The 276684-nt window shown below is 49.1% G+C and overlaps 75 protein-coding genes and 1 non-coding gene across 76 annotated transcripts; 44 read left to right on the forward strand and 32 right to left on the reverse strand.

The window, feature by feature from the left end:
* Positions 1-2673: 2673 nt before the first annotated feature.
* Positions 2674-6426, forward strand: UHO2_00321 (uncharacterized protein; the record flags this gene model as incomplete). Its single annotated transcript, XM_041556940.1, has 1 exon — positions 2674-6426. The coding sequence occupies one exon, from the start codon at positions 2674-2676 to the stop codon at positions 6424-6426; it is 3753 nt and encodes a 1250-aa protein (XP_041412874.1).
* Positions 6427-6546: 120 nt separating this feature from the next.
* UHO2_00322 (uncharacterized protein) lies at positions 6547-9540 on the reverse strand (the record flags this gene model as incomplete). The annotated part of the gene is made up of 1 exon (XM_041556941.1): positions 6547-9540. The coding sequence occupies one exon, from the start codon at positions 9538-9540 to the stop codon at positions 6547-6549; it is 2994 nt and encodes a 997-aa protein (XP_041412875.1).
* Positions 9541-11802: 2262 nt separating this feature from the next.
* Positions 11803-12714, reverse strand: UHO2_00323 (uncharacterized protein; the record flags this gene model as incomplete). The annotated part of the gene is made up of 1 exon (XM_041556942.1): positions 11803-12714. One exon carries the CDS (start codon positions 12712-12714, stop codon positions 11803-11805), a length of 912 nt encoding a protein of 303 aa, XP_041412876.1.
* A 1426-nt stretch (positions 12715-14140) lies between these two features.
* On the reverse strand, positions 14141-15436 carry UHO2_00324 (uncharacterized protein; the record flags this gene model as incomplete). The annotated part of the gene is made up of 1 exon (XM_041556943.1): positions 14141-15436. One exon carries the CDS (start codon positions 15434-15436, stop codon positions 14141-14143), a length of 1296 nt encoding a protein of 431 aa, XP_041412877.1.
* Positions 15437-16220: 784 nt separating this feature from the next.
* Positions 16221-17347, reverse strand: UHO2_00325 (uncharacterized protein; the record flags this gene model as incomplete). Its single annotated transcript, XM_041556944.1, has 2 exons — positions 16221-16784; positions 16853-17347. 2 exons carry the CDS (start codon positions 17345-17347, stop codon positions 16221-16223), a joined length of 1059 nt encoding a protein of 352 aa, XP_041412878.1.
* Positions 17348-17588: 241 nt separating this feature from the next.
* UHO2_00326 (uncharacterized protein) lies at positions 17589-18023 on the forward strand (the record flags this gene model as incomplete). The annotated part of the gene is made up of 2 exons (XM_041556945.1): positions 17589-17786; positions 17877-18023. The coding sequence occupies 2 exons, from the start codon at positions 17589-17591 to the stop codon at positions 18021-18023; spliced, it is 345 nt and encodes a 114-aa protein (XP_041412879.1).
* Positions 18024-22277: 4254 nt separating this feature from the next.
* Positions 22278-23243, forward strand: UHO2_00327 (uncharacterized protein; the record flags this gene model as incomplete). The annotated part of the gene is made up of 1 exon (XM_041556946.1): positions 22278-23243. The coding sequence occupies one exon, from the start codon at positions 22278-22280 to the stop codon at positions 23241-23243; it is 966 nt and encodes a 321-aa protein (XP_041412880.1).
* A 2599-nt stretch (positions 23244-25842) lies between these two features.
* Positions 25843-29183, forward strand: UHO2_00328 (uncharacterized protein; the record flags this gene model as incomplete). The annotated part of the gene is made up of 6 exons (XM_041556947.1): positions 25843-26395; positions 26441-26879; positions 27018-27413; positions 27516-27899; positions 27951-28698; positions 28914-29183. The coding sequence occupies 6 exons, from the start codon at positions 25843-25845 to the stop codon at positions 29181-29183; spliced, it is 2790 nt and encodes a 929-aa protein (XP_041412881.1).
* A 698-nt stretch (positions 29184-29881) lies between these two features.
* On the forward strand, positions 29882-31186 carry UHO2_00329 (uncharacterized protein; the record flags this gene model as incomplete). Its single annotated transcript, XM_041556948.1, has 1 exon — positions 29882-31186. The coding sequence occupies one exon, from the start codon at positions 29882-29884 to the stop codon at positions 31184-31186; it is 1305 nt and encodes a 434-aa protein (XP_041412882.1).
* Positions 31187-37256: 6070 nt separating this feature from the next.
* On the forward strand, positions 37257-38684 carry UHO2_00330 (uncharacterized protein; the record flags this gene model as incomplete). The annotated part of the gene is made up of 3 exons (XM_041556949.1): positions 37257-37429; positions 37478-37747; positions 37919-38684. The coding sequence occupies 3 exons, from the start codon at positions 37257-37259 to the stop codon at positions 38682-38684; spliced, it is 1209 nt and encodes a 402-aa protein (XP_041412883.1).
* Positions 38685-39166: 482 nt separating this feature from the next.
* UHO2_00331 (uncharacterized protein) lies at positions 39167-39841 on the forward strand (the record flags this gene model as incomplete). The annotated part of the gene is made up of 1 exon (XM_041556950.1): positions 39167-39841. One exon carries the CDS (start codon positions 39167-39169, stop codon positions 39839-39841), a length of 675 nt encoding a protein of 224 aa, XP_041412884.1.
* Positions 39842-42544: 2703 nt separating this feature from the next.
* tRNA-Trp(CCA) lies at positions 42545-42630 on the reverse strand. The gene has a single exon. It is a non-coding gene; the product is annotated as a tRNA-Trp (tRNA).
* A 234-nt stretch (positions 42631-42864) lies between these two features.
* On the forward strand, positions 42865-43695 carry UHO2_00332 (uncharacterized protein; the record flags this gene model as incomplete). The annotated part of the gene is made up of 1 exon (XM_041556951.1): positions 42865-43695. The coding sequence occupies one exon, from the start codon at positions 42865-42867 to the stop codon at positions 43693-43695; it is 831 nt and encodes a 276-aa protein (XP_041412885.1).
* A 173-nt stretch (positions 43696-43868) lies between these two features.
* UHO2_00333 (uncharacterized protein) lies at positions 43869-44558 on the reverse strand (the record flags this gene model as incomplete). Its single annotated transcript, XM_041556952.1, has 1 exon — positions 43869-44558. The coding sequence occupies one exon, from the start codon at positions 44556-44558 to the stop codon at positions 43869-43871; it is 690 nt and encodes a 229-aa protein (XP_041412886.1).
* Positions 44559-54569: 10011 nt separating this feature from the next.
* Positions 54570-56483, forward strand: UHO2_00334 (uncharacterized protein; the record flags this gene model as incomplete). Its single annotated transcript, XM_041556953.1, has 1 exon — positions 54570-56483. One exon carries the CDS (start codon positions 54570-54572, stop codon positions 56481-56483), a length of 1914 nt encoding a protein of 637 aa, XP_041412887.1.
* Positions 56484-57149: 666 nt separating this feature from the next.
* UHO2_00335 (uncharacterized protein) lies at positions 57150-58256 on the forward strand (the record flags this gene model as incomplete). Its single annotated transcript, XM_041556954.1, has 1 exon — positions 57150-58256. One exon carries the CDS (start codon positions 57150-57152, stop codon positions 58254-58256), a length of 1107 nt encoding a protein of 368 aa, XP_041412888.1.
* A 197-nt stretch (positions 58257-58453) lies between these two features.
* Positions 58454-63895, reverse strand: UHO2_00336 (uncharacterized protein; the record flags this gene model as incomplete). The annotated part of the gene is made up of 1 exon (XM_041556955.1): positions 58454-63895. The coding sequence occupies one exon, from the start codon at positions 63893-63895 to the stop codon at positions 58454-58456; it is 5442 nt and encodes a 1813-aa protein (XP_041412889.1).
* A 6028-nt stretch (positions 63896-69923) lies between these two features.
* UHO2_00337 (uncharacterized protein) lies at positions 69924-70205 on the forward strand (the record flags this gene model as incomplete). Its single annotated transcript, XM_041556956.1, has 2 exons — positions 69924-70063; positions 70160-70205. 2 exons carry the CDS (start codon positions 69924-69926, stop codon positions 70203-70205), a joined length of 186 nt encoding a protein of 61 aa, XP_041412890.1.
* Positions 70206-70475: 270 nt separating this feature from the next.
* Positions 70476-70946, reverse strand: UHO2_00338 (uncharacterized protein; the record flags this gene model as incomplete). Its single annotated transcript, XM_041556957.1, has 1 exon — positions 70476-70946. One exon carries the CDS (start codon positions 70944-70946, stop codon positions 70476-70478), a length of 471 nt encoding a protein of 156 aa, XP_041412891.1.
* Positions 70947-75842: 4896 nt separating this feature from the next.
* On the forward strand, positions 75843-76502 carry UHO2_00339 (uncharacterized protein; the record flags this gene model as incomplete). Its single annotated transcript, XM_041556958.1, has 3 exons — positions 75843-75934; positions 75991-76060; positions 76095-76502. The coding sequence occupies 3 exons, from the start codon at positions 75843-75845 to the stop codon at positions 76500-76502; spliced, it is 570 nt and encodes a 189-aa protein (XP_041412892.1).
* A 7360-nt stretch (positions 76503-83862) lies between these two features.
* Positions 83863-84568, reverse strand: UHO2_00340 (uncharacterized protein; the record flags this gene model as incomplete). The annotated part of the gene is made up of 4 exons (XM_041556959.1): positions 83863-84039; positions 84067-84263; positions 84291-84368; positions 84448-84568. 4 exons carry the CDS (start codon positions 84566-84568, stop codon positions 83863-83865), a joined length of 573 nt encoding a protein of 190 aa, XP_041412893.1.
* Positions 84569-84668: 100 nt separating this feature from the next.
* Positions 84669-85013, reverse strand: UHO2_00341 (uncharacterized protein; the record flags this gene model as incomplete). Its single annotated transcript, XM_041556960.1, has 1 exon — positions 84669-85013. The coding sequence occupies one exon, from the start codon at positions 85011-85013 to the stop codon at positions 84669-84671; it is 345 nt and encodes a 114-aa protein (XP_041412894.1).
* Positions 85014-88255: 3242 nt separating this feature from the next.
* On the forward strand, positions 88256-89479 carry UHO2_00342 (uncharacterized protein; the record flags this gene model as incomplete). The annotated part of the gene is made up of 1 exon (XM_041556961.1): positions 88256-89479. One exon carries the CDS (start codon positions 88256-88258, stop codon positions 89477-89479), a length of 1224 nt encoding a protein of 407 aa, XP_041412895.1.
* A 1427-nt stretch (positions 89480-90906) lies between these two features.
* Positions 90907-94352, forward strand: UHO2_00343 (uncharacterized protein; the record flags this gene model as incomplete). Its single annotated transcript, XM_041556962.1, has 6 exons — positions 90907-91197; positions 91284-92227; positions 92276-92304; positions 92473-92786; positions 92952-93830; positions 93882-94352. The coding sequence occupies 6 exons, from the start codon at positions 90907-90909 to the stop codon at positions 94350-94352; spliced, it is 2928 nt and encodes a 975-aa protein (XP_041412896.1).
* Positions 94353-95355: 1003 nt separating this feature from the next.
* On the reverse strand, positions 95356-96321 carry UHO2_00344 (uncharacterized protein; the record flags this gene model as incomplete). The annotated part of the gene is made up of 3 exons (XM_041556963.1): positions 95356-95596; positions 95672-95985; positions 96019-96321. The coding sequence occupies 3 exons, from the start codon at positions 96319-96321 to the stop codon at positions 95356-95358; spliced, it is 858 nt and encodes a 285-aa protein (XP_041412897.1).
* A 1836-nt stretch (positions 96322-98157) lies between these two features.
* UHO2_00345 (uncharacterized protein) lies at positions 98158-99153 on the forward strand (the record flags this gene model as incomplete). The annotated part of the gene is made up of 1 exon (XM_041556964.1): positions 98158-99153. The coding sequence occupies one exon, from the start codon at positions 98158-98160 to the stop codon at positions 99151-99153; it is 996 nt and encodes a 331-aa protein (XP_041412898.1).
* Positions 99154-99582: 429 nt separating this feature from the next.
* On the forward strand, positions 99583-100047 carry UHO2_00346 (uncharacterized protein; the record flags this gene model as incomplete). The annotated part of the gene is made up of 1 exon (XM_041556965.1): positions 99583-100047. The coding sequence occupies one exon, from the start codon at positions 99583-99585 to the stop codon at positions 100045-100047; it is 465 nt and encodes a 154-aa protein (XP_041412899.1).
* A 450-nt stretch (positions 100048-100497) lies between these two features.
* UHO2_00347 (uncharacterized protein) lies at positions 100498-102468 on the forward strand (the record flags this gene model as incomplete). The annotated part of the gene is made up of 1 exon (XM_041556966.1): positions 100498-102468. The coding sequence occupies one exon, from the start codon at positions 100498-100500 to the stop codon at positions 102466-102468; it is 1971 nt and encodes a 656-aa protein (XP_041412900.1).
* Positions 102469-103653: 1185 nt separating this feature from the next.
* On the reverse strand, positions 103654-104554 carry UHO2_00348 (uncharacterized protein; the record flags this gene model as incomplete). The annotated part of the gene is made up of 4 exons (XM_041556967.1): positions 103654-103716; positions 103836-104021; positions 104175-104247; positions 104406-104554. 4 exons carry the CDS (start codon positions 104552-104554, stop codon positions 103654-103656), a joined length of 471 nt encoding a protein of 156 aa, XP_041412901.1.
* Positions 104555-106910: 2356 nt separating this feature from the next.
* Positions 106911-107261, forward strand: UHO2_00349 (uncharacterized protein; the record flags this gene model as incomplete). The annotated part of the gene is made up of 1 exon (XM_041556968.1): positions 106911-107261. One exon carries the CDS (start codon positions 106911-106913, stop codon positions 107259-107261), a length of 351 nt encoding a protein of 116 aa, XP_041412902.1.
* Positions 107262-109903: 2642 nt separating this feature from the next.
* Positions 109904-110131, forward strand: UHO2_00350 (uncharacterized protein; the record flags this gene model as incomplete). The annotated part of the gene is made up of 2 exons (XM_041556969.1): positions 109904-110018; positions 110106-110131. 2 exons carry the CDS (start codon positions 109904-109906, stop codon positions 110129-110131), a joined length of 141 nt encoding a protein of 46 aa, XP_041412903.1.
* Positions 110132-111549: 1418 nt separating this feature from the next.
* On the forward strand, positions 111550-114123 carry UHO2_00351 (uncharacterized protein; the record flags this gene model as incomplete). Its single annotated transcript, XM_041556970.1, has 5 exons — positions 111550-112547; positions 112584-112689; positions 112723-112854; positions 112983-113633; positions 113809-114123. 5 exons carry the CDS (start codon positions 111550-111552, stop codon positions 114121-114123), a joined length of 2202 nt encoding a protein of 733 aa, XP_041412904.1.
* A 1208-nt stretch (positions 114124-115331) lies between these two features.
* Positions 115332-116114, forward strand: UHO2_00352 (uncharacterized protein; the record flags this gene model as incomplete). Its single annotated transcript, XM_041556971.1, has 1 exon — positions 115332-116114. One exon carries the CDS (start codon positions 115332-115334, stop codon positions 116112-116114), a length of 783 nt encoding a protein of 260 aa, XP_041412905.1.
* A 252-nt stretch (positions 116115-116366) lies between these two features.
* Positions 116367-116960, forward strand: UHO2_00353 (uncharacterized protein; the record flags this gene model as incomplete). The annotated part of the gene is made up of 2 exons (XM_041556972.1): positions 116367-116652; positions 116719-116960. 2 exons carry the CDS (start codon positions 116367-116369, stop codon positions 116958-116960), a joined length of 528 nt encoding a protein of 175 aa, XP_041412906.1.
* Positions 116961-117537: 577 nt separating this feature from the next.
* On the reverse strand, positions 117538-117780 carry UHO2_00354 (uncharacterized protein; the record flags this gene model as incomplete). Its single annotated transcript, XM_041556973.1, has 2 exons — positions 117538-117616; positions 117650-117780. 2 exons carry the CDS (start codon positions 117778-117780, stop codon positions 117538-117540), a joined length of 210 nt encoding a protein of 69 aa, XP_041412907.1.
* Positions 117781-118690: 910 nt separating this feature from the next.
* On the forward strand, positions 118691-120399 carry UHO2_00355 (uncharacterized protein; the record flags this gene model as incomplete). The annotated part of the gene is made up of 8 exons (XM_041556974.1): positions 118691-118808; positions 118926-118963; positions 118988-119172; positions 119318-119488; positions 119542-119555; positions 119786-119942; positions 119993-120141; positions 120215-120399. 8 exons carry the CDS (start codon positions 118691-118693, stop codon positions 120397-120399), a joined length of 1017 nt encoding a protein of 338 aa, XP_041412908.1.
* A 1856-nt stretch (positions 120400-122255) lies between these two features.
* UHO2_00356 (putative transposase) lies at positions 122256-123300 on the reverse strand (the record flags this gene model as incomplete). Its single annotated transcript, XM_041556975.1, has 2 exons — positions 122256-123037; positions 123162-123300. The coding sequence occupies 2 exons, from the start codon at positions 123298-123300 to the stop codon at positions 122256-122258; spliced, it is 921 nt and encodes a 306-aa protein (XP_041412909.1).
* Positions 123301-125154: 1854 nt separating this feature from the next.
* On the forward strand, positions 125155-128297 carry UHO2_00357 (uncharacterized protein; the record flags this gene model as incomplete). The annotated part of the gene is made up of 3 exons (XM_041556976.1): positions 125155-125383; positions 125466-128047; positions 128139-128297. 3 exons carry the CDS (start codon positions 125155-125157, stop codon positions 128295-128297), a joined length of 2970 nt encoding a protein of 989 aa, XP_041412910.1.
* Positions 128298-128538: 241 nt separating this feature from the next.
* Positions 128539-128898, reverse strand: UHO2_00358 (putative mitochondrial ribosomal protein S19; the record flags this gene model as incomplete). The annotated part of the gene is made up of 2 exons (XM_041556977.1): positions 128539-128774; positions 128856-128898. The coding sequence occupies 2 exons, from the start codon at positions 128896-128898 to the stop codon at positions 128539-128541; spliced, it is 279 nt and encodes a 92-aa protein (XP_041412911.1).
* A 1098-nt stretch (positions 128899-129996) lies between these two features.
* UHO2_00359 (putative phospho-2-dehydro-3-deoxyheptonate aldolase, tyrosine-inhibited) lies at positions 129997-131178 on the forward strand (the record flags this gene model as incomplete). Its single annotated transcript, XM_041556978.1, has 1 exon — positions 129997-131178. The coding sequence occupies one exon, from the start codon at positions 129997-129999 to the stop codon at positions 131176-131178; it is 1182 nt and encodes a 393-aa protein (XP_041412912.1).
* Positions 131179-131574: 396 nt separating this feature from the next.
* UHO2_00360 (uncharacterized protein) lies at positions 131575-134655 on the reverse strand (the record flags this gene model as incomplete). The annotated part of the gene is made up of 1 exon (XM_041556979.1): positions 131575-134655. One exon carries the CDS (start codon positions 134653-134655, stop codon positions 131575-131577), a length of 3081 nt encoding a protein of 1026 aa, XP_041412913.1.
* Positions 134656-135078: 423 nt separating this feature from the next.
* Positions 135079-136059, reverse strand: UHO2_00361 (uncharacterized protein; the record flags this gene model as incomplete). The annotated part of the gene is made up of 1 exon (XM_041556980.1): positions 135079-136059. One exon carries the CDS (start codon positions 136057-136059, stop codon positions 135079-135081), a length of 981 nt encoding a protein of 326 aa, XP_041412914.1.
* A 234-nt stretch (positions 136060-136293) lies between these two features.
* Positions 136294-139374, reverse strand: UHO2_00362 (uncharacterized protein; the record flags this gene model as incomplete). Its single annotated transcript, XM_041556981.1, has 1 exon — positions 136294-139374. One exon carries the CDS (start codon positions 139372-139374, stop codon positions 136294-136296), a length of 3081 nt encoding a protein of 1026 aa, XP_041412915.1.
* A 423-nt stretch (positions 139375-139797) lies between these two features.
* On the reverse strand, positions 139798-140778 carry UHO2_00363 (uncharacterized protein; the record flags this gene model as incomplete). The annotated part of the gene is made up of 1 exon (XM_041556982.1): positions 139798-140778. The coding sequence occupies one exon, from the start codon at positions 140776-140778 to the stop codon at positions 139798-139800; it is 981 nt and encodes a 326-aa protein (XP_041412916.1).
* Positions 140779-141012: 234 nt separating this feature from the next.
* UHO2_00364 (uncharacterized protein) lies at positions 141013-144093 on the reverse strand (the record flags this gene model as incomplete). The annotated part of the gene is made up of 1 exon (XM_041556983.1): positions 141013-144093. One exon carries the CDS (start codon positions 144091-144093, stop codon positions 141013-141015), a length of 3081 nt encoding a protein of 1026 aa, XP_041412917.1.
* Positions 144094-144516: 423 nt separating this feature from the next.
* UHO2_00365 (uncharacterized protein) lies at positions 144517-145497 on the reverse strand (the record flags this gene model as incomplete). The annotated part of the gene is made up of 1 exon (XM_041556984.1): positions 144517-145497. The coding sequence occupies one exon, from the start codon at positions 145495-145497 to the stop codon at positions 144517-144519; it is 981 nt and encodes a 326-aa protein (XP_041412918.1).
* A 781-nt stretch (positions 145498-146278) lies between these two features.
* On the reverse strand, positions 146279-147540 carry UHO2_07455 (uncharacterized protein; the record flags this gene model as incomplete). The annotated part of the gene is made up of 4 exons (XM_041556985.1): positions 146279-146362; positions 146453-146536; positions 147273-147304; positions 147465-147540. The coding sequence occupies 4 exons, from the start codon at positions 147538-147540 to the stop codon at positions 146279-146281; spliced, it is 276 nt and encodes a 91-aa protein (XP_041412919.1).
* A 770-nt stretch (positions 147541-148310) lies between these two features.
* On the forward strand, positions 148311-149624 carry UHO2_00366 (putative pantoate--beta-alanine ligase; the record flags this gene model as incomplete). The annotated part of the gene is made up of 1 exon (XM_041556986.1): positions 148311-149624. The coding sequence occupies one exon, from the start codon at positions 148311-148313 to the stop codon at positions 149622-149624; it is 1314 nt and encodes a 437-aa protein (XP_041412920.1).
* Positions 149625-149957: 333 nt separating this feature from the next.
* On the forward strand, positions 149958-150656 carry UHO2_00367 (putative a1-mating type protein Rba1; the record flags this gene model as incomplete). The annotated part of the gene is made up of 3 exons (XM_041556987.1): positions 149958-150232; positions 150325-150364; positions 150606-150656. The coding sequence occupies 3 exons, from the start codon at positions 149958-149960 to the stop codon at positions 150654-150656; spliced, it is 366 nt and encodes a 121-aa protein (XP_041412921.1).
* Positions 150657-151188: 532 nt separating this feature from the next.
* Positions 151189-151308, reverse strand: UHO2_00368 (putative mating factor a2.1; the record flags this gene model as incomplete). Its single annotated transcript, XM_041556988.1, has 1 exon — positions 151189-151308. The coding sequence occupies one exon, from the start codon at positions 151306-151308 to the stop codon at positions 151189-151191; it is 120 nt and encodes a 39-aa protein (XP_041412922.1).
* A 726-nt stretch (positions 151309-152034) lies between these two features.
* UHO2_00369 (putative Rga2 protein) lies at positions 152035-152625 on the reverse strand (the record flags this gene model as incomplete). The annotated part of the gene is made up of 2 exons (XM_041556989.1): positions 152035-152224; positions 152309-152625. 2 exons carry the CDS (start codon positions 152623-152625, stop codon positions 152035-152037), a joined length of 507 nt encoding a protein of 168 aa, XP_041412923.1.
* A 72-nt stretch (positions 152626-152697) lies between these two features.
* UHO2_00370 (putative Lga2) lies at positions 152698-154263 on the forward strand (the record flags this gene model as incomplete). Its single annotated transcript, XM_041556990.1, has 7 exons — positions 152698-152876; positions 153127-153184; positions 153337-153385; positions 153423-153611; positions 153727-153794; positions 153872-154121; positions 154196-154263. The coding sequence occupies 7 exons, from the start codon at positions 152698-152700 to the stop codon at positions 154261-154263; spliced, it is 861 nt and encodes a 286-aa protein (XP_041412924.1).
* A 323-nt stretch (positions 154264-154586) lies between these two features.
* UHO2_00371 (putative Pheromone receptor a2) lies at positions 154587-155806 on the forward strand (the record flags this gene model as incomplete). Its single annotated transcript, XM_041556991.1, has 3 exons — positions 154587-155118; positions 155193-155604; positions 155677-155806. The coding sequence occupies 3 exons, from the start codon at positions 154587-154589 to the stop codon at positions 155804-155806; spliced, it is 1074 nt and encodes a 357-aa protein (XP_041412925.1).
* Positions 155807-156515: 709 nt separating this feature from the next.
* On the forward strand, positions 156516-157022 carry UHO2_00372 (uncharacterized protein; the record flags this gene model as incomplete). Its single annotated transcript, XM_041556992.1, has 1 exon — positions 156516-157022. One exon carries the CDS (start codon positions 156516-156518, stop codon positions 157020-157022), a length of 507 nt encoding a protein of 168 aa, XP_041412926.1.
* A 1518-nt stretch (positions 157023-158540) lies between these two features.
* On the forward strand, positions 158541-159395 carry UHO2_00373 (uncharacterized protein; the record flags this gene model as incomplete). The annotated part of the gene is made up of 1 exon (XM_041556993.1): positions 158541-159395. One exon carries the CDS (start codon positions 158541-158543, stop codon positions 159393-159395), a length of 855 nt encoding a protein of 284 aa, XP_041412927.1.
* A 2220-nt stretch (positions 159396-161615) lies between these two features.
* UHO2_00374 (uncharacterized protein) lies at positions 161616-162742 on the reverse strand (the record flags this gene model as incomplete). Its single annotated transcript, XM_041556994.1, has 3 exons — positions 161616-162179; positions 162248-162268; positions 162344-162742. The coding sequence occupies 3 exons, from the start codon at positions 162740-162742 to the stop codon at positions 161616-161618; spliced, it is 984 nt and encodes a 327-aa protein (XP_041412928.1).
* Positions 162743-162920: 178 nt separating this feature from the next.
* UHO2_00375 (uncharacterized protein) lies at positions 162921-163196 on the forward strand (the record flags this gene model as incomplete). The annotated part of the gene is made up of 1 exon (XM_041556995.1): positions 162921-163196. One exon carries the CDS (start codon positions 162921-162923, stop codon positions 163194-163196), a length of 276 nt encoding a protein of 91 aa, XP_041412929.1.
* A 757-nt stretch (positions 163197-163953) lies between these two features.
* On the forward strand, positions 163954-164814 carry UHO2_00376 (uncharacterized protein; the record flags this gene model as incomplete). The annotated part of the gene is made up of 1 exon (XM_041556996.1): positions 163954-164814. The coding sequence occupies one exon, from the start codon at positions 163954-163956 to the stop codon at positions 164812-164814; it is 861 nt and encodes a 286-aa protein (XP_041412930.1).
* A 1282-nt stretch (positions 164815-166096) lies between these two features.
* UHO2_00377 (uncharacterized protein) lies at positions 166097-167743 on the forward strand (the record flags this gene model as incomplete). The annotated part of the gene is made up of 1 exon (XM_041556997.1): positions 166097-167743. One exon carries the CDS (start codon positions 166097-166099, stop codon positions 167741-167743), a length of 1647 nt encoding a protein of 548 aa, XP_041412931.1.
* Positions 167744-168346: 603 nt separating this feature from the next.
* UHO2_00378 (uncharacterized protein) lies at positions 168347-170986 on the forward strand (the record flags this gene model as incomplete). Its single annotated transcript, XM_041556998.1, has 1 exon — positions 168347-170986. The coding sequence occupies one exon, from the start codon at positions 168347-168349 to the stop codon at positions 170984-170986; it is 2640 nt and encodes an 879-aa protein (XP_041412932.1).
* Positions 170987-171422: 436 nt separating this feature from the next.
* Positions 171423-173651, forward strand: UHO2_00379 (uncharacterized protein; the record flags this gene model as incomplete). The annotated part of the gene is made up of 1 exon (XM_041556999.1): positions 171423-173651. The coding sequence occupies one exon, from the start codon at positions 171423-171425 to the stop codon at positions 173649-173651; it is 2229 nt and encodes a 742-aa protein (XP_041412933.1).
* A 2839-nt stretch (positions 173652-176490) lies between these two features.
* Positions 176491-178017, forward strand: UHO2_00380 (uncharacterized protein; the record flags this gene model as incomplete). The annotated part of the gene is made up of 1 exon (XM_041557000.1): positions 176491-178017. The coding sequence occupies one exon, from the start codon at positions 176491-176493 to the stop codon at positions 178015-178017; it is 1527 nt and encodes a 508-aa protein (XP_041412934.1).
* A 1824-nt stretch (positions 178018-179841) lies between these two features.
* On the reverse strand, positions 179842-180204 carry UHO2_00381 (uncharacterized protein; the record flags this gene model as incomplete). The annotated part of the gene is made up of 1 exon (XM_041557001.1): positions 179842-180204. One exon carries the CDS (start codon positions 180202-180204, stop codon positions 179842-179844), a length of 363 nt encoding a protein of 120 aa, XP_041412935.1.
* A 2001-nt stretch (positions 180205-182205) lies between these two features.
* Positions 182206-183315, reverse strand: UHO2_00382 (uncharacterized protein; the record flags this gene model as incomplete). Its single annotated transcript, XM_041557002.1, has 2 exons — positions 182206-182859; positions 182947-183315. The coding sequence occupies 2 exons, from the start codon at positions 183313-183315 to the stop codon at positions 182206-182208; spliced, it is 1023 nt and encodes a 340-aa protein (XP_041412936.1).
* Positions 183316-187377: 4062 nt separating this feature from the next.
* On the reverse strand, positions 187378-190207 carry UHO2_00383 (uncharacterized protein; the record flags this gene model as incomplete). The annotated part of the gene is made up of 3 exons (XM_041557003.1): positions 187378-188004; positions 188241-189236; positions 189443-190207. 3 exons carry the CDS (start codon positions 190205-190207, stop codon positions 187378-187380), a joined length of 2388 nt encoding a protein of 795 aa, XP_041412937.1.
* A 277-nt stretch (positions 190208-190484) lies between these two features.
* On the reverse strand, positions 190485-191360 carry UHO2_00384 (uncharacterized protein; the record flags this gene model as incomplete). Its single annotated transcript, XM_041557004.1, has 1 exon — positions 190485-191360. The coding sequence occupies one exon, from the start codon at positions 191358-191360 to the stop codon at positions 190485-190487; it is 876 nt and encodes a 291-aa protein (XP_041412938.1).
* Positions 191361-191861: 501 nt separating this feature from the next.
* On the forward strand, positions 191862-195371 carry UHO2_00385 (uncharacterized protein; the record flags this gene model as incomplete). The annotated part of the gene is made up of 2 exons (XM_041557005.1): positions 191862-192036; positions 192136-195371. The coding sequence occupies 2 exons, from the start codon at positions 191862-191864 to the stop codon at positions 195369-195371; spliced, it is 3411 nt and encodes a 1136-aa protein (XP_041412939.1).
* A 1911-nt stretch (positions 195372-197282) lies between these two features.
* Positions 197283-198242, forward strand: UHO2_00386 (uncharacterized protein; the record flags this gene model as incomplete). Its single annotated transcript, XM_041557006.1, has 1 exon — positions 197283-198242. The coding sequence occupies one exon, from the start codon at positions 197283-197285 to the stop codon at positions 198240-198242; it is 960 nt and encodes a 319-aa protein (XP_041412940.1).
* Positions 198243-211487: 13245 nt separating this feature from the next.
* UHO2_00387 (uncharacterized protein) lies at positions 211488-214571 on the forward strand (the record flags this gene model as incomplete). The annotated part of the gene is made up of 1 exon (XM_041557007.1): positions 211488-214571. One exon carries the CDS (start codon positions 211488-211490, stop codon positions 214569-214571), a length of 3084 nt encoding a protein of 1027 aa, XP_041412941.1.
* A 511-nt stretch (positions 214572-215082) lies between these two features.
* On the forward strand, positions 215083-215922 carry UHO2_00388 (uncharacterized protein; the record flags this gene model as incomplete). Its single annotated transcript, XM_041557008.1, has 3 exons — positions 215083-215166; positions 215416-215537; positions 215655-215922. 3 exons carry the CDS (start codon positions 215083-215085, stop codon positions 215920-215922), a joined length of 474 nt encoding a protein of 157 aa, XP_041412942.1.
* Positions 215923-221653: 5731 nt separating this feature from the next.
* On the forward strand, positions 221654-222220 carry UHO2_00389 (uncharacterized protein; the record flags this gene model as incomplete). Its single annotated transcript, XM_041557009.1, has 3 exons — positions 221654-221666; positions 221833-221975; positions 222074-222220. 3 exons carry the CDS (start codon positions 221654-221656, stop codon positions 222218-222220), a joined length of 303 nt encoding a protein of 100 aa, XP_041412943.1.
* Positions 222221-226910: 4690 nt separating this feature from the next.
* UHO2_00390 (uncharacterized protein) lies at positions 226911-229379 on the forward strand (the record flags this gene model as incomplete). Its single annotated transcript, XM_041557010.1, has 1 exon — positions 226911-229379. The coding sequence occupies one exon, from the start codon at positions 226911-226913 to the stop codon at positions 229377-229379; it is 2469 nt and encodes an 822-aa protein (XP_041412944.1).
* Positions 229380-229678: 299 nt separating this feature from the next.
* UHO2_00391 (putative AMS1 - alpha-mannosidase) lies at positions 229679-233116 on the reverse strand (the record flags this gene model as incomplete). The annotated part of the gene is made up of 1 exon (XM_041557011.1): positions 229679-233116. One exon carries the CDS (start codon positions 233114-233116, stop codon positions 229679-229681), a length of 3438 nt encoding a protein of 1145 aa, XP_041412945.1.
* A 20082-nt stretch (positions 233117-253198) lies between these two features.
* On the reverse strand, positions 253199-257425 carry UHO2_00392 (uncharacterized protein; the record flags this gene model as incomplete). The annotated part of the gene is made up of 2 exons (XM_041557012.1): positions 253199-256374; positions 256426-257425. The coding sequence occupies 2 exons, from the start codon at positions 257423-257425 to the stop codon at positions 253199-253201; spliced, it is 4176 nt and encodes a 1391-aa protein (XP_041412946.1).
* A 612-nt stretch (positions 257426-258037) lies between these two features.
* Positions 258038-261100, forward strand: UHO2_00393 (uncharacterized protein; the record flags this gene model as incomplete). The annotated part of the gene is made up of 1 exon (XM_041557013.1): positions 258038-261100. The coding sequence occupies one exon, from the start codon at positions 258038-258040 to the stop codon at positions 261098-261100; it is 3063 nt and encodes a 1020-aa protein (XP_041412947.1).
* A 605-nt stretch (positions 261101-261705) lies between these two features.
* UHO2_00394 (putative transposase) lies at positions 261706-262483 on the reverse strand (the record flags this gene model as incomplete). The annotated part of the gene is made up of 2 exons (XM_041557014.1): positions 261706-262352; positions 262435-262483. The coding sequence occupies 2 exons, from the start codon at positions 262481-262483 to the stop codon at positions 261706-261708; spliced, it is 696 nt and encodes a 231-aa protein (XP_041412948.1).
* Positions 262484-276684: the final 14201 nt, after the last annotated feature.

The following is a 276684-nucleotide window of genomic DNA, read 5'->3' on the forward strand; positions in this document are numbered from 1 at the left end:
TATACTATTGTAGATTTTGGCTGACCTCTGTGGACACTCCGTTCAGGGGTAGCTCGGCACAATCAATATCAATGTGTAGATTATGATGACACCAAGGTCTGGTGTGAGTGTTGATGATGATAATGAGGTTGATGACATGGGTGATAAGGTTGGTGAGTGTTGATGATAATGAGGTTGATGGTGTTGGTGATAAGGTTGGTGGCATCAACACGAGTGTCCAGTGTGTTGACTTGATGCTTGAAGGTGATCCCCAGACCGCAGTGAACTACTGCCTTCGGTTCTATCTATATCCGGACCGCTAACCTGCTATGGGGTGCCTACGGATGTCAGGTAGTGGTGATACAACACACACACTATGATGAGGAGCAACCTTGATAGATTGCTGCTATGCTGACTGTAACTAATGAGTACTTGTGTTTCTAAAGTATTGACTAGTTGTATGGTGAGTAGAGTGGATGAGGATCCACTCGACCTATGATGATGAGAAAGCATGGTTATATACCTCTTCACAGCATCGCCAGCAATGCTGCTCCTGCTCTCTCTCCAGAGAGTACCTTCTTCATCGAGTACTGCTCAGGGGCCTCTCCTGCTTGGCACCCCTGTGCCTCTTGAGTGGTGTCGACTCCTTCGACACTGCTCCTCCTCCTCATGACCTGGTGTTGACTCCTTCGACACTGCTCCTCTTCCTCAGGACCTGCCTGCTAGTGTCCTATACACTGCTCCTTCTCCTTTGACCGGTGACAGTTCCTTTGACTCTTGTCTCTTGAGCCCCTGAGTGGTAACCATCTGAGCTTGGTCCTCTTCGTGGCTGTGCCTGCTCCTTGAGCTTGGTCCTCCTCGTGGCTGTGCCTGGCCCTCCTTTGCATGTGAGTCCATAGGAGTCCATGGTCTCCATGGAGACTGCACTACGACCATGCTCTCTACTGGTATCGACTAGATCTCCGATACCTGTGCTCCTTCCATATGAACCAGTGACCCTCCTGCTTCTTGAGCATCCAGGCCCATGACATTGGGTTTACAATTGGTTGCATTACTGATGAACAGAGTGCACCCAAGTTCCTACTTCTGCTGCACTGGGGCTTGTTCCTGGCTGCTGGTGCAGTTGATTGCAATATGGCCTGGTTGCCTGCATTTGTAACACTTAGCTGGCTTGTTAGGGTTTGTGGGATCACATCTGCCTCTGTTGTAGCCTTCTTGGTTTAGGATTTGGCCAGGTCCACTGGCTTGGTTGGTTATGTTCTTGTTGCCAGCAAGTCTGGTTGCAGCTTGGATACAGCCAGAAAGTTCAGCTTCTTGATGTTTCTTGGTGAGTGCATGGTAGGCGTATTCATAGCTGCAGCCTGGCTGTGCAGCTTTAAGGGAGTCTACTGTCTGAGTATAGAGCCAGTCATCTTTGACACAATGGTACAAGATGGACTTCTTGAGCTTTTCATCCATGTGACTGCCCAGTCTTGCAGCATCATTCCAAATTCGATCTAGTTCCTTTCCAAGGTTGACAACATTTCGGTGGACTAACTTGATCTCATGCACTCAGTTGTGAATGGCAGAAAGTTTGACTTCATCATTGATTGTGAGTGCTGCTTTGAGCTTCTTGTACAGTGTAGAGCCGAGTTGTTCCTCTTTGCCTTGTTCTTGAATGGTGTATGTATGAATACTGCTCTCAGGACTGTGGTTGCATGATGACAGGATGAGGCCTAACAGGTGACTGTTTAGTTCTTCATCATAGTCTGTGTGGTTGCTAGATATTTCCCCAGTAAGGATCTGCTTTGCATTCTTGATGGGCCATATGCAGTCCATAAACATGGGCTCCCAGATGGCCCAGTTGTTCTTGTTGAGCTTGATGATCTGTGATACAATGCTGAGTATTGACTTAGGAATCTTTTCGACTTGGCTGGTATTTGGTTGGAGGTTCATCATAGAGAAGGCACACTCCAAGATTTGGTCTTCATTCCAATTGGTGTGAACCTCTCTAATCATTTGCATGGTGCATTCAAGCAGAGCTATGCTGTCTACTCTGGGTGGCATCTTGATGGCAAAGTGCCTTGAAGCTGCTGAGCTTCAGACTCTTAATCAGTTGAGAATTTTGGCACTAAGTTACTGCTGAGTCATTTTTGAGTGCTATTTACATAAGCATATATATATGTGCATGCTTGGCAGTCACCTTCAGCCTGTGCCAATCTATGACTAGTTCACCCCTCACATTGCTCCTAAGTTGTCATGGTAACACCTATGCATCCCACATGCATAGCCACCAACATGTGGTTTCATATCATCAATAGTTACTTGCCCTCTGCAGACCCCATAGGCTCTGTTTGGTTCCAACGTGTCTCCAACCATTGTTACATCTCCCTCAACTCTTTTTCTTTCTTTTTTTCCCTTCTTTTCTTTTTTTTCTTTCTTTTCTTTTCTTTTCTTTTCTTTTCTTTTCTTTTCGGACCTTTTTCTCTTCTTTTTCCAAAATAAAATCCTGGCGCACGTGACCATTTGGCAGCAACGCGCCAAAACACGCAGCTGAGGTGCTTTTTGGTGTGGAGGACTGCAGGGTCCCAACATGTCGCTTCTTCTCGATGCTCAATGCCAAGTTGAAGGCTTCCAGGTGATCTTCTCGACCTTTATCACGACTCCAACACCGCTCCTACATTGCATCCTTGGTCACGGAACAAGGCTACAAAGATGATGGACGCCTCACTGCCAGCCGATCAGAGCGGCCTTTCCGATCTTTCGGCAGCATCAATATCCAGCATAGACCCTTACCTCGGTCCAACATCACCGATACTCGACCAGCGACCTCCATCACCCACTATCTCAGCACGACAAACCACATTTCAGCTCGACCCAGCAACACGTATGCCAAGCACATTTCCAGCCGCCTTCACTCCCTCCCCCGCTCCAAGCTGCACCAAAGCCCCCCTCAGTTCAGCTCCAGCATGGACTCCGAGCCCAGACGCATCCGGGTCTCGATCCAGCACACGTAATCCCTCCAGTCACAGAGCATCTCCACGGAATGTCGCAAACGAAAGTGTTGGCTCCAGTTTGGGGACCTTCGACTACAGCAACACATCTTTCAGCGAGAGCTTCTTACGTCAGGCTGGAGCGCACATGTTAGCTGGTCTGGATGAAACAGAACAGCAAGCACCAGCATCTACGTCGCCCAGATACAAGACTTCGAGTTCCCCGACGGTGACAGTTAGACCGGTGAGGGTAGAGGCGGATCCCAGGACACCGTTTACGGGAAAGAGCTTGAGGACTAGGATGGCGGAGGCGGGGATGATGGATAGTCCTGCTTCTTCTGATGGGAGTAGTAGTGTTGGGTTTAGTCCTAGTGTGAGTGCGAGGATGGTTGCTGAGTCACGGATGGAGCCATTTTCGAAGGAGGGGGGTGATGGATGGGAACAGGAAGAGGAGAGGGAGAAGGAGGGAGCGTGGCCAGATTCACCAAAGGTAGAAGGGCAAGTTATGGTCGGGTCTTCGTCGAGGCCAAATCCGGATCGATCGGTTGATGTCGAGTCGCAGTGTCGACAAGAAGGGCCATGGGGCGGCGAGAGCGCGAGAGACCAGCTGGAGGAGGAAGAGAGGGAAGAATGGCAAGAAGGACTATCGATGGTCCTCGAAGAGTCTTATGTGGAGGACGCTTCTCAGCTGCCATCCTCTCCTCTTCTGCAACCCAACATCTCTCAAGCATCGGTCAAGTCTGTCGATCGAGCAAGCCCGTCAGTAACGCGATCTCAAGCTATAGCTTCGCGAGATGTACCTTCAACACCATCTTCTCCGGCGTCGGAACAGGATCGTTCATCCCCTGCTTCCTACATCGCACCATCACAACGTGAGACAGACCCTGAGCCGCCGTCACCTGCACCGCACGAAGCACCCAGTCAACCCATCAAAGGTCAGAACAGTGCATCGGCATCACCATCATCCGTCAGCTCACCTCAAACAAAGCCTTCCACTCCAACCACACCACAATCGCTACCACGAACAACACACACCCCACGATCCTTCGCAAGACTACGCATGGTTACCCCTGCTCGCTCTTCCCCTTTATCTCGGATAGTCAACTTTACGCCTTCCTCTGCTGGGTCTACTTCGAATTGGCACAGTCCTGCAAGCCAACGCAGCGGAGGCTCGCCGGAGAAAGGTGTTGATTACCCTACAGAAGGGGAGAAGTCGATGACATCTTCGCAACAAGCAGGACTTTGGAAGGGGGCAGATACATCAGAGAACTTACATGACGAGGTTGCAGTTCAAGAGGCATTAATGGACGACGAGGGTAAGCAGCCTAAGGCCATCCCACAGACACCGAGAGACAGCAAACCAACCGATCAGGCAGCAGCACCAGGTACACCATCGAAATTCTGGTCACCAGCAACGTCAGCTTCTTTTGCAACTCCTGCTTCGTATCATTCCTTAGTGGGGGCTTCTGCACCTGTCACACCTGCCGAAACTTTCGCATCGCCAGCATCTGCAGCTTTCGGTACGCCGCAGCCCGTCCCCTCACCAACACCAGCTGCTACACCAGCAGAAGCGAAGAGAGAAACAGAGCAGCCTCAGCAAGACATTAACCAACTTCAGACGCACGAGGAAGAAGAAGAACCGCTGTCCTCATCATCTTGTGGTTCGTCCACATCCTCTTCCAGTCATAAACAACAAGGCGATCTCTCGACAGCTTCCGCTGCCTCTCGACCCGCTTCTCCTTCACCCAGCACCGACAAGGAATCTCGTCCCGATTTCGCGCTCGCCTCGCAACACGACTCGCCCTCCGCTGCTAGATTCTCGCGCTTACAGCTATCCCGTCTCCCTAACCACACCTCCCTTACTATCCCAGCCGCCCTCGCCTCGGCCTCGGAGCTAGCTACGGTAGCCAGCGCATTCGATAGCTTCACCAATCTCGCCGAAACCCGTGTTTCTCGCCTCCTAACCCAACTCAGTGCATCCACTGCGAGAGTTGCCGAGCTTGAAGAAGCGCTCGAATCCCACGAACACCACACCGCAGAGGTAGACCAGTTACGGTTGACCCTAAGTGGGCTATCGGCGCAGTACGAAGAGTTGGTGGAAGAGGCTGATCGGAAGGATAGAGAGATGGTGGTGTTAGTGAGGAAGTTGAAGGATCAGTTGAAGTTGAGGACAGATGGGGGCAGGGTGGAAGAGTTGGAGAGGCAATTGGAGGAAGAGAGGAGGTTGAGGGAAGTCGAGAGACGGGATTATGCGGTAAGGATACAGGGTGTCCTTTCTGGTCAGACTGCTTCAGCAACAGCTCAAAACGACGTAATGGAGACTGAAGCTGGGAGGAAAGAGGTAGAACGAGCAGTTGAACAGGCGAAAGAACAAGTGAGATTGACGCTAGAGAAAGATTTCGAGATCAGGCGGGCTATGGAGCAACGTGAACTTCAAAAGCGTATCTCTGAGCTCGAACTTCAACTTGCACCCAAGACCGACGCAAAGAGGGAGAAAGAGGAGTTGCAAGCCCAAGTCGAACAGCTGACCTCTGACTTGGATCGTCGGTTTGAACAACTTTCCGATCTTCAAGAGGAACTTGATGAAGCAACGCGGCTCAAACAGGAGGCGATAGAGAGGGCTCAGCTGCTGGAAGAGAAATTGGCTGTCGCTAACAATCGCTCCCACAGTAGCGGGCAGGAGGAGAAAGAGGAGCTGGAAGCAGAGCTCAACACTCTTCGCGAAACACTGGAAGAACAAGAAGAGAAGATCTTGCACCTGGAGGAGACTCTAGCTCTGACTAGTAACCGGGTCTCTGCACTTATTGTTGAGGTCGAAACTCTCACCAATCAGCATTTGGAGACGCAGAACTCCCTCTCAACTTCTCAAGCTAGGGTTGCCGAGCTAGAATCACACATCCTACGACTCAAATCACAACTTCGGACCCCATCAACACCGCAGACTCCACAAGTCAAGCCAGCAAACGAGTCCGGAACAAGTGTCACGCCAGCAGCTGACAGAGTCAAGAGACTAGAACACCAACTAGCAGACTCAAACTTGGAAATCCTCAAACTCACTCGCGCCAACGATGCACTACAAGAAGACAACATCAACTTTAGCATTGCTCTGTCGGCTAAACAGTTAGAATTGGGGATGGTGAAGAGAAATGCTCGGTTTGCATTGAAGAATGCTCAAGCCCAAGCCCAGGGGAATGTTTCGATGGGTTTGCCGGTGAGTAAGGCACAGCCGGCGGTGAAAGAGAGGAAGGAAGAGAAGAGAGAGATCGATTTTCCGATCGCACCAAAGGGTGAGATTGAGGAGAAGAGGGGAGATGATAAGGAGAACCAACAGCCGCAGCAAAATGCACAGTTAAGGGAGGTAAATTCGGCTAGACAGCACGCCAGACAGTTATTGGCTGCGCGACGTGCTAATGGCGCCGTCACTGCTGGTGATGGTGGACAGGAGAGAAGACAGAGACTTGCGCTCGCAGCCTGAGACCCGGTATAGGCTTACTTGCTCATAAGATATTCTCGCAATCATATAGCCTTCCATTCGTTGATCTATGCTTGTTGATTGTTCTAGAGTGATGATGTGTAATCCTGCAATGTGGCTACGTTACAAAGTCCTGGGAACGCTGACCTCAGTAAAACTCTGCACGACATCCCCAACCTCCAAAGCCTGATATCCCTCAAAACTCATCCCGCATTCCGTACCCTTCCTCATCTCCGTTACGTCCTTTTTCAAATGTTTGAATTCTTCCAACTTTCCCCGCCAAACCTCTTTCCTCTCTTTGCCTCTCAGAATCCGCACTGAGTTCGGCTTTGTGATTGTTCCATTAGTAACCCTGCATCCGGCGATCTTTTTAAAGCTCTTCCCCTTGACGTTGATGTCAAAGATCTGACTAATTGTCGCTTCACCCTGCACTCGTACCTCCATTAGGGGTGGGAGGAGGGAAGATACTGAAGCAGAGATGGTTTCCATCAGGCGGTAGATCACGTCCGAGATGATCACTGGGACGGGGTTGGGTTGTGCACGTGCTGCGGACTGGAGGACTGACTTGGACGGGGTCACGTTGAAGCCGATGATGGTTGCGTTTAGGGCGGAGGCTTTGGCGATGTCGGATTCCGAAGGTTCGCCGGGGGTGGCAGAGATGATTTTAACGCCTGCTTCAGAGTTGCCGATGGAGGAGATGGCTCCGACGACAGCTTCTACTGTTCCGGAGTAGTCGGCTTTGATGATTACGTTCAGAAACTTCTTGCCCGCACTGGAGGAATCAGAGGTCTCTTCAGAGCCGTCAACTACGTCAGCGCCACCAGAGGAGGTGAAGGCAGAAGGGTTGGAGGCACCTTCTTCCATAGCAGCAAGTACAGCCAAAGGATCTTTCCCATCATCAGCTGCAATTCGTGCCGCTCTTCTCCTCTGCCTCTCTTCAAACTCTTTCCTTGCATCTGCTTCGTCTTGTTCAGCCTTGATTCGGCGCGATTCGTTGATCTGTTCCACATCCGCCATCAACCTTTTTTGCTCGTTCACCTGTTTCCTGTTCTCTGCAGCCTTCTTACAGCTATGTTCGTTCAGTCCACCTAAAAGTAAGTCGCCTGCGATGGGCAACTCTCTCCATCCAGTAACCAGCACCGGATCTCCTGGCAAAGCTTTCGCCAAAGGTCGACCTAAAGAATGCAAGATCTGTCGAACCTTACACCATGCCGTACCAGCTACAATGTACGAGCTCTTCTCCAGAACACCACGCTTGATTAGAACAGTAGCGACGTTGCCCCTGCCCTTGTCGACTTTGGATTCGATCACGTAGCCTTCTGGCAGCCCAACACGTTCAGCGCGCAAATCTGCAAGCTCGGCGAGTGTAGCAACGGTCTCTTCTAGCTCTGAAAGACCGTATCCTGTCTTACCTGACACGTGTACACAGGGCACGTCTCCACCCAACTCTTCCAGCTCAACCCCAGCAGAGAGCAACTCTCGCTTGACGCGCTCCGGATCAGCATCTGACTTATCGATCTTGTTCAACGCAACGATCATCTGTACGGGTGGCTGAGTGACAGTGTCCCCCTCTCTCGAAGCTTCAGCTTCAGCATTTGCCTTTTTGACCAAATGAATGACCTCCTTCGTCTGCGGCATCACTCCGTCATCTGCAGCAACGACGAGAACAACAATATCCGTCACCATGGCACCACGACTTCGCATAGCCGTAAACGCAGCGTGACCGGGCGTATCGAGGAAAGTGATGGTCTGAATACCAGAATAGCCTTTATCTTTGCCCTTATTTTGCTTGCGGCCGGTGATGGGAACGGAGAAAGCACCGATGTGTTGTGTGATCCCACCTGCTTCGCCTTGTGCGACGGAGGTGCTGCGGAGTTTGTCGAGGAGGGTGGTTTTGCCGTGGTCGACGTGGCCCATGATGGTGACAACGGGCGGTCGGAGTGGGAGGGAAGCAACTTCTTCCGGAGTAGCGGGCGGTGGGCGAGGGTAGATGTCGAAGCTCGCGTCGTCATTGGGGATAGCAACAACGTTGAGTTCTGCTGCGATCATTTCGGCATCTTCGAATTTGAGCATGAGGTCTGGTCGAGTGTCTTCCATCCCGAGCTGAGTCATAACATTTTGGACTACGCGCAACTTCTTCTCCATCTGACCGGCAAGCATGTTGACCGATATCACGGTGGGGAGGAAGACATTGCGTTCCACTTTGGGCAAAAGTTTGGGCTTGGTGATGGGTTTGAGGTCCGAACCAAGTGCAAGAGCGTCCAAATCGGCACTTGCGGAAGAGGGACGAGAAGAATGGCGGGAGTTGCGGTTGGATGAAGACCCTGCATCTCGACGTGGGCGACGCTCGTATTCGTCTTCGGTCTCTAGCAACGATCCTCGACCTTCTTTCTTCTTTTGCTTTGCTGTATGGTGTCGATCTGACTTTTCGATGCCGGTTTTGCCGACTTCTAAGAACCCTTCAAACCCGCCTCTTGTCGATGCTGGAGTGTCCCCATCCGCGACACTCGCTTCATCGAACCTTTCTGCACTTCCAGCACGAGATACCTCACCGTCATCGCCATCCTCCTTAGCTGGCGTAGCATTCCTCGCTCTTAGCCTGGACACAGTTGAATCTCTTCTGGCAGCAGCCGCCGCGGAAGATCCACCAGCGCCATCCAACGGAGATGCTCCAAACTTGAGCGAAGCAGACTCCTCGTTCCGCCTCTCATTGTTCCTCAGCGTCCAATCTTTCGGCCTAGGTCCACGTTGATCATTCCTATTCTGACTCGACCTGGGCTTTGCATTCGGATGCGGAAGTCGTTTCCTCGTACCATCAGGCGCAAAGCGCTGATTGCGACTGTACTGGCTTACAGTGTTCCCACCGCTCGACTCTCCTAATCTTTGTCTCGATGGTGTTGATGCACCTCCTTCCTCTCTCCGAGGCCGACGATAATCGGGTCGGTCGTTATTGCTGTTGTTGCGGTTTGGGTTGTATGGTCCGTCTGCGCCACTTCTACTTGACGCAAGAGTGGAGGTGGAAGAAAGAGTGCGAATGACAGAGGTGGATCTGCTGAGAGAAGCCACTACTGCCAGCCGGGATGAGCTGGCTAGTGCGAGTGACTTTCTGGAGAGCATAACGAATGCCCCGAGTGGTGGAATAGACGACGATGGAAGAGGTGGAGTGTGGAAGAGCTTGGGGCCCTTTCTTCTGGAACGAAAAAAAAAAAAAAAAAAAAGAAAGAAAAAAAAAAAAAAAAAAAAAAACCGGAGCTCGGTGGTGGGGCGAAATTAGCCGAAGATTTCCACAGAAAAGGCTGAGGAAAAGTTGAGGGAGACGCGACAACGTAGGAATCCCACCCATTGAAAATTTTTGCAGTCAGTCCCAGTTGAAGTTGAAGAGAAAATTTTGCAGTTAGGGGGTATCAATTTTCGAGTGTTTTTAGAAACACGTGTTTCTCGATTTTGACGAGTTTTTATTTCGCACAAAAACCTTACATAAGCTCACCCAAAGTTGAAAAAACACATGTTTCTGAAAACATGCCTCCAGACCCAATAAAATGTTGAATATAAACGTCGTTTAGGTCCCGATACTGGCAATCGGGGAGAGTCTAAGTACGATGTCACTGCTAGTTTATAGACAGAAACAAATATACTCAATTGACTTGGGGAATGTGGTGAGAGCCTAGTGCTCTCTGTGAGTTATATATACATGTCAGTGGCACTTGCCTGATGTGGGGGTACTACTACTTCATGGTCTATCATGACAATGAGTGGGACTGTGTTGCACCTGATTTCTCCTGAGATCTACTTGACCTAATCTATGATCGAATCGGTAGCTCAACCAGATCAGCCCTATCTGATCTTCGATCAGATCGGCTCCATGTCGTTCTTTTACCGTCTCATTGGATCATCATTTTCAGCACCCCCCCTTGATCCAACATTCTCCAATGAAATGGTCAATCCAAGTAGTCATCAAATGTGTGTGAGCATTGGCGTGGTGAGTGGCTTCATCAAGACATCAGCCAAGTTTTCACAACTCTGAACAGGAGCAATCACAAGTCGTTTGTTCGTGATCTCGTCATGCAGGAAGAAGTGAGCTATGTCAATATGCTTTGTCCTCTTGAAGTGTTGAGGGTCATTTGCTATAACCCGAGTGCCTGATGAATCACTATGTAGGACTGGTACATCTTGATCGAAGGTAAGCTCTCCATCATGGGAATAGATATTCGATGTTCCGATACTGACATGTATTCCTGTCATCTTCAACACTGGTTGATCCAGTTCTCGCAGGAACATTGTGGCCCATAAGAGCTCTCTGGCCGCTGTCGCCAATGCTACGTATTCGGCCTCTACCGAGCTGTTTGCCACCATCTGTTGTAGTTGTGAGGCCCAGCTGCATGTGAAACCGTCAATTGTGAAAATGTAACCAGTTGTCGACCTTCTACAGTCATGTGATCCTGCCCAATCACTGTCTGCCCATCCTGAGAGTAATGGTCCACTGCCCAATGTTCTTGTTGAGAGGCCAATCCCTATCGTCCCTTTCAGGTATCTTAACATGCGCTTAGCAGCCGCAAGATGTTCTCTGGATGGGTTTGCTACGAGCTGTGCACATCTACCAACTGCAAATGCGATATCTGGCCTTGTGCCCTGAGCTATCCACAGCAGTGATCCTACAAGTGAGGCATAGTAACGAGTCTCTTCAGCACTTGCTATGCTTCCTCCTCGTGGTTTGAGGGAGTTGATGCTCTCCATCACCAGTGTCGAGGCTGTCCAAGCCTGGTCCATTCCAAACTTTGCTATGACACCCTCGACATATCTGCTCTGATCGATGGAGAGCGTGCAAGCTTCTTGATTGTAGCTTACATTCAGCCCGATAATGTGAGATACATTTCCTTGATCAGTGATGCTGAACATGCTCGAGAGTTGTTGACATACAGACTGTACTCGTGAAACAGTTGCTCCGATGACAAGTAGATCATCTACATATATGGCTAGGAGTATCATTGCATCCTTTGAGCCACGTGTATACATGCATGGTTCTGCTCTACATCATCTGAAACTGAATGCTTGTAGTTGTTCATCCAGTGCTGCATGCCACAGTCGTCTGGCTTGCTTAAGACCATAAAGGGCTTTCTTTAACTTATAGCATTTTCCTTCAGTCTCTTTTACTTCAAATGTTGGAGGTATCCAGACATGCATGTCTTTGTCAATCTTTCCATTCAGAAATGCAGTGCTTACATCGAGTTGTATTGCATGTAAACCTTATCGTCGTGCAATGGCAAGCAGTATCCTGACTGTTTGCAGATGGATGACCAGGCTGAATGTCTGATCATAGTCCAGACCCTGGCGTTGAGTGTATCCTTGTGCAACGAGTCGCGCTTTGTACCTTGTCGCTTGTCATTGTGCATCAAGCTTGAGTTTGTAAACCCATCGAATGCCGATTAACTTGCCGCTCTTGGGAATGTCAACTAGCTCAAAGATGTTCATCTTGTGCATGCTGTCCATCTCGCTGACCATGGCTTCCTGCCATTTGTACCAGTTGTCGTGAGTCTTAGCTTCATTGAGGGAGAGTGGTTCCAGCAGGATGCCATCCGCACTGTGTATCTGCTGTCCACTTGCAATGAGGGCAGTGCTGGTCATCACGGTGGTCGCAAATACCATACGATCTAAGTGGTGATCGCTGATGGTGGGTGCCGGTGTGTCAGAGCATGCTGTGGCGAAGGCCATGTGGCTGACAGGACCGGGCGACTCTGTGCGAGGTGTCTCGAGCATGGAGACGTCGTCATACACGTCTGCCATAGCATCACTGTGAGGGGTTTTGAGCAGTGATGTGCCATTGAGAGTGCTTGTGAGGTCCAGTAAGTGTTTCCCCCCCTTGGACATCGTCACCTCCAGGTCTGCTCTCAGATTGGCAGCAATAGCATCAAGGTCAATGACGATCTCCCCGGCCTCTTTGATGGCTGTCATCATGCGATCCCACTCGTGATTGAAGCTTGGGGGTTCCGAATGAGTTGCCAAGTGTCGTTGATGAGAGTATGGCTGCAGTGAGGAAGGTACGACATCATCCGATTCTGTCTCATCTGATGTGGGATCAGGAGAGAGCCAGGTGTAAGATCGCAGGAGATCATGGTTGCTGACGAAGATAGGTGTGTGTGGGGGGGGGGGGGGCGACAGTGTCTGATGGTTCCAGTTCCGAGAAATGGATGTCCCTGGTAACGACGACATGGTCAAGCTCAGGTAGCCAAACCTTATGGCCTTTGATTGCATGAGGTGCATCTGAGAAACCCAAGTATCTCCCCCAGAGGGCATGTGGATGGAGATGTTTGCTCATGACCGCATGGTCTTGGAGCCATGTCAAGCAAGTGCTCCCTCTGAGTACGACATATGCCACGCATCTGAAACGACGTATGTGGTGTAGTTCCGGGCGTTTTGTGTAGAATAGCTCATATGGAGTCACATTGCCATGAGTACTGCCTGCTAGTCTGTTGTGGATGAACGCCGCCTGTGCAACAGCATGGGGCCACCAGCGCTCATTCATTCCTGAGTCATACAGTAGACTATGTGCAATCTTCTGAACGGTCTGGATGGCCTGTTCAGCGAAGGCATTGTCCATATGATGTTGGGTGGGTGAAGCGGTTATCTTCACACCTGTTGATGAGCAGACGTCTCGAAAGGCGTTTGACCATAGCTTGCCTTGGTCAACCCTGACTTCCTTGGTTCCATAGTCAATGATGACCTCTGATGGTTTCCTATGCATGGCGACATGCATTTCCGCTAGCCACCATGCGGCTTCTTGAGATGCCTCCTTTTTGTTTGTCAAACCCCATACCCAGATCATGCCTGAATATGCATCGTGTATGATGAGCATGTATACAAACTTCTCATTACCACGAAGTGGTCCCATCACATCCATCGAAACCAGCTTGAGTGGTGTTTCTAATCGCCTGGGGTGAGCAGTATTCTTTGCTGTGGCTTTGCTACACACACATACATCACATAGAGTTCCAGTCTTGGTGGTGGTAAACAATGGGATATCGTGCAAGAGGGTCACTGTGCATGTCCGCATGATGGCGTCATGACTGGCATGACCCAATCGCTGGTGCCAGAGATCTGCTTTATTGCAGGACCCATAGGAGTGGGTCACATTCACCATCCTGGATGTGAAAGCAAGGGAGACAGAGGGCTCGGGCATGCTGTCGTCCCATATCATCATGGCGACGGCAGGGTAGCCATCCCCACTTGTTGGTACACCAATTGCATGTCCGTCCTTATCCTGTACCGTTATGACCTCTTTCTCAAAGGTAACTTTTCCTCGTGCATGCGTTACCGACTTCATCCCGATAAGGTTTGTCACAAGGCCAGGTACAAGCAGACAGTCTTTATAGATCATTTGTTCCCATTGCCGCTTCTGAGGGCTGAAGCTCAGAAGGCTGACTGTGCCCCCCATCTTGGTGGCAACCAGTTGTCCTCTATCAGCAGTAGTGATGCTGACTGAGCCCTCCATATCCCTCCAACCTTTCCCGTGTCAAGAAGAGTTGACCATGACGCAGGATGCTCCTGAGTCAAATACAAAGGGAACGAACCAGGGAGGTAGGTTAATGGGTGCCGGTTTAACTTCGGTAAAGAAAGCCAAGACCAGTGCTGCATCCTAGTCTTCCCGGTTCCCTTCCATAGGCAACACAATGCAGGTGTTTGCATGGCCTTTGGGTGTCACTTTGATCCTTTCTTGCTTCCATCATGCATGGGCTTCGGCATCTGGGCATCTATTAGCCACGTGGCCAAGGTCCCCGCAAGCCCAGCAGTTAATCAATGTAGCTGCTCGCAATGCAGTAAGTTCAGACACCTTGGCTATAGGGGATAGATGCACAGGCGCACTCTCAGCGGCAAGCTCATAGCACTGACTTAGGATGTCAGCTACACTTTCGGCTGTTTGATCCTTTCCATTGAGTTTCTCATGCAATATAAACACTGAGTTAAATAGTGCATTCTTGTCTGAAGGTAGGGCGTGCTTGAGTGTCCTGTAGTGATAATCCAGTGTCCAAGGTTCCTGTAGGTATGTATGAAGCTCCGACACATGGGCTTCCCATTTGGTTAGGAAGTCATAAGCATGACTTCCAATCTGGTCCCAACATAACCCATAGGTGGCGCTGCAGAGCTCGTATTCTTTAGCGGTGGAGTATGCTTTACACTTGTTTAGTGCCCATTCGAATAGATCTACAGCGATCGGTATTGGTCGATCGCCATATTCGGCAAAGTATTCTGTGCACAACTTATTTGAGAAGCTATGCATGATGATTGAGCTAAGTATAGAATCAGCATCCTCAAAAGTCACCACCTTTCGGTTGAGAACATTTCGTGTGAAAGGGACAACCGACAACAAGGTGAATATCTTGCATTGCCAAACATGCACGGAGACTTCCCTCGGATCGAGGAGGTCTCGTTTGTCCCACTTCATTCTGTCATTGAGGCCCGAAAGTACCTTGAGGTGATGGTTTATGATGGCATTAAGCTCTGGAGTAGGCCCTGGCGTAGCTTCATACCCAACGAGATGACAGCTGGTGACATTTAAGTCTAGAGTGGGAGTGTTGCCTCTAGCTGATGTTGGCGCTTCACTCTTAACAGGGTGGTAGTGTCGTTCAATATTCCAGGCAGCTTCGACCAGACCCTCGATCTTGAGGTCAAGTATACAGTTCACATCCCACTCCTCATTGGCGAGGAAGAGGACCACTCTAGCTCGCATCCCTTTACCAAGTTCAATTCGGCTAGCGAATGGGCCGAGGTTGTGCATTGCTTTGTAAAGGCTACTAACACATTCGATTAGGATGGATAGAGGTGAGATGGTTTGTTCCTCATTGCCTTCCCCCATAGCATACTTCAGTAGTGTGCCATCTTTTGGGGCAGTAGGGGTACCATAGGTTTCATTCACTATCTCTCGATTGAACCTGTTTTGGAGGATCTTCGGCAGACGTGGTAGGAGATCATGGATTGTTTCAACAAAGTCGTCATAGTCCAAGTAGATTGGATTAGACATATTGAAGGGGATACTTTTCATTGGTGTTGCTGATAGTGCGAAGGAGGCTATCAGATTGGGCTCATAACCTGTTGAATATAAATGTCATTTAGGTCCCGATACTGGCAATCGGGGAGAGTCTAAGTACGATGTCACTGCTAGTTTATAGACAGAAACAAATATACTCAATTGACTTGGGGAATGTGGTGAGAGCCTAGTGCTCTCTGTGAGTTATATATACATGTCAGTGGCACTTGCCTGATGTGGGGGTACTACTACTTCATGGTCTATCATGACAATGAGTGGGACTGTGTTGCACCTGATTTCTCCTGAGATCTACTTGACCTAATCTACGATCGAATCGGTAGCTCAACCAGATCAGCCCTATCTGATCTTCGATCAGATCGGCTCCGTGTCGTTCTTTTACCGTCTCATTGGATCGTCATTTTCAGCATAAAATGGACTCACTTTTTTTGTCACTCTCCAAAATGATGTCCATTTGCATGATAAATCTTCACATCATATGAACACACCTGTGACATATATGTTTGGTCTCAAGAACATTCAGCATTCATTGCACAAAGAAGCAGTACCAGAAACAAAGTGCATTTCATGAAGACAAGTGCAGTGAGATGGTACTGAGAAGATGCTTTTCCTGACCATCACAGTCTAGAGCATCGTGGTCTTGGCAATTGTTGATTGCCAAGACTGGATGTCAAGGCAATGGTCCTCCTCATTGCTGAGTGACCATCATATGCATCATTTCAATGAATACATTGCATTCCTCCAAGTGAACACGTTCTTCTCACTCCCTTTCCTCACACTCATGCTGTAACCGCAATTCTTCCTGCTTGGTGCACTCTGCTTCTTGCTTGGTGTGCTCCTGCACAAGCTTGAGGCAAATTGATAGGCTTTCTATTGAAGATTGATAGAAAGCCTCTGCAAGGGAATCCCACTTCTGTTCAACATTGTTACACTTGTGCTTGTAGCCATTTGCTTGTGAAGATGAGGCCCAGTTTGAGAATGTCGACAGACTTGAGACCAGGGCATCCAATTGGATGGGATGCAGGGGTGGTGTTGAGATGTCAAAATCAGTGCAATCTCCAGCATTACTGGGAGCAGCATCCACCAGGTCATGGATTGGGGGTAGGTTCCAGGCATGCACTGCATGGTCGAGGTCTGCATTGCTGAATTCCTCCATGGGATCACCACCAGGGAGCACATGATCAGAATCCTCATTGCCAGTAGCATCCAGGCTAGGTGTTGTGAGGAGGATGGCTGGCCCTGCCAACACACATTTGTTCATCATCTTGTGCATCTTCTCAAACCAAGGATACTTGGCTGAGAGAGCAACCCAAGACATGTAAGACTGTAGAGAGAAAGTGTCAGCAAGTACATATTTACAAGTAATATAACCAATGGTCTTAAAGTACTTACAGGATTCATTGCATCCATGTCCTTCAGCAGTGTTCCAGCTCCTGTAAGCAAGAGAGCTTTCTTCTCCTGATGGTATGTTTCTTGAAGCCAGCATACCTTGAACTTGATGTGAGAGGGATCAACAGACCTGGCAGGGAAGACCAACCTGCTGAGGTCATGATAGACTGTATCCTTGCAAAGCTTGTTGGCAGGCTCATTGGCTTTGTTGTGATGAGAAGGGAGAATTGTGCACTGATATGACTCATTGATGTAGATTGTGTCTACAAGGCACTTGATGTCCTGAGCCTGCCAGACAAAGTTCTTCTTTGCCCCATTGTTGGCAGGCCTGGTGGATTGGGTGGAAGGTGTACCAGACATCCAATTGATTGGGGAAGTGACAGGAGAAAGCACAGGAGGTGCACCTTGTTCTTGCTCTGTGTCAGATGGGGGAGTTGGAGAAGCAGGAAGAGAAACATCCCAGCTTCCAGCTTCAAATACTTTGTTGATGAATGACATGGCACACCAGTGTGATGAAGTAGTCAAGTTGAGGAGGTGAAGCAAGCAGATGCACATCCATCTGCAAACATGCACACTTTTCAAAGGTGTGTGCAGCACTCTATGTGCACAATGCTTTGTGCAATGCTTTGCACCATCTTTCTTGCTCCTCTCTCTTCCTTCTTCCTTCTTCACTGACACCATCACCTTCACCTTCCATTCCAACCATAACCCCCTTCCCTTCCTCATGGTCCTCTACACCATGGTGCACTTCAGCACAAAACAGGACCAGCTCAATAGCATCATTCAAACTCTGGAAGTATCATTGCCCACTGAACTTGATCAGTATGCAGAAGAGTTGCAAAACCTGGACTTTGATATGGATGATTATGATAGCAGTGTCATGGGCCTGAATGCTCAAGAAGCAGGAGGGTCACTGGTTCATATGGAAGGAGCACAGGTATCGGAGATCTAGTCGATACCAGTAGAGAGCATGGTCGTAGTGCAGTCTCCATGGAGACCATGGACTCCTATGGACTCACATGCAAAGGAGGACCAGGCCCATATGCGAGGAGGGCCAGGCACAGCCATGAAGAGGACCAAGCTCAAGGAGCATGCAGACAGTTACCACTCAGGGGCTCAAGAGACAAGAGTCAAAGGAACTGTCACCAGTCAAAGGAGAAGGAGCAGTGTATAGGAAACCGGAAAGCAGGTCCTGAGGAGGAGGAGCAGTGTCAAAGGAGTCAACACCACTCAGGAGGCACAGGGGTGCCAAGCAAGCAGGATAGCAAGGAGGAGGAGCAGTGTCGAAGGAGTCGACATAGCTCAAGAGGCACAGGGGTGCAGATAGCTCAAGGAGGACAGGAGTGGTGCTAGAGAGGTCCCCTGTTCAGTACTTGATGAAGAAGGTACTCTCTGGAGAGAGAGCAGGAGCAGCGTCGCTGGCAATGCTGTGAAGAGGTATATAACCATACTTTCTCATCATCAAAGGTCGAGTGGATCCTCATCCACTCTACACACACCATAACTAGTTATCACTTCAGCATAAGTATATATTAGTTCCAGTCAGCATAGTAGCAATCTATCAAGGTGTAAGCGATCGCGCGCCAGAGACTAACTGAGGTTGATTGAGTAAGGTCTACTCGATATGATTTGCCTAAATGTAACCAAGCGTCGTTGCCTAGTAAGTCATGACTGACTGCCTTGAACACTCCGTTCAGAGGTTGCATGGCACAGACGTTGTTTGTTGGTGAGTGGGTGATACACCCCCCCCTACAGTATGAGTGTTTGTAGTACTGTTGATATTGCTCTTGGACGTTGTCTGGACCATGATATGCTAATCACCTACAGAGGACAGGAGTTACTGGACTGCTGGTGTGAAACACTGCCTACAATAACCGACTGGACTGCTGGTGTCGAGCAACACTGCCTACAGCAAGGGACTGGACCACAGGTATTGAAGAACACCACCTACAGTAATGAACTGGACTGCTAGTGTGAAGAACACTGCCTACAGTTGTCGACTAACAGTGATACAACACACATGTTGAGAGTCATTGCAAGAGCACTGCTATTGCGATGAGATGTAACCAAGTAAGTATAGAGTAAGTAAAGTTAAGTTTGTCAGAGTGGATACTGATCCACTCATATGCTATGGTAGAATGAGAGTATTTATACATCTGGTTGGTGTTTTCCCTCGACACCTATCCTGCTCCTCTTGAGGGGCCTTTGTCCCCTGTTAGGCACTGCCTTGTCCTGCTGGCACCAACCCCTTTGATACTGTGCTCCTACCTTTTGCTCGGCATAAGGGTTATGCAACACTGCCCTCTCACCTTCATGCTCTCCTTCTGCCTGATGTGTGATGCCCCCTTTCAACACAGCTCCCTTTTGACTTTATCTTGTGAAACCCCTTTGAACCTCATGACCATACCCCCTGGTCATGTGGTCATGTCAGCACAGTTCTGTCTCGACTTGTCTTGTGAAACCCCTTTAGTCACTTGTTGAACCTTGTGACCCGACCCCTTGGTCATGTGGTCATGTCGGCACAGCTCCAAATACTTGTTCAGATCGGCCGACTAGTTGAAGCATGCTGATCCAACTGACTCCGATGTCGGCACAGCTCCGAATACTTGTTCAGATCGGCTGACTAGTTGAAGCGTGCTGATCCGACTGACTCTGATGTCAGCACAGCTCTGAATACTTGTTTGGATCGGCCAACTAGTTGAAGCATGCTGATCTGACTGACTCTGACTGATCCCATGAGATTGATCTGGATTCCTGGGGTTCAATTGATCTCATAATTCATGTGCACTGCCAACCTGATTAATCTCATTGATCCCCGATGGTTTTTGGCTCTGAACAATCTGGTGCACCCTTCATATGTTGATCTTCTGTGCACCCTTCATATACTGCTCCATTACGCGACATTACCATAACTGCCGCTGATCATTTGGCGCACTCTCTTGTGCAGGCCAGCCGTCCCTGTGACACAAGGTTGCTCCTCCTTGTAGTGTGTGTGTTGTATCACCACTACCTGATGTCTGAAGGCGGTTCATAGCAAACCAGCGGTCCGGATTAAGATAGAACCAAAGGCAGTAGTCCACTGCGGTCTGGGGATCACTTCAAGCATCAGTCAACACACTGGACACTCGTGTTGATGCCACCAACCTTATCATCAACACTCACCAACCTTATCACCAACACCATCAAGCTCATCATCATCAACACTCACACCAGACCTTGGTGTCATCACAACCTATGTATTGATATTGATCATGCCAAGCTACCCCTGAACGGAGTGTCCACAGAGGTCAGCTGAAACCTATGATAGTATATACAACGAATGCCACCTGCTGTCATCGCACAACTTGATAGTTGCCGAGCAACTAGCTCATCGAGACTGATACCGAGACAATAGCTGTTGCACAGTTTGATAGTCACCAAGTATCTCGACAGACCGACCTGGGTTTCAGGCGCGAGACCCCTGACAAGCAGCTCTGACACTGACAATGGCCCAACACCTCTTTCGGCAGGCCTCATTTGCATGTATGCCCTCATTGCCCAGCAGCAATACTCAGTCTCATGGATTCACACACAGGGCCACTCTGAAAAGCTAATCAAGCTCCTGGACTGATATGCCATGACAAAGCCAGCCCTTTTCCAAGGCTTGGTACAAATGACACCTTTGGCTTTTGAGGAGCTGGTGAAATGCCTTCAACAAATGAAATCATTTAACTCAGGTCAGGTCTCAATTGAATGATGCAGAGAAATCCTGTCAGTGGCTCTTTACTGGCTTGGGTGATCAGGAAATGGAGCCAGAGAGCATGATGTTTCCCTGCAATGTGGCTACAGCATTGGAACTGTGATAGGCTGGACCAAACAGACTGTCTGCAGACTTCTCGAACTCAACAAGGAGGTTATGCAATTTGCATTGGAAGCAGAGAGGCAAAGTGCTTCTGCATGGGTGCAAAGGACTACTGGAGTAGAGGAATGGGGAAAAGGCTGGCTTGTGGTTGATGGTACTCATGTACTGCTTGCATGGAAGCCAGGGATGATGAGCCAGGAGCACTTTAGCTACAAGGGCTTTTACAGCATGAACATTGCCCTGGTCATCCTACCTCATTCTCTTTGCATTGTGGAGTCAGTTCTTGGACAGCCTGGTAGTGTCCAAGACTCAAAGGTTTGGACTTCAGGCAGAAACATCCTCAAGAAACCTTGATTGTACTTGGACAATGGTGAGTTTATCTGGGTTGATGGAGGGTATGGTCACTCTGCCTTCACAGTTGGACCTTTCTCACATATAGCTGCTGAGAAAAGCCATGACCTGCATTTCTTCAACCACTCTCTCTCAAAAGTCCAGGTCCAGGTTGAACATGCCATTGCCTACCTCAAGAATCGATTTCAGTGCCTGAACAGGTACAGAGGGAACATGTATCATGTCAAGGATCATATGACAGCAGCAAGGACTATCCAAGCATGCATTGTTGCCCATACATTTGCAAGCCAATATGATGGTCCAGACATGGTTGCTGAACTCCTTTGCCCATCCTTCTCTGAGGAAGTAGTCCATGATGTTGTTCAGACTCTCAGCACCGACCCGAGCCAGAGTGGGAATATGCAGAGTCAACAGCAGACAAATCAAGCTCAGTATGAGGAGGAGAGCATGGCAAGTACACAAAGCATGATGCAGCCTGCCTTGACATGACTTCACAGCTCATTGGCACATGATCTTCAAGAGCAAATGTTTCAGGTGCTGTTCACTTCCACTGGCCAACAGCAGGAGGACACAACCACATGCTCCAGGCACCACAAGAGGACAGCCGAGGACTACAATGCAATGTTGGCATGGGGCCAGTTGTCCAGGCAAAGTCACCAATTGTCAACACCTTCACATCCCTAGCACCTGTTCATTTTCATCCTTAGTGAAATGTTTCCACAAAAGACTTGATTGACTATGACTGTCTGTAACAGTGTGAAGCACATGCTAACATGATACTGACAAGCTTCAGTATTAATAACATATGTGTTAAAACAAACCAAATGTCACATTTGCTGCAGATGTGTTTTTAGAAACATGTGTTTTTTGGATCCTTAAAAGGGGTGTTCAAAAATGGGAAAAAGAGTTGAGGGAAACATAACTATAGTTGGAGATGTGTTGGAACCGAACAGAGCCTATGGGGTCTGCAGAGGGCAAATAACCATTGATGATACGAAACCACACATTGGTGGCTATGCATGTGGGATGCATAGGTGTTACCATGACAACTTAGGAGCGATGTGAGGGGTGAACTAGTCATAGATGGGCACAGGCTGAAGGTAACTGCTAAGTATGCATGTATATATATGCTTATGTAAATAGCACTCAAAAATGACTCATGAGAAACTAAGCACCAAAATTCTCAACTGATTAAGAGTCTGAAGCTCAGCAGCTTCAAGGCACTTTGCCATCAAGATGCCACCCAGAGTAGACAGCATAGCTCTGCTTGAATGCACCATGCAAATGATTAGAGAGGTTCACACCAACTGGAATGAAGACCAAATCTTGGAGTGTGCCTTCTCTATGATGAACCTCCAACCAAATACCAGCCAAGTCGAAAAGATTCCTAAGTCAATACACAGCATTGTATCACAGATCATCAAGCTCAACAAGAACAACTGGGCCATCTGGGAGCCCATGTTTATGGACTGCATATGGCCCATCAAGAATGCAAAGCAGATCCTTACTGGGGAAATATCTAGCAACCACACAGACTATGATGAAGAACTAAACAGTCACCTGTTAGGCCTCATCCTGTCATCATGCAACCACAGTCCTGAGAGCAGTATTCATACATACACCATTCGAGAACAAGGCAAAGAGGAACAACTTGGCTCCACACTGTATAAGAAACTCAAAGCAGTGCTCATGATCAATGACAAAGTCAAACTGTCTGCAATTCATGACCGAGTGCATGAGATCAAGCTAGTACACCAAAATGTCATCAACCTTGGAAAGGAACTAGATCAAATTTGGAATGATGCTGCGAGGCTGGGCAGTCACATGGATGAAAAGCTCAAGAAGTCCATCTTGTACCATTGTGTCAAAGATGACTGGCTCTATACTCAGACAGTAGACTCCCTTAAAGCTGCACAGCCAGGCTGCAGCTATGAATATGCCTACCATGCACTCACCAAGAAACATCAAGAAGCTGAACTTTCTGGCTGTATCCAAGCTGCAACCAGACTCACCAGCAACAAGAATATAACCAACCAAGCCAGCGGACCTAGCCAAATCCTAAACCAAGAAGGCTACAACAGAGGCAGATGTGATCCCACAAACCCTAACAAGCCGGCTAAGTGTTACAAATGCAGGCAACCTGGGCACATTGCAATCAATTGCATCAGCAGCCAGGAGCGAACTTCTACTCAGCAGGGATAGGAATTCAGGTGCACCCTTTTCATAAGCAACACTGGCAACCATAATCAAGGCAGTACATGGATCCTCGACTCTGGAGCTACACATCACATGGTATGTGATGAGGATAAGCTCATTGCTCCAATGCCAAAGAAAGGATCCATAGATACTGCTGGGCATGAACAGTTGCGAGTACAAGCAATAGGAGATGCGACCTTGCAAGTTGGAAATGTCAAAATACCCCTCACAGATGTACTTTACATTCCCAACCTTAGCAAGAACCTATTGTCTGTCCCAGCATTAACTGAAGATGGTGCACGAGTGATGTTTGAAGAATCTGGAGCTACAATCCTCCAACATGACAGAAGCATGGTTAAGAGCAAGACCAACCGATGCCAGAAAAGATGGGAAGTTCACAGCGACTCCCTAGCAGCACAGTGTCATGGGCCTGGATGCTCAAGAGCAGGAGGGTCACTGGTTCATATGGAAGGAGCACAGGTATCGAAGATCTAGTCGATACCAGTAGAGAGCATGGTCGTAGTGCAGTCTCCATGGAGACCATGGACTCCTACAGACTCACATGCAAAGGAGGGCCAAGCACAGCCACGAGGAGGACCAAGCTCAAGGAGCAGGCACAGCCACAAAGAGGACCAAGCTCAAGGAGCATGCAGATGGTTACCACTCAGGGGCTCGAGAGACAAGAGCCAAAGGAACTGTCACTGATCAAAGGAGAAGGAGCAGTGTCGAAGGAGTCGACACCAGGTCATGAGGAGGAGGAGCAGTGTCAAAGGAGTCGACACCACTCAAGAGGCACAGGGGTGCCAAGCAGGAGAGGCCCCTGAGCAGTACTCGATGAAGAAGGTACTCTCTGGAGAGAGAGCAGGAGCAGCATCGCTGGTGATGCTGTGAAGAGGTATATAACCATGCTTTCTCATCATCATAGGTTGAGTGGATCCTCATCCACTCTACTCACCATACAACTAGTCAATACTTTAGAAACACAAGTACTCATTAGTTACAGTCAGCATAGCAGCAATCTATCAAGGTTGCTCCTCATCATAGTGTGTGTGTTGTATCACCACTACCTGATGTCCGTAGGTGCCCCATAGCAGGTTAGCAGTCCAGATATAGAAAGAACCGAAGGCAGTAGTCCACTGCAGTCTGGGGATCACTTCAAGTGTCAAAGTCAACACACTGGACACTCGTGTTGATGCCACCAACCTTATCACCAACACCTTCAACCTCATTATCATCAACACTCACCAACCTTATCACCAACATCATCAACCTCATCATCATCAACACTCACACCAGACCTTGGTGTCATCATAGCATTGATATTGATTGTGCCAAGCTACCCCTGAATGGAGTGTCCACAGAGGTCGGCCAAAACCTACAATAGTATATACAACGAACGCCACCTGCTGTCACTGTGCAACTTGATAGTCACTGATACCGAGACAATAGCTGTCGCACAGTTTGATAGTCACCGAGTATCTCGACAGACCGACCTGGGTTTCAGGCGCGAAACCCCTGACAGTCAGCACTACAGTGCTGCACTGCTTTGTCGGCGGTGGAAGCAGAGTTTGTGGCAGCAACCGAAGCCGCATGAGAAATACTTTTCTTCAGGCATCTCTTCAAAGCTATTGGAATTGATGTTGGCACCCCCACAATCTTTTCAGGCAACACAGGCACCATTCAGGTTAGTAAGGATCCAGCACAACATTGGAAGTTGAAGCATATCAACACCAAGTACCACTTTATCAGAGATAACGTGCAAGATGGAAATGTCAAAATCAAATATATTGGCACCAAGGGCAACTTGGCCAACATCTTTACCAAGCCAGTAGGCATGGAGGTATTACGATGTGCATGGCAGGGGTTGGGACTGACACCACAACAAGGTACAGTGGCTCAGCAGTTCCCCACTTCCCCACTGAGGGAGACAGTTGAGGGAAATGTAACTATAGTTGGAGATGCATCGGAACTGAACAGAGCCTACAGGGTCCATGGAGGGCAAATAACCATTGATGATACGAAACCACACATCAGTGGCTACACATGTGGGATGCATAGGCATTACCATGACAACTTAGGAGCGATGTGAGGGGTGAACTAGTCATAGATGGGCACAGGCTGAAGGTAACTGCTAAGTATGCATGTATATATATGCTTATGTAAATAGCACTCAAAAATGACTCATGAGAAACTAAGCACCAAAATTCTCAACTAAAAGTCGTCAAAATCGAGAAACACGTGTTTCTAAAAACACTCGAAAATTGATACCCCCTGTTCTTTAAAATGGAGAGGGGGACTTAGGAGTTTCTGGACTCAAATCAGTTGAAGTAGATAAAGCTACACAAAGCGTAGAGACAGTGAAGGTAGTGCTTACAGCCGAGTAAAAGGCCTGAGCATCTTAGCACGGACCACATGTGTCACAACCTACTCAAGACAAATGCTTTGTTATGTTCCACAGTCAATGCGGCTCTCTGCCACTCTTCTTTTGTATATATATAGACTCCTCGCTCTCTCGCTCTCTCTCTCTTATCATCATCAACAAAACGCCTCAACTCCAACTACTGACAAATGACTTCAACTGATTAAGAGTCTGATACTCAATGCAATGCCACCATTGACAAGAGCTGGACAGACGGGAAGGGGCGATGATGATCAAGCAACCACAAGCAATGGACAGGAGGAAGGATGGCTCACGCAGGTAGTCAGGATCCTCCAGCTGGCGAACCCAGCACTAATGGCCGAGGAAGCGATCATGCAAGCTATGGGCCTCATCAGCATTAGCAACCAGACCCCGCGCAGGGAGACCGAGAAGATCCCCAAGGAGGTGTCGAGCGCCATTGCGCACATCAAAAAGCTCAGTGACAGCAACTGGCACACTTGGGAACCTACCTTCATCGACTGCCTCCAAAGAGTACATAATGCGAAGGAGATACTGTATGGCACAGTGGTGCCTGGAAACGAGGAATACGACGAAGACTTGGATAAAGCCCTCGTGGGTCTCATCCACGCCTGCTGCGACAACAGCCCAGACAGCCGTATCGACACCTACACCATCAGGGGAGCGGATGAAGAAGTCCAGCTCGGCAGCACACTCTATGCCAAACTCAAGAAGGCACTAACACTGAACGACGCTGTAAAGCGAGCAGGACTGCAGGATCGTATTCACACAGTGCACTTGCACAATTGAGACGTTGTCAGGCTAGGCAAGGAACTCGATTCGATCTGGAACAATGCAGCATGCCTGGGAAAGCGTTTCGACGAGGACCTCAAGAAGTCAACTCTCTATTGCTGCACGGCCCAAGATTGGTTCTATGCCAACGCCGTCGACGCACTGAAGATGGCCAGACCAGACTGTAAGTATGATGAAGCCTACCACGCACTTGCCAAGAAACAGCAGGATGGTGAGGTCACTGGCCGTATTAGAGGAGCAGCAAGGGTTGCCACAAGCACGGAACAGGGGAGCACCAACCAGGCGGAGCAAGGACCCAGGGGCAGGCGCAATCCTCGCAACCCCTCGGCCCCCCCAAAGTGCTATGCTTGTGGAGGACCTAATCACATTGCTCAGAACTGCACAAACACCAACAATAACCCCGCACCGAGTAGGGACGGACCCACCACCAATCCAGCACAAGAAGCGAGTCGGTAGGAACTCGGGTGCACCCTCCTAGCGATCGGCGGGGATGAGCAACCAACATCGGACACCTGGATCGTTGATTCGGGTGTGATGCACCACATGGTGAATGATGAAAGAATGCTGCTCACCTCGACGTGCAAGGACAGTCAGATCTGTATGGCTGGAAATGAAAGGCTTCAAGTGAAGGCCATAGGAGACGCCTCCCTTCGGGTTGGCAATGTAACCATTCAGCTATTGGATGTGCTCTACGTGCCGAAACTTAATTCTAATTTATTATCAGTACAAGGCTTGATCAAGAATGGTGCACAGGTAACTTTCGATGAGTTTGGAACCATCATTAAGCAAAATGACAGCACACAAATACAATACAAGAGGAACAGAAGAAAAGAGCGGTTCGAAGTACAGGGAAAGGCACTAGCCCTGGAGTTGGAAGAGACACTCGACGACATCCCAGAGGGCAACCAGAACACAGGAAAACTAGATAATGCCCCAGAGGGCAATAAGGACACGAAGCATCAAGACAGCTACCTATGGCATGAGAGGTTCGGACACCCAGGATGAGACAAAACGAGACAAATCCGGGCTCATTACCTAGGTACCGATGAGGAAATGGAACATGAGTTGAAGCACTGTAACACATGCAGCCAAGGAAAACAGACTCGAGCACGGATGGGCCAATCAGAGTCGGAAAGAATGGAGGCACCATTAGAGCTGGTACACGTAGACCTGATGACAGATTTCAAAGGACATGCCAACTACCACTATGCACTAGTTGCTGTGGACGACTTCTCCTCTCTGATCTACATGGAACCACTCTGCACAAAGAGTGCCACACTCACGGCGCTGAGGAGGTGGATAGCCAGGATGGAATGGGCAACGGACAGGAAACTCAAAACACTCCACAGCAACAATGGAGGAGAATGGTGCAGCATAGCAGCCAAAGACTGGCAAACTCAAGAGGGTTTCAAGTGGCAAAAGAGCGTCCCGGGGATCAGCATCCAAAATGGACGGGCGGAGAGAGCAATCAGGTTGGTCCAAGAAAAGATGCGCTCGATGCTGATTGGTTGAGCTTGCCCCAGAGAGTTGTGGCCATATGCAATCACAGCAGCAGCACACATGATGAACCTTACCCCATCAGCCACCAAAACCATCCCCCACGAGGCCTTTTATGGAACCACCATGCACAAGCTGGCCCAGCAGCTGCGAGTCTTCGGATGCTTGGCATGGGTTCATGTTCAACAGAAGGACCAGCAAGGCAAGTACGGGGCTAGAGCAAAGCCAGCCATCATGATTGGGTATGACAACGAACACAAAGCATGGAAGTTTTGCAACCTGGACCAGCCTGCGTCAATTCAATGGAGCAACTCAGCAACATTCCATGAGGACAAAGGATGGAGTGATCGCCAACAAGAGGCAGTCAGGCCCGTGGTGACCGCGGAGGTCAAGGAGGAGGGTGTCACGCCAGCCATAGTGGAGGAGGAGACCAAATCAGAGGCCGCAGTGGAGGATCTCCTACCAGCTGTAGACAGCACAGTAGGCGCCGCCAACACAGCAATACTGAACCTGGACCCAATGCTTGGGGAAGCAATGAATGGTGAGGATGCCCAGCTCTGGAAGGAGGCAATACGAAAGGAGCTGGAAGGACTCGAGGCAATGGGGACTTGGGAGGTGGTGCACCAACCGCCAGGAGTACCACTTGTGGACTCTAAGGTTGTGCTTCGGCTGAAGCTTGACGCTGATGGTGTACCTGTTAAGCACAAGGCGCGACTGGTTGCAAGGGGCTTCACACAGAGAGAGGGGATCGACTACCAAGAAACCTTCTCTCCAGTAGCACCCCTCGGAGCGATCAGAGCCATCTGTCAGGGGTCTCGCGCCTGAAACCCAGGTCGGTCTGTCGAGATACTCGGTGACTATCAAACTGTGCGACAGCTATTGTCTCGGTATCGGTGACTATCAGGTTGCGCAGTGACAGCAGGTGGCGTTCGTTGGATATACTATTGTAGGTTTCGGCTGACCTCTGTGGACACTCCGTTCAGGGGTAGCTCAGCACGATCAATATCAATGTTATGATGACACCAAGGTCTGGTGTGAGTGTTGATGATGATGAGGTGGATGGTGTTGGTGATGAGATTGGTGATGTCGATGATAATGAGGTTGATGGTGTTGGTGATAAGGTTGGTGGCGTCAACACGAGTGTCCAGTGTGTTGACTTGATGCTTGAAGTGATCCCCAGACCGCAGTGGACTACTGCCTTCGGTTCTATCTATATCCGGACCGCTAACCTGCTATGGGCGCCTTCGGACGTCAGGTAGTGGTGATACTACACACACACTACAATGAGGAGCAACCTTGATAGATTGCTGCTATGCTGACTGAAACTAATGTATACTTATGCTGAAGTGATAACTAGTTATATGGTGAGTAGAGTGGATGAGGATCCACTCGACCTATGATGATGAGAAAGCATGGTTATATACCTCTTCTCAGCATTGCCAGCGATGCTGCTCCTGCTCTCTCTCCAGAGAGTACCTTCTTCATCGAGTACTGCTCAGGGGCCTCTCCTGCTTGGCACCCCTGTGCCTCTTGAGCTGTGTCGACTCCTTTGACACTGCTCCTCCTCCTCATGACCTGGTGTCAACTCCTTCGACACTGCTCCTCCTCCTCATGACCTGTGACAGTTCCTTTGGCTCTTGTCTCTCGAGCCCCTGAGTGGTAACCATCTGCATGCTCCTTGAGCTTGGTCCTCTTCGTGGCTGTGCCTGCTCCTTGAGCTTGGTCCTCCTCGTGGCTGTGCTTGGCCCTCCTTTGCATGTGAGTCGATAGGAGTCCATGGTCTCCATGGAGACTGCACTACGACCATGCTCTCTACTGATCTCGACTAGATCTTCGATACCTGTGCTCCTTCCATATGAACCCGTGACCCTCCTGCTTCTTGAGCATCCAGGCCCATGACACCATCTTAGCACTAGCGGTGCAGAACAACTGGGAGGTACATGCTCTGGACATCACTATGGCTTACTTGAACTCCACGTTAAAGGAAGCAATCTACATGAAGCCGCCAGAAGGATCAGGAGTAGCACCCGGCAAGGTGTACAAGGTAGTCAAGGGTCTATATGGCCTAAAGCAGTCTGGGCGAGAATGGAATCAGGAGTTCGACAGGTCTTTGCGATGCATGGGATTCTTCCAGGTAGAGTGCACTCCTTGCATCTACACCAAGGGACAGGGTGAAGATATGGCCATTGTGGTCATCTATGTCGATGATACATTAGTCATAGCACCATGGCTGGAAACAGTCCTAAAGGTTAAGAAGCAGATTGGTCAGAGATGGAAGATGGAAGATAGCGGGGAGGTCTCTCACTTCCTGGGCATCAAAATCAGTCGAGACCATGTGATGCACACCATGACGATTGGTCAGTCAGGGTACATTGACCAAGTGCTGGCAAAGCACCTGGACAAATGTATGAAGCCGACCATGGTTCCAATGCAGAGCATACCAGAGGGAACCCTTGTCGCAAGCGCAGCACAACAGAAGGAGTATCCGGTGATTGTTGGCAAGCTGCTCTGGGTTGCCAACAGCACCCGGCCCGACCTTAGCCTTACTGTGGGTGTTCTCGCTAGGCACATGCGTGAACCATCACAGGAGCATTATCAGGCAGCACAAAGGGTCTTACGCTACCTCGAAAGCACAAGGCAGGTTGGATTGGTTTATAGGGCAAGTGAGTCGCAAGAGCCACTGGTCGCGCACAGCGATGCAAACTGGGCGAGCGATGCCACCATACAGAGAAGGAGTACATCGGGGTCAGTGGTGTTAGTGTACGGGAATCCAGTAGCCTGGAAGTCAGTGACACAAAAATGCATGTCATTGTCCGCTGTCGAGGCAGAGTTCATTGCAGCCACGGAAGCAACACGTGAGGTGCTCTTCCTCAAGCAGCTGCTACACTCAATTGGCATTGCCACAGGCACACCGACAGTCTACTCGGACAACACTGGTTGCATACAGGTTAGTAAGGACCCAGCACAGCACTGGAAGCTTAAGCACATCGACACCAAGTATCACTTCGTCCGTAACAACGTCCAAGAGGGAAGGGTGCAGATCAAGTACATAGACACCACAAGAAACTTGGCAGACGTACTCACAAAGCCCATTGGGAGACAGGCAATGCAGCAAGCAAGATCTGGGCTACACCTGCAAATACCAGCAGCAGTGTACGAAACGGGGTCCCCAAGCTATGCGACAGTGTTAAAGAACGGAGGTCACACCTTGAAACAACAGCATAATGAACAGGGTACATATACTGTTGAGGGGGGGAGTTGAAGTAGATAAAGCTACACAAAGCATAGAGACAGTGAAGGTAGTGCTTATGGCCGAGTAAAAGGCCTGAGCATCTTAGCACGGACCACATGTGTCACAACCTACTCAAGACAAATGCTTTGTTATGTTCCGCAGTCAATGCAGCTCTCTGCCGCTCTTCTTTTGTATATATATAGACTCCTCGCTCTCTCGCTCTCTCTCTCTTATCATCATCAACAAAACGCCTCAACTCCAACTACTGACAAATGACTTCAACTAAATCAACGGTGAGTTATCGGCCTTGACAACGCGTAAGAAAGGAACTGAGAGGCTTTTATGAGAATTGTTAAATTGAAGACTCGAGTGAGTCGCTTGCGAGCTCCCAGCCGTGGCCATAAGAGGCACGGTTGGTCAAGCGTTGTGTGTAAGCGAGGCGGAAAGCGCGCAGGAACGAATTACAAGAACGAGTGAAAAAGTACTAGGGTGGGATGGAGGGTGAAAAACTTGATGATGCGCAGCCCGGAGGCAAGCGCAAGGAGAAGGTGATGAGGAGGAGGAGAGTGAGCAGAAGGAGAGGCGAGCAAAAGAGATGATGATGGAGAAGAAGGAAGAGAAAAGAGCAGTCGGAGGAGTTGAAGATACTTCGGTATTTCCAACCATCGGAGCATTAATTGCAGGGAGACAGGAGCGATGCAAAGTGCAAACAGAGATGAGGTGGATGCATGATATAAGTAAAGAAGTTTCGGGTCCCGATACTGGTGATTGGGGATAGTCTAAGTATGATGTCACTACTCCGTTAAGGCAGAAACATATACTCAATTGACTGGTGGAAGTGAGAGCCTAGTGCTCTCAGCTTGATATACAGCTTGCACATAAACTGTCCCACAATTTTACATGTCACCATACATCACTCTAATGCTCAATAGCCATAAGTTGTATTGCCACACTGTCTGATATTGTCTGAAAGCCCTGCTTCTTCTCTCCAAGACTGTGTAAATGATATTGACATTGACTGAGAAAATTGTGCTATGAAGAAGAGCTGAGAATTTTTTTATTGTGGGACAGTTTATGGAGCACTCCTTGACAACACCTTAGTACTTTGTATTCCCTCCTTTGGCCTTCAGAACCATCTTGATGTGGTCTGGAATACTCTCTATTAGGGTCCTACATGTCTCTGGAGTGATCACTGTCCATTCAGCTTCACATCTCTTGAGCAGTTCATCCCTGGACTTTGCAATTGTACTATACCATGAAAGTCACATTTTGAGATGGTGCCAGAGGTGTTCAATTGGGTTTAAGTCTGGCAACTGCACTGGCCATTGCATAACCTTAATACTATTGCTTTCCAACCATGTTGTTGTCTTCTTCAACATGTGTTTTGGGTCATTGTCTTGCTGAAAAGTGATGTTGGTATATGCATGCTGAAGCCACAAATCTGAGATTGTTTTCACAAGCTTGTCATTCAAGATATCAATGTATTGGTCTGAATTCATTGTACACAGCACCAAGTGCATGCCTCCCACCCCTTCCCATGTCATAAAGCCCCAGATCATGATTGAGCCACTGCCGGACTTGACCATCAGCCTGACAAGCTTGCTGTTGAAGCTGGCATTCTTAATCCAACAGAACTGCTTACCATCTGGTCCAAAGAAGTTGATCTTTGTCTTGTCAGACCATACCACCTTCTTCCAATTCTCAACAGTCATGTCCTTGTGCTCATTAGCAAATTTGTGACAGGCTTTGTAATGTCTCTTGAGTAGCTTCAGTTTTTTCACTAACCTCCATGCTTTGTAATGACAATAATGAAGTGCTTTTCTTACTATGGTTGGGCAAGCTTTGACTTGAAATGTCTCCTGCAGTGCATGGCATGCTTTCCTGACTGTGGAGGTGGAATTGAGCTTGAAATAGTGGTCCAGGAAGTGAACATGATGAGGCTGGAGTTTTCTTGGCCAGCCCCCCTTTGACTTTGGAACATCAGCAGAGGCACTTTTGCTGATGTGATTCACAGTAGACTTGCTCAAACTGAGTTGCTTGGCAACTGAATGGGTAGATTCCCCATTTTGGAGGTGAAAGATTGCTGATCAGCACTTCTCTGGGGTGGTTTTCAGCATGATGGTATAGATATGATGGTGTCAGACTCAAAGCACCACCAGATCACTCACAGTCATCTGATTGAGCTGAAACTTTCCACATCACTACTTTCGATGTGTATGAAGGTGCCCACCAAGTTACATTGCAAGTTTCATTGTAGTCAAAAGCCCACAAGGTCAGGAATGGAGCAGTGTTGCTATTTGGGGGCATGCTCCATAAACTGTCCCACAATAAAAAAATTCTCAGCTCTTCTTCAAAGCACAATTTTCTCAGTCAATGCCAATATCATTTACACAGTCTTGGAGAGAAGAAGCAGGGCTTTCAGACAATATCAGACAGTGTGGCAATACAACTTATGGCTATTGAGCATTAGAGTGATGTATGGTGACATGTAAAATTGTGGGACAGTTTACATGCGAGCTGTATATATACATCTTTGTGACATCTCCCACAGGTGGGAGTACCCCTATCTAATGATCTACCATGACAACGGGTGGAACTGTGTTGCACCCGATCTCTTCCCAGATCAGTCCTCCTGAATCTCTGATCAGATCGGCCTGTCCCGATCCCTCCACCATTGGCTTGCGTCACCTCTCATTATCATGTTTGATCGTTACCTTTGTCAATGCAAAACTCGTGGGAGCATATGCAGCCTATGCTCGATGTTTGACACCAGTGCATGTGGGAGTTGCGTGTCAGAGGCCACACCCCTGAAACCCGAAATCTGTAGTAAAACGACAACTACTACTGATCTTAGCGAGATCTGTGGTGTCAGGGGTCTCGCACCTGAAACCTGATATCTGTAATAGAAACGCATCTATTACAGATCTTATCGAGATATGTGTTAAAAGGCCATTATTATTATTCTTGTCAAAATCTGTTGTAGAAGGCCCCTATGACTTCTCTTGCTTGAATATGTGAAAGATTGATTGCTATTGCAGGTTTTGACTAACTGCTGCAGACACTTTGTCCAGAGGTGGCTCAGCACAATCAATAACTGTAGATATGTTGTATTGACACCAAGGTCTGGTGTGAGTGATGTTGTTAGCACCAACACAAGTGTCCAGTGTGTTGACTGAGTGCTTGAAGTGATCCCTGGACCACAATGGACAGCTGCCTTAGGTTTCTAATGATCAAGAGAGCCAGACTGCAGTATGAACTGCCTTCAGTGTCGATTGATATCCGGACTGCAGAATGAACCGCCTTTGGATGATGTCAATGAGCGGTGATACAACACACATGCTATGTAGATGCAATGCTCTGCAATTGCAACTGTTGATGGAATACTAACTATACTTTCTGTGAAGCTATAACTAGTGATGTAAGGTGTAGAGTGGATGGATATCCACCTACTTGCTATGACGAGGAGCATGGTTTTATATCCACTTCCACAATGTCGCCTGTGATGCTGCTCCTACTCGAGGAGGCCTCTTTGACACTGCTGCTCCTCCTCCTTGCCCTCCCTCTCCTTTCCATCCACCTTGCAATGCTGTCCAATGACCTTGTTTCTCTCGCCTTATGCAGATGGACGGTCCTCATGCTGCTTCATCCTTGACAGGGGCCATTCCCACTTTATCTGGGTGGCAACTCGCCTCCTGTCATGGAAACTGTGCAGGAAGATCTGAAATGAGGTATGAGGAGCCTTGTGCACTCAAATTGCGAAATCAACCAGATCACAGGTTTCTGGTTGATTTCCCTGACAACAACTGCATCACACTTGTCTGGTTGATTTTACTGAAATCAACCAGAATAAGGCTACCTGGTTGATTTCACCAAACACATCACAAGAAGCTTACATCAAAATGGAACAAGCCAATGGACTACAAGGAAACCATGGGAGGCTGAGCAGAGAAGACCTCCATCATCAAGGGCAAGGTTAGGATGATGGGAAAGGTTTCACATGTGAGGAGAGGGTCTGAGTTCAGCCAAGAAGAGGACTGAGCTCAGGAGCACACAGTAAGTTACCACAGAGGGGGACATGCTCATGATTGCATAGAACCAGTCACAAGGTAGACCACATGGACAGGAGCAGGACAATAAGGTTGGTCACATAGTCAAGAAGGAACATCAGTTAGGGGCCAATAGAATGGCCATGGATTGAGAGAGGAAGGGAGCCAGCCCAAGGGACTGGCATGGGAACCATGAGGAGAATGGACAGTGTTGAGAAGGCCAACACACAGCTCAAGGAAGAGGAGGAGACAAGGGAGGACAGGAACACTCCTCGAGAGGAGCAGGAGCAGTGTTGCAGATGACACCCTCCAAACACATAAATACTACCACTTCACTATAGCATAAGAGTGGATCCTCATCCACTCTACTCTTTATCATACTACTCTTTACTTGTCTTGTATCATTGCAATAGCATAGCTTTGCAATGTCATCTCAAATGTGTGTGTTGTATCACTGTTGGATGTCAACTGTAGGCAGTGTTCCTCAACACCTGTGGTCCAGTCAGTTACTATAGGTGGTGTCAACACACTTGCGGTCCAGTACCTCCCATCATCTGTAGGTGATAAACCTTATTGTGGTCCAGACAATGACAAGAGCATTTAGCATTACAAACATTCATGCTGCAATAGGAGAGTTGTGTCTGACATCACTCTCATCTCAATGTGCTATGGACATGCCACATAGCCTCTGAATGGAGTGTTCAAGGTGGTCAGCCAAAACCTACCAGAACTCATCCATCTGGTTACCTTCACCCAAAACATAACAAATAAGGCTTACTCAGTTGATCTCACCAAAATCAACTGGAAGCACCCAATCTGGTTTCAGGTGCACAACCACTTACATATGTTATGGTAAGGATATAGCTAGTAATGTGTAGAGTGGATGGGGATCCACTTGACTACCATGAGTAGAATGTGTCATGGGCCTAAATGCTCAGGAAGCAGGAGGGTCGCTGGTTCATATGGAAGGAGCACAGGTATCGAAAATCTAGTCAACACCAGTAGAGAGCATGGTCGTAGTGCAGTCTCCATGGAGACCATGGACTCCTACAGACTCACATGCAAAGGAGGACCGAGCCATATGCGAGGAGGGCCAGGCACAGCCATGAGGAGGACCAAGCTCAAGGAGCAGGCACAGCCACAAAGAGGACCAAGCTCAAGGAGCAGGCACAGCCATGAAGAGGACCAAGCTCAGATGGTTACCACTCAGGGGCTCGAGAGACAAGTGTTGAAGGAGTCGACACCAGGTCATGAGGAGGAGGAGCAGTGTTGAAGGAGTCAACACAGCTCAAGAGGCACAGGGGTGCCAAGCAGGAGAGGCCCCTGAGCAGTACTCGATGAAGAAGGTACTCTCTGGAGAGAGAGCAGGAGCAGCATTGCTGGTGATGCTGAGAAGAGGTATATAACCATGCTTTCTCATCATCATAGGTCAAGTGGATCCTCATCCACTCTACTCACCATAACTAGTTATCACTTCAGCATAAGTATATATTAGTTTCAGTCAGCATAGCAGCAATCTATCAAGGTTGCTCCTCATCATAGTGTGTGTGTTTTATCACCACTACCTGACGTCCGAAGGCACCCATAGCAGGTTAGCAGTCCAGATCAAGATAGAACCGAAGGCAGTAGTCCACTGCGGTCCGGGGATCACTTCAAGCATCAAGTCAACACACTGGACACTCGTGTTGACACCACCAACCTTATCACCAACACCATCAACCTCATTATCATCAACACCCACCAACCTTATCACCAACGTCATCAACCTCATCATCATCAACACTCACACCAGACCTTGGTGTCATCATAGCATTGATATTGATTGTGCCAAGCTACCCCTGAACGGAGTGTCCACAGAGGTCAGCCGAAACCTACAATAGTATATACAATGAACACCACCTGCTGTCACTGCGCAACTTGATAGTCACCGATACCAAGACAATAGCTGTCACACAGTTTGATAGTCACTGAGTATCTCGACAGACCGACCTGGGTTTCAGGTGTGAGACCCCTGACATTAGAGTGGATCATTCAAGCAGCTCCTCACGATCACCATGACGGACCCAGACCTCAACAATAAGCTCGATAGACTACTCACTCTATTGGAAGCACAGCTAGAGCTTACCAGACAGGGTCATCGAGAGGAACGATTACAACGAGCTCAACTGAGCAGGGAGGAGACAATGGACCTCTCTCACTCAGAAGACCAAGCAGGAGGAGGAGATGAGTCTATGATAGGAGACCCACATACTCCTACTCCAGCTCCATGACCAAGACGATCAGTCTCATTCAACCTGGATGAGCAGGACGATGTCAACTACGAGAAGTATGCTTCACCTACTGGGCCAAGATATGTCAAGACTAAGCTGGACCCCTACAGCAGGACCAGGATGGACCCTTACCCCCTGGACCAAGAGGAGGACTCTAGCATCATGGCAGAGCTTAACTGGTCAAAGCCCATTGCCACCCCCTTTCCAAAGTTCAATCCCCGAGATGTGGAGATCTTCATTCTAGAAGCCGAAGCATGGTTTAAGTTCAACCAGGTGTATGAGCAGTCTAGGATGATCAATCACATGGGTGCTCAACTGGAAGGGACAGCATGAGAGTGGTGGACCTCCAAGCTCTGTATTGATAGAGCTAGAGAAGGAAGGTTGTTCAATGATTGGCACTACTTCACAGAGTGACTGTCAGAGCAGTTCAACCCATGCAATGCTAGGATGGAGGCATACAACAAGCTGTTGGCTCTCAGACTCACAAGTGATGCTCCTGGTGCCGCCACACGTCATGTAGAGCGGTTCAGAGACTTGGAGGGACAGGTCAACCTAGATGACAATGAGCTAGTGATTGATCTCTTCAGAGGAAGTCTCACTCGCAGCATACAGGAGAAGTTCGAGAGGAATCCACCTGGGAAGAGATGGGAGTGGTACCGAGAGGTTGAGGAGATCAATCGACAGAGGATGCTACTACAGCAGTCCTCGGCTAGACACTCACTCCCAAATGCCACGTCACCTCCACTAAGAACTGGGTCTTGGCCAAATCAAAGTTCGATCCCCATCCGACAACCCACTCAACCTTATCCAGCTCGATCACCAGCACAAGCAACTACACAAGCAACTACACAAAACCTAAACCAACCCCTTCCTTGTCAACCCACCCAAACCTCGAAGCAAGGAAGCCCTGCTCCATCAGGTATCAACACCTGTCATGTATGCAAGGGTATCGGCCATTGGGCCAGAGACTGCCCCAGCAGGAGGGTAGACCCTCTTAGCTCTCGACCCATGGGACCAAAGGTTATGGTCACCACAGCAGACCCCTTCGAGGAGGCCACTGACTCAGGAGATGGCCACACAGGCAGTACTGAGATGGGTGACCCCGAGGCCATGGACCTCAGCTCATACCAGCAACCCATGGACCTCAACCATGAGGAGGAGGAGCATGATGATGATGACAATGAGGGAAACGTCAGTGGGGTGATGCACTGATGGCATGCATTGCTCTACAAACCTCCTCGCCATCACTCTGTATATATCAAGATTGTCAAGTATGTTTCTCTACCAGTGGAGGCAAAGCAGTACTGGAGCTCTCTGGATTGGTTCAAGACCACCCTGCTCGGATACTAGCTGATACCAGTGCTGGTTTGTCCATAGTCTCAGATTCTTTCATTAGTAAGTACCAAATACCCACAAAACCCATAAAAACAAGATCGATCCATGGTGTCACTGGGCACCAACTCTCCATCAATAGTTCTGTGAGCATGCAGGTATCTATTGGTACACACAATCTGGGTGTGGTCGAAGCTTCAGTGGCCAACACTGCTGACTATGACCTCATCCTGGGGTTCACTGAGCTACAGAGACTCAAACCCACCATACAATGGGATACGGGCCAGCTGGAGTTCAAGACTCAGGAGCAGGACTGACCCCCAAGGAGACCCCCTGAAGCAGCAAGAGCAGGGGACCTAATCATGAGGAGACCAACCCTTCATGGTAACGAGTTTGTCTCAGCAGAGTGCATACTACGAGCAGCTCTGGAAGATGGACCCATAGGGTTCATGCTGTTGGAGGAGCCACCATCATCACTCCTGGCCTTTGGTTTTGTACCTACAGGTGCAGACAAAGGAGTCAAGATGGAGGTGGAGGTAGACAAGGTGGTGATGGCTGCAGACATACCAAAGCCATACCAACACCTGCGAGATGTGTTCGATGAGGTGGAAGCAGACAAGCTGCCCCATCATACCGAGCATGATCTCCACCTCGAGTTGATAGAAGGAGGTAAGCCACCTCAAGGGCCCCTGTACCTTAAGGGACCCAAGGAGATGTCCAAGTTGAGGAGGTACTTGGATGAGAACCTCGAGAAGGGGTTCATAAGACCATCGAAGAGCCTGGCACAATCACCAGTGCTCTTCATACCAAAGAAGGATGGAGGTCTCAGACTCTGTGTGGACTACAGAGGTCTCAACGAGATCACTGTCAAGAACAGGGCACCATTGCCCCTCATTGAGGAGCAGTTGTTCCTACTCAGGAAGGCAAGGATCTATACCAAGCTAGACCTTGAGCAGCATACAACCTCATCTGGATTGCTAAAGGAGATGAATGGAAGACAGCTTTTGGCACTCAGTTGGGACTCTATGAGTACCTAGTGATGCCCTTTGGCCTAGCCAATGCTCCAGCTCACTTCCAGTCGTTCATCAATGACATCTTCCGAGACATCATTGGAGTATATTGTCATGGGCCTAAATGCTCAGGAAGCAGGAGGGTCGCTGGTTCATATGGAAGGAGCACAGGTATCGAAGATCTAGTCGACACCAGTAGAGAGCATGGTCGTAGTGCAGTCTCCATGGAGACCATGGACTCCTACAGACACACATGCAAAGGAGGACCAAGCCATATGCGAGGAGGGCCAGGCACAGCCATGAGGAGGACCAAGCTCAAGGAGCAGGCACAGCCACAAAGAGGACCAAGCTCAGATGGTTACCACTCAGGGGCTCGAGAGACAAGTGTTGAAGGAGTCGACACCAGGTCATGAGGAGGAGGAGCAGTGTTGAAGGAGTCGACACAGCTCAAGAGGCACAGGGGTGCCAAGCAGGAGAGGCCCCTGAGCAGTACTCGATGAAGAAGGTACTCTCTGGAGAGAGAGCAGGAGCAGCATCACTGGCGATGCTGAGAAGAGGTATATAACCATGCTTTCTCATCATCATAGGTCAAGTGGATCCTCATCCACTCTACTCACCATAACTAGTTATCACTTCAGCATAAGTATATATTAGTTTCAGTCAGCATAGCAGCAATCTATCAAGGTTGCTCCTCATCGTAGTGTGTGTGTTGTATCACCACTACCTGACATCCGAAGGCGCCCATAGCAGGTTAGTGGTCCGGATCAAGATAGAACCGAAGGCAGTAGTCCACTGCGGTCCGGGGATCACTTCAAGCATCAGTCAACACACTGGACACTTGTGTTGATGCCACCAACCTTATCATCAACACCATCAACCTTATCACCAACACCTTCAACCTCATCATCATCAACACTCACACCAGACCTTGGTGTCATCATAACCTATGCATTGATATTGATCGTGCCAAGCTACCCCTGAATGGAGTGTCCACAGAGGTCAGCTGAAACCTACAATAGTATATACAACAAATGCCACCTGCTGTCATTGCACAACTTGATAGTCGCTGAACGACTAGCTCGTCAAGGCCGATACTGAGACAATAGCTGTCGCACAGTTTGATAGTCACTGAGTATCTCGACAGACCGACCTGGGTTTCAGGTGCGAGACCCCTGACATTGAGCAACACCACCTACAGTGATGAAACTGGACCACAGGTGTTGAGGAACACCACCTACAGTTGATGTCCGACAGTGATACAACACACATGTTCGAGATGTCATTGCAAAGGCTTCTTGCTATTGCAATGGTATGTAACTAAGTAAGAGTAAGTAAAGTAAAGAGTAGAGTGGATGAGGATCCACTCATTTGCTATGGTGAAGTAGTAGTAGTATTTATGTGTTTTGAGAGGTGCCACCTGTGGCACTGCTCCTACTCCTCTGGAGGAGTGTTCCTGTCCTCCTCATACTCCTCCTTTCCTTGGGCTGTGTATTGACTCTTCTTGACACTGCCCATCCTCCTCATGGTACCAATGTTGGCCCCCTTGGTCCAACTCCCTCTCCCCTCAATCCATGGTCATTCCTTGGCCCCTATCTGATGGCCCTCTCTGACCATGTGACCATCCTATTGTCTTGTTCTCATCCATGTGGTCTACCTTGTGACCAACCCTTATGTGATTGAGAGCACATCCCCCCCCTGTGTGGTAACCTGCTGCTTGCTCCTGAGCTTGGTCCTCTTCTTGGCTAAACTTGGACCCCCTTTAGCACATGGGACCCTTCCTTGTGCCCTATCCTACCTTTGATGATGGAGGCCTTTCCTACCAAGCCTCCCATTGCCTCCTTGTGTCCTGTTGGTCTGTTCTGTACCAATGGGGCTTTGTGTGACATGCTTTGGTGAAATCAACCCAATGAGCATATTCCACTTGATTTCAGCAAAACCAATCAGGAACCCCCAACATGGTTGATTTCAGGGAAATCAACCAGAGACCCATCTTATGGTTGATGTCACATTTCATGCACCTTTTCCTGGGTGCACCACATCTTCATCTTCATCTTGGATCTTCCTGCACTGACCTGATCTCCTGCACAGGTCCTGTGACACTGCCTTGTCCATGAACAGCACACCCCTCCAATCAGTGGAGCTGTTAGCCTTGGCCCATTCTAGACATTTATGCTGGTTTTTGGCTGTCAGAAACAGCTTTTGAAGCACAATCTGGCAGTTAATACTGGCCCAGTATGCTGCTTTCCAGAGCTGTGTTATTGGAATGCCACCAAGCAATGCTGACAGCTGTTGCCATGATAAAAACAGGTTTTTGAGTACCTCACACTGAAGGTATCAGTCTGAGGTAGCTGTCCAGGAGCACAGACAGCTGGATTGTGCTTTTGTTTCAAAGGTACCATGCTCCTTAAAGTTATGGATGGTCTTGTGAACTGCTGTCTTGGAAATGCCACTTAGCTCCATGATTCATCAAATTGGCAGCCCAGTATCATGCATTTCAATGATTGAAGCATGCTTGCTTGGAGAGAGCTCATTGCCACAGACCATATTGGTGTTTGAAGTGTTCTTGATTAATATGATGGTAGTGCTATTGCTCAATGACAACAACAACCCAAATGCAGGATAACCGGCTAAATCGGGAAATTACCCAATTGTTCTCAAACTTATGCACAGGGACTGTACACTAGCAGCCAGACAAGAAAGCTTTGGACAGGCAGAAGAAAAAATCAAACATGACCCCAACCCGATTTGAACGGATGACCTTTGGAAAATTCCAATTAGGACTGGAAGCCAACGCTCTACCGCTGAGCTATAGGGCCAGTGTACGATCAAATTGGTTACATATACATATATGTTCCTAACATAGTTTGAACGACTGTGTCGTTCACGGATTTCGGAAGTCTCGCCCAAGCCAGGGTCAAAAAAGTCAATTTGGAAGATTGGCTCAGCTTGGAAGGAGCGGTGTTCACTTGCATACGGCTCCTTTAACCTTCGCAAATCCCCTCACACATTAGCAAGACGACGTGCAACTGCATCATATCAAGGGAAAAAAGATGAGTGCATCAGCGGCAGCAGCATCAGCAGCACCACGAGTGCTCTACCGGGGCCCGCCTGGCTTGAAGAAAGCGATCTACTACTTCATTGGGACCGTCTTCACAGGAGCTGGTTGCTTTCAGGGCTTCCTCCTTACACAACATCTCAGCTGGCCCATCTTCACACGAGATCCAGAGAAAACCAAGTTGGCACCGCCGATGCTACGATACACAGCAGGAGCTGCCGTCGCTGTAACGGCTGGTGGATTGGGAATGTTCTTCTTCTGGACCCCGTCGCGACTTGGGACACGGGTGACATTATACCCAGCTACATCACAGATTGGCATTCGAACAGCAGCACCACCATTCCGCGCCTTTTTGCCTCCATCCATGCGCTCGCGAAGAAGCGCACCGCTCAACCCGAAAGATCAGAGTGAACGATTCCATCCACTGGATGCACTCTACCGACGAGACAGGACATCGGCGGTCGAGATCGAAAAGTTCGCGCAGGGCAAAGGCAGGCGTGTAGCATCAGCAAGTTCGAGCAAGCGACAGAAGGTACCATCATCCCTCTTGCTGGGGGAGGACGTCACATTTGGATACCAGCTCGAGGCCGCACCCACACCGCTTTTCAAGACGAACGCGAAAAATCTGTACACCCAGTACTGGTCGCGATTCAAACTCAGTCTCCGTGGCGAGACGGACTGGTCTAGGGTTGCGGGCGAACATGAACTGACGCCAGCTGAGAGGACAGCAAAGAGTCAGTTGCATTCCAAAAATCCTTGGTTCTTGGACCGCAAGAACTTTGACAATCTGTTCCCAGCCAGGACCTACGGCTCAAAGTCACAGTAAAGTGTCCGCTTCCGGATCAGATCGGATTCTTAGCGCAGCACCTCTCTTGTCATCTATCATATGTGGTTTATCACAGCAAACGCTTAGCAATACCGCTTTCTAACGTACTGCCTTTGTACGGACTTCGATGCTGTGATTGTTGCTCATTGTATTGAAGAAGAGGAGAATGCGGATCATTGCTCTTTGACGTACTTCTTGTACTTTTCGTACAACTCTTCGGCGCGCGGACAGCCGGCAAAGAGCTCGCGGAGCTTGCCTTGGTTCAGATATGTGTGATCGTTCCAGTGGAAGCCCGGCGTGACGACTTCAGAGATCAGGGCGCCCACCCTTGATCCGTCTGCACTTGCGTTTTCGGCTGCCTCGCGATCTTCCTCAGGAACCTCGCTGGCCTTCCACCAACCCCCCTCTACTAGCAGTTGTCGCACCTCGCCCTTCGCAATGTCATCACCCATCACTATCGTCTTCGTGAGTAGATCACCGGTTTCGTCCACGAGACCTTTGCCGAGCGGTGCTCTGGCAGATATGAGAGTGTACTTGGACCTACCTGCGTGGTGAACGTGCATTGTGGACGACTTGTTGAGGTGCAAGACGCCGATGTCGCTTGACCAGGTCTTGAACGGATCAGGCTCATCCGAGTCCTCGGTGTGGGAAGGCCTGTCGGGGCATCCAGGGGACTTGTGGCATAGTAGATAGTAGATGCAGGTAGCAATGTTGCGCTCCTCGTCATCGGAAGCGAAAGGAGACTTCATCTTCTCCTCCATCACAAAGGTGACCGCATAGTAGCCGCCTTCTGGATGAGGTTCCAGTTTGTAGTGTCGAATCAGCTCCTCGTTTGCCTGTGGGTAGTAGTACTGTTGCGGCATATTGGATGGTGCCAAAGAGTGCTGTCCAATGATGTCCAGAGAAGGAAGGCAGACTGCAAAGTGTCGATATCGAAACGTTATGTGTCTCCGACCTTCTTCTGGACCCTGAATCATCAAACGTCTGGAACACGTGCCGATAGGCAACGTCGACCTTGAGAAAACAGATCTTCAGACGCTCAGTTTTGGCACAGAGACTGATTCGTTCAGCTCGATTCACAGCGCTCGGTACTATCTATTACAAACAGGTCAGAGCAGCATTGGAGGAGGCTCATGAAGCATGCTTTAGGACGATTGCTTTCAGCCGGGAATGAGAGCAAGTCGCTTCGGCTCGTCCCGTCTGGACTCAGTCGCACGAAACAAGAACAAAAACTAAGTGGATTGCAGGCAAGGACCTGTGAGGTCCTCGAAGCTTGACAAGGAGGCTCCCAGCCTGCCAACAGCTGCAGTGTCACCTGCACAGCGGACAGTCGTCACAGCAGAGGAGCCAAAGGCTCCACCAAGCTTAGAGGACTGGGTCCCACCAAGAGGGACCTGTAGGGACAAGTGGTCCCTGCCAGGTCAAGTAGAGGGCAGCAGCAACCAATGTGCATCACTCAGCTGCTGAATGGTCAAAGTATTGGCAATAGCAGTCTGAGTTCCACTGACTGAGAAGCTTGATGGTGTCTGCATCAATGCCCTGCAACACTGCCCAAGTGGCCACCCCTTGGCAAAAGGAGTGCCCCATGTACTGAGACATGTCCAGCCCAAGGCGAGCGAGTGTTGAGCGAAGGTGCTGGAGGAAGGTCAATTGAGTGAGGGGTTTGTACCCATCATGAGGCCCAAAGAGAGGAGTGTTGGGCCTACAGATGATAGGACAGAGGAGGCAGAGCATGGCATATGGGCACTCCACCCTGCCAACTTTGGGGACCACAAGGGGGGTCCCAAGCCTGAAGGGATTGGTCTTGGATGCTGGGAGGAGGAGTATGGCATAGTCAGCTTGCTGCATGATGGACCCAACCAGCAACTGAGCTGGTGACAGCTGGTTCCAGGTAACCTCGCCGCATCACAGGAACAGGCGAAGGAGACAGCAAAGGTGTTGTCAGAGGCCGCATGCCTGAAACCTGATAACTGTAGTAAAAATGTGTCTACTGTCAGCGGTCGCATGGCCAAAACCTGAGATCGGTAATAGAGTCGTGTCTATTATGAATCCTGTCAAGTTATGTGACAACACTTTGTCAGGGGTCTCGCGCCTGAAACCCAGGTCGGTCTGTCGAGATACTCAGTGACTATCAAACTGTGCGACAGCTATTGTCTCAGTATTGGTGACTATCAAGTTGTGCAGTGACAGCAGGTGGCATTCGTTGTATATACTATTGTAGGTTTCGGCTGACCTCTGTGGACACTCTGTTCAGGGGTAGCTCGGCACGATCAATATCAATGCTTTGGTTATGATGACACCAAGGTCTGGTGTGAGTGTTGATGATGATGAGGTTGATGTCGTTGGTGATAAGGTTGGTGAGTGTTGATGATAATGAGGTTGATGGTGTTGGTGATAAGGTTGGTGGCATCAACACGAGTGTCCAGTGTGTTGACTTGATGCTTGAAGTGACCCCCGGACCACAGTGGACTACTGCCTTCGGTTCTATCTATATCCAGACCGCTAACCTGCTATGGGCGCCTTCAGACATCAGGTAGTGGTGATACAACACACACACTACAATGAGGAGCAACCTTGATAGATTGCTGCTATGCTGACTGTAACTAATGAGTACTTATGTTTCTAAGTATTGACTAGTTGTATGGTGAGTAGAGTGGATGAGGATCCACTCAACCTATGATGATGAGAAAGCATGGTTATATACCTCTTCTCAGCATCGCTAGCGATGCTGCTCCTGCTCTCTCTCCAGAGAGTACCTTCTTCATCGAGTACTGCTCAGGGGCCTCTCCTGCTTGGCACCCCTGTGCCTCTTGAGTGGTGTCGACTCCTTTGACACTGCTCCTCCTCCTCATGACCTGGTGTCGACTCCTTCGACACTGCTCCTCTTCCTCAGGACCTGCCTGCTAGTGTCCTATACACTGCTCCTTCTCCTTTGACCAGTGACAGTTCCTTTGGCTCTTGTCTCTCGAGCCCCTGAGTGGTAACCATCTGCCTGCTCCTTGAGCTTGGTCCTCCTCGTGGCTGTGCTTGGCCCTCCTTTGCATGTGAGTCTGTAGGAGTCCATGGTCTCCATGGAGACTGCACTATGACCATGCTCTCTACTGATCTCGACTAGATCTTCGATACCTGTGCTCCTTCCATATGAACCCGTGACCCTCCTGCTTCTTGAGCATCCAGGCCCATGACACACTTGTGGTATTGCAATTCTTGGCAAAATATGTAGTAGAGCCATCTCTATCACTTTTCTCACTTGGAACTGCAGTAAGGGTTTTGCTATTGCAGGTTTCAGCTGACTGCTGTGGACACTCCATCCAGAGGTAGCTTGGCATGATCAATAACTGATATGAACTTGTACTGACACCAAGGTCTGGTGTGAATATGATTGCTGGTGGTGTCAACACAAGTGTCCAGTGTGTTGACTAAGTGCTTGAGGTATCCCCAGACTGCAGTGGACTACTGCCTTCAGTTCTATCTTTATCCAGACCACTGGTTTGCTAGGAACTGCCTTCAGATGTCAGTGAGTGGTGATACAACACACATGCTACAATGAGAGGCAATCTGCTTGATTGCAACTATGCTGACTGAAACTAATGAGTACTTTTATGCTTGAAGTAATACTAGTTTATATGGTGTAGAGTGGATGAGGATCCACTCATCCACCTATGACAAGAAGGTATGCTTATATACATCTTATGCAGTGTCGCCTGTGACACTGCTCTGGCTCTCTCTCCAGAGAGTACCCTCTTCGTCAAGTGCTATACAGGAGTCCCTGTAACATCCCCTCCATCCTTACCTGAGCTGTATGTTGACCTCTTTGACACAGCTCATCCTCCTCATGACCTGTACACTGGTGTCCATGACACAGCTCTCCTTCCTCCCACCAGTGACAGTTCTCCTGGTCTTCATCTTGTGACCCCCTGAGGGGTAACCAGCTGCATGCTTCTGAGCTCAGTCCCCTTCTTGGCAATGCTTGGTCCTCCTTCACATGTGGATTTTGCCATATGATTGTCTTTCCCACTGATCTCTGTGGAATCTGCCACATGATCACTACTACTACTGATCTCAGTGGAATTTGTAATACTGCCTTTGTTTGTGCAGATCTTGCTGGGATCTGTCATAGCACTGTTTCTACCACAGATCTCAATGAACTCTGCTGCAAACCCCTCGATCTGCCCAATTCCATGATTCCTGCACTCCCTTCATATGAGTTGATGGATCTTCTTACTTCTTGCGCATCCAGGCCCATGACATCTACTACAGATCTTATTGAGATATGTGGTAAAAGGCTGTTTATTATTATTCTTGCTGAAATCTGTCATAGAAGGCTTCTATGACTTCTCTTGCTTGAATATGTGATAGCTTGATTGTTATTGCAGGTTTCAACTAGCCACTGTGGACACTCCATCCAGAGGTAGCTTGGCATGATCAATAACTATAGTTACATGGTGAGCACCAAGGTCTGATGCTGATGATGTGGCTTTGACACAAGTGCCCACTGTGTTGATTGAATGAGAAGTGATCCCCAGACTGCAGTGAATGACTGCCTTCAGTTTCTAATGATCAAGAGAGCTGGACCACAGTATGAACCACCTTTGGTGTCAATTGATATCCAGACCACAGTCGGTACTGCCTTCAGATGATGTCAATGAGCAGTGATACAACACATGCGCTATGTTAGATGCAATGCTCTGCAATTGCAACTGTTGACAGAATACTAACTATACTTTCTGTGAAGCTATAACTAGTGATATAAGGTGTAGAGTGGATGGCGATCCACTTGACTATTACGATGAGGAGCATGGTTATTGTAAGCGGTCGCGCGCCAGAGACTAGTTTTGAGTGTTATTCGATCCGTATAGATGGGATTGATTAAGGTCTACTCGGTATGTTTCGACTAAGCGTAACCAGACGTCTGTCATGGGCCTGGATGCACAAGAAGTAAGAAGATCCATCAACTCATATGAAGGGAGTGCAGGAATCATGGAATTGGGCAGATCGAGGGGTTTGCAGCAGAGTTCATTGAGATCTGTGGTAGAAACAGTGCTATGACAGATCCCAGCAAGATCTGCACAAACAAAGGCAGTATTACAAATTCCACTGAGATCAGTAGTAGTAGTGATCATGTGGCAGATTCCACAGAGATCAGTGGGAAAGACAATCATATGGCAAAATCCACATGTGAAGGAGGACCAAGCATTGCCAAGAAGGGGACTGAGCTCAGAAGCATGCAGCTGGTTACCCCTCAGGGGGTCACAAGATGAAGACCAGGAGAACTGTCACTGGTGGGAGGAAGGAGAGCTGTGTCATGGACACCAGTGTACAGGTCATGATGAGGAAGAGCAGTGTCGAGGGAGTCGACACCTAGTTCAAAGAAGGACAGATAGGAGGGACAAGGAGGAGGGGCAGTGTTGCAGATGATGCTGCAGGCATGGTATATAATCATGCTCCTTGTCGCAACAAGTGAGTGGATCACCATCCACTCTACACCATATAAACTAGTTATTACTTCAAGCATAAAGTACACATTAGTTTCAGTCAGCATAGTCACAATCAAGTAGATTGCCTCTCATTGTAGTGCATGTGTCATATCACTGCTCCCTGATGTCCAAAGGCAGTTCATAGCAAACCAGCAGTCTGGATAAAGATAGAACCAAAGGCAGTAGTCCACTGCAGTCCAGGGATCACCTCAAGCAATAGTCGACACACTGGACACTCATGTCGTTGCCACCAAACAATCATATTCACACCAGGCCTTGGTGTTAGTACAACTCATATCATTATTGATTGTGCCGAGCTACCTCTGGACAGAGTGCCCACAGTGGTCAGTCAAAATCTGCAATAGCATAACCTCAATCACAGATTTGAGCAAGTAAAGTCATAAGGACATTACTATGACATAACTTGATGAGAATCGCAATACCTCACACACAATCACATATCTCGACAGGATCTGTAATAGAAGCGATTCTACTACAGATCTCAGGTTTCAGGCATGCGACCTCTGACACAGGATAGGTGTCACAGGCGACACCAAGCGAATGCATAAATACTCTCATTCTACTATAGCATACAAGTGGATCCTCATCCACTCTACTCTATACTTTACTTACTCTTTACTTGACTCATAGTTACATATCATTGCAATGACACCTCAAACGTGTGTGTTGTATCACTGTCGGACATCAACTGTAGGTGGTGTTCCTCAACACCTGCAGTCCTGTTCCTTACTGTAGGTGGTGTTCCTCAACACCTGCATTCCAGTCCCTTACTGTAGGTGGTGTTTGCTCAACATCTGCAGTCCAGTCAGTTATTGTAGGTGGTGTCCAACACCTGCAGTCCAGTAACTCCCATCCTCTGTAGGTGATAGGCATACCACAGTCCAGACAATGTTAAAGAGCATTAGCAACAGTACTATGAACACTCATACTGTAAAGGAGAGTGTATTACTCTCTCTCCAAAGATTAAACAGACATGCTGCACAACCTCTGAATGAAGTGTTCAAGGTGGTCAGCTGAGACCTACCAGTATGAAGCTGTCTGGTTACATTTAGTCAAAACATACTGAGTAGACCTTACTCAATTGATCTCACCAAAACCAATCAGAAACACCCAACCTGGTTTCAGGCACATGATCACTTACACTTGGTTTGGCCCCTGTAAGCAGTCATGTGCCAGAAACCAGTTTGGGTGTTTCTGATTGGTTTTGGTGAGATCAATTGAGTAAGGTCTACTCAGTATGTTTTGACTAAATGTAACCAGACAGCTTCATACTGGTAGGTCTCAGCTGACCACCTTGAACACTTCATTCAGAGGTTGTGCAGCATGTCTGTTTAATCTTTGGAGAGAGAGTAATACACTCTCCTTTACAGTATGAGTGTTCATAGTACTGTTGCTAATGCTCTTTAACATTGTCTGGACTGTGGTATGCCTATCACCTACAGAGGATGGGAGTTACTGGACTGCAGGTGTTGGACACCACCTACAATAACTGACTGGACTGCAGATGTTGAGCAAACACCACCTACAGTAAGGGACTGGAATGCAGGTGTTGAGGAACACCACCTACAGTAAGGAACAGGACTGCAGGTGTTGAGGAACACTGCCTACAGTTGATGCCTAATGGTGATACAACACACATGTTTGAGGTGTCATTGCAAAGCTCTGCTATTGCAATGATATGTAACTATGAGTCAAGTAAAGAGTATGTAAAGTATAGAGTAGAGTGGATGAGGATTCACTTGTATGCTATGGTAGAATGAGAGTATTTATGCATTCACTTGGTGTCACCTGCAACACCTCTCCTGCTCCTCCTGAGGGGCCTTTGCCTCCTCTTGACACTCTCCCTTCTGCTGGTGTCAATCCCTTTGATGCTGTGCCTCTACTGCTCACACCATGTATTGGTTTGTGTGATACTGCCCCTTTGCCTCCATGCTCTTCTTTGCCTGGTGATGTGTAATGACCCCTGCAACACAGCTCCTCCTCCTCATAGACAATCCCTGGTCTTCTTGACACAGCTCCTTCTCTCTTCACTGGCAACCATCTTCTCAACCTTATCTTGTGAATCCTTTAACCACATGTTGGGCCCTATCACCAAGCCCCTTGATCATGTGGTTGCCCCTGTGCTTGGTCCTATGTGGCTGTATGCACATACCCCTTGAGTGGTAACCATCTGCATGATGCTGAGCTCAGTCCCCACTCCTGCATGTGGTTATCCCCATGTGCTTCTCCTCCTAATGCCAGTATCCTCCTTCCTGAATCTCCCGATGCTTGCTTGTGATGGCTGACTTGCTGAGAACATGCCAATCAGGCTGATTCTGATTGATCCTTGTGAGATTAACCAGGATCCTGGAGTGTGGTTGATCTCGCAAGTCATATGCACTACCAACCCAATTAGATCGTCAATTCCCAATGATTGCTGCAGATCAATTTGGCGCACACTTCATATGCTGACCCTGTGACACCAAGGATGAACTCAGAGACAGAGGATGGGGGAGATGAGGTAGGGGGACGAGTCGCCACTCAGATAAAAGCGGGAGTGGCCACTATCCAGGATGAAGCAGCTCCCACCTGCAGGAAAGATGAGGAGCAGCACTAAGGAGCGACTTCACAGACTAGCCAGGAAGGTCAGGAGGAGCTCGAGGAGGAGGGACAGTGTTGTAAGGACTCCCTGGAGCAGCAGCAGTGACACAGGCAATGCTGGGGGTCATGCCCATATAAGGGGTCATGCTGCTCATAACAAGCCAAGTGGATCTCCATCCACTCTACACCATACATAACTAGTTATCACTTCAGCATAAGTATACATTAGTTTCGAAGTCAGCAAAGATGCAATCCAGTAAGATTGCATCCATTGTAGTGCATGTGTTGTATCACTGCTCACTGACATCTGAAGGCAGTTCATAGCAACCAGTGGTCTGGATAATGATAGAACTGAAGGCAGTCATCCACTGTGGTCTGGGGATCACCTCAAGCACTCAGTCAACACACTGGACACTCATGTTGATGACAGCAATCTCAATCACACCAGACCTTGGTGTAGTCACAATACATTCATTGTTATTGATCATGCTGAGCTACCTCTGGACAGAGTGCCCACAGCAGTTAGCCAAAACCTGCAATAGCAAAACCACTACTACATCTTTGGGCGAGAAAGGTGATAGAGACTCCTCTACTACATATCTCAACAAGAACAGTAATACATCAAGCATTGTCACATATCTCAACAGGATTCATAATAGATGCATTTCTATTACAAATATCAGGTTTTGGGCATGTGACCGCTGACACCTGGATGCTGAAACGGCCGGAACGGAACGTCAGAACCATGTTGTTAATGTCTTCTCGAGTGTTTTTCTGGTGACTAACCCATGTGCATCCAGGCTGGTAGCCAACCTTGACAGCTGCCTCATCTGTGAACAGCACACCCCTCTGATCAGTGGAGCTGTTAGCCTTGGCCCATTCTAGACATTTATGATGGTTTTTGGCTGTCAGAAATGGCTTTCAAAGCACAATCCAGCAGTTAATACCAGCCTGGTATGCTGCTTTCCAGAGCTGTGTTATTGGAATGCCACCAAGCAATGCTGACAGCTGTTGCCATGATAAAAACAGGTTTTTGAGTACCTCACACTGAAGGTATCAGTCTGAGGTAGCTGTCCAGGAGCACAGACAGCTGGATTGTGCTTTTGTTTCAAAGGTACCATGCTCCTTAAAGTTATGGATGGTCTTGTGAACTGCTGTCTTGGAAATGCCACTTAGCTCCATGATGCGAAGCACACCCTTCTTTTTTTTTTAAGAAAAAAAAAAGAGGCGTAGCGCAGCCCAGTATCATGCATTTCAATGATTGAAGCATGCTTGCTTGGAGAGAGCTCATTGCCACAGACCATATTGGTGTTTGAAGTGTTCTTGATTAATATGATGGTAGTGCTATTGCTCAATGACAACAACAACCCAAATGCAGGGTAACTGGCTAAATCGGGAAATTACCCGATTGTCCTCAAACTTATGCACAGGGACTGTACAGGCCTCCTTCAAAAGTGCTGCAATGATCGGCCAAAAGTCGGGTGGTGAGAGGGAGGGGAGATCTGTAGAGAGTAGTACTTTCTGCGAGATCAGTCTGCGACGTGTCCTTGCCAACATTTTGAAGCCAGTAGAGCACTGCAGCCTGTTGGTTTCTAGCCATGTTAGTCGGGCAATGGAGACTTCGTCGTCCAGATGGTGATGTCCGTAGGAAAAAAGAACATACAGACTCGCTGGCTTGACAGGAGCTTGAGCTCACGCTCACATCGACGTGCGAGAAGCCTCCATTTGGTTGTGTCTCGGCGGAGAGTCCTGCTCTGTGTGCTTGGATCCAAAGATGGTCAATTGATATGCGAGTTCCATCATAGCTTTGTGTTGTAATGACATCGCATGCCTGATTGAGTCTCAGGCGTTCACGAGAATAGACAGACCGATCAGGTGTCCCAGGTGCTTCGAGATGGAAGTTGCTGATTCCAAAAAGGGCCTCGGGATCCCCCCGGTCTTCGTAGCTGCGTTGGGATATATTGAGTAGTAGAAGCAGGATTAGGATGCAAAATCCGAGCAAGACAATCTGGTTGCAAAGCCACCAGAGTTGCATGCCGAGGCAGCAGCCTAAGGCGAAGAGTAGATGCTCTGAATGCAGCCGGAACATCGCAAGCTTGCTATCCTTCCTGAATCGAGGGTCGAAGGGGAGTGGTGAATGGGTTACCTCGGAAAACTTGCAACATCGCGACAAATTGTCCTATCTTGAGTATATAAGCTTTTATCATAAGTTTGACCGTTCACAAGGCTCGCTTTCGTCGAATGGAGAGACTTCATTTGGGCAGATTTAGCCACCCGGGATAGAAAGCTCTTCAACATTGCCTTACCGATGGCATTACCACGGAGCAAAGGAAGCTGCAAGAGCGACAAGCTCGCTGCACAGACTTGAGATTATAAATTGAAGGTTCTGTACGCCGAACTTCTGCGCCATGCACGAGCACAGCTGTAGCGGTGGGTCGTAGAAGGATGGAGCGCGGCGTTCTTTGACGTCGACATGTTAACGCTTTGTTCTTGCTGCGAGGTGAGATATGTTAGACCTTCAAATCTTTCGCGGCAGCCCAAGTTTTTATTCGGACCAACACCTCCACGCGCTCAACACCAACGGAAAGCGCAATCGAGGAGAGTAAAAGGGTCCATCTAGCGCTCTCACTCAGCACACTCCAACACATACTTCTTTGACCAGCATCACTATCACTATCACTATCACTATCACTATCACCATCACCACCAATACGACCAAGCCTCTTCTCGCTCGTCAGAAACTCTCTTGTGATCCTCCGCAGCAAGACAGTACTCAAGTGATCTTCACCAGCAGCCATGGCAGCGCAACCTCCGCCGGCCGGCAGTGCCCAGCAGGCGCACCCGCTTCGGCCTTACTATCAGCCACCTGAGGACTCGGTCTTCATCGCTACTGCTCCCCGTTTCAGCACCACTGGCATCCCGGGCGCTGCCTCTCGGTCTTCTGCAGGCGCCTCTGCCGGCTCATCATCCAAAGCCTTCGGGGCCGCTACTGCTCCCATGAAACCAGACTCGAACCGATACATCTCATCGAACGATGCAAAGCCCTACGTTGCAACCACATCAACCGGCGGCTTTGGCGAGGCAGACATCAGCATTTCAGACATCTTCCGCGCCCTTCTCATCAGCGGAGCACTCCAATGCACTAGCACTTGCCTTGCCATGCCCTTCGAGGTCGGTAAGCTTCTGCTGCAAGTGCAGTGGGTGCCCAGGGACGATGTTTGGCTGCAGCTCACGCAACAAGCAGCGCTTGCACAACGACGCACAATCACAAAGCCACAGCAGACAAGACCTCCACATGAGATCCAGGGCAGCGAAGAGCCTGAAGCTTGGGAGCAGGAAGTTGCACCCGAGGCTAATGAGTGGGACGACGAGGCCACCGCTCAGGATGCTGAAGCGGAAGAGGAGATGATTGATGCTGAAATCTCAGATGAGGAGGACGTCGATGCCTACTTCCGTGATGTAACCTCGAGACCGACTCGTCCGGATACTTTGCTCTACTCCGGTTGCAAGAAGAGACGCATGGTGGATGCTTCCGGCTATGTGATGCGCAAGAGCGTGTACGACCAAGGCGCGCGTCCTGAGTTTGTGATGCCAGTCATAGTTAGAGGAGGCGTATGGGAGATGATGAAAGCTGTGGGCCGTGGAAAGGAAGGTTGGCTCGGTCTCTGGAAGGGTTCGCTGACTTCCTTCGTTCTTGAGGTCACATCATCAACAATCCAGCCTTTCGTCTCTTCCATTATCTCATTGTTCGCACCAACAGCGCTATCACCTCTGCCGCTCGCGTATGCGCCATACCCATACAAGACGCTTGGTCTGTTGCTCTCGTCACACCTCATCACCGGCATTCTCGTCTCGCCACTGGACCTCATCCGTACGAGACTGATCGCTCAAAGCACTCTACCAGCTCATCGCAAGTACAGTGGACCTTACGATGCCATGCAGAAGACCCTGCGTGAGGAGGGCGGCTGGAAGACCGCCTACCTTCACCCCAATCTTCTCATCCCCACCATCCTCGATTTCACATTGCGCCCACTTCTCTCGCTCGGCGCACCTCTGCTCATCGAACATACGCTCCGACTCGAACCTAACACTCACCCGATCAGCTATGCTATCGCAGAACTCGCCATCTCCACCGCCTCGCTTTGCATCACCCTCCCGATCGAAACTGTGCGTAGGAGACTGCAGCTCCAGATCCGCAAGCCATACGGCAGCAACGAGGCAGAGGCCAGTACAAGCTCTGCTCGGAAGATCACCAGCGCTACACTGCAACAGCAGCAGCAACAACAGACCGGCTTGACACCTTCGCACGGCGGCATCACACTCATCACAGGCAATGTTGGTGTGCGCGGTCTGCGTACTTGCGTCGAGACCCGCCCGATCGCATACGTCGGTGTTGTCGAAGCCATCTATCGGATCGTCACTGAAGAGACCGTGGCGACACACATGGGATTTGCGAAACCCGACCAGGCTTCTTCTTTAGCAAGCGACTCAGGAGGCGCAGCGTCAAACGACGCGTCGGGATCGGCAGCGGGCCAGAATCCGATGGTCCAGTCAGGCATTTTGGCGGCAAAGACGGGCTACTCTTCGCTCGGTGGGTTACGCTCGCTCTATCGTGGGTTCGGCATGGCTTTCAGCGCCAATCTCGTTGTGTTCATGTTGACGCTTGTCAGCGGCGAACGCGCTGGGCCTGCAGGATGGGCTGAAATCTAAGTTTCGATGCTATCCTGATGCATTCCACCACTCTCCTCTTTTGAGTTTGTCTGCTACATTGCGCTCTCTATCGTGTCTACCTAGCTTCTTGTCGCATAGTGTAATTGATCATTCGTACTGCAGTAATGCCGCGAGAAATATTCCTGGGCGACGAGCAAAAAGGCGTGGAGTGATCCCTGACTGTGAATGGTGGGTTGTTCCTGAGTTCGGACGCGATGTCAACACGAGCGTCCCACCTTTGATATTTAGGCCTCGAGGAAGTCTTCGGACTCGATACTGTAAGCGTGAGTGTGGGCTGAACTGAGCTTTGTATCTCAGTCTCCACCAACACTCAGGACTCTTTTAGTGTCTCCCACCAAAACGTCCTCAGTGACGCTGCAAAAGTTGTCATGTACGGGAATGAAATGGCTCTAATCGGTTCCACTTTGATGAGGTGGAAGCTTTTTCCCATCACAGCCCCGTGTGGCTTGCCTTCCGTACGTCACTTTCCGTCTCGCCCTTTCATCAACCTCCTAGACACCACCACCATAAACTCGAGCAGGGCTCGTTGGCTTCCTTCAAATCATCAGAGCTTTGGCAGCTTTGACTCACGTTCCTTTTTATTCTCGATAGCAAGCTCGACAGGTCTCGAAGCTCTTCCGCCAAGATTTGCAACGCAACGGCATCATGATTGCTCGATTCACCAATCTCATTCTGGTAGTGATTGGTATCGCCACTGGCGTTCTATCGTACAAGCTGTCGTCAGACGATGGACAAGCAGACATCGGAGCCTACCACGTCCAACCTGGTCGATGTGCTTCCGTCGAACGTCGCCTGGGCCGTACAAAATACGATTACTTCTTTCACTCAGACCCTACTATCACCTCTTTCACTCCCGGCACCCCTTCCAATCCCTCACCTCCACCGCCTCCTAGTAACGGCGAAGCAGGATCAGGTATCGAACAAATGGACGCGACCGCACTCTGCTCCTTCAACCCTGAACTAACCCAAGGTTACGGAGGAGGATTCGACGAGATGAAGCTCTACCTTGTCTACTCTCGCTGTCTATACGGTACAGAAACGATGCGTGTATTGTGTGGCACCACGAATGCCCATGGGAAGCCTATTGCTAGTTATAACGTGGTTCAAGCGACTTGTCCAGCAGGAACGAAATGTAAGAATTTTTGTGCGACGATGCAGAATCCTTCCCTTACCAGTCCATTTGCTGCGAAACAAGTGCAGCTGGCTCAATGTCTTCCGATTGATCAGTGGCAGAAGCTGACGGATATGTACAAGCCGAAATCCCCGCCGTCGCTCTCTAATGCTGCTCCCGGTGGCGGCGGGAATAGAGCGGATGCCAAAGTGGATCCGAAAGTGGTGGAGAAAGTACCCGAAGGTGATCCGACAAAAGATCCAACGCATGTCGATAAAGATGGTACTATTGCTGGGAAAGTTCTCTTTCCCGCGCATGCTTCTCCGAAAACCGATGACAAGGCTCCACCTTCACCTCCATCGAAGAAGGAAGAGCAGGAACCTGCACCTTCGCCGCAGCGAGATGCACAGCAAGGGAAAAAACCAATTACAGTGGGACATCTACAGGTCGGTGCTGGATCCGCTCCCAAGCCCGACCCAAAGAAACCGGAGCCACCTGCGGCTGCGAATCCGAAGGGAGATTTCGGGCCCCTCGCTGCCGGACATGGCCCTACAAACCCTATCTTGCCACTGGAACCATCAGGTCAGAACCCACAACGACTATTGGAGCGCCAGAAAGCTCCCACGGAGATGGGCTTCTAGGCCGGTCGTCCTACTTCTCCGCATCACCCGCCTTGCTCTACGTTCTTGCATTCTCGTCCTTCACTTTTGCATCATAGCGCAAAGTTTGCTTTCATTCTTTCGTACACTTCTTTCAAGAGGCCTGCGGCCCATTTCATTGCACCATCGAAATTTTTAATCTTTCCCAATGTGTTGCATTTGCTAAGGCGACAACCTGATCAGATCGGCAAAACCGCAACAGCAAGCTCGTCACCAATGACCGAAAGAGCTTTTGCAGCCAACTTCCTCGGTGCTGCCTTTACCATCGCATCAGCGCCCTTTCCTAGGCCGAACACATCTTGCGTCGTTCCGACAACTCCCAGCTCCAACCCAACGTCTTTGAATGCTTGAGCCATCTCCGCTGTATCAGCAGGAATGATTGGAGGTAGTGAAGTGCCAATACAAGCTAGCTCCGACGAAGGGCCTGCGGAGGGTTGCTGAACCGATACGAGCAGCAGCAAGCGTCGGAAAGCAGAGAAGATGTGAGCACGCTCTGACTTGTGCCAAGCAGTCACCAAAGTGGCTTTCTTAGATTCGTCGGCGTTGGTGGCAGGACTACTGTAAGTATCAGGCGAGAGCTGCAGTTCGAGATATCTCTGCAGGACGTAGTTAAGTTCTTCTTGTCGAATTCTATGCATCGGGATCATACCGCGAATCTGCAGGTCTCGAGCAAACGACAGTAGCACCTCTTCGCAACGTGAGATCAAGTGACGAAGCAAGACTGTAGCAACTCTGTGATGCGTCCGTGATGCGTCTTCGGTCTTACTGATGGCCTTGTGGAACTCGGCACAGCAGCCGAGGAACAAGAGGTCGAAGCACCAGTAAGCGAACCGCTCGCCGGTCGTTTCCACCGGGTCATCTACTCGCCCACTCGCAGGACAGCTTTCCGTCTTAAAGCTATACAGCTTCGAGCCCAATGCCAGTGCGCGGCCAACCCGCTCAATGAGATGATCCGGCACCTCGCTTTCGCCCAGGTGAGGCAGAACAAACTTCTCGATCGTGCTGAGAAGGAAGAGACTGAATCGCTCGTCGAGATCCTTGACGCTCTTTGGCAAGGAACTTGCCGAGGATGAGTCAGCAAGGACTGCAGCTTCAATCGCGTCAACGATCTTGGTCCACAGCCGTTCTACCGTCGTGGCATCGAGCTGCTCCTTCTTTACTCTGGCGTGTAGCTTGGAACAGCAGCGTGCGAGGATACGGCAGAGTGTCAATGTAGCCAGTTGCCACACTGGTCGTGCCTCTGCTTTGCCATCGGTCTTTGAGCTGGAGTTTGGACTGTCCGGACAATCGTATTTGAGCTTGATGGGGATGACGAGAGCGGCAAGCAGACTTTCGAATGCGCCACCAGCGTAGATGCTAGCTTCGTCTTCATGCGAGACAAAGACGCTGAAAGCCTCCTGAATACTAGTGCGAGAGAGCCAAACAAAGGTGGGGCCCTTCTTTGCTTGATCAGTGCCCGAATACGCCAGGCAAATACATTCTGACAGATCCGAGAGGATGAGAGAGGGGACACCTTTGACGTCTGCAACAGATCTGACTGTCGCACGAGCTGCCTCTTGTACGTTGGTCAAGCCCGACTTGTCTGACATGTTGTCCGGACTGTGCGGATACGAGACACAGCCCTTGAGGCTGATAAGTAGCGTCTCGATTCTCGACTCGTCATAGTTGGCTTGCAAGACCCTATGGATTGGTTGGAATGCCTGGATGTATGCGAGGAGATTCTTCTGCGTGAAGTGGAAGGTTGTTTCGTTCTCCTCTCCAACCTGATCCTGACCTGCTTTGGGTTGCTGTGCGCCCATGCTACGGATGTATTCGCCGATCTTGATCCAAATCTTCCAAGCTTGTTCCCAAGCGACCGTGATCTTTGCTCGCACATCATCTTCGGCCTGCGCCCCTTCGTCCATGTTGGCTGACAATGAGGAGGTGAAGCACTTCATGGCCGCCTGCGAGACTTCAGCTGGGCCTTGCAGGAAGATGCGTTCCGTCAGTTCGAGCAGTCTCGTCCACATTCCTTCAAAGTCGCTACCATAAACGAGCTTTGTCAGCAGATAGGAGCGGACAACTTCGCCGAACTGCGTGAGAGCCAGGCTCTGAGACTCTTGCCATTGCTTGAGCTCGCTCGGGAGGACACCCATCATTTGGGCTTGTCGATCTTGCTTGACGGTCGACTTCGTCGTCCCACTTTGCAGGTCAAATATTGAGGCGCCCAGCAACTTAATGAAGGGAAAGATGATTGTGATGACGATCTCTTGCCACGCGTCCGGGGTCAACATGTCACCGTACTGCTGAAGAACGCGGAAGAGGTTGGAGATGGCTCCGTTGCGCACTTCAGAGCGCGTGCTCTGCGAGATTGAAAGAAGGCACTGAAGCAGGAACAGCCACAATGGCTGTGCGTCTGCATCGACCATAGCAGCGCTCCCATTTGCGGACTTTGCCTTAGCCCGCCCCGCCATCTCTGCGGTGACGCCCCACAGGCAGCCATTGGCGGTAAGCGCAACGTTAACATCAAAATCTTGGCTACCAAAGTCGTTGAGGCAGCCGCAGCATCTTTGAATTTGTTCAAGGTCCAGTGCGGTGAGGAAGTTGGAGCAGATGAGCTGTAGGCACGAGAACCCGACCTTCACCAAGGCTAGTTGTACCTTCTGTCCAGAGGTGGAAGATGGTTGAGCCGTCTCCGCGCTCCTCTTGTCCTCCTTGCAGGTTGCAGAGCAGATGTCAAAGATGGTCTCCCAGCCGTAGACAAGGGAATGGCCGAAGGCCTCGAGTACTCTGTTTAGATTCTCGACCGTAGCGGTCCGAACTTCCATATCGACAGCTGAAGCCCTTCTACCACCCAGCACTCCCGCGCTAGACAAAATGTGTAACGCTTGCGTTTGAAGGCGCAACCTCTCGTCCTTTTTTGATGTCTCTGCAGCTTCGGACATGGCTCCGTAGGCCAGCTTGTTGCCGATTTGCGAAGCTTGCGTGCGCCATGCAGGTGAGAGACCATCATTGGTAAGCGTCTCAATGAGATGTTTCGTGACAGCATCCCAGCCGTGATCTGATGGGAGCGAGCAGAGTCGTCGAGCATTGAGCGTCGTGACCGAATTCAGGCATGAGAGCGGATAGAACTCGACAGCAGCCTCAGTCGATGTGCGACTCTTAAAGTCAGATGGACGAGGTGAGCTGGTCCCACTTTCTGCGTTTGCCGAGGCCGTGCCATCCGCTGATGCCTGCATCGCATCTGTGCTCAAACGACAAAGAGATACGATGAAGTGTAGAAAAGCGCTGTCCTCCAATGACGCGCTGTTCTCAAATACGCTCTGGATCTGTGCTTGCAATCGGTTGGGAAGCAGATCCGCCGCGTTGAGGAGCTGAAGCTGGCTGCGACCGGAGCGTGTGTCAAGTGACATCATGGAGCTGTGGGTCAAGGTAGAGAGCGTTGCCCGATTGTTGCGACCTGCAGCATCTTCGTCTATCGTTTCGGCTCGACAACTTTCGTCCACAGCTTGCATGGACGGGTTGATGGACGCTAGTACAGCCTGAGCGTTACAAAGCCCGCTGAGGACCGGATACCAGAAGGGTCCAAGTGCTCCAGAAAGATAGTAGGCGACCTGTACGAATGCTCTTAAGCATGCGAGATTGCGATTGGACATCTTGCGTGCACTTGTCGGGTCAGCTGTAGTGACACGCAGCACAGCAGCCGGTGTCGCAGGGTCCCAGCCCGGCACGGCGAGACAGATGAAGCGGGTCAGGATGACGTCGCGATCCTGCACAAGCTCGAGTGCGCCAGTTACATTGGTGAGATTGCGAAGCGCCAGCAGAGTCTCTTCGAAGACGGAATCGGTGCACTTGACGCGCAAATAGCGTGCTAATACATCGCTGAGAGACAGGGCTGAGCTTCTGAGCATGGCCTTTGTGAGACGTAGACCCTGCTGTTCGCTGGCGTTGCCAAGACCATCAATGTCGGCGTCTTGCATCGCTGGAGGTGCTGGAGCAACATCTTTGGGGCGGGAGTTGACGAATCTCGAGTAAAGAGGGAGAGCGTACGCCGCCATGGACTGAGTGAGGAAGTGACACGATTGAAGCGCAAGAAGCTGCAGGTAAGTTTTGGGCAAAGCTGTGGATGCGGTGCTGGGTGCATCGATCTTGTCCAATTGATCGATAATCTGCACTGGTGGCGAGCTCGCGGAAGAAAGGCTCTCTGTTCCATTGGATCCTGATGATGCAATCATACCAGACATGGCGGCACTGGCGACGCCGGCTGCTGCCTCGTAGAGACCACTGAAGCTGCGATCGATGCTCGGACGGACGCGGCTACGACGTGGACTGTCAGGAGATTCTGTGGAGCCGGAAGCGCTTTGCATGGATGCTTGGAGAGCAAAAAGCTTCTCGCCTCGAAGTAGCACGCTTTTTAATGTCTCGACGAGCTTGGCAAAAACTGGCACAGAGCTTCGATCCTGGTCGTTGGCATCTGCAGTGGCGTTACCCGAGTCGTACCATGACCAGAGGTTTCGAAGAAAAACGTCATCGAAACAAAGGCTGCGCAAGACCTCGAGAGCCAGCACTTGCTGCCAAAGCAAGGGGTGCGAGCCTCCGTGAGCAGCTACCTCTTGTGCAGATGGGTTGATGGTGCGAAGAAGAATGGAGAGCAGAATCTCGACCTCGAGGATGAGATCCGAACTAAATTGGCGCAGCAAGAGGAAGAGCAGGCGCATGAGGCGGAGATAAACTGGGAACGCAGGAGGTTCGCTCAGACTCTTGATAAGTAGCGGGCATACCTTGGCGCGCAGGAGGAAGAGAAGTTCGGGATGAGAGCTGGACTGCGTCCTCGGGCCTGGAGAAGAGGCAAAGAGACGATGGTGATTCGAGAGGACGCTCTCGATGAGCTCGAGTGAGAATGTTTTTGACAGCGAGTTCAGTGATAAGAAGGTAGCGGGCTCGGCGTTTGCAAGAGAGCACAGATCTGAGAAGACGAGGTATGCGTCACGCGAAGAAGGGAATAGCGTGACTGAACCATCGGGAAGGTCGACCGACATAGCAGCCAAAGGCGCCAACGCAGCTGCTTCCTCGCCGCCACCTTTGATACCATCGAGCACGTTGTCTTCTTCCTTGACCTTATCGAAGACTGCCATCACGCTCTGTCTGAGCGTTGCTGCGGCTGTTGAGCTGACAACAGCAACCTTGCTGCCTTCATGCAGCTTGAAGCCGAGCATGAGTGTGTTGGACAGGTCCGCATTGTGAAGGGTTGCGTACGATGTTAGCAAAGCCGAAGCGATTTGGAGGACCTTGAGCTGAACATCTACATCACTTCTGCTTGGTGGTGTAAGGAGCTTGTTGAGGGTGACGACGATGGTGGGAACGGCTTGATCTGGAACGAGCTTCTGGAGGAGAATGCGCTGGAGCAAAGCCATAGCCAGCGAAATAACCTTGGTTAGCTTTGTCTCGCAACTCAGCAGGACAGGTCTGAGCAGCGCATGATCCGATGGCGGACTGTGATCATTGCGAGATGATGCAAGGAAAGCATCTGGTTCGGACTTGAGCCGAGCAAGCACAGCATCGGTAGCTTGCTTGATTTCGGGATGCTTCCGTCTCGCCTCGGCACCCAACGAGATGAGTTCTGATGTAAGCAGTTGAGCCATCTTTATAAGTCAATCCCGATGAGATGTTGCCTTACATCCAACAGTGCGTGATCGTGCTCGATAGCTTCGACTTCGACTCCGCTCAACGACGCTGTGCCCGCTCTGACCCGGAGACTCCAGGTGGGTTGGCAGAGTGGACGAAGTGGATGTTCGAAGGCCTATCCTCAACGGATGAGCATTGCTAGTGAAAGCTTCTGGGCCTAGGCAGAGATAGCTGAATGCCTTCTTGGTGTTGAAAGTGTTGAAGTGTGTAGCGAACCGTGCATGCTTCTAGGTGTTCAGACCCTCTCTTTTGGTGTTGGACTCCACCTGTCGTCCACGTCTAGGTACTTCTACCGAACCCTGGTAACCACGTGACATGAAGTCATGTGATGTGATCTGTGGTCTGAGATTTTTCCAAGTCACCTTGCAACTGTTGGAGATTGCGATCTAGTCCAATCTAGGAATAATGTAGATCAGATCTGTAGAGGATTGGGCAGAGCAGATTCAGTTGGCAATCAGGTAAAGTAGATCTGATTGGGATCAGGTAAGGCAAATCAGACAGGGAATTGGGCTGAGCTGATACAAGACAGAGATTGGATGCAACCATGTCCCACTTGTTGCTACACACTGTCATTAGGTAGGATACACCCACAGTCAGGCATGTGCCACACATTTCTATATAAGTCCAGCAGGGAGCTTGAGGCTCCCACCACATTCACTTCTAGTATGTCAATATAGTATAGTGTTTTGCTCTTTAGCTTGAACACCGTACTTTGGCTGATATCTCCCGATTGTCAGAGGTTGTGTGCCTGAAACCCGATATCTGTAGTAGAAAGATAACTACTACCGATCCTATTGAGATCTGTGGTAAAAGACCTTTATTATTATTCTTGCTGAAATCTGTTGTAGAAGCCTTCTATGACTTTTCTCACTTGAATATGTCGTAACTGATATCTATTGCGGATTTTGACTTCCCAGCCTGGCTCACACGGCCGTAAGATGAGGTCAGTCGGTTGATGCAGAAGACAATATGGAGGTCCTGTTAGATTGCGGGTCAGCGAGGTGGCTCGCTGGCTCAAAGGCTCCCAGCCCACTGTCAGAGGTCGCACACCTAAAACCTGATATCTGTAATAGAACTGCATCTATTACAAATTCTGTCAAGATATGCAACAACACTTGAGGTATTACAATTCTTGGTGAGATATGTAGTAGAGGTGTCTCTATTACCTTTCTTGCCCAAAGATGCAGTAATGGTTTTGCTATTGCAGGTTTTGACTAACCGCTGTGGACACTCTGTCCAGAGGTAGCTCGGCACGATCAATAACAGGAGGATGAGCAGTATGGCAGAGGCCATGTGTCATGGGACTGGATGAATGTGCAGGGAGAACTGGAATCATATGAAGAGACCATGCAAAGCAATCATGGATCAGGCAAAGAGAGAGTTCTGACAGAGCTCAGTGAGATCAGTAGGCTTGAGGCTCTATGACAGAACTTGTTGGGATTGGCAGGAGCAAGGTCTTACTACAGAGTTTATTAGGATCATGTCAGGGGTCTCGCGCCTGAAACCCAGGTCGGTCTGTCGAGATACTCAGTGACTATCAAACTGTGCGACAGCTATTGTCTCAGTATCTGTCTTGATGAGCTAGTTGGTTGGTGACTATCAAGTTGCACAGTGACAGCAGGTGGTGTTCATTGTATATACTATTGTAGGTTTCGGCTGACCTCTGTGGACACTCTGTTCAGGGGTAGCTCGGCACAATCAATATCAATGTGTAGGTTATGATGACACCAAGGTCTGGTGTGAGTGTTGATGATGATGAGGTTGATGGTGTTGGTGTTAAGGTTGGTGGTGTCAACACGAGTGTCCAGTGTGTTGACTGATGCTTGAGGTGATCCCTGGACTGCAGTGGACTACTGCCTTTGGTTCTATCTATATCCGGACCACTAACCTGCTATGGGGCACCTTCAGACATCAGGTAGTGGTGATACTACACACACACTATGATGAGGAGCAACCTTGATAGATTGCTGCTATGCTGACTGAAACTAATGAGTACTTATGTTTCTAAAGTATTGACTAGTGGTATGGTGAGTAGAGTGGATGAGGATCCACTCGACCTTTGATGATGAGAAAGCATGGTTATATACCTCTTCACAGCATCACCAGCGATGCTGCTCCTGCTCTCTCTCCAGAGAGTACCTTCTTCATCGAGTACTGTTCAGGGGCCTTTCCTGCCTGCTTGGCACCCCTGTGCCTCTTTGAGCTGTGTCGACTCCTTCGACACTGCTCCTCCTCCTTGCTATCCTGCTGCTTGTTTGGCACCCCTGTGCCTCCTTAGTTGTGTCGACTCCTTCGACACTGCTCCTCCTCCTCATGACCTGGTGTCGACGCCTTCGACTCTTGTCTCTCGAGCCCATGAGTGGTAACCATCTGCATGCTCCTTGAGCTTGGTCCTCTTTGTGGCTGTGCCTGCTCCTTGAGCTTGGTCCTCCTCATGGCTGTGCCTGGCCCTCCTCGCATATGGCTCGGTCCTCCTTTGCATGTGAGTCTGTAGAAGTCCATGGTCTCCATGGAGACTGCACTACGACCATGCTCTCTACTGGTATCGACTAGATCTTCGATACCTGTGCTCCTTCCATATGAACCAGTGACCCTCCTGCTTCTTGAGCATCCAGGCCCATGACAGATCAGTAGAACCACACTTGTATGACAGATCTCATGGAAACTGGTTCAAAGATGCTTCTCTCACCAATCTCATGATAGGAGGACAACTGACAAGAAAGGGGCCACCACCTGATGAGGTGGAGCCCTACATGACAATGAACTTAGCATAAGAAGATGGGCACCATCATCAGGAGCAAGATGAAAGGGGGTGCACACTGCCACTGGTATGAAGTGGGGGTGACCCCTATCAATGATGAAGTGACACTAGGACTCCCTGACCACAAGAAGGAGCAGGAGAGGCAGTGCTCGAAGAAGAGGATACACCTTGTCACAGGACCTGCACAGGAGATCGGGTCGGTGCAGGAAGATCCAAGATGAAGATGAAGATGTGGTGCACCCAGGAAAAGGTGCATGAAATGTGACATCAACCATAAGATGGGTTTCTGGTTGATTTTCCTGAAATCAACCATGTTGGGGGTTCCTGATTGGTTTTGCTGAAATCAAGTGGAATATGCTCATTGGGTTGATTTCACCAAAGCATGTCACACAAAGCCCCATTGGTACAGAACAGACCAACAGGACACAAGGAGGCAATGGGAGGCTTGGTAGGAAAGGCCTCCATCATCAAAGGTAGGATAGGGCACAAGGAAGGGTCCCATGTGCTAAAGGGGGTCCAAGTTTAGCCAAGAAGAGGACCAAGCTCAGGAGCAAGCAGCAGGTTACCACACAGGGGGGGATGTGCTCTCAATCACATAAGGGTTGGTCACAAGGTAGACCACATGGATGAGAACAAGACAATAGGATGGTCACATGGTCAGAGAGGGCCATCAGATAGGGGCCAAGGAATGACCATGGATTGAGGGGAGAGGGAGTTGGACCAAGGGGGCCAACATTGGTACCATGAGGAGGATGGGCAGTGTCAAGAAGAGTCAATACACAGCCCAAGGAAAGGAGGAGTATGAGGAGGACAGGAACACTCCTCCAGAGGAGTAGGAGCAGTGCCACAGGTGGCACCTCTCAAAACACATAAATACTACTACTACTTCACCATAGCAAATGAGTGGATCCTCATCCACTCTACTCTTTACTTTACTTACTCTTACTTAGTTACATACCATTGCAATAGCAAGAAGCCTTTGCAATGACATCTCGAACATGTGTGTTGTATCACTGTCGGACATCAACTGTAGGTGGTGTTCCTCAACACCTGTGGTCCAGTTTCATCACTGTAGGTGGTGTTGCTCAATGTCAGGGGTCTCGCACCTGAAACCCAGGTCGGTCTGTTGAGATACTCAGTGACTATCAAACTGTGCGACAGCTATTGTCTCAGTATCGGCCTTGACGAGCTAGTCATTCAGCGACTATCAAGTTGTGCAATGACAGCAGGTGGCATTTGTTGTATATACTATTGTAGGTTTCAGCTGACCTCTGTGGACACTCCATTCAGGGGTAGCTTGGCACGATCAATATCAATGCATAGGTTATGATGACACCAAGGTCTGGTGTGAGTGTTGATGATGATGAGGTTGAAGGTGTTGGTGATAAGGTTGATGGTGTTGATGATAAGGTTGGTGGCATCAACACAAGTGTCCAGTGTGTTGACTGATGCTTGAAGTGATCCCCGGACCGCAGTGGACTACTGCCTTCGGTTCTATCTTGATCCGGACCACTAACCTGCTATGGGCGCCTTCGGATGTCAGGTAGTGGTGATACAACACACACACTACGATGAGGAGCAACCTTGATAGATTGCTGCTATGCTGACTGAAACTAATATATACTTATGCTGAAGTGATAACTAGTTATGGTGAGTAGAGTGGATGAGGATCCACTTGACCTATGATGATGAGAAAGCATGGTTATATACCTCTTCTCAGCATCGCCAGTGATGCTGCTCCTGCTCTCTCTCCAGAGAGTACCTTCTTCATCGAGTACTGCTCAGGGGCCTCTCCTGCTTGGCACCCCTGTGCCTCTTGAGCTGTGTCGACTCCTTCAACACTGCTCCTCCTCCTCATGACCTGGTGTCGACTCCTTCAACACTTGTCTCTCGAGCCCCTGAGTGGTAACCATCTGAGCTTGGTCCTCTTCATGGCTGTGCCTGCTCCTTGAGCTTGGTCCTCTTTGTGGCTGTGCCTGCTCCTTGAGCTTGGTCCTCCTCATGGCTGTGCCTGGCCCTCCTTGCATATGGCTCAGTGCTCCTTTGCATGTGAGTCCATAGGAGTCCATGGTCTCCATGGAGACTGCACTATGACCATGCTCTTTACTGGTATTGACTAGATCTCTGATACCTGTGCTCCTTCCATATGAACCAGTGACCCTCCTGCTTCCTGAGCATTCAGGCCCATGACACTCAACACCTGTGGTCCAGTCAGTTATTGTAGGCAGTGTCTAACACCTGCAGTCCAGTAACTCCTGTCCTCTGTAGGTGATAGGCATATCGCAGTCCAGGTGATGTTGAAGAGCATTAGCAACAGCACTACAAACACTCATGCTGTATAAGAGAGTGTAATACTCTCACCCCAGGAAGTAACAGATGTGCTGTGCAACCTCTGAATGGAGTGTTCAAGGCAGTCAGCCAAAACCTACCAGAACAAAGCTGTCTGGTTACTTTCAGTTGAAACATACTGAGTAGACCTTACTCAATTGATCTCACCAAAATCAATCGGAAACACCCAATCTGGTTTCAGGTGCGCAACTGCTTACACCCTATAGGAGATAGCTCATCTCATTTGGACATGATCAAAGATAGCGATAAGGTATATATATGCTCATTGAGGATGTAACTGATGAACAAGAAATACAAGACCTTTCTCAAGAACATACGCCTGTGGATACGAGCTTGTTAGTAGCTCCGGACAGCGTATAGCCTTGGTATTCTTCAATTGCTTTACTCTAATTTTTTTAGCCTCGCGCGACGGCTTGAACATCCCTACTGTAACACGAGACTGCGATACGGAATGTGGAGGTTTGGCTGTGTGAAACTGGGCCTCTAACCCGCATGTAACATGTTTGTACTTGTCCTGCAACCTCGGCTAGCTTTGCAACCGTGCCAAGATGATGGCGTGAACAGGTGTCTGCACCCTCGAGCTATATTGGGCCTCCATATTGCCTTATCGAGACCTTTACCCGTAGAGTCCACTTACGAGGGCGCAAGGAGTGAGAGCAACGTGCGCTGCCGTCCTGAGTCGAGCAATGGGGCTGCCTGAGTAAAGCTGCCTGCGCTGAAGTGCCTGCTAAACTCTTTGAGTCCAAGATGGCCTTGAAGAATATATAAACGCTGTCTTCGTCCGGTTCCTTCTCGTCCACCCACACCAAACATCTCTTGCTCACTTCCTTCCTGTAACACCAACACCGACACCAACACCAACCCAAGTTTTCGAAATGTCCGCCCCTGATCAAAACACTGGTGCTCCTCAGCAGGACACTCTCGACAAGGCTGTTGCGTTCGGCTCCAAGAAGGCTGGCCACGAGCAGAACGCCGGAACCGTTGAGAAGGTCTCCGACGGCATCCGATCCGGCTTGTAAGTGCATCTTCATCAACGTTCACACAGCCTTTTGGGTGGACCTTAGCTGATTACATTGATTTACTTTTATCAACAATCGGTTGCATGCAAGAGTAAGAAGCTCACTGGCAAGGATGTCCCCATCAAGGACAAGCAATAGTTGACAACGCTCGCGCTATTCAGTCCTCCTACCATATCCCAAACGATTGATTCTCGATGCCAGCCAGCTAAGGCGTTTCACCCTATCCCTGGAGGTCGGCCACTATCCTGGTCTGCTGAACGAAATGTAAACACCATCATGGTTTGCCTCCCAAACATGCCCTTGTGTGCGTGTGCGTGTGAACGTGCTAGGCGTTGAGCCGAGCCGCTAGCTCCAGAATTCGTCTGCTCGACGCTTCGTGTGAGGGTTCGACACCCTTCTTGGGCGAGATCAGCCGGATCGTGTTCTCAGGCTCTCGGGGTCTCTGACAACGTTGTCAGGATATGCAACCGCCTCCGCCTCAGACCCTAGCTTTGCAGGCGTGGCCTCGCCGATAAAGCGTTGCTTCGACTGCACAATGACTGGAATTAACAGACGTTGGCTGCGTAGCGTATTCAAGACCTTAGTGAGTGCATCTTCGTCCCCCTTTATCTCGGCAATTCTCTCATTGCTCGCACACGACTGAGTCGGGACGTAGGCTCGAGAGACGTCTGTGCGAATGCATGAGACCTCGTGCGATACGCCATCGATAACGTGTGCGCTCTCACTTGTAGACCGCTTGTCCGCGTTACGCGATGCCGTCGCACAGTGAACTTGATACTCCGGGTCAGGACCTAAGCCTTCGGATGGGTCAATCGACGTCACGACTTCCTCGGGCAATGCAGACCTATGCTGCTCAAGGCGGAGTTCCCGTTTCGTCATCTTCGTCTTTCGTGGAGTCGGCGTGTATGAGGTTGCAGTGGAATTGTTCGATACTTTAGCTCGTTTGGACGGATGAAGGAGGCCACATAGCTCAGCGTTCTTCGTGGAAGTGAAAAAGTCTGACAACGAACTGTATCCGGCTGCGTCAAGATGAACTTGGGTGCTGTACAGTCCCTGCCCAAAGTTTGGGGACAGGGTCCAATAGACAATAAATCAACCATCCAATAGCATATCTTCCATCTGCTTGGAGGAGTGATCTCTCATAAGTGTCAGACTGAGCAAAACACACAGTAGGGGGTTTCAGTTTTTTTCTTTTTTTTTTTCCAGAAACTCATGTTTTTTTTGAGTTTTCACTTGTGTCAAATATTCATTTCTTACATAAGCTCTGCCATTTTGGGAAATACTCTAATTTTTGAAAACACTGCTTCAGCTGGACAGTTGCAGCAGAGTTTTCAGAATTGGACCTGAGTCTTCACTCACATGATGTTGCACATGATGTTGCACATGATGTTGCACATGATGTTGCACATGATGTTGCATGTAATGTGGCATGTGATGTACTTGCACAAATGCCTCCACTTTTCCTGCACAGCTTGTTTTGTATGAACCCACAGTGTCAATAATGACTGTATCTACTTTGATTGTGCAACAAGAGTGTCAAAGATGGTGGAGCTACAAGGTGGTTTGGATTCCAGAACTGCTTCATGTTCTGGTCAACACTACCCTAACTCTTGGTCTAAAAACACAGCTTACATTTGGGGGCATCAATTTTCTGGCCTTTTTTCACTATTGGAAGACTCTAGTTTTTGTGGGCAAAAAAAAACTGAAACCCCCTAGTGAGCAAGTTTGAAAGAAGAGCTTTCGATTGCAGTGAGTCTCAGAGCCGACTAATACTTGAGTGGACCTCCATGCTTAGTAAGCACTTGCTCCATGTGATGCTCCATCAACTTGATCACAGGATTGATATGTTTGAGCATGATCTGGGTATTCCACACCTCCTCTGCAGCTCTGGCAAGTTCATGCTGGGTTTTCGGTACTGGCAAGCACTTACCAAGCAAGTTTTTGAATATATACCATATGTTCTCAATAAGGTTAAGGTCTGGTGAAGCTGGCAGGTGTTCCTGCATCTTAATGTGGTATTCAGCCTGCCGTTGCTTGCAGATAGCAGCCTGATGACAGCTGCTGCCATCTTTGACAACTGACAGGCCATCAGGGTATGCACTAACAGCAGTTACAGCATCCTGGAGCAGGCCATCAATGATCCAATCACGATATTGTCACAGGGACGGCTGGCCTGCGCAAGAGAGTGCGCCAAATGATCAGTGGCAGCTATGGTAATGTCACGTAATGGAGCAGTATATGAAGGGTGCACAGAAGATCAACATATGAAGGGTGCGCCAGATTGATCAGAGCCAAAAAACCATCAGGGATCAACGAGATTAATCGGGTTGGCAGCGCACATGAATTACGAGATCGATCGAACCCTGGGAATCCAGATCGATCTCATGGGATCAGTCGGAGTCAGCCAGATCAGCATGCTCAACTAGTTGTCAGGGGTCTCGCGCCTGAAACCCAGGTCGGTCTGTCGAGATACTCGGTGACTATCAAGTTGTGCAGTGACAGCAGGTGGCATTCGTTGTATATACTATTGTAGGTTTCGGCTGACCTCTGTGGACACTCCATTCAGGGGTAGCTTGGCACGATCAATATCAATGCTTCGGTTATGATGACACCAAGGTCTGGTGTGAGTGTTGATGATGATGAGGTTGATTATGTTGGTGATAAGGTTGGTGAGTGTTGATGTTAATGAGGTTGATGGTGTTGGTGATAAGGTTGGTGGCGTCAACACGAGTGTCCAGTGTGTTGACTTGATGCTTGAAGTGATCCCCAGACCGCAGTGGACTACTGCCTTTGGTTCTATCTTGATCCGGACTGCTAACCTGCTATGGGTGCCTTCAGATGTCAGGTAGTGGTGATACAACACACACACTACAATGAGGAGCAACCTTGATAGATTGCTGCTATGCTGACTGAAACTAATATATACTTATGCTGAAGTGATAACTAGTTATGGTGAGTAGAGTGGATGAGGATCCACTCGACCTTTGATGATGAGAAAGCATGGTTATATACCTCTTCACAGCATCGCCAGCGATGCTACTCCTGCTCTCTCTCCAGAGAGTACCTTCTTCATCGAGTACTGTTCAGGGGCCTCTCCTGCTTGGCACCCCTGTGCCTCTTGAGCTGTGTTGACTCCTTCGACACTGCTCCTCCTCCTCATGACCTGGTGTCGACTCCTTCGACACTGCTCCTCCTCCTCAGGACCTGCTTGCCAGTGTCCTATACACTGCTCCTTCTCCTTTGACTGGTGACAGTTCCTTTGACTCTTGTCTCTCGAGCCCCTGAGTGGTAACCATCTGCATGCTCCTTGAGCTTGGTCCCCTTCATGGCTGTGCCTGCTCCGTGAGCTTGGTCCTCCTCATGGCTGTGCCTGGCCTTCCTCGCCTATGGCTCAGTGCTCCTTTGCATGTGAGTCCATAGGAGTCCATGGTCTCCATGGAGACTGCACTATGACCATGCTCTCTACTGGTATCGACTAGCTCTTCGATACCTGTGCTCCTTCCATATGAACCAGTGACCCTCCTGCTTCTTGAGCATCCAGGCCCATGACACTAGTCAGCCGATCCAAACAAGTATTCGGAGCTGTGCCGACGTCGGAGTCAGTCGGATCAGCACGCTTCAACTAGTTGGCCGATCCAAACAAGTTGAGACAGAACTGTGCCAACATGACCACATGACCAGGGGGTATGGTCATGAGGTTCAAAGGGAATTCACATGATTAAGTCGAAAGGGAGCTGTGCTGAAAGGGGGCATCACACATCAGACAGAAGGAGAGCATGTAGGCAGGAGGGCAGTGTTGCATAACCCTTATGCTGAGCAAATGGTAGTAGCACAGTATCAAAGGGGTCAGTGCCAGCAGGGCAAGACAATGCCTAACAGGGGACAAAGGCCCCTCAAGAGGAGCAGGATAGGTGTCGAGGGAAAACACCAACCGAATGTATAAATACTCTCATTCTACCATAGCATACAAGTGGAGGGGCATCCACTCTGAACTCAACTTACTTACTCTATACTTACTCAGTTACATATCATCGCAATAGCAGTGCTCTTGCAATGACTCTCAATGTGTGTGTTGTATCACCGTTAGTCGACAACTGTAGGCAGTGTTCTTCACACTAGCAGTCCAGTTCATTACTGTAGGCAGTGTTCTTCAACACCTGTGGTCCAGTCCCTTGCTGTAGGCAGTGTTGCTCGACACCAGCAGTCCAGTTGGTTATTGTAGGTGGTGTTTCACACCAGCAGTCCAGTAACTCCCATCCTCTGTAGGCAATTGGCATATCGTGGTCCAGTCAATGTCCAAGAGCATTATCAACAGTACTACAAACACTTGTACTGTAGGGGAGGGTGTATCACCCACTCACCAACAAACAATGTCCATGCTGCACAACCTCTGAACAGAGTGTTCAAGGCGGTCAGTCGAGACTTACTAGGTGACGACACTTGGTTACATTTAGGCGAATCATATCGAGTAGACCTTACTCAATCAACCTCAGTTAGTCTCTGGCGCGCGATCGCTTACAGATATCTGACAGCTGTGAGGTTCTTGGCAGGATCCCATTAATTTGCCAACCCTGGCCGCTTCTTTCTTGAAGCCAATGGGAGCACAACCAACGGTGTTTTAAGGTTGTATGCAATGCCGGCCCATACCTGGTGTCATAGGACCCGAAGCGCAGAAGCAGAAGACTTATGAGAAGCAGAAGCCTCATGAGGAGGAGTGCAGGAATCAAGGATTGGGCAGATCAAGGGTTTTGCAACAGAGTTCATCAAGATCTGTAGAAGAGAGGGCTCTATTACAGATCTCATCCAGATCAGTATGAACAAGGAATGTATCACAAATTCCACCAGGATCCATAATATCATGATTGTATGATGGATCTCATGTGGGTGCTGATTGCACAGACATCTCAGCAGGGCAAGATAGTGGGATCATTAGGTTCGCCACCCTGATGAAGGGTTATGCAGCTGGTTACCCCTCAGGGGGTCACAAGATGAAGACCAGGAGAACTGTCGCTGGTGGGAGGAAGAAGAGCTGTGACAAGGACACTGGCAAACAGGTTATGACGAGGAAGGGCAGTGTCGAGGGAATCGACACCTAGTTCAAGGAAGGACAGATAGGAGGGATGAGGAGGAGGGGAAGTGTTGCAGACGATGCTGCAGGCATGGTATATAACCATGCTCCTTGTCACAACAAGTGAGTGGATTGCCATCCACTCTACACCATATGAACTAGTTATTACTTCAATCATAAAGTACACATTAGTTTCAGTCAGCATAGTCACAATCAAGTAGGTTGCCTCTCATTGTAGCACATGTGTCATATCACCACTCCCTGATGTCCAAAGGCAGTTCATAGCAAACCAGTGGTCCAGATAAAGATAGAACCAAAGGCAGTAGTCCACTGCAGTCCAGGGATCACCTCAAGCAATAGTCAACACACTGGACACTCATGTCGATGCCACCAAACAATCATATTCACACCAGGCCTTGGTGTTAGTACAACTCATATCATTATTGATTGTGCTGAGCTACCTCTGGACAGAGTGCCCACAGTGGTCAGTCAAAATCTGCAATAGCATAACCTCAATCACAGATTTGAGCGAGTAAAGTCATAAGGACATTACTATGACATAACTTGACAAGAATTGCAATACCTCACACACAATCACATATCTCGACAGGATCTGTAATAGAAGCGATTCTACTACAGATCTCAGGTTTCAGGCACACGACCTCTGACATTAGAGTGGATTGTTCAAGCAGCTCCCCACAATCAACATGATGGATGAGAACCTGCACAATAAGCTTGAGAGACTACTCTCCCTAATGGAAGCTCAGCTGGAGCCCACCAGACAAGGACAATGTGAGGAGTGACTATGCCATGCTCACCTGAGTGGCGAGGAGACAATCAAGCTCTCTCACTCAGAAGATCAGGCAGGAGGGGACGAATCCATGATTGGAGACCTGCAAATGCCAACTCCAGCATCACAACCAAGGTGATCAGTATCATTCACTGACTTGGACAAGCAGTCCAATGTCAACTACAAGAAGTATGCTTCCCCCACTGGGCCAAGATATGTCAAGCCCAGGGTGGACCTGTACAATAGGTCAAGGACAGACCCCTATGGCCTGGAACAGGAGGACAATGCCAGTGCAATGGGAGATCCCAACTCCTCACAATCAAAGCCAATTGCTACACCATTTCCCAAGTTCAATCCCAGAGATGTAGAAATCTTCATCCTTGAAGCCGAAGCCTGGTTCAAATTCAACCAGATTTATGAGCAAACACACATGATCAACCACATGGGTGCTCAATTGGAAGGGAATGCTCACAAATGGTGGACCTCGAAGCTCCATATCGATAGAGCATGGGAAGGAAGACTGTTCAATGATTGGCATTACTTCACAGAGCATCTGTCAGAACAGTTCAATCCTTGAAACACCAGAATGGAGGCCTACAACAAGCTATTGGCTCTTCAGCTCATGAGTGATGCACCAGGTGCTGCTACATGACACATGGAGCAGTTCAGAGACTTGGAAGGACAGGTTAATTTAGATGACAATGAGCTGGTCATAGACTTGTTCCAAGGCAGCCTCACATGCAGCTTACAAGAGAAGTTTGAGCAGAACCCACCTGTAAAAAGGTGGGAATGGTATTGAGAAGTTGAGGAGATTGACAGGCAGAGGATGCTGTTACAGCAGTCCTCTGCTAGGCACCCAAGTGCCACTCCATTGCAACCAAACCCAGGAACTTGGTCTACACCACCTGCTCAAGGTTCATTCCCAGCTCGACAACTGGCACAGACTTATCCAGCTTGCCCACTGGCACAAACAACTATGGGAAACCTTAACTGGCCAACCAGTCACCTCCTGCCTCATCAGCTCGTTCAGGTCCCAAGGCAAGGAAGCCCTGCATTAGCAAGCAGCAGCACTTGCCATCTGTGCAAGGGCATAGGTCATTGGGCCAGAGACTGCCCAAGCAAGAAGGTAGACTCTCTGGGCCCATGACCCATGGGTCCAAAGGTCATGGTAACCACAGAAGACCCCTTCGAAGAGGGGACCACAGACTCAGGAGATGGGCACTTGGGCAGCCCTGAGATGGGTGAGCCCAAGGATCTAGATTTCAGCCAGTACCAGCCACCCATGGACACTGACCATGAGGAGGTCCAAGACAATGGTGACAAGGGAAATGACAGTGGGGCAATGCACTGGTGGTGTGCATAGCTCTACAAACCTCCTCACCATCTCTATGTATATATCAAGATTGCCCCATATGTTTCTCTACCAGTGGAGGGAAAGCAGTATTAGAGCTCTCTGGGACAGTCCAAGACCATCCAGCTTGAATACTCACTGACACTGGTGCTGGTTTGTCTATAGTTTCAGATTCATTCATTAGTAAGTACCAAATACCCACAAAACCTACAAAAACAAGATCGATACATGGTGTCACTGGACACCAACTCGCTATCAATAGCTCAGCGAACATACAAGTTGCTATTGGCAAACACAGCCTGGGAGTAGTCAAAGTCTTGGTAGCTGACACCACTGACTATGTTCTCATCTTGGGTTTCACTGAGCTAAGGAGGCTCAAACCAACCATACAATGGGACACAGGTCAACTTGAGTTCAAGACCCAAGAACAGGAGAGAACCCTGAAGCAACCCCCCAAAGCAGCTGTAACTGGGGGTTTACACATGAAATTGGCAGAATCTGTCATAGAAAGCAATCTATCACCAAATTTGGTGAATTCCACTGTAACTAGCAAGCTAAAAAATAAGCTCGCCACAAGAGACAGCCTATTACTGACTTCAGCAAAAATGGTGGTAGCAGGCTCCTATGATGAGAAGCTGAAGTGACCAACCATACATGGGAATGAATTCATCTCAGCAGAACATCTACTACAGGCAGCCCTCAAAGACAGACCCATAGGGTTCATGCTGTTAGATATAACACCCTCATCACTCCTGGCTTTTGGTTTTGTTCCTACTGGTGCTGATAAAGGAGTTGAAATGGAAGTTGAGGTTGAAAAGAAGGCAATGGCTGCAGACATACCAAAGCCATATCAACATTTGCAAGATGTGTTTGATGAGGTGGAAGCAGATAAGCTGCCCCATCATACCAAGCATGATCTCCATCTCAAGTTGATGGAAGGTAGTAAGCTGCCTCAGGGCCTGTTGTACCTCAAGGGGCCCAAGGAGATGTCAGAATTGAGGAAGTACTTGGACAAGAACCTCACAAAGGGGTTCATATGACCATCAAAGAGCCTGGCAAGATCACCAGTGCTCTTTGTACCAAAGAAAGATGGAGGTCTCAGACTCTGTGTGGACTATTGCAGCCTGAATGAGATCACTGTTAAGAACTGGGCACCATTGCCCCTCATTGAGGAGCAGCTTTTCCTGCTCTGAAAGGCAAAGATCTATTCCAAGCTAGATCTGCAAGTGGCATACAACCTCGTCTGCATCATGAAAGGAGATGAATGGAAGACAGCCTTTGGCACACAATTGGGACTTTATGAGTACCTGGTGATGCCATTTGGCCTAGCAAATGCACCAGCTCACTTCCAATCATTCATCAATGACATCTTCCAAGACATCATCAGAGTGTATGTAGTGGTGTATTTGGATGACTTCTTGATCTTCAGTGACAATGAAAAGGAACACATATGGCATGTCACTGAAGTCCTCATCCACTTAAGAAGCAACTGGCTGTTTGCCAAACTGTCCAAGTGCAAGTTCAACACCACTGCAATTGAGTTCTTAGGGTATATCATCAAACCCACTGGGGTAGAAATGGACCCCAAGAAGGTATGGATGGTCAAGGAGTGGCCGATGCTGGAATCTATCCATGATATCCAACAATTCCTAGGCTTTGCCAACTTCTATTGGTGATTCATAGCTCACTTTGCTCAAATCACCAAACCTCTAACCTCACTGGTGAAACCAACAGAATGCTTCAAGAAGTTTGAGTTGCCAGAAGAAGCTCAGCAGGCTTTCCACAAGCTCATCCAAGCATTCACAATGGCTGGAGTACTTTGGCATTTCAATTATCATCTCCCTACAAGGTTAGAAACAGATGCAAGTGACTTCACCATTGTGGGAGTGCTCAAACAAGAGCATGAAGGGCATTGGCACCCTGTGGCTTTCTATTCCAGAAAGATGTCATCAGCAGAGAAGAATTACAAAATCCATGACAAGGAACTCCTGGCAGTAGTAGCTTGCCTCACCCAGTGGTGACACATGCTAGCAGGACTGCCAAGTCAGCTGGTCATCCTCACAGACCATGAGGTGCTCAAGTACTTCAAGTCCCAGCACTGCATCACCAGACAACAAGCAAGATGGGCAGTATTGTTGGCAGATTTTGACTTCATGCTCCAATATCGACCTGGAGACAAGGGCAGCAAACCTGATGCTCTCACCCAACAAGTGGACATGCAACCAGTTGGTGAAGAGCAGGAGCACAATGTGTGACAACTACTGCCTTCCCAAGTGTTTGAAAAGGTGGAAACCAAAATCGCTATAGGAAGTGGGTTACAGCAAATTCCAGCAGAAAATGTAGTAGCAAGCACGATACTACAGATTTCAGCAGAGTCAGTCCTAACAGCATGCTTGGGTGAAGACTCTGCATTAGTGGCTCCCATGCTCACAATGGAGTCCATAGCAATGCAAGGGCTCAAGGACCTAACCAAGATCTTCCAGCCTTTGGACACCAAGCTGCAGGAGATACATGTGAAGAAGCCATTCGAGATCAGAGATGGTTTGTGGCACAGTGGTGGTAGGTTGGTTATTCCAAAGGTAACTATGCCAGGAAGGGCCAGCAACCGTTGTTCATGAAGTGCCAAAGAAGTAGATGGACAATCCTGTCATGGGCCTGGATGCTCAAGAAGCAGGATGGTCACTGGTTCATATGGAAGGAGCACAGGTATCAAAGATCTAGTCGATACCAGGAGAGAGCATGGTCATAGTGCAGTCTCCATGGAGACCATGGACTCCTACGGACTCACATGCAAAGGAGGACACGAGCCACATGCGAGGAGGGCCAGGCACAGTCATGAGGAGGACCAAGCTCAAGGAGCAGGCACAGCCACAAAGAGGACCAAGCTCAGATGGTTACCACTCAGGGGCTCGAGAGACAAGAGTCAAAGGAACTGTCACTGGTCAAAGGAGAAGGAGCAGTGTATAGGACACTAGCAGGCAGGTCCTGAGGAAGAGGAGCAGTGTCGAAGGAGTCGACACCAGGTCATGAGGAGGAGGAGCAGTGTCAAAGGAGTCGACACCACTCAAGAGGCACAGGGGTGCCAAGCAGGAGAGGCCCCTGAGCAGTACTCGATGAAGAAGGTACTCTCTGGAGAGAGAGCAGGAGCAGCATCACTGGCGATGCTGAGAAGAGGTATATAACTATGCTTTCTCATCATCATAGGTCGAGTGGATCCTCATCCACTCTACTCACCATACAACTAGTCAATACTTTAGAAACACAAGTACTCATTAGTTACAGTCAGCATAGCAGCAATCTATCAAGGTTGCTCCTCATCATAGTGTGTGTGTTGTATCACCACTACCTGACGTCTGTAGGTGCCCCATAGCAGGTTAGCAGTCCGGATATAGATAGAACCGAAGGCAGTAGTCCACTGCGGTCCAGGGATCACTTCAAGCATCAAAGTCAACACACTGGACACTCGTGTTGACACCACCAACCTTATCACCAACACCATCAACCTCATTATCATCAACACTCACCAACCTTATCACCAACGTCATCAACCTCATCATCATCAACACTCACACCAGACCTTGGTGTCATCATAACCGAAGCATTGATATTGATCGTGCCAAGCTACCCCTGAATGGAGTGTCCACAGAGGTCAGCCAAAACCTACAATAGTATATACAATGAATGCCACCTGCTGTCACTGCGCAACTTGATAGTCACCAATACCGAGACAATAGCTGTCGCACAGTTTGATAGTCACCGAGTATCTCGACAGACCGACCTGGGTTTCAGGCGCGAGACCCCTGACAAATCCCTGTCTGTGGAGCACTTGTGATTCATGGTGATGTCTCAATGTCACGATGGCATCACAGCTGGACATGTGGGGTGAGATGCCACCATTAAAGCAGCACAACAGCACTATTGGTGGCCAAACATGACAGCTTGGATTGCTGACTATGTAGCGAGCTGCCCTGTATGTGCTAGATACAAAGCTCCTCATCATCGACCATATGGCTTGCTTCAACTGCTCGCCACACTGGACAGGCTGTGGGGCTCCATCTCACTGGATTTCATCAAAGGATTGCCACTGTCAAAAGGTTATGACTCCATCCTGGTCATTGTCGACAGATTGACCAAATTTGCCATTCTGGCCCTGACTCATAAGACAGTCATGGCGAAACAGACTGCCGTGTTGCTATGGGGATACCTGGTCAGACATTTTGGTTATCCAGACCATATGGTTGTCATGGGCCTGAGTGCGCAGGAAGCAGGAAGACCCGCTAGTTCATATGGAGGGAGCGCAGGAATCAGGGGATTGGGCGGATCGTAGGATTTGCAGCAGAATTCGCCGAGATCTGCAGTAGAATCGGCTCTATGACAGATCTCAGTGAGATCGGTATGAACAAGGATGATATCACGAATCCTGATGAGATCAGTAGTAGGAGAGGTTGTATAGTAGATTCCGTGGAGATCAGTGACAAGGATGTTCATACGATGAATTCACACATGCAGAGGACCAAGCTCACAGGTGAGGAGGACCAAGCTCTGCCAAGACAGGGACCAAGCTCAGTAAATTGCAGCTGGTTACCACTCAGGGGTTCACAAGATAGGAGTCAAGAGAACAGTCACCAGTTAAGAGGAAGGAGAACTGTGTCATGGACACCAGCATATAGTTCATGAGGAAGAAGAGCTGTGTCAAGGAGGTCGACATGCAGCTCAAGAGGGACAGGAGTAGGGTTACAGGGACTCCTGCATAGCACTCGACGAATGAGGTACTCTCTGAAGAGAGAGTTGGAGCAGTGGCACTGGCAGCACTGCGAAGAGGTATAAAGCCATACCTTCTTGTCACTAAGTGGTCAAGTGGATCCTCATCCATTCTACTCATCAAACAAACTAGTATTACTTCAAACAAATAAGTATCATTAGTTCACAGTCAGCATAGTAGTAGTCAACAGATTGCTCCTCATCAAAGCACATGTGTTGTATCACCGTTTCCTGACGTCCGAAGGCAGTTTGTAGCAAACCAGCGGTCCGGATAACCATAGAACCAAAGGCAGACATCCACTGCAGCCCAGGGATCACTTCAAGCGTTAGTCAACACACTGGACACTCGTGTCAGCATCAACACTCCATACCCACACCAGACCATTGGTGTCAATATCAAGTTCACTTAGAGTCATATTGTAGTTTGATCATGCCAAGCTACCTCTGGATGGAGTGTCCACAGTGGTTAGTCGAAATCTGTCATAACGATAATACAACTACAGATTCCAATGAGAAAGGTGACAGAGAAGGCTCTGTCGCATATTTCACTAGGAATCGAAATACCATTAGCGCTGTTGCATAACTCGACAGAATCGGTGATATTATCAACACTACCACAGATCTCAGGTTTCAGGTGCGCGACCGCTGACAATGGTCTCAGACTGAGGCAGGCAGTTCATCTCAAGGGCATGGAAGGCATTTGCTGAGCAGATGGGTGTCAAACATTCACTCAGCATGGCTTATCATCCTCAAACAGATGGACAAACAGAAAGGGTCAATCAAGTGGTAGAGCAGTACCTACAGATGTACTGCAACTATGAACAGAATGACTGGGTTGACTTGCTTGACATTGCAGTGTTTGTGTACAACAACACAGTCCACAATAGCATTGGTGTCTCACCATTCTTTGCATGTTATGGATGGAACCCCAAAGCCCATCCAGACATACCTCAGCAACTAGGAGTAAATGATCCTGGTCACTTCGAGTACTTAGTTGATGGCAAGGAGTGCTGCAAGTACCTCCAAGAGCAGATCAGAGAGGCACAACATTGGACAGTGGACCAATACAACTGGAAGCACAAGGACATTGAATTCAAGGTCAGCAATATGGTCTACATCAATTGCTGGAACTGGAAGATGAAGCAACCCATGCTGAAACTGGATTCCAGGTTTGCAGGACCTTACCCAGTCCAGGAATGAGTGGGCCACTGAGCCTATCATATCACATTGCCAGCAAACCTCAGAGTCCATGATGTGTTTCATGTGTCTCTGCTCAAACCAGCAAGAACAAGCTCATTACTCCAACAGTCAGCACAACTAGTCATACCACAACTTCCAGATGAGGAGCTCAAATTCAAAATTGAGGCACCCATTGGGAAACGCACATGCAACCAGATGACCAAATACAAGGTTCTATGGAAGGGGTACCTGGAAGAAGCTGCCTCTTGGGAACTGGTATCGAACCTCAAATGCCTTGACCTCATCCAGGAGTATGAGGCGTCGGGGGGGAGAAGGGACTAACACGAACAGGTGGAATGAGAGGGGAAAAGGAAAGTGAAAGTGAAAGTGGTACCAGGAGTGCTAAAACCGATTTGAGCAAAATCTGTGAGAGAAGATGCACTATTACAGATTACATGGGAATCAGTAGTTGAAGGGGCATTATGAAATTTTTCACAACAAGTATAGGAGGTGGTGGTCTTTCTCACACACACAAGAGACAAAGAATGAAGTGACCAACAGAATAAGGTCAGGAGTGGCCACACAAGGGTCAGGACACAGACTCAAAGTGATCACAGGAAACTACAGTAGAATTGCAACTATGTCACTACATGTCAACATAGCCAGAGGGGATGGAGGGAGCAGCAAGGGCTGCACAAGTCCACTGCTCATTGACCATAGGCTCCACCCATAAGTTGATGGGGTCTGGAGGGCCACCAGACTCCATCACAGACTCATAAGGCTGGCGCTCAGAGAACAACTGGTCATGGTGCTCAACATATACCTGGGGTGCCCACAGGAGTGAACTTACCAGTTCCTGGCAGTGTAGGTGCCACACCATGCACATTGTGGTCACCCAGTCCTGAGTCATGACTGGGTCAATTGTCTGTTCCTGGGAATGAACAAGACCAGGGCCATTGCCATCAGCCATGGTCAGGTGAGCTTGCTCAGCCTGATGTGAGCCCCACAGCTGCATGTTAGGAGTCCCATCACCAGGATACTCCATGCCTGGATGGGCAGGAATTGTACACTCACAATGACCCAAGCCAGCTAGGTAGCAATGGGTACATGCACAAGGAATCCTGTTGTGCTCACCAAATGGGTTGGTGAAGGCTGAAGCAAAACAGCTGAGAAAGGCAAAAGAAGGGTCAGTATCAGAAGATTCAGAAGAGAATGAGGAAGATGAACTCACAGAGTACCCAGGTTGAAGCACTGGCAGCACTGCCAACTGGGCCAGGGCATGCAACCCTCAGTGAGGTGCAGCATGACCAACCGGTGCAGATGATGCTCAGGCAAGGATCCAGCAGGCACATCCTGGTCCAAAGGAAAGTACCTGTCAGTGATTTGAGCCATGAGCTCGGCAACAAAGAACCTCTTGGACCAACCAGCAATTTCTCCATTCATTGGAAGGTGTCAGTCAGGAGGAGGAGGGGGAGGAGTTTGATGATCTACCCAGTGAGGAGGGGGTGTTAATGGCTGAACCTCCAGCCAGTAAACAGGGGTGCCTGGTTGATGGGTGTCCAAGACCACATTGATGACCTCGTCAGCTGTAGGAGGAGGAGTGGGAGAGCGAGCCAGCTCAGCCTCCCATGCTGCTTGATGCTCTGGAGTCATCACCTCCATTGCAGGATGTCTTGCATCCACCTCATACATGTCGATCTCCAGGGAAGCTGGAGAATAGTCGCTCCCCATGAGGTTGGGAATGGGGGCCAGGAAAGGAGAAGGAGGGGGACTGGGGATGATGGCGTCGTCATCCATCCCCAGGAAAGAGGCTCCAGTGGTGAGAGAGCCACTGGAGAGGCAAGGGGATTGGCCACATGGGTGTCAGCGGTCGCGCACCTGAAACCTGAGATCTGTAGTAGTATTGATACTATCACCGATTCTGTCGAGTTATGCGACAGTGCTAATGGTATTACGTTTCCTAGTGAAATATGCGACAGAGCCATCTCTGTCGCTTTTCTCATTGGAATCTGTAGTTGTATTGATGTTATGACAGATTTCGACTGACCACTGTGGACACTCCATCCAGAGGTAGCTTGGTACGATCAAAATACGATATGACTCTAAGTGAACTTGATGTGACACCAATGGTCTGGTGTGAGTATGGATTGATGACGTTGACATGAGTGTCCAGTGTGTCGACTAGCGCTTGAGGTGATCCCCAGGCTGCAGTGGATGACTGCCTTCAGTTCTATGGTTATCCGGACCGCTGGTTTGCTACAAACTGCCTTCGGACGTCAGGAAACGGTGATACAACACATGTGCTTTGATGAGGAGCAATCTGTTGACTACTACTATGCTGACTGTGAACTAATGATACTTATTTGCTTGAAGTAATACTAGTTGTTATGGTGTATAGAGTGGATGAGGATCCACTCAACCACTAGTGACAAGAAGGTATGACTTTATACCTCTTCACAGTGGTGCCAGTGCCACTGCTCCTGCTCTCTCTCCAGAGAGTACCTTCTGCATCGAGTACTTCACAGGAGTCTTCAATGAGACCCCTCCTCCTCATTGCATTGTCCTGTCTGTCTTTCCTGAGCTGTGCCAACTCCATCAACACTGCTCCTCCTCCTTCTGTCCTCCTCGCTGGTTTCTCTTACACAGCTCTCCTTCCTTCGACTGGTGACAGTCCCCTATCTTGTGTGCCCCTGAGTGGTAACCAGCTGCATGCTCCTGAGCTCGGTCCCCCTCTTGGTGGCACTTGGTCCCGCTCCCCCCCACAGAAGCTCATGGTATGCCCATTCCTATTGCTGATCTCTGTGGAATCTGTGATAGGATCTCTCCTATTACCGATTCTGGTGGAATCCACCATACCCCCTCTCATATCACTGATCTCAGTGTGATCCATAGTACCATCTTCCCTTGAGCTGATCCTGGGCTTGTAGTACTATCCTCCTTCCTGCTGATCTCGATGAGATCTGTCATAGAGTTGGTACTATTACTGATCTCAGTGAACTCTGCTTCAAATCCCACGATCTGCCTGATCCCTTGATTCCTGTGCTCCCTTCATATGAGCTTGATGGATCTTCTAGCTTCTGCGCATCCCCCCCCCCCATGACACACTGCTCCTGTTCCTCCTGAGCTGTGTGTCGACTCCTTCGACACTGCTCCTCCTCCTCATGACCTACTTGCCAGTGTCTTTGACAGAGCTCTTCTTCCTTCAACCAGCAACGGTTCTCTTGACTCCTATCTTGTGAACCCCTGAGTGGTAACTATCTGCATGCTCCTGAGCTTGGTCCCCGTCTTGGCAGCACTTGATCCTCCTCACATGTGAATTGTCATACAAACATCCGTATCACTGATCTCCATGGAATCTGCCATATGATCATGCTTACTACCGATTCTGGTGGGATTCATGATAACAACTTCGTTCTTGCAGATCTCAATGAGATCTGTCATAGAACCATGTCTACTACCGATCTCACCGAATTCTTCTGTAAATCCCATGATCTGCCTGATTCCTCGATTCCTGCACTCCCTTCATATGAACTAATGGGTCTTCCTGCTTCCTGCGCATCCAGGCCCATGACAGCATCTTTGAACCAGTTTCCATGAGATCTGTTGTACAAGCATGGTACTACTGATCTTGACAAACTCTGTAGTAAGACCTTGCTTCTGCCAATTCCAATGAGTTCTGTCATAGAGCCTTCAATCCTACCAATCTCACTGAGCTCTGTCAGAACTCTCTCTTTGCCCAATCCACAATCACTGTGCATGGTGTCATGGGAATGGATGCGCAGAGGCCAGAAGATCCGTCAAATTCATATGAAGGGAGCGCAGGGATCAAGGGATCAGGTGGATCATGGGATTTGAGATGGACTTCACTGAGATCGGTAGTAGTGCCAGTCCTATGACAGATCTCACTGAGATCGGCAAAAGGAAGGATAGTACTATGATGACAAGATTGGCACAAGAGATGATGGTACTATGGATTATACCGAGATCGGTGATAGAAGAAAGAGTATGGCGGATCCCACCAGGATCAGTAGTAGGAAAGATCCTATCATGGATTCTGTGGAGATCAGTGGTAAGGATGATAGTGCGGCGAAGCTTCACATGCAAGTAGTGGGACCAAGCACCGCCAAGAGGGGACCTAGCTCAGGAGCATGCAGCTGGTTACAACTCGGGGGCACACAAGATAGGAATAAAGGGGGTCCGTCGCTGGTCCCAGGGAGGAGAGCAGTGTAAGAGAAAACCGGCAAGGAAGACATAAAGAGGAGAAGCAGTGTCGATGGAGTCGGCACAGCTCAGGAAAGACAGATGGATGGCGCAACAAGGAGGAGGAGCCTCATTGGAGACTCCTGTGAGGTATTCGATGCAGAAGGTACTCTCTGGAGAGAGAGCAGAAGCAGTGACATGGGCGACACTGCGAAGAGGTATAAAAGCCACACCTTCTCATCACTAATGGTCGAGTGGATTCTCATCCACTCTACTCACCATACAACTAGTCAATACTTTAGAAACATAAGTACTTATTAGTTTTCAAGTCAGCTTAAGTTGCAATCAATAGATTGCTTCTCATCGAAGTGCATGTGTTGTATCACTGTTTCCTGATGTCCGAAGGTGGTTCTTAGCAAACCAGCAGTCCAGATCTCGATAGAACCGAAGGCAGTCATCCACTGCAGTCTGGGGATCACCTCAAGCATAGTCAACGCACTGGACACTTGTGTCGATGCCACCAATCCATATTCACACCAGACCTTTGGTGTCATCAGCAAGTTCGCATAAGTTATTGATCGTGCTGAGCTACCTCTGGATGGAGTGTCTGACAGTGGTCAGTCGAAATCTGCAATAGCATCATCACAACTACAGATTTGAGCGAGAAAAATAATAGAGAAGGCTCTACTGCATATCTCGTGAAGAATTGCAATACCACAAGCACTGTCACATAACTCGACAGAATTGGTAATAGTATTGATACAACTACCAATCTCAGGTTTCAGGTGTGCAACCTCTGACATTAGAGTGGATCATTCAAGCAGCACCCCATGATCAACATGATGGACGAAAGCCTCAATGATAAGCTCGAGAGGCTACTCTCCTTAATGGAAGCCCAGTTGGAGCTTACCAGGCAAGGGCAATGCGAAGAGCAACTACACCATGCTCATCTGAGTGGAGAGGAGGCGATTGAGCCCTCCCACCCAGAAGATCGAGAGGCTAGGGAAGGGATGATGGGAGACTCTCCCACACCATCCCCAGCATCGCATCCAAGGCAGGTGGTATCATTTGTGGAACCGAGCGAACCGCCAGTCAACAACTATGACAAGTACGCCTTACCCACCAGGCCCAGATACTTCAGGCCCCATGTGGATCCATACAACCGGCCAAGGGCAGAATCTCATGGTTTTGACCAAGAGGATGATGCGAGCACCTCTGGAGACCCCAGTCTCTTGCGCTCCAAGCTGGTCACCACTCCATTCCCCAAGTTCAATCCTAGAGATGTTGAGATTTTCATTCTCGAGGCTGAGGCATGGTTCAAATTCAACCAGGTCTATGAGCAAGCAAGGATGATCAATCATATGGGTGCTCAATTGGAAGGGAGCACTCGCGAATGGTGGACTTCCAAGCTTTGCATCGACAGAGGCCAAGAAGGAAGACTGTTCAATGATTGGCATTATTTCACTGAGCACCTGACAGAACAGTTCAATCCTCGGAATGCCAGAATGGAGGCCTACAACAAACTGTTGGCTCTCCGGCTCATGAGTGATGCACCAGGTGCTGCCACATGCCACGTCGAGCGGTTCAGAGACTTAGAAGGACAGGTTAACCTAGATGACAATGAATTGGTCATAGACTTGTTCAGAGGCAGCCTCACACGGAGCCTCCAGGAGAAGTTTGAGTGGAACCCACCTGTGAAGAGGTGGGAATGGTATCGAGAGGTTGAAGAGATTGACCGACAAAGGATGCTGCTACAGCAGTCCTCTGCCCGGCACCCAAGTGCCATTCCATCGCGACCAAATCCCGGAGCTCAACCTATACCACTGGCTCAAGGTCCATACCCCACTCAACAACCGGCACAGACCATTCCAACTCAACCGCTGGCACAGACATTGTCAGGGAACCTTAATCGACCAACCAATCGCCTTCCCCCCCACCAGCTTGTCCAGGGTCTGAAACAAGGGAACCCTGCATTAAGCAGCAGCACTTGCCATGTGTGCAAAGGTATTGGTCATTGGGCCAGAGACTGTCCAAGCAAGAAGGTGGACTCCCTGGGCCCATGAACCATGGGCCCAAAGGTCATGATAACCACCAAAGACCTCTTCAGGGAAGGAGCCACTGACTCAGGAGATGGACAAATGGGTAGTCCCGAGACGGGCGAGTCCAAGGACTTAGATTTCAGTCCATACCAGCCACCCATGGACACCGACCATGAGGAGGCCAAAGACAATGTCGATGAGGGAAACGACAGTGGGGCGATGCACTGATGGTGTGCATGGCTCTACAAACCTCCTCGCCATCGCTATGTATATATCAAGATTGTAAGGTATGTTTCTCTACCAGTGGAGGAAAAGCGGTATTGGAGCTCTCCGGGATGGTCCAAGACCACCCAGCTCGTATACTTGCTGACACTGGCGCCGGTTTGTCCATAGTTTCAGACTCTTTTGTTAGCAGGCACCAAATACCCACAAAACCCTCAAAAACAAGATCGATCCATGGTGTCACCAGACACCAACTCGTCATCAATAGCGCTGCAAGCATACAGGTTGCTATTGGTGACCACAGTTTAGGTGTAGTCAACGTATCAGTAGCCGATACGGCTGACTATGACCTCATATTAGGGTTCACTGAACTTAGAAGGCTCAAACCAACCATATGATGGGATACGGGGCAACTAGAGTTCAGGCCCCAAGGACAGGAGCGACCCCCGAAGCGGCCCCCTGAGAAAGCGGTAGCTGAGGCTTTACACATGAAATCGACGAAATCGATCGTAGTGGCAGAACTATCACAGAATTCGACAAAAACTGCTGTAACAAGCGAGCAAAAAAATGAGCTCGCTGTCATGGGCCTAAATGCTCAGGAAGCAGGAGGGTCGCTGGTTCATATGGAAGGAGCACAGGTATCGAAGATCTAGTCGACAGCAGTAGAGAGCATGGTCATAGTGCAGTCTCCATGGAGACCATGGACTCCTACAGACTCACATGCAAAGGAGGACCGAGCCATATGCGAGGAGGGCCAGGCACAGCCATAAGGAGGACCAAGCTCAAGGAGCAGGCACAGCCACGAAGAGGACCAAGCTCAAGGAGCAGGCACAGCCACAAAGAGGACCAAGCTCAGATGGTTACCACTCAGGGGCTCGAGAGACAAGTGTCGAAGGAGTCGACACCAGGTCATGAGGAGGAGGAGCAGTGTTGAAGGAGTCGACACAGCTCAAGAGGCACAGGGGCGCCAAGCAGGAGAGGCCCCTGAGCAGTACTCGATGAAGAAGGTACTCTCTGGAGAGAGAGCAGGAGCAGCATCGCTGGCGATGCTGAGAAGAGGTATATAACCATGCTTTCTCATCATCATAGGTCAAGTGGATCCTCATCCACTCTACTCACCATAACTAGTTATCACTTCAGCATAAGTATATATTAGTTTCAGTCAGCATAGCAGCAATCTATCAAGGTTGCTCCTCATTGTAGTGTGTGTGTTGTATCACCACTACCTGATGTCCGAAGGCACCCATAGCAGGTTAGCAGTCCGGATCAAGATAGAACCAAAGGCAGTAGTCCACTGCGGTCTGGGGATCACTTCAAGCATCAAGTCAACACACTGGACACTCGTGTTGACACCACCAACCTTATCACCAACACCATCAACCTCATTATCATCAACACCCACCAACCTTATCACCAACATCATCAACCTCATCATCATCAACACTCACACCAGACCTTGGTGTCATCATAACATTGATATTGATCATGCCGAGCTACCCCTGAACGGAGTGTCCACAGAGGTCAGCCGAAACCTACGATAGTATATACAACGAACGCCACCTGCTGTCACTGCGCAACTTGATAGTCACCGATACCGAGACAATAGCTGTCGCACAGTTTGATAGTCACCGAGTATCTCGACAGACCGACCTGGGTTTCAGGCGCGAGACCCCTGACACTCGCTACAGAAGACAACTTATTACCGATTTCGCCGAAGTCGGTAGTAACGGGCCCCTATGACAAGGGAACGACATGTCCAACCATACATGGTAACGAATATGTTTCAGCAGCAAGTCTGATACAGGCAGCCCTTGAAGATGGACCCATCGGGGTCATACTCTTGGACCTCCCACCATCATCGCTCCCAGCTTTTGGTTTTGTACCTACTGGCGATGACAAGGGAATAGAAATGGAAGTCGAGATTGATAAGGAGGTATCGGTGGAAGAAATACTGGTGCCATATCAACATCTTTGGGACATGTTTGATGAGGTAGAAGCAGATAAGCTGCCCCACCATACCAAACATGACCTCCATCTTGAGTTAATGGAGGATAGTAAGCCACCCCAGGGTCCGCTGTATCTCAAGGGACCCAAGGAGATGGCTGAGTTATGGAAGTACCTGGATGAGAACCTCGCAAAGGGGTTCATATGGCCCTCAAAGAGCCCGGCAAGATCACCAGTGCTCTTCGTACCCAAGAAGGATGGAGGTCTCAGACTATGCGTGGACTATCGTGGCTTGAATGAGATCACCCTCAAGAATCAGGCGCTGTTGCCCCTCATTGAGGAACAGCTATTCCTACTTCGGAAGGCAAAGGTCTATATGAAACTAGACTTGCGAGCGGCCTACAATCTCATTTGCATAGCAAAAGGAGATGAATGGAAGACTGCATTTGGCACACAGTTGGGACTCTATGAGTACCTGGTAATGCCCTTCGGCCTGGCAAATGCGCCAGCTCATTTCCAGTCCTTCATCAATCACATCTTCCAGGACATCATTGGAGTTTATGTGGTGGTGTACTTAGATGACTTCCTCATCTTCAGCAGTATGGAGTAAGAACATGTACAGCATGTCACAGAAGTCCTCACATGATTATGGAGCAATCGACTTTTTGCCAAGCTGTCCAAGTGTGAGTTCCACATCACCACAGTGGAATTCCTGGGGTACATCATCAACCCGACTGGGATTGAGATGGACCTGGAGAAGGTGCGAACCGTGAAGGAATGGCCAATGCCAGAGACAATCCATGACATCCAATGGTTTCTCAGCTTTGCCAACTTCTACTGACAATTCATAGCTCACTTCGCACGAATCGCCAAGCTGTTAACATCACTGGTGAAACCAACGGAATGCTTCAAGAAGTTTGAGCTACCAGAAGAGGCTCAACAAGCCTTTCACAAGCTCGTACAAGCGTTCATGACAGCTGGAGTGCTTCAGCATTTTAACTACCACCTTCCCACGAGGCTGGAGACAGATGCAAGTGATTTCGCCATTGCCGGGGTGCTCAAACAAGAGCATGAAGGATGTTGGCATCTGGTAGCATTCTACTCCAGGAAGATGTCCTCGGCTGAAAAGAACTATGAAATTCATGATAAAGAACTTCTAGCAGTGGTAGCTTGTCTCACTCAATGGTGGCACATGTTAGCAGGACTGCTGAGTCAGTTGGTCATCCTTACAGATCATGAAGTGCTCAAATACTTCAAGTCACAGCATCGTATCACGGGATGACAAGCTCGATGGGCCATACTACTAGCAGATTTTGACTTCATATTGCAGTATCACCCAGGAGACAAGGGAGGCAAACCTGATGCCCTCACTAGACGAATTGACATGCAACCAATCGGTGAAGAACAGGAACACAATGTGCAGCAACTGCTGCCTTCTCAGGTGTTCGAAAAGGTGGAATCTGGCATTGAAATAGGAAGTGGGTTACGACAGATTCCAGCGGAAAATGTAATAACAAGCACAATACTACCGATTTCAGTGGAATCGGTCTCACCAACAGACTTAGAGAATGAGTCTGTATTGGCGGCTCCCATGCTCACGATGGATACCATAGCAACGAAAGGACTCAGGGACCTGACCAAGATTTTTCAGCCTTTGGACCCAGAGCTACAGGAGATACATGCCAAGAAGCCGTTCGAGACCAAAGATGACTTATGGCATAGTGGGGGAAGATTGGTTCTACCAAAGGTAACAATGCCTGGACGAACCAATGACCGCCAGTCACGAAGTGCTCAGGAAGTGGATGGCCAATCCCTCTCTGTCGAACATCTACAGTTCATGGTCATGACCCAATGCCATGATGGCATCACCGCCGGTCATGTGGGACGAGATGCCACCATCAGAGCGGCCCAGAGGCACTATTGGTGGCCCAACATGACAGCTTGGATTGCTGACTATGTTGCAAGCTGCCCTGTCTGTGCTAGGTACAAAGCCCCTCGCCATCATCCATATGGCTTGCTCCAACTGCTCACCACACCAGACAGACCATGGGGTTCAGTATCATTGGACTTCATTGAGGGCCTTCCAGTGTCAAAGGGGTTTGATTCCATCCTGGTCATTGTCGATAGACTGACCAAGTATGCTATCTTGGCACCAACTCATAAGACAGTCATGGCGACACAAACTGCTGTACTACTTTGGAGGTACATGGTTTGACACTTTGGTTATCTGGACCATATGGTCTCTGACTGAGGAAGACAGTTCATTTCAAAGGCATGGAAAGCGTTCACTAAGGGCATAAGTGCTAAGCACTCCCTCAGCACAGCTTATCATCCACAGACTGATGGACAAACTGAGAGGGTCAACCAGGTGGTAGAGCAGTACTTGAGAATGTATTGCAACTATGAGCAGAACGATTGGGCTGAGCTGCTCAAGACAGCAGCATTTGTGTATAACAACACAGTCCACAATAGTATCAGCATCTCACTGTTCTTCACTTGTTATGGTTGGAACCTGAAGGCTCACCCTGACATTCCTCAGTGGCTGGGAGTCAACGACCCAGATCGTTCAGAGTTCCTAGTCGATGGAAAAGAGTGCTGCAAGTACCTCCAGGACCAGATTAGGGAAGCACAACATTGCACAGTGGAACAGTACAACCGAAAACACAAAGACATCGAGTTTAAGGTGGGCGATATGGTTTACATCAATCACCGAAACTGGAAAACCAGATGACCAACGCCAAAACTTGACACTAGGTTTGCAGGACCTTACCCAGTTCAGGAAAGGGTGGGCCAACAAGCATATAGGATCACGTTGCCAGCCAGCCTCAGAGTACATGATGTGTTTCATGTGTCCTTGCTTGAACCAGCAAGAACGAGCTCCCTAGCTCAATGGTTGGAACAACCAATCATACCACCGCTACCAGAGGAGGATCTCGATTTTGAAGTCGAAGCACTTATTGGCAAATGTTCACACAACAGGATGACCAAATATAAGGTGCTCTGGAGAGAGTACCCAGAAGAGGCTGCCTCTTGGGAACCAGTGTCGAATCTCAATTGCCCTGACCTCATCCAGGAGTATGAGGCGTCGGCGGGGGGACAAGACTAGCAAGCACGAGGAAAAGGAGAAATCAGTAAGAAGGGAGCTAGAACCGATTTGAGCAAAATCTGTGACAGAATAGGCACTATTACAGACTACACGGTAAGAAGGAAATTGGAGCAGATTTGAGCAGAAAATGCGAGAGTAGAGGTGCTATTACAGACTATGCGGAAATCTGTCACAGTACTAGTGGTATGGCAGATTTCAGGAAGTGGATCTGAAATACTACTCTCAACATACAAGGAGGGGTTCAAGAGCATGGTAATCAACAGCCAGGCTCATAAGTGACACCACAGGGGTCAGGACACAGACTCATTCAGGGACAAGAGGCGTCGATATTGCAGAATGTGACATGTCGCTACATGTCGACATAGGAGGAAGGAGGAGGAGGAGGAGCAAGAGACAAACGAATCACCAGCTCCTCCTCGGTGGGGGCCACCCACTCATCATTAGGGTCTGGAGGACTGCCAGACTCGGTGACTGACTCATGAGGCTGGCGCTCAGAGTACAATTGGTCATGACGCTCAACAAAGAGTTGGAGTGCCCGGAGAATAGAACTTACCAATCCCAGCCGGCAAAGATGGAAGACCACCCGCATTGCAGTCACCCAACCACCAGTCATGACAGGGTCGAAAGTTCACTCTTCCAAACAAATAAGACCTGGACCATCTCCACCTGCCATGGTCAAGTGGGCCTGCTCTGCCTGATGCGAGCCCTGTGGCTGCAGGCTGGGGGTCCCATCGCCAGGATATTCCATACCCGGATGGGCAGGAATATCATGCTCGCAGTGACCCAACCCAGCAAGGTAACAGTGCGTACAAGCATGGGGAATTCGGTTGCGCTCACCAAATGGGTTGGTGAACACAGAAGCAAAGCAACTGTAGGAAGTAAAGTAAAAGAGGGTCAGTATCAGTTGGACCAGGGTAAACATGGGGAAGAAGGGAGGAACTCACGGAATACCCAAGTTGAAGCACTGACGGCATTGCCAACTAGGCCATGGCATGCAGCCTTCAGTCAGGTGCAACATGGCCAGGCAATGCAAGTGGTGCTCAGGGATCGAACCATGAGGCACATCCCAATCCAAGGGGTAGTGCTGGTCCGCAATCCGGGCCACAACGTCGGCAACGACGAATCTCTCGGCCCAACCAGCGATCTCACCATTCATTGGAAGGTGGTGATCAGGAGGAGGGGGTGGAGGAGTTTGACAGTTCCTCCACCAAGGAGGGGGCGTCAACGGCTGAACCTCCAGCCGATAAACGGGAGTGCCCTGTCAAGGGGCATCCAGGATCGAGTCGATGACCTCGTCGGCCATTGGAGGAGGAGTTGGTGTTCGTGCCAACTTGGCCTCCCAGAGTGCCTGGTGCTCAGGAGTTGTCAGCTCCCGAGGAGGCCCATGGGCATCCACCTCATAAAGGTCGGGACGAGGAGGCGATGCCAGGGAATAATCTTCGCCTGCCCGGGCAGGCACAGTGAGAGCAGGGGGGGGGGGGGACCCCGAATGTCCAGAGATGACAGTGTCGTCATCCATCCCCAAGAAAAGCGGCTCCAGTGGAGAAGCAGGAACCACCGGGGAAGCGAGAGGATTGACCAGGCAGGCTGGCATGTGCGAAGCAGGAGGCTCAGCTGCAGGAGCCGAGTCCTCGTGAGGATGTAGTCAGACAATGATCCGACGACGACGAGGAGGAGGGGGAGGAGCATTCACAGCTGCTCACGAATGGGTTTGGTATGGGAGATTGGTCATGCTGTCGAAAGAGGTGTATGGCAATGACCAAGATGGGTGTTTGGGGGGGGAGAACAGAACACGGACATGACACAGGCTAGCCTCAACGGAGCTTGGCTCTTATAAGGGGGGTAATGTCATGGGAATGGATGCACAGAGGCCAGAAGATCCATCAAATTCATATGAAGGGAGCGCAGGGATCAAGGGATCAGGTGGATCGTGGGATTTGAGATGGACATCACTGAGATCAGTAGTAGTGCCAGTCCTATGACAGATCTCACTGAGATCGGCAAAAGGAAGGATAGTACTACAATGACAAGATTGGCACGAGAGATGATGGTACTATGGATTACACTGAGATCGGTGATAGAAGAAAGGGTATGGCGGATCCCACCAGGATCAGTAGTAGGAAAGATCCTATCACGGATTCTGCGGAGATCAGTGGTAAGGATGATAGTGCGGTGAAGCTTCACATGCAAGTAGTGGGACCAAGCACCGCCAAGAGGGGACCTAGCTCAGGAGCATGCAGCTGGTTACCACTCAGGGGCACACAAGATAGGAATAAAGGGGGTCTGTCGCTGGTCCCAGGGAGGAGAGCAGTGTAAGAGAAAACCAGTGAGGAAGACATAAAGAGGAGAAGCAGTGTCGATGGAGTTGGCACAGCTCAGGAAAGACAGATGGATGGCGCAATGAGGAGGAGGAGCCTCATTGGAGACTCCTGTGAGGTATTCGATGCAGAAGGTACTCTCTGGAGAGAGAGCAGAAGCAGTGACATGGGCGACACTGCGAAGAGGTATAAAAGCCACACCTTCTCATCACTAATGGTCGAGTGGATTCTCATCCACTCTACTCACCATACAACTAGTCAATACTTTAGAAACATAAGTACTTATTAGTTTTCAAGTCAGCTTAAGTTGCAATCAATAGATTGCTTCTCATCGAAGCGCGTGTGTTGTATCACTGTTTCCTGACATCCGAAGGTGGTTCTTAGCAAACCAGCAGTCTGGATCTTGATAGAACCGAAGGCAGTCGTCCACTGTGGTCCAGGGATCACCTCAAGCATAGTCGATGCACTGGACACTTGTGTCGACGCCACCAATCCATATTCACACCAGACCTTTGGTGTCATCAGCGAGTTTGCATAAGTTATTGATTGTGCTGAGCTACCTCTGGACGGAGTGTCTGACAGTGGTCAGTCGAAATCTGCAATAGCATCATCACAACTACAGATTCGAGCGAGAAAAATAATAGAGAAGGCTCTACTGCATATCTTGTGAAAAATCGCAATACCACAAGCACTGTCGCATAACTCGACAGAATCGGTAATAGTTGAAGATGCGTCGGCATCTCAAGCAAGATGCACGTGTCACGGCCGAGACACCAAGGTGCAGGAGGCTTACTTAAGCGAGAAGCACGAATGAGATACACGATCGTTGCCATGGCGACAGCTTAGTGGCACCCAGTATCATAGCAACACAGGAGTATGAATGAAGTAACACGTCCTGTCTCGGATAGGACTATAGCAGCAAATAGAGTATATATATATGCATTTGTCATTTAGGTCCACACTATATAAAATGGTAGTATTATATAGAACATACAGCTGTGGTAAAGGGAGTCTGATCGTGACCCTGATAATGCCGTATACTAATTGTTATCTTCAATTGATTAAGAGTCTGAAGAAGCTATCACCGAGCTAACTGAAACTCGTCGACAACCATGGTAGAAGACACCGAAACGAGGACCAAAGGAAGGAGAAAGGGCAAGAACACCCAGGTTCGGGTCGACAATAATGCCACGAATGAGAACGAGCCGGAGGCCATCAACAATGAAGCCGACGAAGACACCAATTCTGACTCCGACTTTGATGATGGCGACAAGCGATATAACTTTCGCACCCTAGCAAAGCTCCTCGAACCCGTGCCAAAGCTCACGTCACGAAACTATTATAGCTGGAGTGCTCACGTGAAATCTTTCCTCCGATCCGTGCCCCATGCGATGAAACATCTCGAGGGAACATACGACAAGAAGCACCCGAAATGGAGCCGCTCCCTCGATGATGCTTTAATCAATGCCCTGCATGGAACAATTGACACTACCGGGGAATACAATGTAAATTACCTCGTTCTAGATGTAATCAAGGAGTACCTTACTTTCAACCAAGTATGGAGAAAGATCGAAAACAGTCTCACGAATGAAGCCACCAAGACGTCTCACAGACTTGCGCTCATCTCGCAGCTCAATGATACAAAGATGTTTCACTTGGATGCCAGAAAGCTAATTCAAGAGATCCGGTCCATACAGACTGAAAGCAGCCTCCTTGGCAAACCATTTGCCGATGATACATTGTTCTCGGCTCTGCAGAAATGCACGATCCGGCATCCAGTGTACAAGGAGACGGTTGCCACCGTTCATCAAATCGATTTCAACACCCTTGCCACCGCACTAAGTATCCGGCAGACCGCTGTTGAGAGCGTCCCCGCACAAATGATCGACCCCCAACAAGCCAGTGCTAGAACCGCCAGCAACGACAATCAAAACGAACGGGCCGGAGAGACCGAAGCCGAAGCCAACAACAGCCACGCGAGCTCGAGGAACGCAGGCAGACCACGCCGAATCCAATGCTGGATCTGCAAGCGACTGGGACATGGTATTAGTCAATGCGACGCCTTGGTCACCATTCCCAAAGACTCCCCCCTCGCTGAACCTAAATAGGAAGTGTGGTGCTCCCTCACCCTCCCATTGAAATGGCAAGACCCCTCGAACACAAAAGAAACAGCTCATTGGATCTTGGACTCGGGGGCGAGTTATCATATGGTGAACGACTACAGCATGCTCATCCACCCGAGAACTTGCCGAAAGTGGATAATTACCACCGGAAGCGAGGTCTTGGAAGCGGCAGCTATAGGAGATGCAAGCATATCAACAGATTACGGGGAAATCTCCCTACAAAATGTATTGTATGTGAAGCACCTTAATGTTAACCTTCTGTCAACGAATTCATTAACAGATGAAGGAGCACGAGTGATATTGGACACAACCGGCAGTCAAATTTTTCTAACAAACGGCATGACACTTAAGATTGCAAAGAATCGCGAGTGAGGACTTTTGGAGTTCCGAGGCGACACATGGCAAGAAAGTGCAATGGCCACATCAGCACCATTGTTTGAAGGTGTTGATGAGGAGTTCGAGCATATTAAGAATGAGCCGAAAGTTTCAAAGCAACAACTATGGCATGAGCATCTCGGACACCCAGGAAGAGATAAAGCTAAGGCGATCACGAGCAAGTTAAAAGATAAGCATACCATGAAATTGGATCCAAACACTGCTCTGACATGTGAGCAGTGCGTACGATCCAAGAGCACAAGCGCTCAGATGGGGAAAGGTAGCGGCGAAAGAGCCATAGGGCCCCTGGATCTTATCCACGTCGATCTAATAATAGACTCGTCCCACGTGACGGAGTACACATGCACATTGGTGCTGGTTGACGATCATAGCAAGTATGTGTATGCACAGCCATTGACACGAAAGAGTCATGCGTTTATGCAACTCAAAAGGATTGTTTCGTTCCTGGAGACACAGACGGATCGGAAGCTAAAAGCGATCTGATCCGATCAAGGAACGGAATGGAAAAGCAATGATGCATTAGAATGGTCACTAGAAAAGGGCATAGAGTGGCAAACCACCGTAGGGTACAACAGCAAACAAAATGGATGGGTAGAGAGAATGAACAGGACCCTTGGAGAGAAGATGAGAACATTGCTAATGCAGAGGAGACTACCGAAGAAGTTCTGGCCATACGCGATCAGAGCTGCGGCTTTCAAAATAAACCTCACTCCGAGCATTGATAATGAATTCCCTTATCAAGCAATGTTTGGCAAGTCGCCGGAATGAGCTTTAAAGCTCCTACGAGTGTTTGGTTGTCTGGCATGGGTAAACGTACCCAAAGTCAAACGGGACAACAAGAAACTGGACCAGCGAGCTGTCGCATCCATTTTCTTGGGATACAGTCTAGAGAGAAAGGGCTGGCTCTTCTACAGTCCGGACTATAATCCGAACATGTTCTGGAGCAATTCAGCAAAATTCATGGAATCAAAGTGCTGGTCAGACAGAACAGAGTGGCGACCGGTTGACACAAAGGCACCTCCAGTGATGATGACAGAAGAGAATTTCGAAGATCTAGGATACAACAAAGAAAATATATTTGACGAAACAGATGAAGGGCCACTACAAGAATACATGGACATGGAGACAGATTCGGAAGAAAGGTTAAGCGGAGGAACAGCGGAGGTGATGGAACAAGGATCAACCGCCGAAACTCAGATTGACAGCGAATTCTTTGGACTCGTAGCGACGCGACCGGAACGGAGAAAGAACCTGGACCCAACCATACATGAAGCAATGAGTGGAGAAGACAGAAAGCACTGGGAGGAGGCCATGCGAAAGGAGCTGGATGGATTGGAGGCGATGGGCACATGGGAGATAGCCGACCTCCCAAAGGGTGCAAACACCGTTGACACACGTTGGGTACTCAAGATCAAAACCGATGCAAACCTCGTGCCGACAAAGTTCAAAGCCCGGCTCGTGGCACGAGGTTTCACTCAACGCGAGGGCATCGACTACACAGAGGTCTTCGCACCAGTAGCACCCATCCAATCCAATCGAGGGGTGATCGCTGTCGCAGCAGTACGAGATTGGGAAATAGATTCTATTGACGTAAAGCAAGCGTACCTGAACTCCACTATACACCATGATGTATATCTCAAGCCCCCAGTAGGAATCAAAATACCACCCGGAAAAGCGTTGAAGGTAGTGAAAGGACTGTATGGTCTGAAACAATCGGGCCGAGAATGGAACATTGAGTTAGACTCACATCTCCGGACAATCGGATTTCATTGCATGCTGAGCGCACCATGCCTATACTCAAGAGGGACAGGCGACAAGATCACGATCATCACAGCATACGTGGACGACATGCTGATAACATCACCCAGTCGTGATGAAGTAGACCGCACTAAGCGAGAGATCATGGACAAATGGGAGACGCAAGACAACAGAAGGATCAAAGAATTTCTGGGTATCAAGATCACATGTGATAGAAGACAGAGGAGGATATCTCTGGGCCTAATGGCATACATCAAAGAAATGGTGAACAAATGGTTAGGAGGAGCAAACGAGAAATCTTGGGTACCCATGCTGAGCGTAGCGAATGTCGCCGGAGGCGAGAGATGTGAACCTCAGCGAGCAAAGAAGTATCAAGAGTTGGTCAGCCAACTATTATGGGTCTCCAACACAGCCCAACCAGATATTGCCTTTGCTGTTGGCATATTGTCGCAATATATGTCGATCCCGATCGACAGTGCATGGAAGGCAGCCATTCACGTGGTAAAGTACCTGAACCAAATGAATGAATATCAGTTGCACTTAGGAGGGGAGACAAACAAGCACTCGGATACACCAGTAACGACGTATACCAACACAAACTGGGCATCTGACCCCACAAATGGACGAAGGAGCACCTCGGGGTCGATAACATATGTGTATGGATGTCCAGTGAGTTGGAAATCTCACGTTCAAAAGTGTGTGGCATTGTCAGCAGTCGAAGCAGAGTTTGTCGCCGCTTCCGAAGCGGTGCGAGAAACATTGTTCTTCTCATATTTGCTCCGGGACTTGGAGATCACGGACGTTCGGCCCATGCTATACACAGATAGCCAGGGGTGCATACAGGTGAGTAAAGATCCAGCCAAACATTGGAAGTTAAAGCACATCGACACATGGTATCATTTCATCCGCGATCACGTGCAAGAGGGCGATGTGGCAATCAAATATGTCGGAACAGCAAACAACGTTGCAGATGTCTTGACAAAACCTTTACAGGGTCTCAACACCTCACGATTGGCTAGGATGATAGGGCTGGAGATCCCGCCGAAGGGGGGAGTTGAAGATGCATCGGCATCTCAAGCAAGATGCACGTGTCACGGCCGAGACACCAAGGTGCAGGAGGCTTACTTAAGCGAGAAGCACGAATGAGATACACGATCGTTGCCATGGCGACAGCTTAGTGGCACCCAGTATCATAGCAACACAGGAGTATGAATGAAGTAACACGTCCTGTCTCGGATAGGACTATAGTGGCAAATAGAGTATATATATATGCATTTGTCATTTAGGTCCACACTATATAAAATGGTAGTATTATATAGAACATACGGCTGTGGTAAAGGGAGTCTGATCGTGACCCTGATAACGCCGTATACTAATTGTTATCTTCAATTGTAATAGTATTGATACAACTACCGATCTCAGGTTTCAGGTGCGCGACCTCTGACACATGGTCTCTTCATATGTTCCCAGTTCTTCCTGTGCATTCATCTGGTCCCATGACATTGTGGTCCAGTTGTTCACTGAAGGCGGTGTATAACACCTGCGGTCCAGTACCTCTCTCATCTGCAGGTGATAACCTTATTGTGGTCCAGATATCATCAAATACCATCAAGCAACAAGCAGCACTACAAACACTTGTGCTGCTATGGGAGGCTGCATCATATAGCATTCCCAATCTAGTTCTTTGGACATGCTGCATAGCCTCTGAACAGAGTGTTCAAGGCAGTCAGTCAAACCCCACCAGAAGGCAGCCTTCTGATTCTTTTTACAGAAACTGTTCAAAAGGTACTTACTCAATTAGTCTCACAGAAATCAACCAGGATCGTCAAACTCAGGTTTCAGGCGCGCGACCGCTTACATCCGGCTCCGATTTCACACGAACGTCAACTTCGCTTACTCAGGTATACACACGCCACCCGGGCCGACTGTCGGACTTTAGAGCACCGGCCAATGGATAGCCGACACGGTATCTCTGTAATCTCCATGCTACGCTTCAACCTCATCATCTTTGTGAAACACACATATACACAGGACGCCGAGACACATATATACACTAGCAATTGTCATGTACTTAGAGATGCTTATTATCGCAATCAACACTCGTGATCATGGACTTTCGACGCACGTCCCTCAACAGATACTGAGCTGCTTTGCGCATCGAGCTGTCCCAAAGCCCTCGGCGCCATCGATACACAGCTGTGTTGAGCGAGAGGGCAATCAAAGAGATCGAAGGCAAAGATCTTGGCTGGATGTGGATCTGAACAGAGTTTTGTTGATTCCATGAGTGACATTGAAGGCTTACGCCGCCTGTCTACAACCCATCCTTCTACTCTAAACAGTACGACGATCCGACATGGCACGAACGATGCATCCTGTTCCTGCGACCTCCGTCAACTGTCCATGCCAGACCAAAGCAAACGAGATTGCGTTTGATGTCAGCTTCTTGCCTTCCGCAGTAGTGTCCACGATCCCATTGAGACTGAGATCGGGTACATGCGTTGTTGGGTACTCACGCGTTCATGCCAGCCAAGAAGAACAGCGCAGTTGATGCCTTCTTCTTCGCCGCCGAGTTCGAGACCCTTGTAGAGGTACTTCATGAGTGCGTCACGCTGGTAGAGTGAGGTCGCTTTGACGGCAGCTGGGATGTCGCTCGATTTGGTGCTGTTGACGATCTCCAGTAGCGATTGCAATGTGATGGTCTGTGTTAGGGTGTTGAGCGAGAAAAAGAGGTCGAATGGGTGAGCAGGTGATACAGACTAAAGCGGTCTGACTGCTTGGTTGAACAGAGTTTCGAGGCATCTGAACTGATGGAAGTGTACTCTAAGCAGTCGATCGAGGCTGATTCGACTTACCTTTGCTTCAACAACATTGGGTCCGTAAGGGTAATCTGTGAGAATGAGGGCCAATGCTCCTGCAATATCTCCTCTGTAAAGGTGCAAAGACAAAGTATAGTATTTCATCCCGGTGCATCGGATGTCGGTTCGTGTCAGTAGATGTCGAGCAACGCTGGAGAACAGCTGAAAAGATCGCATTGCTGCCTCCGCGATCCATGCTGCCACTGCGAGATAGTGGATGCAACTCACCGTCCGATCAACGTCCTAACCTCGATCGACTTTGCCTTGGCATCTGATAGTGCCTGTTCTGGTGACTTGGGATATGGCTCCACCAGCTCCTCGTTCGAAATCACGTCCTCATCGTACTGGTCAATGTCGATTTTGCGAAAGTTGTCCATGGCCGTGCAATGCTCCTATCGATGGAAAGGTGTTCGAAGATCAGCGCTGGGTGCTGTGTGGCTGGTGGTCCTGGAGAAAGGAGCGCACTCAGGCGTCGATGATACGCTGACGAGGTTCGTCAAGTATGTGGTGTCGAGAGCGTGTGTGCAGATGAGTGGATGGAAGGAAGGTTAGGTGGAGTTAGAATCCAAAATCACGTGCGGGCTGTGGCAGATAGTTGAAGAGGCACCAGCATCGCCAACGCATGACATAGTAAATGGGAGCTCACAGGATTGGGGAATCGGGAAGGCATTGGGCAATGAGGAGGACAAGCAAAATGTGAGGCTAGTGGGAGCTAATGCAGCCTATGCATGAGGATTGACACCATGGTATGGAGGGGACATGTTGATATGACAACACTTATGAAAGAAGATATGTGGCACATGGGCATGACTCAACAAAGTGAGCACAGTCAGGTGCAGAGAATATGTATATATGTTCATAGCTTATTCATTACCTCCTTACATAATTACATGCCTTTTACATATAGAGCATCAGACTAAAAGGAGTGCCTGACCGTGGCCTCCTGAGTGGTGTATCTAATTTCAACTCAGATCCACATGGCCAAAGCGTACCAAATTGGCAAATGCATAAATCTGTTAGACCATCTCGATTATTTCCATTTGAAATTTTAGTTCGTTCGCTCCGCCAACTGTTACGTTATTACTACTGAAAGGAATGATCCAGTGAAATGATATGGGGTGACATAAGCAGTTACAAGATGGATCAGGTGAGGGATGATCTGATCAGAGATCAAAGATCAGGTACAACCTATACCCACTCATTGTCAGACCTCATCATTAAGTAGGATGTATCCACACCTGGTGTATACCACCCAGTTTGTATATATATCTTGTGGGGAGCTTGAGGCTCCCACCACACTCCTTTTTCTTCAGTCAATTGAATATATGTTTCTGCCTTAATGGAATAGTGACATTGTACTTAGACTATCCCCAATCGCTAGTATTGGGACCGAAACAACTTCAGTTTCTATCTGGTTATGAGCCCAAATCAAAGCCCTACCTCATCCTTGAACTCACCTTCAATGATGTCCGACATAAACTACTCTCTCTACAATGACTTCGTCGCTCCGATGGAAGATCTCCTTCCACGGCTGCCAAAGATCTGTCAGGGGTCTCGCACCTAAAACCTGATATCTATAATAGAAATGTGTCTATTACGAATCCTGTCAAGATATGTGGTAATGTGTGGTGTATTACTATTTCTATTGAGGTATGTCATAGAGAAGCCTCTATGACTTTTCTTGCCCAAAGATGTAATAGTGGGTTTGCTATTGCAGGTTTCGACTGACTGCTGTGGACACTCCATCCAGAGGTAGCTTGGCATGATCAATAACTTATATGAACTGATACTGACACCAAGGTCTGGTGTGACTGAGATTGTTGGTGGTGCCAACATGAGTGTCCAGTGTGTCAACTGAGTGCTTGAGGTGATCCCCAGACTGCAGTGGATGACTGCCTTCAGTTCTATCATTATCTGGACCACTGGTTTGCTATGAACTGCCTTCAGACATCAGTGAGCAGTGATACAACACACATGCTACAATGGTAGCAATCTACTTGATTGCAACTTCACTGACTGAAACTAATGTATACTTATGCTAAAGTGATAACTAGTTATGTATGGTGTAGAGTGGATGGTGATCCACTCACTTGCTATGATGGGGAGCATGGTTATATACCTGTCTTGCAGTGTTGCCTGCAACACTGCTCCCCCTCCTCATGCCTCTTTTGCTCTCCATCCACCTTGTGATGCTACTTGTTGGCACCACTTTCCTTGTCTCCTGTGGATGGATGGGCCCCTTGCTGCCTCATATCTGTCAGGGGCCAGTCCCACTTCATCTGAGTGGTGATGCACACTCCTACTCATCTTGCCCACCAGTCTGCCTTAAGTTCATCATCCAGTCAGGCCCCTTCTTCATCCAGTGGCAACCTCTCCTTCTTTGTTGTCATCCTCTTGCCCTATTGGCGATAGAGGCCTCTCCAAAACTGATTCCTGTGAGATCTTCTGTAGCAAGCATGATACTACCAGTCCTACCAGCTCCTGTAGGAAGACCCATGTTCCTACCAATCATGATGAGTTTTGCCATAGAGTTGCTACTACTACCAACTTCAGTGAACTCTGCCATAGGCTCCTGTTTAGCCCGATCCCGCAATTTCTGCACTCCTCTTCATATGAAACCAGTTCTTCCTGCGCATCCATCCGGTCCTGTGACAGAAGGCTCCAAAGGAGGGAAATCTACTAGAATTCGCCGTCACTGGTGATAACAAGCAAGTCATCTCACCTCTCTCCATAATGATTGAGTGTGTTAGTGAACTCTATTATGGAATGCACAATCTCGGTCTGTTCCCAAACCAAGCCGAACTTGGCAGACAAATGCAAATCAGAGTCAATCAATTCGTCATCAACAAAGAGTGGAATGCAGCTTGGATCCTCAACTTCAAGGTCGAAGGTTCAATGGGCTCAGTTCATGATGCAGAGCAACACCATTACCCTGTTAAAGATGAACCCCCTATGTCAAGTAGAGGCAATACTCCCACCTTCGCCTCAAACGACTTTGGCCATCGATTGCTTGGCTGTGATGCCACACCGGGACCCACACCTGAACTCAACACTGTTGCCAACTGTCAGAGGTCGCATGCCTGAAACCCAAGATCTGTAGTAGAACTGCTTCTATTACAGATCCTGCCGAGATATGTGATTGTATGTGATGTATTACAATTCTCATCAAGTTATGCCATAGTAGTGTCCCTATGACTATACTCGCTTGAATTTGTGATGGAGCTTATGCTATTGCAGATCTCGACTGACCACTGTGGACACTCCATCCAGAGGTAGCTCAGCATGATCAATAATGGTGTGAACTTGTACTGACACCAAGGGCTGGTGTGAATATGATTGCTGGTGACATTGACACAAGTGTCCAGTGTGTCGACTAAGTGCTTGGAGTGATCCCCAGACCGCAGTGGATGACTGCCTTCTGTAAGCGATCGCGTGCCAGAGACTAACTGAGGTTGATTGAGTAAGGACTACTCGATATGATTTGCCTAAATGTGACCAAGCGTTGTCACCTAGTAAGTCTCAACTGACCACCTTGAACACTCCATTCAGAGGTTGCACAGCATGAACATTGTTTGTTGGTGAGTGGGTGATACACCCTCCCCTACAGTATGAGTGTTTGTAGTACTGTTGATAATGCTCTTGGACATCGTCTGGACTGTGATTTGCTAATCGCCTACAGAGGACAGGAGTTACTGGACCGCTGGTGTGAATCACTGCCTACAATAACCAACTGGACCGCTGGTGTCGAGCAACACCACCTACAGCAAGGGACTGGACCACAGGTGTTGAAGAACACTGCCTACAGTAATGAACTGGACCGCTAGTGTGAAGAACACCACCTACAGTTGTCGACTAATGGTGATACAACACACACATTGAGAGTTGTTGCAAGAGCACTGCTATTGCAATGATACATAACTGAGTAAGTATAGAGTAAGTAAGTTGAGTTCAGAGTGGATGCCCCTCCACTTGTATGCTATGGTAGAATGAGAGTATTTATACATTCGGTTGGTGTTTTCCCTCAACACCTATCCTGCTCCTCTTGAGGGGCCTTTGTCCCCTGTTAGGCATTGTCTTGCCCTGCTGGCACTGACCCCTTTGATACTGTGCTCCTACCATTTGCTCAGCATAAGGGTTATGCAACACTGCCTGTCAGGGGTCTCGCGCCTGAAACCCAGGTCGGTCTGTCGAGATACTCGGTGACTATCAAACTGTGCGACAGCTATTGTCTCAGTATCGGTGACTATCAAGTTGTGCAGTGGCAACAGGTGGTGTTCGTTGTATATACTATCGTAGGTTTCGGCTGACCTCTGTGGACACTCCATTCAGGGGTAGCTCGGCACGATCAATATCAATGTTATGATGACACCAAGGTCTGGTGTGAGTGTTGATGATGATGAGGTTGATGATGTTGGTGATAAGGTTGGTGGGTGTTGATGATAATGAGGTTGATGGTGTTGGTGATAAGGTTGGTGGTGTCAACACGAGTGTCCAGTGTGTTGACTTGATGCTTGAAGTGATCCCCAGACCGCAGTGGACTACTGCCTTCAGTTCTATCTATATCCGGACTGCTAACCTGCTATGGGCGCCTTCGGACGTCAGGTAGTGGTGATACAACACACACACTATGATGAGGAGCAACCTTGATAGATTGCTGCTATGCTGACTGTAACTAATGAGTACTTGTGTTTCTAAAGTATTGACTAGTTGTATGGTGAGTAGAGTGGATGAGGATCCACTCGACCTATGATGATGAGAAAGCATGGTTATATACCTCTTCACAGCATCGCCAGCGATGCTGCTCCTGCTCTCTCTCCAGAGAGTACCTTCTTCATCGAGTACTGCTCAGGGGCCTCTCCTGCTTGGCACCCCTGTGCCTCTTGAGCTGTGTCGACTCCTTCGACACTGCTCCTCCTCCTCATGACCTGGTGTCGACTCCTTCGACACTGCTCCTCCTCCTCATGACCTGGTGTCGACTCCTCCGACACTGCTCTTCCTCCTCATGACCTGGTGTCGACTCCCTCGACACTGCTCCTCTTCCTCAGGACCTGCTTGCCAGTGTCCTATGACTCTGGTCTCTCGAGCCCCTGAGTGGTAACCATCTGAGCTTGGTCCTCTTCGTGGCTGTGCCTGCTCCTTGAGCTTGGTCCTCCTTGTGGCTGTGCCTGGCCCTCCTCACATGTGGCTTGGTTCTCCTTTGCATGTGAGTCCATAAGAGTCCATGGTCTCCATGGAGACTGCACTACGACCATGCTCTCTACTGGTATCGACTAGGTCTTCGATACCTGTGCTCCTTCCATATGAACCCGTGACCCTCCTGCTTCTTGAGCATCCAGGCCCATGACACTGCCCTCCTGCCTACATGCTCTCCTTCTGTCTGATGTGTGATGCCCCCTTTCAACACAGCTCCCTTTCGACTTTATCTTGTGAAACCCCTTTGAACCTTGTGACCATACCCCCTGGTCATGTGGTCACATTGGCACAGTTCTGTCTACTTGTTCGGATCAGCCAACTAGTTGAAGTGTGCTGATCCAACTGACTCTGACCAATCCCATGAGATTGATCTGGATTCCTGGGGTTCAATTGATCTCATAATTCATGTGCACTGCCAACCTGATTAATCTCATTGATCCCCAATGGTTTTTGGCTCTGATCAATCTGGTGCACCCTTCATATGTTGATCTTCTGTGCACCCTTCATATACTGCTCCGTTACGCGAAATTACCATGACTGCCGCTGATCATTTGGCGCACTCTCTTGCGCAGGCCAGCCGTCCCTGTGACACCTTCGGTTCTATCTTTATCCGGACCACTGGTTGCGATGAACCACCTTCGGACATCAGTGAGTGGTGATATGACACACATGCTACAATGAGAGCAATCTACTTGATTGCAACTATGCTGACTGAAACTAATGTACTTGGTGTAGAAGTGATACTAGTTATTATGGTGTAGAGTGGATGCCCATCCACTCACTTGTCATGACAAGGAGCATGGTTATATACCCACTCCTGCAACATCGCCTGCGACACTGTTCCTACTCTGGAGGTTTCGTCGACACTGCTCCCCCTCCTCATCCCTTCCTATCCTTCCCATCCACTGCATGGTGCTTCTCTCACCCCCTGCAGATGGACAGTCTGTCATGGTCTTATCTCCTATAGGGGCTAGTCCCACTTCATCTGGGTGGCAACCTGCACCCCCTCTCATCACCCTCTTGTCATCAGCGCCCACCTGGTGGCCCTGACTTCATCATTGTGCCAGGCCCCTGCTTCATCTGGTGGTGTTCTTCCTTTGTACAGTATCCTCCCCTTGTCCTATCGGCAATGGGGTGCCTTTCTTGACCAATCCCTGTGAGATCTGTCATACTCAGCATGATATTATGATTCTCACTGAACTCTGTAGTAGTGACTGTGTTCCTACAGATCCTGCCAAGTTATGCCATAGGACTATATCTACTACTGATTTCAGCAAACTCTTCCTTAAGCTCTCGTTTAGCCCGATCCTGTGATTTCTGCACTCCTTCATATGACTTCAACTTCTTCCTGTCTCTTGCGCATCCAGCTCCTATGACACCAACCATCACCTGAAAGTGCTATCAGGCCTGAAAGACAAGATGAGATGGGATGAAAAGGAACTTCTCAATCCAAGATCAGTTTCAGTGCATGCGTGGTGATGCTGGATGCTCGCGATGTTGTCTGTGGTTCCTTTCGCCCGAAACATCCTCGATGTCAGAGGTCGCATGCCCAAAACCTGATATCTGTAGTAGAAACATATCTATTATGAATCCTATCGAGTTATGTGACAATGCTTGCTGTGTTGCTGTTCTTGGTGAGATATGTAGTAGAGTCATCTCTATCACTTTTCTCTACCAAAAATGCAGTAGTGGTTTTGCTATTGCAGGTTTCAACTGACCACTGTGGACACTCCATCCAGAGGTAGCTTGGCACGATCAATAATGATAGATGTATTGCGATGACACCAAGGTCTGGTGTGAGTGAGAGGACTGGTAGTGCCAACACAAGTGTCCAGTGTGTCAACTGAATGCTTGAGGTGATCCCTGGACTGCAGTGGACAACTGCCTTCAGTTCTATTGTTATCTGGACCACTGGTTTGCTATGAACTGCCTTCAGACATCAGTGAGCAGTGATACAACACACATGCTACAATGGAAGCAATCTACTTGATTGCAACTACACTGACTGAAACTAATGTATACTTATGCTTAAAGTGATAACTAGTTATGTATGGTGTAGAATGGATGGTGATCCACTCACTTGCTGTGGCAAGGGACATAGTTATATACCTTTTGTGTAGCATTGCCTGTGACACTGCTCCTCCTCCTCATCCCTCTTATGCTCCCCATCCACCTTGCGATGCTCCTCATTGGCACCGCTTCCTTGTCCCTTGTGGATGGATGGGCCTCCCACTGCCTCCTCTCCATCAGGGGTCAGTCCCACCTCATCTGGGTGGTGACTTGCTCCTTCTCATTACTCCCTGTCATCAGTGCCCACCTGCTGGCACCAACTTCAATGCTGTGTAAGGCCCCTGCTTCATCTGGTGGCAACCCCAGCCATCCTTGCTACTACTCTGTTTATTGTGTGATCATCCTTGCCATTGATCTCTGTGGAATATGTCTTATGATCCTGTGTACTGCAGATTCTGGTGGGATTTGTGATACCATTATGGCTTGTGCTGATCTAGCTAGGATCTGCCCTAGAACTGTTCTTCCTACAGATCTCAGTGAACTCTACTGCAAGTCCCACGATCTGCCCAATTCCTCGATTCCCGCACTCCCTTCATATGACTTGACAGATCTTCCTGTTTTCTGCGCATCCAGGCCCATGACACTCGACAGGAAAGCGACGACGTTTGAAGACACTGATTTCATGCTCAGCTCGATCATCATGTGCAGCTTCTCCAACAAGCTGTGCACAGAGTATTTTGCTGAACATGGTGACCAACCTGTACCTATTGCTGTTGACCTATTCAACTGGGCAATGAAGAAGTGTATGGTACATTCCACAGCCAAAGAATACAAACTCCTCACCATGACCTATGCCTTGCACTGGGACCAAGTTGGGAAGCATGCATACAACTTCCTCACAAAATGGGAGGCTCACATATTGGAGCTACATGCTTATCTTCAAGACCCCTGGATGCCTGATCACTGTTACAGGACTCTCAAGTGCACCTTGCCCTTGGACAGAAATGCTCTATTCAATTCAGTGTTTATATTACATGAACAGCTTAATGGAAAAGAACAAACTGCCAAGAGTGTCACCAACATGCTACATCAGTGCTATGAGCTTGCTGCCAAGAGTGCTCCTGTTGATATACTGACTGCATCTGGTGAGACTGAGCTAGTTGCATTGTGAGTGGCTATGCTCATCAACTGCTGGGTGTGCAGAGAGCTCAGCCACACAGCTAACCATTGCCCAGATGACATTGCCCATGGCCAATGGAAGCATGACAAGATCAAGACACCTCCCAAGGGCCATGCCAACATGTGCATGGTGTTACTGCTTGAGAACCCTAAAGAAGAATAGGATATGGCTCCAGCTCTAGCATTCTTCACAGACATTGAGCTGGCACCAATCGATCTTCTGCCCCATTTTGTTCCATTCGTGTTTGATTCAGGAGCATCATGTGTCATGGTTAACTCACTTCGTTATGGAAAGGTGTGGGTGAATTGGTCCACATCACCACTGCTGACAGTGAAAAACTTCCTGCCACCAAGATGCGTGGGATGGTGAGCCTGTTGAGCTACAGCCCCAAGATGTGTCAATGGGAGTGAATGACATATCAGGACTGTCTCTTAGTACCTGGCCTTGTGACAAACCTCATTGGCATGAAGTTGGTCACACATGCTCAAGGCAAAGTGACATTTGAGGATGAGCTTGTCACTGTACAAGACAAACATGATCATATGATTCATGTCCCTACCAGTGGAGATGGTTATCTGGCTGTTGCCATGATAATATGGGATGACAGCATGCCCAAACCTGCTGTCTCCCTTGCATTTGCTGCAACAATGGCAAGCTCAGGACATCCTCCACCACCTCACAACAAAGCCAATCTCTGGCACCGAAGGTTAGGTCATGCTAGCTATGAGTCCATCATGCACACGCGTGTGGTAACTCATGCTAGCTATGAGTCCATCATGCACACGTGTGTGGTAACTCATGCTCATGACATCCCTTCAAGTCCTGCTACACATTCTGGTGTCCTTTGTGATGTCTGTGTACATAGTAAAGCTATCGAACACAATGTCACCCACCCTCAACAAGTTGAGAAACCACTCGAATTGGTGTCCATGGATGTGATGGGACCACTACATGGCAATATAAAGTTTGCATACATCCTCATCATCCATGATGCCTTCTTGGGCATGATATGGGTGCATGGCCTGGCAAACAAAGGGGGGTCCTCCCAGGAGGCGATATGGTGGCTTTTGGAGGTACATGTCAACACACATTGACAACCATCACATGTGGTCCTTGATCATGGACTCAAAGAGGTTCATGTAGACCAGGGCAAACTTTGATCCACTGCCTTCTGAGACACCTGCTCATCCACAGGGGTGAAGATCACTGCTTCTCCAACCCAGCAACACATGGATAACACCTTCACAGAGCGAGCAATCCAGACCATTCAGAAGATTGCCCACAGTCTGCTGTATGACTCAAACATGGATGAACACTGGTGGCCCCACACCACATCACAGGTGGCTTTCATACACAATCAATTGGCCAGCAACACACATGGTCACATTACACCTTTCAAACTATATTACAGCAAGCAACCCAATCCACATAATGTGCAATGTTTTGGATGCATCACCTATGTCATTCTCAAGGGCAGCACAAGAACAACATGGTTACGAAGCCACCCTATCGTCAGCAAGCATCTTCGTCCCCGTTGTCAGAGGTCATGCGCCTAAAACCTGATATCTGTGACAGGAACACGTCTATTACGAATCCCATCGAGATATGTGGTAATGTCTTGTGTATTATGATTCTTGTTGAGATATGTGGTAGAGATGTCTCTATTACTTTTCTTGTCTGAAGATGTAGTAGTGGTTTTGCTATTGCAGGTTTCGACTAACTGCTGCAGACACTCCATCCAGAGGTAGCTTGGCACAATCAATAAAGATAGATGTATTGTGACTACACCAAGGTCTGGTGTGACTGAGATTGTTGGTGGTGCCAACATGAGTGTCCAGTGTGTCAACTGAGTGCTTGAGGTGATCCCCAGACTGCAGTGGATGACTGCCTTCAGTTCTATCATTATCTGGACCACTGGTTTGCTATCAACTGCCTTTGGACATCAGTGAGCAGTGATACAACACACATGCTACAATGGTAGCAATCTACTTGATTGCAACTTCACTGACTGAAACTAATGTATACTTGTGTGAAGTGATAACTAGTTGTGTATGGTGTAGAGTGGATGGCCAATCCACTCACCTACTATGACAGGGAGCATGGTTATATACCTTTCTTGTAGTGTTGCCTGCAACACTGCTCCTCCTCCTCCTCCCTGCTATCCTCCCCATCCATCCTTGTGATGCCACTCATTGGCACCGCTTCCCTAGCCTCCTGCAGATGGACAGGTCTCTTGCTGTCTCATCTCTGTTAGGGGCCAGTCCCACTTCATCTGAGTGGCAACTTGCACCCCCTCTCATTGCCCTCTTGTCATCAGTGCCCACCTGTTGGCACTGACTTCATCATCGTGCCAGGCCCCTGCTTCATCCAGTGGTGTCCTCCCCTTGTACAGTATCCTCCCCTAGTTGTATTGGCAATGGGGTGCCTCTCAGACCAATTCCCATGAGGTCTGTTGTACCCAGCATGATATTACAATTCCCACTGAACTCTGTAGTAATGACCTTGTTCCTACAGATCCTGATGAGTTATGCCATAGGATTGTTTCTACTACTGATCTCAGCAAACTCTTCCTTAAGCTCTCATTTAGCCTGATCCTGCGATTTCTGTGCTCCTTCATATGACTTCAATTTCTTCCTGCCTCCTGCGCATCCGGCTCCTATGACACCCATGCCCTCCGAGGGATCTACCTCGGCTTCTCCGATGTGCTGTGCGCCATCAAGGGCCACAAGGTATGACTCCCCAAACTCAATCACATTGTTGTTGCCAAGGATATGCAGTTCTCCAAGCTTGAGCAATCAGGAACTGCTGCTTTTCCTCCTCAAGAGCCTGTGATTGCCAGAAACAGTCAGCTGCTTCAGTCATACACTTGGCTACCCCTGGGCGATGTAAATGAGGAACCTGATGCCAATGACATTGGGCCACCCTCCTTGATACCATACTCTTGCCAGTGCAACACCAACTCATGTTTGGATACATCCAATATCTCAAGCTATGATTGCAAGTGGGATCAAATGATGGCCGAAATTGAGGATGCTGGTGAGGTGGTCATGGACCTTGACACAATTGCCACTGATTTGCGAGCCAAACTGGACACGACCCCATCCAATGAGGGGAACAATGCACAGAACCCAGTCCACACTGACCTACCAACACTCGAAACACCTCAGAGCAATGCAACAATGGACATATATGACAATGTCTCAGTCCTCGAGATCAATTGTATGGGCTTGTCAGACAGCTTGGACCCTCTCAGATACATGGCCTTTGCTGTGAAGTGCTCAAGCACTCAAACACCAACAATCAGCAATCACCACCTTGATTGCATGGCCTTTGCTGTCATGGTAATGAATGGAGTGGCACTTGTTGTGAGTGGTCAGCAAATGCACAGTGCTGACAGAATCCTATTGGAGCCCTTGTCACTCAACAAAGCAAAAATGCATGATGACTGGCACAAGTGGAAGGAGGCAATGGCTAGCAAAATGGTGAGCATGGACAAAATGAACATCTTTGAGCTCGCCAACATCCCAACAGATGGCAAGCTCATTGGCATTTGATGGGTTTATAAGCTCAAGCTCGACACTCAACATCAAGCCACAAGGTACAAAGCTTGCCTAGTTGCACAAGGATATGCCCAATGTCTGGGCCTAGATTACGACCAGACATTCAGTCCAGTCATATGACTGCAAATCATCAGAATGCTGCTTGCTCTCACCCAATGATATGGCCTACATGTCGCATGGCTTGATGTTAGCACTGCATTCTTAAATGGGAAGATCAACAAGGATGTACACATCTGAATCCCACCAATGTTTGAGACAAAGGAAACAGAAGGAAAATGCTACAGGCTAAAGAAAGCACTGTATGGTCTCAAGCAAGCTGGACACCTGTGCCATGCTGCACTTGATGAACAGCTCCAGGCTTTTGGCTTCAAGAGGTGTCAAGCTGAGCCATGCATATATGCACATGGTTCCAGCAATGCGATGGTGTTCCTTGCAGTATATGTCGATGACCTGCTCATCATTGGTGCAACTGCCATGCAAGTTCAATCAGTTCAACAGCAACTCTCAAGTGTTTTCAGCAACACAGACCAGGGTGAGGTGATGCATATCATTGGCCTAAACATATGATACAACCATGAAGCTAGAACACTCTCAATAGACCAAAAGGGATACATCGAAGGCATACTAATGAAATATGGAATGGATCAAGCCTGGGTGGCATCGACCCCAGTGACCGAAGCCATCAACACCCTCAAACCACAAGAAGGAGATGTCATGGGCCTGGATGCTCAAGAAGCAGGAGGGTCACGGGTGACATGGGCCTGGATGCTCAAGAAGCAGGAGGGTCACGGGTTCATATGGAAGGAGCACAGGTATCGAAGATCTAGTCGAGATCAGTAGAGAGCATGGTTGTAGTGCAGTCTCCATGGAGACCATGGACTCCTACGGACTCACATGCAAAGAAGGGCCAAGCACAGCCACGAGGAGGACCAAGCTCAAGGAGCAGGCACAGCCATGAAGAGGACCAAGCTCAAGGAGCAGGCACAGCCACGAAGAGGACCAAGCTCAGATGGTTACCACTCAGGGGCTCGAGAGACAAGAGCCAAAGGAACTGTCACAGGTCATGAGGAGGAGGAGCAGTGTCGAAGGAGTTGACACCAGGTCATGAGGAGGAGGAGCAGTGTCAAAGGAGTCGACACAGCTCAAGAGGCACAGGGGTGCCAAGCAGGAGAGGCCCCTGAGCAGTACTCGATGAAGAAGGTACTCTCTGGAGAGAGAGCAGGAGCAGCATCACTGGCGATGCTGAGAAGAGGTATATAACCATGCTTTCTCATCATCATAGGTCGAGTGGATCCTCATCCACTCTACTCACCATATAACTAGTTATCACTTCAGCATAAGTATACATTAGTTTCAGTCAGCATAGCAGCAATCTATCAAGGTTGCTCCTCATCATAGTGTGTGTGTTGTATCACCACTACCTGACGTCCGAAGGCACCCATAGCAGGTTAGCAGTCCGGATCAAGATAGAACCGAAGGCAGTAGTCCACTGCGGTCTGGGGATCACTTCAAGCATCAAGTCAACACACTGGACACTCGTGTTGATGCCACCAACCTTATCACCAACACCATCAACCTCATTATCATTGACATCACCAATCTCATCACCAACACCATCAACCTCATCATCATCAACACTCACACCAGACCTTGGTGTCATCATAACATTGATATTGATCGTGCTGAGCTACCCCTGAACGGAGTGTCCACAGAGGTCAGCCGAAACCTACGATAGTATATACAACGAACACCACCTGCTGTCACTGCACAACTTGATAGTCACCGATACCGAGACAATAGCTGTCGCACAGTTTGATAGTCACCGAGTATCTCGACAGACCAACCTGGGTTTCAGGCGCGAGACCCCTGACAGGAGACACTGCAAGCACTGAGGAGGTACGACACTATGCATCAATTGTGGGATTGTTGTTATGGGTCGCACAGGGAAGTAGGCCGGACATTGCATTTGCAGTCGGACGATGTGCTAGGTGTCATAGGAGCCGGATGCGCAGGAGGCAGGAAGAAGTTGAAGTCATATGAAGGAGCGTTCAGTCGACACACTGGACACTTGTGTTGGCAACATCAACCATCTCAATCACACCAAACCTTGGTGTTAGTACCAGTTCATAACAGTTATTGATCGTGCTGAGCTACCTCTGGACTGAGTGTCCACAGTGGTTAGTCAAAACCTGCAATAGCAAAACCACTACTACATCTTCGAGCGAGAAAAGTGATAGAGACATCTCTACTACATATCTCGACAAGAATCATAATACTTCTGTCAGAGGTCGCATGCCCAAAACCTGATATCTGTAATAGAGTCGCGTCTATTACGAATCCTGTCGAGTTATGCAACAGCACTTGTGGTATTATGGTTCTTGGTGAAATATGTAGTAGAGTCATCTCTATCACTTTACTTGCCTGGAAATGCAGTAATGGTCTTGCTATTGCAGGTTTCGACTGACCGCTGTGGACAATCCATCCAGAGGTAGCTCAGCACAATCAATAACTGATATGAATTGGTACTGACACCAAGGTCTGGTATGAGAGATATAATTGGTGGTGCCAACATGAGTGTCCAGTGTGTTGACTGTATGCTTGAAGTGATCCCTGGACCACAGTGGATGACTGCCTTCAGTTCTATCATTATCCAGACTGCAGGTTTCTTTGAACCACCTTTGGACATCAGTGAGCAGTGATGCAACACATGTGCTAAAATGGATGCAATCTATTGAGATTGCAACTTGCTGACTGGATACTAATGTATACTTATGTGTAAGCTATAACTAGTAATGTATGGTGTAGAGTGGATGGAGATCCACTCATCCACCTATGACGAGAAGGTATGATTATATACCTCTTTGCAGTGTCACCTGCGACACTGCTCTGGCTCTCTCTCCAGAGAGTACCTTCTTTGTCGAGTACTGTACAGGAGTCCTTGTAACATCGCTCCTGTCCTTCCTGAGCTGTGTGCCAACCTCTTTGACACAGCTCTTCCTCCTCATGACCTATATGCTGGTGTCATTGACACAGCTCTCCTTCCTCCTAACCAGTGACTGTTCTCCTGATTCCTGTCTTGTGAACCCCTGAGTGGTAACCAGCTGCATGCTTCTGAGCTTGGTCCCTGTCTTGGCAGAGCTTGGTCCTCCTTGCATGTGAGTCTGTCATACAATCATCTTTGCCACTGATCTCCACAGAATCTGCTATATGATCCCTTCTACTACTGATCTCAGCAGAATTCGTGATACCATCCTTGCTCATGCCAATCTTGGTGGGATCTGTCTTAGCACCGTTTCTACTACAGATCTCAATGAACTTGTAAGCGGTCGCGCGCCTGAAACCAGATTGGGTGTTTCCGATTGGTATCGGTGAGGACAATCAAGTAAGATCTACTCAGGATGTTCTGACTAAATGTAACCAGATGGCTTTGTACTGGTAGGTCTCGGCTGACTGCCTTGAACACTCTGTTCAGAGGTTGCATGGCACATCTGTTTATTCTTTGGAGGGAGAGTAGTATACTCTCCTTACAGTATGAGTGTTCATAGTACTGTTGCTAATGCTCTCTAATTGTTGTCTGGACTGTGATATGCTTATTGCCTACAGAGGACAGGAGTTACTGGACTGCAGGTGTTGGACACTGCCTACAATAACTGACTGGACTGCAGATGTCAAGAAAACACTGCCTACAGTAAGGGACTGGACCACAGGTGTTGAGGAACACTGCCTACAGTTGATGCCTAACAGTGATACAACACACACATATGAGGTGTCATTGCAAAGCTCTGCTATTGCAATGATATGTAACTATGAGTCAAGTAAAGAGTATGTAAAGTATAGAGTAGAGTGGATGAGGATCCACTTGTATGCTATAGTAGAATGAGAGTATTTATGCATTCACTTGGTGTCACCTGCAACACCTTTCCTACTCCTCCTGAGAGGCCTTCACCTCCTCTTGACACTCTCTCTCCTGCTGGTGTCACTCCCTTTGATGCTGCGCCTCTACTGCTCACACCATGTATTGGTTTGTGTGATACTGCCCCTTTGCCTCCATGCTCTTCTTTGCCTGGTGATGTGTAATGACCCCTGCAACACAGCTCCTCCTCCTCATAGACAATCCCTGGTCTTCTTGACACAGCTCCTTCTCTCTTCACTGGCAACCATCTTCTCAACCTTATCTTGTGAATCCCTTAACCACATGTCAGGCCCTGTTGCCAAGCCCCTTGATCATGTGGTTGCCCCTGTGCTTGGTCCTATGTGGCTGTATGCACATACCCCTTGAGTGGTAACCATCTGCATGATGCTGAGCTTGGTCCCCACTCCTGCATGTGGTTATCTCCATATGCTTCTCCTTCTATTGCTGGTATCCTCCTTCCTGAATCTCCTGATGCTTGCTCGTGATGGCCAACTTGCTGAGACATGCCAATCAGGCTGATTCCAATCAATCCTTGTGAGATTAATCAGGATCCCAGAACTTGGTTGATCTTGCAAGCCATATGCACTACCAACCCAATTAGATCGTCAATTCCTGATGATTGCTGTAGATCAATTTGGCACACACTTCATATGCTGATCTGCTGACCCTGTGACAGAACTCTGCTGCAAATCCCACGATCTGCCCGATAACTTGATTCCTGCGCTCCCTTCATATGAGTTGACGGATCTTCTTACTTCTTGCGCATCCAGGCCCATGACAACTTCAAGCGTTGTCACGTATCTCGACAGGATTCGTAATAGACGCGTTTCTATTACAGATATCAGGTTTTGGGCGTGCGACCGCTGACACTAGGTTTGTGGCAAATAACAGCCCATCATAAAGACAGCCGGGATACACATAAGCACTGGGACTTCTACCCTTCATTCCTGTGACAGCGAACTTCTCTATGACTGGAATGTGCCAATCCTGTACAGTGATTCCTCTGGAGCCCATGTGATCACAAGCAACCCACAACACTTCAAGAGGACAAAACATATTGACATTGCTCACTTCTTTTTACAAGACGAGATCACAAGCCAATGACTTACAATTGCTCTGGTCCAAAGTAGTGAGAACTTGGCCAACCTTCTCACTAAGCCACTTGTGGCACTGATGCTCACACACCTTCATCAAATGTTAGGGCTTTTGGCATCAGACACACATGTTGGATTGAGGAGGGGTACTGAAAGGAATGATCCAGTGAAATGATACAGGGTGACATAAGCAGTTACAAGATGGATTGGGTGAGGGATGATCTGATCAGAGATTGAAGATCAGGTACAACCTACACCCACTCATTGTCAGACCTCATCATTAAGTAGGATGTACCCATGCCTGGCATATACCACCCAGTTTGTATATATATCTCCCAGGGAGCTTGAGGCTCCTGCCACACTCCTTTTTCTTCAGTCAATTGAGTATATGTTTCTGCCTTAACAGAGTAGTGACATTGTACTTAGACTATCCCCAATCGCTAGTATCGGGACCGAAACGACTTCAGTTTCTATCAATTACGTGCGCAAGCTGTATGCACGGTGTAATGGTGTTACTGCTGGAGATTACGATCCAGTGCGACGCCAAAGGATGACGCGGGGCCATCTGATCGGAGATCAAGCAGAGCCGATCCGGTTAGATGACCGATCTGATCAGAGATCGAGCCGAGCCGATCTCACCAGAGATCGGGTGCAACACAGTCCCGCTCATTGCCATGATAGATCATTAAGTAGGATACTCCCACCTTTGGCAGTTGCCATGCTAGTGTATATACAGTATGCATGTAAACTGTCCCAAGATTCTACATGTCACCATACATCACTCTAATGCTCAATAGCTATAAGTTGTATTGCCACACTGTCTGATATTGTCTGAAAGTGCTGCTTCTTCTCTCCAAGACTGTGGAATTGATATTGACATTGACTAAAAAAATTGTGCTATGAAGAAGAGCTGAAATTTTTTTTTATTGTGGGACAGTTTATGGAGTGCTCCTCAAGAACACCTTAGTACTTTGTATTCCCTCCTTTGGCCTTCAGAACCATCTTGATGTGGTCTGGAATACTCTCTATTAGGGTCCTACATGTCTCTGGAGTGATCACTGTCCATTCAGCTTCACATCTCTTGAGCAGTTCATCCCTGGACTTTGCAATTGTACTATACCATGAAAGTCACATTTTGAGATGGTGCCAGAGGTGTTCAATTGGGTTTAAGTCTGGCAACTGCACTGGCCATTGCATAACCTTAATACTATTGCTTTCCAACCATGTTGTTGTCTTCTTCAACATGTGTTTTGGGTCATTGTCTTGCTGAAAAGTGATGTTGGTATATGCATGCTGAAGCCACAAATCTGAGATTGTTTTCACAAGCTTGTCATTCAAGATATCAATGTATTGGTCTGAATTCATTGTACACAGCACCAAGTGCATGCCTCCCACCCCTTCCCATGTCATAAAGCCCCAGATCATGATTGAGCCACTGCCGGACTTGACCATCAGCCTGACAAGCTTGCTGTTGAAGCTGGCATTCTTAATCCAACAGAACTGCTTACCATCTGGTCCAAAGAAGTTGATCTTTGTCTTGTCAGACCATACCACCTTCTTCCAATTCTCAACAGTCATGTCCTTGTGCTCATTAGCAAATTTGTGACAGGCTTTGTAATGTCTCTTGAGTAGCTTCAGTTTTTTCACTAACCTCCATGCTTTGTAATGACAATAATGAAGTGCTTTTCTTACTATGGTTGGGCAAGCTTTGACTTGAAATGTCTCCTGCAGTGCATGGCATGCTTTCCTGACTGTGGAGGTGGAATTGAGCTTGAAATAGTGGTCCAGGAAGTGAACATGATGAGGCTGGAGTTTTCTTGGCCAGCCCCCCTTTGACTTTGGAACATCAGCAGAGGCACTTTTGCTGATGTGATTCACAGTAGACTTGCTCAAACTGAGTTGCTTGGCAACTGAATGGGTAGATTCCCCATTTTGGAGGTGAAAGATTGCTGATCAGCACTTCTCTGGGGTGGTTTTCAGCATGATGGTATAGATATGATGGTGTCAGACTCAAAGCACCACCAGATCACTCACAGTCATCTGATTGAGCTGAAACTTTCCACATCACTACTTTCGATGTGTATGAAGGTGCCCACCAAGTTACATTGCAAGTTTCATTGTAGTCAAAAGCCCACAAGGTCAGGAATGGAGCAGTGTTGCTATTTGGGGGCATGCTCCATAAACTGTCCCACAATAAAAAAATTCTCAGCTCTTCTTCAAAGCACAATTTTCTCAGTCAATGTCAATATCATTTACACAGTCTTGGAGAGAAGAAGCAGGGCTTTCAGATGATATCAGACAGTGTGGCAATACAACTTATAGCTATTGAGCATTAGAGTGATGTATGGTGACATGTAGAATCTTGGGACAGTTTATGCATGTACTGTATATCAAGCTGAGAGCACTAGGCTCTTGCCACATTCCTTCAGTCAATTGAGTATACACATTTCTGTTCCAAAACAGCAGTGACATCGTGCTCAGACTCTCCCCAATCACCAGTTATCGGGACTTTACTTCTTCACATTTCAACAGTAACTAGATGGATTGCAGGAAGAAGGAGATCTAGATGGAGGCCAGTTTAAGTACTAGCTTCCATACAAGCAAGGAAGTATGAGCAAAGATTTGCAAGATAGTATTGAACTTTCCTGTGTGACATGTATTTGCACAAGAGGAAATCGATCGAGCATTCTCGTGCGGCTAGTATTCGCACGAGAGAGTAGGCGTGACACCAACTGCCCCTGTCGCATCGTTCAAAGGTGATGTCTTAGCAAGCCTGGCTGATGTGCTCCACGACTCACCTCGAGTCAGCTACAATGGCTTCTATTCAAGTCACAACGATAAGGGACACAAGCCGGGGGAAGATGTCCCTCGGAAAGTGAAGCACGAACTCTTGCTATGAATGTGATGAAGGCGATGTGGGGGAACAGAAAACCTCAGATGGCATCGCCTCACATCGCGGAACCCGTGCCTTGACGTCCAATCACACGCTACAAACTTCATTCGCACCCACATAACGCCTTCCATCCACAAGGCGCAGGATCTGCTCTCTTTCCGAAGCTAAGGTCCCAGCAGCTTGTGAGCGAATACAGCTCGATAGAAAGATCTCTTCGCTCACAACATACACTTGAAGTTTCCAGGACTCCATCCAATTTCCTCGCTATGAGGCTCTGACCGCGCTTTTCCCGATACAATCAGCCAGATTACGCCGCTCGGAGTGGCTTACAGCTTTGTCTCTGACGAGCACAACAAACCGACTTCAGACCCACACTTCATTTTGCCACGGACAAATTATGCTGGGTTCCACCGAGACCTGTGTCCTCTTCGTACTCTCTTTGTCGGTAGCTTTCGCGCTTTGCACCACAGCACTTTCGTGCCTTCATATCTCGGTGTCTAAAATGCACCAACTCAAGTTCGCAACTGCACCAGATCAATCTCGTCATTGTACCATTGCATTTTGCATTTCTTGCAATCAAAACAAGATTCAAGCCAGCGCCCGCAGGTTGGCAAAGATGCTCGTCATTCAAGGCAGGAGCCCGTTTGCCACCCATCTTCTTTGGCTCAACCTGACCAGTGTGTTGATAGTGTTGGAGAAAGCTTCTTGTAGTTGTGTATGGTACCATGAGACGTCTTGCAGCCACAGCAACAGTCAGCTTCTCCTCATTGACAGCATGGAGGAGCTTGTTTCTAGTCTCTAGAGAGAGCGTCTTGGACTTGGCACGAGGCATGATGATGGTGGTCACAAAGCACAGGCAAAAAATTGACTCGGAAAGGGAAAATGAAATGGTACAATGACGAGATTGATCTGGTGCAGTTGCGAACTTGAGTTGGTGCATTTTAGACACCGAGATATGAAGGCACGAAAGTGCTGTGGTGCAAAGCGCGAAAGCTACCGACAAAGAGAGTAGGGCGGCCTTCGGATGAATTCGAAGAAGCGGCGGGATCCTCGAAGTCTGGTACACCCTCACCTTGCTTCCCTTCCCTCGCCTTGTCTCTCTCTCGAAGCCGGAACGACGGATGAGCCACCATCATGTCGCGACCAAAAACAGCACAGCTAAGACCAACGACCTCTGCTGGCCAGCTAAATAGCTCTACACGCCCCGCGACAACAGGTGGATTCGGTATCGAGCACGAACAAGGATCTCATGGTGAACAAGAAGATTCTTACGACTCAATAGAGTACACCGACATGGAAGATGATGACGACAAAGTAGGCCAGCACCAAGCGGAGGATGACGACGTTTTTGCATTTGCACCTCGTGAGTACCGTCAAACAATGCAATGGCTCATGTTTCTGCCAGATAATCTCACTAACGAGCTACTTCATTCTCGCCTTTGCAGCCGGCCTGGAGGTGCCAGGGGTGCAAGTTGTAGCAGCTCCTTCAAGCCTTCCTGCGCGTCCACCAACAGCTTTGACTTCAGGAGGTCCGCTTCGAAGCGGACAGAGAAGCAACATACCTCGCGAAAGTATCTATTACCTTGATCAGGAGAGCGGTGCTGTCTACGATACACAAGGCAATCTTGTGCAAATCGAAGACCCGGTAAAGCTCGACCTGCATGCCGAGTCAAAGAGAGACGATCAGCAACACAGTGGTGGTATCGCAGAGAAGGTTCCACAAGGTGTTCGACGTACTACCTCGATCAAGTGGCATCCTCCCACTAGAGACGAGAGCAGCAATTGGCAGCGACGATGCAATTCCGCAGGCCGAGAAAGCGATGGTCCGTATTCCCTCACAAGCTCTTCCCACGGAGCTGCATCTTGGGGCGGTCAGCCGGGCAACGTCGCCCCTACCTGTGACAGTGCTGATTTGTTGCGTCAGTTGCCTCGACCATCCATGTCAAGAACGGTAGAGCTCGAGCTAGAAGAGGATGACGACTCGCCGTATCCGGAAGTGCGGGCTTCAGTCTCCAATCTTGACGATTCGACGATGCCTTCCATCACTTTCCGTTCAGTGTTGCTGGGTCTTGGACTGTCTGCGTTCGCATCTGCCGTCAACACTTTCCTTTCGCAACGCAATCCGCCCATCCAGATCGTCGCCATCATCATTCAGATCCTGGCTCATCCGCTAGGCATGATTCTAGCCAACATCTTACCGATTCGCTCCTTCTACTTTCGTCCACCAAGCCTTCGTAAAGTCAACAGCGCAAAGCGCGCAAGCAGGTCGCATGCTTGGTCGTTCAACCCTGGTCCGTGGAACATCAAGGAGCATACAGTGGTGCTCGTTGCCGCTACCACTGGACTCAACCCTTCGTACTCGCTTTCCATCCTCTTGGCTCAAGATCTCGCGCGATTCTGGGACGACCGACGCTCTTTTTTATATGGCTTCTTGTCGGTTTGCGCTCCGCAGCTCATTGGACTAGGACTAGCAGGATTTGTTAGAGCTGTACTCGTTGATCCAGCTTCAATGATCTGGCCGCAGAATCTGGCTGTGTCTACAGTACTCAACACGCTTCACGCCGACGAAGATTCGCTGTCCGAAAGAAGATCAAGCCGCATGTCGAGGCTCCGCTGCTTCAACATTGCCTCAGCCGTCGCCTTTGTCGCCTACTTCCTGCCAGGCTACCTGTTCACCGCACTGTCGATTTTCAACTGGATCTGCTGGATTTGGCCGAACAGCGTTCCCGTCAATGTCGTGTTTGGCGCTGCCAACGGGCTCGGCGCGAGCGTGCTCACATTTGACTGGACTCAGATCGTCTACCTAGGGTCGCCGCTGATCACACCTTGGTGGGCACAGACGAACCTCTTCGGTGGATTTGTGGTTGGTATTTGGATTGCTGCGCCCATCTTGTACTTCACCAACATGCTCTATACAGCTTATCTGCCCATTCTGTCAGGCAGTAGCTTTGACCGATTCGGTCAGCGGTACAACGTCAGCATTGTCTCTCCGGACCACATCACGTTGCGCGCTGACGCATACGCAGACTATTCGCGAGTGTACATATCCGCCGGGCTCGTGGTGGCTTACTTTGGCGGTTTCGCTCTGATCACGGCTGCGGTAGTACACACGGCACTATACCACGGCAGATTTGTCCTGGACCGGTTGCGAGCGAGGCGGACGATGCCTGACGATGTGCACGCTCGGCTGATGCGCAAGTATCCGAGCGTTCCCTCATGGTGGTACGTCGCTGTACTCATTAGCGGTCTTGGCATGTCGATGCTTCTTACAACTGCCTACGGCACCGGTCTACCGATCTGGGCGTTGTGTCTAGCAATCCTGATTCCAGTAGCATACATGCTTCCCTTTGGCTTCATCTTTGCCATGAGCGGCCTTCCAGCTGGAGTGAATCTCGTCTCTGAACTCCTCGCATCTTGGCTTCTCCCCGGAAAACCCTTACCGGTAATGATGTTCAAGACGATCAGCCAGCAAACCACCACCTTTGGCCTTCTGTTCTCCCAAGACCAGAAGCTTGCACACTACGTGAAGATCGCCCCTCGCAACATCTTTTTCGTCCAAATCCTTTCAATTACAGTCAACAGTATCGTGCAAATCCTGGCGAAAGACTACCTTCGAGACCATATCGAGGGACTCTGCGACCCGAACCAACCTCAGCGCTTCACCTGTCCAACAGTCAACATCTTTTACACCGCTTCGATCATCTGGGGCGCCATTGGAGTGGAGAGAAGTTTTGGTCCGGGCTCACCCTATAATTCACTCTTCTACGGCTTGATAGTAGGCGCAGTTCTGCCGTTGATCACGTGGTATACATCAAGAAAGCTCAATTGGTCGACAATGCGATACATCTCCGCACCGATCATCTTTGTAGGTATGAGTTTAGCCCCACCTGCTTCTGGGATCAACTTTACATCGGCGATTGTCGTGGGGTACTTCTTTCAGTACTGGCTCAGAAAACATAGGTTGGAGTGGTGGTCGAGGTATAATTTCGTGTTTGCTGGTGCGCTTGATTTTGGGTCGGTAATGTCGGTAAGTACGCAAACCTCCTTTCCTCCTTTCGAAGTGATGCGAAGAGAGATGGTCGGCTGATACTCAAATGAGATGCGGTGTTCTTGGACAGTCAATCGCAATCTACTTCTTGCTCCAGATGCCAAAGAATGGAGCATTGGAGCTGCAGTGGTGGGGCAACCAGGTGTATCTTGAGACGGCGGATGTTCAGGGTTCGCCGCTGTTGCAGGCGCCTGATACTGGGTTTGCACCCCCGCCTGGTATCGCCTGAGCTGCCCTCGCTCGAGCCAGACTACTATCGTCTACTTTTCCCTGTGTCACCCGGTAATATGCTTCTTCTCATACAATCGCTGTTACGTTGCTAGAATCACCCTTCCGTCCATGTCTGAAGCGCAAATCTGGCTTGATAGGCTGATGCAAAGAGGTCGAGATACAAGTACAAACGGTTGAGTGTCGAGAAAAGTCCTCCCCCTTCGCTTCTTCTGATGTTGAAAACGTGTTTGAAGATCCGATTACTTGTTCTTCGTCAATCGGTAACGGAAAGGTTTCCTAGTAGGAGCAAACTCTCCCAACTTGTGTCCAATCATCTCTTCCGTCACTGTCAAAGGGATATGGTGTTTGCCGTTGTGAACTTGGAACTTCAAACCGACAAAGTTGGGCAAGATGGTGCAGCTGCGAGCGTTTGTTCGAATAGCGGTGTTGTTTTTGAGCGCTTCGGCAAGGTTTGGGAACGCAACGAAGAATGGTCCTACATCAACGAACGGATGGGGATGGGTTAGCGTATGACTTTCATCGAGCGAAAGTTAGGAATGGAGGAAGAGAGACATACCTTTCCACGCAGAGCGGGAGCTGGATATCGCTGTTGGCAACATTTTGGTGTGTTTATGTTTGTTAATGGTCGTGAGGGCAAGACAGGAGGTTATGATGGGTGGGGAGAGCGAGAAAATTGAAGCTGCCTTAGGCTTGAGAAAGAAGTGTGTTTCCGACTTCCGACTTATCACCGATTTCCATTGTGAGTAGAGGATATCGGCGATGAGAGTTGCCTCGGAAAATTCATTATTTGTCTCGCCAAAAGAGGGTTCAAAAAAGAAAAAAAAAAGAAAAGAAAAAAGAAAAGAAAAAAGAAAAGAAAAAAGAAAAGAAAAAAGAAAAGAAAAAAGAAAAGAAAAAAGAAAAAAAAAAGAAAAGAAAAAAAAAGAAAAGAAAAAAAAGAAGAAAAAAAGGTGCCGCTATCACCATGTCGGAAGAGCGAGGTCTCATGCCACCGATTTCAGTGTATCATTGCAAGTCGACACCAAACAAGCTTTCGTTGCTGGGCTATGCGAGTGAAAGCGTAAGCAATCGAGAAAAAGGAAGCGGTGAAGACTATTCAACGAGACGAAACACGTTGCACGGTGCAACTAGCTTGAGGTAGAGATTAGATTGTGGGATTTGGTGTTGCTGTGACAAAGAGCGCAGTTTTGAGAAGAAATTGATGCGAAAATGCACGTTTTGCTGCAGCGCGAATTCTGAAATTTTTCGAGTCAGACTAATTCTTCCGAGCAGGAAGAAGATCCTAAATTTTGGGGGCTGTTTGCCGCCACCTGATCTTCCTCGCTTTTCGAAACAGAACGCAGCCGAACAAACACACCCATTCAGATCAAGGGCAGTTTGGCATCCGGCATGTGAGAATGCAGCAGTAGCGAATCCAAGCGCATCTGTGTGATTGAAGAAGCGAGATTGGAAGATCAAAAAGAAGCGGCTGTGCGCTCAAAAATCATCTGCGCACTTTTTTGTTCCCACTGACCGTGCCGTGTTTCATCTCGCCAAGTAGCACTTTGGATACTGTCGCTTCTTCACACTCCTTCCGCCTCAACCACCGCCATCGTCATTTCCCCCAATACTTTCGGTCCAGCATCCATCGACTCGCACACTTGGCTTGGCTGATACAACCTCTTTTCCATCCACACGCTTTGCTCAGCAACACAACCATGTCGTCGAGCATTGCAAACAACACCGCCAACGGACGATCCGCCGAGCCTCTCTCGCAGGCTATCCTCAAAAGCGGCACTAAAGACGAATACGCCTACGTCAACGATGTTCGCGTTGCTGGCTTTGAGCCCTTGATCTCTCCCTCGCTCCTCCTTCACGAGATTCCCGTCCCTAAGGAATCACAAACCACCATCGCTCGCGCACGTGGTCAGTCCAGCGCTATCATCAACGGCCAGGACGACCGTCTTCTTGTCGTCGTCGGTCCTTGCTCCATCCACGATGTGGACCAGGCTAAAGAATACGCTAAGCTGCTCAAGGCTGGTATTGACGAGCGCTGGTCTGAAGGCCTTGTCGTCATCATGCGCGCCTACTTCGAAAAGCCACGTACTACTGTTGGCTGGAAGGGTTTGATCAACGACCCCGACATCAATGGCAGCTTCCAAATCAACCGAGGTCTCAAAATCGCACGTAACCTGCTCGTCGACTTGACCGCCCAAGGTGTCCCCGTGGCATGCGAGGTTCTTGACACCATCTCTCCCCAGTACACTTCCGACCTCTACTCTTGGGGAGCCATTGGTGCTCGTACCACTGAATCGCAATTGCACCGAGAATTAGTCTCCGGTCTCTCCATGCCCATCGGTTTCAAGAACGGCACTGACGGAGGTCTTGGTGTTGCCGTCGACGCCATCCGTGCCTCTTCCCAACCTCACGCTTTCATGGGTGTGACCGAACAAGGTCTCGCTGCCATCGTCCGTACTGTCGGTAATGCCGATCTCCACATTGTCCACCGCGGCGGCTCAAATGGAACCAACTTCGATTCCGAGTCGGTCAAATCTTCCAAAGCTCGACTTCAAAAAGCTCTCCCAGACCGTCACCCTTCCATCATGATCGATTGTTCCCACGGTAATTCGAACAAAGACTTCCGCAACCAGCCCAAGGTCGTTGATGCTATCGCAGAGCAGCTCGAGCAGGGAGAGGATGCGATCACGGGTGTAATGATCGAGAGTCACTTGAACGAGGGTAAACAGGGTGAGCCCAAGAACGGTCAGATTGATCAGTTGAAGTACGGTGTTAGCATTACAGATGGTTGCGTGGGTTGGGAGACTACGGTGGAGATGTTGGATAAGTTGAATGCTTCTGTTCTGAAGAGGAGGAGTTTGAGGGCTCAGAACAAGGCCTAAGCCAAGTCAACCTTCTTGCATACTCGGCTGATTCCGGTTAAACGACACGACGTTGCCGCTCGCTCGTAGCCGAAGACCACCTGCGAGTCGACGTTGCATCTCACTCCTACCATCTATTGTTGTTAGTCTCTCACATTCTTTGTATTGTTTCTTCGTTCCTCTATGCCGTCCTGTGTGGCTTGAATGCGATTGCCGTATGGTGAAGTTGAATTTAGATACACCACTAGGAGACCACGGTCAGGCACTCCTTTATCTGATGTTCTATGTAAAAAGGCTTGTATTGTCATAAAGAGGTAACGACTGAGCTAAGGGCATATATACATGTTCTAACCACCTGACTGTGCTCTCTATGTCGAGTCATGCCCATGTGCCACGTATCTTCTTTTATGAGTGTTGTCATGTCAACACATCCCCTGCATACCATGGCGTTAATCCTCGTGCATACGCTGCATTAGCTCCCACTAGCTTCGCATTCTGCTCGTCCTCTTCATCGCCTGATACCTTCCCGATTTCCCGATCCTGTGAACTCCCATTTAATGCATCACGCGTTGGCGATGCCGGTGCATCTTCAACTCCCCCCCTCAACGGCATGTCCAATCCTATCATTCTTGATATCCTTGTCGTGTGGAGTCCCTTGAGAGGTTTCGTGAGTATGTCAGCGACATTGTTGGCCGTTCCGACGAACTCGATTGATATGTCACCATCTTGCACATGATCCCTAACAAAGTAATATCTGGTATCGATGTGTTTGAGCTTCCAGTGTTTGGCCGGATCTTTACTGACCTGTATGCACCCTTGGCTATTGGTGCGCAGTATTGGCTTAACTCCGGATACTCCTAGATCCCTGAGCAAATGTGAGAAGAAGAGTGCTTCTCTTGCTGCTTCGGAGGCTGCGACCAGTTCTGCTTCCACTGCCGATAATGCCACGCACTTCTGCACATGTGATTTCCAACTAACCGGACATCCATACACATATGTGATCGCTCCGGACGTACTCCTACGCCCATTTGTAGGGTCAGAAGCCCAATTTGCGTCGGTATACGTAACCACCGGTTGGTCCGCGTGACTCCTGTGTGCTCCCCCTAAACTTAAGCGGTATTCGCTGGTCTGATTCAGATACTTTAACAAGTGTATCGCAGCACTCCAAGCACTGTCGATCGGTTCTGACATGTATCGTGCCAAAGCGCCTACTGCGAACGAAATGTCTGGCCTCACTGTGTTGGATACCCACAAAAGTTGCCCCACTAACTCTTGGTATCGTTTGGCCTGATCTGGGTTGCACTTGTTTCCTCCAGCGACTCCTGCTACACTCTGCATCGGTATCCAAGTTCGTTCACTTGTTCTCTCTAGCCACTTACTTACCATGCCTTTAATGTATGCGCTTAAGTCGAGTGTGATCCTGCCTTGTCTCCTCTCTCGAGTGATTTTGATTCCTAGGAATTCTCCTACAGGTCCGTTGTCCTCTGTTCCCCACTTGTCCATTATCTCGGCTTTGGTACGGTCGACTTCTTTCCTGCACGGCGATGCTATCAGCATGTCATCCACATATGCCGTAATGACTGTGAGTTGGTCGCCCGCTCCTCTTGAGTAAAGGCATGGGGCGCTCGGCATGCAGTGGAAGCCGATACTTCGGAGGTGGGTATCTAGCTCGATATTCCATTCCCGACCTGATTGTTTTAGACCATAGAGCCCTTTTATGAGTTTCAATACCTTTCCTGGAGGTACCTTAGTTCCTACCGGTGGCTTTAGGTAAACATCATGACGTAGGCTCGAATTGAGGTAAGCCTGTTTGACATCGATGGAATCAACCTCCCAGTCCCGTACGGCTGCGATGGCCAGCACTCCCCTTATTGCCTGGATGGGTGCCACTGGCGCAAATATCTCTGTGTAGTCTAAGCCCTCTCTTTGTGTAAACCCTCGCGCTACCAATCTTGCTTTGTACTTTGTGGGGATGAGGTTTGCATCAGTCTTGATCTTGAGTACCCATCGTGTGTCGACTGTGTTCATACCCCGCGGTAGGTCAGTCGTTTCCCACGTTCCCATCGCTTCAAGCCCATCCAGTTCCTTGCGCATTGCCTCTTCCCAGAACCTCCTATCCTTTCCGGCCAGCGCTTCGTGGACAGTTGGGTTCAGGCTGTCCTTTCCTTCCTTGACCTTAGCCGCCGTCAACCCGAAGTAACTCTTCTTTACCCAGGTCTCCGGGTTGCGCATGTCTCTAGCTGGCCTCCAGTTCGGCCATGGGCCTCTCTCCTCGGGTGGCACCGGTGCATACTCTTCCCTCTCATTCGTCGTTCTCCTTTCCTCTGGTATCCCGTTAGAGTTCTCATCGTCACAATGTGGTCCTCCGAGTCCTTCCTCTTCGAGAGTTAGTTCCATGTCCACGTGCTCTTCCAAAGGCTCTTGCTCCCTCTCATCAAATAGGTTCTCCTCTGTGTATCCCAGATCATCGATGTCCTCTTCAATAGTTGGGACTGGTGGAGGTCGGATACTTATTGGCCGCCATTCTGATCGGTCTGACCAGCACTGTGTCTCCATGAACCTTGCCGAGTTGCTCCAGAAAACGTTCGGAGAGTAATCAGGGCTATAGAATAGCCATCCCTTTCTTTCTAAGCTGTACCCTATGAATACGGCTGCAACCGCTCGTTGGTCCAGCTTCTTGTTGTTTCGCTTAGCTTTTGGAATATTTACCCAAGCTAAGCATCCAAATACACGCATGAGACTGACGAATCGTTTTGGTGATCTCTTGAACATGAGCTGATATGGAAACTCTCCGTCAACGTTGGGAGTAAGATTGATTTTGAATGCCGCCGCTCGTATGGCGTGCGGCCAAAATCTCTTTGGTAAACTCCTTTGCATCAACAGCGTTCGCATTTTCTCACCCAGGCTCCTATTCATCCGTTCTACTCGTCCGTTTTGTCTGCTGTTGTAACCGACAGTGGTTTGCCACTCTATGCCCTTTTCTAATGACCATTCCAATGCTTCGTTGCTCTTCCACTCAGTTCCTTGATCAGATCGGATTGCTTTCAGCTTTCTGCCCGTCTGTGTCTCTAGGAACGAAACTATTCTTTTGAGTTGCGTGAATGCGTGACTCTTTCGTAAGAGTGGCTGTGCGTGCACATACTTGCTATGGTCGTCGACAAGCACCAATGTGCACGTGTATTCTGTCACGCGGGATGAGTCTATGATCAGATCGATGTGGATGAGATCTAGGGGCCCCGCGGCTGTTTCGCCGCTGCCTCGCCCCATCCGGGCGGCCGTACTTTTGGACCGTATACACTGCTCACATATCAGAGCTGTATCTGGGTCCAATGCTGCTACAGGTTCGCCTTTCAATTTATCTACAATTGCTCTGGACTTGTCTCGACCTGGATGTCCTAGACGTTCATGCCAGAGCTGTCTTGTGGAGATCTTTGGTCTCCGATCGGCCAGCTCGAACTCTTCATCAACCCCTTCAAACAGCGGTGTTGATGTAGTCATCGCGCTTTGTCGCCATGTGTTGCCTCGGAACTCTAATAGTCCACGCTCGCGATCTTTCGCTATTTTCAATAACATGCCATTTGCTAGGTGTATTTGCCCGCCTGTGGGGTCTAAAGTCACACGTGCTCCTTCATCTGTGAGTGAGTTGGTTGACAACAGGTTAATATTGAGTTTTCTAACATACAACACATTTTGGAGATAAACGTCTCCATGTTCTGTCGCTATGTTGGTATCTCCCACAGCAGTTGCTTCCAGTACTTCGCTTCCAGCGGTATACACGCGCTTTCTGCAATTTCTTGGGTGGATGAGCATGCTGTGGTCATTAACCATGTGGTAGCTCGCTCCCGAATCCAAGATCCAACGTGTGGTTCCTTCTGGTTTTGGGAGCTGCCGCCAACTCGGGGTGAAAGAGCACCAGACCTCCTAGTTGGTCTTGGTGAGGGGGGAATTTTCGGGGATGGCGACAGAAGCATCGCATTTGCTGGCGCCGTGTCCGTAGCGCTTGCATACCCAGCAACGAATTCTCTTTGACTTGGTTTTTGTGCTGCCCGTGTCCGACTCAGTGTCCTCGGCCTGTTCTTCGCTTCCCACAGCCGTTCTAGCACTTGCTTGACGTGGGTCCACTTTCTGGCCGGGTACACTCTCCATTGCAGACTGGCGTGTAGTCAACGCCGTTGCTAGGGCATCGAAGCTGACCTGGTGAACCGTGGCGACTGTTTCCTTGTAGACTGGGTGTCGAATCGTGCATCTCTGGAGCGCGGAGTATAGTGCATCGTTACTAAATGGAGCACCTAGAAGGCTAGTTTCCGTCTGTAGGACCCTGATCTCTTGGATTAGCTTACGGGCGTCAGCATGAAACATTTTTGTCTCATTGAGCTCGGCAAGTAATGCTATCCGTCGCGAGGTTCTAGCTACTTCACTGGTGAGGCTCCTTTCGATCTTCTTCCAGGCTTGATGGCAGGTCAGGTGGTTCTTGCTGATGTCGAGTAGGAGGTAAAGAACGTTGTACTCTCCTTCGGTGTCTAAGGTGCTTCGTAGGACACCCACTAGGGCGTTGTCAAAAGTTCTGTTCCATTTCGGGTGGTTTCTATCGTACGTGCCCTCTAAGTGTCGTATGGCATGAGGGACTACTCGAAGGTTGGCCTTGATGAGTGTGCTCCAACTGTAATAGTTGCGTGACGTGAGCTTTGGAACCGTCTCCAAGATTTTGGCCAGGGTGCGGTAATCGTATCGGTCGCTATCGTCGTCCGATTCGGATCCTCCTTCATCCTCATTGTCAAAATACTCGGTTTCGTTACCGTCGGTGACCTCTTCGTCAATTTGTACTCGTTGTGGCGTTTTACCTTTTCTTGTCCTCTTGGCTACTTCACCCATGCTGGCTTGGCGATCGTTATCTCCCGCCATATCTGATGAATGTCGTGGGTTCGAGCCCCACGTTGGGAGCCAGTTGAATTTAGATACACCACTAGGAGACCACGGTCAGGCACTCCTTTATCTGATGTTCTATGTAAAAAGGCTTGTATTGTCATAAAGAGGTAACGACTGAGCTAAGGGCATATATACATGTTCTAACCACCTGACTGTGCTCTCTATGTCGAGTCATGCCCATGTGCCACGTATCTTCTTTTATGAGTGTTGTCATGTCAACACATCCCCTGCATACCATGGCGTTAATCCTCGTGCATACGCTGCATTAGCTCCCACTAGCTTCGCATTCTGCTCGTCCTCTTCATCGCCTGATACCTTCCCGATTTCCCGATCCTGTGAACTCCCATTTAATGCATCACGCGTTGGCGATGCCGGTGCATCTTCAACTCCCCCCCTCAACGGCATGTCCAATCCTATCATTCTTGATATCCTTGTCGTGTGGAGTCCCTTGAGAGGTTTCGTGAGTATGTCAGCGACATTGTTGGCCGTTCCGACGAACTCGATTGATATGTCACCATCTTGCACATGATCCCTAACAAAGTAATATCTGGTATCGATGTGTTTGAGCTTCCAGTGTTTGGCCGGATCTTTACTGACCTGTATGCACCCTTGGCTATTGGTGCGCAGTATTGGCTTAACTCCGGATACTCCTAGATCCCTGAGCAAATGTGAGAAGAAGAGTGCTTCTCTTGCTGCTTCGGAGGCTGCGACCAGTTCTGCTTCCACTGCCGATAATGCCACGCACTTCTGCACATGTGATTTCCAACTAACCGGACATCCATACACATATGTGATCGCTCCGGACGTACTCCTACGCCCATTTGTAGGGTCAGAAGCCCAATTTGCGTCGGTATACGTAACCACCGGTTGGTCCGCGTGACTCCTGTGTGCTCCCCCTAAACTTAAGCGGTATTCGCTGGTCTGATTCAGATACTTTAACAAGTGTATCGCAGCACTCCAAGCACTGTCGATCGGTTCTGACATGTATCGTGCCAAAGCGCCTACTGCGAACGAAATGTCTGGCCTCACTGTGTTGGATACCCACAAAAGTTGCCCCACTAACTCTTGGTATCGTTTGGCCTGATCTGGGTTGCACTTGTTTCCTCCAGCGACTCCTGCTACACTCTGCATCGGTATCCAAGTTCGTTCACTTGTTCTCTCTAGCCACTTACTTACCATGCCTTTAATGTATGCGCTTAAGTCGAGTGTGATCCTGCCTTGTCTCCTCTCTCGAGTGATTTTGATTCCTAGGAATTCTCCTACAGGTCCGTTGTCCTCTGTTCCCCACTTGTCCATTATCTCGGCTTTGGTACGGTCGACTTCTTTCCTGCACGGCGATGCTATCAGCATGTCATCCACATATGCCGTAATGACTGTGAGTTGGTCGCCCGCTCCTCTTGAGTAAAGGCATGGGGCGCTCGGCATGCAGTGGAAGCCGATACTTCGGAGGTGGGTATCTAGCTCGATATTCCATTCCCGACCTGATTGTTTTAGACCATAGAGCCCTTTTATGAGTTTCAATACCTTTCCTGGAGGTACCTTAGTTCCTACCGGTGGCTTTAGGTAAACATCATGACGTAGGCTCGAATTGAGGTAAGCCTGTTTGACATCGATGGAATCAACCTCCCAGTCCCGTACGGCTGCGATGGCCAGCACTCCCCTTATTGCCTGGATGGGTGCCACTGGCGCAAATATCTCTGTGTAGTCTAAGCCCTCTCTTTGTGTAAACCCTCGCGCTACCAATCTTGCTTTGTACTTTGTGGGGATGAGGTTTGCATCAGTCTTGATCTTGAGTACCCATCGTGTGTCGACTGTGTTCATACCCCGCGGTAGGTCAGTCGTTTCCCACGTTCCCATCGCTTCAAGCCCATCCAGTTCCTTGCGCATTGCCTCTTCCCAGAACCTCCTATCCTTTCCGGCCAGCGCTTCGTGGACAGTTGGGTTCAGGCTGTCCTTTCCTTCCTTGACCTTAGCCGCCGTCAACCCGAAGTAACTCTTCTTTACCCAGGTCTCCGGGTTGCGCATGTCTCTAGCTGGCCTCCAGTTCGGCCATGGGCCTCTCTCCTCGGGTGGCACCGGTGCATACTCTTCCCTCTCATTCGTCGTTCTCCTTTCCTCTGGTATCCCGTTAGAGTTCTCATCGTCACAATGTGGTCCTCCGAGTCCTTCCTCTTCGAGAGTTAGTTCCATGTCCACGTGCTCTTCCAAAGGCTCTTGCTCCCTCTCATCAAATAGGTTCTCCTCTGTGTATCCCAGATCATCGATGTCCTCTTCAATAGTTGGGACTGGTGGAGGTCGGATACTTATTGGCCGCCATTCTGATCGGTCTGACCAGCACTGTGTCTCCATGAACCTTGCCGAGTTGCTCCAGAAAACGTTCGGAGAGTAATCAGGGCTATAGAATAGCCATCCCTTTCTTTCTAAGCTGTACCCTATGAATACGGCTGCAACCGCTCGTTGGTCCAGCTTCTTGTTGTTTCGCTTAGCTTTTGGAATATTTACCCAAGCTAAGCATCCAAATACACGCATGAGACTGACGAATCGTTTTGGTGATCTCTTGAACATGAGCTGATATGGAAACTCTCCGTCAACGTTGGGAGTAAGATTGATTTTGAATGCCGCCGCTCGTATGGCGTGCGGCCAAAATCTCTTTGGTAAACTCCTTTGCATCAACAGCGTTCGCATTTTCTCACCCAGGCTCCTATTCATCCGTTCTACTCGTCCGTTTTGTCTGCTGTTGTAACCGACAGTGGTTTGCCACTCTATGCCCTTTTCTAATGACCATTCCAATGCTTCGTTGCTCTTCCACTCAGTTCCTTGATCAGATCGGATTGCTTTCAGCTTTCTGCCCGTCTGTGTCTCTAGGAACGAAACTATTCTTTTGAGTTGCGTGAATGCGTGACTCTTTCGTAAGAGTGGCTGTGCGTGCACATACTTGCTATGGTCGTCGACAAGCACCAATGTGCACGTGTATTCTGTCACGCGGGATGAGTCTATGATCAGATCGATGTGGATGAGATCTAGGGGCCCCGCGGCTGTTTCGCCGCTGCCTCGCCCCATCCGGGCGGCCGTACTTTTGGACCGTATACACTGCTCACATATCAGAGCTGTATCTGGGTCCAATGCTGCTACAGGTTCGCCTTTCAATTTATCTACAATTGCTCTGGACTTGTCTCGACCTGGATGTCCTAGACGTTCATGCCAGAGCTGTCTTGTGGAGATCTTTGGTCTCCGATCGGCCAGCTCGAACTCTTCATCAACCCCTTCAAACAGCGGTGTTGATGTAGTCATCGCGCTTTGTCGCCATGTGTTGCCTCGGAACTCTAATAGTCCACGCTCGCGATCTTTCGCTATTTTCAATAACATGCCATTTGCTAGGTGTATTTGCCCGCCTGTGGGGTCTAAAGTCACACGTGCTCCTTCATCTGTGAGTGAGTTGGTTGACAACAGGTTAATATTGAGTTTTCTAACATACAACACATTTTGGAGATAAACGTCTCCATGTTCTGTCGCTATGTTGGTATCTCCCACAGCAGTTGCTTCCAGTACTTCGCTTCCAGCGGTATACACGCGCTTTCTGCAATTTCTTGGGTGGATGAGCATGCTGTGGTCATTAACCATGTGGTAGCTCGCTCCCGAATCCAAGATCCAACGTGTGGTTCCTTCTGGTTTTGGGAGCTGCCGCCAACTCGGGGTGAAAGAGCACCAGACCTCCTAGTTGGTCTTGGTGAGGGGGGAATTTTCGGGGATGGCGACAGAAGCATCGCATTTGCTGGCGCCGTGTCCGTAGCGCTTGCATACCCAGCAACGAATTCTCTTTGACTTGGTTTTTGTGCTGCCCGTGTCCGACTCAGTGTCCTCGGCCTGTTCTTCGCTTCCCACAGCCGTTCTAGCACTTGCTTGACGTGGGTCCACTTTCTGGCCGGGTACACTCTCCATTGCAGACTGGCGTGTAGTCAACGCCGTTGCTAGGGCATCGAAGCTGACCTGGTGAACCGTGGCGACTGTTTCCTTGTAGACTGGGTGTCGAATCGTGCATCTCTGGAGCGCGGAGTATAGTGCATCGTTACTAAATGGAGCACCTAGAAGGCTAGTTTCCGTCTGTAGGACCCTGATCTCTTGGATTAGCTTACGGGCGTCAGCATGAAACATTTTTGTCTCATTGAGCTCGGCAAGTAATGCTATCCGTCGCGAGGTTCTAGCTACTTCACTGGTGAGGCTCCTTTCGATCTTCTTCCAGGCTTGATGGCAGGTCAGGTGGTTCTTGCTGATGTCGAGTAGGAGGTAAAGAACGTTGTACTCTCCTTCGGTGTCTAAGGTGCTTCGTAGGACACCCACTAGGGCGTTGTCAAAAGTTCTGTTCCATTTCGGGTGGTTTCTATCGTACGTGCCCTCTAAGTGTCGTATGGCATGAGGGACTACTCGAAGGTTGGCCTTGATGAGTGTGCTCCAACTGTAATAGTTGCGTGACGTGAGCTTTGGAACCGTCTCCAAGATTTTGGCCAGGGTGCGGTAATCGTATCGGTCGCTATCGTCGTCCGATTCGGATCCTCCTTCATCCTCATTGTCAAAATACTCGGTTTCGTTACCGTCGGTGACCTCTTCGTCAATTTGTACTCGTTGTGGCGTTTTACCTTTTCTTGTCCTCTTGGCTACTTCACCCATGCTGGCTTGGCGATCGTTATCTCCCGCCATATCTGATGAATGTCGTGGGTTCGAGCCCCACGTTGGGAGCCAGTTGAATTTAGATACACCACTAGGAGACCACGGTCAGGCACTCCTTTATCTGATGTTCTATGTAAAAAGGCTTGTATTGTCATAAAGAGGTAACGACTGAGCTAAGGGCATATATACATGTTCTAACCACCTGACTGTGCTCTCTATGTCGAGTCATGCCCATGTGCCACGTATCTTCTTTTATGAGTGTTGTCATGTCAACACATCCCCTGCATACCATGGCGTTAATCCTCGTGCATACGCTGCATTAGCTCCCACTAGCTTCGCATTCTGCTCGTCCTCTTCATCGCCTGATACCTTCCCGATTTCCCGATCCTGTGAACTCCCATTTAATGCATCACGCGTTGGCGATGCCGGTGCATCTTCAACTCCCCCCCTCAACGGCATGTCCAATCCTATCATTCTTGATATCCTTGTCGTGTGGAGTCCCTTGAGAGGTTTCGTGAGTATGTCAGCGACATTGTTGGCCGTTCCGACGAACTCGATTGATATGTCACCATCTTGCACATGATCCCTAACAAAGTAATATCTGGTATCGATGTGTTTGAGCTTCCAGTGTTTGGCCGGATCTTTACTGACCTGTATGCACCCTTGGCTATTGGTGCGCAGTATTGGCTTAACTCCGGATACTCCTAGATCCCTGAGCAAATGTGAGAAGAAGAGTGCTTCTCTTGCTGCTTCGGAGGCTGCGACCAGTTCTGCTTCCACTGCCGATAATGCCACGCACTTCTGCACATGTGATTTCCAACTAACCGGACATCCATACACATATGTGATCGCTCCGGACGTACTCCTACGCCCATTTGTAGGGTCAGAAGCCCAATTTGCGTCGGTATACGTAACCACCGGTTGGTCCGCGTGACTCCTGTGTGCTCCCCCTAAACTTAAGCGGTATTCGCTGGTCTGATTCAGATACTTTAACAAGTGTATCGCAGCACTCCAAGCACTGTCGATCGGTTCTGACATGTATCGTGCCAAAGCGCCTACTGCGAACGAAATGTCTGGCCTCACTGTGTTGGATACCCACAAAAGTTGCCCCACTAACTCTTGGTATCGTTTGGCCTGATCTGGGTTGCACTTGTTTCCTCCAGCGACTCCTGCTACACTCTGCATCGGTATCCAAGTTCGTTCACTTGTTCTCTCTAGCCACTTACTTACCATGCCTTTAATGTATGCGCTTAAGTCGAGTGTGATCCTGCCTTGTCTCCTCTCTCGAGTGATTTTGATTCCTAGGAATTCTCCTACAGGTCCGTTGTCCTCTGTTCCCCACTTGTCCATTATCTCGGCTTTGGTACGGTCGACTTCTTTCCTGCACGGCGATGCTATCAGCATGTCATCCACATATGCCGTAATGACTGTGAGTTGGTCGCCCGCTCCTCTTGAGTAAAGGCATGGGGCGCTCGGCATGCAGTGGAAGCCGATACTTCGGAGGTGGGTATCTAGCTCGATATTCCATTCCCGACCTGATTGTTTTAGACCATAGAGCCCTTTTATGAGTTTCAATACCTTTCCTGGAGGTACCTTAGTTCCTACCGGTGGCTTTAGGTAAACATCATGACGTAGGCTCGAATTGAGGTAAGCCTGTTTGACATCGATGGAATCAACCTCCCAGTCCCGTACGGCTGCGATGGCCAGCACTCCCCTTATTGCCTGGATGGGTGCCACTGGCGCAAATATCTCTGTGTAGTCTAAGCCCTCTCTTTGTGTAAACCCTCGCGCTACCAATCTTGCTTTGTACTTTGTGGGGATGAGGTTTGCATCAGTCTTGATCTTGAGTACCCATCGTGTGTCGACTGTGTTCATACCCCGCGGTAGGTCAGTCGTTTCCCACGTTCCCATCGCTTCAAGCCCATCCAGTTCCTTGCGCATTGCCTCTTCCCAGAACCTCCTATCCTTTCCGGCCAGCGCTTCGTGGACAGTTGGGTTCAGGCTGTCCTTTCCTTCCTTGACCTTAGCCGCCGTCAACCCGAAGTAACTCTTCTTTACCCAGGTCTCCGGGTTGCGCATGTCTCTAGCTGGCCTCCAGTTCGGCCATGGGCCTCTCTCCTCGGGTGGCACCGGTGCATACTCTTCCCTCTCATTCGTCGTTCTCCTTTCCTCTGGTATCCCGTTAGAGTTCTCATCGTCACAATGTGGTCCTCCGAGTCCTTCCTCTTCGAGAGTTAGTTCCATGTCCACGTGCTCTTCCAAAGGCTCTTGCTCCCTCTCATCAAATAGGTTCTCCTCTGTGTATCCCAGATCATCGATGTCCTCTTCAATAGTTGGGACTGGTGGAGGTCGGATACTTATTGGCCGCCATTCTGATCGGTCTGACCAGCACTGTGTCTCCATGAACCTTGCCGAGTTGCTCCAGAAAACGTTCGGAGAGTAATCAGGGCTATAGAATAGCCATCCCTTTCTTTCTAAGCTGTACCCTATGAATACGGCTGCAACCGCTCGTTGGTCCAGCTTCTTGTTGTTTCGCTTAGCTTTTGGAATATTTACCCAAGCTAAGCATCCAAATACACGCATGAGACTGACGAATCGTTTTGGTGATCTCTTGAACATGAGCTGATATGGAAACTCTCCGTCAACGTTGGGAGTAAGATTGATTTTGAATGCCGCCGCTCGTATGGCGTGCGGCCAAAATCTCTTTGGTAAACTCCTTTGCATCAACAGCGTTCGCATTTTCTCACCCAGGCTCCTATTCATCCGTTCTACTCGTCCGTTTTGTCTGCTGTTGTAACCGACAGTGGTTTGCCACTCTATGCCCTTTTCTAATGACCATTCCAATGCTTCGTTGCTCTTCCACTCAGTTCCTTGATCAGATCGGATTGCTTTCAGCTTTCTGCCCGTCTGTGTCTCTAGGAACGAAACTATTCTTTTGAGTTGCGTGAATGCGTGACTCTTTCGTAAGAGTGGCTGTGCGTGCACATACTTGCTATGGTCGTCGACAAGCACCAATGTGCACGTGTATTCTGTCACGCGGGATGAGTCTATGATCAGATCGATGTGGATGAGATCTAGGGGCCCCGCGGCTGTTTCGCCGCTGCCTCGCCCCATCCGGGCGGCCGTACTTTTGGACCGTATACACTGCTCACATATCAGAGCTGTATCTGGGTCCAATGCTGCTACAGGTTCGCCTTTCAATTTATCTACAATTGCTCTGGACTTGTCTCGACCTGGATGTCCTAGACGTTCATGCCAGAGCTGTCTTGTGGAGATCTTTGGTCTCCGATCGGCCAGCTCGAACTCTTCATCAACCCCTTCAAACAGCGGTGTTGATGTAGTCATCGCGCTTTGTCGCCATGTGTTGCCTCGGAACTCTAATAGTCCACGCTCGCGATCTTTCGCTATTTTCAATAACATGCCATTTGCTAGGTGTATTTGCCCGCCTGTGGGGTCTAAAGTCACACGTGCTCCTTCATCTGTGAGTGAGTTGGTTGACAACAGGTTAATATTGAGTTTTCTAACATACAACACATTTTGGAGATAAACGTCTCCATGTTCTGTCGCTATGTTGGTATCTCCCACAGCAGTTGCTTCCAGTACTTCGCTTCCAGCGGTATACACGCGCTTTCTGCAATTTCTTGGGTGGATGAGCATGCTGTGGTCATTAACCATGTGGTAGCTCGCTCCCGAATCCAAGATCCAACGTGTGGTTCCTTCTGGTTTTGGGAGCTGCCGCCAACTCGGGGTGAAAGAGCACCAGACCTCCTAGTTGGTCTTGGTGAGGGGGGAATTTTCGGGGATGGCGACAGAAGCATCGCATTTGCTGGCGCCGTGTCCGTAGCGCTTGCATACCCAGCAACGAATTCTCTTTGACTTGGTTTTTGTGCTGCCCGTGTCCGACTCAGTGTCCTCGGCCTGTTCTTCGCTTCCCACAGCCGTTCTAGCACTTGCTTGACGTGGGTCCACTTTCTGGCCGGGTACACTCTCCATTGCAGACTGGCGTGTAGTCAACGCCGTTGCTAGGGCATCGAAGCTGACCTGGTGAACCGTGGCGACTGTTTCCTTGTAGACTGGGTGTCGAATCGTGCATCTCTGGAGCGCGGAGTATAGTGCATCGTTACTAAATGGAGCACCTAGAAGGCTAGTTTCCGTCTGTAGGACCCTGATCTCTTGGATTAGCTTACGGGCGTCAGCATGAAACATTTTTGTCTCATTGAGCTCGGCAAGTAATGCTATCCGTCGCGAGGTTCTAGCTACTTCACTGGTGAGGCTCCTTTCGATCTTCTTCCAGGCTTGATGGCAGGTCAGGTGGTTCTTGCTGATGTCGAGTAGGAGGTAAAGAACGTTGTACTCTCCTTCGGTGTCTAAGGTGCTTCGTAGGACACCCACTAGGGCGTTGTCAAAAGTTCTGTTCCATTTCGGGTGGTTTCTATCGTACGTGCCCTCTAAGTGTCGTATGGCATGAGGGACTACTCGAAGGTTGGCCTTGATGAGTGTGCTCCAACTGTAATAGTTGCGTGACGTGAGCTTTGGAACCGTCTCCAAGATTTTGGCCAGGGTGCGGTAATCGTATCGGTCGCTATCGTCGTCCGATTCGGATCCTCCTTCATCCTCATTGTCAAAATACTCGGTTTCGTTACCGTCGGTGACCTCTTCGTCAATTTGTACTCGTTGTGGCGTTTTACCTTTTCTTGTCCTCTTGGCTACTTCACCCATGCTGGCTTGGCGATCGTTATCTCCCGCCATATCTGATGAATGTCGTGGGTTCGAGCCCCACGTTGGGAGCCAGTTGAATTTAGATACACCACTAGGAGACCACGGTCAGGCACTCCTTTATCTGATGTTCTATGTAAAAAGGCTTGTATTGTCATAAAGAGGTAACGACTGAGCTAAGGGCATATATACATGTTCTAACCACCTGACTGTGCTCTCTATGTCGAGTCATGCCCATGTGCCACGTATCTTCTTTTATGAGTGTTGTCATGTCAACACATCCCCTGCATACCATGGCGTTAATCCTCGTGCATACGCTGCATTAGCTCCCACTAGCTTCGCATTCTGCTCGTCCTCTTCATCGCCTGATACCTTCCCGATTTCCCGATCCTGTGAACTCCCATTTAATGCATCACGCGTTGGCGATGCCGGTGCATCTTCAACTGGTGATAATGAGACAGATCTTGTCGGTTCGAAGTGCAGCTCGAACGACTACCCACGGCAGCAAATCAATACAGTGTCATATGGCGTCGGATTGAGCGTCTTGGATGACTTACGAGGTGCGTAGTGGCGGCCACAGGAGCTGCTCACAATCAAAAGGATGAAGGCGAGAAGGAAACCCACACTCTCACACAAGCCATCGAACCGACCTTGCCCCTCAATCGTGCATCTCACCCTAGCTCACCCGATCAGATCGATCCCGCAGCAACCTCAAAAAACGCATCTATATCTCAACCATCATTTCCGATCCGAATAAAACAAATTTTAATTCGCTTTCTTTACGCACAGCACTCGAGCCTTTCCTCCTGTCGAATCAGACGCGAGGAGGAGGCGTAGAATCTCTCGCTCTAGCGCCCTCAGCCCATACAGGTGCTGTATCATCTTGCTCCTTTGCGCGCTACAAGGCCCCAAACCCAATCGGATTGTCCCACTGTCAGTGTCCGTTTCTGAAACAAAGGGAAATTGCACTCGTGGGGCTAGAACTTACCTTGAGTTGTTCAGCATAAGCTGCTTTGCGCTGAGCTGCAAGACGCTGTGCGTCGACTTGGCGCTTGAGGTCTGGCGAAAGGGCCTATCGACAGCCAACCACAACCGAGGTGGAGATAGGGAAACGTGCAATCGAGATCGGATTGACAGGTTTGCAATGCACGTATGCGGTTTAAAGGGGGCAGTTTGAGATGAAAGTGATAAGCAACAATGGGTATGTGGTCGGAGAAATGACCGAAAGCGGCGAGTCCAGCACATGAAAGGAATGTTGCGACCACGCGGTTGAGTGGCAACGATGAATGGGGACCCCATAGAACAATCGCAATGCAAAGTATAAGACCCGAACGTTGATGTGCGAGAACATGACAATGGCAGCCGAGGTCGGAATGTAACAGTCAAAGAGAACGATAACGATGCGAGCCGGAACGCATCGAGGATCTTGACGTGGCGCAAGCAGCGTTGGCGTTGGTGTGAAACAGAGTCACAATGCAAAGATGCAATGATGTGAATCGGATGCAACCGATGAAAGGGCCGAAAGAGCCATTGTGGTGACATTTTGAAAGTCGAAGGAAGGTTGAGTAAGACACCGTCACAATAGATCGGTTGTTAATGCGGTCGGATCAGGGATCGACAGGGTTGACAACGCAAAAAAGAGAAAGAGAACATATGGGGATATGCAAAGAAACAACAAAACGATTGTTAGCATGAGAATCAACAGAATGGAACAAAGGAACGCCCTATTCACAGCACGATGCATGAAGACAATGCGGCGCCGAGAAAGGGAAGAAAGCGTGAGGAAGGATGGCTGAGCATGAACTTACGTCGTAAAATTGCTGATCCGTCGGAGTGGTAGCTGCAGCCACAAATAGAATCAAAGGAAATGCGGAGTATCAAGGTCAGCGAAACATGCGCACATGCGATTGTCAACAAAGGAGGGGGAGTGAAGCAAGCGAGATCTGCAATGCAATACAAGACGGGGAAAGAAACTGGAAAGAAAGGGGACTAGGGCGTACCTTTCATGATGGCGTAGCCGATAGCGATAGTCACGAGGCCACCGACGATAGCTCTTGGCCACGGAGATGCGGACATGGTCTTGTCTGTGCGTTGTGCGGATTGGGGTGGAGGGGAACAAGGGTTGGGGAGGTGGTGGAAGAAAGGAAAGGAGCCGCGGACCCTTTGTCGAGAGTGGTAGCAAGGGCTGTGAGAACCGAGTTAAATCTTGTTTAGGCACGAAGTGGGATCCGACAGCCACAGGGTGCGCCAAGTCTTAATGCAAGCGATCCAAGACAATGCATCGGCGCTAGATCGATTGGGTTTGCGCCTAGGACACAAAGGGGACAGAAGATTGTGCAAAGATTTGCTGTCGAGTTGCGATCCTCCGTCTAATGTGGTTTCCGGTATGCAAGGTTCCGAGACAAGGTTGTGGAGCAAGTCCTAAAGGAACAATGCCAGTTCGAGCTGTGGATAGGACGAATGAGAAACAAAGAAGGAAATCCCCTATGTTCGACGTTGTCTGAGAAGTGTGGGAGATAGGACAAAGGGAAGTTGCAGAATGCAATGTACAACTCAGAACGTCATAGTCCCTTTGTGTTCCTAGAACGCCGTGAGAAGCCCAGTCTTTTTGTCAGCGAAGGGCAGACTTGGAGAAAAGTGGAGGCAAATTTGCAAGAATGTTAGAGCTGCGAAAGACATCGAAATCGGATGAGATCTTTTGAAAAACCCCGATTTTCCGCGCAGGGACCTCTCGAGACCAACACTTTTTTCTCGCGTGTTGCGCTTTGTTTCTTTCTTCGCCTTTCACCCTCCAGTTTCTTGTCCTCCCCCATCTCTACTCACCGTCAAGCCTCACCTTCCTCGGTATGCAGCGATCAGGTGTGGCCAGAGCCACTCGTTCGCTGCTTGATCAGGCGTCCAGCTCGTCAAGCGCTGGTGAACGTTGCGCTCGTCGTGCCTTAATTTCAGCTGCCAACACATCTGTGCGACCCTCCACTCGAAGCAACATTTTCGGTCCCCAATCTCGCACCACAACGCAGAACCGACCCATCTTGATGTCACAGCGACGCAATCTGCCGCCCTCCTCTAATGTCGCATCCTCATCCAAGACCACTGTCGCCTCCTCTGCCGACTCACCCGTGCCTGATTCCCCCATCCCAGTCTTCACCACCGTCCAAGACTACCGAGCATGGCGACACCAGGCTACCAAACATGGCAAGTCGGTTGGCTTCGTCGCTACCATGGGCGCACTTCACCAAGGCCATCTCAAACTTGTCGAAGCCAGCTTGGAGGAGAATGACTTCACCGTCATCTCAATCTTTGTTAACCCTGCCCAGTTCGCTCCCACTGAAGACCTCGCGTCCTACCCAAGAACCCTAGATTCAGACATTCAGAAGCTGGCAACCGTCACTAACACCATCTCGTCAGGGACACAGCGCAAAGTAGACATCGTATTCGCACCGAGTGTACGCGAGATGTACCCAAACGGGCTCACACAAGTTGTCTCAGATCAGATCGGCGCATTTGTCGAGGTCAAAGGACTCAGTCATCAGATGGAAGGAGGTAGTCGACCCACTTTCTTTCGCGGCGTCGCAACCGTCGTCACCAAGCTTTTCCACATCATCCAGCCCGATCGCACTTACTTTGGCCAGAAGGACATTCAGCAGACCGTTGTCTTGCGCCGGCTCGTTTCCGATCTCGTCTTTTCCCATCCTCCCTCTGCTGAACATCTTCGCGTCATCGCCACTGGCCGTGATCCCAACGACAACCTTGCGCTCAGTAGTCGCAACGCTTATCTTACTCCAGACTCGCGCCAAGTTGCGCCTGTGCTGTACCGCGCACTCAAGACAGGTCAGAATGTGTGGGGGCAGCCGCAATGGACGGATTCGCGTAAGGAGGAACGTATCAGGAAGACGTTGGAAAGCGCCAAAGCAGTGGTTTGGGAGCAAGCAGAGAAGTGCAAACATGATGGGAAAGACGTAAACCTCAAGCTGGACTACATATCTCTCAATCATCCCAAGACGCTAGAGAACCTGGAACAGACCTTGAAAGAGAAAGGACCCGAAGCGGTAGATATGGGAGAAGGAGCTGTCTTGAGCGGTGCAGCCCTGATCAGCCAGGGTAAGGATGGTAAGCTAACTCGATTGATTGACAACTTGCTTCTTGGTTTCAAGCTATAATGCACACCATTTTGTCGAATCATCTTCCTGATCAAGACAAGCTAGAAATGTCAACTGTATCACCATTTGTCAACTGCCGAACGTCTCTCATCTGAGATGCGGAATGGCTCAACCATGTTAAAGCTGTCAAAATTAGTCTCCCACGTGGCTCAGTTGGCGCTACTTGACCCCGAATTCCGAATCCAGAATTCTAGATGCGGCCAATTTCGACATCTTCAATCGCGCACAAGAAGCTTCCTTTTTCATTTCCTCACCTTCCATCTTCCCCACCCTCCCTTACCGATATCGCACCACCGCCATCACCAGCACCTCACACACACGTACAAAGGCGAGATGTCATATCGCAAAATTGGCTCATCCGATCCACGTCGACCCGAGCTTGTCCGACCTCTCGTTTTGCCCAAAACATGGTCGAACGATGATTTAGACATCTACTCTTCCTTCTTGGGGAGTGTATCGATGATGTCGGGGGCAGCAATGTTGACTCGTGCGCCATACATTGCTTATGGAGGCCTTGTGTTTGCTTGTGCCCACATTGCACATGATAAACCATTCAAGTCGAGTAAGACGAAAGATGCGTCCACGGGCGGTCCTTGGATGTCGCTTGCGTAAGTCCTCCCCCCGACACTCACTTTTCACCCTATCCAGTGTGAGAGGAAATGCTGACGATGCTAATGGTTGATCCTTTGACGTGGTATAGATTCTCGCTGTTGGCACTAATTGCTTTGGTTTTGCCAAAGGTAAGTTGATGGACGGAAGGGAAGAGATAGGAATGTGGGGAAATGGAAGGGAGTTTATTGACTGACCCTTATTTTTGGTTTTTCAAATTCGTCTTTTTTTTTTTTTTTTTTTTTTTTTTTTTTTTCTTCCAATATCGTCCCGAACTCCGCCATTCGACCGCGCCATGATTGACCTCTACCTGCCGCTGATTCGGCGCCATCGCTCATGCGTGTTTCTTGGCGATGGTGTACATGATCGCAGCTCTCGATGGACGATCCTCTTGGTCTCACTCGACAGAAGCCCTCCGCCTAAGTCTTCGCCCTCGCACCAATGACAAATTCACGAAAGGCAATTAAAGCTCGATTTTCGCGAAAATGCCAGAGATTAAGAAGAAGCGTTCAAAAGGAATAACTGGGAAAGTGCAACGAAACTGATCCGTGTGGTAAAGGAGACTCGATCTCATATCAAACGATCACACAGAACTCAACACAGCGATAGAGATAAGGGGGGAATGTGCATGAAATTCCGTCGGCCGACGTTGGAGAGTAAAGGAAGTAACAAAGAAGTACAAAAGAGGTAGGACGTGACTACCGATAACCGAGAAGAAGTAGGAAGGGACATGGGCTGAAAGCGGGAGCTATTCGAACTCGACCTACTCGAAGCTTCCATTCTTCACCTCATCCCCGGCACTGGTGTATCCCGGCACTGAGACGCATCTGCCCATCTATATCCACGTCACAATAAGAAGCGAATCTATTGTCAGCACCGCCCCCTATTTGACTGCAGAAGCGAGAAGAGAAAGTACTCACGGTAGAGGTCTGTGCACAATGGCGGTAGGGACCATTTAGGCGATGATGCAGTAAGGAGCGGGCTCGCCCTTGCCTTCGTTGGTAGGGGCGTGCTCGGGCTCGGCGGCAGAGACAACCTTGACGGCGGCAGCAACAGTTTCGAAAAGAGAGAACATTGTGAAGGGTGTTTGAAAGTCTGAAAGACGAAGAGTGAGAAAGGAGAGAGAGTGTGTAGTGGAGAGTGTGGAAGAGATGTGGACTGATGGGAAAATGTCGGTGATGAGGAGTTTGACACGTCCGTTATATACCTTTAGATGAGTCCTTGAGCGCTGTGATGATTGCTTTTTTCGACGCTGATGAGAAGCAAGTAGAGTGCAGAGGGAGATCTGTGATTATCGAAAGGGATCCTTGATTCCTCTGACGTTCCCTCAATCGACTCCATACAAGGCAACCTCAAGCTTGTTCAGTCAGATCCACTTAAGCGAGAAGAGGGCCATTGTCCAATTCTGCACAAAGGGCAGACCCAACAATGACACAAGCACTTCCTTTGATGCTCATGCGTGAGAACGAGGCGGTTCAATTTATGCATGCGAGGCCGCGAGATTCATCGCTCCTCTTCCCACTTCGAGTCCCTTTGTTCAAATACGCACGGCTCGAAAAGGGGTGGTATACAGTTGCACTGGGTACTGTCTGCTTTCAATATTTAATTGTGCACTTTTCCCTTTCTTTCTTTTGGCCCTATATTCCTCCTGCTACAGGAACGGCTCTCAACTCATCCGCACCTTCACATTCCGTTGTGAGACACGATACGACGAGACAAAAACGGAGCGAAGGCACAGTGAGAGACTCTGATTGAAGTCGAATGAACATAGTGAAGTGAAATAAGAACACTCTGTTGGTGGTTAACATAGAGTCGGATCAAATCGCTTGCGTCTCAGCCTTCTAGGACATTTGTCCATATTAATCACCGAAGTGAAAGCGTTGACGCAATCAATTGCGTCAGTGTAGAGCAAGCCTTGCGTTGGCAGTTTAAGCGTCGAAAGAAATGTCCAGATCTTTTCCAGTCCAGGATGAGGGACCTTCCATGCAAGGCTGAGGTGTGAATTGCTTCAGTCAGTACTCCGTTCAAGTCGTTGAACCCCGCTGTTAACGTGTTGACCTGATCGTTACACTCACTCCTTGAATCGACCAAAACGGTTCTCGAAAGTATGGTACGCCAGCGGAGACATACGGTTTTGGTTGCTCTGGCGGCTGCGAATCGTCCTTGGATAACTTCTGTCTACCCATCGTCGACTTATCCTAGGGGTGTCAGCTGGACATCGAAAGAAGTGCTCTTCTAGGAAGCTCTTCTCGCTTTGAGTCACGTACTGAGCAGCCGTGGGCTTGATGGGGTCGACAAGATCTATCCACTTTGGCCTCGGGCCGGTCATACGTCTCCGTAACTGCTCTTTCGTGATGGTGGATGCCCTGATGCCGGCTCTGAAGCGCTCCATGGTTCAATAGATGACGGAAAGCTGGCCTGATTGGGAAGTATGTGACAGCTGTCGAAGATTTCTTGCAACACAATGACAGGGCTTCTAAACAGTCGAAGTAGTAGTCAGTCGAGACAAGACAGATTGTTGAGGTCCTTGCTGTCCTCCGAGGTTAAGGTCGAATTTACTAATGATAAAGATAACAGGTTTGGCGATGGCGACGAAGTTGATGGTGGCGATGAGAGTCGTGAGATTGATGAGGCTGGTGACAGGTCGAGTCAAGATGAGACTTGTGATCTGAATTTATTTATTTTTATTTATTTTATTTATTTATTTTTTTAGCCCTAGAGTTTCATAACCACTTCCTCCTCATTGCCTGCACAGAGGGCCGACCATCTTCTTACATGCCAAAGGGCCTAAGCGCCTCGGTGTGATGCAGCTGGAAGGTCTGAGCGGTCCTTCGAAGCTCGAGCCTCGAATCTACACGCTGCGTCTGTATTTAGCTAAACCGATCCTATTCAGCCTCAGAGCGACGATCTCTATGGAAGCTACTTGTGGAATAGGGCACGACAGGTCCTTGGTCTACGTGTGTCCCGTCTCAGGACGAGATATAAGCCTGTCTCTCCCTACTTCAAGAAGCTTGCCCCCACCACCTTCTTCCAACCTAGCGCCATGTATCTACTCCTCAATAGCTTTCGATCTCTCGCAGTGCGTTCAGGCACTCAGGCAAAGCCTTTCGCTTGGAAGACTCCCTGCTTAGTGAACGAGTACAGAAAAGCTGGTAAGTGTAGTGTCAGTTCGACCACAAAAAAATCTAGCAACTAACGGAGAATTGCCACCGTTCTCAGCTTGGAATCTTCGTCCTGCTGCTCTTCAGAGAATCTCCAAGCCTGACCTTTCCTTGCGATGCTTCAAGGTCTCCGTCAATGACCGAACGGTCGTAACGTCAAAAATCGCAGACATCCACGACACGCCCAAGTATCCTTCCGACATCCAACGCAAATTTCGTGAGTGTGCTGTTGTTCTCTCTCCAACCTTTCGGTGATCAAACTCATCATGCTAACTTCGATAGCGAACCTTCATTCACCTCACCTCAAACAAACGAACCTCTGTTGACACCAGTCACTGGCGCGGCTCTAATCGGCGGCCAAAAGATGGTCTATCTCTCTACAGACGCCCATCAATTCCCAGTATGTATCAGGTGTGCATTTCTCCATAACAGTACTTTGTCTAACTCCAAACTCGTTTTCTGTTTATATGTTCGAAGAACTTGGAAGCTAGGAACAAGTTGAACATTGGCGGCATGAACGACATTCGCTTCTTCGAGAACGTGAAGAACATAATCGCTATCCCAGACGATGCCGTATCCTTGCGCAGGATCTCGCTGTACCTGCAGAAATACCACAAGATCAAGGTTCTTCACGGTCAGAGCATTCAGGTCTATTCCGTGAAGATAGGCAACGACCATTATCTAGAGATCAAGGCTTTGGGCCGTCGCCAGCTTTTCCACAGCAAGCGTGAGTGATGTGGCGACCGTCTACCGATCATATTGACGATTTACTAATCTCGCTGTATCTTTTCATTACATTAGTCCTGCCTCGCCAGGTAGCCCATTTCTTCATCAAACTTGCGAAAAGGACTGAAGGACTGGTGCTGTGAATGCCCTTAAGCTACAAGCAATGCAGACAGCTTCTTGTCTCTAACATTAATCTCTGTCCTGGAATTTCGCCCCACTTCAACGAGCAAAGACTCAACCCTCGTCAAGCTTAAACAATAAAACCCATAAAACCTATAAAAAATTAAATATAAAATTGACAAAAGCTTTGGTCGGGTTATCTCCCTGCCAAACACCAAATTTGCGGCGTGTTCCCAGGCTGGTTGACAAAGGGAAGAGTCGATCGATACCCTGAAAACCGCAGTCATACATATATATAGTGCCTCCTTCGTCCGCCCCAGCTTCGGTTAGTCATGTTCTCACCAAGATGTTCTCTACAGCCGAAAACGCCATCTATGGCGTTCTCTGCCTAATCACGGCATGTCTTTCCATCTCTTCTCTACCAGTTCACGTCCGGGCGGGGAACACAGGGGTCATTCTCATGATGTCGTGGTGCTTCGTAGGACTCTTCAACAAGGGTGTCAACGCTCTCGCGTTCAATCACCGTCTTAACATCTCCTGGAACTTCGGATGCGATGTAAGTGCTGTTGTCGAGCGTATCTGGCAGCTCGGCTTGTGCTGTAGCTCCCTTTGCGTTCTACAACGCCTCGAAAGCATCGCTTCCCTCCGACAGGCGCACTCCACGTACACGGATCGCCGGCGCCGAGTATGCTTTGATATCGCAGTCGGTTTGGGTATACCATTTCTGCAGATCCCTCTCTTCTTCGTGGTTCAGCCATATCGACTCGACGTGGTTGAAGATCTCGGTTGCAGTGCGCCAATCTACAATTCCGTACCTGCCTTGTTCGTCTACTACTTCTGGAGACTTTTCGTCAGCGTTTTGTGCTCTATCTACGCCGGTAAGTAGTCGTGTGAGGGGCTGCGACTGTATAATATAAACTGCATACTCACCAACAGACCCATCGCAATACAGCTCTTATTCTGAGGTGGTTCATTCTCAGGCGCCTTCAGTTCTCTGCCGCACTCTCGTCGCAACACTCCGGTCTATCGCAGAAAAAATACTTTCGCTTGTTCGCTCTGGCCCTTTGCGAGGCGACCTTAATCGCCGTTGCCCAGCTGTATCTTCTCTTTGCGGCACTTCGGATCACAGGACTTCTGCCTTACTCCAGCTGGGAATACGTGCACTCAGGATTCGCAACGATCAACTTGGTGCCGATGGACAGATCAGGTGCCAGCTCATCAACACTGACTTCTTTGGAGGTCTTTAGATGGTTTACTTTGTCTCCTGGCATTGTGCTTTTTGTCTTCTTCGGTCTCACAGAAGATGCAAAATCTGCCTATATAGGGTTGTGGCAAGCTATCAAGAGACTCCGTTTCAAAGTACGGTGAGTAATACCGAGAGCGCACACTTCTTAGCTCAGTACGCCTGTTGACAAATTGTCTCTCGCTTTTCACAGGCCTAGAAAAGAATGCGGATTGACCGAAGGACCTACTGGCTTCCAGGATAATTCGCTTGATCTCGACGATCTCCGCGAGCAGTCCTATAAAGTTTCGGTCGTAGTTCACAAAGATGTAACGGTTCTCTGAAAGCTAGTAGTAATCGCGTTGCTGTCTATCTGAGCTCTTCGATATGAGAACTGAGCTCAAAGCAATGCTATTGCCTCCGAACCTCAAAATTGTGCGAGCGAAATATTCTGTAAGAAGGCTGCGCACTACTAGATCGATGGCGACTCTGTAACGGGCCTACTTCGGATTTGGAGCATAACAGGGTAAGGGAGGGAAGGACAAAATTGGTCACATTCATTCTGTAAAAGCAGTAAAACAACACCCCGGAAAAGGGAAGAAGATAAATAAATAAATAAATAAATAAATAAATAAATAAAACCAGAGTTGATTTGAGGAAGAGTTGAAGATGCGTCGGCACCACAACGGGATAACAGGGTCTGCGGAGTGTAAGCGAGACCTAAATGAATGTCTAATGGGAAAGGCTGCACACAGTTGGAAATTCATGTGGGATGCACACATGTTGCCATGATGACACACATTGGATAACAACTCAGGGGTGACCAAGAGTGATGACTCATCATGGATAAATGTGGGATTGGAAGTGATCATCAGATATATATATACATATGTTCATGCACACAGTAGCATACAATTTAAGTATTCAAGAAGTTATACAACTGTGCAGTTGAGCTTGCAAGAAGCTCCGATCTGTCATGTTTCACTTGCCATCTTCAACTGATTAAGAGTCTGAAGCCCTACCAACTGAGGTAACAGGGAACCCTTCATCGCCATGACAGACAACACTGAAATACAAGCAGGTGCAAGTAAAGCCAAAGGAGGTAGAAAGGGTAAAGTTCCTCAACCACAAGTTCCCGATAACAATGCCACCAATGAAACTGAAATTGAAGTGACTGATGAAGAAACCGATTCCGATTCTGATCAAAACAGCAGCAGCAAACAATACAACTTTCGCACTCTGGCAAAGCTCCTCGAGCCAGTGCCCAAGTTAATGTCACAAAGCTACTATAGTTGGAATGTCCACATCAAGTCCTTCCTTCAATCTGTTCCCCACGCCATGAAACACCTTGAGGGAACATATGACAAGAACCACCCCAAGTGGAATAGTGTATTCGATGATGCCCTCACGAATGCAGTACATGGCACTATCGACACCACTGGAGAATACAACATCAACTACCTAATCCTTGACATCATTAGGGAATACCACACTTTCCACCAGATCTGGAAGAAGATTGAAAATGGATTGACCAATGAAGCCATCATAACCTCACATTGAATCGCCCTCATAGCCCAGCTAGGTGAGCTCAGAATGTACAATTCTGACATCTGGAAGCTCATCCAGGAGATTAGGACAAACCAGATGGAGAGCAGCTTACTGGGAAAACCATTTGCAGATGACACCTTGTTTTCAACCCTACAGAAGTGCACTATCTGCCACCCTGTGTATAAAGAAATGGTTGCCACCATCAGTCAACTCACTTTCAACACACTCGCTACAACCCTAACTATCTGACAATCAGTGGTTGAGAATTATCCCACCCAAAAGATTGACCCTTGCCAGGCTAGTGCCAGAGTCACTGGCAGTGATGACCAAGAGGAACCAGCTGCGAAGGACAAGAAGGACGAAGACAATGCCAATGCCAAAGTTAGTGTTTGACCTCGAAAGCTCCAGTGCTGGGTCTGCAAGCAACTGGGACATGGGATTAGCCAGTGTGATGCTACAGTAACCATCCTGGAGAATTCTCCCCTAGCCAAAACCAAATAGGAACCATGATGCTCCTTTGCACTGAGTTGGCAGAGGCCCCCTGGCTCTAAAAGAACCCCTCACTGGATCTTAGACTCAGGGGCCAGTTATCATATGGTTAATATCTACAGTATGCTCATCAATCCTAAAACTTGCCAAAAACGTGTATTCACAGCTGGAAGTGAAGTTTTAGAAGCAACAGCTATTGGAGATGCCAGCATATCAACAAGTAACAGAGATGTACTACTCCATCATGTACTATATGTTAGGCATCTCAATATTAACCTTTTGTCAACCAACTCATTAACAGACAAAGGAGCACGAGTGATATTGGATTCCACCAGTGGGCAAATACACTTAGCGAATGGTACACTACTCAAGATGACCAAGAATCATGAGCAAGGACTTTTAGAGTTCTGAGGTGATGCATGGCAAGAGAACACAATGATCACATCAACATCATTATTTGAGGGTGTTAATGAAGATTTCAAGCAGATAGAAAGCAAAACCAGGATATCTAAGCAACAACTATGGCATGAGCACCTAGGGCACCCAGGTTGAGATAAGACAAGGGCCATTACCAACCTTTTAAAGGATAAGAACATGGCTGAATTGGATCTGGATATGACCCAAACATGTGAGCAATGCATCTGATCCAAGAGTATGATAGCTCAAATGGGACAAGGTAGTGGTGAGAAATCCATCTCCCCACTTGACCTCATCCACATCAACTTGATAGTCAACTCCTCACACACAGCAGAATATACATGCACACTGGTATTGGTTGATGACCATAGCAAGTACATGTATGTGCAGCCCTTATTACAGAAGAGCCATGCGTTCTCCAAACTCCAAGCCATAGTATCGTACCTCGAAACACAGATGGGAAAGAGACTGAAAGCCATATGATCAGACCAAGGAATGGAGTGGCAAAGCAATGATGCACTTGACTGGGCATATGATAAAGGTATAGAATGGCAGATGACAGTTGGGTACAACAGCAAGCAAAACGGATGTGTGGAAAGAATGAACAGAAGTCTAGGAGAAAAGATGAGAATGCTACTCATGCAGAGGAAACTGCTGAGAAGCTTCTGGCTGTATGCAATCTGGGCTGCAGCATTCAAAATAAATCTCACACCCAATGTTGATGGTGAGTTCCTGTACCAAGTCATGTTTGGGAAGTCACTGGAGCAGCTCATAAAGTTCTTATGGGTTTTTGGATGTTTAGCATGGGTTAACATCCCTAAAGTTAAAAGAGACAGCAAGAGGTTGGACCAACGAGCAGTGGCATCCATATTCCTGGGATACAGTTTGGAAAGAAGAGGGTGGCTCTTCTATAGTCCAGACTATAACCCAAACATATTCTGGAGCAACTCTGTGAAGTTCATGGAAGACAAGTGCTGGGCTGACAGAACAGAATGGCACCCAACAAGAATACAGTCACTGCCAGCACTAGCAGACGAGGCAGACCTCAGTGACTTAAGGTACACAAATGAAAATCTATTCGATGAAAGGGAAAGAGAGCCCCATGATGAGCATTTGGATATGAAGGCAATCGACGAACCAAATGATGAAAAGGACTCCATTGAGGATACGGCGAAACATACAAAGGATGTGACTGACTCTGAAATACAGGCTGGCGACCCAATTCTCGGACTCACAGCAATGAACCATGATAGGCAGAGGAACCTGGATCTGACAGTAAGTGAAGCTTTATCCAGAGAAGACAAGCAGCATTGGAAAGAAGCAATGCATAAGGAGTTGGATGGACTCAGAGCCATGGGCACATGGGAAATCGCTGACCTTCCAAAGGGGATGAATGCCATCAACATGTGTTGGGTTTTAAAAATCAAGATGGATGCAGATCTGATCCCAACAAAATTCAAAGCGAGGCTGGTAGCTTGAGGGTTTATGCAAAGACAAGGAATTGATTATACAGAGGTGTTCGCACCTGTGGCACCTATCCAATCTATCTGAGGAGTCTTAGCCATAGCAACCATGCAAGATTGGGAGGTAGACTGCATTGATGTCAAGCAAGCATATCTGAATTTGATGCTACACCATGATGTGTTCTTGAAGCCACTGATTGGGACCAAGATCCCTCCAGGAAAGCACCTAAAGCTAATCAAGGGACTGCACAGGCTAAAACAATCAGGCAGAGAATGGAACTTGGAATTGGACTCACATTTGCAAAGCATGGGTTTTTACTGCATGCCAAGTGTGCCTTGTCTGTACTCAAGAGGGACCAGGAATAATCTAACTATTATTACAGCATACATGGATGACATGCTTATAGCATCCCCCAGCTGAAAGGAGATAGATTGAACTAAGAAGGAGATAATGGCTAAATGGGGAACAGAAGATAATGGGCCAGTGAGAGAGTTTCTGGGTGTATGCATAAACCAAAACAGGGCAGAAAGGAGGATGTCCCTCGACTTATCAGCCTACATAAGAGCCATGGTGAACAAGTGGTTACAAGCGACCAGTCAGAAGTCCTGGGTACCAATGCAAGGAACAGTGAGTTTGACTGGAGAAGATAAATGTAACCCAGTAGAAGCCAAGTGATACCAGGAGTTAGTTGGACAACTACTATGGGTTTCAAATACCACATGCCCGGATATATCATTCACAGTAGGGATACTGGCAAGATACATGTCAAACCCAACCAATGGGGCATGGAGGGCAGCCATCCACCTGCTTAAGTACCTGAACCAAACCAGTGAGTATAAACTCATATTTGGAGACCGATCGAACAAGCATTCAGGACATGCAATTGTTACATACACGGATGCAAATTGGGCATCAGACCCAACAAACAGATGAAGGAGCACCTCAGGGGCCATAACATATGTACATGGGTGTCCCATCAGCTGGAAATCACACGTCCAAAAGTGTGTGGCATTATCAGCTGTGGAAGGCAAATTTGTTGCTGCCTCAGAGGCAGCAAGAGAAGCACTATTCTTCTCCTATCTCCTCAGGGATCTAGAGGCGGGAACGATCCAGCCAACCTTACATACCGACAGTCAAGGATGTATTCAAGTGAGTAAGGACCCAGCAAAACATTGGAAACTGAAGCACATAGATACCAGGTATCACTTTGTTAGGGACCACATACAGGATGGGGAAATAGCAATCAAATTTGTTGGAACAGTGAACAATGTGGTGGACATCTTAATGAAGCCACTAAAAGGGTTGGCAATGTCTCAGCTAGCACAGTCGTTGGGACTCGAGATGCTGTCGAAGGGGGGAGTTGAAGATGCATTGGCACCACAACAGGATAATGGGGTCTGCGGAGCATAAGTGAGACCTAAATGAATGTCTAATGGGAAAGGCTGCACACAGTCAGAAATTCATGTGGGATGCACATGTGTTGCCATGATGACACACATTGGATAACAACTCAGGGGTGACCAAGAGTGATGACTCATCATGGATAAATGTGGGATTGGAAGTGATCATCAGATATATATATACATATGTTCATGCACACAGTAGCATACAATTTAAGTATTCAAGAAGTTATACAACTGTGCAGTTGAGCTTGCAAGAAGCTCCGATCTGTCATGTTTCACTTGCCATTTTCAACTGGAAGCAACACCTAAAAGGGGGTATCAATTTTCGAGTGTTTTTAGAAACACGTGTTTCTCGATTTTGACGAGTTTTTATTTTGCACAAAAACCTTATGTAAGCTCACCCAAAGTTGAAAAAACACATGTTTCTGAAAACATGCCTCTGGATCCAATAAAATGGACTCACTTTTTTATCACTCTCCAAAATGATGTCCATTCACATGATAAATCTTCACATCATATGAACACACCTGTGACATATATGTTTGGTCTCAAGAACATTCAGCATTCATTACACAAAGAAGCAGTACCAGAAACAAAGTGCATTTCATGAAGACAAGCACAGTGAGATGGTACTGAGAAGATGCTTTTCCTGACCATTGCAGTCTAGAGCATCATGGTCTTGGCAATTGTTGATTGCCAAGACTGGATGTCAAGGCAATGGTCCTCCTCATTGCTGAGTGACCATCATATGCATCATTTCAATGAATACATTGCATTCCTCCAAGTGAACACATTCTTTGTGCTCCCTTTCCTGAGTGCAAAGACATTCTTCTCACTCCCTTTCCTCATGCTCATGCTGTAACTGCAATTCTTCCTGCTTGGTGTGCTCTGCTTCTTGCTTGGTGTGCTCCTGCGCAAGCTTGAGGTGAATTGATAGGCTTTCTATCGAAGATTGATAGAAAGCCTCTGCAAGGGAATCCCACTTCTGTTCAACATTGTTACACTTGTGCTTGTAGCCATTTGCTTGTGAAGATGAGGCCCAGTTTGAGAATGTCGACAGACTTGAGACCAGGGCATCCAATTGGATGGGATGCAGGGGTGGTGTTGAGATGTCAAAATCAGTGCAATCTCCAGCATTACTGGGAGCAGCATCCACCAGGTCATGGATTGGGGGTAGGTTCCAGGCATGCACTGTGTGGTCAAGGTCTGCATTGCTGGATTCCTCCATGAGATCACTGCCAGGGAGCACATGATCAGAATCCTCATTGCCAGTAGCATCCAGGCTAGGTGTTGTGAGGAGGATGGCTGGCCCTGCCAACACATGTTCATTCATCATCTTGTGCATCTTCTCAAACCAAGGATACTTGGCTGAGAGAGCAACCCAAGACATGTAAGACTGTAGAGAGAAAGTGTCAGCAAGTACATATTCACAAGTAATATAACCAATGGTCTTAAAGTACTTACAGGATTCATTGCATCCATGTCCTTCAGCAGTGTTCCAGCTCCAGTAAGTGAGAGAGCTTTCTTCTCCCAATGGTATGTTTCTTAAAGCCAGCATACCTTGAACTTGATGTGAGAGGGATCAACAGACCTGGCAGGGAAGACCAATCTGCTGAGGTCACAATAGACCATATCCTTGCAAAGCTTGTTGGTGGGCTTGTTGGCTTCATTGCAACAAGAAGGGAGAATTGCACACTGATATGACTCATTGATGTAGATTGTGTCTACAAGGTGCTTGATGTCCTGAGCCTGCCAGACAAAGTTCTTCTTTGCCCCATTGTCAGCAGGCCTGGTGGATTGGGTGGAAGGTGTACCAGACATCCAATTGATTGGGGAAGTGACAGGAGAAAGCACAAGAGGTGCACCTTGTTCTTGCTCTGTGTTGGATGGGGGAGTTGGAGAAGCAGGAAGAGAAACATCCCAGCTTCCAGCTTCAAAAACTTTGTCAATGAATGACATGGTGCACCAGTGTGATGAAGTAGTCAAGTTGAGGAGGTGAAGCAAGCAGATGCACATCCATCTGCAAACATGCACACTTTTCAAAGGTGTGTGCAGCACTCTATGTGCACAATGCTTTGTGCAATGCTTTGCACCATCTTTCTTGCTCCTCTCTCTTCCTTCTTCCTTCTTCACCAACATGATCACCTTCACCTTCCATTCCAACCATAACCCCCTTCCCTTCTTCACAGTCCTCTACACCATGGTGCACTTTAGCACAAAACAGGACCAGCTCAATAGCATCATTCAAACTCTGGAAGTATCATTGCCCACTGAACTTGATCAGTATGCAGAAGAGTTGCAAAACCTGGACTTTGATATGGATGATTATGATAGCAGCTCTGACACTGATGATGGCCCAACACCTCTTTCAGCAGGCCTCATTCACATGTATGCCCTCATTGCCCAGCAGTGATACTCAGTCTCACAGATTCACACACAGGGCCACTCTGAAAAGCTAATTGAGCTCCTGGACCAATATGCCATGACAAAGCCAGCCCTTTTCTGAGGCTTGGTACAAATGACACCTTTGGCTTTCGAGGAGCTGGCAAAATGTATAAATACTCTCATTCTACCATAGCATACGAGTGGATCGGTATCCACTCTGAACTTAACTTTACTTACTCTATACTTACTCAGTTACGTATCATCACAATAGCAGTGCTCTTGCAATGACTCTCAACATGTGTGTTGTATCACTGTTAGTCGACAACTGTAGGCAGTGTTCTTCACACTTGTGGTCCAGTTCTCCACTGTAGGCAGTGTTCTTCAACACTTGCGGTCCAGTCCCTTACTGTAGGCAGTGTTGCTCAACACCTGCAGTCCAGACAGTTATTGTAGGCAGTGGCTCACACCTGCAGTCCAGTAACTCCCATCCTCTGTAGGTGATAAGTATATTGTGGTCCAGATGATGCCCAAGAGCATTATCAACAGTACTGCAAACACTTGCACTGTAAGGAGAGGGTATCACCCACTCACCAACAAACAACGTTTGTGCCACACAACCTCTGAATGGAGTGTTCAAGGCAGTCAGTCGAGACTTACTAGGCGACGATGCTTGGTCACATTTAGGCGAATCATATCGAGTAGTCCTTACTCAATCAACCTCAGTTAGTCTCTGGCGCGCGATCGCTTACACCAGTGACCCTCCTGCTTCTTGAGCATTCAGGCCCATGACATGGACTGTCTGCAGACTTCTCGAACTCAACAAGGAGGTTATGCAATTTGCATCAGAAGCAGAGAGGCAAAGTGCTTCTGCATGGGTGCAAAGGACTACTGGAGTAGAGGAATGGGGAAAAGGCTGGCTTGTGGTTGATGGTACTCATGTACTGCTTGCATGGAAGCCAGGGATGATGAGCCAGGAGCACTTTAGCTACAAGGGCTTTTACAGCATGAATGTCACCCTGGTCATCCTACCTCATTCTCTTTGCATTGTGGAGTCAGTTGTTGGACAGCCTGGTAGTGTCCAAGACTCAAAGGTTTGGACTTCAGGCAGCAACATCCTCAAGAAACCTCGATTGTACTTGGACAATGGTGAGTTTATCTGGGTTGATGGAGGGTATGGTCACTCTGCCTTCATGGTTGGACCTTTCTCACATATAGCTGCTGAGAAAAGCCATGACCTGCATTTCTTCAACCACTCTCTCTCTCAAGTCCAGGTCTGGGTTGAACATGCCATTGCCTACCTCAAGAATCGATTTCAGTGCCTGAATGGGTACAGAGGGAACATGTATCATGTCAAGGATCATATGACAGCAGCAAGGACTATCCAAGCATGCATTGTTGCCCATACATTTGCAAGCCAATACAATGGTCCAGACATGGTTGCTGAACTCCTTTGCCCATCCTTCTCCAAGGAAGTAGTCCATGATGTTGTTCAGACTCTCAGCACTGACCCAAGCCAGAGTGGGAATATGCAGAGTCAATGGCAGACAAATCAAGCTCAGTATGAGGAGGAGAGCATGGCAAGTATGCAAAGCATGACACAGCCTGCCTTGACACAACTTTGCAGCTCATTGGCACATGATCTTTGAGAGCAAATGTTTCAGGCACTGTTCACTTCCACTGGCCAACAGCAGGAGGACACAACCACATGCTCCAGGTGCCATGAGAGGACAGCTGAGGACTACAATGCAATGTTGGCATGGGGCCAGTTGTCCAGGCAAAGTCACCAATTGTCAACACCTTCACATCCCTAGCACCTGTTCATTTTCATCCTTAGTGAAATGTTTCCACAAAAGACTTGATTGACTATGACTGTCTGTAACAGTGTGAAGCACATTCTAACATGATACTGATGAGCTTCAGTATTAATAACATACATGTTAAAATGAACCAAATGTCACATTTGCTGCAGATGTGTTTTTAGAAACATGTGTTTTTTGGATCCTTAAAAGGGGTGTTCAAAAATGGGAAAAAGTCGTCAAAATCGAGAAACACGTGTTTCTAAAAACACTCGAAAATTGATACCCCCTTTTGGCCTTTCGTGCAACACAATTCTGACGTCGGTGACTTGTTTTCTTGGGTCAAATTTCAACCTTTTTCAGATCCGTGACCCAATCGACGCGATCGGCTGCTTGATCGAGGCCATCGCCGATGTTTCTCGATGGCATAGCCTTCGTGGACGGGGCGCCCTCGCTTCCTCACCTTCGATTTCAAACTTGATCACATTCACTCTTACCCACCTCTTCAGGCTCGCCTAACAAAGGCTCGAGTCCCACCTTCATCCGTTCCCCTTTGTAACTTGTTGGCCATTCCTGAATGATAGCGCGCTCATTCAAAAGCTGTCTCGGCCTGTGTTGGCCATGGTATGCAATCGATCGATGTGTTGAGACATGAGGAGAAAGGAGATTGCCATATTGTCACATTCCTGTGCAAGCGAGAGACATTTTTGTAGAATACTAAAGACCTCGAGATTAATCGACAGTGTTGCGTCAGGGGCGGAAAGTGTTGGTCTCGAACCAGGACGTCGGAGTTGCAGCGTTGCTGTCAATTTTTGCACAATTTTCCCTCTCTCTCTGCTGCTGCTGCTGTATTGTACAGTACTGTACTACAGAGGCACGCTCTGTGCGTGTCTCTCTCTTGTCCTGCGTGAAAACTTTGAACTGCATATTGGCGACATCGACTCCGCGATTGGGAACTCCGTTTCTCAGGTCAGGTGCGAGAGGGCAGATTGCCTTTATGTCGAGCTACCTCGTCCCACCCACATGACGTGTCTCTTCCCTCTCAATTCCACCACCAACTCCTCTCCTCTCTCCTCTCTCCTCTCCTCTCCACCACCTTTGACCTCAACTGACTTGACAAACACCGTCAACGATGAAGTCGTCCTTCGTGTCTGTTCTCCTCTCCCTTGCCTGCGCTGGCCTGGCTGCTGCTCATGGCGACCTCCTCAACGATGGCTGCCGCCCCATCTCTAAGCGCTCTACTGGCCTTGTAAAGAGGCAGGCAGGCGCTACTGGCGGTGAAGGCCAAACCGTTGCCAACAGTGGTGGCGCTTCTGCTGCTCGATACAGCTGTGACCCCAACACTTGCCGACTTCCTAAATGCCACTGCGCCGACACCAAGCCTCCTGGTGGCCTCGACCCCAAGGACGTTCCTCAATTCATCGTCTTCACTGCCGATGATGCTGTTCAGGATTACACCATCAAGTCGATCGACCAATTCCTTGCTCAGCGCAAGAACCCCAACGGATGCCGTCCTCTCATGTCCTACTTTGTCTCGCTCAACTACACCAATTATGCTCAAGTCACCGAGCTTTACGTCAATGGCAATGATGTCGCCGACCACACCATGACTCACCAAGAACAGCCTGCCACCAACGCCGAGATTGACGGCAACCTCATCACTCTTAACGCTCTGGCTGGTATCCCTTACAAATCCATCATTGGCTACCGTGCACCTTTCCTCAACTACAGCCGTGCCAACCTCGAGCATTTGGCTGCCACTGGCTTCACCTACGACTCTTCCGCGACCTCCTCGATACCTGTCACTGATCCCAACACCGACGCTTTCTGGCCTTACACGCTCGATAATGGCATGGCCAACGACTGCAATGCGGTCGACAACATCTGTGGTGGTCAGCCCAAGCTTCCCGGCTTCTGGCAGATCCCAATGTATGCCATCTTTGACGAGCGTGGAGCTGCCGGTGCTCATCTCATGGACCCTTGGCTCGATGCTCCCAACCCCTCTGACGTGCTCTCTTGGATGAAGAACACTTTCACCGACCACTACAATGGGCAGCGTCAGCCTTTCGGTATCTACACTCACCCCATCCACCTCGCCACCGGCTATCCCGGTCTCAAGGACCCCGTCGATCAGATCAAAATGCTCAACGAGTTCCTGGACTGGGCCACCACTTCGGCCAACATGCAGAACGTCTGGATCGTCAGCAACAAGCAGCTTCTCGCTTGGATGCAGAACCCGGTTCCCGCTAGCCAGCTCAACACGCTCGATGCCTTCAAGTGTCAGACTCCCAACGTCAACCAACGCATCTGCAACGGTTTCGCTCAGAACAATAACTTGCTCGAGCACTGCATCTCCAACACTGCCGGCGATCCCCTCAACAACTCGCCCTTCTACACATGCTACGGCTGCCCCACCACCACTCCTTCGCCTCAGCAGCCCAACCCACCTCAGAGCAACAACGACAAGACACTGCGTACGCGCATTCCCAACAACTGTGACACGCCCTTCTGGGATCCCATTGCTGCCAAGTGTCTCTGCAGTGGTTCGCAGTGTGCCTTTGATGATGCTACTAGACCCATCGGTCCTAACGGCGCCAACTTGACTTCGAGCGGCAGTCAGAACACGGGCAGTTCGGCTGGATCGTCGCCCAGTGCCAGCTCCGACCCGTACAGGAACTTTGGTGGCGCCAAGGCTCAGATGCCTTCGTCGACCATGCTTGCTTGTGCCATGTCGGCGATGGTCGCGATTGTAGGCGGCGCCTTGACGGCCTTTGTCTAGATCTTCGCGCATCCCTCTCTTCATGATTTCATGTTCTCTCTTCTACAGATACGATGTGGCAATTCTTCAACTCAGCTTCGTCACCATGTGGACAAGTCGTGTTGAAGGTGAGCCGATGGACATTTGCTCTTCTACTATTCATTGATACACCTTGCATCACTTGCCCCTCTTGCCTTTCTCTCAAGTCTGTGTGCGCACCCTTCAGTGTCGTGATCAGAGGAATGACGCGAAAGCGTGACGGTGACGGTGACGATGACGGTGACAGTGTAAATGTGTTGCTTTTCGTACAGCGGAGTGCAGAAGCACTTTTGAACACTGCCCGAGTGCCGTGATAATTCATCGCGTGTGTGTTGGCCTCCGGTTTCACTCCACGATTTGAACGCGGCATTTTTGTGGACATACGAGGGTGGCGGCAGCATTTGGCTCAGCTCATTCTTGAATGCTTTCCAAAACCTTGTCGCTTGTCTTTGCGAAGTTGTTTTTGTCCTCAAACCTAGGAACGAGCCATCATCTGCGACACGTTGCCATTCAACACCCTATACAATCGCCACAGATGGCCATGACGCAGTAATTGGCCATGACCAACACAACTACCATACCACCATGACCTCGTACCGATATTCATCTTCAATGGACCTCATCACAGCGCCCGTCCATGCCCCACTAATGCCGCATAATTTCTCCCAAGGATGCTCAAGCGGGCATCAGGATGATCTAGCTTCTGGCCACAGCCAGCCCAGTCCTTCGCAACGCCTGCTCTCTCGAATGCTTCCAGTCCAGGCACCGCTATCCCAGCACGCAGCTTCACGGTCACCACAGCCGCACCACATATCTACATCATCGGGGGCAGCGTCGTTGGCTTTCTCTACCACACAGCATTCAGCCACAGCTGCATCGGCACAGTCGGCAGACGCCGCCCCACACAAGTCAAGCCTAAGACTGAGCCACCCACCTCCAGCCCCTTCATCCTCACATCTGCACCAGGTCACTCCTCAGTCCAAGCGAGCACGTATCGATCGCGACTCCAGGTCAGCCAGCTCGACAACTTCACCCTTTCCCTCGAGCAACAACAGCCTTCTCAAGTCCAATCAAAGCTCAGCACCCACCGGCCCTCTGTCCTCGCCTGCTATGCCAAACGTGCGGCCGCTTTCAGGAATAGTAAGACCGCTGCCCATGCCGCCTACATCTCCTTCACAGCGTCCACCTGCGTCAGACGCTCGCAATCGCCATTTGATACCCATGCCACAACACAGTGTGGAAGACCTTGCCAAGCTTTTGCCCCCACGCCAGCCTGCCGCCGTGTCACCTCAGCGACCGGATGTTCCGCGGCGCTCTGTGCTCCAGGCGATACCAGCGCAACCTCCGTTGCCAATACCGCCACCTCGCAGCCCTGTCGCCCAGCATCAGCGTCTATACCCTCTTCCGTCTGCGCCAGAAGCTCTACCGAACAGAACCTCGTGGTCATTGACAGGTTTTCGATCCTTCGACCTCGACCTCGATCGCATTGCCGAGGTTCAACGCCTGGATCAGTCACGCAGCGACGAACCGACCGAAGAGCAGACAGCATCCAAAGACGCGGCAGGTGCACCAGCAGCATTGGAAATGGCTTCCAACCATGGTCGGATAAGTGGCTCATCACTCGGCCTTCCAGATCGAGGCTTGCCGTCTGGTTCCATCTTCGAAGTGCTCGGTCCGCCTGGCAGTGGCAAGTCCCATTTCGTTATTCAATATGCCATCACCGAGCGTTTACGAGCGCTCGGTCGAGCTCGAAGCTCACTGATGATGTACGAAGACCAAGACGAAGCTTCGATGCATGATGAAGAGCATCAGGGAACGACCTTCACGGACTCGAGCTACTTTTCGGAGGATTTCTGGGATGCAGAGATAGCGCAGGCTGATCAGGTGCTCATGATCGACTGCGAAGGAGCACTTACACCAGAAAGGCTTGCCTATGCCGCTTGGAGCGCTACTATCTCTCTGTGGACCACCACACGTCAACATCACAGCCCAGCAAATAATGAAGCAACTCACGTCGTCACGTCGACGGAGATCAAGTCTTCTGCTCAGCAACGCGCGGACATGCCGGAAGTGGTGCGTCGTCTAGTCGCTGCCGTCCTCGCAGGCATTCATGTCAGTCACGTCACAAGCTTGGCCGATTTGATTGCTCTGCTACGCTCTTTGCGGCCGACAGATGACTTGCGAGACCGACAGGGGGAGAAATTGCTCCCATCAGCGATGCCGGCCAGGACGTCTTTGATCCTCATTGATACGCTGTCCTACCACATCCGCTCTTCTGGCGGCAGCACTCAGGACCGTAAGTTTGCTGCACAAAGCAGCGAGCGCATTCGTGATATGCTGCTCCGGCTTCAGAAGCCGTACGAGTACTGCCCGCAACCCGAGTTGACTCTGGAGGAGAACGAAGCAGCCAAACAGAGATGTATCGAGGCCGCATCGAAGTTGTGCACACCAACGATCGTGTTTACAAACCAGCTTGGCATCCGCAGAGGGCGCGACGAGTTGCAGGCATCAGGCCGAGCAAGTCCCTCAGGCAGACCTGCAATGGGCACAAGCTCCTATCGATCGTTCGGCAAGAACAGCGCTCGAGCAGAAGGCACGTCTATGCTCGCGCCCCTGTTGAACGGACAACGACTGCCTCAGTCGGCAAGAGTGCGAAACGAGCGACCACCTCCCAGTGTAGCACTTTGCGGGCCAGAAATGTGGGATGAAGAGAAAGGCCAAGCAGCATCAGCCAAAGCGTCAGCATCGCCGCGTCAGTCGCAGCAGCTCCGGGGCCGCAGTGCAGGGGCAACAAAGCCTATGGGGCACAACCGAGGCTGGCCGCTCAGCTTTCTTGGTCAAGATGTGTGGCGGATACTGCTGTTCCGGCACGGTACTTTCGGACATAGATATGCGCAGATGGCCTCGGTGCCACCGATAGTGCAAAGCGAGCTGGCAAGTCTTTGGACACAGGCGAGGCAACGTATGCGTGCTCGAGAAGCGGAGGCGGCGCGGTCTGAGGAACAGCGAGCTTCATCCGCCCTAGCTGGATCTGCTGCTGAACAACGGGCCCCGTCAGAGCCAGCAGCAAATTCGTCTGATGCCCAGCGAGGCAGCCTGCAGCTATCTGATGCTCCCACGATTTCTGCAAGGGAAACAATCGCGGAGAACATGGACAAACAGATGCTTGATTTGCTGGGTCGGCTAAGGTCGAGCTTGTTTTCCTGGCGTCCATTCAGCTCGTAGCCTGTTCATTCCTCTGGCGCGCTTCTGTGTCGCCATCGTCTACTTCAATCAGATACAAGTACACCATCTGCCTTACGAACCAGACTGAGAGTGATATCGTCCGTGAAGCTGTGGAGCCTTGGGGCCAAGATGATCGAGCTGTGACTTCGCTGTGGTGAGAGTGTGTCGCCCAAAATCTTCAAAGTCTACTACGATTGAGAACCAGTTGCATTATTATTACACTATGATTACAAAGCAAGCTTTTTGACAGGCCAAAATTCTCAGAGCTTTCTTGGAAATTTTTGCGAACAACAGGATTCAAGAGAATTCTCCACCTATCGAAGAATTCAATCGCAGCCTGCGGAGCGTCTTCGCCATTCTCACCTTTCCTTCGATACCCCTTACTTCCGTCTCAATACAATACTGACCGCAATCACCAGCGGCTGGGTCAGCAAATATGGCAAAGCAGACAAAAGCCAACAAGAAGTTCCTACGAACGCAGCTCGATAGCACCATCAAGCGTCGTCGCGAGCACCAAAAGAAGCGCAAGGTTATCGAACGATCAGCTGCGCAGAAGAAGCAGAAGCAGCTCCGCAACACCGGTAAGAAGAGTAAACATGCACAGGACGTCCAAGCTCCGAAAGATCTGGGCGAGTACGAGGAGGACGAAGACGTAGCAGAGAGGATGGAAGCAGATGTGGCAGCGGCAGGAGGCAAGTTCAAGGGCATGAGTGTTGACGACTTTCTTGGAGGTGGATTTAAAAGTGGTGCTGCGGATGAGGAGGATGACGATGACGATGACGACGAAGGTGAGGAGGCGGATGACCTCGAGGATGTGGAAGAGATGTCGGATGATGAAGAAGATGTTGGCATGCACGCTCAGGATTTGGAAAAGCTCAAAGAGAGGGATCCAGAATTCTACGCCTACTTGCAAGAGAACGACAAGGACTTGCTTGAGTTCGGCCAGGAATCTGACGACGAGGACGACGGAGATGAGGAGGAGGAAGAAGAGCAGAGCACAAAGAAAGCAAAATCATCTTCCTCAAAAGCTGCCGCCCAGATCGATTCTGGCCCTCAGCGCGTCACGCTCAAGATGCTTGCCGGCTGGCAAAAGTCGATGCTTGCCCACCGTTCTCTCAAAGCTCTGCGTCGACTTCTCATTGCATTCCGGTGCGCAGTCAAACCCGAAGAAGAAGATCAGCGACCCGAAGGCGCATCATTCATCATCGAGGAAGCACGCGTCTTCAACAAGCTCGTCCTCACCGCACTCAAATACACCCCCGTCGTCCTCCAACACCACGTCCCCATCTCCGAGGATAAGCACGGAAACGTCAAGATCCCTTCCAACAACAAGAAGTGGAACCTCATCAAGAAACCCATTCAGTCCTACTTCAGCAACCTCTTCCAGCTTACAGAGACCCTCACTGAGCCTCGGATGCTCGAGATCGTCATCCGCGAGAGCACACGCATGGTTCCGTACGCATTATGCATTCCAAAGACAACGAGGGGGTTCATCAAGGTGGCGTTGAATCTGTGGTCGAGTCAGGTGTCAGAAGATGGTGTGCGCATGTCGGCGTTCTTAACGTTGAGGAGGTTGGGTATGTCGGGTGGTACAGCGTCGTTGGAAAACGTTTTGAGAGGTGTCTACTCGTCATTCATTCAGTCGAGTAGGTCGGTGAGCATTCACACTCAGCCGATGCTCAACCTGATGAAGAACACTGCGGTCGAGCTGTACTTGCTGGACTCAGACGCGGCATACACTCAGGCATTCAGTTTCATCCGTCAGCTCGCAATCCACTTGCGAAACTGCGTCAAGACCAAGACAAAAGATGCATTCAAGGCGGTACTCAATTGGCAATTCGTTTCGGCCATCGAGTTCTGGTCGTTGCTGCTCGCACGTGCATGTGATAAGGAGTCAGAACGACAGGCAGGAGTAGAGTCGCCGTTGAAGCCACTCATATACCCGCTAGTCCAGGTGGGCACGGGTGTGGTGGGTATGGTTCCCAACTCCCGCTACTTCCCTTACCGATTGCATCTGCTCAAGTCAATGATGCGTATTGTCTCGCGTACTGGCACATACATCCCGCTGGCACCCCTGATCTTGTCGGTCTTTGAATCGCCCGAGTTCCAACGCAAACTCAAAGGCTCCACGTCAGCACCTATCGACTTTAGCACCACCTTGCGAGCACCAACACAACTTGTCCGCACACGACCTTACTCCAGCCAGCTTCTCTCGGAATACTCGTTCTTGTTGCTCGAGTTCCTCGCTTCGCAGTCGAGATCGATTGCTTTCCCCGAACTGGTGCTGCCATTGCAGATTCAGCTTAAGCGTCTTTCGAAGAGCACAACAAATGGCAAGTTCCAGGCTGAAGCAAAGCAGATCTTGGACAAGTCCCACCAGACTGCGCTTTGGGTCGGCAAGCAGAGAGATGCGATCGACTTCACACCAAAAAATCTCGACAAGGTGAAAGATTGGGAGATGGAGAGCAAGGAGAACCCGCTTGAGGCTATGTTGAGGTTGGCCAAGAAGGTGCGCGCGAAACAGGAGGCCGTGATCAAGGCTCAGGCTCAGGTGGTTATGGATGACTATGAGAGTGAAGACGACGATGAAGATGAGGACGAAGATGAGGAGGAGAAGGAGGAGGAGGATGACGAGATGGAGGTTGAAGAGGAAGACGACGAGTGATTTGCTCTTCGTTGCAACTTACACAATTATTCTTTCACCATGTCTCTTGCAATCATATCCAGTACTTGCACAGAACAAACAGTAAGTTGGTCATCGTCGCTTATGGTTTCTACTATCGTATGTGCAGAATCTGCGAAGGCTTCTTTGAGAACGAGGGTAGTTGAGAGAGGAGCGGAAAGAATTTCGCTGGCCTAACAACGGCGAAAATTCGATTGACTCCAGGAAAAGGGGTCGCTCGTGGTGGTTGCGCGTGAGAAAATGTGAAGAAGTATAGTCCCGATAACTGGTGATCGGGGAGAGTCCGAGTACGATGTCACTACTACTTTTAAGGCAGAAACATATATACTTGATTGACTAAGAAAAAAAGAGTGTGGCAGGAGCCTCAAGCTCCCTGCAAGATATATATACAAACTGGGTGGCATACACCAAGTGTGGGTACATCCTACTTAATGACAAGGTATGACAACAAGTGGGTGTAGGTTGTACCTGATCTTCGATATTTGATCAGATTGTCCTTCACCTGATCCATCTTGTAACTGCTTATGTCACCCTATATCATCTCACTGGATCGTTTCTTTCAGTAGCATGGTTGCGTAACGTTGCATTAAAGTGTCGACACCACTTCGATGGGGCTATGATCAAGCTCCCTTCTGACAGGTGTATGGTAACTGAGGACCTTGTATTGCTCAAGTGGGTTAGGACTACAAGCATGAGTATATATAGCTCCACAGTGTTCATGAGGAGGTTGGATCACCTAGAATGGACATAGCACCTGTTCTCCTGAGCTCTTCAATTGTCACTCCTGTAGAGTCTCTGAATCATTCCCCCTGCAATACTCCTGAGCTTTTTCCTCCACTACATCATGCTTGCTGCATTTCTGAGTCATTTTGTGAGTAAGCATGATCCAGCAATTGGTATCCTTGGCAATAGTTAGATTCGGCTATCTTGAGTTTCAGCAATTGCAAGCTTTGGCAAATGAAAACCTTAGGGATTTTCCATCATATCTTCAACTCCCCCTCTCAATGGCATCTCTAATCCCATTAACTTAGTTAGTTGGGACATATCTACTCCCTTCAACAGTTTTGTCAGAATGTCTGCCATGTTGCTGGCCATTCCAACAAAACCAATCTCTACATCACCTTCCTGGACATGATCTCTAACAAAGTAGTACCTGGTGTCTATGTGCTTGAGTTTCCAATGTTTTGCCAGGTCTTTACTTACCTGGATGCACCCCTGGCTATCTGTCTGTAACAATGGCTTGGCAATCTCTATCCCTAGATCTCTGAGTAGATATGAAAAGAAGAGTGCCTCCCTAGTTGCTTCTGATGCAGCAACAAACTCTGCTTCTACTGCTGACAGTGCCACACACTTCTGCATGTGAGATTTCCAACTTACCGGACATCTGTCAGGGGTCACGCGCCTGAAACCTGATATCTGTAGTAGAAACACATCTATTACAGATCCTGTCAAGATATGTGGTAAAATGCTGTGTATTATTATCCTTGTTGAGATCTGTTGTAGAAGGCCTCTATGACTTTTCTCACTCAAATATGTGATAGGTTGATTGCTATTGCAGGTTTTGACTAACTGCTGTGGACACTCCATCCAGAGGTAGCTCGGCACGATCAATAATGATAGATGTATTGCGATGACACCAAGGTCTGGTGTGAGTGAGAGGACTGGTAGTGCCAACACAAGTGTCCAGTGTGTCAACTGAATGCTTGAGGTGATCCCCCAGACTGCAGTGGATGACTGCCTTTGGTTCTATCATTATCCAGACCACAGGTTTCTATGAACTGCCTTCAGATGTCAGTGAGCAGTGATACAACACACATGCTATGATGGATGCAATCTTACTGAGATTGCAACATGCTGACTGGATACTAATGTATACTTATGTGTAAAGCTATAACTAGTAGTGTATGGTGTAGAGTGGATGGCAATCCACTCTCTTGCTAGGACAGAGAACATGGTTATATACCTTTCTTGCAATGTCACCCATGACACTGCTCATCCTCCTCATCCCTCCTATGCTCCCCATCCACCTTGTGTTGCCACTCGTTGGCAATGCTTCCTTGCCTCCTCTGGATGGGTGGCCTCTGGCTGCTTCATCTTCATCAGGGGCCAGTCCCACCTCATCTGGGTGGCAACTCACACCCTTTCATCCTTTCTTTGTATTCAGCACCCACCTCCTTCCACCAGCTTCATCCCTGTGGTGCCCCTGCCTCATCTGATGGTGTCCCCCTTGTTTGGTGACCTCTTCTTTGCTGTATCGGCAATGGGGTGCCTCTCTGATCAATCCTTGTGAGATCTGCAGTACCCAGCATGATATTGCAATTTCCACTTAACTCTGTAGTAACAACATTGTTCCCACAGATCCTGACAAGATATGCCATAGGATTGTTTCTACTGCTGAACCCAGCAAACTCTTCCTTAAGCTCTCGTTTAGCCCAATCCTGCAATTTCTGTGCTCCTTCATATGACTTCAACTTCTTCCTGCCTCCTGCGCATCCAGCTCCTATGACACCGAGCCGATCTCACCAGAGATCGGGTGCAACATAGTCCCGCTCGTTGTCATGGTAGATCATTAAGTAGGAGTACTCCCACCTTTGGCATGTGCTGCTCACATGTATATATATCTCACAGAGAGCACTAGGCTCTCACCACATTCCCTTAGTCAAATGAGTATATATGTTTCTGTCTATAACTAGCAGTGACATCATACTTAGGCTCTCCCCAATCGCCAGTTATCGGGACCAAAACTCTACAGGTTATGAGCCCAACTAGCCAATATGCTACCAAATCAAAGAAGATATCAACAAGAGGTTTCACCACCAATATGTCTAACCCTGACTACTCATTGTACAAATACTTTGTCAAGATGACCGAGGACTTCATCTCTCGTCTACCAGGCATTGTACAAGGTTGTTTTCATAGAGTAATCAACAATGAAACCTATGGTACTCCAAACACCCCAAAAGATGGTCAACTACTGAAGTTCACCATCATGGATGATGAGGAGCAGATCATTACACCCTTGTCTATCATGGTTGAATGTGTTAGTGCACTCTACAAAGCAATGCATGGTCTCAGCCTGTTTGCTAACCAAATTGAGCTTGGCAAACACATGCAAGCCAAAATAAGCTCATTCATTGCCAACAAAGAGTGGGATGCAAACCACATCCTTGACCCTGTGTACGAGCACCCAATGGACTTTGAAGCTGCTGCTCTGGAACGGGAGCTCAACGCAGCATCGTCCGAAGGAGGAAATGTCATACAGGGCTCAACAATGGACAATTCTTCCGATCTGGAAGAGGAGCTTGATGTGGCATCATCTGAGGGGGGAAATGTCATGCAGGACTCAAAGATGGACGAAGCCTCTGATGTAGCGCAAACGTTGACCACAACAAGCAAGCTCAATGTCGCTCCGACCGCAAGAGAGTCCATATTTGACCCGACTGCTGCAGCAATCATCACTGGTCCGAGCTTTGTCGATGCTGCGGCTGCTCATCATGGACTTCCCACCTCTTCGTCAGCTGCCTCCCATCCCACTAGCATAGATGGAAGTTTCAACATCAAGATCAATGATGAGCAACCTCTTCCCAAGCCACCGGAAGGCACATCTGTTGATGTTTCGGAAGCACTCATGATGGATAGCAACAAACCCAATGGCAGCAACTATAATTGCATCGAGGATATGTATGATACAAGCAAGTCTGTGTTGAGCAAAGCACTTTGCAGCACTCATGAGACATATGGCAACGGCGAGATGGATTACCACCTCTACACTGACATTGCCACCATGGACAAGCCCTGCAAGTCCTGTTTCCAAACAATCATTGGAGGAGCCATCAAGATCTTTGTGGATGCCAAGGGTGACATCCTTCATGGCCTACAGGTCATTGAAGTTGCTTGCAGTACCACCAGCACTCTCATGGAAGAGTGTATTGAGGTCTCGGAGAACATGGACACCTATGCTTGTCATGAGTGTCTTGGCATCACCACTGCCATCGTTCCCTTCAACTTCTCCACCATGATTCCACTCTGGTCTATCCCCATGGCTACCATCACCAGTAGCACCCTCATCCTCAAGCCTTCCGAGCGAGTCCCCGGCATCTCTATGATCATTGCAGAGTGCTGCGAACCTGCAGGAATGCCCAAGGGTGTACTCAATCTTGTCAATAGCACTGTCGATGTCGTCAACGATATCTGCGATGACCCTCGCAACAAAGATGTTTCTTGTGCTGCTGCGCAGTCGCGAGATGAGGTTGTGAATCGATGGTATTCTAGAAGGAAGCGAGGTTTAGCGACGAGGAGAGTGATATCTCGTCTGACCACAAACATCCCGGCTGAGAGACCGAGATGAGCATGACATGACAAGAGTGAGCTCACTTTGCATGCATGAACATCCTGGCTGAGAGGCCAAGATGAGCATGGGTGCAATACATCCCCCCCTCTCAACAGATGATTTGTATGTACATGAGATGAGACTTTGAGGGAAGCTATGAAGGATGGTTGCCAGGGAGACTGTGTTTGGCCAATAGGCATGAGAGGGCATCGACATTGGAATGATGCTTGCCAGGCTTGTGAGTAAACTCTATCAAGTCAAGGAAAGGCATCAAATAGGCCCAAAATCACTCAATACGAGCAGTGAATTGTCACAAGCTTGGTGAGTTGCCTTGAAGGACTGCACCAAGCAGAGCATGATCAGTCATGACCATGATTTTACTCACACCTTCAAGAAAGTGTTGGAGGCAGTGAAAGGCCCATGCCAAGCAGGAGATCTCAAGTTTGAGACCAAGAAGTTTTGCATCATCTGGGGATGTAGTTGTAGAGATGAAGGTGATGGGATGCTCGCAAAGAGAGGGGTCAAGCATGTGAGCAATTGCAGCTGATTATGATGTGTTTCTGCTGTTTCAATCTCGGATAGCTGTTTCACAGCCATCTGTAAGCGGTCGCATGCCTGAAACCAGATTGGGTGTTTCCGATTGATTTCAGTGAGATCAATTGAGTAAGATCTACTCAGTAAGTTTTGACTGAAAGTAACCAGACAGCTTCGTTCTGGTAGGTTTCGGCTGACCACCTTGAACACTCCATTCAGAGGTTGCATGGCACATCCATTACTACCTGAGATGAGAGTGTTACACTCTCCTAAACAGCATGAGTGTTCATAGTACTGTTGCTTAATGCTCTTTGATGTTGCCTGGACTGAGATATGCCTATTGCCTACAGAGGACAGGAGTTACTGGACTGCAGGTGTTGGACACTGCCTACAATAACTGACTGGACCACAGATGTTGAGCAACACTGCCTACAGTGATGAACTGGACCACAGGTGTTGAGGAACACCACCTACAGTTGATGTCTGATGGTGATACAACACACATGTTTGAGTTGTCATTGCAAAGCTATGCTATTGCAATGATATGAGTCAGGTAAAGAGTAGTAAGATAAAGAGTAGAGTGGATGAGGATCCACTCATATGTTATGGTGAATTGAGAGTATTTATGTGTTTGCTCAATGTTGCCTGTGACACCTCTCCTGCTCCTTCTGAGGAGGGTTTTCGCCTCCTCCTGACACTACTTCTGTACTGTGTGCTGACTCCATCAATGCCACTACTCTACTGCCTGGACAGGGTGTTGGTTTGGGCGACACCCCCTCTCACCTATATGCTCCTTGTTGCCTGTCAATATGTGTCGATCTCTTCAACACTGCTCTTCCTCCTTATGGTTAATCCTGGTCTTCTCAACACAGCTCCCCCTCTCTAACCAGCAACCATCTTCCCCTTCTTATCTTGTGAATCCCTTGGTTGCATGCTGGACCTTATTGTCATGCTCCCTGATCATGCAGTTGCCCCTGTGGCTGGCCCTGTGTGATGGTATGCATGTCCCCCCTGAGTGGTAACCATCTGCATGATACTGAGCTCAGTCCCCTTCCATGATTGTTTCCTGCATGCTTCCCTTGTCTTCCCTGCTGGGGAAACTCCTTCTATGATCCTCCTGTTGTTTCAATGTGATGAGCTACCCATTCTACACTGATGGTGCTTTGCCAGTGCATGCTTGGTGAAACATACTGGGTAGGCTTGTTCTGATCGATCCTAGCAAGATTACTCAAAACCCCAGTTCTTGGTTGGATCTGCAAATCATATGCACCACTATCCCAATCAGATTGTTGACCCCCAATGCTCACTTCAGATCATTCTGCGCACACTTCCTGCGCCGACCCTGTGACACTTTGTTGGTATCAGATTAGCATCTGTCTTGACTTTGAGCACCCATCGTGTGTTGGCAGTGCTTACACCAGGTGGGATGTCCACAACTTCCCAAGTGCCCATCGCTTCCAGCCCTTCTAACTCCTTACACATCGCCTCTTCCCAGAACCTTTTTTCTTGTCCAGCAAGTGCCTCATGTACTGTTGGATCTAGGTTCCTTTCCTTCCTGTCGTCTATAGCTGTAAGCCCGAAATGACTCTCTTTGCCACCTGTCTTGATGTTTGGCTTTTCTTTGATTGAACCTGCTGGGATCTTGTCGGTCGCCTCATCGACTGATTCCATGTTGAGATATTTGTTTGCTGCTTCATGATCTGTTTCATCAAATAGGTGTCATGGGAGCCGGATGCGCAGGAAGCAAGAAGAGTTGAAGTCATATGAAGAGGAGCACAGAAATCATGGGATCAGGCTAAACAAGAGCTTAAGGAAGAGTTCACTGAGATTGGTAGTAGAAACAACCCTAAGGCATAACTCATCAGGATCAGCAGGAACATGGTCATTACTACAGAGTTCAGTGGGAATCATAATATCATGCTGAGTATGACAGACCTCATGAGAATTGGTCTGAGAGGCACACCATCACTGATATGACAAGGGGAGGATACCAAACAAGGGGGAGGACACCACCAGATGAAGCAGGGGTCTGGCATGATGATGAAGTTGGTGCCAACAGGTGGGCACTGATGACAAGAGGGTGATGAAAGGGTGCAGGTCACCACTCAGATGAAGTGGGACTGGCCCCTAATGGAGATGAGACAGCAAGAGGTCCATTCATCCACAGGAGGCAAGGGAAGCAGTGCCAACTAGTGGCATCACAAGATGGATGGGGAGGATAGTAGGGATGAGGAGGAGGAGCAGTGATGTGGGTGGCACTGCAAGAAAGGTATATAACCATGCTCCCTGTCATAGTAAGTGAGTGGATCACCTTCCACTCTACACCATACATAACTAGTTATCACTTTAGCATAAGTATACATTAGTTTCAGTCAGCGAAGTTGCAATCAAGTAGATTGCTTCCATTGTAGCACATGTGTTGTATCACTGCTCACTGATGTCCAAAGGCAGTTCATAGCAACCAGTGGTCCAGATACAATAGAACCAAAGGCAGTCATCCACTGCAGTCTGGGGATCACCTCAAGCACTCAGTCAACACACTGGGCACTCATGTCAGCACCACCAATCATCTCATTCACACCAGACCTTGGTGTCAATACAAGTTCATATATGTTATTGATCATGCTGAGCTACCTCTGGACAGATTGTCCACAGTGGTCAGTTGAAACCTGCAATAGCAAAACCACTATTACATCTTCAGGCAAGAAAAGTCATAGAGGCCTCTCTACAACATACCTTGTTAGAAATAGTAATACACAGCATGTTACCACATATCCTGACAGGATTCATAATAGATGTGTTTTTATTACAGATATCAGGTTTTAGGTGCGAGACCTCTGACAATAGGCACTCATCTGTGTATCCCAAGTCATCGAGATTTTCTTCGCTTGTTGATATTGCTGGAGGTTGTATGTCCATCGGTCACCACTCTGTATGATCTGACCATCATTTTGATTCTAGGAACTTAGCAGAATTTCTCCAGAAGACATTGGGGTTGTAGTTGGGGCTATAGAATAGCCATCCTTTTCTCTCAAGGCTTTATCCTAGGAATATGGATGCTACTGCTTGCTGGTCTAGTTTCTTGTTGTCCCACTTGGCTTTTGGAACATTTACCCATGTGAGGCATCAAAACACACAAGCCAGGTGTATGAACTGTTCCAGTGGCTTTCTGAACATGAGTTTATAAGGGAACTCATTGTCAACACTTGGGGTAAGGTTCATTTTGAATGCCACCACCCTAATTGTGTATGGCCAGAACCTCTTTGGTAGCCCCCTCAGCACTAGTAATGTCCACATCTTCTCACCCAGGCTCCTGTTCATTTGTTCTACTCACCTGTTTTGTCTGCTATTGTATCCTACTGTGGCCTGCCATATTATGACTTTGTCTTGTGACCATTCCAAAGCCTCATTACTCTTCCATTTGGTCCCTTGATCAGATCAGATGGCCTTCAAGTTTCTGCCAGTTTGTGTTCCAAGGAACAAAACTATCCTCTTGAGTTGATTGAACACATGGCTCTTGCATAGTAATGGTTGTACACATAGATACTTACTATGATCATCAACAGTCACTAATGTGCATGTATGCTCTGTTTCATGTGACAAGTTGATGATCAGGTCAATATTTATGAGATCCAAGGGCATAGTGGCTCTTTCTCCACTACCTTGTCCCATTCAGGTTGCTGTGCTTTTGGATTGTTGACACTGCTCACAAGTGAGGGCTATGTTTGGATCCAAGTCTGCTGTGATTTCTCCTCCTAGCTTTTTGATGATCATGTTCACCTTGTCCTGACCTGGGTGTCCAAGGCATTTGTGCCACAATTGTTGCATTGAAACCTTAAATTCCTTATTGTTCAGCTCAAACTCTTCATTAACACCTTTGACTGGTTGTGTTGACATAGTCATTGTGCTTTCCTGCCATGTGTTGCCTCTGAACTCTAATAGTCCATGCTTGTGATCCTTACTTATTTTGAACACCATGCCATTTGCCATGTGTATCTGCCCACCTGTAGGGTCTAATATCACTTGTGCTCCTTCATCTGTTAACAAGTTGGTTGATAAGAGATTAACATTGAGGTCTTTAACATATAATACATTCTGGAGAGATAGGTCTCCATACTCTGTTGATATGCTAATTCCTCCTATAGCAGTTGCTTCCAAGACTTCGCTTCCAGCAGTAAATATATGCTTTTGGCATGTCTTGGGTTGTATGAGCATGCTACAATTGTTGATCATAAGATAGCTGGCTCCAGAGTCTAGGATCCAATGGCTTGGTTCCTTTAATCCTGAGAGCCTTTTCAAACTTGGAGTGAGTGAGCACCAGATTTCCTAATTGGCCTGAGTGAGAGAAGAGTTTTCAGGGATGGTGACCAACACATCACACTGTCTTGCTCCATGCCCTGTCCATTTGCATACCCAGCATCTAATCTTCCAGGGTCTGCTTGCAACTCTTGCATTTGTATTGCTGTTGCTACCATCAGCTTCTTCAGTTGATTCACTCTTGTCCTTGTTGCCTGTGACTCTGGTGCTAGCCTGTTGAGGGTTGATCTTCTGGGCAGGAATATTCTTGAGTGCCAACTGCCAGGTGGTTAATGTGGTGGCAAGTGCATTGAAGCTGAGTTGATGTATGGTTTCCACAGTTTCCTTGTATACTGGGTGGCAGATCATACACTTCTGGAGGGCTGGGAATAAGGTGTCATCAGCAAATGGTTTACCCAGGAGGCTACTCTCAGTCTGGATAATGTTGATGTCTTGAATCAATTTCCTTGCATCAGAGTTGAACATTTTCATAGGGCCAGATGCGCAGAAGCAGGAAGATTAGAAGTCATATGAGGAGGAGCACAGGAATCGCAAGATCGGGCAAAAGAGGGTTTACAGCAGAGCTCAGTGAGATCTTTAGTAGAAGTGGCTCTATGGCAGATCTCATCCAAAATGGCATGAGCAGGATGTTACTACAAACCCTGCCAGAATCTGTGACATTCAGGATCATAGGATAGAACTTGAGGGAACTGGTGAGAGGACGCCAAATTCACAGATCACACAACACAACGGGGGCAGAAGACATTGGGTTTGCCACCCTGATGAAGCAGGGGGCCAGCTCAATGATGAACTCAGAGGCAGGAGGGTGGGAGAGATGAAAGGGGGTGCAAACTGCTACTCAGATGAAGTGGGAAGAGCCCCTGTTGATGATGAAACAATGTGAGGACTGTCCATCCACAGGAAGTGAGAGACACAGTGCCAATGAGCAGCATTGCAGGATGGATAGAAAGGATAGGAAAGATGGGGAGGAGGAGCAGTGTTGAAGAGGCCTCCCAGAGCAGGAGCAGTGTTGCAGGTGACATTGCGAGAATGGTTATATAACCATGCTCCTCGTTATAGCCATTGAGTGGATCCTCATCCAATCTACACCATATCTTACTAGTTATAACTTTCACATAAGTATACATTAGTATTCTGTCAACAGTCACAATTGCAGAGCATTGCTTCTAACATAGCACATGTGTTGTATCACCACTCATTGACATCATCTGAAGGTGGTTCATTCTGCAGTCCAGATATCAATCAACACTGAAGGCAGTTCATACTGCAGTCCAGTTTTCTTGATCATTAGAACCAAAGGCAGTCATCCACTGCAGTCCTGGGATCATTCAGTCACTCAGTCAGCACACTGGACACTTGTGTCAGTGCAAACATATTCACACCAGACCTTGGTGTCATCACAAAGTATCTCTTGGTTATTGATTGTGCTGAGCTACCTCTGGATGGAGTGTCCTCAGTGGTTAGTCAAAACCTGCAATAACTTTCTAGCTATTACATATTTGAGTGAGAAAAGTCATAGAAGACTTCTACAACAGATTTCAGCAAGAATAATAATAAAGGCCTTTTACAGATCCCAATACAATCAGTAGTAGTTGTCTTTCTACTACAGTTTTCAGGTTTCTGGTGCACAACCCCTGACAAACATCTTGACATCACCAAGTTGAGCGATGAGTGCGAGTCGCCGAGATGTCCTGATAGCTTCATTGCTTAAGCCATTCTCAATCTTCTTCCAGATTTGATTGAAGGTGAGATACTCTCTGACAATGTCAAGGAGGAGGTAATTAACATTATGTTCTCCCACAGTATTGATGGTGCCATGCAAGGCATTAGACAAGGCATCATTGAAGGTGCAGCTCCACTTGGAGTGGTTCCTGTTGTGCACTCCTTCAAGATGCTTCATGGCATAGGGCATAAATCATAAGAAGGACTTGACATGTGTGCTCCAACTGTAATAGTTTCATGACATCAGTTTGGGTACTGGTTCAAGGAGCTTTGATAGAGTTTGGAAGTTATATCATTTGCTACTGTCATTGATGTCAGAGTCAGAGTCATGTTCTTCATCAACTTTGTCATCAATGATTTCTGTCTTGTTTCCATCTATAGCTTTGGTATTAACTTGCATCTGTTGAGCTGTTTTACCCTTTCTTCCTCCCCTGGTCTTCTTGGCGGTTTCGCTGGTACCGACCTGAGTGTCAGTCTCCATGATTATTTGTGAGGTAAGGTAGAGGTGAAGGTCTGCTTTAGTTAGTCAAGCTTCAGACTCTTAATCAATTAAAGTGTCGACACCACTTCAATGGGGCTATAATCAAGCTCCCTTCTGACAGGTGTATGGTAACTGAGGACCTTGTATTGCTCAAGTGGGTTAGGACTACAAGCATGAGTATATATAGCTCCACAGTGTTCATGAGGAGGTTGGATCACCTAGAATGGACATAGCACCTGTTCTCCTGAGCTCTTCAATTGTCACTCCTGTAGAGTCTCTGAATCATTCCCCCTGTAATACTCCTGAGCTTTTTCCTCCACTATGTCATGCTTGCTGCATATCTGAGTCATTTTGTGAGTAAGCATGATCCAGTGATTGGTATCCTTGGCAATAGTTAGATTTAGCTATCTTGAGTTTCAGCAATTGCGAGCTTCGGCAATTGAAAACCCTAAAGATTTTCCATCATTCCTGTCTGGACTCAATCGCACAAATGAAACTGAACATCGGCTATAAGAGCACACTAAACTAGGTGGATTGCAGGCAAAAACCCGTGAGGTCCTCGAAGCTCGACAGGAGGCTCCCAGCCCGCCAACAACGGCAGTGTCGCCTGTGCAGCAGACAGTGGTCACTGCAGAGGGGCCAGAGGCTCCACCAGGTTAGAGGATGGGGTCTTGCCAGGAAGGACCAGGAGGGATGAGGGGGCCTTGCCTGGTTGAATAGAGGGTGGAGGCCACCATGGAGCAGCACTCGGTGGTGGAACGGTCAATATATTGCCGATAGCAATCTGAGTTCCATCGGCCAAGGAGCTTGATGGTTGTAAGCGGTCGCGCACCAGAGACTAGTCTTGGGTGTTATTCAATTGGTATAGATGGGATTGATTGAGTAAGGTCTACTTGGTATGTTTCAACTAAATGTAACCAGATGTCTCCAACTGGTAAGTCTTGGCTGACCACCTTGAACACTCTGTTCAGAGGTTGCATGGCACATTTGCTGTTTGTTGGAGAGTGAGTGATACCCTCTCCTTACAGTGCAAGTGTTTGCAGTACTGTTGATAATGCTCTTGGGCATCATCTGGACCACAATATACTTATCACCAACAGAGGATGGGAGTTACTGGACTGCAGGTGTGAGCCACTGCCTACAATAACTGTCTGGACTGCAGGTGTTGAGCAACACTGCCTACAGTAAGGGACTGGACTGCAAGTGTTGAAGAACACTGCCTACAGTGGAGAACTGGACCACAAGTGCTTGGAGAACACTGCCTACAGTTGACACCTAATGGTGATACAACACACATGTTTGAGGGTCATTGCAAAAGCACTGCTATTGCAATGATACATAACTAGGAGTCAAGTAAAGAGTAGAGTATAAAGTAAGTAAGTAGAGTGGATGAGGATCCACTCGTTTACTATGGTAGAATGAGAGTATTTATGCATTTGATTGGTGTCACCTGCAACACCTCTCCTGCTCCTCCCAAGGGGCCTTTGTCCCCTGTTTGACACTGTCTCTCCTACTGGTGTCAATCCCATTGATGCTGCACCCCTACTGTTTGCACAGTGTAATGGTTATGCAACACTGCCCTTTTGCCTTCATGCCCCCTTTCCACTTGATGATGTGTGACAACCCCTTCAACACAGCTCCTCCTCTTTGTTTAACCAATCTCCATTCACAGCTCCTTCTCTCTTTACTGGCAACCACCTTCTTGACCTTATCTTGTGAATCCCTTTAGCCACTTGTTGGACCTCATGACCAAACCCCTTGTCATGTGGTCACCCCTGTGCTTGATCCTGTGTGGCTATATGCATGTACCCCTTGAGTGGTAACCATCTGCCTGATGTTGAGCTTGGTCCCCCACTCCTACATATGGTTATCTCTGTATGCTTCTCCTTCTAATGCCAGTATCTTCCTTCCTGAATTTCCTGACACTTGCTTGTGTTGGCCAACTTGCTGAGGCATGCTGATCCAGCTGATCCCAATCAATCCTTGTGAGATTAACCTAGAACCCAGAGTTTGGTTGATCTCGTAAATCATATGCACTATCAACCCAATTAACATCATCAATTCCCAATGATTTGACACCAATCAATTTGGTGCACCCTTCATACATTGATCTGTCAACCCTGTGACATTACCATGAGTGCTGTCAGTCAATTTGGCACACCCTTCATATGTTGATCCATTGCCCCTGTAACAATGGTTTTGGCATCGATGCCTTGCGAAGCCGCCCACATAGCCGCCCCCCACCAAAAAGAGTGCCTGGCATATTGGGAGGTGTTGAGGCCAAGGTGAGACAGGGCTGAGTGTAGGTGCTGGAGGAAGAAGGATCATGTAAGGGGCTTGTAGCTGTCTTGCAACCCAAAGAGGGGTGCAAGGGGGTGGCAGACCAGGGGGCAGAGGAGGTGGAGCATGACATATGGGCACTCCAATCCTCCAATCTTGGGGACGACAAGGGGCATACCAAGCCAGAAGGGGTTGGTCTTCGAGGCCAGGAGGAGGACAATGGCATAGTCCTCATGCCAGGTGATGGAGTGGACCAGCAGCTGTGTTGGCGATGTGAGGTCCCAGGTGACCTCACCGCAGTGCAAGAAGCAGGCGAAGGAGATGCAGAAGGCCACAGCAACGACCTGCCAGTCCCAAGCTCCAAGAGAGGCAGAGGGCGGGAGCTGCTGGAGGAGGGCCCAGAGGAGGGGGAGGGTAATAGGGTGCTTGGAAGCTGTGGGGCAAAGGCCATGGGTATGCTTGATGCCATGGACCACATGCTCCAAGCAGCCATGGGAGAAGGCCTCAAGAGGGAACCCAAGGTCGACATGCCAGGAACAGAGGGCATCGAGCTCGTGCTTGAGGCTGTGGAAGGAGTGAGTTTGTGCCATATCGCAGACCCACTCTGTGAGAAACAAGTCGGTGGCTGGGAAGGGTGGCACCCCAGGGCCGAAATGACTCCAGATGAAAGACTGGTATCAGTCAGGCACACCTGCACTGCGTTTGCAACTGAACTCGGCAAGACCCCACCAGATGTAAGTGGCTGCAAGGGCCAAACAACTGGTGGCATTGACAAAGGCCTTGGGCACTCCACAGAGATGGTGGGGAAGAGGAGGCAGTGGGCAGGAGGAAAATGTTGCTGTATCGCATGGAAACAGCAACGAGAGAGAAGGTCAGCCAAGATGTTATCCTTTGAAGTGACACAAACCGGATGCAGGGTATTGTGGCACTGGAAACACAGGCCAAAGATCGCACAAAGGATGGTCTGCATGAGAGGGTCACGAGAGCGACCTGTGTGGAGGCCAAATTCGACATTGGTGTTGTCAATGTGGAGGACCACAAGACGGGGGCCGGTCCAATGGGTGGAGAAGGCACGAAGCGCCTCCAGGACTGCCAAAGCCTCCAGAAATCGAATGTCCTTCATGCAGTGGCGACAGGGCACCTCCCAAGAGAGGGCGGCTGAGGGGGACTGCATGAGGTCCTGGTGGGCACCATAGCTGCACTTGGATGCGTCGGTCCAGATGTGCTTGACAACAAGTGGGGAGGGTTGGAGAAGGGAATAACCTGGCCAGGCTCGGAGGGTGGTCTTCCACCATCGGAGCTCAGCTGCGGCGGGTTGAGAGATTCGGAAAAGGGAAAAGGGGTGGTGATGAGCAGTTTTGGAAGTGTCATACAGTCGCCGCAAGTAGGCTCGGCCGTGCAGTACCACTTGGGAGACAAACTGCAGGAGACCTGCTATGTGCTGCCAGTCAATTAAGTGGGCAGAGCGCTGGGCCAGGAGCATGGTGATGGCATCTAAGATGCGCTGACGCCGTTTGGGGGTGATGCCAATGCATTGCCAGACAGTGTCAACCTCGATTCCAAGGACTTCGAGCTTGGTAGTGTCCCAAAAAGTCTTCTGTGGCACGAGGCAGAGGCCGAGTGCGGAGCACGCTATGGTGAGAGAGTGAAGGGGTTGACAAGGGTTGGAGGCCACCGGGACGGCTCCAAAGAAATCATCCAAGTAATGCTCAACGGGGTGGTGGGTGGTCGATTGCAAGACCCAGTGTAAGGCCTCGGCAAAAAGATTGAATAGCCAACGGGAGCTGCGGCCGCCAAAGGTAAGGCCCATTTCCATGTAGTGTTGTCCGTTAAAGGTGAAGCCAAGCAACCAGGCATCATCAAGTGTTGTGACAACATGCCGGAAGGCGTCAGCCAGATCGCTCTTCCATAGGCAGTGCCCTGATTTTCACGGACAAATGCTAAGAGGGGAGCCAGGGAGCCATATCAGATAGAGGTGAATGAGGGGGAAATGCTGTTGTTAACAGATGGCAGCTGGTGGGGTTGAGGTTTGCGGGGGTGAGACAGATGATGGATGGTGTGTAGCTTGTCAGATCGCAGCTTTGGCACAACGCCAATGGGTGAGCAAACCAGATGGGACTGGGTGGGGTCGACAGCAACCAGGCGACCCTCCTGCAGGTGTGTCTCGAGTTTGTGCTGGAGGTGCAACTTGCTCTGGGAGTCCATGGGGAGGTTCCAGATGGTGCAGAAGCGAGGAGTATTACGAAGGGGGCTGGAGTAGCCCAGGTTGACCCCATGCCTAATGGCACCCAGGAGCTGGGTGACAAACAGGTGGTCAGGATAGTTCTGGAGAGCTTGGCGCCAGTGCGCAAGAGATGCTTGCATGGTACCATGGTGGGTGGGAAGACCAGCAGGGTTGTAAAGTGGTTGGGCCACCCTGGTGTTAGGCCAGGGTGGCGGGCGAAGGTTTTGGAGTGGCAGAAGCTGAGCCGAGGCCTGATCGCAGGATGGCATGTGAAGGGGATGAGTGAAGGAGGAGCTGCTGGGCGTGACCGGGCAGCGGGAAGTGCGAGCTGTGAGTTGGCGGGGCATGGGAAGAGATGGACCAGTCACTGGGAGATGCTGGGGCTGGGTTGTGCCGCTGTAGCCTCGCAGGACGGGATGGACAACCAGGGACAGCTGGTGGATGCTGAAGGAAGGGGCGGAGAAATTAGGTGGTTTGGTTTGCCTTTGGTGATGGGCCTGTGGGTTGCGCGGTGCGTGTGCATGTCTTCGATGGGTGCAGGCTGCCACAGGTGATGCACACGTGCTTTCGGACACAGGGTCGCTGGTCTGTGCCAGAACATCGGCCCTGGTTCCACAACATGCACGTCTGGTCACGGCGCGGGTTGTCATGATGTGCTGTGGGTTGCTTGGTATGGTTATTGGAGGGGGTGTGAGCTGGAACCCCTTGGAAGTGCATGGCATGGAGTTTGGTATCGAAACAAGCCCACTCTGCCGTGGAAGCTCGGCTGAATCGAGATGTGCAAACAGCGATTATGTAACCAGCTATGCAGTCCTAAGGAAAAACATCTGAGAGGTCGGCCACGTGTTGGTAGAAGCGACTGAGACTGACTGAAATGTTTGTGTTGTGGGATGTCGAGGACCAGAGCGACAGGTAGATGACCCACAATCAGCCAAATGTGGAAAAGTTAGGGACAGTTTTACTGAACTGATGGTTGGAAGCAGAGGCTGAGGGGCCCTTCATGACCGAGAAGCCCTCAATGACTACTGGGGCCGGTTCGTCCTGAGCTGTGGCGCCAGGCCAAGACGGATTGGCTAGTTTCAGGAGGTCGTAGACGCTGAGTGTGTCCTGGTGGACCTTGTCAATGAGGTCGGTCATCAGCCAAGGGTAGGATATGGCCCCTGGGTACTCACCTAGTTGTGCCGAAAAGGCTGGAGCAGGCGGCGCCGGAGGAAGGTGGTCATTGTGAGCGAGATTGGAAGCGTTTTTTGTGGGCAGTGGAGTGGTAGTACTGGCCACCCGTTGAAAGGCTTTGGCAATTTCGTCCTGGAGGAACTGGTGAAGCTCACCAATGCTGGCCGAGAGGTCAGAGTACATAACAAAGTGAGGGTTGGGCTCTGCAGGTGTAGTGGTTGGGGCAGAAGAGATTGCGGGGAGAGGAGGTGCAGGTGGAGCTGTGGGAGGCGGGGCCACTAGGTGTGGAAGGATGGGGATGGTGAGGTTTGGGACTGTGGTGGAGACGGGGTGGGGTAAGGGTCCAATGTGGGTCGAGTCCTGTGAATTTCTGGGAGAGTTGGAGGGTGGAGGGGGTCCGTTGCGGGCTGGCACTGGAGAGGGTCCGGTGGTGTGCGAATGTTGAGGAGGTCTGGTGGTGTTCGACCCAGGTGGGGGTGATTGGGAGGGGTTTGGAGCAATGGAGCGAGGGTTGCCAGTGCAGCAATCGAGACAAGATGTGGTGGTCCTGTGCAGGAACCACTGGTGGCAAAATGAGATGAGCGGCTTGGAGAGCTTACAAATGCGACAGAGTTGTTCCATATCGTTCATTGTGGTGTAAGGTGTTGAGGTCACTGGAGCCGTGAAGGCTGGGACCAAAAGGTCACTGAGCAGTGCTGGGAAGTCAGAGCTCCAAACAGTGGCACTGCGGGACAGCGGGAGAAAAATGACAAAACAGGCTGCTTGTCATATGCCTGGTGTTGGAGAAGATGATGGTAGTGAAGAGAGAGGTGGAGAGCAAATAGATGTTGTGAAGAGTGGAACGGAGAGCAGAACAAAGCGATGGCTGAGTCCAGTCCAGACGCGCACGCCTTTTTATGAAAATCACGTGATGCAATCTTCAACTCGTTGGCTCGTGCAACTCCACCTTTAACAGTCTCGTTCAGTGCCGAGTTCAGCTGGCGTATGTGTGCATACCATCAACATCATCATCATCATCATCACCACCACATCCTTCCATCACTTCAGTCGTTCTCTACTTGAACAACAGGCACCGAGTTCTCCGACAAGCTGCCTCAGTGAAAGGCTAGCTTCATCCATCCACCTTCAGCCATGGACGACTCAGCCAAAGTCCTCTCCGAGGCCCTCAACGTAGTCAAGGTGCAACTCGTTCAAATGAAACGATGTCTCGACGCAGATCAAGTCATGGATGCGCTCAAGAGCGCTTCAACTATGCTCTCCGAGCTCAGAACTTCTTCGCTGTCGCCCAAGAACTACTATGAGCTTTGTAGGTAGCCCACTATCCGCTCTCGCTTCCTGTCCATGCAAAGGCAAACCCACTGACCTTACATCCATCCTTTCATACTCGTCCTCGTCGTTGAAACAGACATGGCCGTATTCGATGCACTGCGACATCTATCGATTTATCTCTACGATGCTCATACCGCCGGCAAACATCACCTTGCCGACTTGTACGAGCTTGTGCAGTACTGCGGAAACATCGTTCCTCGTCTCTATCTCATGATCACCGTCGGCAGTGTATACATGTCGATACCCGACGCACCCATCAAGGAGATCATGAAGGATGTTATGGAGATGAGTCGAGGTGTTCAGCATCCCACCCGAGGTCTCTTCCTTCGTCACTACCTCAGCGGTGCGACACGCGACTACCTCCCGGTCGGTCAAGGCATGGGCCCTGGCGGCAATCTCCAGGACAGCATCGGTTTCGTGCTCACCAACTTTATAGAGATGAACAAGCTGTGGGTCCGTCTCCAACATCAAGGCCACTCGCGAGATCGCGAGAAGCGCGAGATGGAAAGAAAAGAACTTCGCATTCTTGTCGGAACGAACCTGGTTCGCCTCAGCCAGCTTGAAGGTGTCGATCTCGAAATGTACCAGCGAACCATCCTTCCTTCCATCCTCGAACAGGTCGTCAACTGCAAGGATGTCATTGCGCAAGAGTACCTCATGGAGGTTGTCATCCAGGTCTTCCCCGATGACTTCCATCTTCGTACCCTTGGACCCTTCTTGTCTGCTTGTGCAGCTCTCCATCCGAAGGTCAACATCAAGCAGATCGTCATTGCTCTCATTGATCGTCTTGCCGCTTATGCTGCACGTGAAGCGGAAAACGATAGTCCGGAGGAGATCAAGAGGCAGGAGGAGGAAGCGAGTCGTCGCCTTGCGGAAAAGACGCAACAAATGAGGATGACGGGCCAGAGCGCAGGTCCTGGTTCTGTCTGGGACGAGGTGACTGCTCAAGGCGACCCCAAGGCTAAGGCCGCTGACATTGCGGAGCCTGCATCCCCTACAGCTGCCGATCTCAGCAGCATGCCTCCACCTCCTGTCGAGCCGAGCGGGTTTGGGATGTCCTCTGCTGACCGAGATTCTGCAGCAGCACCTAATGTTGCGACACACAGCTCTGAAGAGCCTGTCTTCCGTAGTGTGCCAGAGGGTCTGGACGAGGATGCTTGGGGATCGGCTGGAGGTAGCGGCGCAGATGCCGGTGCAGTCCCTACGGCAGGCTCGAGTACGTGGGCATCGCAGACCGACGATGGAACCGAAGCGAGCAGCGCACAGCTCACTGCCGATACGGGTGCTACTTCCACTGCGGCAAGCGCTGCTGCACAAGATGAGCACAACACTCGAGCGCAAGAGTTCCCTTCTGCCGGGTTTGGCACTGGCAATGGCACCAACAGTACCGACGCGAACGGCGACGCCAAGAAGGCGACTGCACCCGCACAGGCTCAAGCTCCTCGCCAAGCAACGATCTCCGAAAAGCCCGTTGGCAAGTTCAGAGGCATCCCTGACGATGTACGCCTCTTCGAAGTGTTTTGGGAGCAGATTGTGCAGCTTATCCGTGCTCGACCCGATCTTTCCATTCAAGACATCACGGCGTTGCTCGTCTCGCTCGCCAACCTCTCGCTCAGCTGCTACCCCGACAAACTCGAGTATGTCGATCAAGTGCTGGCATTCGCACGCGAGAAGGTCGTCGAGTTCGAACAGAGCCCTGACCTTCACAGTCCAGCGACAGCCACCAACCTCAATTCGCTGCTCCTCTCGCCCATCAATTCGTACCTCACAGTGCTGACGTTGTTGGCGCTTCCCTCGTATCTGTCGTTGCTGTCGGTGCAGCCCTACACAACGCGAAAGTCTATTGCACAAGCCGTCGTCATGTCGGTATTGCGCAACGAGACTGTCATGTCGACACCTGAAGATGTCAGTGGCGTTCTGGATTTCTGCAGTCCTATCATTCGCGATCACAAGGATGCTCTCATGGGCGGGTTGCCTCATGGAGGCATGTATATGGGCGCAGGTGGTCACGGCGGTCAAGCAGGCTACGGCGGCAACTACGGTCACTACGGCGGTGGAGGCGACGCTAGAATGGTTCAAGGCATGTATGGTACCGGTGTTCGCGGTGTGGGTCGTCATCACATGATGCAGTACGATATGGAAGAGATGGCCGAGGAACAAGGTTGGATCGCTCGCATGATTCATCTTTTCCGCGCTGAAGAGCTTGAGACGCAATTCAGCTTGCTTCAAACCGCACGCAAGCACTTTGTTGATGGTGGTGAACGGATCAAGTTTACGCTCCCTCCTCTTATTACTTCTGCGATTAAGCTCGCTCGGCGATACAAGCTGCGCGAAAGGGAGGAGCCGAATTGGGAGTCAAAGATGTTTACGCTTTACAAGTTCATCCACCAGGTGATCTCAATTCTGTACAACAAGGTCGAGTCTTCAGACATCTGCTTGAGGCTTTTCTTGTTGGCTGCGCAATCGGCGGATGAAAGTGGGTTTGAAGAGTTGGCGTACGAGTTTTACGTTCAGTCGTTCACGATCTATGAAGAGTCGATTTCGGAATCGCGCGCTCAGTTGCATGCAATCGGCTTGATTATCAGTACGCTTCAGACCGCACGCGTTTTCGGAACGGATAACTACGATACTCTGATCACGAAGGCGGCATTGCACGGTGCGAAGTTGTTGAAGAAACCTCATCAAGCAGCGGCGGTGATGATGGCGAGTCATTTATGGTGGCAGACTGAAACACCTGGTCATCCGTCCGGACTGGCGACAAATTCCTCCTCGGCGACGGGGAACAGTGTTGCTGCGGCCAGCGGTAGCACGCCTCCCACCAACGGATCCAACCCGAAGGAGAACAAGCCAATCCTTCTCAAAGATGGCAAACGAGTCCTCGAATGTCTGCAAAAATCCCTCCGCATCGCCAATTCATGCATAGACGAACGCAGCACAGTCGAAATCTTCTGTTCCGCTCTCGACCAGTATCTCTACTATTTCGAGCAAAGGGTGGAAGCGGTTGCGCCGAAGTATATCAATTCGTTGGTGGAGTTGATTTCGAATGGGTTGGATTCGTTAATGTCTTCGGAAGCTGATGGTGGGGCAACGACTCATCCAGCGATTGTGGGTGGTGGGTTTTTGGAGTTGCCAACAACGCCGGATAGTTGTCTGAGACATTTCAGGAGTCAGTTGCAGTATATCAAAACGAGGAAAGAGGCTAGTGCTTTGGCGCTGGCGAATACGAATGCTGGGGAAAGTGGGGCTAGTAGTGGGCCGGATTGGGGTGCGGTGCAGATTGGGCCGAGTTTGACAAAGTTTGGTCTCAAGTAGGGTTGCGTGGATGAATGGTAATTTATGCTCTTTTAGTTGAAGTCAGACGCGCCCGTACAGTCCCTGCCCAAAGTTTGGGGACAGGGTCCAATAGACAATGATTTAACCATCTGATAGCATACCTTCCATCTGCTTGGAGGATTGATCTCTCATAAGTGTCAGACTGAGCAAAACACACAGTGAGCAAGTTCAAAAGAAGAGCTTTCAATTGCAGTGAGTCTCGGAGCCAACTAATACTTGAGCAGACCTCCATGCTTAGTAAGCACTTGCTCCACGTGATGCTCCATTGACTCGATCACAGGATTGATATGTTTGAGTGTGATCTGGGTGTTCCACACTTCCTCTGCAGCTCTTGCAAGCTCATCCTGGGTTTTCGGTACCAGCAAGCACTTACCAAGCAAGTTTTTGAATACATACCATATGTTCTCAATAGGGTTAAGGTCCAGCAAAGCCAGCAGGTGTTCCTGCATCTTAATGTGGTATTCAGCCTGCCATTGCTTGCAGATAGCAGCCTGATGGCAGCTGCTGCCATCTTCAACAAGCAACAGGCCATCAGGGTATGCACTAACAGCAGTTATGGTGTCCCAGAGTGGGCCATCAATGATCCAATTGTGATATCTGACAGCTGTGAGGTTCTCAGTGAGATCCTATTGATTAGCTGACCCTGGCTGCTTCTTTCTTGGAGCCAATGGGAGCACAACCAACAGTGTTTTAAGGTTGTATGCAATGCTGGCCCATACCTGGATGCTGAAATGGCCAGAATGGAATGTTGGAACCATGTTGTTGATGTCTTCTCAAGTGTTTTTCTGGCAACTAACCCATGTGTGTCTGGGCCAGCAGCCAACCTCGACAGCTGCCTCATCAGTGAACAGCACACCCCTCCAATCAGTTGTGCCATTAGCCTTGGCCCATTCTAGATGTTTATGCCAGTTTTTGGCTGTCAGAAATGGCTTTTGAAGCACAATCCAGCAGTTGATACCAGCCCAGTATGCTGCTTTCCAGAGCTGCATTATTGGAATGCTGCCAAGCGATGCTGACAGCTGTCACCATGATAGAAACAGGTTTTTGAGTACCTCATGCTGAAGGTATCAGTCCAAGGTAGCTGTCCAGGAGCATGGATGGCTGGATTGTGCTTTTGTTTCAAAGGTACCACACTCCTTAAAGTTATGGATGGTCTTGTGAACTGCTGTCTTGGAAATGCCACTTAGCTCTGTGATTTGTTGAATTGGCAGCCCAGTATCATGCATTGCAATGATTGAAGCATGCTTGCTTGGAGAGAGCTCATTGCCACAGACCATATCAGTGTTTGAAGTGTTCTTGCTTAGTATGATGGTAGTCCTATTGCTCAATGATGACAACAACCCAAATGTGGGATAACCGGCTAAATCAGGAAATTACCCGATTGTCCTCAAACTTATGCACAGGCATTGTACATACTGGACTCTATTGAAATATAGAGAAGATTTGGTCCCGATAACTGGCGATCGGGGAGAGTCTGAGTACGATGTCACTGCTGCTAGAAGACAGAAACATATATACTCGATTGACTGGTGAACGTGGTGATAATCTAGTGTTCTCAGCTTGATATACAGCTCGCGTGTAAACTGTCCCGAGATTTTAGATGTCAGTACAAAGTTCCTATAGTTATCGATCGTGCTGAGCTACCTCTGGATGGAGTGTCCACAGCAGTCAGTCGAAACCTGCAATAGCAAACACACTACTACATCTTCAAGCAAGAAAAGTCATAGAGGCTTTTCTATGACATATCTTGACAAGAATAATAATACACAGCACTCTACCACATATCTTGACAGGATCTGTAACAGAAGCATTTCTATTACAGATATCAGGTTTCAGGCACAAGACCTCTGACATTAGAGTGGATAGTTCAAGCAGCACCCCAAAATCAACATGATGGACAAGGGCCTGAACAACAAGCTCAAGAGGCTTCTCTCCCTAATGGAGGCTCAGCTGGAGCTCACCAGACAAGGTCAACACAAGGAGTGCCTACACTGCACTCACCTGAGTGAAGAAGAGACAATTGAGCTCTCCCACTCAAAAGATCAGGCAGGAGGGGACAAATCCATGATAGGAGACCTGCCCACACCAACCCTGGCATTGCAACCAAGGCAAGCAGTGTCATTTGCTGACTTGGATGAGCAGTCTGGCATCAATTACAAGAAGTATGCTTCCCCCACCAGGCCTAGATACTTCAAGCCCTGGGTGGACCCATACAACAGGCCTAGGATGCATCCTTATGGCCTGGAGCAAGAGGATGATGCTAGTGCAACAGGAGACCCCAACCTATTGCAATCAAAGCCAATCACCACCCCATTCCCCAAGTTCAATCTAAGAGATGTGGAAATCTTCATTCTTGAAGCTGAAGCCTGGTTCAAGTTCAATCAGGTTTATGAGCAAGCACACATGATCAACCACATGGGTGCTCAATTGGAAAGGAATGCTTGCAAATGGTGGACCTCCAAACTCCACATTGACAGAGCACAAGAAGGGAGACTGTTCCATGACTGGCACTACTTTACTGAGTGCCTAGCAGAACAGTTCAATCCCTGGAATACCAGAATGGAGGCCTACAACAAGTTGCTGGCTGTCCAGCTTACTAGTGATGCACCAGGTGCTGCCACACACCATGTAGAAGGCTTCAGAGACCTGGAAGGGCAAGTCAACCTGGATGATAACAAACTAGTTATTGACTTATTCAGAGGCAGCCTCACACACAGCCTGCAAGAGAAGTTTGAGCAGAACCCACCCATGAAAAGGTGGGAATGGTACTGGGAGGTCAAAGAGTTTGACTGGCAAAGGATGCTTCTACAGCAATCTGCTGCTAGACATCCAAGCACCACTCTGCCATGACCAAACTCAGGAGGCTGGCCTATGCCACCAGTTCAGAGTTCCTCGCCAGCTCGCCAGCCAGCACAAGCTTACCCAGCTCATCAGCCAGTGCAAGCAGTTCTTGGAAACCCTAGCTGACCAGCTGATCAGCTGGTGCCTTGTCAGCTTGTTTGGGACCCAAGACAGAAGGGCCTGCCCATAACTCATACCAGCATTTGCCACTTGTACAAAGGTGTTGAACACTGGGCAAGAGACTGTCTGAGTAAGAAGCTGGACCCCCTGGGCCCATGACCCATGGGACCAAAGGTCATGGTGACCACAGAGGAACTCCTCAAGGAAGGAGCCCCAGACTCAGGAGAGGAGCACATGGGCAACCTGGAGATGGTTGAACCTGATGACCTGGACTTCAGCCAGTACCAGCAACTGATGGACACTGGTCCTGAAGAGGTCCAAGACAATGGCAACAAGGGAAACATCAGTGGGGCAATGCACTAATGGCATGCATGGCCCTACAAACCTCATCGCCATCCCTTTGTATATATCAAGATTGCCCCTTATGTTTCTCTACCAGCGGAGGAAAAGCAGTATTAGAGCTATCTGGAACTGTCACCGGACACCAGCTTGCCATCAACAGTTCAGCGACGATACAAGTTGCTTCTGGCGAGCACAGCCTAGGAGTAGTAGAAGTCTCAGTGGCTGACACTGCCAACTACAACCTCATATTGGGTTTCACCAAACTTAGGAGGCTCAAGCTAACTATATGTTGGGATACAGGCCAACTAGAGTTCAAGGCCCAAGGACAGGAATGACCACCAGAAGCAGTGGTAACTGGGGGTCTACACACAAAGTCAGCAGAAGTTGTCATAGAAAGTAATCTATCACTGAATTCAGCGAAAGCAATGGTAACTCGCAAGTTGGAAGAATTCACCATAGAAAGAAGTCTATCACCGAATTCAGGAAAATCAATTGTAACAAGCTCCTATGGCAAGAAGCCAAAGCACCCCACCCTACATGGGAATGAGTTTGTATCAGCAGAATGCCTGCAATGAGCAGCCCTCAAGGATGGACCCATTGGGTCCATGCTGTTGGATAGCCCACCCTCATTGCTCCTGGCCTTTGGGTTTGTACCCACTGGCACTGGCAAAGGGGTTGAAATGGAGGTGGAAGTTGATAAGAAGGTATTGGCAGAAGACATACCAAAACAGTATTGACATTTGCAAGACATGTTTGATGAGGTGGAAGCAGACAAGCTGCCCCATCATACTGAGTATGACCTCCATCTCAAGTTGATGGAAGGTAGTAGGCTGCCACAGGGCCCACTGTACCTCAAGGAGCCAAAGGAGATGGCCAAACTGAGGAAGTACTTGGATGAGAACCTTGCAAAGGGGTTCATATGTCCATCAAAGAGCCCATCAAGGTCACCAGTGCTCTTCATGCCAAAGAAGGAAGGAGGTCTCAGACTTTGCATGGACTATTGCAGACTGAATGAGATCACCATCAAGAACCAGGCACTGTTGCCCCTCATCGAGGAGCAGCTATTCCTGCTATGAAAGGCAAAGGTCCATTCCAAGCTAGATCTGCAGGTGGCATACAATCTCATCTGCATTGCAAAAGGAGATGAATGGAAGACAGCATTTGGCACACAGTTGGGACTCTACATGTCCCTAGTGATGCCCTTTGGCCTGGCAAATGTGCCAGCCCACTTCCAATCATTTATCAACAACATCTTCCAAGACATCTTTGGAGTGTATGTAGTTGCCTACTTGGATAATTTCCTGAACTTCAGCAACACTGAAGACAAGCATGTACAGCATGTCACAGAGGTCCTCCTCCAATTGAGGAGCAACTGACTGTTCACCAAGCTGTCTAAGTGTGAGTTTCACACTACCACAGTTGAGTTCCTGGGGTACATTATCAAACCCACTGAAGTGGAAATGGACCCAGAGAAGGTGTGAACTGTCAAAGAATGGCTGATGCCAGAGTCAATCCATGACATCCAACAATTCCTGGGCTTTGCCAACTTCTACCAATGATTCATAGCCCACTTTGCCTGGATCACCAAACCATTAACCTTACTGGTGAAACTGATGGAATGCGTCAAGAAGTTTGAGTTACCAGAAGAGGCTCAACAGGCCTTCCACAAGCTCATACAGGCATTCATGATGGCCAGAGTGCTAAGACACTTTAATTACCACCTCCCAACAAGGTTGGAGACAGATGCAAGCAACTTTGCCATTGCAGGAGTGCTCAAACAAGAGCATGAAGGACATTGGCACACTGTAGCCTTCTACTCCCAGAAGATGTTGTCTGCCAAGAAGAACTACAAGATCCATGACAAGGAACTCCTAGCAGTGGTAGCCTGTCTCACTCAGTGGTGACACATGCTTGCAGGGCTGCCTAGTCAACTAGTCATTCTCATGGACCATGAGGTGTTCAAGTACTTCAAGTTGCAGCACCACATCACAGGGCAACAAGCCAGATGGGTGGTATTGCTGGCTGATTTTGACTTCATGCTGCAATACTGACCAGGAGACAAGGGTGGTGAACCCAACACTCTCACCAGATGAGTTGATATGCAACCAGTCAGTGAGGAGCAAGAGCACAATGTGCAGCAACTGCTACCTTCCTGGGTATTCAAGAAGGTGGAAAACAAAATTGGTAAAAGAAGTGGGATACAGAAAAATCCAGCAGAAACCATAGTAACAAGCATGGTATTACTGATTCCAACAGAATCAGTCCTAACAGCATGTTTGGATGATGATTCTGTATTAGCAGCTCCCATGCTCACAATGGAGTCCATAGCAACACAAGGGCTCAAGGAGCTGACCAAGATCTTTCAGCCCTTGGACCTGGAGCTATGGGAGATCCATGTTAAGAAGCCATTCGAGATCAAGGATGGCTTATGGCACAGTGGCAGAAGCTTATTGTCAGAGGTCGCGCGCCCAAAACCTGATATCTGTAATAGAAACGCATCTATTACGAATCCTGTTGAGATATGTGACAATGCTTGAAGTATTATGGTTCTTGTTGAGATATGTGTCATGGGCCTGAATTCTCAAGAAGCAGGAGGGTCACTGGTTCATATGGAAGGAGCACAGGTATCGGAGATCTAGTCGATACCAGTGGTGAGCATGGTCGTAGTGCAGTCTCCATGGAGACCATGGACTCCTATGGACTCACATGTGAGGAGGGCCAGGCACAGCCACAAGGAGGACCAAGCTCAAGGAGCATGCAGATGGTTACCACTCAGGGGCTTGAGAGACAAGAGTCAAAGGAACCATCACCAGTCAAAGGAGAAGGAGCAGTGTATAGGGAACCAGCAAGCAGGTCCTGAGGAGGAGGAGCAGTGTCAAAGGAGTTGCCACCACTCAGGAGGCACAGGGGTGCCAAGCAAGCAGGATAGCAAGGAGGAGGAGCAGTGTCAAAGGAGTCGACACAGCTCAAGAGGCACAGGGGTGCCAAGCAAGCAGGAGAGGCCCCCTGAACAGTACTCGATGAAGAAGGTACCCTCTGGAGAGAGAGCAAGAGCAGCATCGCTGGCGACACTGTGAAGAGGTATATAACCATACTTTCTCATCATCAAAGGTCGAGTGGATCCTCATCCACTCTACACCCATCATAACTAGTTATCACTTCAGCATAAGTATATATTAGTTTCAGTCAGCATAGTAGCAATCTATCAAGGTTGCTCCTCATTGTAGTGTGTGTGTTGTATCACCACTACCTGATGTCCAAAGGCAGTTCATAGCAAACCAGCAGTCCAGATATAGATAGAACTGAAGGCAGTCATCCACTGCAGTCTGGGGATCACCTCAAGCATCAGTCAACACACTGGACACTTGTGTTGATGCCACCAACCTTATCATCAACACCATCAACCTTATCACCAACACCTTCAACCTCATCATCATCAACACTCACACCAGACCTTGGTGTCATCATAACCTACGCATTGATATTGATTGTGCCAAGCTACCCCTGAATGGAGTGTCCACAGAGGTCAGCCAAAACCTATGATAGTATATACAACGAAAGCCACCTGCTGTCATTGCACAACTTGATAGTTGCCAAGCGACTAGCTCATCAAGACTGATACCGAGACAATAGCTGTTGCACAGTTTGATAGTCACCAAGTATCTTGACAGACCAACCTGGGTTTCAGGCGCGAGACCCCTGACATCTGGCAGGATGATGAAGTCGGTGCCAACAGGTGGGCGCTGACGACCAGAGGACGATGAAAGGGGGTGCAAGTCGCCACTCAGATGAAGTGGGACTGGCCCCTAATGGAGATGAGACAACAAGAGGTCCATCCATCTGCAGGAGGAAAGGGAAGCGATGACAATGAGTGGCATCACAAGAGGGATGGAGAGGATAGTAGGGAGGAGGAGGAGGAGCAGTGTCACAGGTGACACTACAAGAAAGGTATATAACCATGCTCCCCATCATAGGATAAGAGTGGATCGCCATCCACTCTACACCATACATAACTAGTTATCACTTTAAAGCATAAGTATACATTAGTTGCAGTCAGCATAGTTGCAATCAAGTAGGTTGCTTCCATTGTACTGTGTGTGTTGTATCACTGCTCACTGACATCTGAAGGTGGTTCATAGCAAACCAGTGGTCTGGATAATGATAGAACTGAAGGCAGTTGTCCACTGTGGTCTGGGGATCACCTCAAGCATTCAGTTGACACACTGGACACTTGTGTCAGTGACATCAACAATCTTGATCACACCAGACCTTGGTGTTGGTATCAGTTCATAACAGTTATTGATCATGCCAAGCTACCTCTGGACAGAGTGTCCACAGTGGTTAGTCGAAACCTGCAATAGCAAAACCACTACTACATCTTCAGGCAAGAAAAGTGATAGAGATGTCTCTACTACATATTGTCAGGGGTCTCGCGCCTGAAACCGAGGTCGGTCTGTCGAGATACTTGGTGACTATCAAACTGTGCAACAGCTATTGTCTTGGTATCAGTCTTGATGAGCTAGTCGCTTGGCAACTATCAAGTTGTGCAATGACAGCAGGTGGCGTTTGTTGTATATACTATCATAGGTTTTGGCTGACCTCTGTGGACACTCCATTCAGGGGTAGCTTGGCACAATCAATATCAATGCATAGGTTATGATGACACCAAGGTCTGGTGTGAGTATTGATGATGATGAGGTTGATGGTGTTGGTGATAAGGTTGATGGTGTTGGTGATAAGGTTGGTGGCATTGATGATAAGGTTGGTGGCATCAACACGAGTGTCCAGTGTGTTGACTGATGCTTGAGGTGATCCCCGGACCGCAGTGGACTACTGCCTTTGGTTCTATCTATATCTGGACCGCTGACCTGCTATGGGTCATCTTCGGATGTCAGGTAGTGGTGATACAACACATGCACTATGATGAGGAGCAACCTTGATAGATTGCTGCTATGCTGACTGAAACTAATATATACTTATGCTGAAGTGATAACTGGTTTATGATGGTTGTGTAGAGTGGATGAGGATCCACTTGACCTTTGATGATGAGAAAGCATGGTTATATACCTCTTCACAGCATCACCAGCAACGCTGCTCCTGCTCTCTCTCCAGAGAGTACCTTCTTCATCGAGTACTGTTCAGGGGGCCTCTCCTGCTTGTTTGGCACCCTTGTGCCTCCTGAGTGGTGTCGACTCCTTCAACACTGCTCCTCCTCCTCAGGACCTGCTTGCCGGTTCCCTATATACTGCTCCTTCTCCTTTGACTGGTGACGGTTCCTTTGACTCTTGTCTCTCAAGCCCCTGAGTGGTAACCATCTGCATGCTCCTTGAGCTTGGTCCTCTTCATGGCTGTGCCTGGCCCTCCTCGCATATGGGCTCCGTGCTCCTTTGCATGTGAGTCCATAGAAGTCCATGGTCTCCATGGAGACTGCACTACGACCATGCTCTCAACTGGTATCAACTAGATCTCTGATACCTGTGCTCCTTCCATATGAACCAGCGACCCTCCTGCTTCCTGAGCATTCAGGCCCATGACAGATACCAGCATTAGAAGGAGAAGCATACAGGAGATAACCACATGCAGGAGCAGGGACCAAGCTCAGCATCACATGGATGGTTACCACTCAAGGGGTACATGCATACAGCCACATAGGACCAAGCACAGGGGTGACCACATGATCAAGGGGGCTTGGCAACTGGGCCTGACATGTGGTTAAGGGACCCACAAGATAAGGTCAAGAAGATGGTTGCTGGTGAAGAGAGAGGGAGTTGTGTCAAGAAGACTGGGGATTGTCTATGAGGAGGAGGAGCTGTGTCAAAGGGGTCATCACACATCACCAGGCAAAGAAGAGCATGAAGGTGAAGGGGCAGTGTTGCACAAACCAATACACTGTGCAAGCAGTAGAGGCACAGCATCAAAGGGATTGACACCAGCAAGAGAGAGGGTGTCAAAAGGAGGCAAAGGCCTCTCAGGAGGAGCAGGAGAGGTGTCGCAGGCGACACCAAGCAAATGCATAAATACTCTCATTCTACCATAGCATACAAGTGGATCCTCATCCACTCTACTCTATACTTTACATACTCTTTACTTGACTCATAGTTACATATCATTGCAATAGCAGAGCTTTGCAACAACACCTCATATGTGTGTGTTGTATCACTGTTAGGCATCAACTGTAGGTGGTGTTCCTCAACACCTGCAGTCCAGTCCCTTACTGTAGGCAGTGTTTTCTTGACATCTGCAGTCCAGTCAGTTATTGTAGGCAGTGTCCAACACCTGTGGTCCAGTAACTCTCATCCTCTGTAGGTGATAAGCATATCACAGTCCAGACAACATTAGAGAGCATTAGCAACAGTACTATGAACACTTGTACTGTAAAGGAGAGTGTATTACTCTCTCTCCAGAGAATAATGGACATGCTGTGCAACCTCTGAATGGAGTGTTCAAGGTGGTCAGCTGAGACCTACCAGTATGAAGCTGTCTGGTTACTTTTAGTTGAAACATACTGAGTAGATCTTACTCAATTGATCTCACCAAAACCAATCAGAAACACCCAACCTGGTTTCAGGCATGCGACCACTTACAGGTGCCTCTCTGACCGATTCTCGTGAGACCTGTCGTACTCAGCGTGGTATTACGATTCCCACTGAACTCTGTGGTAACAACTTCGTTCCTACTGATCCTGATGAGTTATGCCATAGGATCATTTCTCCTACTGATCTCAGTGAACTCTTCCTTAAGCTCTCGTTTAGCCCAATCCTGCGATTTCTGCACTCCTTCATATGACTTCAACTTCTTCCTACCTCCTGCGCATCTGGCTCCTATGACACTTATCACCCCCAGATGGATGGACAAACCGAACGGGTCAATCAAGTAGTGGAGCAGTACCTGCAAATGTACTGCAACTATGAGCAGGATGGTTGGGCTGAGCTGCTTCACACAGCTGCCTTTGTGTATCACAACACAATCCACAACAGCATTGGTGTCTTGCCATTCTTCACATGTTATGGATGGAACCCCAAGGCCCATCTGGACATCCCTCAGCAATTAGGTGTGAATGACCCTGATTGCCTTGAGTACATGGTCAACAGAGAGGAGCATTGCAAGTACCTTCAAGAACAGATCAGGGAGGCACAATGTTGAACAGTGGACCAATACAACCAGAAGCACAAGGACATCAAGTTCAAGGTCAGTGATCTGGTTTACATCAATTGCCAGAACTGGAAGAAGAGGTGACCCACTCCAAAGCTCAATACAAGGTTTGCAGGACCTTACCTGGTACAGGAACAAGTGGGCCACCAAGCATATCACATTACATTGCCAGTGAACCTCAGAGTTCACAATGTGTTCCATGTGTCCATGCTCAAACCAGCAAAGTCAAGCTTACTTTCACAATGGGCAGCACAGCCAGTGGTACCCCTTCTACCAGATGAGGAACTAGAATTCAAAGTCAAGACCCTCATTGGGAAGTGCACACACAACTGGGTGGTAAAATACAAAGTGCTCTGGAGAGGGTACCCAGAAGAGGCAGCATCTTGGGAACCAGTGACTAATCTCAGCTGCCCAGACCTCATCCAGGAATATGAGGCATTGGGGGGGAGATGAGACTAGCACAAGCATGAGGTACGAAGAGGAGGCGAAATAAAAAGCACAAGGTACGAAGAAGAGGCGAAATCGGTAAAAGGGAGTTGGGACCAATTTGAGCGAAATCTGTGAGAGAAGATGCATAACTACAGATTATGCAGAAATCTGTAGTAGATGAGTGGTATGACAGATTTCACAACAAAGTAGGAGGCAGCAACCTCTCACCACACACAAAAGAGGTCAAGGACAAAATACCCAACAAACAGGGTCATGAGGGATCTCATGAGAGGCAGGTCACAGGCTCAGTGAGATCAAGAGGAACAAAGGATGAGATTGCAGCTATGTCACTACATGTTGACATAGCCAGAAGGAACAACAGGAGCAGCAAGGGCCACATGAGTCCACTGCTTGTCAACCATGGGCTCCACCCACAAGTTGATAGGGTCTGGGGAGCCACCAGCCTCTGTCACAGACTTGTGAGGCTGGTGCTCTGAGTACAAACAGTTGTGGTGCTCAACAAAGAGCTGGAGTGTCCAAAGGATAGAACTTACCAATTTGGGGTGATGAAGATGCCATACAACTCACATCACAGTCACCCAGCCATGAGACATGACAGGATTGGTCACCTGCTCCTCAGAACAAACAATTCCAGGACTGTCGCCACCTGCTACAGTCAGGTGAGCTCATTCAGCATGGTGCGAGCCTCAAGGCTGTAGACTGGGGGTACCATCGCCAGGATATTCCAGGCCTGGATGAGCAGGAATGTCACATTCGCAGTGACCCAACCCAGCAAGGTAGCAGTGCACACAAGCATGCAGAATTTGGTTGCGCTCCCCAAAAGGGTTGGGGAAGGCAGAGGCAAAGCAGCTGAAGGAAGAGAAAAGTCAAGGAGGGTCAGCATCAGCAAAGTAGGAAGGAGACAACAGGGAGGTACTTACAGGACACCAAGGTTGAAACACCAGCAACATTGCCAGCTTGGCCATGGCATGAAGCCTTCCATCAGGTGCAGCATGGCCAAACGATGTAGGCAGTGCTCAGGCAAGGATCTGGTAGGCACATCCCAGTCCCACAGGAAGTACATATCAGCAACCTGGGCCACAAGGTCAGCCACAACAAACCTTTTGGACCAGCTGGCAATCTCCCCATTGGTAGGGAGGTGTCAGTTGGGAGGAGAAGGAGGTGGGATGTGGCAACCCACCCAGCAAGGAGGAGGAGTTAAGGGTTGTACCTCCAGCCAGAAAATGGGCATACCAGGCCTGGAGGAGGCCAAGACTGCATTGATCACTTTGTTGGTGGTAGGAGGAGGTGTTGGGGAATGAGCCAACTCCACCTCCCAGGCAGCCTGATGTTCAGGAGTCGAAAGGTCCACCAGGGGACATCTGGAATCGATGTTGTAAAGATCTTGAGGGGGCGACGTTGGGGAGTAATCCTGACCAGAAGGACCCAAACCAGTGGGCACCAAGGCAGGGATGATGGGGGATGTAGAGGACCCAACCTCATCATCATCACCCAAGAACAAACACATCTTGGGGTCGATACCCAAGAAAAGGGGCTCCAGAGGTGCTGGGTCCACCAAGGAAGGAGGAAGAACTGCTTCCAGGACTGGAGCATCACGAGGCTGCAAGTAAAGAATGATTCTATGACACTTGGGAATGGAAGCCTTGGGTTTGGTAGAAGGGGTGCCAGGTGCCGATCAAGAACAAAGCTGGTACAGCATGATGACTGAACCGCAGAAGAGGGGGGCAATGGTGGCAGGAGAAGGAGATGGTGGAGAAGGACATTGTAAGCGGTCGCGCGCCAGAGACTAGCTGAGGTTGATTGAGTGAGGTCTACTCGATATGTTTCACCTAAACATAACCAAGCATCACCACCTGGTAAGTCTCAAATGACTGCCTTGAACACTCTGTTCAGAGGTTGCACAGCATGAATGTTTGTTCATTGGTGAGTGGGTGATACACCCTCTCCTACAGTATGAGTGTTCATAGTACTGTTGATAATGCTCTTGGATGTCATCTGGACTGTGATATGCTAATTGCCTACAGAGGATGGGAGTTACTGGACTGCAGGTGTGAATCACTGCCTACAATAACCAACTGGACCACTGGTGTCAAGCAACACCACCTACAGCAAGGGACTGGACTGCAAGTGTTGAAGAACACTGCCTACAGTAAGGAACTGGACCACTAGTGTTGAAGAACACCACCTACAGTTGTCAACTAACAGTGATACAACACACATGTTGAGAGTTGTTGCAAGAGCACTGCTATTGCAATGGTACATAGCTAAGTAAGTAGTAATAAGTAAGTAAGTAAAATAAGTAAGTAAAGAGTAAGTAAAGAGTAAGTAAAGAGTGGATGGGGATCCACTCGTATGCTATGGTAGAATGAGAGTATTTATGCATTTGGTTGGTGTTGCCCATGACACCTATCCTGCTCCTCTTGAGGGGCCTTTGTCCCCTGTTCAGCACTGTCTTGTCCTGCTGGCATCAATCCCATTGATACTGCACTCCTACTGTTTGCATGGTGTAAGGGTTATGCAACACTGCCCTCTCGCTGTCATGCTCTCCTTCTGCCTGATGATGTGTGATGCCCCCTTTCAACACAGCTCCTTCTTGACTTTGTCTTGTGAATCCCTTTAGTCGCTTGTTGAACCTCGTGACCCAACCCCTTGGTCATGTGGTCACATCAGCACAGCTCTGAGTACTTGCTCATATCGGCCAACTAGTTGAGGCATGCTGATCCAACTGATCCTGACTGATCCTGTGAGATTGATCTGGATTCCTGGAGTTTGATTGATCTCATAATTCATATGCACTGCCAACCTGATTAATCTCGTTGATCCCCAATGGTTTTTGGCTCTGATCAATCTGGCACACCCTTCATATGTTGATCCTCTGTGCACCCTTCATATACTGCTCCATTATGCGACATTACCATGACTGCTGCTGATCAATTGGCGCACTCTCTTGCGCTGGCCAGCCGACCCTGTGACAGACATTTGACACACAAGGATGGGCCTCAACGGAGCTCGGCTCTTAAGAGGGGGGTAATGTCATAGGGTCGGATGCGCAGAAGCAGGAAGAATGGATGTCATATGAAGAGGAGCACAGGAATCATAGGATCGGGCAAAATAAGGGTTACAACAGAGTTCATCAAGATCTGTAGTAGAAGTGGTTCTATGACAGATCTCGTCCAAATTGGCACAAGCGGGATGTTACTACATGTCAGAGGTCTCGCGCCTGAAACCTGATATCTGTAGTAGAAACATGTCTATTACAAATCCTGTTGAGATAGGTGACAACATGTTGTGTATTACTGTTCTTGTTGAGATATGTAGTAGAGAAGCCTCTATGACTTTTCTTGCCCAAAGATGTAGTAGTGTGTTTGCTATTGCAGGTTTCAACTGACTGCTGTGGACACTCTGTCCAGAGGTAGCTTGGCATGATCAATAACAATGAATGTATTACAAAGACACCAAGAGCTGGTGTGAATGATATTGTTGATGCCAACATGACTGTCCAGTGTGTTGACTGAGTGTTTGAAGTGATCCCTGGACCACAGTGGATGATGGCCTTCAGTTCTATGATCGTGAGCTGGACTGCTGGTTGCTAGGAACTGCCTTCAGTGTCAATTGTTATCCAGACTGCAGGTTTCTATGAACTGCCTTTGGATGTCAGTGAGCAGTGATACAACACATGCACTACAATGGAAGCAATCTATTATGATTGCAACTTGCTGACTGAAACTAATGTATACTTATGCTGAAGTGATAACTAGTTATGTATGGTGTAGAGTGGATGGCAATCCACTCACTTGCTAGGACAGAGAACATGGTTATATACCTTTCTTGCAATGTTGCCTGCAACACTGCTCATCCTCCTCATTCCTCCTATACTTCCCATCCACCTTGTAATGCTACTTGTTGTCACCGCTTCCCTTGTCTCCTGTGGATGGATGGGCCTCTCGCTGCCTCACCTCCAGCAGGGGCCAGTCCCACTTCATTTGAGTGGCAACTCACCCCCTTTTCATCACTCCCCTGTTGTTGGCACCCACCTGCTGGCGCTGACTTCAATGCCATGTAGGGCCCCTACCTCATCTGGTGGCAACCTCAGATGTCCTTGCCCCTTAACCTTTATCATGCAAACATCCTTGCCATTGATCTCTGTGGGATATGTCATATGATCCTGTGTACTGCAGATTCTGGCAGAATTCATGATACCCTTATTGCTCATGCCAATCTAGGTGAGATCTGCCTTAGAGCCTTTTCTTCTACAGATCTCAGTGGACTCTACTGCAAGTCCCACAATCTGCCCGATTCCTCAATTCCCGTGTGTTACCAGAATAGGAATTCCGTTCTCCGAGTCCAGAGCATTTGGGAGTGAAAATGCTTATACTTCAGTGTTGTGTGAATTGGGTACACCAGCTAAGGGTCTAGCTGGTGTAATGGTTTTGCTGCTCACTATGTTCGGTTTGGTTACCCGATTTCCCGATCCCGTAACACCGTGCTCCCTTCATATGACTTGATGGATCTTCCTGCTTCCTGTGCATCCCGTCCCATGACACAAAACACTATACTATATTGACATACTGAAGGTGAATGTGGCGGGAGCCTCGAGCTCCCTACTAAACTTATATACAAACATGTGGCACATGCCCAACAGTGGGTGTATCCTACCTAATGACAGTGTATAACAATGTGTGGGACATGGTTGTGTCTGATCTCTGTCTTGTATCAATTCAGCCTGATTATCTGTCCAATTTGCCTCATCCAATCCCAATCTGACCTACTTTATCTGATTGCCAACTGAGCCTGCTTTGCCCGATCCTCTACAGACCTGATCTACATTATTCCTAGATCGGACCAGATCGCAATCTCCAACATTGGAATACTCTAGTTTTCGAAGGCAAAAAAAATTGAAACCCCCGTGTGGACGTGGAGCGGCGGGCTGCAGCCGAGAATTAGCCTTCCAATTTCCGCAACAAGCCCAAGCGACTCTCACGCACATTTGTCTCACTCTCAAGGTTCGAAGTGTCGGATATCCCTGTCGAACTAGCGCCTCTCTCTTCCTTCCGTCATTTTCACATTGAATCAGGACATCACTTGAACAAGCAAGCTGCTTGCGTCTGGCTACGCCCGTACATCGCTACACTCGGCAGCTCAGTCACACGCTCTCGCTCGCCTCAAGGTCTAGGATCGTCGGCAGATCCGATGTCGGCCTCATCCGAAGCTGAGCCGGAGCGCTCTACGAGCAGTAACAAGGCGGTAGCAGCCGACACTGTTATCTCCTCATCTGAGTTGCAACTGCAAAGGATGGATCCGGACTCGATCTTGGCCGACGACGCCAATCCAGACCAAGTGCTTGGCCAAGAGTCGTCAGATGCAGCTGTGAAGCGCAACTCAAGCATGGAACCAAATGACGATGACTACGAAGCAGTTGTGCTCAAGCGCGCTTCAGCTACTTCTGCTATCTTCAGCCAGTCTACCAACAGTCCTCATCCAGTACCTCAAGCGCTCTCACCAGATCAGAACATCGATGCCTCCGCTTCTCTGGCCAACATGTCGACAGAAGCGCTGCAAGCTCAAGTCAAGGATCTCATCAACCAAGTCACGGGTCTCAACGAAAAGCTCGTCAAATCCTTCAATCGCATCGCCGACCTCGAAGATGATTACTCGGATGCGCAGGAGAGGGTCCGAATTATGTCCGCCAAAATCAAGGAGCTCGAGAAGGAGCGAGCCGAGCATCTTGACGCTCTCAACACCGGCCTCCTGGTCGAAAAGGCCCATGTCAGCAACGAAATGCAGAGGATGATGGATCGTGTAATCGAGGAAACAGCACAGCGTGGTAAAGCCGAAAGCGACAAGAGCAAGATCGAGGCCGAACTTGACGAGCTTAGCTCCAGCCTTTTCAGCGAAGCCAACAAGATGGTTGCCGTCGAGCGATTATCACGTGCAAGGGCGGAGGAGAAGAGCCGTAACATGGAAGAGCGTCTCAAGGATACAGAAGGGATCATGCTCGAACAGCAGAAAGTTCTTGCCGATCTTCAACGTCAGGTCGAGAAGTTACAGATTAGCGGCTCCAGAAAGGACGGCGATGACGCTGCTTCGATGATCACGATGGAGAGCGATGCTGTCAGCTTCCACCGTCTCAAGACTTCGTCTCTGGCTCGGTCCATCTCGCAAAGGACAGCGACAAGAGAGCGCAAACACAAGCCATCAGTCGATCTTGCAGCCGAAGCCCGTCTCATTATCAACATTGTTCCCTACCAAGAGTTCCGATCCTTCATCGCACATCTTCGCAAGCTCCGCAAACAGCTCGCACCGTTCTACACGTACCCTCTCCCACATGGTTGGCGCGACTCTCTGAGCAGTACCCCGACGCCACGCACCGTCTCACCTGCGCCACAACAGGCGACGGGCAGCTCTGCGACCACCAACTCCATCATCACTGCATCAACAGCTTACAGCCAAGGCATTGGGAGCGCGTTCACCAGCTCGCCTTTTGCCATCGCAGGTGTAAGTCGACACCGTGACTATCCTACTTTGCCGTCGAATGTCGAGAATGTCGTGTCGCTGCCAAGTCAACTCTCTCTGCCCTTCATTAAGCGATCGCAGGAAGAGGATGTAGAGCCGTGTCTCCGCCTCGACTTTGCACCTGGTCTGAATTGGTTGAGTAGACGGCAAGCCAACGTCGCCATCTTGGACGGCAACCTTGTCATCGAACCCATCTTCTCTAGAAGCAGGACAATCGACGAAGCCGCGATCCGCACAGAGAATGCACACTTGCCGCCAGCCGCCTGCGCTATGTGTGGCATTCCTGTCGTGAATGTGCCGTTGCCTGGAGGTGTCGCAGCAACGTCCATGTCTGCAGAGCAAGGTGGCAAGACCTCGCTCGTGACAAGCAGCATTGCGACGGCAACCTCGAGCTGGGCCAGCTCCGCAGCCAGTTCGCTCGGATCCATCACTGGCAGCAGTAGCAACAACAACAGCAGTTCCGGCACCCTCACCCCCAAGCCTTCCCGAGGAGGTCTCTTCGCCTCATTTAGGAAGTCGTCTGCTCAGAACAAGTCAGCAGAACAGCTTGATACGACCGTCAACGCCTCTGTGCCGGCAGGAGCCGAAAATGAGACGCAGGCCATCGTGCCGAGCGAGACACTCATGCCTTTCAATCTTCCGGTCCCAACCCACATCTTCCGACTGAGTGAAAGCTCACCGACACGCTATCTGCTGTGCCCGCACCACTGTCTCTTGCGTCTTCGCGCTGTCTGCCAGTACTGGGGCTTTGTACGCAATCTTGAACGCTCGGTGGTGTTGGAGGGCAAGTTTATGAATGAAAAGCAGCAACAGCAGCAGGCAGCTGCCTTGTCTCCAGCAGCGAATGCTTCAACTGACAGCTCGCCAAAGGAGGTGGCAGGTGCAAAGAGCGTGGAGGTGGAGACACTGGAGAAGGCCGTCGAGGAGGCGGAGGCTGACAAGGCTGATGTCGAAAAGGCGGACGAGAAGAAGGCTGAGACTAAGAAAGAGGAAGCCGAGAAAACCGGAGTAGAGGAGGTCGATGCTGAGAAGACGGATGCTGAAAAGGAGGAAGCAGAAAAGACAGAAGCAGAGAAGATCAAGGAGAAAGTGCAAGAGAAGACGGATGACGACACAAAGGAGAAGGACCTGGCCGGGCTGACAGAGGAGAAGGAGGAAGCCAAGGAATCTGAGTCGCCAGGATCTGATAAAAAGGCTGCCGTTGACGACGACGACTTTGCCGATACCCCATCCTCTCCCACTGAAGCCAAGGCCGGCGACACGGCCAAGGTGGACGAGACCATCAACGAGAATACTGCAGCTGTTGACGAGGCGACCAATGAGTCTTCAGATGACAAGGAGGCTGCACCAGCGACCGAAGCTGACGCTGCAGAGAAGCCCTCTGAGGCGGACAGCGCGGAAAGGCCGGCCGAAGCAGAACAAACTGGCACTTCCGTGCCTCCTGCACTCCCTCCACGGTCAGTAGCACGTGTAACAGGCGCATCTTCACCCTCTCCTGCCGGCACTACAGGGGCTATGCCCAAGATCCCGCCACGTCGTCACAACCGTCCTCTTCCCGCTGCCCCGATAGGAACAGGCGCACCAGAACTCCCACCACGCACCTCCACACCCGCCGTCATTCCAGCAGCAACAGCCATCTACCTCGACAAACTAGACTCGATGGAATGGGAAGATAAGATGTGGACTGAAGTTACAAAGCTCAAAGAAGAGTTGTGGAGGGCGAGAATCGGGTTGATTACTGAGGATAGTGAGCTCATCTGAGTCTCAAGCCGCTGCACTGATCTAGAAAGGTTCAAAACGAATTTGGCTTTTGTGCCGTGGAAGGAGAAGGTTTCTTGCAACCGCACCTCAATGAAATCATAATCAATGCACAGAACAAGTTGAAGCATGTGATACCTCAGCGATAGATGCATGCAAATGCAACCTTCGCCGAGCCCACACATCCAATCACCAATGTTGCTTGCTTGGACTCAGTGCATTGCCCAGGCTGATTGCTGAACCCCAAGATGCCAGTCACCAGGCAGCTGGTGTTTTCTTCCTTGACCTCTCATTCACTCCCTTGCATCCCTGCCCTATTGGCCTCTAGTATCACACACACACATGAAGAGGATTGAGGCATATATAAACACTTGATTCATCATGTACTTAGGAATGATTCATTATTGCAATCAACACTTGTGGTCATTGACTTCAACACACTACTGATTGATCTTGATGAAACTCTTCAACTGATTAAGAGTCTGAGTGCTCTTGCCACACAATCCTCAACACCATGCCTTTGCAACCCAACGAGCCACATCCTGCCAATGACCCCTCACTTGAGGACTCCTCTGATGATCAGGCCAAAATGATTCTGGTACCTGCAGAGCATCAAAGAACTGCCAAACCCAATACTGACTCCTCTGACAATTCTGATAGCAATGACAGCAAACCAAACAAACCTCTGCTTGACCTTAACAACATCAACAAAATGAATATCAACACCCTCTGGAACATCATCACACAATCTACCCTATGCAAATGAGCCAAGACCTCCTTGTATAAGCTACCTTCCAAGCACTGTAGTTTCCTCCATGAAGTGACCCAACTCAATGATGCACTAAAGGACACCCCCAAACTAACCATGAAGAACTGGTATGCCTGGGACCCTTGTTTCCAGGACATATTGGCCTTGTGGTCCCTGGCCCTTAAGCACCTCAACAGCACCACCAAACCAGGTGATAAGAGGTATGACTGAAAACTGGATGCAAAACTCTGTACAATCATCCAGAGCAATGCAAAGCTCATCAGTCAGGATAACATGAACTATTTGTTCATATGATCTGCAAATACTGAATCATGGAGGACCCACAAATTATACACCCAACTCAAGAAAGACCTCACCAAGATGGAGCACATTGCCAAATCAACCCTCCTCTATGAAGCTGGAAGGATCCATATGTTTAATGTGGATGTCTGTAAATTCTCCACTGACCTGAATGAGCATTGGGCCAAGGCCAAAGCCATGGGTTTCAACCTGACAAGAGTTCTCAAGATCAGAACTCTCATCAATCAGGCAAGTGTCATGACTGCATACAATAACTGCATCATGAACCTGCAAGATAATGGCTGAGGAACAGACTATGATGTGATTTGTGCAGCCCTGTTCAAATGACAAGATGACATGGCAATGAAACCAAGCCATAGGACTGATGGCAAGACCACACAAGCTTTTGTCGCTGATGGGCAAATCATGAACCAAGAACCCTACAGCATGGGCAAACCAGGTCCTGATGGCCATTGAAGATGCTATTACTGTCAGGGAGAAAACCACATCAGTCATTTCTGCCCCAAGAATCCAAACAGCAAATCCCAAACCAACAACAACACCAATCCTGCCCCCAGGTTGAGGAACAATCAAACACCTATCTAGGAAATCTGGTGCACTGTCACATCAGCATATCACATTCCCTTGAGACAGCAACCCAATACATGGGTTATAGATTCAGGGGCAACCAACCACATTACAAATGACAATATGATTCTTATTTCCTCATCTCCATGCACTGGATTTGTGAAAACTGCTGGTGGAATGCTAGTTGGAATCAAGGCTAGAGGTCAAACCATTGTCAATGTTGATGGACACAAAGTATATCTTAACAATGTACTTTATGTTCCAGAAGCAAGTGTAAATCTAATGTCAGTGTGAGCTCTAACAAATGACAGTGTACATGTGATGTTCAATCCAGATAATGCACACCTTAAGTGGCCCAATGGTCATGAGGTGAAAGGACATACCAATACCCATACAAGGCATTGGGAAATCCACCCAACAAAGCCAGAAGCCCTTATATCAACAATAGACAATGAAATGAACAACCTACCAGAACAACTAGACATCAATGACCCACCAAAACCACAAAGTTTCACCAGGGACTTCATTCATGAACAATGTGGTCACCCTGGCCAAGACAAAAGCTGAATACTAGAAAATGTATACAATATCAAGATTAAACCATATGAATGTCAAGATTGCATGGTGAGCAAGTCAATGAAAGCACAGATGGGACAAAGCTGTGGTGAATGCACCAAGCACCCATTAGAGCTTATACATGTTGACTTGGCAATACACTTTTTGACAAAAACAGAATTCACCTCCATATTGGTGGCAGTGGATGATGCATCCAGTTTCACATACATCAAGCCTCTATGTTCAAAGGCTGATGCACTACAAGTATTGAAAGAATGGATCAACTAAGCCAAAACCCAAACTGGACACAAACTCAAGGCTCTCCAATCTGATAATGGAATGAAATGGATCAATGCAAACATGATTGCATGGCAGAATGATGCAGGATTTCAATGGCAGAAGACATCAATGTACAACAGCAAGCAAAACAGAAAGGCAGAATGGACAATAAGGACAATCAAGAACATGATGATGGTAATGATGCAGTCTCATAGCCTACCCCAGACTTTCTGGCCATTTGCAGTCAAAGTGGCAGTTTTCATGAAGAACTTGATACCAAATGTCCAAGGTTGCATTCCATATCATGTATTCTATGATAGAGACCCCAAGAAATCATTCAGTATGCTTTGCACTTTTGGATGCCTTGCCTGGGTACATGTGCCTAAGATGAAAAGGAAGAAGCTTGATGACCTGGTTATACCTGCCATCTTCATCAGATATGATGAAGAACACAAGGGGTGGAAGTTCATATCCCCAAAGCACAATCTGACAGTATTTTGGTCTAATGCAGCTAAATTCCTGGAAAGTAAGTCATGGGAGGAACATACAGAAGTGATACCAAGTTACAACATGGACCCTGAGTACCATATGGAAGATATTGAAGATATGGGTTATACTGAGCTAGACATCCATGATGAGGAGCAATGAGGACCAATTGAAGATATACATCAACTGGACAATGAAAGCAACCAAACAACCCAGGAAGATCAGCATGCACCCATAATGACTGCAGTATCAACAGAAATGGGAAATAGTGATATCCTTCATACAACTGAGCAAGTGCATCCATGGGTCCATCCAATGATGGTTACAGTGGCTCTGAAGATCTACCAATCACACTTACCCCCACCAGGGGAACTGTATCAGTTCCAACAGAAACTTTGCCATCAAGGAAAAATATCGGGATTGCCACATGCTGCACATCACAAGATGAGTGCAAATATGGCCAGCATTGTAAATCTGAAACCAACAGTGAAGGAGGCACTCACCAGACTGGACCAATCTCATTGGCATGAAGTGATCCATGCTGAGCTGGAAGGCCTTGAAAGCATGAACATCTGGGAAGTTGTTGACATGCCACTGAAAGCACACCTCATTGATTCGAAATTAGTACTCAATGTCAAGGCAGAAGCAAATGGGGTGCCATACAAGTTCAAGGCATGACTTTGCACTCAAGGATTTTCACAGAGGGAGAGTTTGGACTACATGGAGATCTTTGTGCCAGTGGTACCTAGGGATGCAATTCAGACAGTACTCATAATAGCAGCGAAACTTGATTGGGAACTGGACTCCATAGACATAAAGCAAGCATACATCAATGCAAGACTAGAACACAACATCTACCTTAAACCACCCCAAGGTACAAATGCCCCCCCCCCCCCCCGAAAGGTGTATAAGCTACTCAAGAGCCTCTATGGCCTTAAACGATCCAGACAAGAATGGTACAAGGAAATGGACTCTCATCTGTGACATGTGGGATTTGTCATGGGCCTGAATGCTCAAGAAGCAGGAGGGTCACTGGTTCATATGGAAGGAGCACAGGTATCAGAGATCTAGTCGATACCAGTAGAGAGCATGGTCATAGTGCAATCTCCATGGAGACCATGGACTCCTATGGACTCACATGCAAAGGAGCACTGAGCCATATGCGAGGAGGGCCAGGCACAGCCACGAGGAGGACCAAGCTCAAGGAGCAGGCACAGCCATGAAGAGGACCAAGCTCAAGGAGCATGCAGATGGTTCCCACTCAGGGGCTTGAGAGACAAGAGTCAAAGGAACCATCACTGGTCAAAGGAGAAGGAGCAGTGTATAGGAAACTGGCAAGCAGGTCCTGAGGAGGAGGAGCAGTGTCGAAGGAGTCGACACCACTCAGGAGGCACAGGGGTGCCAAGCAAGCAGGATAGCAAGGAGGAGGAGCAGTGTCAAAGGAGTCGACACAGCTCAAGAGGCAAAGGGGTGCCAAGCAAGCAGGAGAGGCCTCCTGAACAGTACTTGATGAAGAAGGTACTCTCTGGAGAGAGAGCAGGAGCAGCATCGCTGGCAATGCTGTGAAGAGGTATATAACCATGCTTTCTCATCATCAAAGGTCGAGTGGATCCTCATCCACTCTACACATCATCACAACTAGTCAATACTTTAGGAACATAAGTACTCATTAGTTTTCAGTCAGCATAGCAGCAATCTATCAAGGTTGCTCCTCATCATAGTGTGTGTGTTGTATCACCACTACCTGACGTCTGAAGGCGCCCCATAGCAGGTTAGCGGTCCAGATCAAGATAGAACTGAAGGCAGTAGTCCACTGTGGTCCAGGGATCACTTCAAGCATCAAGTCAACACACTGGACACTTGTGTTGATGCCACCAACCTCATCACCAACACCATCAACCTCATTATCATTGACATTCACCAACCTTATCACCAACACCATCAACCTCATCATCATCAACACTCACACCAGACCTTGGTGTCATCATAATCTACACATTGATATTGATCGTGCCGAGCTACCCCTGAACAGAGTGTCCACAGAGGTCAGCCAAAACCTACAATAGTATATACAATGAATGCCACCTGCTGTCACTGTGCAACTTGATAGTCACCAAACAACTAGCTTGTCGAGACAGATACCGAGACAATAACTGTCACACAGTTTGATAGTCACCAAGTACCTCGACAGACCGACCTGGGTTTCAGGCGCGGGACCCCTGACAGGATTCTTTTCAGTCTGGGGAGCACCATGTGTATATTCAAAAGAAGCAGGGCAGGAACAGGTCATTATTGTCATGTACATGGATGATATGCTCATTACAGCCCCACATAGGTCGCAGGTAGATGAAGTGAAGCAAGTGAACCTCCATAAAGGGAAGATTGAGGACAATGGACCAGTGATGGAGTTCTTGAAGATTAAGATTATGAGGGACTGAGTGAAACACACCATGGATCTGGATCAATGAGTATACATCAAGGAAATCATCAAGGAATGGATAGAACCTGATGAAAAGACCTGGATACCAATGACAACCACTCCCACAAAGGTGACTGATGACCTCATGAATGGTGGCAAACTAAAGGAAACCTACCCCGCACTTGTAGGAAAGTGTCATGGGCCTGGATGCTCAAGAAGCAGGAGGGTCACGGGTTCATATGGAAGGAGCACAGGTATCGAAGATCTAGTCGAGATCAGTAGAGAGCATGGTTGTAGTGCAGTCTCCATGGAGACCATGGACTCCTACGGACTCACATGCAAAGAAGGGCCAAGCACAGCCACGAGGAGGACCAAGCTCAAGGAGCAGGCACAGCCACGAAGAGGACCAAGCTCAAGGAGCAGGCACAGCCACAAAGAGGACCAAGCTCAAGGAGCATGCAGATGGTTACCACTCAGGGGCTCGAGAGACAAGAGCCAAAGGAACTGTCACTGATCAAAGGAGAAGGAGCAGTGTAGAAGGAGTCGACACCAGGTCATGAGGAGGAGGAGCAGTGTCGAAGGAGTCGACACAGCTCAAGAGGCACAGGGGTGCCAAGCAGGAGAGGCCCCTGAGCAGTACTCGATGAAGAAGGTACTCTCTGGAGAGAGAGCAGGAGCAGCATCGCTGGCGATGCTGAGAAGAGGTATATAACCATGCTTTCTCATCATCAATAGGTCGAGTGGATCCTCATCCACTCTACTCACCATAACTAGTTATCACTTCAGCATAAGTATATATTAGTTTCAGTCAGCATAGCAGCAATCCATCAAAGGTTGCTCCTCATCATAGTGTGTGTGTTGTATCACCACTACCTGATGTCCGAAGGCACCCATAGCAGGTTAGCGGTCCGGATCAAGATAGAACCGAAGGCAGTAGTCCACTGCGGTCTGGGGATCACTTCAAGCATCAAGTCAACACACTGGACACTCGTGTTGACACCACCAACCTTATCACCAACACCATCAACCTCATTATCATTGACATCACCAATCTCATCACCAACACCATCAACCTCATCATCATCAACACTTACACCAGACCTTGGTGTCATCATAACATTGATATTGATCGTGCCGAGCTACCCCTGAACAGAGTGTCCACAGAGGTCAGCCGAAACCTACGATAGTATATACAACGAACGCCACCTGCTGTCACTGCACAACTTGATAGTCACCGATACCGAGACAATAGCTGTCACACAGTTTGATAGTCACCGAGTATCTCGACAGACCGACCTGGGTTTCAGGCGCGAGACCCCTGACAGAAAGCTGCTCTGGGTATTGAACACTGTCCATCCAGACATCTGCTATGCAGTCAATACACTTGCATGGCACATGTCTCAACTAACTGAAGAGACAATGCTGGCAGCACTATGCATTGTCAAATATCTGAACCAGACTCAAGACAACATATTGCATATCAGTGGAGCAGATACCATTGGAAACACCATTGAAACCTATACAGATGCGAACTGGGCTTCGGACCCCAATGCAGATTGAAAGAGCACTTCAGGTTTGATAGTAAAGGTTTTCGGCAGCATTGTTGTAAGCGGTCGCGCGCCAGAGACTAGTTTTGGGTGTTATTTGATTGGTATAGATGGGATTGAATGAGTAAGGTCTACTTGGTATGTTTTGACTAAACATAACCAGATGTCTCTGACGGGTAAGTCTCAGCTGACCACCTTGAACACTCCATTCAGAGGTTGCATGGCATGTTCACTGTTTGTTGGAGAGTGAGTGATACCCTCTCCTTACAGTATGAGTGTTCACAGTGCTGTTGATAATGCTCTTGGATGTCATCTGGACCACAATATACTTATCACCTACAGAGGATGGTGTCAGGGGTCTCGCGCCTGAAACCCAGGTCGGTCTGTCGAGATACTCAGTGACTATCAAACTGTGCGACAGCTATTGTCTTGGTATTGGTCTTGATGAGCTAGTCGTTCAGCAACTATCAAGTTGTGCAATGGCAGTGGGTGGCATTCGTTGTATATACTATCATAGGTTTTGGCTGAGCTCTGTGGACACTCCGTTCAGGGGTAGCTCAGCACGATCAATATCAATACATAGGTTATGATGACACCAAGGTCTGGTGTGAGTGTTGATGATGATGAGGTTGATGGTGTTGGTGATAAGGTTGATGGTGTTGGTGATAAGGTTGATGGTGTTGGTGATAAGGTTGGTGGCATCAACACAAGTGTCCAGTGTGTTGACTGATGCTTGAGGTGATCCCCAGACCACAGTGGACTACTGCCTTTGGTTCTATCTATATCTGGACTGCTGACCTGCTATGGGTTGCCTTCAGACATCAGGTAGTGGTGATACAACACACACACTATGATGAGGAGCAACCTTGATAGATTGCTGCTATGCTGACTGAAACTAATATATACTTATGCTGAAGTGATAACTAGTTATGATGTGTGTAGAGTGGATGAGGATCCACTCAACCTTTGATGATGAGAAAGTATGGTTATATACCTCTTCACAGCGTTGCCAGCGATGCTGCTCTTGCTCTCTCTCCAGAGAGTACCTTCTTCATCGAGTACTGTACAAGGGGGCCCCTCTAGCACCACTCCTGTCCTCCTTGAGCTATCGACTCCTTCAACACTGCTCCTCCTCCTTGCTATCCTGCTTGCTTGGCACCCCTGTGCCTCCTGGGCTGTGTCAACTCCTTCGACACTGCTTCTCCTCCTCAGGACCTGCTTGCCAGTTTCCTATACACTGCTCCTTCTCCTTTGACCAGTGATGGTTCCTTTGACTCTTGTCTCTCAAGCCCCTGAGTGGGAATCATCTGCATGCTCCTTGAGCTTGGTCCTCTTCATGGCTGTGCCTGCTCCTTGAGCTTGGTCCTCCTCGTGGCTGTGCCTGGCCCTCCTCGCATATGGCTCAGTGCTCCTTTGCATGTGAGTCCATAGGAGTCCATGGTCTCCATGGAGATTGCACTATGACCATGCTCTCTACTGGTATCGACTAGATCTCTGATACCTGTGCTCCTTCCATATGAACCAGTGACCCTCCTGCTTCCTGAGCATTCAGGCCCATGACAGATGGGAGTTACTGGACCACAGGTGTGAGCCACCACCTACAATAACTGACTGGACCACAGGTGTCAAGCAACACTGCCTACAGTAAGGGACTGGACTGCAAGTGTTGAAGAACACTGCCTACAGTGGAGAACTGGACTGCAAGTGCTTAGAGAACACCAACTACAGTTGACACCTAATGGTGATACAACACACACATTTGAGGGTCATTGCAAAAGCACTGCTATTGCAATGATACATAACTAGGAGTCAAGTAAAGAGTAGAGTATAAAGTAAGTAAGTAGAGTGGATGAGGATCCGCTCATTTACTATGGTAGAATGAGAGTATTTATGTGTTTGATTGGTGTCACCTGTGACACCTATACCACTCCTCCTGAGGGGCCTTTGTCCCCTGTTCAACACTGTCTCTCCTGCTGGTGTTGATCCCATTGATGCTGCACCCCTACCATTTGCACAGTGTAATGGTTATGCAACACTGCCCTTTTGCCTTCATGCTCTCTTTCTGCCTGATGATGTGTGACAACCCCTTCAACACAGCTCCTCCTCTTTGTTTAACCAATCTCCATTCACAGCTCCTTCTCTCTTTACTGGCAACCACCTTCTTGACCTTAACTTGTGAATCCCTTTAGCCACTTGTTGGACCTCATGACCAAACCCCTTGGTCATGTGGTTGCCCCTGTGCTTGATCCTGTGTGGCTATATGCACATACCCCTTGAGCAGTAACCACCTCCATGATGTTGAGCTTGGTCCCCTGCTCCTACATATGGTTATCTCTGTATGCTTCTCCTTCTAATGCCAGTATCTTCCTTCCTGAATCTCCTGACACTTGCTTGTGTCGGCCGACTTGCTGAGGCATGTGTCATGGGCCTGGATGCGCAGAGAAGAAGGAAGAACCGAAGTTCATATGAAGGCAGCGCAGGAATCGAGGGATTGGCCAGAATGTAGGATTTGCAGCAGAGTTCACCAAGATCGGCAGTAGAATCAGCTCTATGACAGATCTCAGCGAAAATCGGCATGAGCATCATCAATATCATGAATCCTGCCAGAATCTGCAGCAAGCACGATTGTGTGGCAGATTCTGCAGAGATCAGTGACAAGAATGTCCATATGACAATTCACATGCAGAATGCACCACAGCTCTAGTATGAAGGGGACCAAGCTCTACCAAGCTGAGGACCAAGCCTTGCCAATAAAGGGACCAAGCTCAGTGACATGTGGTCAGTTACCACTCAGGGGCACACAGGACAGGAGTAAAGGAGAACCATTGCCAGTCAAAGGAAGGAGAGCTGTGTAAAGGACACTGGTGAGAAGGACATGAGGAGGAGGAGCAGTGTCAATGGAGTCGACACAGCTCAGGAAGGACAGGAGTGACAAGGCTCGATGAGGAGGAGGAGTCTCCTTGGAGATTCCTGTACAGTACTTGACGAAGAGGGTACTCTCTGGAGAGGGAGAGCAGGAGCAGTGTCACTGGCAATGCTGCAAAGAGATATATAATCATACCTTCTCATCACAAATGGTCAAGTGGATCCCCATCCACTCTACACACCATATAAACTAGTATTACTTCAGAAGCATAAGTACATTAGTTTTCAGTCAGCATAGTAGTAATCAATAGATTGCTCCTCATTGTAGTGCATGTGTTGTATCACTGCTCACTGACATCTGAAGGCAGTTCATAGCAAACCAGCAGTCTGGATTAGATAGAACTGAAGGCAGTCATCCACTGCAGTCCAGGGATCACCTCAAGCAGCAGTCAACACACTGGACACTCGTGTCAGCACCACCAACAATCACTCTCACACCAGACCTTGGTGTCAGTACAAGTTCACATTGTTATTGATCATGCTGAGCTACCTCTGGATGGAGTGTTTGACAGTGGTCAGTCGAAATCTGCAATAGCATTCATACAACTACAGATTTGAGCAAGAAAAGTAATAGAGATGGCTTTACTACATATCTCGCCAGGAATCGCAATACCACAAGTGCTGTTGCATAACTTGACAGAATTGGTAATAGTATCGATACTACTACCGATCTCAGGTTTCAGGCACGCGACCTCTGACAGCATGCTGATCCAGCTGATCCCGATCGATCCTCGTGAGATTAACCTAGAACCCAGAATTCAGTTGATCTTGTAAATCATATGTGCTACCAACCCAATTAACTTCATCAATTCCCAATGATTTGGCACCAATCAATTTGGCACACCCTTCATACATTGATCTGTTGACCCTGTGACATTACCATGAATGCTGTCAGTCAATTTGGTGCACCCTTCATATGTTGATCCATTGCCCCTGTAATAATTGTCACCTGGAACTCCCACATCCAGAAATGTGTGGCCAGCTCAGCAGTTGAGGCTGAATATATTGCCAGTTCAGCTGCCACCAGAGAAGCTCTATTCCACAGGCATCTTCTCTGTGGACTCAGGTTTGGAGACCACACTCCTATTGTCTTTATGGATAACACAGGCTGTATTCAAGTGGCAAAGGACCAAGCCATGCATTCCAAACTCAAGCATGTCAACACAAAATACCATCTCATCCGAGACCATGTACAAGAAGGGGATGTTGCAATTAGATATGTTAAGACCAAAGACAACATTGCCAATTTTCTCACAAAGCCCATTTCTGGAAAACTCCTATCACATACCTGGACTTGCCTTGGAATTGTTAGTATGGGATTGTACAGTCACTCTGTTGGCAAGGAGGGGAGTTGAAGTATGTGATACCTTGGTGATTGAAGCATGCAAATGCAACCTTCACCAAGCCCACACATCCAATCACCAACTTTGCTCACTCAGACTTAGTGCATTGTCTGGGCCAATTGCCAGACCTCAAGATGCTGGTTGTTAGACACCCAGTGTTTTCCTCCTCAACCTCTCATTTACTCCTTTGTGCTCCTGCCCTATTAGCCTTTAGTATCACACATGCACATGAAGAGGATTGAGGCATATATAAACACTTGATTCATCATGTACCTAGAAGAGATTCATTATCGCAATTGATACTTGTGATCACTGACTTTGACGCACCTTCGATTGATCTCGACAACGCTCTTCGACTTGTAAAAAGCGATTACCCAACTCCACGGCCCTGTCTTTGCTGGCTTCTCGACTGCATCTCATTTCGCTAGCTAGCCCTTTGGCTCAGCTCCCACCACATCTTGCCAACGAACCGTTCTCCAAAATGGAGTCGCCACGAATATGCACAGTCGCCTCTTGGCTCCCAAGCTGATGGCTTTGCAGCCTAGATCAGCCTCTTCGAGCTCGGTCCCAACTCTACTCGTCATTAGACGCCGTTTTCCAAGCGATCGTCTGAGGTCAGTTTCTCACAGCCAGCACATAAATTGATGGCTTTGGTACTTAGAGCATTCTGGTCTTCATCTTCGCCAACATTCTCAGACCTTTAGGGCTAAGCGCAAGCACATCCGCGAACGCGGTCTTCGGCAGATGATGAGCTCGCTGGCCTCATTAACGTTAGCTGGCCATCCAGCTCATCGTGGTGTGGATCAACCATCGTTGATACGCAGCAAGCAGGGCTGCTTGCCTAGCAATCCCTTCGAAGGCTTGGTGGGGACTTCACTGCCCACTACCCACAAAAACTCCGATTTGCTGATACGTGTGCCTTCATTGTGGGAGGAATCCAGCCAGCGCAACATGTCGAGCTGGTCGCAGGAGCTTTATGCAAACACTCGGACGGGGACCCGGTGCTTCATTAGCAGCGAGGGACGCCTGGGTTGGGTTCGAATGCGTGGACCATATATAAGGTCTTGCTGAACTAAATCTACACCCTGCCATGTTGCCTCATCCATCTCCCTCCAATCGCACCCCCCGTATTCGCTCCCCACGGTCTTTACCATGAAACACTCCGTCAATCTCAGGGCGGCAGCTGTTGCTGCTGCCTTGGCAATCGCAGTCCTTCCTTCCAATGGCACAATTGTCAAGAGGGCCTCAGCTGCCTCTTCCGAATCGTTCAACGACCCGGAGAGCTGCAAGGACCTTCCCAATCTTCTTGAGCAGCTTCTGTCTGCAGGTGCTGCACTCGATGGCAAGCCGCTTGTTACCAGCGACACATATGCTCTCTACTATCCCGCGGGCTCCAACCCCTCTGCCAAAGAGCTGTACGAAGCCATTCCTGAGTCGGCCTATGGTCCCTTCGATGACAAAGAGGGTGCCATCTCGGCATCCAATGGATGGGGCAAGGACACCGCCGTGGCTGACCAGGGCTACGGCGAAGAGGCTCACGCCTCCTACGGCACCGAGGGTGGCCTTCCTGCCTTTTGTCGAGTCGGAGGTATGTTCGAGACCACTCCTGGTGGCAACAAGGCCCAGTTCGAAGTCTGGATGCCCTTAGTCGACGACACCACCGGCAAGGAGCGACCCAAATCCGACAACAACGCTATCGACACAAAGCAAAACAGACCTCCCGAAGAGCACAAAATTGTTTCCGCCTTGTCTAGCTTCAAGGGTGCTTGTGCTGATGCCTGGAACAAGCGCCTGGTTTTCATCGTTGGCGGTGGTCAGCGTGGTGCTGTCGCATACCCAGAGATGAAGCAGACCATGGCTCGATACCGCACCGCAGTTGCAGGTACCAACATGGGTCACTTTTCGGCTCAGAATGGCAACAAGTGGCTGCCCGGGAACCCTAATGGCTGGACTGACTGGGCTCATCGAGCTGTTCATATTTCAAACCAGGTTGCTCAGGTTGCCGTCGAAGCATTTTTCGGTGTTGCTCCAAACAACAGGAAGGGCAAGACGGTGCTCTCGCCCCTCGGGGCAGAGTCAAAGGAAGTATTCTACACCTATTTTAAAGGTTGCAGCACCGGTGGTAGGGCTGCTATGGCTGCTGCTCAAAGGTACCCTCATGACTTCGATGGCATCATTGCTGGCAGTCCCGCATTTGACTTCAACCACTTGAAGGCCTTTCAGATCCACATCAACAGCTTTTTGGCCGTCAACACTAGCGCCGGCTACATCCCTCAGGAGGCGTATCCGCTCATCAACCAGGCTGTGCTCAAGTCTTGTGATAAAGCGGATGGTGTTGCCGACAGGGTTGTGTCCTTCCCTCGGCAGTGCAAGCCTGACTTTTCTAAGCTCATTGGCTGCAAGAGTCTCGGTCTGACCCCTGTCAACCTCAAAGACACTTCGCAAGGCACAGCCAAGCAGGTAAGTACAGCTGCTAAGCCCCTTGGGGTCTCGGACCTCATTGAGTCTAAGGCAGCTCCCGGTCCAGGCTTGTCAGGTAACCCTAGCCCTGGAAACGGGGGAACAGCGGTGTCTCGGAAAGATCCGAAGACTCCCATCTTACCCAGAGGTGTCACCTCGGAGCCTCCTGTGGAGCCTAGGAAGCCGCCTGCCGATGCCACAAAACCCACTACCCCCGATGCTACCACGAAGGGAAGCGAGATCGAAGTGCCTGCCGGCGACAACTCGTCTATGAAGGCTGCTGTCGTCAAGCTTGCTGACGACAAAACCAAGCCGGTCAAGGACGCTTCGGGTGCGAACAACGGCAAGAAGGGCAGTAAGAATAAGGAGGACGCTCCACAGTGTCTCACCGATACTCAGCTCGAGACCTTGGCCAACCTTTACAAGCCTTACACGATCGACGGTCAGCTCATCAATGAAGGTGTTCTGCCAGGTAGCGAATTCGGCTGGAGCCAGATCAATGCCATCACTGGTAAATACGGTCCTTCACCCTCCGGTTGGTTCCACTATCAAGTGATGGGAGACAAGGTCTACAACGAGGACAGCTTCGATGCAGGAAAAGACGTCACTCCAGCCCTCATCGTGCAAGGCGAGCGTTCCGATCCCGGCGAGACCATCACCTTCAACCCCGACCTCAGCCCCTTCTTCGACGCAGGGGGCAAGCTCATGCACTACCACGGTCTAGCTGACGCTCTCATCCCTCCCCTCATCTCCTCTCGCTACTACGAGATGGTCAAGAAGAAAGTCGGTAACAAAATCAAGGACAGCTACAGACTCTACATGATCCCAGGTATGCTTCACTGCCGAAGCGGTACAGGATGCTTCAACTTTGGTGGTGCTGGACAGGTCGAAGCTGGCAGCCGTCCTCTGAGATACGACAACAAGCATGATATGTTCCTTGCGCTCATTGACTGGGTCGAACTCGGTAAAGCTCCGACCGCGCTTATTGGTGCTGCGTACAAGAACAAGAATGGTGGTACCCCGACTAGTAACAGTGACGATACGGCTTTCGGTAATGGGTTGCGCTTCACTCGTCCTCTCTGCCCTTACCCCACGGAGGCTCGTCTGAAGAAGGGTGCGGTTGGCGACACTGGCGTCGCTAGTTCTTTCGAGTGTGCTTGAGTCGAAAATTTTCAAGTGTCTTCGCTACTTTTGTCGTCCTCGATCGTGTGATTTTCATTTGTTCCTTTACCTCCCTCTGTTGCTTTCACATTCGTTTTCCATCTCAATCTCGATCAATGCTTGGCGTTGCCCCATGCCACCTAGATGCTCCCGTCTGTGCTATCATCACATTGCCCCTTGCAAAATCTGCCTCAACCTCACTTTGCCCAAACACTAGCCAGGTTGTTTGACGAATCTTGAACATTGAACATGAATCTAAGGACCACTGACAAAATAGTGATACTTTCTACTGTGCGAATCTAAAGCGTAATCTTGAAAGTCTTAATCTCGAACGGATTCAACTCTAGCTGAACGTAGGTGGTATCTTCTTCATCCGAGTAAGTGCCTAAGCCGAGATCTCTGGACTTATCTTCATCCACGTCCTCTAGAAGGTTCGTGATGGCGGTAGACTTGACGGGCAATCCAATCTTGATGGTTGGCTTGGCATGAGCTCCGAGCGATTCGTAGAGCCTGACGATGATGCTGAACGACTCGGGATCCTTCGGTTTCTGACCGTAGTACTCGAAGTCCTCTTCAGCTCTCTTGATCGTGTCGATAACAACGCCAGCGCGGGTGGTGTCAACGATGGAAATGGGCATCTGGAGATCAGCCGAAACCGTGGCGGTAGAGCTGCGTTCAAGAGTGGAAATGTCGACCTGATACTGTCGACCATAATCCATATCATAGCGAACATTGAATGCCCTTGCCACCTGCACCACCTTCCCTCTCCCCACACCACCAACATGAGGATAAAGCGCAAAAGCAAACCTATGCAAACCTTCATCCTCGTGTGCATCCGGAAAAGTACCCGCCTTCAACAAACTCAGCCTCATCAACCCTCCTTCTACACTATACCCATATTTACTCTCGGTAAGCAACGACAACCCGTAATCTTCTTCGGAGAGATCGGCGAATCTGTGACCGCAAACTTCGAATTTGGCTGCTTCCCAACTGGTGTTGCGAGTTGTGGGACGTTTGGTGATTCCGAATTGAGTTTCGTACGATGCAGAGTCTGAGCGGAGACGGGTGGGGATGCTGAATCGTAGGAAACAGTGTTTCTCCCACCAATCAATTTGGGTGTCGAATCTCAACAGAGGTCGAGCGTCATCGCCCTTGAGAAGAGGCGTAGCGGGAACAGCGTCGAGAACAATGTTGATTTGAACCGTGCTTTTACTGAACTTGGCCTCGAGAACGAGAGAAGCGCGCCAAGGCCCAGTTTCAGCAATACGAACGTTGGTGAATGTGATTTCTTCCTCTGTGTCGAGAGAGTAGAGTTCGGTCTCCCAGTTGTCGAATTGAGGAGGGTAGTCTTCTGAGATGGCGAGACCTGCTGTGCGACCGCCCTCGATGAGTTCGCGATCGGCAAGACGGTCGTAGATGGAAGTGATACGGCCTTTGGAGACTTTGACTGCGATAGCGGGGGACTGGAGGAGGAAGGAGTTGTGGTCGAGTTGCTCCGCCTTTACTGTCTGAGAATCTTGAAGTGACACACTCTGGTTGTCGACTACAGTAGCTTGGCCTCGTCCGGTAGGGTCTTCGAGAAGAAGCAAAGCGCTCTGACCAGCCCTGCAGAGCTGCATGGACTGATGAGAGAGCACAATAGCCTCGGCACGGGGCATCGAACTACCCAGCTCTACCTCAACAAGCTCTCGACGTGGCAAATCGAGAGTGTTGATAGCCGCGTAGGCGCTCTTGCTCGCACCAACAACTTCCCCACCGACACCGAGAGCATTCAAAGCCTGGCGCCAGAGCTTCTGGCCCTTGACCGCCATATCAGCATACATCTCCTCCAGATCATCATAGACCTTACGAATCGAACTACCGGGCAAACAATCGTGGAACTGGTTCAATAGCAACGGCTCCCAAATAGCATCGATCTCTTCCTTGGGATACCTGTACCCACTCGCCTTGATCGAAGCAAGCGTGGCAAGCCATTCGAGCTTCTGCATAAACGCCTCGAATCTTCGGTTCCACTGCTTGATCGAACCGTGAGATGTGTACACACCGCGATGGAACTCGAGATAGATCTCACCCGACCAAGTCGACAAGCGACGACCATTTTCCGTCACCTCGCGAACATGCTCGAAGAAGTCCTTTGCCGATCGACCGCAGTGAACGCGAGGCATGTCCTTGAACCCATTGTTGTTGGCGGCTCGAGCACGTCGCAGACGCTCAACCATGACTTCGGAGGGTCCTCCACCGCCGTCGCCGAACCCGTAGAGCATCAGTGCGTGAGGCTGCACCCAGATATCTTGGTTGTTTTTGATACCACGTACGATCTCCTCGACAGAGCATTTGGAGTCGTAGTTGTTGACCGGGGTCATATGGACGATGATCTGCGTTCCGTCGAGACCGACCCACATCACGGTGTTGTGTGGGAAACGGTTGATGTTGTTCCAGCTGAGTTTCTGCGTGAAGAAGTAATCGCAACCTGACTGGCGGGCGAGCTGGGGAATCTGAGCATTGTAACCGAAAGTATCAGGGAGCCAGAAGATATCACATCGCTTGCCGAAGCGAGAGAGGAAGTATCGCTGCCCGTAGAGGAATTGGCGAGCAAAAGCTTCACCGGAAGGCATGTTGGCATCGCACTCCACCCATGAGCCTCCGATGGGCTGGAAGCGACCATCTTTGACGTAGCCTTTGAGCTTCTTAAACAGGTCCGGGTAGAGCGTCTCGAGCCACTGGTACTGTTGAGCAGTAGAGGCGGTGAAGCGGTGCTCTGGGTATCTGTCCATGAGATCCATCTGCGTAGACCACGAACGCGCGACTTTCTGCTGGGTGGCAGAGTAAGGCCAAAGCCAGGCACTATCAATATGACTGTGACCCAGACTCCAGATGCGGACATCTTCTCTGCCCTCGACGACGTCCTGATCGTAGATGGAGTCAACCTTGTCTTCCCAATTCTTGCCGAGAATTTCTTGGGCAAGCTTGCGGCATCGGGGAATGCTATCGAGATCAGCCTTGCGGAAGGTGTTCTGGATCTGGTTGGCGACCCAAAGAGCGCGGTTCTGCAGCTCAGTGTCCCTGCCAAGGTTCTTGACGCAGCCTTGGAGCAGCTCAAAGTCCCACAAGAGCTTCCATGCCTCAGCTCGCTTCACGACGATGTCGCAAGATTCGAGCTCGAAGTATCGGTTCGGATCAGGGTCACCAGTACCGTCAGCAGGCAGACCAAACATCCCGTTGGCCGTGACCTCGATGTAGAACAGCACACCATTGCGGTATTCTGGCTTGAGCGGGAAATCAACACGTCGCTTATCCTCATATCCACCAGTGATACCCTGCAACGGCAGACCATCTTCGTTGTAGATCATAGCCTCGCAGCCAGGATCGAATTCGAGCTGAACCCATTCTTTCTTGACCCATTCTTTGGGCACGTTGAGCTTGAGCTTCAGCCAGTGATTCGTCCAGCTGGGACCGAACTTGATACCTTTCTTGGCCTTGGTGTAGGTCTGACGTTTAGCTTCGTCGAAAGTGGGTTTGGTGCCAGCTTTAGGTGTCCAGCTCTGGATGGAGACGTGCTTGTCATCATCGGTACGACCTTCGAAGAGGACTGATGCGAGGTTGTAGTCGCCAAATTGACCGCCTACGAACTCTTCGAGACGACGCTCGTGAACGGAACGGATGAGACCGGATCGCACGGGTCGAGGCTCGGCGTTGGCGTAAGTGGGATAGCTTTGCGGCCCGCCGTGTTGACACATGGCTTCAGTATTGGGATAAAGGCGGGAGTTGATGGTGTTCAGTGGAATGGAGGAGAGACAGAAGGAAATATGCTGTTATATAGTGCGAACCTCCTTGCTTTGACGGGGGCCGTACTCAAGGGGACGCTGGAACATGTTGCACACACTGCACTCGGCATTGCCCACCAAAAAGTGCGGGGCAGCAAGGACTGGAAAGACGCAGGGTTGCTGTGTTGCAGTGTGGCAGAGCGCGGTGGGGAATCGCACGGACCCTGAATTGAGTGATTGGCATGCGCATGAACGAAACGTGTTGCATCATTTCTCACTACTTTTCGCCTCGAATTTGCGCCGCCCAAAGCTCTCCTCAGACCTCACTACAGTTAGCACATGTGACCATACGACGACACCTCGCTCGCTGCTTCACTGACTATCAAACTGTCACAGCAGCAGCCAGTACAACTGTAGTGAACAAGTCAATGTAATTCATATCGAAGATTATCATGTGAGCTACGGGTATCCAAGGAATTACATAAGCGGGTGGGGAGCTGTGCTAGTCAAAGCGGCTCGACCATTCACATCTATCGCCTCTTCTTGGCCCTGAGATCCAACGTCCCGCGAACGCGGGTATCAAAGCTGGTAGAGAACAAGGCGTTCTTGACACGGCCTCGCTATTCATTCAAAGTCGGCAGCAAAAGGGTAGCACAGAGAGCCGGTAAATATTTGAGGCGGAAATTAGGGTCACAAAAGTACAGCAAGAATTGTGTCAGCGATGACGGCTTCTGCCAGTCACTGGCAGGTCGGATGCCATGGTGAAATTGTTGTAGTACGAAGGATTGTTAAGCGCCGACTGTGTGATATCACAACGATCACGAGACCAGTTTTGGCACAGATTGGAAGCAAATGATAGAGTCAGTCACCATTTCGACCGGGCTTGCTATCAGCGATTGAATAGAGACTCACCTTGTAGCCGGCGAGCACTCGCTCTTTGTCTGGAATTCGTCAGTGAGGCTTATAAGTCATCTTGTGTGGCAGGTGGTCGTGTGGGAGGATGAGAGAAGAGGCAGACACAGGGCAATCTCAGACAGGAGTTGCTTGTCACAGGGCCAGCGGGCCAGCGCAAGAAGGGTGCACCAAATTGACTGACAGCATTCATGGTAATGTCGCACAGGATCAGCAGATCAACATACGAAGGGTGTGCCAAGTTGATCAGTGCCAAATCATTGGGGATTGACAGAGCTAAGCAGGCTGGTAGTGCATATGATTTACAAGATCAACCAAACTCTGGGTTCCAGGTTAATCTCACAAGGATTGATCAGAATCAGCCAGATCAGCATGCCTCAGCAAGTCAGCCAATACAAGCAAGTACCAGGAGATTCAGGAAGGAAGGTACTGGCATTAGAAGGAGAAGCATATGGAGATAACCACATGCAGGAGTGGGGTACTGAGCTTAGCATCACACAGACAGTTACTGCTTGAAGGGTGCATGCATATAGCCACACAGGACCAAGCACAGGGGGTGACCACATGACCAAGGGGTTTGGTCACAAGGTCCAACAGGTGGCTAAGGGGATTCACAAGTTAAGGTCAAGAAGGTGGTCGCCAGTAAAGAGAGAAGGAGCTGTGAATGGAGATTGGTTAAACAAAGAGGAGGAGCTGTGTTGAAGGGGTTGTCACACATCATCAGGCAGAAAGGGAGCATGAAGGCAAAAGGGCAGTGTTGCATAACCATTACACTGTGCAAATGGTAGGGGTGCAGCATCAATGGGATTGACACCAGCAGGAGAGACAGTGTCAAACAGGGGACAAAGGCCCCTCAAGAGGAATGGGATAGGTGTCACAGGTGACACCAATCAAATGCATAAATACTCTCATTTCACCATAGCATACAAGTGGATCCTCATCCACTCTACATGCTACTTACTTACTTACTTACTTGACTCTTAGTTTTGTACCATTGCAATAGCAGTGCTCTTGCAATGACCCTCAAACATGTGTGTTGTATCACCATTAGGCATCAACTGTAGGCAGTGTCTTCCAGACACTTGCAGTCCAGTTCTCAACTGTAGGCAGTGTTCTTCAACACTTGTGGTCCAGTGCCTTACTGTAGGTGGTGTTCTTCAACACTTGCAGTCCAGTCCCTTGCTGTAGGTGGTGTTGCTTGACACCTGCAGTCCAGTTAGTTATTGTAGGTGGTGACTCACACCTGCAGTCCAGTAACTCCCATTCTCTGTAGGCAATTAACATATCATGGTCCAGACAACATCCAAGAGCATTATCAACAGTACTGCAAACACTCATACTGTAGGGAGAGGGTATCACTCACTCTCCAACAAACAGTGTACATGCCACACAACCTCTGAATGGAGTGTTCAAGGCAGTCAGCTGAGACTTACCAGTCGAAGACATCTGGTTACATTTTAAGTCAAAACATACCAAGTAGACCTTACTCAATCAACCCCATCTATACTGAACAAATAACACCCAAAACTAGTCTCTGGCGCGCGACCGCTTACATTGCTGTTATATACTTTAAAGCCTGACTTCGGGTAATGGCAGCAAGCTCTTATGTTGCGGTTGATTTAGGCCCATGACATCCTCCTTTGCATGTGAGTCCATAGAAGTCCATGGTCTCCATGGAGACTGCACTACGACCATGCTCTCTACTGGTATCGACTAGATCTTCGATACCTGTGCTCCTTCCATATGAACCAGTGACCCTCCTGCTTCTTGAGCATCCAGGCCCATGACATGTTGTATCACCACTCACTGACGTCTGAAGGCAGTTCATAGCAACCAGCGGTCCGGATAACAATAGAACCAAAGGCAGTCATCCACTGCAGTCTGGGGATCACCTCAAGCACTAAGTCGAAACACTGGACACTTGTGTTGACAACATCATCAATCTCAATCACACCAGACCTTGGTGTCTTCGCAATACATTCAGCATTATTGATCATGCCAAGCTACCTCTGGATGGAGTGTCCACAGCAGTTAGTTGAGACCTACAGTAACAATCACATTATCACATCTTCAGGTGAGAAAAGTCATAGAGGCATATCTACAGCATACCCCGATAGAAATCGCAATACACAAGACATTACCACATATCTTGACAGGATTCATAATAGACATGTTCCTGTCACAGATATCAGGTTTTAGGCACAAGACCTCTGACATTATAGTGGATCATTCAAGCAGCACCCCATGATCAACATGACAGACGAGAGCCTGCATGACAAGGTTAAGAGGCTACTCTCCTTAGTGGAGGCTCAGCTGGAGCTCTCCAGACAAGCCCAACATGATGAGCACCTACACCATGCTCACCTGAGTGAAGAGGATATGGTCATATTCCCTCACTCAGAGGAACAGGCAGGAGGGGATGAATATATGATGGGAGACCCTCCCATGCCATCCCTGGCATCATGACCAAGGTGGTCAGTGTCATTCACTGAGTCAAACAAACTGCCTGGCATCAATTATGAGAAGTATGCATCCCCCACCAGGCCTAGATACTTCAAACCCTGGGTGGATCCATACAACAGGCCAAGGACAGACCCCTATGGCCTAGAGCAAGAGGACAATGCTAGCACAACGGGAGACCCCAGCCTCTCATGATCAAAGCCAATTGCCACCCCCTTCCCCAAGTTCAATCCCAGAGATGTTGAGATCTTCATTCTCAAGGCTGAAGCTTGGTTCAAATTCAACCAGGTATATGAGCAAGCTCACATGATCAATCATATGGGTGCTCAATTGGAAGGGAATGCTCATGAGTGGTGGACCTCGAAGCTCCACATTGACCAAGCACAAGAAGGGTGGCTGTTCCATGACTGGCACTACTTCACCTAATGCCTAGCAGAACAGTTCAATCCTCATAAAGCCAGGATGGAAGCATATAACAAGTTGCTCGCACAGCGGCTCACTAGTGATGCCCCAGGTGCCGCCACACGCTGTCAGAGGTCGCATGCCCAAAACCTGTTATCTGTAATAGAAACGCATCTATTATGAATCCTGTCAAGATATGTGACAACACTTGAAGTATTACTGTTCTTGTCAAGATATGTAGTAGAGACATTTCTATCACTTTTCTTTCCTGAAGATGTAGTAGTGGTTTTGCTATTGCAGGTTCCAACTAACCACTGTGGACACTCCATCCAGAGGTAGCTTGGCATGATCAATAACTGTTATGAACTGGTACTAACACCAAGGTCTGGTGTGATTGAGATTGTTGATGTTGCTGACACAAGTGTCCAGTGTGTCAACTGAATGCTTGAGGTGATCCCTGGACTGCAGTGGACAACTGCCTTCAGTTCTATTGTTATCTGGACTGCTGGTTTGCTATCAACTGCCTTTGGATGTCAGTGAGTGGTGATACAACACACTCACTACAATGGAAGCAATCTACTAGATTGCAACTTCACTGACTGAACTAATGTATACTTATGCTTAAAGTGATAACTAGTTATGTATGGTGTAGAGTGGATGGAGATCCACTCAACCACTTATGACAAGACAGCATGGTTTATATTTATCTTTGCAGTGTTGCCTGCAACTCTGCTCTGGCCCTCTCTCTCCAGAAGGCACCATCTTTGTTGAGTACTGTGGCAGAGGTCTTTACCAATTCGTGTTGACGCCACCAACCTTATCACCAACACCATCAACCTCATCATCATCAACACTCACCAACCTTATCACCAACACCATCAACCTCATCATCATCAACACTCACACCAGACCTTGGTGTCATCATAACCTATGTATTGGTATTGATCATGCCAAGCTACCCCTGAACAGAGTGTCCACAGAGGTCAGCCGAAACCTATGATAGTAGATACAACGAATGCCACCTGCTGTCATCATGCAACTTGATAGTCACCAAGTGACATAGCTCGTCGAGACCAATACTGAGACAATAGCTGTCACACAGTTTGATAGTCACTGAGTATCTCGACAGACCGACCTGGGTTTCAGGCGCGAGACCCCTGACACATCACTCATGAGCCGGAGAGCCAACAGCTTGTTGTAGGCCTCCATCCTGGCATTTCAAGGGTTGAACTGTTCTGCTAGGCACTCAGTAAAGTAGTGCCACTCATGGAACAGTATCCCTTCCTGTGCTCTGTCGATGCAGAGCTTGGAGGTCCACCATTCATGGGCATTCCCCTCCAATTGGGTGTCAGAGGTCTCGCGCCTGAAACCTGAGATCTGTAATAAAACAGCGTCTATTACAGGTCCTGTTGAGTTATGTAGTAGAGTGCTGTGTATTGCTCTCCTTGTTGAGATATGTCATAGAAAAGCCTCCATGACTTTTCTCACTCAAAGATGTAGTAGTGTGTTTGCTATTGCAGGTTTCAACTGACTGCTGTGGACACTCCATCCAGAGGTAGCTCAGCACAATCAATAGCTATAGGAACTTTGTATTGACACCAAGGTCTGGTGTGAGTGTGTTTATTGGTGGCACTGACACAAGTGCCCAGTGTGTCAACTGAGTGCTTGAGGTGATCCCTGGACTGCAGTGGACAACTGCCTTCAGTTTTATGATCGCAAGCCAGACCGCAGGTTGCTATGAACTTGTCATGGGCCTGGGTGCGCGGAACGAGGAAAGACCGAAGTTCATATGAAGGTAGCACAAGAATCATGGGATTGGGTAGATTGTAGGAGCTGTGACAGAGTTCACCAAGATTGGCAGTAGAATCAGCTCTATGGCAGATCGCAGTGAAATCGGCATGAGCATCATCAATATCACAAATCCTGCCAGAATCTGCAGCAAGCATGATTGTGTGGCAGATTCTGCAGAGATCAGTGACAAGAATGTCCCTATGACAATTCACATGCAGAATGCACCACAGCTCTAGTATGAAGAGGACCAAGCTCTACTGAGCTGAGGACCAAGCCTTGCCAATAAAGGGACCAAGCTCAGTGACATGTGGTCAGTTACCACTCAGGGGCACACAGGACAGGAGTAAAGGAGAACCATTGCCAGTCAAAGGAAGGAGAGCTGTGTAAAGGACACCAGTGAGAAGGACATGAGGAGGAGGAGCAGTGTCAATGGAGTCGACACAGCTCAGGAAGGACAGGAGCGACAAGGCTCGATGAGGAGGAGGAGTCTCCTTGGAGATTCCTGTACAGTACTCAATGAAGAGGGTACTCTCTGGAGAGGGAGAGCAGGAGCAGTGTCACTGGCAATGCTGCAAAGAGATATATAATCATACCTTCTCATCACAAATGGTTGAGTGGATCCCCATCCACTCTACACACCATATAAACTAATTATCACTTTAAGCATAAGTTTACATTAGTTCCAGTCAGCAAGTAGTAATCAATAGATTGCTTCTCATTGTAGCATGTGTGTTGTATCACCACACACTGACATCTGAAGGCAGTTCATAGTAAACCTGTGGTCCAGATAATGATAGAACCAAAGGCAGTCATCCACTGCAGTCTGGGGATCACCTCAAGCGTTAGTCGACACACTGGGCACTCATGTCGATGTCATCAATCCATACTCACACCAGACCATTGGTGTCAACATCAAGTTCACTTAGAGTCATATCGTTTTTTGATCGTGCTGAGCTACCTCTGGACAGAGTGTCCACAGTGGTCAGTCGAAATCTGTCATAATGTCAATACAACTACAGATTCCAATGAGAAAAGTGACAGAGACAGCTCTGTCGCATATTTCACTAGGAATCGAAGTACCATTAGCACTGTCACATAACTCGACAGAATCGGTAATAGTATCAATACTACCACAGATCTCAGGTTTCAGGCACGTGACCCCTGACAGAACTGCCTTCGGTGTCAATCATTATCTGGACCACTGGTTACTATGAACCGCCTTCTGACTTGTCAATGAGTGGCAATACAACACACATGCTATGTTAGGAGCAATGTCTTACGATTGCTACTGCTTGACGAAATACTAATGTATACTTATGTTGAAGTGATAACTAGTTTATGGTGTAGAGTAGATGGCAATCCACTCACTTGCTACAATGAGGATCATGGTTATATACCAACCTCACAGTGTTGCCTGTGACACTGCTCCTATTCTGTGAGGCCCCCTCAACCCTATGTCTCCTCCTTGTCCTTCCTACTGTTTTCCATCCACATTGAGCTGCTGCTCACTGGCACCACTTTCCTTTCTTCCTGTGGATTGAGGGCCCTTGTGCTACTTCATCATCATCAGGGGCCGGTCCCACTTCATCTGAGTGGCAACCTGCCTCCTTTCATCTCCCTCCTGTTGCTAGCACCCATCTGCCTGCACCAACTTCATTGTTGTGCAAGGTCCCTGCTTCATACAGTGGCAACTCCTCCCTTGTTCTCTGTTATCCCCTCACCATGTTGGTGGTAGAAATTTCTCTTGAACTGATTCCCATGAGGCCTGTTGTAGCAAGCATGATCCTGCTGATTCTACTTACCCCTGTAATAGGACCCATGTTCCTACCACTCATGAGGAGTTATGTCATTGAGTCATTGATCCTGCTGATCTCACCAATCCCTGTCTGAATTCTACTTTCCTGCTGATTCCACTCCTGTAACAAGACCCATGCCTACCAATCCCAATGGGTTATGTTGTAGAGTCATTCTTCCTACCGATCTCACTGAACTCTGTTGGAACTCTACTTTTGCCCAATCCATGATGGTTGTGCCAGATCTCTTCATATGAGTTCCATTCTTCCTGCGCGTCCATCCGGTCCTATGACATTGGGCACCCATGTGATTGATCATGTGTGCTTGCTCATAAACTTGTTTGAACTTGAACCAGGCTTTGGCCTCAAGAATGAAGATTTCAATGTCTCTTGGATTGAACTTGGGGAATGGGGTGGCAATTGGCTTTGATGGCAAGAGGTTAGGGTCTCCTGTTGTGCTAGCATTGTCCTCTTGCTTGAGGCCATAAGGATCCATCCTAGGCCTGTTGTACAGGTCCACCCAGGGTTTGAAGTATCTAGGCCTGGTGGGGGAAGCATACTTCTCATAATTGATGCCAGGTGGTTTGTTCAACTCTGCAAACAACACTGACTGCCTTGGTCATGATGCTGGGGATGGCATGGGAGGGTCTCCCATCATAGATTTGTCCCCTCTGGCCTGATCCTCTGAGTGAGGGAGCACCACAGTCTCCTCTTTACTTAAGTGAGCATGGCATAGGCACTCCTCATGTTGGGCTTGTCTGGAAAACTCTAGTTGAGCCTCCATTAGGACAAGTAGCCTCTCAAGCTTATTGTTAAGGCTTTCATCTGCCATGTTGATTGTGGGGTGCTGCTTGAGCATCCACTCTAATGTCAGGGGTCTTGTGCCTGAAACCTGATATCTGTAGTAGAAATGTGTCAACTACAGATCTTATTGAGATATGTGGTAAAGTGCTGTGTATTATTATTCTTGTTGAGATCTGTTGTAGAAGGCCTCTATGACTTCTCTCACTTGAATATGTAATAGCTTGTTTGTTATTGTAGGTTTCAACTGACTGCTGCAGACACTCTGTCCAGAGGTAGCTTGGCACAATCAATAACTATAGTTGTGTGGTGAGCACCAAGGTCTGATGCTGGTGAAGTGTTGATGCTGACACAAGTGTCCAGTGTGTCAACTGAATGCTTGAAGTGATCCCTGGACCACAGTGGACAACTGCCTTCAGTTCTATGATGGAGAGAGCCAGGCCACAGTATGAACCACCTTTGGTGTTGATCGATATCTGGACAGCAGTTAATACTGCCTTCGGATGATGTCAATGAGTGGTGATACAACACACATGCTATGATAGGAGCAATGTCTTGCAATTGCTACTGTTGACAAACTACTAAGTATACTTATGTGAAAGTTATAGCTAGTATGATATGGTGTAGAGTGGATGGAGATCAACTCAACCACCATGACAAGGAGCAAATTCATGTTATATAGATGTCCTTGCCATATTGCCAGCAACCACACTCGTTCCCCTTGTGACCTCCTCCTACACTGTGTCATGGGCCTGGATGCTCAAGAAGCAGGAGGGTCACTGGTTCATATGGAAGGAGCACAGGTATCGAAGAGCTAGTCGATACCAGTAGAGAGCATGGTCGTAGTGCAGTCTCCATGGAGACCATGGACTCCTATGGACTCACATGCAAAGGAGCACTGAGCCATAGGCGAGGAAGGCCAGGCACAGCCATGAGGAGGACCAAGCTCACAGAGCAGGCACAGCCACGAAGGGGACCAAGCTCAAGGAGCATGCAGATGGTTACCACTCAGGGGCTCGAGAGACAAGAGTCAAAGGAACTGTCACCAGTCAAAGGAGAAGGAGCAGTATATAGGACACCGGCAAGCAGGTCCTGAGGAGGAGGAGCAGTGTCGAAGGAGTCGACACCAAGTCATGAGGAGGAGGAGCAGTGTCGAAGGAGTCAACACTACTCAGGAGGCACAGGGGTGCCAAACAAGCAGCAGGATAGCAAGGAGGAGGAGCAGTGTCGAAGGAGTTGACACTGCTCAAGAGGCACAGGGGTGCCAAGCAGGAGAGGCCCCTGAACAGTACTCGATGAAGAAGGTACTCTCTGGAGAGAGAGCAGGAGCAGCATCGCTGGCGAAGCTGTGAAGAGGTATATAACCATGCTTTCTCATCATCAAAGGTCGAGTGGATCCTCATCCACTCTACTCACCATACAACTAGTCAATACTTTAGAAACATAAGTACTCATTAGTTACAGTCAGCATAGCAGCAATCTATCAAGGTTGCTCCTCATCGTAGTGTGTGTGTTGTATCACCACTACCTGACATCCGTAGGCGCCCCATAGCAGGTTAGCAGTCCAGATATAGATAGAACCGAAGGCAGTAGTCCACTGCAGTCCAGGGATCACTTCAAGCATCAAGTCAACACACTGGACACTCGTGTTGATGCCACCAACCTTATCACCAACACCATCAACCTCATCATCATCAACACTCACACCAGACCTTGGTGTCATCATAACCGAAGCATTGATATTGATCGTGCCGAGCTACCCCTGAATGGAGTGTCCACAGAGGTCAGCCAAAACCTACGATAGTATATACAATTAACGCCACCTGCTGTCACTGCGCAACTTGATAGTCACCGATACCGAGACAATAGCTGTCGCACAGTTTGATAGTCACCGAGTATCTCGACAGACCGACCTGGGTTTCAGGCGCGAGACCCCTGACGCACTGCTCCTCCTCCTCTTGACTCTTCCTCCTAGCGGATGGGAAGTCCTTGTGCTGTTTCATTACCAATAGGTGCCTTTCCCCCTTCATCTGGGTGGTGACTCACCCCCCCCTTCATCTCTCCCATCCCCCTGGTCCTGAGCTCATCATCAAGCCAGCCCCCTGCTTCATCAGGGTTGCAACCCCAATGTCCTTGACATCTGTCTCACTGTGAGATTTGTGAGATTGGCACCCCCTGCAAGATCTGTCTTACAATCACAATACTACTGATTCTGGTGGGCTTTGCTGTAAACTCCTGCTTGTACTGATTTGGTCAGAATCTGTCATAGAGCCTTTTCTACTACAGATCTTGATGAAATCTGCCTTAAACTCTCGCTTAGCCCGATCCTGCAATTTCTGCACTCCTCTCCATATGACTTCGGATCTTCCTGCTTCCTGCGCATCCGGTCCCATGACAGGTAGCTCGGCACGATCAATGTCTGATAGTTTATCTGAGATGACACCAAGGTCTGGTGCAAATGTGTTTGCTTCGACACAAGTGTCCAATGTGTCGATGAGTTGGTTGATTCCTGGACCGCAGTGGACTACTGCCTTCAGATGGCGTCAAGGAGCAGTGATACAACACACGTGCTATGTAGTTGCAATGCTCTGCAATTGTGACTGTTGACAGAACTACTAATGTATACTTATGTGAAGTTATAACTAGTAAGATATGGTGTAGAGTGGATGGAGATCCACTCAACTACTATGATGAGGAGCAAGTGTGCATTATATAGATGTTCTTGCCATATTGCCAGTGACACTGCCTGTACCCTATGTGATCTCCTCCTACACTGCTCTTCCTCTTCTCGACGCTCCCTCCTAGCAGTCCTGCCTGCCTTTTGTTTCTGCTTGTTAGCACTGCTTCTCTCACTTCTTGTGGATGGAGAGTCCTCTGGCTGCTTCATTACCTGATAGGGGTCTTTACCACTTCATCTGGGTGGCAACTTGCACCCCCATTTCATCTTGCCCATCCTCCTGCTCTGCATTCATTGTCAAGTCAGCCCCCTGCTTCATCAGGGTGGTGAACCCAGTGCCTTCAACATCTGTCTTGTTGTGAGATCTGTGAGATTGGTGTTCCCCACAAGATTCATTGTACAATCATGATACCACAGATTCCAGTGGGTTTTGCTGTAAGATCCTGCTTGTACTGATTTGGATGAAATCTGTTGTAGAGCCCTTCTACTACAGATCTTGATAAACTCTGCCATAACCCCTCTCTTTGCCCGATCCTGCATTTCCTGCACTCCTCCTCATCTGACTTCTACTCTTCCTGCTTCTGCGCATCTGGTTCCATGACACAGGGGAAACGGTGCCAACGAGTAGCATCGTAAGGAAGACAGGATTGGTAGGAAGGATGAGGGGAGGAGGAGGAGCAGTGTTGGAGGAGGCCTCCTAGAGCAGGAGCAAGTGTTGCAGGCGACATTGTGGGAATGGCTATATAATCATGCTCCTCGTCATAGTAGTGAGTGGATCCCCATCCACTCTACACCATATCTTACTAGTTATAACTTTCACATAAGTATACATTAGTATTCTGTCAACAGTCACAATTGCAGAGCATTGCTTCTAATGTAGCATGTGTGTTGTATCACAGCTCATTGACATCATCCAAAGGTGGTTCATACTGCAGTCTGGATCATGATTGATACCAAAGGCAGTTCACACTGCAGTCCAGCTCTATCAATCATTAGAACCAAAGGCAGTCATCCACTGTGGTCTGGGGATCACTCAGTTGCTCAGTCAGCACACTGGACACTCATGTTGGCACAAGCATATTCACACCAGACCTTGGTGTCATCACAAGTATCTATTGGATAGTGATCATGCCAAGCTACCTCTGAACAGAGTGTCCACAGTGGTCAGTCAAAATCTGCAATAGACATTGGTTACTACATATTTGAGCAAGAACAGTCATAGAAGGCTTCTACAACATATTCCAATGAGAACAATAATAAAAAGCTTATACCACAGATCTTGCTGAGATTAATTGTAACTGCTTTCTACTACAGATTTCGGGTTTCAGGCACATGACCTCTGACACTGCTCCTCACATGTGAAACCCTCCCGGTTGTCTTATCCTTCCCATCGACGATGGAGTCCTTCTCTTCCGGTCCTCCCGTTACTTCCTCGTGAATGCATGACCTGTTCTGTACTGATGGGAGCTTCTTGTAGTGCATTTGGTGAAATCAATCAGAAACCCGTGTTGCAGTGGATTACACATTTTTGTGTGCACAAGGCACCCTGTCACAGGACCTGCGCAGGAGATCGGGTTGGTGCAGGAAGATCTGAGATGAAGATGAAAATGTGGTGTGCCCAGAAAAAGGCACACGAAATATGACATCAACCATAAGATGGGTTTCCAGTTGATGTCAGGGAAATCAATCATGTCAGGGGTTTCTGATCAGTTTCACTGAAATTGAGCAGAACATGCTCATTGGGTTGATTTCACCAAAACATGTTGCACAAAGCCCCATCAGTACAGAATGGACCAACAGGGCACAAGGAGGCAATGGGAGACTTGGTAGGAAAGGCCTCCATTGTCAAAGGTAGGATAGGGCACAAGGAAGGGTCTCTCATGCTAAAGGGGTTCTGAGTTTAGCCAAGAAGAGGACCAAGCTCAGGAGCAAGCAGCAGGTTACCACATAGGGGGATGTGCTCTTCATTGCATAAGGGTCAGTTACAAGGTAGACTGCATGGACAAGAATGAGACAATAAGGATGGTCACTTGGTCAGAGAGGGCCATCAGATAGGGGCCAAGGAATGTCCATGGATTGAGAGGAGAGGGAGTTGGACCAAGAGGGCCAGCATTGGTACCATGAGGAGGATGGGCAGTGTTGAGAAGAGTCAACACACAGCCCAAGGAGAGGAGGGGTATGAGGAGGATGGGAACACTCCTCCAGAGGAGTAGGAGCGGTGTGTCAGAGGTCTCGCGCCTGAAACCTGATATCTGTAATAGAAATGCATCTATTACAAATCCTGTTGAGATATGTGACAATGTGTTATGTATTACTGTTCTTGTCAAGATATGTAGTAGAGAAATTTCTATGACTTTTCTTGCCTGAAGATGTAGTAGTGGGTTTGCTATTGCAGGTTTAGACTGACCACTGTGGACACTTCATCCAGATGTAGCTCAACACAATCAATGGCTATATGAACTTGTACTGACACCAAGGTCTGGTGTGAATGAGATGGTTGGTGGTGCCAACACGAGTGTCCAGTGTGTTGACTGAGTGCTTGAGATGTGTCAGAGGTTGTGTGCCCAAAACCTGATATCCGTAATAGAAACGTGTCTATTACGAATCCTGTCAAGATATGCAGCAACACTTGTGGTATTATGATTCTTGTCGAGATATGTAGTAGAGACATCTCTATTACTTTTCTTGCTTGAAGATGCAGTAATGGTTTTGCTATTGCAGGCTTTGACTGACCACTGTGGACACTCTGTCCAGAGGTAGCTTGGCATGATCAATAATGTTGAATGTATTGCAAGACACCAAGATCTAGTGTGAGTGTGATTATTGGTGGCACTGACACAAGTGCCCAGTGTGTTGACTGAGTGCTTGAGGTGATCCCCAGACTGCAGTGGACAACTGCCTTTGGTTTTATGATCACAAGCCAGACTGCTGGTTGCTATGAACCACCTTTGGACATCAGTGAGCAGTGATACAACACATGTGCTACAATGGAAGCAATCTACTTGATTGTAACTTTGCTGACTGTAACTAATGTATACTTAAGTGAAGTGATAACTAGTTGTGTATGGTGTAGAGTGGATACCGATCCACTCTCTTGCTAGGACAGAGAACATGGTTATATACCTTTCTTGCAATGTCGCCTGTGACACTGCTCATCCTCCTTGTCCCTCCTGTGCTCCCCATCCACCTTGTGATGCAACTCATTGGCACCACCTCCTGACCCCCCCTGGATGGATGGCCTCTGGCTGCTTCATCTCTGTCAGGGGCCAGTCCCACCTCATCTGGGTGGCGACTCGCATTTGTTCATCACCCTCCTGTCATTAGCACCCATCTGCTTGCATCGACTTCATTGTTGTGCAAGGTCCCTACTTCATCCAGTGGCAACCTCCTGTCAGCCACTAATCCTTATCATGTGATCCACATTACTGTCATCGTCTTACCAATCCCCTGTGAGACCTGTCATGTGATTACAATGTTACTGGTGTCAGCAGGCATCGCCATAGGATCCCATTTGTGCCAATTTGGCTGAGACCTGCCATAACCCATCTCTACTACCGATTCGGCTGAGACCTGTTGTAACCCTTACCTACTACCGATGCCAGTGAACTCCACTGTAAACTCTCGTTTGGCCCGATCCCATGATTCCTGCGCCACTATTCAGATGATTCTAGATCTTCCTGCGCATCCGTTCCTATGACAAACTGGACTGCAGGTGTTGAGAGAACACCGCCTACAGTTTGACGTCTGACGGTGATACAACACACACGTTTGAGATGTTGTTGCAAAGGCTTCTTGCTATTGCAATGATACGTAACTAAGAGTAAGTAAGGTAAAGAGTAGAGTGGATGAGGATCCACTCGTTTGCTATGGTGAAGTAGTAGTAGTATTTATGTGCTTAGAGGTGCCGCCTGTGGCACCGTGTCATGGGCCTGGATGCGCAGGAAGCAGGAAGACCCATCAAGTCATATGAAGGGAGTGTGGGAATCAAGGAATCAGGCAGATTGTGGGAGTTGCAGTAGAGGTCACCAAGATCTGTAGAAGAAATGGCTCTATGACAGATCTTGCCTAGATTGGCATGAGCAATAATGGTATAATGAATCCCACCAGGATCTGTAGTAAACAGGATCATATTACATATCCCACAGAGATTAGTGGCAAGGATGATCATATGATAAAGGTTAGTGGTGAGGACATCTAAGGTCGCCACCAGATGAGGTAGGGGCCCTACATGGCATTGAAGTCAGCGCCAGCAGGTGGGCACCAATGACAGGGGAGTGATGAAAGGGTGCAAGTTGCCACTCAGATGAAGTGGGACTGACCCCTGATGGAGGTGAGGGAGCGAGAGGCCCATCCATCCACAGGAGACAAGGGAAGCGACACCGATGAGCAGCAGCCCAGCATGGATGGAAAACAGTATGAAGGATGAGGAGGAGACATAGGGTTGAGGAGGCCTCACAGAACAGGAGCAGTGTCACAGGCGACACTCTGAGGTTGGTATATAACCATGCTCCTCATCATAGCAAGTGAGTGGATCCCATCCACTCTACACCATAAACTAGTTATCACTTCAACATAAGTATACATTAGTTTTCAGTCAGCAAAGTTGCAATCAAAAGTAGATTGCTTCCATTGTAGCACATGTGTTGTATCACCACTCACTGACATCTGAAGGCAGTTCACAGAACCAGCAGTCCAGATAACAATTGACACTGAAGGTGGTTCATAGCAACCTGCAGTCCGGCTCGCGATCATAGAACCGAAGGCAGTCGTCCACTGCGGCCCGGGGATCATCTTGTCATAGGAGCTGGATGCGCAGGAGGCGGGAAGAAGTGAAGTCATATGAAGGCATGCAGAAATCGCAGGATCGGGCTAAGCGAGAGCTTAAGGAAGAGTTTGCTGAGATCAGTAGTAGAAGTATTAGAAGCGACCCTATGGCATAACTTGTCAGGATCAGTAGGAACGATGTCATTACTACAGGATTCAGTGGGAATTGCAATATCATGCTGAGTGTCATGGGCCTGAATGCTCGAGAAGCAGGAGGGTCACTGGTTCATATGGAAGGAGCACAGGTATCAGAGATCTAGTCGATACCAGTAGAGAGCATGGTTGTAGTGCAGTCTCCATGGAGACCATGGACTCCTATGGACTCACATGCAAAGGAGGACTGGGCCCATATGTGAGGAGGGCCAGGCACAGCCACGAGGAGGACCAAGCTCAAGGAGCAGGCACAGCCATGAAGAGGACCAAGCTCAAGGAGCATGCAGATGGTTACCACTCAGGGGCTCAAGAGACAAGAGTCAAAGGAACCATCACCAGTCAAAGGAGAAGGAGCAGTGGATAGGGAACCGGCAAGCAGGTCCTGAGGAGGAGGAGCAGTGTCAAAGGAGTCAACACCACTCAGGAGGCACAGGGGTGCCAAACAAGCAGGATAGCAAGGAGGAGGAGCAGTGTCGAAGGAGTCAACACAGAGGCACAGGGGTGCCAAGCAAGCAGGATAGCTCAAGGAGGACAGGAGTGGTGCTAGAGGGGCCCCCTGTACAGTACTTGATGAAGAGGGTACTCTCTGGAGAGAGAGAGCAGGAGCAGCATCACTGGCAATGCTGTGAAGAGGTATATAACCATACTTTCTCATCATCAAAGGTCGAGTGGATCCTCATCCACTCTACACACACACCATAACTAGTTATCACTTCAGCATAAGTATACATTAGTTTCAGTCAGCATAAGTAGTAATCTATCAAGATTGTGTCAGAGGTCGCGCCCCTGAAACCTGAGATCGGTAGTTGTATCAATACTATTACCGATTCTGTCGAGTTATGCGACAGCACTTGTGGTATTGCGATTCTTCACGAGATATGCAGTAGAGCCTTCTCTATTATTTTTCTCGCTCGAATCTGTAGTTGTGATGATGCTATTGCAGATTTCGACTGACCACTGTCAGACACTCCGTCCAGAGGTAGCTCGGCATGATCAATAACTTATGCAAACTTGCTGATGACACCAAAGGTCTGGTGTGAATATGGATTGGTGGCGTCGACACAAGTGTCCAGTGCGTCGACTATGCTTGAGGTGATCCCCGGACCGCAGTGGACAACTGCCTTTGGTTCTATCCAGATCTGGACTGCTGGTTTGCTAAGAACTGCCTTCGGACGTCAGGAAACGGTGATACAACACATGCACTTCGACGAGAAGCAATCTATTGATTGCAACTTAAGCTGACTTGAAAACTAATAAGTATTTATGTTTCTAAAGTATTGACTAGTTGTATGGTGAGTAGAGTGGATGAGAATCCACTTGACCATTAGTGACGAGAAGGTGTGGCTTTTATACCTCTTCGCAGTGTCACCTGCATCACTGCTTCTGCTCTCTCTCCAGAGAGTACCTTCTGCATTGAGTACCTCACAGGAGTCTCCAATGAGGCTCCTCCTCCTCATTGCGCTGTCCCTCTGTCTTTCCTGAGCTGTGCCAACTCCATTGACACTGCTTCTCCTCTTTATGTCTTCCTTGCCAGTTTTCTCTTACACTGCTCTCCTCCCTGGGACCGGCGACAGACCCCCTTTATTCCTATCTTGTGTGCCCCTGAGTGGTAACCAGCTGCATGCTCCTGAGCTAGGTCCCCTCTTGGCGGCGCTTGGTCCCACTACTTGCATGTGAAGCTTTGCCGCACTATCATCCTTACCACTGATCTCTGTGGAATCCATGATAGGATCTTTCCTACTACTGATCCTGGCGGGATCCGCCATACCCTTTCTTCTATCACCAATCTCAGTGTAATCCATAGTACCATCATCTCTCATGCCAATCTTGTCATCATAGTACTATCCTTCCTTTTGCCGATCTCAGTGAGATCTGTCATAGGACTGGCACTACTACCGATCTCAGTGAAGTCCATCTCAAATCCCACAATCTGCCCAATCCCTTGATCCCTGCACTCCCTTCATATGAATTTGACGGATCTTCTGGCCTCTGCGCATCCATTCCCATGACAGATTGCTCCTCATTGTAGTGCATGTGTTGTATCACCACTACCTGATGTCCAAAGGCGGTTCATAGCAAACCAGCGGTCCGGATTAAGATAGAACCGAAGGCAGTAGTCCACTGTGGTCTGGGGATCACTTCAAGCATCAGTCAACACACTGGACACTCGTGTTGATGCCACCAACCTTATCACCAACACCATCAACCTCATCATCATCAACACTCACACCAGACCTTGGTGTCATCATAACCTATGTATTGGTATTGATCATGCCGAGCTACCCCTGAATGGAGTGTCCACAGAGGTCAGCCAAAACCTACAATAGTAGATACAACGAATGCCACCTGCTGTCATTGTGCAACTTGATAGTCACTGAGTGACATAGCTCGTCGAGACCGATACTGAGACAATAGCTGTCGCACAGTTTGATAGTCACCAAGTATCTCGACAGACCGACCTGGGTTTCAGGCACGAGACCCCTGACAATAACCATGTTCTCTGTCCTAGCAAGAGAGTGGATCGGTATCCACTCTACACCATACACAACTAGTTATCACTTCACTTAAGTATACATTAGTTACAGTCAGCAAAGTTGCAATCAAGTATATTGCTTCCATTGTAGCACACGTGTTGTATCACTGCTCACTGATGTCCAAAGGTGGTTCATAGCAACCAGCAGTCTGGCTTGTGATCATAAAACCAAAGGCAGTTGTCCACTGCAGTCTGGGGATCACCTCAAGCACTCAGTCAACACACTGGGCACTTGTGTCAGTGCCACCAATAATCACACTCACACCAGACCTTGGTGTCAATACAAAGTTCCTATAGCTATTGATTGTGCTGAGCTACCTCTGGACAGAATGTCCACAGCAGTCAGTCAAAACCTGTAATAGCAAAACAACTATTACATCTTTGGGCAAGAAAAGTCATGGAGGCTTCTCTACAACATACCTCAATAGAAATCATAATACACCACATGATGCTGTATAGGAGAGTGTAACACTCTCACCCCAGGAAGTAACAGACATGCCATGCAACCTCTGAATGGAGTGTTCAAGGCAGTCAGCCAAAACCTACCAGAATGAAGCTGTCTGGTTACTTTCAATTGAAACATACCAAGTAGATCTTACCCAATTGATCTCACCGAAATCAATCAGAAACACCCAATCTGGTTTCAGGCATGTGACTGCTTACACATCCCATACCTCTTTTTTGGTCTTCTGCGCAGACCCTATGACACATAGTTAGCTGTTAGGGTATATACATTCCTGTTCTGTAACCTCCCTCATCTCGAAATAATTGCTGAGGGAAACGATCCAATGTGATGATGTGAGCTGATGTAAGCCATTATGGAAGGGATTGGGGGGAAACCAATCTGACTGAAAATGGAGCAAGGACCAATCTAATCATTGATTGGGTACAACACAGTCCAACATGTTGTCAGGTTGGATCATTAGGTATAGCAACTCCCACATTTGGCATGTGCCACCCATAAGTATATATATCAATCTGGGAGCACCAGGCTCTCACCATGTTCACTCAGTCAATTGAGTATTTTTGTTTCTGTCTAAAACTAGCAGTGACATTGTACTTAGACTCCACCCGATTGCCAGTTATCGGGACAAAACTCCATCAATAACAAGTCTTCTCACTTAGACACATCAGACTGTAAAGAGCACCTGATTGTGGCCTCTAGAGCGGTGTATCTAATTTCAACTCTTGTCAGCACAAAAACACAAAATTATTGGAAAAAAGGGCCAAAAATACCAGAAAATACTTCTTGACTGTTAGGGCCGCAAAATGTGCACAATTCGTTCTCTGTGCTAAAGCATATGAAGCCACTTTGACAGGCATCACTTAAATCCGTGGCTCGGCACCTCTTCGTTTGTATTGCGGAGGATTGTGGGCCTTCCTGCACGCCGGAGTGTTCTGCAGGTATGGGAGCAATGCAGCAAGTCCAGTTAAAGTCATTCGTCAGCGTCTTGAAGTCATTCGTCAGTGGTTGGGGTTGAGGTGTCTTTGTTGATGATGATGGTAGGAGAGAGAGAAAGAGCGAGAGAGCTAGGAGTCTATATATACAAAAGAAGAGTGGCGGAGAGCCGCATTGACTGCGGAGCATAACAAAGCATTTGCCTTGAGTAGGTTGTGACACATGTGGTCCGTGCTAAGATGTTCAGGCCTTTTACTCGGCCGTAAGCACTACCTTCACTGTCTCCACGCTTTGTGCGGCTTTATCTACTTCAACTCCCCCCCTCAACAGCATATGTACCCTGTTCATTATGCTGTTGCTTCAAGGTGTGACCTCCGTTCTTCAACACTGTCGCATAGCTCGGGGACCCCGTTCCGTACACTGCTGCCGGTATTTGCAGGTGTAGCCCAGATCTTGCTTGCTGCATTGCCTGCCTCCCAATGGGCTTCGTGAGTACGTCTGCCAAGTTTCTTGTGGTGTCTACGTACTTGATCTGCACCCTTCCCTCTTGTACGTTGTTACGGACGAAGTGATACTTGGTGTCGATGTGCTTAAGCTTCCAGTGCTGTGCTGGGTCCTTACTAACCTGTATGCAACCAGTGTTGTCCGAGTAGACCGTCGGTGTGCCTGTGGCAATGCCAATTGAGCGTAGCAGTTGCTTGAGGAAGAGCACCTCACGTGTTGCTTCCGTGGCTGCAATGAACTCTGCCTCGACAGCGGACAATGACACGCATTTTTGTGTCGCTGACTTCCAGGCTACTGGGTTCCCGTACACTAATGCCACTGACCCCGATGTGCTTCTTCTCTGTATGGTGGCATCGCTTGCCCAGTTTGCATCGCTGTGTGCAACCAGTGGCTCTTGCGACTCACTCGCCCTATAAACCAATCCAACCTGCCTTGTGCTTTCGAGGTAGCGTAAGACTCTTTGTGCTGCCTGATAATGCTCCTGCGATGGTTCACGCATGTGCCTAGCGAGAACACCCACGGTGAGACTAAGGTCGGGCCGGGTGCTGTTGGCAACCCAGAGCAGCTTGCCAACAATCACCGGATACTCCTTCTGTTGTGCTGCGCTTGCGACAAGGGTTCCCTCCGGTATGCTCTGCATTGGAACCATGGTTGGCTTCGTACGTTTGTCCAGGTGCTTCGCCAGCACTTGGTCGATGTACCCTGACTGACCAATCGTCATGGTGCGCATCGCACGGTCTCGACTGATTTTGATGCCCAAGAAGTGAGAGACCTCACCACTATCTTCCATCTTCCATCTCTGACTAATCTGCTTCTTAACCTCTAGGACCGTTTCCAGCCGTGGTGCTATGACTAATGTGTCATCGACGTAGATGACCACAATGGCCATATCTTCACCCTGTCCCTTGGTGTAGATACAGGGAGCGCACTCTACCTGGAAGAATCCCATGCGTCGCAAAGACCTGTCGAACTCCTGATTCCATTCTCGCCCAGACTGCTTTAGGCCATATAGGCCCTTGACTACCTTGTACACCTTGCCAGGTGCTACTCCTGATCCTTCTGGCGGCTTCATGTAGATTGCTTCCTTTAACGTGGAGTTCAAGTAAGCCATAGTGATGTCCAGAGCATGTACCTCCCAGTTGTTCTGCACCGCTAGTGCTAAGATGGCTCTGATCGCTCCGAGGGGTGCTACTGGAGAGAAGGTTTCTTGGTAGTCGATCCCCTCTCTCTGTGTGAAGCCCCTTGCAACCAGTCGCGCTTTGTGCTTAACAGGTACACCGTCAGCATCAAGCTTCAGCCGAAGCACAACCTTAGAGTCCACAAGTGGTACTCCTGGTGGTTGGTGCACCACCTCCCAAGTCCCCATTGCCTCAAGTCCTTCTAGCTCCTTTCGTATTGCCTCCTTCCAGAGCTGGGCGTCCTCACCATTCATTGCTTCCCCAAGCGTTGGGTCCAGGTTCAGTATTGCTGTGTTGGCGGCACCCACTGTGCTGTCTACGGCTGGTAGGAGATCCTCCACTGCAGTCTCTGATCTGGTCTCCTCCTCTACTATGGCTGGCGTGACACCCTCCTCCTCGACCTCCACGGTCACCATGGGCCTGACTGCCTCTTGTTGGCGATCACTCCATCCTTTGTCCTCATGGAACGTTGCTGAGTTGCTCCATTGAATTGACGCGGGCTGGTCCGGGTTGCAAAACTTCCATGCTTTGTGTTCGTCGTCATACCCAATCATGATGGCTGGCTTTGCTCTAGCTCCGTGCTTGCCTTGCTGGTCCTTCTGTTGAACATGAACCCATGCCAAGCATCCGAAGACTCGCAGTTGCTGGGCCAGCTTGTGCGCAGTGGTTCCATAGAAGGCCTCGTGGGGAATGGTTTTGGTGGCTGACGGGGTAAGGTTCATCACGTGTGCTGCTGCTGTGATTGCGTACGGCCACAACTCTCTAGGGCAAGCTCGACCAATCAGCATCGAGCGCATCTTTTCTTGGACCGATCTGATTGCTCTCTCTGCCCGTCCATTTTGGACGCTGATCCCCGGGACGCTCTTTTGCCACTTAAAACCCTCTTGAGTTTGCCAGTCTTCGGCTGCTATGCTGCACCATTCTCCTCCATTGTCGCTGCGGAGTGTTTTGAGTTTCCTGTCCGTTGCCCGTTCCATCCTGGCTATCCACCTTCTCAGCGCCGTGAGTGCAGCACTCTTTGTGCAGAGTGGTTCCACGTAGATCAGAGAGGAGAAGTCGTCCACAGCAACTAGTGCATAGTGGTAGTTGGCATGTCCTTTGAAATCTGTCATCAGGTCTACGTGTACCAGCTCTAATGGTGCCTCCATTCTTTCCGACTCTGATTGGCTCATCCGTGCTCGAGTCTGTTTTCCTTGACTGCACGCATTGCAGTGCTTCGACTCATGTTCCATTTCCTCATCGGTACCTAGGTAATGGGCCCGGATTTGTCTCGTTTTGTCTCGTCCTGGGTGTCCGAACCTCTCATGCCATAGGTAGCTGTCTCGATGCTTCGTGTCCTTATTGCCCTCTGGGGCATTATCTAGTTTTCCTGTGTTCTGGTTGTCCTCTGGGACGCCATCTTGTGTTTCCTCCAGTTCCAAAGCCAGTGCTTGTCCTCGCACTTTGAAGTGGCCCTGTCTTCTGTCCCTTTTGAATTGTACTTGGGTACCATCGTTCTGCTTTATGGTAGTTCCAAACTCATCAAAGATTACTCGTGCACCATTCTCGATCAAGCCTTGTACGGACAATAAGTTAGCATTCAGTTTCGGTACATAAAGCACATCCAATAGTTGGATGGTGGCCTCACCGACCCGAAGGGAGGCATCTCCTATAGCCTTCACCTGAAGCTTTTCGTCCCCTGCCGTACTGATTTGGCCGACCTTGTTCGTTGAGGTGAGCAGCATTCTCTCATCATTTACCATATGATGGGTTGCACCTGAATCGATGATCCAGGTGTCGCATGCTGATCGCTCGCCCCTGTCGACTGCTAGAAAGGTGCACCCGAGTTCCTAGTGGTTCACCTCCTGTGTCGTACGAGCGACAGGTTCGCTTGTGCCTCGTGCGTTTGTGCAATTTCGAGCAATGTGATTTGGTCCTCCGCAAGCATAGCACTTTGGAGGGGCCAAGGGATTGCGAGGATCGCGCCTTCCCCTGGGTCCTTGCTCCGCCTGGTTGGCACTCCCCTGTTCCGCGTTTGTGGCGACCCTTGCTGCTCCTCTAATACGACCAGTGATCTCACCATCCTGCTGTTTCTTGGCCAGTGCATGGTAGGCTTCGTCATACTTGCAGTCTGGTTTGGCCGTTTTCAGTGCATCGACGGTGTTGGCGTAGAACCAATCTTGAGCCGTGCAGCGATAGAGAGTTGATTTCTTGAGGTCCTCGTCGAAACGCTTTCCGAGGCGTGCCGCATCGTTCCAGATCGAATCAAGTTCCTTGCCTAGTCTGACAACGTCTCGATTGTGCAAGCGCACTGTGTGGATACGATCCTGCAGTCCTGCTCGCTTTACAGCGTCGTTTAGTGTTAGTGCCTTCTTGAGTTTGGCATAGAGTGTGCTACCAAGTTGAACTTCTTCATCCACCCCTCTGACGGTGTAGGTGTCGATGCGGCTATCCGGGCTGTTATCGCAGCAGGCGTGGATGAGGCCCACGAGTGCCTTGTCTAGGTCTTCATCGTATTCCTCGCTCCCGGGTACAACGGTACCATACAGGATTTCCTTCGCGTTATGCACTCTCTGGAGGCAGTCGATAAAGGTGGGTTCCCAGGTGTGCCAATTGCTATCGCTGAGCTTCTTGATGTGAGCAATGGAGCTCGATACGTCCTTGGGGATCTTTTCGGTCTCCCCGCGTGGAGCTTGGTTGCTAATGTTGACCAGACCCATGGCCCGTACTATTGCTTCCTCTGCCGATAGTGCCGGGTTCGCCAGCTGGAGGATCCTGACTACCTGCGTGAGCCATCCTTCCTCCTGTCCATTGCTTGTGGTCGTTTGATCATCATCGCCCCTTCCCGTCTGTCCAGCTCTTGTCGATGGCGGCATTGCGTTGAGTGTCAGACTCTTAATCAGTTAAAGTCATTCGTCAGCGTCTTGGAGTCATTCGTCAGTGGTTGGGGTTGAGGTGTCTTTGTTGATGATGATGGTAGGAGAGAGAGAAAGAGCGAGAGAGCTAGGAGTCTATATATACAAAAGAAGAGTGGCGGAGAGCCGCATTGACTGCGGAGCATAACAAAGCATTTGCCTTGAGTAGGTTGTGACACATGTGGTCCGTGCTAAGATGTTCAGGCCTTTTACTCGGCCGTAAGCACTACCTTCACTGTCTCCACGCTTTGTGCGGCTTTATCTACTTCAACTAGTCCGAGTGGAAGCATAGGATGATGTAGTGTAACTTGATCTTGCTGTTTCGCTCCACTTTACGCGGTAGAGATTTTGAAGTGGTTCAGCACGCGACGAGACGAGATCAACACTTATGACGCGTTTATGGTTAGTGCACGGGGTCCTGTTAGCCTTTGCCCTTGCTGTTTCTCTTCCTTCCACTCCAACAATCATCTCACCACACAGAGTGGCAGCATCTACATAGTATGAGCTAGGAAGCTGCCGTATTCCCTCCTCGATACCATATCCACAGTCTCCCTATAGGCAACTCTGCAGAAGATGGAAGTCACTCGCACAGCTTCAACCTCCCAAAAGCTGTCTGCTCCCCCGCCCCATCATCCATCAGAACAGTCAATACGAGCACCACCCTCAAAAAGACCCAGATCAGACATCATCGCTCCTTCCTCTCCCTCCAAATCCCGCATTCTTCGCCCTGAGGAACGCTCCCGACTAGCCAGCCACGCAGAACAACCCCGACTCCAAGCTAACCTTCTCTCTTACGCCGAAGCTCGAGCGAGAGCTTCTTCTACCTATGCTCTTTCCCCACCTGCACCAGCAACGTTGCGGTCCGATGGCGAGAATGCCGACTTTCGGTATCCCCCAGACTGTACCGGCGGCTCTAGCGGTAGCGCACGAGGGTTACTTGAACAAATTAAGAACAGAATGGATCAACGTGCACCGGCCAAGTCAAGTAACTTTTTGCAAAAGGCGAAACAGGTTCAGCAGTCACTGTTGGAGAAGCAGCAGCATGCCGCTGAGATGCAAAGGCTTCGAGACGAAGCAGCACGTAGGGAAAGCTTCAGGAGTGGCGGGTTTGGAGATGAACATGCTGCCCCCTCAAGTGCTTCTCAGAGCGCTCCAGCAGAGGCAGGGGGGTCGGCTTTCGCTCGAGCCAACAAGCGACCCTCCCCAACATCCGACGAACACGACCCCTCCGACGATGCCGCTTCCGACACCGACCTCGCCGATGATGCTGTGCAGAGAGACGAAGATCTCACTCTAATCGAATCCCTCCGACCTGGTCCTCGTGCTATTCCGACCAACCCTGACGATCCGAAATGGGAGAAATTCGAACCCTTCTCCGGCCACCGACTTCACGAACGTAAACTGCCGCATAGTCAACTCAAGGAACATCTTCGTGGTCGATACCACATCCCTCCTTCGCTGCTGTATTCCATCGCGCGACCGATCACAGCTCCGTTCATGGCGGACGGAAGGAAGTTTGATTGGAAAGCTGCTACGCGGAACGGCGATTACGAGGTGCCAGTTGACGGGGACTGGATCGTTATTGCTACCATCGTGGAGAAGAGCGAGTTACTGGTGACGAAAGGGTTCGAGAATGATAGTGTGCCTAGTGGAGGAAAGCAGAGACAGGCGGAGGCGGGGGAGGAGGACGATGACCCAGTCCTATTCAAAGATGCTGGTGGATCTAGTGATAAGCTTCGATTAGATCTCGAACCGGGTAATTCCGATGCTTTTCAACTATCTTCCAACTCGAAACCATGGCAGAAACGTCGCAATGGAGAGCCGGGAGAGAGGAGCGATGACGAATCCGAGCGTAAACGACAAGAACGCCGCCTATCTAACCGCCCCCGCAAATTCATCGTTCTTAAACTAGTTGATCTCGACATCAACTCCCTCTCCACCGACGGTCAGGGCAGTGCAGGTAGAGGAGACAACTATCTCTCCCTCGTCGCCTACGAATCGGATCAGATCGACACTTCCGTTCTTATCCAACATAAAACTTCCATCCGAAGTGAAGTTTCCGCCGTCCTCTCCTCCTCTACTAAGAAATGGGTCAATGGTTCAAAAGGAGCATTCGAACTGTTGTATCAACAATCAGAAGGAACTTTGGTTGCGATTATGAACCCGAAAGTTCTCCGACCTTTCACTTCGGGGGGTGGTAGGGAGAGTAAGATGCTACGCATTACCCCCCGATCAGTGGAAGACTGTCTGGTGATTGGACAAGCAGCAGATTACAAGCGGTGTACAGCGATTAAAGCGAATGGGGAGAGGTGCAAGAGTTTTGTGGATGTCAAGGCGAGAAAGCAAACCCGCACGACGACTTGTGATTTTCATCTGAGTAAACATATGGATGATCTTGGGAGGGGCAGGCCGGAGTTTGCAACTAATAGCACTACTCGTCTTAACGCTCCCTCCAAAGCTGGTGCTGGTGGAGGTGGAGGGGGTGGTAGGTCTGGGTTTGGCTCTTCCACCCGCCACCGTAGGGGGGCAGAAGGCGAAGAAGGATCGGCAATAAACAACATCACCACCATTTACAAAAGCTCAGGAAGTAACGCCTTCTCCCGTGCAGCATTGGCCAAGAAACTCAACTCTTCTCATGGCAACGTTGGTGATGGGATGGAGAATAACTCTGGTGGTGTGTTCGTTTCTCAATCTCCCCTCATTGCCGATCCGAACTTGCCGGAGGAGGTGAGAGCTTCGGATCCGTCGAGTTGGAAGTACGATGTCAGCGGGAGATACGGAAGAGGGATCACTGAGAAACAGTCCCGGTTAAAGAGACAGATTGAGGAAGAACAGTTGATGAGGCAGATAGAAAAACGGTTTGTTCCCGCGGAGGAGAAGAAACAGAAACAAAAGGAGGAGGAGGGGGAGAGGAAGAAGCATTCCGGCTCAAAGGAGGGAGGAAAGGATGGGAAGGAGGAGGGAGAAGTAGTGCTTCCGGTCCTACCGAATGGAGTAGCGGAGATGATCAATGCTGCGTACTCGACTTTGAATCAACGGAAGAGAATGGCGCAGGAAAAGAGAGATAACGATTTAGCTAAGCGGCGCAAATACACCGGGGTTGTTGTACCTTCAACCACCACAACCAGCGATACGACGGGGGGCAAGCTGAAGTTCAAAACTCCAGTCAACTCCAGCAGTTCCACTACTGGGTCTCGCGGGCTAAGTATTGTGGGATGGCTGCCGGTTGCTGGGTTGACAAGGCACAATTCTACGTCCTCTGCTGGATCGCAAAAGGAGCAAGGTCCTGATTCAAGGAGCAAATTGCTCTCCCTAGCCACCTCAGGTACAGCAAAAAAGGAGCCCAACTTGAAGATCAAGAGAGCCCACAGACCCAAAATGAGGTTACCAGCGGAAGAGGTCGGCAGGATACCACAATTCAGTGTTGTCGGCGGGGAGTTGGTAGATTTGGCTGATTTTGACGATGATGAATGGGATGACGATTTGGATGATGTTCGAGGGCGAGATGCTGAGGAAGAGGGGAAAGGGTTGGGTGAAAAATTGTTGGAACTCTCTTCTCAATCACAGACACGCGAAAGGATCGATCATCAAACTGCTGCTGGTGACGATAGCGATTCGGATCTTGAGATCATCTGATCTTCCATGCCCCTTCAATCTTGCACAACCACATCACCAAGCAATCACACAAAAACACTTCCTCAGAAGATGTCACAAAGCCATAGCAAAAGAGTTGTAGGGTGATGAATTGATGATAGATCTAAAACTAGCGTACAGGAGGAGAATTTTAAAATTTTGTTCTCTGTCAGAAGTCTGCTGAGGGAAATGATCCAATGTGATGATGCAAGCTGACATAAGCCAATATGGGAGGGATCGGGGGAAACCAATCTGACTGAAGATGGAGCAAGGGCCGATCCAATCAGAAATCGGGTACAATGCAGTCCCACACGTTGTCAAGCTAGGTCATGAAGTAGGATGCTCCCACACTTGGTATGAGCCTCATAGATGTATATACAGCTTGCACATAAACTGTCCCACAATTTTAGATGTCACCACACATCACTCCAATGCTCAACAACCAATGTATCAAACCTATGCTTGACCTACACCATTGGAAAGCTCTGCTTCTTCTATACAAGACTGTGTAATTGATATTAACATTGCATAAGAAAATTGTGCATCAAAAAAAAAGTCAAGAATAATTTTATTGTGGGACAGTATATGGAGCCCTCCTCCACAACACCTTAGTACTTTGTATTCCCTCCTTTTGCCTTTAGAACTGTCTTGATGCAGTGTGGCATACTCTCTATTAGGTTCCTACATGTCTCTGGAGTGATTGCTGTCCATTCAGCTTCACATCTCTTGAGCAGTTCATCCCTGGACTTTGCAATTGTACTATACTGTGAAAGTTGCATTTTGAGATGGTGCCAGAGGTGTTTGATCAGGTTTAAGTCAGGGGACTGTGCTGGCCATTCCACAACCTTGATGTTATTGCTTGTCAACCACTTTGTAGTCTTCTTGGATGTGTGTTTAGCATCATTGTCTTGCTGAAAAACAATATCAGTATATCCATGCTGAAGGTGCAAATCCAAGATTGTTTTGACAAGCTTGTCATTCAGGATTTTGATGTACTGGTCTGAATCCATTATACCCAGCACCAAGTGCATACCTCCCACCCCTTCCCATGCCATACAGCCCCCAATCATGATGGAGCTGCTGCCAAACTTGACTTTTGGCCTGACAAGCTTACTGTTGAAGCCAGTGTTCTTAACCCAACAGAACTGCTTACCATCTGGTCCAAAAAAGTTGATCTTTGTCTCATCCAACCATCCAACCTTTTTCCAATCCTCAACAATCATATCCTTGTGCTCATTGGCAAATTTATGATGGGCTATGTAGTGGCTTTTGAGTAACTTGGGTTTTTTCACCAACCTCCTTGATTTGTAGCAACAATATTGAAGTGCTTTTCTTACTGTGGTTGGGCAAGCTTTGATTTGGAATGTCTCCTGTAGTGCTTGACATGCTTTACTGACAGTGGAGGTGGAATTGAGCTCAAAATAGTGGTCCAGGAAGCAAACATGACAGGGCTGGAGTAATTTTGGGTGGCCCCCCTTTGACTTTGGTACATCAGTTGAGTGTCAGGGGTCTCGCGCCTGAAACCCAGGTCGGTCTGTCGAGATACTTGGTGACTATCAAACTGTGTGACAGCTATTGTCTCGGTATCGGTGACTATCAAGTTGCGCAGTGACAGCAGGTGGCGTTCGTTGTATATACTATCATAGGTTTTGGCTGACCTCTGTGGACACTCCATTCAGGGGTAGCTCGGCACGATCAATATCAATGCTATGATGACACCAAGGTCTGGTGTGAGTGCTGATGATGACGAGGTTGATGACGTTGGTGATAAGGTTGGTGGGTGTTGATGATAATGAGGTTGATGGTGTTGGTGATAAGGTTGGTGGTGTCAACACAAGTGTCCAGTGTGTTGACTTGATGCTTGAAGTGATCCCCAGACTGCAGTGGACTACTGCCTTCGGTTCTATCTTGATCTGGACTGCTAACCTGCCATGGGCGCCTTCAGATGTCAGGTAGTGGTGATACAACACACACACTACGATGAGGAGCAACCTTGATAGATTGCTGCTATGCTGACTGAAACTAATATATACTTATGCTGAAGTGATAACTAGTTATGGTGAGTAGAGTGGATGAGGATCCACTCAACCTATGATGATGAGAAAGCATGGTTATATACCTCTTCACAGGATCGCCAGCGATGCTGCTCCTGCTCTCTCTCCAGAGAGTACCTTCTTCATCGAGTACTGCTCAGGGGCCTCTCCTGCTTGGCACCCCTGTGTCTCTTGAGTGGTGTTGACTCCTTCGACACTGCTCCTCCTCCTCATGACCTGGTGTCGACTCCTTCGACACTGCTCCTCTTCCTCAGGACCTGCTTGCCAGTGTCCTATGACTCTTGTCTCTCGAGCCCCTGAGTGGTAACCATTTGAGCTTGGTCCTCTTCGTGGCTGTGCCTGCTCCTTGAGCTTGGTCCTCCTCGTGGCTGTGCCTGGCCCTCCTCGCATGTGGCTCGGTTCTCCTTTGCATGTGAGTCCATAGGAGTCCATGGTCTCCATGGAGACTGCACTACGACCATGCTCTCTACTGGTATCGACTAGGTCTTTGATACCTGTGCTCCTTCCATATGAACCAGTGACCCTCCTGCTTCTTGAGCATCCAGGCCCATGACATTGAGGCACTTTTTGTCAAAGGTCTCATGCCCGAAACCTGATATCTGTAATAGAAACACTTCTGTTACAGATCCTGTTGAGATATGTGGTAGAGTGCTGTGTATTATTATTCTTGTTGAGATATGTCATAGAAAAGCCTCTATGACTTTTCTTGCTCAAAGATGTAGTAGTGTGTTTGCTATTGCAGGTTTCAACTAACTGCTGTGGACACTCTGTCCAGAGGTAGCTTGGCACAATCAATAACTTATATGAACTTTGTACTGACACCAAGGCCTGGTGTGAGTATGATTAATGGTGGCACCAACATGAGTGTTCAGTGTGTCAACTGAGTGCTTGAGGTGATCCCTGGACCACAGTGGATGACTGCCTTTGGTTCTATGATTGTGAGCCAGACTGCAGGTTACTAGGAACTGCCTTTGGTGTCGATTGTTATCCAGACCACAGGTTTCTATGAACCACCTTTGGATGTCAGTGAGCAGTGATACAACACATGCACTACAATGGAAGCAATCTATTATGATTGCAACTTGCTGACTGAAACTAAGTATACTTATGCTGAAGTGGTAACTAGTTACATATGGTGTAGAGTGGATGGCAATCCACTCACTCATTATGATGGGGAACATGGTTATATACCTTTCTTGCAGCATTGCCCATGACACTGCTCCTCCTCTTTGTCCCTCCTATCCTCCCCATCCACCTTGTGATGCCACTCATTGGCACCACTTCCTTGTCTCCTGTGGATGGATGGGCCTCTTGCTGCCTCATCTCTGTCAGGGGCCAGTCCCACTTCATCTGAGTGGTGACTCACACCCTTTCATCACCCTCCTGTTGTTGGCACCCACCTGCTGGCACTGACTTCATTGTTGTGCAAGGCCCCTACTTCTTCCAGTGGTGTCCTCTCCCTTGTTTGGTATCCTCCTCTCATCATATCAGTGATAGGGGTGCCTCTCAAACTGATTCTTGTGAGGTCTGTTGTACTTAGCATGGTATTACAATTCCCACTGAACTCTGTAGTAATGACCTTGTTCCTACTGATCCTGACAAGTTATGCCATAGAGTTGTTTCTACTACAGATCTCAGTGGACTCTGCCTTAAGCTCTTGCTTAGCCCAATTCCACGATTTCTGCACTCCTCTTCATATGACTTCAACCCTTCTTGCCCCTTGCGCATCTGGTCCCATGACATTACCCCCCTTGTAAGAGCCAAGCTCCATTGAGGCAAAGTCTTGTGCTCAGAATGTTCTCTTCCATCATCCTCTTCCTTTGTCACCATCAACCCATTCCTCTATGGTCAGATACATCATGCTGTATCAACTTCGCTCTCGATCTGCGCCTGGCACACCACTTCCTGAAAGCGATCCTTCGATTCTGAAGCGTCGTAAGATCGTTCTTCGGTTGAAGCCTCATGAGGTGCCAGATGAGGTTAGGGAAGCTTTGGAGCCTCCCTCGGCTCCTGCTCCACTCGAGCCCCTCTTCCTGGGCATGGACGATGATTATGGGGTTGATTCTCCTAGCCCCACTGTCCCTTCTCCTTATCCTCCCCATCCACCTTGTGATGCCACTCATTGGCACCACTTCCTTGTCTCCTGTGGATGGATGGGCCTCTTGCTGCCTCATCTCTGTCAGGGGCCAGTCCCACTTCATCTGAGTGGTGACTCACACCCTTTCATCACCCTCCTGTTGTTGGCACCCACCTGCTGGCACTGACTTCATTGTTGTGCAAGGCCCCTACTTCTTCCAGTGGTGTCCTCTCCCTTGTTTGGTATCCTCCTCTCATCATATCAGTGATAGGGGTGCCTCTCAAACTGATTCTTGTGAGGTCTGTTGTACTTAGCATGGTATTACAATTCCCACTGAACTCTGTAGTAATGACCTTGTTCCTACTGATCCTGACAAGTTATGCCATAGAGTTGTTTCTACTACAGATCTCAGTGGACTCTGCCTTAAGCTCTTGCTTAGCCCAATTCCACGATTTCTGCACTCCTCTTCATATGACTTCAACCCTTCTTGCCCCTTGCGCATCTGGTCCCATGACATTACCCCCCTTGTAAGAGCCAAGCTCCATTGAGGCAAAGTCTTGTGCTCAGAATGTTCTCTTCCATCATCCTCTTCCTTTGTCACCATCAACCCATTCCTCTATGGTCAGATAGATCATGCTGTATCAACTTCGCTCTCGATCTGCACCTGGCACACCACTTCCTGAAAGCGATCCTTCGATTCTGAAGTGTCGTAAGATCGTTCTTCGGTTGAAGCCTCATGAGGTGCCAGATGAGGTTAGGGAAGCTTTGGAGCCTCCCTCGGCTCCTGCTCCGCTCGAGCCCCTCTTCCTGGGCATGGACGATGATTATGGGGTTGATTCTCCTAGCCCCACTGTCCCTTCTCCTTTGGCGCGCGAGGAGGTGCCTGTTTCTCGACAGGTTCTTCCTCCTGCTTCTGCGCCAATCGACCTGTATGATGTCAATGTGTGACAAGTTCCTCAGGAACCTACCACTCCTGAGTGCCAGGCTGCCTGGGAGGCCAAATTGGCTAGGTCCCCTACTCCTCCCCTGACCACCAACAAAGTCATTGACTCTGCCCTGGCTTCTACTCAGGCCGTCACCCCAGAATATCGTCTGGAGGTGCAGCCCCTCACACCTCCTCCTTGGTGGATCAGTTGTCAGACTCCACCACCCCCTCCTCCTGATCACCATCTCCCTATGAACAGTGAGATCACTGGTTGGGCTGAGCGATTTGTGGCTGCAGATCTTGTGGTGTGGATTGCCAATCGTCACTTCCTGCTTCTTGGGATGTGCCGATTGGTTCTTTGCCCAAGTGTCATTTGCAGCACCTGGCCATGCTACGCCTGACTGAAGGCTGCATGCCTTGGCCTAGCTGGCAGTGCTGCCGATGCTTTACCCTAAGAGTTCTGTAAGTACCTCCTCCTTGTCCAACTCTTTTTTTGACTGTTCCTGACCTCTTCTTCTATTCTCATAGTTGTTTTGCCTCTGCTTTCACCAACCCTTTTGGTGAGTGGAACAGGATTCCCCAGGTGTGTTGTCATTGCTACCTGGCTGGGTTGGGTTGTTGTGAGCACAACATCCCTGCTCATCCAGGTATGGAGTACCCTGGTGATGGAACACCCAGTTTGCAGCCTTGAGGCTCTCATCAGGCTGAGCAGGCTCACTTGATGGTTGCAGACAGGGATGGTCCAGGTTTTGTGTGGTCAGAGGAACATGTGGTGGACCTGGTCATGACTCATGGTTGGACCACTGCCATGTGAGTCATGTGGCACCTGCCTAACCCCAACTTGGTGAGTTCCCTTTTGCATGCCTTCCAAGACTTTGTGGTGCCCCACAACCGTCTGTACTCCGAGCGCCAGCCGCATGAGTCAGTGATGGTGTCTGGAGGTCCCCCAGATCCCCTCTCCCGTTGGGTGGACCCCACTGATGAAAAGAGGGTGGTTCGATCGGCCCTTACCACTCCTCATGTACCCTCAGACTATGTCGATGTATAGTGACATGGTCTGTCATGCAATAACAATGAGTCCTGGTTCCTATCGAGTCTGTGGCCTGACTCCGGTGTCATTGCTTGTGAGCCTGATCGTTGAGTACCAGTCCTCTGAGTCGCTCTGTGTGAGGGGGGTTGTATCGTTGGACCCCCTCGTGAGATCTGTCATTCGTCCCATTCTACTACTGATTCTCGTGTGATCTGTAGTTACGCGTCCCGCCTAGACTCAACCGCACGAGAGACTGAAAATTGACTAAAATAATGTGGAGATAAACTGTGTGGATTGCAGGCAAAGACCCGTGAGGTCCTCGAAGCTCGACAAGGAGGCTCCCAGCCCACTGGAACAGGGGGCCAGTCGAGTGCAGAAATGAGCAGCAAGGGAGGGAGTACAGGGAGGGCAAAGAATCGACAAACCAGGTTATGGTGTACCTGGCATTGGAGAAGGTGATGGTAGTGAAGAGAGGAGCAAAGAGCAGATTGGTGTTGTGAAGAGCGGAGCGGAGAACAATGCGATGGCTGAGTCCAGTCCAGACACTCATGCCTTTTCGATGAAATCACGTGATGCATCTTTTCTCACAGATTTCGCTCAAATCAGTCCCAACGCTCTTCCTACCTCGTGCCTATTTCGTCTCCTCTTCGTACCTCGAGCCTGTGCTAGTCTCATCTCCCCCCCCCCAACACCTCAAACTCCTGGATGAGGTCTAGACACTTGAGGTTAGTCACCAGTTCCCAAGATGCTGCCTCTTCTGGGTACCCTCTCCAGAGCACCTTGTATTCTACCTTCTGGTTGCATGTATGTTTCCCAATGAGTGCTTCGACTTCAAACTCTAGTTCCTCATCTGGTAGGGGGGGGTACAACTGGTTGTGCTGACTGCTGAGGTAGTGAGCTTGTTCTTGCTGGCTTGAGCAAAGATACATGAAACACATCATGGACCCTGAGGTTTGCTGGCAATGTGATCCAATATGCTCTTTGGCCCACTCATTCTTGAACCAGGTAAGGTCCTGCAAACCTGGTGTCAAGTTTAGGCATGGGTTGCCTCATCTTCCAGTTCTGGCAATTGATGTAAACCAGATTGCCAACCTTGAACTTGATGTCCTTGTGCTTCTGGTTGTATTGGTCCACTGTTCAACATTGTGCCTCCCTGATCTGTTCTTGAAGGTACTTGCAATGCTCCTCTCTGTCAACCATGTACTCAAGGCAATCAGGGTCATTCACACCTAGTCACTGAGGGATGTCTGGATGGGCCTTGGGGTTCCATCCATAACACATGAAGAATGGTGAGATGCCAATGCTGGTGTGGACTGTGTTGTGATACACAAAGGCAGCTGTGTGAAGCAGCTTGGCCTAATCGTCCTGCTCATAGTTGCAGTACATTTGCAGGTACTGCTCCACTACTTGATTGACCCGTTCGGTTTGTCCATCCATCTGGGGGTGATAAGCTTCTGCCACTTTGCCATAAGCCATCTTTGATCTTGAACAGCTTCCTAACATGGATCTCCCATAGCTCCAGGTCCAAGGGCTGAAAGATCTTGGTCAGCTCCTTGAGCCCTTGTGTTGCTATGGACTCCATTGTGAGCATGGGAGCTGCTAATACAGAATCGTCATCCAAACATGCTGTTAGGACTGATTCTGTTGGAATCAGTAATACCATGCTTGTTACTATGGTTTCTGCTGGATTTTTCTGTATCCCACTTCTTTTACCAATTTTGTTTTCCACCTTCTTGAATACCCAGGAAGGCAGCAGTTGCTGCACATTGTGCTCTTGCTCCTCACCAACTGGTTGCATATCAACTCATCTGGTGAGAGTGTCAGGTTCACCACCCTTGTCTCCAGGTCAGTATTGCAGCATGAAGTCAAAATTGGCCAGCAATACCACCCATCTGGCTTGTTGCCCTGTGATGTGGTGCTGCAACTTGAAGTACTTGAACACCTCATGGTCCATGAGAATGACTAGTTGACTTGGCAGCCCTGCAAGCATGTGTCACCACTGAGTGAGACAGGCTACCACTGCTAGGAGTTCCTTGTCATGGATCTTGTAGTTCTTCTTGGCAGACAACATCTTCTGGGAGTAGAAGGCTATGGGGTGCCAATGTCCTTCATGCTCTTGTTTGAGCACTCCTGCAATGGCAAAGTCGCTTGCATCTGTCTCCAACCTTGTTGGGAGGTGGTAATTAAAGTGTCTTAGCACTCTGGCCATTGTGAATGCCTGTATGAGCTTGTGGAAGGCCTGTTGAGCCTCTTCTGGTAACTCAAACTTCTTGAAGCATTCCATCAGTTTCACCAGTGAGGTTAATGGTTTGGTGATCCAGGCAAAGTGGGCTATGAATCATTGGTAGAAGTTGGCAAAGCCCAGGAATTGTTGGATGTCATGGATTGACTCTGGCATCAGCCATTCTTTGACAGTTCACACCTTCTTTGGGTCCATTTCCACCCCTGTGGGTTTGATAATGTATCCCAGGAACTCAATTGTGGTGGTGTGGAATTCATACTTGGACAACTTGGTGAACAGTCAGTTGCTCCTCAATTGGAGGAGGACCTCTGTGACATGCTGTACATGCTTGTCTTCAGTTTTGCTGAAGTTCAGGAAATTATCCAAGTAGGCAACTACATACACTCCAAAGATGTCTTGGAAGATGTTGTTGATGAATGATTGGAAGTGGGCTGGCACATTTGCCAGGCCAAAGGGCATCACTAGGGACTTGTAGAGTCCCAATTGTGTGCCAAATGCTGTCTTCCATTCATCTCCTTTCATGATGCAGATGAGATTGTATGCTGCTTGCAGATCTAGCTTGGAGTAGATCTTTGCCTTCCATAGCAGGAATAGCTGCTCCTTGATGAGGGGCAATGGCACTCAGTTTTTAATGGTGATCTCATTCAGTCTGCAATAGTCCATGCAAAGTCTGAGACCTCCTTCCTTCTTTGGTACAAAGAGCACTGGTGACCTTGCTGGGCTCTTCAACAGACATATGAACCCCTTTGTGAGGTTCTCATCCAAGTACTTCCTCAGTTTGGCCATCTCCTTGGGCCCTTTGAGGTACAGTGGGCCCTATGGCGGCCTACTTCCTTCCACCAACTTGAGATTGAGATTGTGCTTGGTATGATGGGGCAGCTTATTGTCATAGGGCCAGCACAGAGATCATAAGCAGCCATGCTGCGCAGCCACCGAAATGAGCTTGGTGCACCAGAAGCGGAACTGGTCTAGACCCAGGGGCTCCAACCAATCTCACTGAGAATGGTCAGACAGTGAGCTAGGGGAAAACCTCATCAAGAATGGTCGAGATGGTGGGTACTGGGGAGTTTTACTGAGACTGGCCCAAGATGAAGCAGATCAGCCAGCCCCATGACGAGATGAGGGCATCCCACTGAGATCGAAGGGACAACCACTGGGAGCAGGGAATGAGAGACCTCACCACCAGATGAGGTGGGAGGAGACCCCTGAGCATGATGAAGTCAGCATAGGAGGATCATTGCCTCAACAAGGGAGTAAGGATAGGAAGGGCAGGATAGTAGTAGGAATCAGATAGAACAGGATGGACAGGGAGGCCATACCCCATAAGGAAGGAGGGGGGCCATGGTGAGGTAAACACCATGGCACGAAGATATATATACACCCCTCTGTCATAGTGAATGAGTGGATCTGGCATCCACTCTATTCTTAACTAAACTATACTCTACTGTAACATATACTTAGTTGTTCCATCACATAGTGCAATTGCAGGCCATTGCTACTAATCCAAGCAGGTGTGTTGTATCACCTCTCACTGACATTGTCTGTAGGCAGTAGTTACTGCAGTCCAGATAATTGCCTCTCCAAAGGCAGTACTCATACTGCTGTCTGTCATGGGCCTGAATGCTCAAGAAGCAGGAGGGTCACTGGTTCATATGGAAGGAACACAAGTATCGAAGATCTAGTCGATACCATTAGAGAGCAAGTGCAGTCTCCATGGAGACCATGGACTCCTACAGACTCACATGCAAAGGAGGACCGAGCCATATGCAAGGAGGGCCAGGCACAGCCACGAGGAGGACCAAGCTCAAGGAGCAGGCACAGCCACGAAGAGGACCAAGCTCAAGGAGCATGCAGATGGTTACCACTCAGGGGCTCAAGAGACAAGAGTCAAAGGAACCATCACCGGGAGAAGGAGAAGGAGCAGTGTATAGGGAACCGGCAAGCAGGTCCTGAGGAGGAGGAGCAGTGTCAAAGGAGTCGACACCACTCAGGAGGCATGAGGGTGCCAAGAAAGCAGGATAGCAAGGAGGAGGAGCAGTGTCGAAGGAGTCGACACAGCTCAAGAGGCAAAGGGGTGCCAAGCAAGCAGGAGAGGCCTCCTGAACAGTACTTGATGAAGAAGGTACTCTCTGGAGAGAGAGCAGGAGCAGCATCGCTGGCAATGCTGTGAAGAGGTATATAACCATGCTTTCTCATCATCAAAGGTCGAGTGGATCCTCATCCACTCTACACATCATCACAACTAGTCAATACTTTAGGAACATAAGTACTCATTAGTTACAGTCAGCATAGCAGCAATCTATCAAGGTTGCTCCTCATCATAGTGTGTGTGTTGTATCACCACTACCTGACATCCAAAGGTGCCCCATAGCAGGTTAGCGGTCTGGATCAAGGTAGAACTGAAGGCAGTAGTCCACTGTGGTCCAGGGATCACTTCAAGCATCAAGTCAACACACTGGACACTTGTGTTGATGCCACCAACCTCATCACCAACACCATCAACCTCATTATCATTGACATTCACCAACCTTATCACCAACACCATCAACCTCATCATCATCAACATTCACACCAGACCTTGGTGTCATCATAATCTATGCATTGATATTGACTGTGCCGAGCTACCCCTGAATGGAGTGTCCACAGAGGTCAGCCAAAACCTATGATAGTATATACAATGAATGCCACCTGCTGTCACTGTGCAACTTGATAGTTGCTGAACAACTAGCTCATCGAGACAGATACTGAGACAATAGCTGTCACACAGTTTGATAGTCACCAAGTACCTCGACAGACCGACCTGGGTTTCAGGCGCGGGACCCCTGACACTGTCCAGGCTTCTCTTATTGATTTGCCATTTGCTCATCGACACCTTGAACACTCATGTTGAGTGGACAAATCCCCATTCCATACATTAAGTGTTCTGCAACAAGCAGGAACCAACTGTGCCACATTACCACTGAACTGAGTGTTCACAGCAGTTAGCCAAAACTTGTTGAACAAATAATCCTTCAAGCAGTTTCAGTGAAAGTGGCTGACAGGAGCATACTCAAGCATGCTCACTGAAACTGCTTGAAATCACCCAAACTGGTAGTTTTCGGGTTCCTGGCATACGACTGCTGACACTTATCTGCTTCCACCTCATCAAACACATCTCACAAGGGTTGATATGGCTTAGGTATATCCTCTGCCGATACCTCCTTCTTGACTTCAACTTCCATTTCTACACCCTTGTAAGTGCCAGTGGGAACAAACCCAAACACTGGGGGCAATGAGGGTGGGGTCTCCAAGAGCATGAACCCAATGGGTCTGTCTTCGAGGGCTGCCTGTAGCAGTTGTTCTGCTGAGATGAACTCATTCCCATGTACAGTGGGACGCTTTGGCTTCTCGCCATAGGGGCTTGCTTCAATCGGTTTCACTGAATTCGGTGATAGACCTGTTTCTATTGTGAATTCTGTCATGGGGCCGGTGGTGCAGAAAGTAGGAAGAACCGAAGTGATATGAGAAGGGAGCACAGGAATTGTGGGATTGGGCAAAGCGAGGGTTTACAGCAGAGTTCATTGAGGTCTGCAGTAGAAGGGTGCTATGGTGGATCTCACTCACATTGGTATGAGCAGGATACTACAGCAAAGCCCACTGGAATCTGTAGTATCAGGATCATATGACAGATCTTACAAGAATTGGTGCAAGGACACTGTTTTCACAGATCTCACAATACATCAGATGCTGGAGTCATTGGGGTTGCCACTTTGATGAAGCAGGGGGCCAGCTCAATAATGAACTCAGGAGCACAAGGATGGGAGGGATGAAAGAGTGCACCAGTCACCACCCAGATGAAGTGGGAGGGGCCCCTGTTGGTCATGAAGCAGTATGAGGACTGCCCATCTGCAGGAAGCAAAGGAGGTGATGCCAATGGGCAACATCATAAGAGGAAACAGGAGGACAAGAGGAGGAGGAGCAGTACCAGAGAAAGGGGAGCAGTGTTGAGAAGAGACATGCCAGGGTGAAGGCAGTGTCACAGGCAATGTTACACGAAGGGGTATATAACCCTGCTCCTCATCATAGCCATTGAGTGGATGGCCATCCACTCTACACCATACACTACTAGTTATAGCTTTCACATAAGTATACATTAGTATTTAGTCAAGCAGTAGCAACCATAAGACATTGCTCCTATCATAGCACATGTGTTGTATCACCACTCATTGACATTGATCAACATCCAAAGGTGGTTCATCCAGCAGTCTGGCTCTCTCAATCCCTAGAACCAAAGGCAGCCATCCACTGTGGTCCAGGGATCACTTCAAGCACTCAGTTGACACACTGGACATTCATGTTGGTGTCAACAACCTCATTCACACCAGACCTTAGTGTCTTTGCAATACATTCATCATTATTGATTGTGCCAAGCTACCTCTGGATGGAGTGTCCACAGTGGTTAGTCAAGACCTGCAGTAACAAACACATTATCACATCTCCAGATGAGAAAAGTCATAGAGGCCTTCTAAGACAGATCTTGATGGGAACAATAATAGAAAGCACTCTATCACATATTTCAACAGGATTGGTAACAGATGCATTTCTATTACAGGTTCCAGGTTTCAGGCACGCGACTGCTGACAAATTCCTCCAACTTGCGCTTTACGATCCCTTTTGTTGAATTTGGTAGTAACCCCATAACTCTGGCAGGTTCTGCTGAATTCATGTTTAAACCCCCAGTTATGGCTGCTTCTGGTAACTGCTTCTGGGTCTTGTCTGGGCCTTCCTTACTGTCCTCCTGTCCTTGGGCCTTGAACTCTAGTTGGCCTGTTTCCCAATGTATCATTGGCTTGAGCCTCCTTAGTTCGGTGAAGCCCAATATGAGGTTGTAATTGGCAGTGTCGGTCACCAAGACTTCTACTACTCCTAGGCTGTGTGTTACGGGATCGGGAAATCGGGTAACTAAACCGAACATAGTGAGCAGCAAAACCACTACACCAGCTAGACCCTTAGCTGGTGTACCCAATTCACACAACACTGAAGTATAAGCATTTTCACTCCCAAATGCTCCAGACTCGGAGAACGGAATTCCTATTCCGGTGACACTGTGCTTGCCAATAGCAACTTGTATCGTTGCTGAAATGTTGATGGCAAGCTGGTGTCTGGTGACACAATGTATTGATCTTGTTTTTGTGGGTTTTGTGGGTATTTGGTACTTACTGATGAATGAGTCTGAAACTATAGACAAACCAGCACCAGTGTCAGCAGGTATGTGAGCCAGATGGTCTTGGACCATCCCAGAATACTCTAATACTGCTTTTCCTCTGCTGGTAGAGAAACATAAGGGGCAATCTTGATATGTACATAAGGATGGTGATGAGGTTTGTAGGGCCATGCATGCCATTAGTGCATTGCCCCACTGACATTTTCCTTGTTGCCATCATCTTGGACCTCTTCATGGTCAGTGTCCATTGGTGGCTGGTACTGGCTGAAGTCCAGGTCATTGTGAATGCCCATCTCAGGGTCACCCATGTGCTCATCTCCCAAGTCTGGGGCTCCTTCCTTGGGGGGATCCTCTGTGGTTGCCATGACCTTTGGTCCCATGGGTCATGGGCCCAGAGGATCTGGCTTCTTGTTTGGACAGTCTCTTGCCCAATGCCCAAGGCCTTTGCACACATGGCAAGTGTTCATATGGGTCATTGGAGGACCCTTCAGGCTTTGGTCCCAAACCAGCTGATGGGGCAAAAGCCAATTGGTTGGCTGGCTAGGGTTCACCATAGTTGCCTGTGCTGGTGGATGAGCTGGATGAGCTTGTGCCAGCTGGCAAGCTGGGAACGAACTCTGAGCTGATGGCATAGGCTGGGTGTCAGAGGTCTCGCGCCTGAAACCCAGGTCGGTCTGTCGAGATACTCGGTGACCATCAAACTGTGTGACAGCTATTGTCTCAGTATCAGTGACTATCAAGTTGCACAGTGACAGCAGGTGGCATTCGTTGTATATACTATCATAGGTTTCGGCTGACCTCTGTGGACACTCTGTTCAGGGGTAGCTCAGCACGATCAATATCAATGCTTTGGTTATGATGACACCAAGGTCTGGTGTGAGTGTTGATGATGATTAGGTTGATGACATTGGTGATAAGGTTGGTGAGTATTGATGATAATGAGGTTGATGGTGTTGGTGATAAGGTTGGTGGCATCAACATGAGTGTCCAGTGTGTTGACTTTGATGCTTGAAGTGATCCCCAGACCGCAGTGGACTACTGCCTTCAGTTCTATCTATATCCAGACCGCTAACCTGCTATGGGGCACCTACGGATGTCAGGTAGTGGTGATACAACACACACACTACGATGAGGAGCAACCTTGATAGATTGCTGCTATGCTGACTGTAACTAATGAGTACTTATGTTTCTAAAGTATTGACTAGTTGTATGGTGAGTAGAGTGGATGAGGATCCACTCGACCTATGATGATGAGAAAGCATGGTTATATACCTCTTCACAGCATTGCCAGCGATGCTGCTCCTGCTCTCTCTCCAGAGAGTACCTTCTTCATCGAGTACTGCTCAGGGGCCTCTCCTGCTTGGCACCCCTGTGCCTCTTGAGTGGTGTTGACTCCTTCGACACTGCTCCTCCTCCTCATGACCTGATGTCAACCCTTCGACACTGCTCCTCCTCCTCATGACCTGGTGTCGACTCCTTCGACACTGCTCCTCCTCCTTTGATCAGTGACCGTTCCTTTGGCTCTTGTCTCTCAAGCCCCTGAGTGGTAACCATCTGCATGCTCCTTGAGCTTGGTCCTCTTCGTGGCTGTGCCTGCTCCTTGAGCTTGGTCCTCCTCGTGGCTGTGCTTGGCCCTCCTTTGCATGTGAGTCCATAGGAGTCCATGGTCTCCATGGAGACTGCACTACGCTCTCTACTGATCTCGACTAGATCTTCGATACCTGTGCTCCTTCCATATGAACCCGTGACCCTCCTGCTTCTTGAGCATTCAGGCCCATGACACCTACCTTCTTCATCCAAATGTGTCCTTGTTGGTGATTGCTTGCCAGAAGTGCCTGCTGTTCTTCTTGATCCCGATCCATGAAGGCATACATCTGTGCTAACAACTTCTTTGCTTCCTCTGGAGTAGAAGGAGTTGTTGGAGTCTCTTCAACTGCAGGAGCTGAAGATGGAGGCATTGATTCTCGATGGTAGCTGGGCATGTGCCATAGAACCTTCTCTGGGTGGAGCTTTGAGTTGATCCCAATGTCTCTGAAGGCTCGTGATGCTAAGGTGC

This window comes from Ustilago hordei (genome assembly GCF_900519145.1).
Source record: "Ustilago hordei strain Uho2 genome assembly, contig: UHO2_contig_01, whole genome shotgun sequence".
NCBI lineage: Eukaryota > Fungi > Basidiomycota > Ustilaginomycetes > Ustilaginales > Ustilaginaceae > Ustilago > Ustilago hordei.